General features: G+C 61.8%; 15 protein-coding genes across 29 annotated transcripts; 5 read left to right on the top strand and 10 right to left on the bottom strand.

Annotated features, from left to right (window-relative positions):
* Nucleotides 1–549: 549 nt before the first annotated feature.
* Nucleotides 550–18057, bottom strand: POU6F1 (POU class 6 homeobox 1). The gene is made up of 11 exons (XM_080635626.1): nt 17952–18057; nt 8972–9068; nt 8188–8386; nt 6455–6564; nt 5815–6040; nt 4956–5176; nt 4465–4593; nt 4159–4365; nt 2425–2563; nt 2024–2198; nt 550–1004 (listed from the first exon to the last, which is right to left on the bottom strand). Exons 2-11 carry the CDS (start codon nt 9023–9025, stop codon nt 659–661), a joined length of 1806 nt encoding a protein of 601 aa, XP_080491752.1. The 5' UTR covers nt 9026–9068; nt 17952–18057; the 3' UTR covers nt 550–658.
* An 8483-nt stretch (nt 18058–26540) lies between these two features.
* DAZAP2 (DAZ associated protein 2) lies at nt 26541–30253 on the top strand. The gene is made up of 4 exons (XM_080635476.1): nt 26541–26662; nt 27492–27613; nt 28257–28493; nt 28895–30253. Exons 1-4 carry the CDS (start codon nt 26650–26652, stop codon nt 29021–29023), a joined length of 501 nt encoding a protein of 166 aa, XP_080491602.1. The 5' UTR covers nt 26541–26649; the 3' UTR covers nt 29024–30253.
* A 579-nt stretch (nt 30254–30832) lies between these two features.
* SMAGP (small cell adhesion glycoprotein) lies at nt 30833–31662 on the bottom strand (the record flags this gene model as incomplete). The annotated part of the gene is made up of 3 exons (XM_080635467.1): nt 30833–31148; nt 31249–31326; nt 31632–31662. 3 exons carry the CDS (start codon nt 31660–31662, stop codon nt 30976–30978), a joined length of 282 nt encoding a protein of 93 aa, XP_080491593.1. The 3' UTR covers nt 30833–30975.
* A 2808-nt stretch (nt 31663–34470) lies between these two features.
* BIN2 (bridging integrator 2) lies at nt 34471–39184 on the bottom strand. Of its 2 annotated transcripts, none has more exons than XM_080635449.1 (12): nt 39082–39184; nt 37715–37795; nt 37544–37598; nt 37310–37404; nt 37058–37153; nt 36873–36980; nt 36693–36778; nt 36210–36285; nt 35938–36020; nt 35059–35689; nt 34828–34908; nt 34471–34683 (listed from the first exon to the last, which is right to left on the bottom strand). In XM_080635449.1, the coding sequence occupies exons 1-12, from the start codon at nt 39157–39159 to the stop codon at nt 34582–34584; spliced, it is 1572 nt and encodes a 523-aa protein (XP_080491575.1). In that variant the 5' UTR covers nt 39160–39184; the 3' UTR covers nt 34471–34581. The 2 variants fall into 2 exon arrangements, with proteins under 2 accessions (XP_080491575.1, XP_080491576.1); XM_080635450.1 differs by having other exon boundaries at nt 35059–35686.
* Nucleotides 39185–39834: 650 nt separating this feature from the next.
* On the bottom strand, nt 39835–41558 carry CELA1 (chymotrypsin like elastase 1; the record flags this gene model as incomplete). The annotated part of the gene is made up of 8 exons (XM_080635425.1): nt 41513–41558; nt 41339–41421; nt 41147–41247; nt 40791–40913; nt 40567–40703; nt 40173–40318; nt 39940–40089; nt 39835–39852 (listed from the first exon to the last, which is right to left on the bottom strand). Exons 1-8 carry the CDS (start codon nt 41553–41555, stop codon nt 39835–39837), a joined length of 801 nt encoding a protein of 266 aa, XP_080491551.1. The 5' UTR covers nt 41556–41558.
* A 961-nt stretch (nt 41559–42519) lies between these two features.
* GALNT6 (polypeptide N-acetylgalactosaminyltransferase 6) lies at nt 42520–53236 on the bottom strand. 5 transcript variants are annotated; one of them, XM_080635383.1, is made up of 11 exons: nt 53104–53236; nt 49117–49711; nt 48175–48347; nt 47079–47228; nt 46764–46998; nt 45426–45543; nt 45125–45325; nt 44632–44763; nt 43768–43869; nt 43526–43678; nt 42520–43413 (listed from the first exon to the last, which is right to left on the bottom strand). In XM_080635383.1, exons 2-11 carry the CDS (start codon nt 49602–49604, stop codon nt 43300–43302), a joined length of 1866 nt encoding a protein of 621 aa, XP_080491509.1. In that variant the 5' UTR covers nt 49605–49711; nt 53104–53236; the 3' UTR covers nt 42520–43299. The 5 variants fall into 5 exon arrangements, with proteins under 5 accessions (XP_080491509.1, XP_080491510.1, XP_080491512.1 ...); XM_080635384.1 differs by lacking the exon at nt 53104–53236 and adding an exon at nt 52020–52078; XM_080635386.1 differs by lacking the exon at nt 53104–53236 and adding an exon at nt 51940–51995.
* Nucleotides 53237–60736: 7500 nt separating this feature from the next.
* Nucleotides 60737–81204, top strand: SLC4A8 (solute carrier family 4 member 8; the record flags this gene model as incomplete). The annotated part of the gene is made up of 24 exons (XM_080635625.1): nt 60737–60781; nt 66035–66116; nt 66670–66804; nt 67244–67379; nt 67504–67664; nt 70352–70540; nt 70641–70729; nt 70821–70978; nt 71302–71389; nt 71805–71951; nt 72070–72161; nt 72538–72712; nt 72852–72985; nt 73647–73892; nt 73971–74076; nt 74900–75061; nt 75703–75816; nt 76129–76290; nt 76779–77030; nt 78698–78766; nt 79536–79709; nt 79786–79923; nt 80221–80321; nt 81117–81204. 24 exons carry the CDS (start codon nt 60737–60739, stop codon nt 81202–81204), a joined length of 3243 nt encoding a protein of 1080 aa, XP_080491751.1.
* A 4092-nt stretch (nt 81205–85296) lies between these two features.
* TARBP2 (TARBP2 subunit of RISC loading complex) lies at nt 85297–91540 on the bottom strand. The gene is made up of 8 exons (XM_080635340.1): nt 91366–91540; nt 90688–90793; nt 89699–89770; nt 89520–89592; nt 88118–88235; nt 87908–88035; nt 86812–87001; nt 85297–86183 (listed from the first exon to the last, which is right to left on the bottom strand). Exons 1-8 carry the CDS (start codon nt 91523–91525, stop codon nt 86026–86028), a joined length of 1005 nt encoding a protein of 334 aa, XP_080491466.1. The 5' UTR covers nt 91526–91540; the 3' UTR covers nt 85297–86025.
* Nucleotides 91541–99375: 7835 nt separating this feature from the next.
* MAP3K12 (mitogen-activated protein kinase kinase kinase 12) lies at nt 99376–117406 on the top strand (the record flags this gene model as incomplete). The annotated part of the gene is made up of 13 exons (XM_080635533.1): nt 99376–99715; nt 100362–100545; nt 102425–102616; nt 104247–104405; nt 104486–104644; nt 105875–105983; nt 107120–107229; nt 108586–108702; nt 110832–110969; nt 111945–112416; nt 112916–112990; nt 116380–116610; nt 117314–117406. The coding sequence occupies 13 exons, from the start codon at nt 99376–99378 to the stop codon at nt 117404–117406; spliced, it is 2379 nt and encodes a 792-aa protein (XP_080491659.1).
* A 1452-nt stretch (nt 117407–118858) lies between these two features.
* On the bottom strand, nt 118859–134194 carry PCBP2 (poly(rC) binding protein 2). Of its 5 annotated transcripts, XM_080635320.1 has the most exons (15): nt 134034–134194; nt 132140–132241; nt 131890–131913; nt 131758–131790; nt 130172–130288; nt 129026–129157; nt 128417–128545; nt 126696–126770; nt 125131–125217; nt 124886–124951; nt 123864–123905; nt 122798–122870; nt 121462–121514; nt 121066–121235; nt 118859–119181 (listed from the first exon to the last, which is right to left on the bottom strand). In XM_080635320.1, the coding sequence occupies exons 2-15, from the start codon at nt 132206–132208 to the stop codon at nt 119145–119147; spliced, it is 1107 nt and encodes a 368-aa protein (XP_080491446.1). In that variant the 5' UTR covers nt 132209–132241; nt 134034–134194; the 3' UTR covers nt 118859–119144. The 5 variants fall into 5 exon arrangements, with proteins under 5 accessions (XP_080491446.1, XP_080491447.1, XP_080491448.1 ...); XM_080635321.1 differs by lacking the exon at nt 124886–124951 and having other exon boundaries at nt 134034–134193; XM_080635324.1 differs by lacking the exon at nt 118859–119181 and having other exon boundaries at nt 121095–121235; nt 124879–124951.
* Nucleotides 134195–136198: 2004 nt separating this feature from the next.
* On the bottom strand, nt 136199–149669 carry AMHR2 (anti-Mullerian hormone receptor type 2; the record flags this gene model as incomplete). Its single annotated transcript, XM_080635424.1, is given in 15 exon segments — nt 136199–136415; nt 136500–136611; nt 138129–138227; nt 138639–138775; nt 138867–139014; nt 139756–139916; nt 139993–140107; nt 142104–142328; nt 143010–143205; nt 143207–143312; nt 145055–145223; nt 145226–145278; nt 149211–149305; nt 149307–149358; nt 149657–149669. Coding segments are annotated over 15 exon segments (1890 nt in total). The 3' UTR covers nt 136199–136206.
* A 1327-nt stretch (nt 149670–150996) lies between these two features.
* Nucleotides 150997–171450, bottom strand: SP1 (Sp1 transcription factor). 2 transcript variants are annotated; one of them, XM_080635307.1, is made up of 6 exons: nt 170531–170955; nt 167384–168890; nt 155916–156084; nt 154982–155181; nt 154520–154612; nt 150997–154442 (listed from the first exon to the last, which is right to left on the bottom strand). In XM_080635307.1, the coding sequence occupies exons 1-6, from the start codon at nt 170594–170596 to the stop codon at nt 154021–154023; spliced, it is 2457 nt and encodes an 818-aa protein (XP_080491433.1). In that variant the 5' UTR covers nt 170597–170955; the 3' UTR covers nt 150997–154020. The 2 variants fall into 2 exon arrangements, with proteins under 2 accessions (XP_080491433.1, XP_080491434.1); XM_080635308.1 differs by adding an exon at nt 171322–171450 and having other exon boundaries at nt 154176–154612; nt 170531–170616.
* A 12721-nt stretch (nt 171451–184171) lies between these two features.
* Nucleotides 184172–189181, top strand: SP7 (Sp7 transcription factor). The gene is made up of 2 exons (XM_080635327.1): nt 184172–184274; nt 188050–189181. Exon 2 carries the CDS (start codon nt 188136–188138, stop codon nt 189129–189131), a length of 996 nt encoding a protein of 331 aa, XP_080491453.1. The 5' UTR covers nt 184172–184274; nt 188050–188135; the 3' UTR covers nt 189132–189181.
* Nucleotides 189182–192854: 3673 nt separating this feature from the next.
* Nucleotides 192855–199354, top strand: AAAS (aladin WD repeat nucleoporin). Of its 5 annotated transcripts, none has more exons than XM_080635313.1 (16): nt 192855–193060; nt 193195–193322; nt 193662–193717; nt 194401–194492; nt 195384–195430; nt 195812–195910; nt 196199–196342; nt 196443–196563; nt 196943–197067; nt 197252–197312; nt 197405–197495; nt 197609–197702; nt 197807–197874; nt 198432–198513; nt 198868–198952; nt 199197–199354. In XM_080635313.1, the coding sequence occupies exons 1-16, from the start codon at nt 192986–192988 to the stop codon at nt 199335–199337; spliced, it is 1509 nt and encodes a 502-aa protein (XP_080491439.1). In that variant the 5' UTR covers nt 192855–192985; the 3' UTR covers nt 199338–199354. The 5 variants fall into 5 exon arrangements, with proteins under 5 accessions (XP_080491439.1, XP_080491437.1, XP_080491438.1 ...); XM_080635311.1 differs by having other exon boundaries at nt 192855–193102; XM_080635312.1 differs by having other exon boundaries at nt 192855–193102; nt 199150–199354.
* A 1191-nt stretch (nt 199355–200545) lies between these two features.
* On the bottom strand, nt 200546–205628 carry LOC308230555 (MYG1 exonuclease-like; the record flags this gene model as incomplete). The annotated part of the gene is made up of 7 exons (XM_080635325.1): nt 200546–200767; nt 200836–201017; nt 203911–204033; nt 204126–204275; nt 204363–204522; nt 204813–204925; nt 205461–205628. 7 exons carry the CDS (start codon nt 205626–205628, stop codon nt 200557–200559), a joined length of 1107 nt encoding a protein of 368 aa, XP_080491451.1. The 3' UTR covers nt 200546–200556.
* Nucleotides 205629–221345: the final 15717 nt, after the last annotated feature.

Raw genomic sequence — 221345 nt, 5'->3', positions numbered from 1 at the left:
CCCAACATCCCCCCTCCAGCCGCCACCGTCCCTCACCGCTCCCCTGGAGAGATGGGGGGCGAGCCCCCCAACCCCCCTGGCCCCGGGGGTGGGGGCACACGGGGAAGCGGAGCCGTCTCCGTTATGGGGTTCACCCCAAAAAAACCCTCTCAGGGCACTGGGGAGCCCGGTGGAGCCCCCAAACACCCACAGCGCTGTCCCCAAGGTGGGGGGGGCGTCCCATGGAGAAACCCCTCCGAAATCAAAGCGGGGGTGAAATGAAAGCGGGGTTCAAGCCCCAGCGAGCTGCGACGCTACCTCCGGAACAGGGGAAACCGGCCAAAACATGGGAATCACTCCTTTTGCTGGGGGGACACACACACACACACAACACGGGGCGGGGACAGAGAGCGGTGAGCGCAGGCAGGGTCCGTCACCACGCACGGCACAGGCAGCGGGGAAGCACAATGCGGGCGCGATGCGCGCTGTGAACACGCTTCGGTCGGGTGCGATGCGGCAGAGAAAGGATGGGGACGGGACGGACACACGCACACAACTACGGGCAAAAAGGGGGGGGGGGTGGTAGTGGAGACCCCGCGCCCCCCGCGGGGCTGGGGGCAGAAAGTGCTTTGATGGCAGGAGCTGGGGGGGGCGATGGGGGGGACACGCGGTGCCCGGCTCAGGGGATCTGGAAGACGTTCAGTTTGCTCGTGTTCTTGAGCGTCTGCCGCCGGTTGCAGAACCAGACCCGCACGACCTCGCGGTCGTAGTTGAGCTCTTTGGCGATCTCGGTGATCTCCTGGCCCGTGGGCAGCGCGTTCTTCTCGAAGTAGGCGTTGAGCGCCTCGATGGCCTGGGGCGTGAAGGACGTGCGGCGCTTCCGCTTCTTGGAGGGCTCCCCCCCGACGAACTCCATCAGGTTCTGCTGCCCCTCCTGGTTGCGGAGCTCGGCCTCGCTCAGCCACTTCTCCAGCACCGGCTTCAGCTTCTGCGCGCTCTTGGGGGTGATGTCGAGCTTCTCGAACCTGCACCGGCAGCGCCGTGAGCGGCTCCACGGGCACCGGGCCCCCCGGCCCCCCTCCCGCACTCCCCCGTTCATCCCAGCTCCCTCCCCTGCCCCGCTTTTCCTCCTCTTCTCCACACAAGCAGAGGATGGGTTGGGCTGGGGACACCTCTCACGAGACCGGCTCCATTTTTCCTCCTTCTCTCCGGTTCTCCCTTTCTCCAGCGCTCCTCCTGCTCTGATTTCCTCCTTTTCTCCAATTTTCCCCCTCCTCCAATTTTCCTCCTTTTCTCCACCTTTCCTTTCCTTTCCTTCCTTTCCCTTTCCCTTTCCCTTTCCCTTTCCCTTTCCCTTTCCCTTCCCTTCCCTTTCCCTTCCTTTCCCTTCCCTTCCCTTCCCTTTTCCCTTTTCCCTTTTCCCTTCCCTCCTTTTCCCTTTCCTTTCCTTCCTTTCCCCTTCCTTCCCTTTCCCTTTCCTTTTTCTCTTCCCTTTCTTCTTTTTTCCTTTCCTTTTTCCTTTCCTTTCCTTTTTCCTTTCCTTTTTCCTTTCCTTTCCTTTTTCCTTTCCTTTCCTTTTTCCTTTCCTTTTTCCTTTCCTTTCCTTTCCTTTTTCCTTTCCTTTCCTTTCCTTTCCTTTCCTTTCCTTTCCTTTCCTTTCCTTTCCTTTCCTTTTTCCTTTCCTTTCCTTTCCTTTCCTTTCCTTTCCTTTCCTTTCCTTTCCTTTTTCCTTTCCTTTCCTTTCCCTTTCCTTTCTTTTTCCTCTCCTTTCCTTTCCCTTTTCTTTTCCTTTCCTCTTTTCCTTCCCTTCCCTTCCCTTTCCTACAATCCCAGACTGGTTTGGGTTGGAAGGGACCTTAAAGCTCCTCCAGCTCCAATCCAGCTCCAGTGACACCTCCCACTGGAGCAGCTTGCTCCAAGCCCCTGTGTCCAACCTGGCCTTGAACACTGCCAGGGACGGAGCAGCCACAGCTGCTCCGGGCACCCTGTGCCGGTGTGCTCCAGCTTTCCTGCCCTTCTCCCGCTGTCCATCCCATGCCGGTACCTGCAGATGGCCGACTGGCTGTAGGCAGGACCCTCGGTGGCCGTCAGGGCCTGTCCCACCTGCGTCTGCGTCAGCCCGAGGGACAAGCGGCGGATCTTGAAGTTCTTGGCGAATTCCCGGATCTCCTCCAGGTTGATCCCGTCCTCCTCCGCGCTGCTGTTGGGAGCCGGGGGCTCTGCCGGGGCCAGGATATGGGAATGATGAGGAATGGCCATGGAGCTGCTTCTCTCCCCTCCCGATGATGAGCATCCCCTTTGTTGGGCTCCACGGCACGTGGTGCCAGCAGCCACCCCCAGGGATGCAGAGCACGGGCACGCAGCATCCTCCTTCCCCCCATCCCAGGGCATCCCAGACCTTGGATTCCCTCTTCCCAGTGGATCCCAGTCCCTGCCGTGACTCACTGGACACCAGCTGGCTGACAGTGGGGGTCTCGGAGCAGGTGATGGGCACGGGCACGGAGGAAGCCTTGGCCGCCGGGGCAGGGTTTGGGACCACCACGGCCGGCTGGGCGAGAGCCGGGGCCGGCTGGATGGGCTGGACCTGGGCACAGGGAGAGGGGTCAGCACCCCCATAGCACCCCTATAGCACCCTCATAGCACCCCCATGGTCAGGGCCCCCCCACTCCCCACTCCTGCCCACCGGCTCCATCCCTGCACTGGCCACTGCGTTGCTTTTGTTGAGTTTGGATGGAAGTGACACTGGGAACAGCCCAGCTCCTGCTGGGAATGCGGCTGTGACAGCTCTGGGAGAGTGCTGGGATGTCCCATTCCCATGAGGGAGGTTTGGGGGTGACCAAGGTGAGGCTCAGTCACGTCCCATCCTGGCTGAGAGACTTGGTGGGCACAGAGAGTGGGATGCCCCATGGGGCAGCACTGCAGGGCAGGAGCGGTCACATCTCAAAGAAGCTCATAGGCTCCCAAAGCAGCGTAGTTGGGTACCAAAGCAACGTGGTTGCGTCCCAAAGATGCTCACGTGCTCCCAAAGCCATGTGGCTCCATCCCAGACAGAATCCCAGGCTCTCAGAATCATTTGGGTTGGAAGGGACCTCTGGAGATCACCCGGTCCAAGCCCTGCCGAGGCAGGACCACCCAGGGCACACAGGAACATGTCCAAGTGGGTTTGGGATGGCTCCAGAGAGGGAGATTCCACACCCAGCCTGGGCAGCCTGTGCAGGGCTCTGCCACCCTCAGCACAGAGCCCTTGTTCATGCTGAGGTGGAACTTGGTGTGGGTCAGGTTATGGCCATTGCTCCTCGTCCTCTCACTGGGAAGATCCGGCTCCATCTCCCTGGCACCAGCCTTTGAGCTATTGACCTGCACTGATCCCCTCTCAGGCTGCTCCGCTCCAGACCCACCAGGCCCAGCTCCTGCAATCCCTCCGTGTGAGAGAGACCCCTGAGCATCCCTGTGGCCTCTGCTGGACCTCTCCAGTAGCTCCTTGTCTCTGAGGAGCCCAGAAAGCTCAAGTGCTCCCAGAGCCTCACGGCCACATCCCAAAGATGCTCAAGTGCTCCCAAAGGATCACGGCCACATCCCAAAGATGCTCAAGTGCTCCCAGAGCCTCATGGCCACATCCCAAAGATGCTCAAGTGCTCCCGGAGCCTCATGGCCACATCCCAAAGATGCTCAAGTGCTCCCGGAGCCTCATGGCCACATCCCAAAGATGCTCAAGTGCTCCCAAAGGATCACGGCCACATCCCAAAGATGCTCAAGTGCTCCCAAAGGATCACGGCCACATCCCAAGGATGCTCAAGTGCTCCCAAAGGATCACGGCCACATCCCAAAGATGCTCAAGTGCTCCCGGAGCCTCATGGCCACATCCCAAAGATGCTCAAGTGCTCCCGGAGCCTCATGGCCACATCCCAAAGATGCTCAAGTGCTCCCAGAGCCTCATGGCCACATCCCAAAGATGCTCAAGTGCTCCCGGAGCCTCATGGCCACATCCCAAAGATGCTCAAGTGCTCCCAAAGGATCACGGCCACATCCCAAGGATGCTCAAGTGCTCCCAAAGGATCACGGCCACATCCCAAGGATGCTCAAGTGCTCCCAGAGCCTCACGGCCACATCCCAGATGCGCTCCCCGAGCCCGGCACCAGCCCCTCAGCCTGGTGCCCCCCGTCAGTGCCTGCCGCTCACCTCGGTGCGGGCCGGGGGCTCGGGGGTGCCGGTTTTCTTGGCGCCGGGCGCCTGCAGGGTGCCGCCGGCCAGCGTGGCGATGACCTGGCCCTGGGCATTGAGCAGCAGCTGCGGCGTCACCGTCTGCACGTGCAGGCTCGGGGCCGGGGCCGGGCCGGCGGCTGCCATCCCGGGGGGATTCACCACCCACGGCAGCGTCCCGATGACCTGGGCCAAGGGAGGAGAGGCCGAGCTGGGGCTGGGCCCTGCCAGCACCTCCCCAGCGCCGGGGCAGGGGGGTGGCAGAGTGGGGGCCCCCCGCGGTACCTGGCCCTGGGCGTTGGTGAGGATCTGGCCCGTGATGCCCTGCACGCTGGAGATGGTGTTGGCGATGACGGGGGTGGCCGCCAAGGAGCCGAGGAGCTGGGTCTGAGCCCCGAGAGGCGCCGCGCTGAGCTGCGGAGAACCGAGAGCCGGGGTCAGACGTGGGCAGCGCCGGGGCCACCGCGTCCCCGCGCGCGGCCACCCCTTCCCCACGGCAGGGCGGCTCCTGCCTCGCCGTGCTGGGGTGCGAGGCCCTTGACGTCCTCAATCCATCCTTTAGGTCGGCCTAAAGCAGGGCTGCCTGCGGGGCGGCTCGTCAGGAATCAGGCTGGGATCTCGCAGGATCCCATGGGAGGCGAGTGCTGAAGCAGAGCGCTCCATCCCCAGGGCTTCACGGCTTCTCAGGGCTCTCCACAGCCACGGAAGGCACCGGCTCAAGGGCAGCGGGTGCCAAACTTGCGCGGCTCCGCAGCACGGGCTGCCAGGGTCCTTACTATGCCAGGGTTAAAGGCGAATCCGGCCGGCTGCACAGTGATGTGGGTCTGGGTGCCGGGCGGCGCGGACGCAGCGCTGGGCTGTGGCAGGAGCGGGGGCTGGCCGGGGCTGGGGGCGAAGACACCGGGGGGCTGGAGCGGGGCGCGGGGCTGGCCCGCAGCCTGCAGCGGCTGCGCTGGCGGCACCGGTGCTGCCATGGACGTGTTCAGCACGGCGGCGGCTGCGGAGCAAAGACACAGAGAGCGTGAGCAGGGGCAGGCAGGGGACACCCCCCGCAGCTCCGCGTGTCCCCGTCTCCCACCGGCCCTTCCCAAAGGGAGCTGAATCCCCACGGACTGATCCATAGGGAAAGGTCTCCCCAGCTCCAGAGCCCCTCTGCCCCAGGCGGACTCATCCTGCACCCGTGGGTGCTGGATCTAACCCAAAGCAGTGCTGCTGACAGCACAGAGGGCGAGGGGCACCTCTGGGGTCCCATCACCTCCTCTGGCTCCAAATCACTCCTGGGACCGGCTCCTTCCCTGCTGGGAGCTCAACAGGAGACGATTCCCTTCAGGGAAGGGCACGAGGCCCTCGTTCCGGCTGCTCTCATGCCCATGGGTCTCCCCCTTGCACAACCTCAGCTGCTGCAACGAGGTGCCGGAGCCGCAAGCCTAACCTGGACCTCTCATCCCATCCTCTTGTCCCATCCCTGTGTGCACGCTGCCATCCCCCTCCTCCCCATCCCTTCTCCCACACTCGGGCAGCTTTTGCTTTGGGGAGCTGCAAACAAGCCCCCAGCATCAAACGTCAGCCCCGTCCTGGACAGGATGGGCTGGGGGGGCCGGCCGGGGAGCTGCGGGGCAGCAGAGCAGCGGTTACCTTGCAGATTGGCTATGGGTGCTTTGAAAATTCCCCCCGTAGGAGAAGCAGCCGTCAATCCGGGGAGGGCAGCGACCGTTGCTGTAGGAAATGTCCACACAGCCAGCCCCTGCTGACCTGCCACTTGACCTGCAATACTGATGGGGATAAGAAGAGGTTGAGTAACTGTCCCTGCTGGAACCATTACTCCTGTCACAACTGTTGCTAAGTTTTCCTGAGTCAAGACCTGCAAAAGCAAACAAGATTTCAAAAAGAACAGAAATCAACGCCACTGCAGACAGCATCAGCGGAGCATTAAAGTCTTTGTACAGGGGGGTCCCTCCCATCTCAGCAGCTGGGTGCCCAGCTCTGCGGAGCCCCCTCTCCATGGCGAGACGCCCGAGGGGGCATCTCCCCCTCCCAAAGCACCCGACGCAGCATCTCTGGCAGCACCTCGAGGCGAGGGCGCCCGGCGGACGGAAGCGCCTTGGTTCGAGGTGTAGGTCCTACACCCCGCGCCACGAGCGGACGTCTCTGCCCTCGGGGTCCCCTACAGACAGCGGACGCCACCCCGGGGGTCCCCACCTTGTCCCCCCCCCTTTCCCTCCAGCCCAGCCCTGTCCCCCCTCTCCCGCCCCGCTCCGTGCTGTGGGGTAGTTACCTGTGGGGCCAGCGGGGCCAGCGGCTGCGGCTGCTGGCTCGTGGTGTGGCTGAATGTGCCAGCGGAGGGGACGGTGCTGGGGGATGCTCCAGCCGCTGGCTTGGCTTTGCCTGGGGGAGAGCAGAGGAGATGGGTTGGAAAGAGGAATCATAGCAGAGGACCAGGGAATGGGATGAGTGGGAAAGGACCCTAAAGCTCCTCCAGCTCCAGCCCCTGCCAGGGAAGGGACCCCTGCCACTAGCGCAGGGTGCTCCAAGCCCCTGTGTCCAACCTGGCCTTGAGCACTGCCAGGGATGGGGCAGCCACAGCTTCTCTGGGCACCCTGTGCCAGCGCCTCAGCACCCTCACAGGGAAGAGCTTCTGCCTAAGAGCTCAGCTCAGTCTCCCCTCTGGCAGGTTCAAGCCATTCCCCTTGGCCTGTCCCTACAGGCCCTTGTCCCAAGCCCCTCTCCAGGTTCCCTGCAGCCCCTTTAGGCACTGGAGCTGCTCTCAGGTCTCCCCTTCAGGAGCCTTCTCTTCTCCACCTGCCCCAGCCCAGCTCTCTCAGCCTGGCTCCAGAGCAGAGCTGCTCCAGCCCTCACAGGAGAGGTCCTGCTGCTGGAGCAACAGGAGCTCACCTGCACAAAGGGTGGGGGTGATGGTGGGGGGCACCCAAATCACACATCCCCAGGGAACAAGCACCCTCCTGTGTGTGTCCCGGGGGAGCTGCAGCCCCACAGAGCTCGGGTGAAAGCACCCCAAGGTGGACGGACCTTCCTCTGCAGAGCAAAGGCATTTAGGGGCTTCTTATGGGATGCGGTGGAAAGGAGGCAAAAAGGGAGGGGTTTGGGGAAGAATGTGTGGGAATGGCAGGGTTAAGGCAGGAGATATTTCCCTCCTCCAGCTGCTGGCTCCAAAATGAGCAGCAATTAAAGCAGTGCCAGCTCCTGACCTGCTCAGGGGGAGCTGGAAAGGGAAGGGACCGCGATCACCCGCCAGCACCCTGCAGAGGGGGGTGCCCATGGGCTGAGCTTCATTGGGTGTCTTCAACCCTGCACCCAAAGTCACTGAATCACTGCGACCGTCCCAGTGAGAGGAATCCCTGCTCCTAATCCCTGGTTATTACTTGTGAAGGACTTGGGTTTTGAGCAACCCCTCGTATTTATGCTGCTCGACTTCTAATAATGGCAACTCTCAAGTATAAAACCCACTTAATCCCATTTTGGCGTAAAGAAAACCACCCTTTTCCTGCCTTTTCCTCCAGCAGAACGCAAAGCAACCAGAGCAAAGCCCCGTTAATAAACAAAGCACCAGAGTGGCAGGAGAGGGGCCAGGGCAGCGGTGCTTGCAGGTGGATTCGGGATGCATCCTATGGGAGGACTGGGATGCTGGCCAAAAAGCAGTGAGGAATGAAGCGGGATTTCCCCAAATGGCTGCATTCCAGCTGCATTCCCAGGTGAGAAGGGAAGCGCCTGCAGCACCGGGTGAGGGGCAGAGGACACCCAACTCCAGTGCCTTAGGGAAAACCCCACCAATGGATGTCCTCCCTATCGGAAGCACATGGTCGAGGGATGCTCCCGGAGGAGGAACTGGTTTTGCTCACCCCTCTCCCAGCTTGGCACAGGGATGCTCTGCACCGACAGGCACAGCTCAAACCCCCAGCTCTGACCCCGTGCTCCAGAGCCCAGCTTCACCTGCGGGGATGGATGGGCAGGGAATGGGGCAGGAAGGGGACGGGGACTCCGGTGCCTTACCAGGGGCCTCCCCGCCGCAGGAGCTCTGGGTGCTGCCTGGGACGTCCTCACTGCCCGGGTGGCTGCTCTCCCCCGGGGAGCCCCGCGCTACCTCCCCTGGAGGCATCTCCAAGGCTTTCCGGTCCTCCTCGGCCGGGAGCGGGGCGTCCACGCCGACCTCCAGCACGCGGATGGTTTCATGGCTGGACATGACAATAACCTGCAGGAGGGCCCCACAGGGTCCATCAGTGCCAGGGGCTGGACCCCACAGGGCTGTCCCCGAGGCCACGCACCCCAGGGCAGGGGGAAGGGGCTCCTACCACCCCATGGGATGTGCCTTAGGGTGATCCTTAACCCACACCAAGCAGAGCCCACGCTGTCCCCTTGAGGGGTGGATGGGGGGGGGGTCACAGCCCCTCCTGCTTTAGTGACCGCCCCAGCACCATGGGCAGCAGCACCTCCATAAGGAGAACACGGCTGCAGCCCCCCCAGCAGCACCCTCTCTGCAGCACTGGAGCCAGCGCTGGTCCGCAGCCCCATGGCTCTGGCCATGGGTCGGGTGAAGCCCCTGCATCGTCGAATCCCAGTGTGGTTTGTGTTGGAAGGGACCTTAAAGCCCCTCCAGCTCCTTCCCCTTCCAAGTGTGGGGCAAACGGGGTGGTTGCGGGCATGGGGCAGGAGCGAGATGGTTTTCACCCCGTGCCAGGGCACGCAGTGGGGCTCCAAAGCCCAACTCCCCTGCCCACGGTCCCCATGGCTGTGGGGTACAGAGGAAGGGGTGCAGAGGGGCTGGACAGGCCCGTACCTGCTCGTTGACTGTCAGCAAAGCCTCCTGTGGCTGCACAGCTTCCGTGTCCATGGTGCCCCAGCAACGGTGGGAGAGGGCTCAGACCTTCCACATGCTGCAAGGGGGGGAGAGGGGAGGGTCAGGGTCACCCAGGGGCTGGAGCCGGGCTGCAGAGCAGCCCTGGTCCCTGCCACCACCTCCTCTCTGCCTCTAGCACCCAGCTCTGCCCCTCAGAGCTCGCTCAGGTCCTGCCCAGGGAGGCTCCGGTGCCTCGGGTACCCTCCCCACCTCCCATCAACGGCAATGAGCTCGTGGGGTAGCATCGTTTATTGGGCGAGCAGCACCCAATGTACAAGCAGCAGAGCAAGGGAAGGGTTATTCCAAGGGTGGAGCCTTTCCCCCTTTGGAGATGAGGTTCAATTCCTACCGTTGGGAATCCCTCAAAGCTCCAGGCACAAACCACCCGGGGCTCCCATCTGAAGCCTCTGCCCAACGCTCGGGCGCACACGCAGGCCCTGATGCTGTTTGCAAGAAGCAGGAGAGTCAATCTGCTCTTTCCTAAGGGGACCGAAATCCATGGGGATACTTCATTAAAGCACGGAATGAGGCGCTGATGGTGGGAAGGGGCTCGGCCCACTCGTTGGAAGGCAACTCGTCCTCTTCCCATGCCCTCCAGTAACTCCTTGGCTCACGTTATCGTCCCCGCGCTGCTGTGTAGGAGCACAATTGCCTTTCTGAAAGGCTTATGAATGTTTGATTAGGAAAGTCTCGGGATGGATTTAACCAGCCCAGATGACCTTGACTTACTCCATGCATGGGCGAAGGCGTCCTTGTTTGTGTAACTGCTGCCGCGCCTGGGGCACATTGATGCGGGTTGGAGTGACCGGAGCTGAGCTCTCCCCTAGCATAGGATCGTGGAACCATGGAATGGCTTGGGTTGGGAGGGACCTTAAAGCTCCTCCACGGGCAAGGACCCCTTCCACTGGAGCAGGGTGATCCAAGCCGCTGTGTCCAACCTGGCCTTGAGCACTGGGGCATCCAACCCTTCTCCATTCAACCCATTGTAGTGTCCCAGCACCCTCCCAGGGAAGAGCTTCTGCCTAAGAGCTCATCTCAGTCTCCCCTCGGGCAGGTTCAAGCCATTGCCCTTGGCCTGTCCCTACAGGCCCTTGTCCCAAGCCCCTCTCCAGGTTTCCTGCAGCCCCTTTAGGCTCTGGAGCTGCTCTCAGGTCTCCCCTTCCCGCAGCAGAGGGGCAGGATCCCCTCCCGGAGCTGCTGCTCCCGCTCTGGGGGTGCAGCCCCGCACCGGGGGGGGCTCTGGGCTCAAGCTCACAGCTCATCCACACGGGAATTTCAGCCCCAGACTGGTGCCAGTGCATCCCATCCGTTGGGTTTCCCTCCGGACAGGGAACGTGGTGCAGGCATCCCCTGCTGCTCCACTCTGACACATCATCAGCCCAAGAGGCACTTCCAGGATGCAGGAAACATCCCCAGCACCGTTGTACAAACCCTTTACCATTTCTCTGTGCCTCAGAAGCCACCAGGCTCCTGCTGGGGCCACCGAGCGCATCCTGCACCGGAGCTGGCATTTGTGTGCAATTAGGAACCAGAGGGACTCGGATCCTGTTGGTCCAAAGGAGCCTCCGTTGGATTAAGAGCCAAATTCTCCTCCGAAGCCGTCGGCGCAGGGCTCTGCGCCATCCATGCCAGTGCAGCAGAGCCAGAGCCAGGCTGCTGCCCATGAAAAGTTAATGAGCCCCCAGCAGCCGGAGCCCAGCTCAGGTGAGGAAGGCAGAGCAGGGCATCCCTGCCCCGGCAGCCCGCGCAGGCAAAGCAGCCCCACCGGGTCCCACTGCAGGGAGCAAGGGAAGGAAAAGGCTCCAGAAGAGCTTCCTGAAGCTCTGTGTAGAGACCCTGGCCAAGGGAGGGCAGCTGGGGCACAGCGGGGCTGATGCCATCCCATGGGGGTGATGCACTTGCTCCAGGTTGATCTTCCCTCTGCATCACCAAACCTTGCTGCCCGCTGGAGCCCAGCACAAGCAGAGCAGCCCCAGGGGCTTTGCTAACAAGGAGCCACCCCCCCGGTGTCTTGTAGCAGCTTTTTCCTACACCTGAGCCTGGGAGAGCTGGGAAAGCTTCCACCTCTCATCCCATCACCTCCGCAGCTCCCCAGTGCCTGTCCCATAGCGGTCACAGGGGGAGCTGAGCCCGAGCTGGGATCCCAAACGGGCAGCAAGGGCACAGTGAAAGCAGCTGGAAGGGAAGGGATGGTCTGTGGGGAGCCCCTTCCTGCAGAGCCGAGGCACATCCAAACCCCAAACCCACCCCAGAGAGCAGAGCCCGGAGCCACAATCCCATGGGATGATGGAGGCAGCCCCGGGTACTCACTCACTGTTTGCTTGGGGCTGAAGGGATGCTCCTGGCAGGAGATGGGGCTGGCTCCTGCGTCCTGCTGGGCTGCGGTGCTCCGGGCTTGGGCTCTAAGGAGAGAAAGCCCGGAGCTGTCTCTGTGCCCAGCTCTGCAGGGAGGAGCAACCGGATAACTCAAAGGCATCCCCATCCTCACAACCTAATTCCTGCTCATTGATCCTCACCGCTGCCAAAGGGAAGCGCTGGGAAAAGGCGACTCAAGGCAAGCCAGGAGCTGCCCCGAACGTGTGTGGTACCCAAGTTAATGCACACGCTGGGAGCTTGGGGCCTGGATGATGCCGCCAGCACCAGAGCCGCTGCTCTCCATCCCCAGCATCCCAAGTCCAAGAGCCTCCCTCAGACCTGCAGGTCTCTTCTAGCACAACTGCGAGGCTGAAGAGAGCAGCAAATCCCTGCTCCAACCTGGATCATCCCCCTGCATCCAAGCGTAGATCTGCCCAGGCCTGCCCCACGGGAGGAAGACCCAAGCAAAGAGAAGAGGAGCGAGAAGGACTTTTCCCTCTGTTCCATGCCCTCGATTGAGCAGAGCCTGGTGCTGCTGGGTGCGAGTGGGCTGCTCCTCCTGCACCCTTTCGTTTCGCTCCTTCACACTTGGTCCTTCTGGGTTTTAGCTTGCCATGAACGGGACAAGTGATGTGCCCAGCTGGTGGGGCTGGGAGCAGAGCAGGGAGCCAGCAGCGCGAGCAGATGGCGGCGAGGAGATGAAATGCACAAACTAATAATAACAATATTAAAGGAAAAAGCAAAGGGGGGGGGATAATTTCAGATGCTCCAAGTCTCCCTGTGAACATAATTGCCGTGTTAATTAGGAGTGGTGATGAGTCAGAGACGGAGCCACTTGGATCCCAAGTGGGTGGAAATCTAAGTTGGAACCAACTTGGCACAGGTGAGAAACCCAAAGAGGTTTGCTCAAGCGCTGAAGACGCCTTGGGCACGGCTCCAGCTCGCTGCTTGCCCACTGTCATTAACCTGGGTTAATTCCTATGGATGGACATCCCGATCCTTGTCCCAAGCCCCTCTCCAGGTTTCCTGCAGCCCCTTTAGGCACTGGAGCTGCTCTCAGGTCTCCCCTTCAGGAGCCTTCTCTTGTCCAGGCTGCCCCAGCCCAGCTCTCTCAGCCTGGCTCCAGAGCAGAGCTGCTCCAGCCCTTGGGAATTGCCCACAGTGGTACCAGCACCCCGAGACCTCCCAGCAAAGCCGTCACCGATGCGAAGGGCACAGATCCGGGTCATTTCCTTGGACATGAAGCTTTATGGTAAGAGCAGAGCCCGAGTGATGCGGAAAGATCCAGGCTGGAAACGAAGGATTGTTTTCCCAAGCACATTCCCAGGTGTCTCAGTGGGGGGGACCCGGACCCCAGTGCCCCCAAGCTGTTTGCAAGGTGCTTGTTGTGCTTCCCCCTTAAAGTGCCTTCTACACGGTGTCGCTCTCCAGCCTTCCTGCGTTCACTGATGGCGAAACTGAGGCAGGAGATGAGGAGATGCCACCCCTGGCACAGGGGAGCAGTGAGCCGGAGCAGAGCCTTGCTCAGCACAGCCGTGCAGCCAGCTACAGGATTCCTGAAGGCTGGAGCTGCAGCGGGAGCTGGCAGCATCCACGCTGGCTCCTCAGTCACAGCCCTGAGTCAGCGTCATGCCTGGAAAACCCCAGGCTGGGGCAGCTGAATCCCGAAGGAGACGCCAGGAAAACTCATTCTAAAGGCCCAGCTCATCCTCCAATGCCAGTGGGAAACGCAGCCACTTGGGGCTGATAATGAAGGTGATAAAGGAAAGCACAGGGTTATGTGGAGCTGGGATGCGAGGCCACGGTCCTGGATGCGAGGCCACGGTCCTGGATGCGAGGCCACGGTCCTGGATGCGAGGCCACGGTCCTGGATGTGAGGCCACGGTCCTGGATGTGAGGCCACGGTCCTGGATGCGAGGCCACGGTCCTGGATGCGAGGCCACGGTCCTGGATGCGAGGCCACGGTCTTCGATGTGCGGCCACGGTCCTGGATGTGCGGCCATGGGGAGCCTGCCAAGGCCAGGAGCCAGCTCAGGAATTCGCATCAGTGGAGAAATGGAGCTGCTGCCACAGAGCAAGCGCTTCCCAGCCTGGATTAACCCCTGGAGAGCTGCAAATGGCTGGGAGCAGGAGATGGGAGACGCTGGTTGGCATCAGTGAGGCAAGAGAGAGGAAAGAGCTGGTGGAGGGTCCCAAAACCTGCTTGAGAAAAGGCAGGACCCGAACCCAGTCTGGATCGTGCTTTAATGGTTAAGGCAAAATCCTCTGCACACCATGAAAGAGAAACATTTCCCCCCTGGCCATGGCATGGTCTTCATCTGCAGCTGGATCTCATCATCCTTGCTTGGATCTCATCATCCTCGCTTGGATCTCATCATCCTCAGCGGATCTCTCCATCCTCAGTTGGATCTCTCCATCCTCAGCTGGATCTCTCCATCCTCAGTTGGATCTCTCCATCCTCAGTTGGATCTCTCCCTCCTCAGCTGGATCTCTCCATCCTCAGTTGGATCTCTCCATCCTCAGTTGGATCTCTCCATCCTCAGTTGGATCTCTCCCTCCTCAGCTGGATCTCTCCATCCTCAGTTGGATCTCTTCATCCTCAGCTGGATCTCTCCATCCTCAGTGGATCTCTCCATCCTCAGTTGGATCTCTCCATCCTCAGTTGGATCTCTCCATCCTCAGTTGGATCTCTTCATCCTCAGCTGGATCTCTCCATCCTCAGTTGGATCTCTCCATCCTCAGTTGGATCTCTCCATCCTCAGTTGGATCTCTTCACCCTTGGCTGGATTTCTCCATCCTCGCTTGGATCTCTCCATCCTCAGTTGGATCTCTCCATCCTCAGTTGGATCTCTTCACCCTTGGCTGGATTTCTCCATCCTCGCTTGGATCTCTCCATCCTCAGTTGGATCTCTTCATCCTCAGTTGGATATGTTCATCCTCAGTTGGATTTCTCCATCCTCACTTGGCTGTCTCCATCCTCAGCAGATCTCTCCATCCTCAGCTGGATCTCTCCATCCTCAGCTGGATCTCTCCATCCTCAGCTGGATCTCTCCATCCTCAGCTGGATCTCTCCATGCTCAGCAGATCTCTCTATCCTCAGTTGGATCTCTCCATCCTCAGCTGGATCTCTCCATCCTCAGCTGCATCTCTCCATCCTCAGTTGGATCTCTCCACCCTCAGTTGGATCTCTCCATGCTCAGCAGATCTCTCCATCCTCAGCTGGATCTCTCCATGCTCAGCTGGTTCTCTCCATGCTCAGCAGATCTCTCCATCCTCAGCTGGATCTCTCCATGCTCAGCTGGTTCTCTCCATGCTCAGCTGGATCTCTCCATGCTCAGCTGGATCTCTCCATCCTCAGCAGATCTCTCCATCCTCAGCTGGATCTCTCCATGCTCAGCTGGATCTCTCCATCCTCAGTTGGATCTCTCCATCCTCAGTTGGATCTCTCCATCCTCAGTTGGATCTCTCCATCCTCAGTTGGATCTCTTCACCCTTGGCTGGATTTCTCCATCCTCGCTTGGATCTCTCCATCCTCAGTTGGATCTCTCCATCCTCAGTTGGATCTCTTCATCCTCAGTTGGATTTCTCCATCCTCACTTGGCTGTCTCCATCCTCAGCAGATCTCTCCATCCTCAGCTGGATCTCTCCATCCTCAGTTGGATCTCTCCATCCTTGCTTGGATCTCTCCATCCTCAGTTGGATCTCTCCATCCCCAGTTGGATCTCTTCATCCTCAGTTGGATCTCTCCATCCTCAGTTGGATCTCTTCATCCTCAGCTGGATCTCTCCATCCTCAGTTGGATCTCTCCATCCTCAGTTGGATCTCTTCACCCTTGGCTGGATTTCTCCATCCTCACTTGGATCTCTCCATCCTCAGTTGGATCTCTTCATCCTCAGTTGGATCTCTTCATCCTCAGTTGGATCTCTTCATCCTCAGTTGGATTTCTCCATCCTCACTTGGCTGTCTCCATCCTCAGCAGATCTCTCCATCCTCAGCTGGATCTCTCCATCCTCAGCATATCTCTCCATCCTCAGCTGGATCTCTCCATGCTCAGCAGATCTCTCCATCCTCAGCAGATCTCTCCATCCTCAGTTGGATCGCTCCATCCTCAGCTGGATCTCTCCATCCTCAGTTGGATCTCTCCATCCTCACTTGGCTGTCTCCATCCTCAGCAGATCTCTCCATCCTCAGCTGGATCTCTCCATCCTCAGCAGATCTCTCCATCCTCAGCTGGATCTCTCCATGCTCAGCAGATCTCTCCATCCTCAGCAGATCTCTCCATCCTCAGTTGGATCGCTCCATCCTCAGCTGGATCTCTCCATCCTCAGTTGGATCTCTCCATCCTCAGTTGGATCTCTCCATCCCCAGTTGGATCTCTCCATCCTCAGTTGGATCTCTCCATCCTCAGTTGGATCGCTCCATCCTCAGCAGATCGCTCCATCCTCAGTTGGATCGCTCCATCCTCAGCAGATTGCTCCATCCTCAGTTGGATCTCTCCATCCTCAGCTGGATCTCTCCATCCTCAGCTGGATCTCTCCATCCTCAGCTGGATCTCTCCATCCTCAGCAGATCTCTCCATCCTCAGCAGATCTCTCCATCCTCGCTTGGATCTCTCCATCCTCAGTTGGATCTCTCCATCCTTGCTTGGATCTCTCCATCCTTGCTTGGATCTCTCCATCCTCAGTTGGATCTCTCCATCCTCAGCAGATCTCTCCATCCTCAGCTGGATCTCTCCATCCTCAGCTGGATCTCTCCATCCTCAGCAGATCTCTCCGTCCTCAGCAGATCTCTCCATCCTCAGCAGATCTCTCCATCCTCGCTTGGATCTCTCCATCCTCAGTTGGATCTCTCCATCCTTGCTTGGATCTCTCCATCCTCAGTTGGATCTCTCCATCCTCAGCAGATCTCTCCATCCTCAGCTGGATCTCTCCATCCTTGCTTGCATCTCTCCATCCTTGCTTGGATCTCTCCATCCTTGCTTGGATCTCTCCATTCTCGCTTGGATCTCTCCATCCTCAGCTGGATCTCTTCATCCTTGTCTGGATCTCTCCATCCTCACTTGGATCTCTCCATCCTTGTCTGGATCTCTCCATCCTCACTTGGATCTCTTCATCCTCAGCTCAATCTCTTCCTCTTTGCTTCCACCTTCACAGGGTGTTTGGGGCTCAAACCTGATCCTGAGGGCGGGAGGTGGGGAGCTCCCTTCCCTGCCTCTTGCACTGCAGACCCAGTGCCCATCACAGGGAGCACCCGCATCAGCTGACGGTGACTTCCCAGGAATCCCCTCCTTTCTCCAGCACCACTTTTCCAGCTGGGAAGGTATTTTTATTCCCGCTCCACCCGGAGGAGATGGGATTGAGTTCACCTCCCAAGGTCACGCCAGAGGAGCGTGGCAAAACCAGGAGCAGAGCTTGGCTCTCCCAAGCCCTTCAAGACAGTGCCCGGAGCATCCATCACTCCTCCTGCCAAGGGAGGGTCTGGAGCCACCTCGACACCCCAGGACATCCCAGAGGAACATCACGGCTGGTTCAGAGAGCACAGCCCCCCCCCCCAAGCCTATGATCCCATGAATGCCATGGGGGGGGCACTGCTCTGCCCCCCCAGTGCTCCCTCAGGGGCTTTTGGAGCGGGCTCAGGACCAAGCCTGACCCTGAGACTGCTGCAGGGGATGGGGATGGGGCTGGGGGGGGGACACAGCCCCTGCTCTCCTCTCCACAGCCCCCCCCCATCCTCTGCCAGCCGGGGCTCTGCAGCATCCAAGGCCAGGTCCCCCCCACCCCGAGAAGCAAATAGAGGGGTGCAGGGTGCTCGTGCGAGCTGCCCCCGGGGCACTGACCCCCCCGCAGGGGTGCACAGCCCCCCCTGACCCCCGCAGCACCAAAAACAAACCCCCTGACCCCCGCAGCACCACAAAGACCCCCCCCGACCCCTGCGGTGCCACAAACCCTGCAGAGAACCCGAAATGCCCTTGGACACCCCCATCCCCCCGGGCTCTGCTCTCCCCCCCCCGGGAGCGCCTGGACCCGCAAATCCCTGCCTTGCTCCTGCCCCCCCGCACCCCTCGTCTCCCACCCCAGGGTCCCTTTGCCTTCCCTCGGCAGGACCCCAACACTGTCCCGTGTCCCCCCCCCCCGGCACTGTTCGTCTCCAGCCCTGCTCCTCCTCTCCTGCACCCCAAACCCCATCTCCACAGCCCCCGGGGCTGTCACCCCCTTTCCCTGCCCCGGGGCTCGCCAGCCCCCTCTGTCCCCCTTCCCTGGACACCCCCAGCTCCAGGGTCCCTCAGGGACCCCCAACTCTCCGCGCTCTCCCCTAATCCCACCCCCCCATCCCGTGCCCCCCATCCGCATCCCCACTTCTCCCCAGTTTTCCACCCCCCCAAACTCCCCCCAATCCCCCCCAGCGCTGCACCCCGCGCTCCGCCGCGTTCCCTCCGCCCGGTTTCCCCCCCCCCCCCCCATCCATCGCTCTTTATCATAAATATATAAATTATGCTAATTAAGGCATTGCATATTCACCGCGCCGGGACCCACCGCCCCCCGCCCGGCCCCGGCCCCGCACTCACCGCGCCGGGCGCTGGCCGCGGGTGTTCCGCGGGGCCGCTCCGCGCCGCTCCGCGCCTGCCGGGGGACAATTAAAGATTCATCGCACAGCGGCGGCGGCGGCACAAAGGGGAGGGAGGGGGGGGCCGGCGGGAGGCGGCAGCGGAGCCGGGACCCCGCGGGCGCGGAGCGGGGCGCTGCGGGGGGAAGGTGCGGGGTGAGGGTGCGGGGGTGCGGGGCCGGGGCGGGCGGGGCCGCGGCGCTCCGCGGGTGCGGGCTCCTGCGCGCCTCCCGGGGGGGATTTTTTAGCTGCTGCGTCATGAACATAATTTATGCGCAGGCCTTTGCCGCAGCCGGCGGGTGCTGCGCGGCCGCGGCCGCCGGGGGGCGCTCGGGAACCCACCGGACCGGGACCCCCCGAGCGGGGACCCCTCCGAACCGGGACCCCTCGGAACCGGGACCCCACCGGACCGGGACACCCCGAGTAGGGACCCTTCCGAACCGGGACACCCCGAAACCGGGACTCGCCGCCCTAAGCCAGGGACCCGAGACCCTGAAATCAGAGACCCCCCTCCAAAACCGGGACCGTCCTGAAACCGGAAGCCCCGAGCAGGGACCCCGCCAAACCCGGACCACCCCGAAACCGAGGAACCCTGAGCAGGGACCCTCCAGAGCAAGGGCCCCCCTAAACCAGGACCCCCACAAAAGCAGGGACTCTTCTGAAACCGGGTACCCCCAAAACCGGGGACACTCCGAGCAGGGAACCCCCCGAAAGCAGGACCCCCCCAAACAGGGACTCTGCCAAAGTGGGACCCCCCCGAGCAGGGACTACCCAAACCCAGGGACCTGACACCCCAAACCCAGAGATGCCCCAAAACCGGGGACCCCCCAAAACCAAAGATCCCCCCCCGAAGCAAGGGACACCCCCAAAACCTGGGCACTCCCCGAGTAGAGCCCTCCCGAGCCACAGCCCTGGCACCCCGAAACCAGAGTCCCCCCAAAAGCCCCCAGCCCCAATACCCTGAAACCAAAACCCCTCCCCAGCCCCCAAAGCAGAGCCCCCTCCAGCCCCACAACCCCCAAATCAGAGCTCCCCAGTCCCGAGACCCCCAAACCACAGCCCCCCCCCCCGACCAGACCCTGATAGCAGAGCCCCCTCCAGCCCTGAGACCCCCAATGTCAGAGCTCCAAAGCTCAGGACTCCCCTAAACCAGAACCCCCCCCCCCAGCTCGGAGCATCCCCAAATCCCAGACTCCCAAACCCAGAGCACCCCAAGGCTGGAGCTGCCCCAGACTCACTTCGGGCCAGACTTCCCCCTAAGTGGAGCCCCCCCCGGCCTGGAAACCCCAACCCAGGGCATCTCAAACCCAGAGCCCCCCCAGACCGGGAGCCCCAAACCCAGACCTTCCGCAGGCATCCTCAATCCCATCCTGACCACCCAGAAACTCCCCACTGCCAAGCAGTGGAGCCCAAATTGCTGCCCCTTCCAAAAGCCGGAGCCCCCGCATCCCGGACCCCCCCTCAAAGTGAGGCCCCGAAGTGCCAGGACCCCCCCAAACCCCAACCCTGGTAAATTCCCACCTCTTCCCAAACCCCATCCCCTTTGCAAGCCCCGTGTCCCCCAGTTTGCTGGCTGGGTGCAAGGGGAGCCCCCAGCTCTGCAGCACCCACCAGATCCCACCCGGAGCAGCCCTCCTGACCCCGGCTCGGCGCCGGCTCATCAAGCCCCTAACACAGCATTTCATCAGCATAAATGAATACATTAATCACCACATTAACGGGAACACCCCGGGGCAGCACAAAGGGCTCCATTTGTTCCCCTTCACACCACCCCCCCCATTATCCACTTTTCCTCCAGGAACACGCTTGGGATAGAGCCCTGGTGCTGACCCCGCCGCCTGCCAGGGCTCGGGACCACCCCAAAGCCTTTCCAGTGGGAGCTGGAGCGGGAGCAGCGCCTGCTTCCCGCGGGAAGCCACAGGAATAATTCAGGAGGCTCCATCTTCCCAGCATAGCATTAGCTCCAGCTCCAGCCTCCCACTGTAATATGCAGGAGGCTGAGCCCGGCGTGCCGGCCGCCCGGAATCCCGCTCCCATGTGGGGCTGCACATCCCAGGGATGAGCAGATCCATGGGCTCCTGCCCTCCGCTGGCTTTGGATCCCACGGCTGGAGCTGCTCTGAAAAGGGGGATTCTTGATTTCCATGGGATGAACAGAACCTGCGGACAGATGTGGAGTCCCAAAGGGAGGATGCACGGAGCCACCAGCACCCCCTTGTGCGCAGCAGCACCTTCCTGCCTGGAAAAGGGGAAATATCCCCCCCAGATGGGTTCAGACTGAGACAGGGGAAGGTCAGGTTGGAGATAAGGAAGAAGCTCTTCCCTGTGAGGGTGCTGGGACATTGGAATGGGTTGAATGGAGAAGGTTTGGATGCCCCATCCCTGGCAGTGTTCAAGGCCAGGTTGGACACAGGGGCTTGGAGCACCCTGCTCCAGCGGAAGGGGTCCCTGCCCATGGCAGGGGTTGGAGCGGGAGGAGCTTTAAGGTCCCTCCCAACCCAAACTATTCCATGATTCCATGATCCTAAGATCATGGAGCAGATCCTCCTGGAAAACATGCTAAGGCACATGGACAACAGAGGGGGACTGGTGACAGCCACCATGGCATCTCTAAGGGCAGGCCTTGGCTGGCAAATGTGGTGGCCTTCTATGATGGAGCCACAGTGTTGGTGGATAAGGATGGAATTTACCTGGATTTGTGCAAGGCATTTGACACTGTCCTGCACAACATCCTTGTCTCTAAACCGGAGAGACATGGATTTGATGGACGGAGCACTTGGTGGATAAGGAATTGCCTGGATGGCCCGTGCAGAGTTGTGGTCAATGGCTCGATGGCCAAGAGGAGATGGAGTGGCAGGGGCTGGAACTGGATGCGCTTTAACCCAAACCATTGCAGGATCCTGGGATTCCTGCAGGGACAATGGGATACGGGGATCACACCGGCCACGTGTGGCTGCCCTCCAGTGCCAAGCGTGAGGGTGACCCTGGGAGGCTGCGGGGCTGCAGTCGGAGTTCCCAGGCCACGGATGTGATTTGCTCCGGGTGTCTCCAGGGGGGAATGTGCTACCGGAGGCTCCGACTCCTGCTGCTCAGGTGAGCTTCCAGGCAGGATCCCGCAGCCTGTGCGAGGTCTGGGAATTAACCCCGGCGCAGGGACTCTGCCAAGCTGCGCACTGGGGGCCGGAGCGAAGAAACCAGCAGCACAAAAGGAACTCAGGTGCAACTTTCACCTTGTCACTGCCTAATTAAAAGGAAGATGAAGCTATTCCTGTAATTGCAAAGCTCATTAGAAGCACAGGTGCAGTTCTGCGGCTTTTGAAGGCAACTTTTAGCCCAATTAGAGCATCACGGAATCATTAAAGAGAAAGGAAGCAGAGAAGATGCTCATCTTCATTCTGTATCTGGTTTAGAATTGGAACTTCCTTCTTAGCTCCCGGCAGGAAAAGAGGAGGGAAGGCACAAAAACTCCAACGTAACAGCTCAGCACCTCTCGAAAACAAGCAGGGCTTGAGAAAGCCAAATCAGTTTTCCTTCTTTCCCATCCCTGTGAGCTGGATGAATCCCACCATCCCTGCAGAAAGAGCTGATGGACTGAGTCCCTTTCTCACCACACCTGGAATAACAGAATGGATTGGGTTGGGAGGGACCTTAAAGCTCCCCCAGCTCCAACCCCTGCCAGGGCAGGGACCCCTTCCACTGGAGCAGCTTGCTCCAAGACCCTGTGTCCAACCTGGCCTTGAACACTGCCAGGGATGGGGCAGCCACAGCTTCCCTGGGCACCCTGTGCCAGCGCCTCAGCACCCTCACAGGGAAGAGCTTCTGCCTAAGAGCTCAGCTCAGTCTCCCCTCTGGCAGGTTAAAGCCATTCCCCTTGGCCTGTCCCTACAGGCCCTTGTCCCAAGCCCCTCTCCAGGTTTCCTGCAGCCCCTTTAGGCACTGGAGCTGCTCTAAGGTCTCCCCTTCAGGAGCCTTCTCTTGTCCAGGCTGCCCCAGCCCAGCTCTCTCAGCCTGGCTCCAGAGCAGAGCTGCTCCAGCCCTCGCAGCAGCTCCATGGCCTCCTCTGGGCTCATTCCAACAGGTCCAGTCCTTGTGCTGCTGCCCCAGAGCTGGCTCAGGACTGCAGGGGGGGTCTGATGATAATAAATCATAACAAGAGATCATAAAAAGTTTTGTGTGCTCTTCTAGCTGGTTTTGGACAGGCCATAAAGCTTCCCACGGCAAGCAACGATACCTGCTGGAAACAGGTGAATAACCACCACCAGGCTATGGAAGGATGAGAAGAGAGGTGGGATTCCACACAGCTAAGGAGCCTGAGGAATCAAATGGGGCTTTCAATCATAAGATACTGACAACCACAGCGCTCTTCCCATCACCCGTGAGGGAACGGCCACATTAGCACGGACCTAGCAGCGAAAGAAGTGCAAACCCAGCGCGTGGCTGCACCCACCCCACGTCCCTCCCTGCGTGCACAGGAGGGTCTCTTGGCTGAGCATCACCTGCGCTGACCCAGCCCCTCCGTCTTGACCGAATGCAATGCCTTTAGCACCGACGAGCCCCGGCCGCTGCAGCCCCACGCAGCTCCAGCCCCAGCGCCGAGCGCGTCATTACCAGCCTCATTAGGCACAGGAAAGCAAATGAAAGCAGCTCGGCCCAGCCCTGCCCAGAGCCTGCTTTGCATATGCTGTACTGGCATGATGAATATTTAAATGCTTCCATCTCATTGGATCCAGGCTCATTTCCATACATTGCCATAACGCCTAATACAATGCACATCGGGAAAGGGCTCTCGGTGCATTTTAATGCTGCTTGAAGGGGAATTGACTTTAGGAGGGCTGGAAAGCTTTTTCTGCCTGCAGGAAAAGAGCTCTTTTCGGAAGGGGGGGATTAATGCACTGGGTGACAGGAAGAGCTCCGAAACTAAACTGCTGACTGCAAGAATGTGCCCTTTGTTCCGGAGCTCCTCTGTGACGACAGCTCCTGCCCAAAGGAACAGCGCAGCTTCCCTGGCCATGCCCACAAGCACCCGCAGCCATGGGGCAGAGGAGGCTCTGCACCTGACCCTGCCCCTTCTGCCACGTCTGATTTGCTCCAGGAAGGCCTCCAGCCCCACACATGCCACGGAGATGCTTATTCCAGCTGTTCCAGGAACTGTCCCGGAACAAGCAAGCCAGGACTTTGGCTCCCCCATGGCAAAGCGACGCCAGCTGCACACAAACGTCCTGAGCCTGAGCTTAAGCACAGGGGGGTTTAACGCAGGTTTGTTGGTGCTGGGATAGATCCAGCCTCAGCCTCGCTTCTCGCCTCCGAGCTGGAAACAGGCTCCCAGGTTTCCATGAGAACTTCCAGGCCGTGGCGTGGCGTTGGGTGAAATCCTGTCCTGGCAAAGGCAAGGAGAGAACCCCCTGGATTTCAGGGGGGGGGGAGGAAGGAGAGCACTTCCCATGGTGGAAGCCATCAGGCAGTAATTAACAACTGCTTCTTCATTACTCCTATGCAATTAATTATAGCCCTGCACGCAGAGGGTGCTCCCTGCCTCCAAGTACCTCTTCACCCTGATTACACACAGTAAAGTTTCACAGATCTGCTCATAAGGGCACTGCAATGAGCTCAGTTTTGACTGCTGCTTCAGCTTTGCTGCGCTAAGGAGCAAACAACGGGGATTATCCCACACACTCTGCTTCAATAACCCTGGGCTGTGGAAATAAGGACTTCCAGCTCATCCCAACAGGCAGACTCAGCCATTTAGGCTTTAGAAGCATAGAAGCCGAGAATCAACCAGGGTGGAAAAGAGCTTCAAGATCAAGTCCAACCATTCCCCAGCCCTGCCAAGGCCACCCCTAACCCATGGCACTGAGGCCTCGTCCCCACAGGGTGTGAACCCTTGCAGGGCCGGTGCCTGCAGCCCTGCCCTGGGCAGCCTGTTCCAATGCCTGAGCACCCTCTGGGGCAGGAATTGTTCCTCAGCTCCATCTAAACCTGCCCTGGTGCAGCTTGAGGCCGGTTCCTCTTGTCCCATCCCTTGTTCCTTGGGAGCAGAGCCCAGCCCCTCCTGGCTCCATCCTCCTCTCAGGCACTTGTAGGGAGCCATCAGGTCCCCCCTGAGCCTTCTCTTCTCCATCTGAACCCCCCAGGTCCCTCAGCCCTTCCCCATCACCCTTGGGCTCCAGGCCCTGCACCAGCCCCATTGCCCTTCTCTGGCCCCGCTCCAGCCCCTCAAGGTCTCTCTTGCAGTGAGGGGCCCAGAGCTGAGCACAGGACTCGAGCTGCAGCCTCACCAGTGCCCAGCGCAGGGGCACAATCCCTGCCCTGGCCCTGCTGCCGCACTGGTGCTGAGCCAGGCCAGGATGCTGGGGGCTCCCTGGCTGCTTGGGCACAAGGTGCTCATGCAGCACAAGGACCATTCAGGATGAGTCAGAGCTTTTCACTTAATTCAGTGGGGTTTTTCCCCCCCCTTGGAGTCCCAGGAGGGCCCTTAACGGAGGTGATCAGCAGTGAAAATGCATCTGAAAACAACCCCAAAGGATGTGAAGGCAGGGGCCTCCCAAACAGCCCGGCTCCACTGAATGCGAACCCATTCTCCTCGCCTTTCCCACCTCGCAGAGCGCTTCATGCTTCCTTTGCAAGGAAGTTTTCCGCGTAATGAGAGGGGGAGAGTGGGAAAAAGCCCATTTGTTGGAATAACTCAGGGTCTGAAGCCAGGAGCTGCTGAAGGGGCTTAATCCTGAGCAGATCCTGCGAGCCCTGGGGCTGGGTTTGGGAACACACACGCTCTGCCCTTCACTTCCTTTGCTCACACTTTACACCCCCCCATTCCACGTTTCCCAGGGCAGATTTCCAGCCACCTCCTCTCCCACTTTCAAGGGTAATTTTCCAATTATTCGTATTATTTTTTCCAGTTCCTGCACAGCTGCAAGGTGAAGGACATCTCCAGGCATGAATTATTGATGGAGCCCTCCCAGGCACACCAGGCAGCGTGCATATTCATCAGGCAGGCGGTACATTATTCATGAGGAGGTCACTTAAATAGGGAGGAGAACAATGATCTTCTTGATTGAGATGCCTGGAAACGAGCTTGGCAAAGAGCTGTGCCCTTCAACTCTGGCCCAAACGCAGCCAGAAAGTTTATCACAGGGGGGGTGTACACTTTCTTGTGCTCTTTTCATTGCTGTCGATATACATCACTGTTCTGCACAAGGCTTCGCATAGAACTGGGTTCCCCCATACCTTCTGTGCACAGCTCCAGCCCTCCAACTGCACCTTCTGCTGGCAGATCAGCAGCACGCAGCACCTGCAGCAGAGTTTTGTGATGTGTTTAAGCCCCATAACTCACCCCAGATGCATTAAGGTCATTACTAGAAGCCTCCCTCCCCTCCTTTCACCCCATGGTGTTTTTAAGCCAAACAGACGCCAGAGCTTTGTTGAACAGGACTGGACGATGACTGCAAGCTCCTGCAGATGCAGCCCTAAATACAAGGCAAAAGAGTGCTTGAAACAAAGAGGTGCTCTCTTTCTTTCCATAAACCCACTGAGGCCTCTCCTGTGCTGGTGCTGGATGAAGGGGAACAGGGGGGCAGAACAAGCCTGAGGAATGCACATACACGGCCCCATCTTCTGCTACCTGGCAGCATTTTGGCTCCACTTGGGGCAGGAAGGGGAGACTGTGGTCGCTTCAGTGGCTTTTGTGCCCCACATGCATTGGGGGAGACCATGCTGATGCCAACGGGTCCCATGGCAGGACGGCACCGCCCAAAAGAAGGGCCTCTATGGACTCCTTGCTGCAGAGAGGGGGAAATGTGCTCCTGTGGAGGGCCCTGGGGAGGACTCAGGCCTTGTACCAACAACCCCAAGGGCACGGCTTAGCAGAACCAACGTACCCTGGCGCTGAGGCTGCTGTGAGCACAGGCGCCGTGCTGAGGAGCCGCTCTGCCCGCTGAGGCTTCTCAGGCCTTAGGGCTTCATTCAGCTTCCCAAGACTTGGAGGTTACCAACCCTTCCATTGATCTTTTATGCATGAGCTCGGAGGCAGCTTCTTCCACGGGGTGCTCAGGTGGGAGCAGGGGAGCACGGGGGTCCCTCAGCCACCACCAGTGCTGCCCTGGCAGGGCAATGGCGCTGGGTCCCCCTGGACCCTGGTTATGGTCCCCCCTCAATACTGGCGCCTCCAAACCCCGCAACCCCAAGGCCCAGGCCTCTCCCTACCCGGGACCCCCATTCCCCTCCCCAGCTCCACTCAGAGGCCCCCGCACCGCTCGGGACCCCTCCAGGCCTCTCACCCCTTGGGCCTACCCGGAGGCTCCCCAACCCCGGTCCTGCTTACGGGCCCCTTCCACCCCCATGCCCTCTCTGCTCCCTGCTTGAGGACCCTGCTTAGGAACCGCTTTCACCGCTGGAGCTCCCCCCCTGCCCCGCCTCCGGCCTCTACGCGCAGGCGCCCCCCCCCCGGCCCCCGCCGGCCCCTTTAAGAGCGCTCGGCCTCGCCCCGCGCGCGATGACGTCACGGCGCACGCCTGCGCGCGGCGCACGCTTCCTGCCCCCACCCCACCCACCACCCCCCCACACTTCCCCCCTTCCGCGGCCTTCCCCCTCCCGCAGCGCCGCGGTGACACCGAGCGGGGAGCGCGCGGCGCGGGCACAGCGGGACCCGCCGGAGCCGCCGCCGCCATGAACGGCAAAGGCAAGGGCAAGGGACCGGGGGCGCGCCCCGTTCCACCGGGACACCTCACACCACCCCCCCCCCCCCCCAACCCCGCACCGGGCAGCGCCGCTCCGGGACGCGGCCCCTTTAAGGGCGGCGGCGCCGCCGCAGCGCGTGACCGCGCGAGCGGGCGGGGCGGCCAATGGGAGCGGGGCGGGGGGCGCGCGCGGGGCGCCATGGCAACGCGCGCGCCTTGGTCCGGCTTTAACCCTGTGGGCGCCGGAAGGGGGGGGGGAACCCCTCCCCTTGTGACGTAGGACGGGGCTGCGGTGTGAGACGTAAAGGATCCCCCCTATTACGTACGAGCTGAGGTGGGGGCACCCCCCCCCCAGCTGACGTAGGGGATGCTCCGGGGGGGGGACCCCGGGGGTGGGCGTGTGACGCAGGGGGGATAGAAGGGGGCGTGCTGAGGTGTGGGAGACCCCCCCGCTGACGTAGGGAATCCCCTGGATGACGTCAGAATGGACCCCATCTTATGGCGGGTGCGGGAGCCCCTCTGGGTGACGTAACGGGGGGGGGGGCGGTCGGGGTGGCACAAGGGGGACCCCGGGATGACGAGGGGGGGTGTTCGCAGTGGGGGAGATCCCTTTGCTCTGGGGGCAACGTGGATGGGGGGCAGTTCTCCCCACACACAGCGGCGGGAGTGGGGCAGGGGCACCCGGGGGGGCCATGGGGTAGCCGGGGGGGACACCATCAGCCCCCCCGGGCCAGAGGAAGGGGCTGAGTTTGGGCTGTGAAGCAGAGGTGATGGGTGGTACCACCCCCCCCGCCCCCCGAAACCTGGGTCTGACCCCCCTGTTCCCTGCAGGACAATATCCCACCCAGCCCTCCTACCCTGTGCAGGCTCCGGCCAGTGCCGCCGTGTACCCACAGAGCGTGCCCCTGCCACAGCCGCCACCCTACACAGACGCACCTCCTGCTTATTCCGAGGTAGGTGGGATGCTGCTCTGAAGGCTTTGTTTTGTCATGGAATGGGTTGGGTGGAAGGGACCTTAGAGCTCCTCCAGCTCCAAGCCCAGGGCAGGGACACCTTCCACTACATCGTGTGCTGGGCTGCACCCCCAGAGCGTGAGCAGCGGCTCAGGGATCCTGCCCCTCTGCTGCGGGAAGGGGAGACCCCCCCTGCAGTCATGACCCACCTCTGGGGCAGCAGAACAAGAGGGACGTGGAGCTGATGGAGCGAGGCCAGAGGAGGCCATGGAGATGCTGCGAGGGCTGGAGCAGCTCTGCTCTGGAGCCAGGCTGAGAGAGCTGGGCTGGGGCAGCCTGGAGAAGAGAAGGCTCCTGAAGGGGAGACCTGAGAGCAGCTTCAGTGCCTAAAGGGGCTGCAGGAAACCTGGAGAGGGGCTTGGGACAAGGGCCTGTAGGGACAGGCCAAGGGGAATGGCTTGAACCTGCCCGAGGGGAGACTGAGCTGAGCTCTTAGGCAGAAGCTCTTCCCTGTGAGGGTGCTGAGGCGCTGGCACAAGGTGCCCAGGGAAGCTGTGGTCGAAGAAGCTGAGGTCCCTCACAACTCACAGCATTCCATGAATTACGTCTCTCAACTTCCCTGCGTGGCTTCTTTTCTCCCCAGCTTTACCGTCCCAGCTTTGTGCCGCTGGGGGCTGCCACCGTGCCCACCATGTCTGCAGCGTACCCGGGGGTCTTCCTGCCCATGGCCCAGTCGGTGGCTGTGGGTCCGCTCAGCTCCTCGGTCCCGATGGCATACTATCCTGTGGGACCGGTTTATCCCCCGGGATCGACGGTCCTTGTTGAAGGTGGCTTTGATGCCGGAGCGAGGTTTGGAGCTGGTGGAACCGCCAGCATCCCTGTGAGTATAACTTTGTCTGCAGAACTGTATGTCCCGTCCCTGGCAGTGCTCAAGGCTCAGGGGCTTGGAGCAACCTGCTCCAGTGGAAGGGGTTGGAACTGGAGGAGCTTTAAGGTCCCTTCCATCCCAACCTATTCCACGATTCTATGATTGTAAACCCCTGCGTGCTTCAGCGTTGGATGTTTGCAGAGATGTGGGGGAGATGTCCTTTGTTTCGTGAGGAAAACATATCTTAACCTGATCCATCATTTGGGCCAAGAGTAGGCTCCTACTTGTGTCTAACCTGGGGGCTCCCATCAGCTCCTGGGCTCTATCTTTGCTTGGTTAGCAACAGACTGGGAGTGATGGCTTTGTCCCAGTGACCTCAGCTACCCCCTGCCTCTCCTTTCTCTCTCTTCCAGCCCCCCCCTCCTGGCTGTCCCCCCAACGCCGCCCAGCTGGCTGTAATGCAGGGAGCCAACGTCTTGGTGACACAACGGAAGGGCAACTTCTTCCTGGGAGGCTCAGACGGCGGCTACACTATCTGGTGAAGAAGGAAGGGGAAGGGGGGGAGAGGGGGGGCTACATTTGTGTAAGGAAAGACATCACATTCTGTCAGCACTTCTCACGATGTAACTGCTTTAGTCCATATTAACCTGAAGTTGCAGAGTAGACACGAAGCGGTGAGGTGCCTCCTGGTTTGGTGCCTGCAGGCACGTTGAGGTGAAGCGCGAAGCCCTGGTGATGCTGGTGGTGCCTCTGCTGGAGCGGGAGGGGGGATTAATCCATGGGATGAATGGGAGCTCAGCAGCCCTGCCTCTTCCTTTCATTCACCACAGCGCTGAGCTCATAGGAATCAGCTCCTTCCACACTGGCTTTGGGATGGATGAGGGAGCGGATCCGCTTCCCCGTTCCCTTCCTGCTCTTCTGGGTCCATTGCACCCAGAGCCACAACCACCCGGGCTTCCCTTCCACCGAAGCAAAGGGGCTGGGGAGAACAGCGATTCCCAGCAGCAGGCAGGGCACCCTGGCACATCTTCCTTCCTGACCTCACTGAGGATGAATCCTTCCTTCCTGGCCTCACTGAGGACGGATCCCTGGGAGCGCTCCCTGCTCGCCCATCGCTTCCCTCCAGGCAGGTTTGCAGCTGGCGGCTCATGGGATTGGTTTTAGACACTCCAAGTAACCTTGGATTTCTTTGCACACTAGATCTAATCAAAGCCATGCTTTGGTGCCAGAAACACAATGCAGCTCATGTTCCTTTCATTCAGTGCTAATGAGGCTTTTAGAGCGATGCTTAATAACCAACCTTCTTCCTTGCTTTCAAACTCCACTGGTGTCTTGACACCAACACTCCTTCAGGCTGTTGTTCAAACAGAGCGGGTGGTTACCATCTGCCCGCGGGTGCGCAGCATCTGTCCATCAACACCCGGATGAGCCGGGTCAATGGCTTGGTTTCTGAATGCATACTTTAAAAACAATGAAGTCTTATTAGGGGTAAGAAGAATATTTCAGGGATCCTTTGTGTTTTGGGTTTGGTTTTGAGGTGTTTTTTTGTTGTCGTTGTTGTTGTTTTATGAAGACAAATACCACATTCAGATATATTTTATCTTGAGGTTTCAGTTGAATCTAAACCTGTCTTGTCCCTGTTGTGTTTAACCATCAACTGACTGTTAGGAAGCTCGGCATTACGTCTCTCTCTGTATACACTGTGGTGCACTTAACTTGTGGATTTTTTTATACTAAAAAGACGTAGAATAAAGACTATTTTGAAAATTTGACTGAAGGAGCCACTTTGCATTAGCTCCCAGATAAACCCCCTTGGCGCTGGCCATCGCAAGCCTCAGGGCTTCTGCATTGATTTCCTCTTCACTGGCGAGCTTCCTCCTTTGAGGGGGTTTTGGGGCTTGGTTTAAAGGAGGAAGTGCCTTGAGCAAGGAGCAGACGAGGGATGGGAGGAACTGCCCCTTGCCCCTGCTTTGTTCTGAGCACAAGCAGAGGGAAACCACTCTCCACCTGCCTGAGCCCATGGGCAGGTGCTAAAGCTGCCTCTGGATGAAGCCAACCCCGAGCCCTCTGAGGTCAGGGATGAGCAGCCCCAGGGTTTGTGGGCTGCAGTGGGGCTTTCACTGCATGACCCATCAGCCTGTTTTACCTGTAGGCTTCACCTTCACCTCCAACTCAGCCGAGTCCATCACCCCATCCCATAAGAGGAACTTCATGTGGGGTTTGAGCTAAGGGCAAAGAAAATAACAGGGACTCAGTTTGTCACTGGGTTGTATTTGAAGGCACTGCAGGGAGGGGCTGGGGGGTGCTGCTCTCCTCCTGCCCTTGGTGTGCTCCGGGCAGGCAGTGATGGGCAAAGCTCTGACACATCCCTGGGGGGTTTCCTTCCATGCTTGGCTTAATAAATTAAGGAAAACAATTAAAAAGCAGCTCGGAAATCCCCAACTCCAGGGAGTTCGGCCCCGAGAGCATGAGAGGTGCGCGCTGGAGCCCTGCCTTAGATGAAATACTCTTCTTTCTCTTTGGCTGGAGCATCCTCCATCTGCACCGCCACGTCGGTCTCTGCTGCCGGCTGCTCGTAGGTGAGGTAGCTGCCTTTGTTTCTGTACAGGTAGATGATGATCACCACCAGGACCGTCAGCAGGGTGAGGAACACCAACGTGATGACAACTGCCAGGAGAAAGCAGAGGGGGGAGCAGGGGGTAGCCCTTGGGTGGTTGGTACCGAGCTGCTCCTCGGTAAATGGGGTGGATGTGGCAAGAAGCCCTACCTGCGATGACCACGGTGTTGGCGTCCTCATGGAGAGGTGGAGAGTGAGCCTTCTTCAGGAAGGGGGTTGTCAGCTCTTCTTAGATCATAGAATCATGGAACGGTTTGGGTTAGAAAGCAGCTTAAAGCTCATTCAGTTCCAAGCCCCTGCCTCCTCCCACTAGAGCAGGTTGCTCCAAGCCCCGTCCAGCCTGGCCTTGAACACTGCTCTCCCACTTGCTTCATCAAACCAGGACAGAAGGAGGGAGGAGAAGGTGAGCAAGGCAGGTCCTGACCCAGCTCTGAGCCAGGCATAGCTGGACCGGGCAGGCAGTGGCCCTGGGCAAGGTCTCACCAGGGGTTCCATTGCAAGGACACAGGGCAGAGCTGTCCCGGGGCACTCACCTGCAGTCAGAGGGGGCTGATCCCCTTCCATGGCATCGGCTCCTCCCAGGGGAAGGTCTGGGCTCCTTCAGAGCTGCCAAAACCCAGCACACAAGTGATGAATTCACAGAGCACCCGGCGCAGGGCACGGCCGGGCAGCGCCAGCCGGAGCCAAGGGCTTGGTGGGGAGGTGAGGAGCGGGCTGGGGAACGCAGGAAAACCCCAGGCACTGACTCTGCGATTCCCTCTCAAGCTCGGAGAGCTTCAGATCGCCCCTAACTCCTCCCGGATCCTCCCGCTGCCGTCCCGGGGCCGATGCTGCAGCGGGAATGTTCTTCCTGCACTACGGAAGCTGCTAAACCACGACCTCCCTGCCGGCGGTGCCGAGCCCTCGGGATGCAGCGCACGGGCTGGGTGATGCTAAACCCGCAGCCGCACTGGGATTCATTGGTGCCCTCGTGACTCGGGGGTTGCACAACATCCCCCCAGCAGCAGTTTTGCTTTCGAGGGCTGCCACAGGAAGTGGGGAAGAGCATTTCCCCCTTCCCAGAGCGTGGGAGAGTTGTGGGGACCGTCTCCCACCAGGCAGGGACCAGCACCCAAGTCGCAGCCAGATCCCCAACAACTTCACCCCAAGCTCAAGCCCAGGCTGGCACAAGCCACCAGCTCAATAAACCCGGCTTCACTTTAAACCCAGCTTCGCTTTAAACACGGCTTAGCTTTAAACCCGGCTTCACTTTAAACCCAGCTTCACTTTAAACCCAGCTTTGCTTTAAACCCAGCTTCGCTTTAGATCCAGCTTCGCTTTAGATCCAGCCTTGCTTTAAACCCATCTTATTTTAAACACATCTTTTCTTTAATCCCATCTTTGCTTTAAACCCGGCTTCACTTTAAACCCAGTTTAATTTCAACCCAGCTTCACTTTAAACCCAGCTTTGCTTTAATCCCAGCTTCACTTTAAAGCTCATTGGGCTCCTCTGGTGGCGATGTCTGGGCGCCAGGGAGCTTAAATGCACTTTCCAAAGCCAACCACAAGATTCCCCCGAGCGGCTTCGGGGCAGGACATGGGTCACATTCCCCCAGCATGGAAGCTTGGGATGGAAGGGAGAAGAGGAGAAGGTGCTGCTGGATGGGCAGGAGCCGGTGCAAGATGGGGACAGGGCTTCTTGGGAGTGTTCAGCGCTACCTATGGGAAACACAAACCAGTTCCATGCCCACAGCACCTGGAAATGGAGAGCTGGGACCCAGCAGAGGCTTAAACCGGGCGGGAAGGAGCACCATGCTCCAATCCCTGGGATGTGTTGCTGTGCCAAGGTTACCTCGCTGGGCCGGGATCCAGCCGGGATCCAGCTGCCGCGGGTCAGAGCCTCCGGGGGCTGACAGGGAGCAGTGACTCACGTCCCGGCGCACCGGATCCCCATGGATCTCTATTTGTTTTTCAAGCCACGCAGGGGTTGTATAAGAACCACCCCCTAATCTTCCTCATTCTTGCTCTCATGCCAAGTTGCTCAAGAGCTGTTCCCACAGCAAAGCTCCCTAAAACCTCCATGCGGGATACTCCGCTCACAGCCCTTCATCCCCATTCCCGGTGAATGGAGGCCGGGATGTGCAGAACATCCCTGCAGCTCACCCCCACCTCTCCTCCGCGCCCCACGCTGGGTATCCCGGGAGCAGCGTTCCCCTCTCCTCTGCACCCGATGGATTCCCTGTTTCTGCCTCTCTCTGCAGCAAGATCAACCCCTTCACCTCCGCATCCACCCGAAACCCACCTGGAAGCCCTTGTCCCACATCCGACATCTCGGTGTCACCGGCACCCAGCCTTGAGCATCCTTCGTGGCCTCCCCGTCCAAACCCCCCCCCCCCGAACGCTCCATGTCCGGGTCCCCTCGCCCCTACCTGCGCCCGCCGAGCCTGGCCCGCGGCTGCCGGCACCATGTGCGGCTCCGAGTGCGGCCCGAGCCGAGGCGTTGCCCTTTTCCTGCCTCACCTTTCCAGTCCGGCAGCAGCAGCGACGGAGCCGGGAACACCTCTCCCGTTAACCCCTTGCGTGCTGAGGAGCCGGCCCGGGGATGGGGGGGGACCGGATGGAGCAGCCTGAGGAAAGGGACTTGGGGTCCCCATGAGCCGGCGTCAAGGAGTGCTTGAGCCCAGAGCCCCCCCCGGTGCGGGGCTGCACCCCCAGAGCGGGAGCAGCAGCTCCGGGAGGGGATCCTGCCCCTCTGCTGCGGGAAGGGGAGACCTGAGAGCAGCTCCAGAGCCTAAAGGGGCTGCAGGGAACCTGGAGAGGGGCTTGGGACGAGGGAGGCAGGGACAGGGCAAGGGGAATGGCTTGAACCTGCCCGAGGGGAGACTGAGCTGAGCTCTTAGGCAGAAGCTCTTCCCTGGGAGGGTGCTGAGGCCCTGGCACAGGGTGCCCAGAGAAGCTGTGGCTGCCCCATGGCTGGCAATGTTGGACACAGGGGCTTGGAGCACTCTGCTCCAGTGGAAGGGGTCCCAGGAGCTGGATTGGAGCTGGAGGAGCTTTCAGGTCCCTTCAACCCAAACCATTCCATGGTTCCATGAAGCTCTTGCCCCGGGGCACCAAATGGCAGTGGGATTTTGCTTTGATGTGTGGGATGTTTGCAGCAGGGGGGGTGAGTTCGGGCCCTGTCTGGTTTGTGCACGGCAGTACATTCCCTGGAGCCGGCAGAACTGGCTCCACGCCTTCTCCCTGAGTCACAGCGGCGCCGGGCGCTGACAGCAGGGCGACAAATCCCTCCTGCACTCGGCTTCGGGCACCATAAAGCCACAGGCGGGGACCCCCCCGCACTCCCATGGCCCCCAGGGAAGGGCTATTGCAGGGTGGAGATCGACCACCTCCTGTCACCGCCTTTTCTGCCTTTATTCCAGCCGGGATGGGGGTGGAAGCACATCACGGGTATGGTGGAAGAGCGTTATCTGCTGGTGGCACCCAGAGGCACCGGTTCTGGGCTCAGAGGGAGGTGAGGGTCTCGCTGGGGTCCTGGGGGGGGCTTGCTGCTGGTGGCGGGTCCTGGCTCTCATCCTGCTCTGGCATCCCGGGACAGCCTTGCTCCTGGCAGGGACACAGAGGCGATGCTGAGCTGGGTGGGATGGAGCCCTTGTGCTTGGATTAAACTGGATCCAAGAAGGACCCAGTCCGGATGGGGGGGGGGGGGGGGCAGGTCAGCATCTGCCCCCACGGTGCCACAGCACCCACCTCGGTTGTGGAGCCGGAGGAGGAGCCGGGGTCCCCAGTGCAGCCACTCGCTGCCATGTCGAGGGCCGAATCCAGCCCCATCTGCCAACAGAGGAGGGTCACTGGATTTGCCCCATGGATCCCCACCGGCCACCCCCCAGCAGGATCTGAGTCTCTGAACAAGCCGGGGATCCCCCCAGCATCACTGCCCCCACCACGGCATCTCCCTCCCCATCAGCAGAGCTCCCTCACCTGAGTCCTGGCCACCTTGGGCTCGATGTCCATCACCTCCACGCTCTCCTCGGAGTCACTGCTGGGCCGGCACGGCTCCAGCTCACCCCCCAGCGATGGACACGCGTCGGGACCCGGCTCATGGCAGGGAACACGCACTGGGGACCGCGGCTCCATGGGACAAGCCCGCCCCTGCGCAGGGGTGGCCGTGCCATGGGGGTCCGGCTGATGGGGGTCCCCTGTGTGGGCTGTGCCTTGCCCCGGCTCTGTCGGCGCGGTGCCGGCAGCCTGGGCAATGGCCTCGGATAGGATCAGCGACGCCAGGGAGGTGGCGATGCCCTCGGCGCCCCCCGATGTCGCCAGCTCTTGGGATGGAGCCTCAGGGCTGCGGCCAGGCTCCGGGGTCTCCTCGCTGGAGGTTGATGCTGTCTCCGAGAGGGACGCCCCGCTGGCGGGTGACGCGGGGGGTGGGCTGGGGACAGCGGTGCTCAGCTCCCCATTGGAGATGGCATCGGTGGCACCGCTGCCCGCGCCGGGGGACGTCGCCGTCGCCTCCACTTCCACCGTGGGCCCCCAGTCCGGTGCCTTCCCCGGGCAGGGGAATATGGCCGGGGGGCTCACCGGGGACGAGATGACCAGAGAGCGGCGGCTGCTGGGGGGAGGGAGGACAGGGGGGTTAAACCCACCTCGAACACCATCTACAAGCATCACCCTTGGGGTCCTCATGGGCGATGCTGCCCCATTTGGCACCACCAACCCAGCACCACCAAAGCACCCTCAACCCCACGCTGGGTGATGCTCACCCACCCCAGTGCCATAGGGCTGGGGGCTGCGTCACCCCATCTGCTTTATGGGGGGGCGATTAAGCCACTTGAAGCCCCCCTTTTGAAGCCCATCTACCTGGGGACGCCTTTGATGATGAAGACTTTGCTGGAGTGCTGCTTGTCCAGTTTGCTCATCACCTCGTAGAGGTCGCGGTTGAGCTGGGAGGGGAGGGAAGAAACACATGAGAGGGGCCCCCCCGGTGCCACCCATCACCAGCAGCACCAGCATCCTCGAGCTGCATTAAGTTACTGAGTTAAATGAAGAGCAATGAGGACTCGAGGTGCAGCCAGAGCACCAAGGGGTGGCTGTGAGGCTGCCGGGGGGGGTGAAGGGACCTTGCCCCCCACCTTGCTCATCTCCTTGTAGAAGACATCGCGGAGGTTGGAGATGTTCTGGAAGATGGTCACGTAACAGGCGATGCGGCTGGGGGGGGGGGGGAAACACGGCGGGAGCTGGGGGGGGGCTCGGGGATGCTGAGCCCCCATCCTCCTGTCCCGGGGTGGCCTCGCTGCAGCAGTGGTGCTGCCACCTCCCGGCTGTCACCGCAGCCTCCGCTGCCGGTCCCTTTGGGGACAAAATCCCCCTTTCTCCCTCCATGGGGGGCAAATGATGCCCCCCCCCCCCGCTTCCCCCGCCCGTGTGTGGGGCTCAGCGACCGCTTTTGAGGTCGTTGTGCTCAGATGATGCTTCCCGAGGGGTCCCACAGGGTCCGGGGGGCGCTGCCTTTGCCTCCCTCTTTGCACACAGGGAGCCGCGATGCCATCGGCTTCTGGGCAGGAGCATCCCCTGGGGTCGGACCGTGCCCCCCAGCCCTGCGGCACCCCCGGTACCTGCCATAGAGAACGGGCAGCTCCTCCCGAAGGTCCCGATTGAGGTCCTCAAACACAGCCTGGGCTTTATTAAACTCTTCCTCAGCCTGCGGGGAGGAACGGGGGGGCTGTGGCCGTGCGGGGACAGCAGGGGCAGGGGGTGCTGTGCCCGGGGGGGGGGATCCCGGGGGGGGGCAGGACCTTGGTTATTTTCGCCTCGTCCTTTTTCTTGGCGCTCTGCAGAGCTTCCAGGTGGTGCCGGGCGCTGTCGTAATCCACCAGCTTTCGGCCTCGCTTGGCGATGCGCTCCTGGGCAGGGGGCAAAGCTGAGCCAGGATCGGGCCCCTGCCCCCCCCCCCCCCCAGCACCAAGCCCTTTGGGGGTACCTTGAAGTCCCCGAACTGAGCCAGGTAGTTCTCCATCAAGCGCAGGGCTTGGTCGGCCAGCTTCGCCTCGTAGTCGTCCCACAGGAGGTTGTTGCTCTGTGAACAGAGAGGGGACAGGGCTACAACACCCGGACCCCCCCACAGCATCCCCCCGGCCGTACGTGCTGCGCTGCATCCACAGGGACCCCCCCGGCTCAGCTCCATGCTTGAATGGGACCCTTGGGGACCGCAGGGGCACGGCAAGGGGCTCACATCTGCGATGGCTTTCAGCTCCTCGTGGCCGTCCCAGTCGGAGCTGTAGATCTCCTGCAGTGTGTCGGCCACTCGCCGGGAGCTCTCGTGCATCACTGCAGCGGGGCAGGGATGGGACAGCGTTAAAGGGACTCAATGGAGCCTTTATTGGCTTCGATTCGTTATCCCGGGTAAGAGCATGCAGCTGATGCTCAATCCCCTCCGTGCTGCCCATGGGGCAGCAAAGCCCCTTACCCTTCACAGCACCAAGGAAAGCCTTGAGGTCCTTGTACAGTTTATTGCCTTCATTCTGCAAAGCAACGCAGCGGGGCCTGGGTCAGGGATGGGTGACCCCGGGGGGCAGCAGGGCCATGGGGTGATGTTGGGGTGTCCCCGTCCCCCCCATTCCCTGCTCCCCGTTGTAACCTGCTGCAGCTGGAAGTTGTAGGCGCTTTGCTCAAACTGCTCGTCCTTGGTCTCCACCGTTTTGCCCAGTTTCTGCAAAACCTGGGATGGAGAAAGGGGGAGATTGGGAAAAAGTCGGATTTCCAAACTGGAACAGAGGAGACTGAGATGAGCTCTTAGGCAGAAGCTCTTCCCTGTGAGGGTGCGGAGGCGCTGGCACAGGGTGCCCAGAGAAGCTGTGGCTGCCCCATCCCTGGCAGTGCTCAAGGCCAGGTTGGAGGCAGGGGCTTGGAGCAAGCTGCTCTAACGGAAGGTGTCCCTGGAGCTGGATTGGAGCTTTAAGGTCCCTTTATCCCAAACCATTCCCTGGTTTCATGATCCTATGAAGCGGCATCAACCCGGAGCCCAGCACTGCCCACCGGGCTCCAGCTCCTGTAGGAGCCAGGCTCAGCTCCATTCAGGGGCTGCCGAGGATGCGGCAGAGCCGATGCTGAGCTGGGGTTTGGGATGCAGAGTTTTGGCACATCCCTCGGTGCTTTTACTGTTTGGAGGAACACGGTGACTTTTTGGGTGCTCACCCACCACCCTACCCTATGAACCCCATAGGTGCAGCCCTGTGTGCCCCAGCGCGTCCATGGATGTCACCATGAGTGCAGGCAAAGGCCTGGGTGCTGCCTCTCTTTGCTGAGGATGAACAGGGTCTGTGGCCAAAGGCTGCTTCCTGCCGTGTCCAGGAAGACGCTGATGTCCCGGGAAGCAGCCAGAGCCTGGCCCCGGCTGATACAGCCGTGGGGAAGCCGAATTTAGCCCCGAGGCCCAGCCAGGAAACCTGGGACCCGGTGGGTTTGATGGGGCTGGGGCCTCGCCTGCCCCTGGCGCAGGAGCTGCTGCCTGTGGGGAGGCAATGGGAAAGATCTGCCCCCAACAGCCCCAAACCAGCCGAGAGTTGCCCCGTTCCTGCCCGCTTCCGGAGCCCTTCCCCCCCGCTTCCTGCACGGCCGGCACGGGCTCTGCCGGCATTCCCAGCACCGTCCCCAGCACCATCCCCATGGGGACCGGCCCTCCTGGCCAGCCCCAGGGACCCCCCCGCCCGCAGCACACGGCCCCCCCATCGCCTCCGGAAGGGGTTTTGGGTGGAAAACCCCCGCTTTTAGAGAAGCCAGCGGCTGCCAAAGCAGCCTGGAGGGACTTTGGGGAGATGCCATCAAGCCAAAAGCCTCGGAGCATCGATGCCGTCGACCCCGGAGCACCCACATTAACACCCTCCGAGCACCCCTGGGTGCTGAGCGGTGCCCACTGTGCCACCCCCTCCGTGCCAAGTAGAAACGAGAGGATAAAGCAGAGAAGGGGCTTCGGGGCTGGGGCTGGGGGGGCAGCATCGGACCCACCTTCTCCTGCGCCCGGCTGAAGCGCTTCTGGACCTGCCTGGCGAAGAGCCCGGCGCCGCTGCCCCTGCCCTCGGCCATGGCCGCAGCTCCGCTCCTGCCCGCGCCCGCCCGCTGCGGTTCGATGCTGTGGGTGGAGGAAGTTGGAGGCGAAGCATCCGCCGAGCACCCCCGGAAAGGTGCTGGGGAACCCGCACCCGCCCGCGGCGCCTCCGGCCCTGCCTGCCTCGGGGTCCCGTTGGGTTCTGGGGCAGTTTTGGTGCTGTCCCTGGGCCAGGCGCGGTTGTGGTTCTCCAGGGAGCAGCCATGGGGCAAGGTGGTGGCAGGCGTTGAGCCCCACGTCTCTCGTTGCAAGGGAGGTGGGGTTGGAAATGAAGTGGAGCTGATGGCAGGGAAACGTCCCGCTGGAATCCCCCATGTTCTTCTGTATCCCGATGCTGCCCATGAAGGGGATCTGCGGCGTTTTCCCCTTTTCCATTATCCCAAGAGCTTTCTGACTGCTCTGAGAGCCCAGGCCCCGTTGCTTTTCCCAGCGGCTCTTCCCGAAGGTGTGAGGAAGAGGAGGGATGCAGCCGGGGGGATTGCTAAGGGTTGGAAGAGAAAGGTTTGCCTGCGGTGGGACAAAGCATCCATGAGCACACCGGAGAGAGGAACAGATTTTATTGACAGCAACCAGTGAGTTCAAACCCCTCCAATGAGCACGTGTGGGAAGATGATGTCCATCCCCAGAGCAGGATGGGGCTCTTCTGCCACCGCTCAGTTCTGGCTGATCACCTGCAAGAGGGAGAAAGGCAACGGCTGAGCCAAGCAGGGATGGAGCAAGGAGAGTGCCAGGTCTCAGCGCCCAAGGGGCCGCCTTACACTGGAGATCCAGGGGATGTAGGCAGAGACGCGGGTGAACACGGTGGGTTTGCGCTGGACGTTGCAGCCCAGGCTGGAGACGAAGCTGGTGACGCCATGGACCTGGTACTGCCCATTCACCGCGCAGTGGAGGGGGCCTCCGGAATCACCCTGCGGGCGAGGAGCAGCGTGCAAGGGGAGGAACGGGGGTACTGGGGGGATGCTGGTGGGGAAGTGAGGCCCCGGGGCTGTACCTGGCAGCCGGAGCGGACGCCGTCACCGCCGGCGCACACCATGGTGGTCTTGACGACGGAGCCCCAGTAGAATAAGCCGGAGCAGACCTGGTAGCTCACCACGGGCAGGTACGCCTGCAGCAGGACGCTGGAGAGCTGCCCGTTGGCTGCACACAACCAAGCCCCGGTCAATGCCGCGCTGGTAACCGCAGCAACCCTCCCATTGCCAAAGCAGAGCCCACAGCCACCGCTGAGACCCTTCCCCGCCAAACCTTGGTGTGACCCCAACCAACACCAGGCACATCCAACCAAAGCCCTGCCTGATGCCTCCCGGGCCTCGAAAGGCTGAAAAGCATCCTTCAGCTTCCCATGGTTTGGGGGTGACTGAGGGCCAGGGCGACCCATGGGCACTCACTGCGGGTGAGCCCCCAGCCCGTGATGTAGCAGGGGTAGTTGTTGGCCAGGACGGAGCCCTCCTGGGGCAGCACCGCCAGCTGCACGTAGTCATTCAGTTGGGCAGAGCTGGACAGGCGGATGAGGGCGATGTCGTAGCTGGCGAGAGGAGGGAGATGATGTTGTCAGGACCATCCCCATTCCCAGCAGTGTGCCCCCCCCCAAGCCCCCTTCCCCGGGTGCTACCCCCTGGCAGCTTCGCCGTTCCAGGAGGGGTGGATGACGATCTGGCTCACGCTGAAGGTCTGCTCGTTGCCATCACCCGCTTTGAGGTTGTGAGCGCCGGCCACCACGCGCAGGGTCAGGTCGCTGCTGGGAAGGGGGAAAACCACAGGATCAGGCCCTGAATCACGCTTACCTCAAGAGTGGGTTGATAGAGAAAGGTTCAGCCCAGGGAGATGCTCCCGGAGATGCTCCACGTAACCCCTTCACGGAGAACCACCCCAGACCTCAAAGGAGCGTTGCTCTCTGGGCTGCAACAGCCAGAACTTCCCCTTGGAAAGGTTTTTGGTGGGAAATGGCTTTTCCACGGGCCTGCTCACCTGTCCACGCAGTGGGCCGCCGTCACCACCCAGTTCCTATGGATGAGGGACCCTCCGCAGGTGTGATGCCAGCTACCCCTGGAGTAATACTGGAGGGAGATCTGGGCAGGGGGAACGCGAGACATGAGGGGGTCTCACCGCGGGGTCCCGGTCGGGATGAGATCCCTATGGGATTTCCCGGGAAGGACCCACCTGGGAGGGCCAGGAGTGGGAGCGCGCCTCGGTGCCCCCGACCACCCGCTGCATCCCATTGAGAGCCGGCTCGGAGCAGCGCCCTGTGGGACAGGAGGAGGTGAGGAAGGGGAGAGGGGACCCGCGGGCAGAGCGGTGTCACCGCAGGCCGGTGGCGTCCCGCAGAGCACGTACCGCAGAGGGCGAGGGCAGCGAGGAGCAGGAGCTGCAGCATCATCCTGGACCACGGAGGTGCGGCTGGGGCTGGGGCTGCACCGCAGCGGCTTTAAAAGGGGACGGGGAAGGAGGGATGGGAAGAAAACCAGGTGCCACGGCCCTATCGAGCAGCCTTGGTCCCTGCTCCAAAACACACACGAGCCCAAAGATCAATGCCAAAACCACCCCCAAGATTCCATTGGCCTTGGACAGGCAGCCCCAACCCCTGGGGGGACGATGCCCCCTCTTGCATCTTCGTCTTCTGCACATCTCGGGCAATGGTGTCGTGAATTCCTCCAGCCTTTAGCCCTGGCTGCATTGTGAGGTGCCTCCGAGAGGTTTATCCAACACACGAAGGGTGCCTGCATCACCACGGGGACAGGGAAACCAAGCCAAATACAAGGCAAGAACTTCACCTCCTCCAAAAACCCCACCTGGGACAACCAGCACCGGGGCAGGGACCTGACACGACCTCCATGGGGTGTTGTTTTGGGGTCAAATGAAGCGCCAGCAGGGTTTGCAACACCAGCATGGCTTCTGGCCAGAACAGGTCGAGTTTTCCGCCCTTCAGACAGAAATTGAGGCTGTTCTGGGGGCTGAACCCACAGCATCGAGGGGTTTGCCCCCGTGATGGAGCAATGGCTGGAACACGGTGTTTCTGATAGGGGCGGTGATGGAGTCACCCAGATAAAGAAGATGAAAAGGCAAGAAAAGCACCTGCTGCAGTTCTGCTCTTATCTGCAAGGAAAACACACAATTCCGAGTGGAAAAAGGTCTCCAAATAATCACTATTTGGTTTATGGGCACAGAAAGGACAGCAGCAAAGCCTCCACCCCGGCTTAAAGACACCCCAGCCCAGCTTGGAGCCGCTGCAAATGGGACAGATCATTGCGAAAATAGCTTTAAACCCATTTTGGGGCTGCAAAAGGGAGTTTCCAGGGTAAGAAAAGGGAGGGAAACCGATTGAGGAAGCCGGAGACGGGATGTCCATAAAATAAATCATCTCTTTATTCCATGTCCTATACCCAAAGATGGTTCTTCCATCCCCACGCCAATTCCAGGAGGGGTTTTCCCCCCCCTCTAAATGGCAAAGAGGTGGCAGCTACAGTAATTGGGCTTGAGGAGGACCAAGGGAGGGAGCGATGCTGTGCCGGGCACTGGCGAGACCTCTCCTCTCCGGGAGGCTGCCGCGGTGCATTGGAGCCGTGCATTGGAGCCACCCTCCAGCTCAGCACGAGCTGGATCGCACCCGGGAGCCACCATCAGAAGAAAAAGAGCAATAAAAGGGCTCTCATTCCCCCTCCGCACCAAGCTGGTCCCTTGGGCCCAATTCCAGCATCCTGGCAGCGCCACGGCGGCCAGGGCTGGCTCCTGGAGGGCGGAATTCCCTTGTCCACATGGGGCACCCATGATCCAGCTTCCCACAGGATGGGCTGCCCGGCTCATGGCCGTCCTCCTCCTCACGGGCAGGGAGGGTTTGAATGCCCGATGTGAATTCCAGAGTCTCTGGCTGGAGCCAGGGACGGGGAGGATGAGCAGCCGGTACCCAAGAGCATCCTTGGGCTGGGTTCAGGCTCTGTGGGGTACGGCCGACCGAGCTTGGCTCACCGGGCTCCCCCGCTCCAAAGGCACAAGACTGAGCTCAAGGCAACCATGAAATGCAGCATATTTAAGGCTTCTGCTTCTTAAATTAGAAAGGAGGAAGTTTGGTTTGGTTTCTGCTTTCCGGAGCGCGGCTGGGGGCAGCTCGGGGGGCTTGGGCTGCTCTAAGTGAAGGACCAGAGCTGGTGGGGGTCTGCCAGGTTGCAAGGAACCATCCCCGGGTGCTTCCCTCGCGCTGTCAGGCACATCCCAGAGGCCGGGTTCTTTATCAGCCGGTCCTGGTGGAAAACAGAGCCCAGCGATGCCGGCGGGATGAGGAACGGACGCACCCTCAGCAGCAGCATCACCGTCCCCTCGGGTGGTCCCTGGGATGGAGAGGCATCTCCTCACCTGCGCCAGCTCCCACTCCTCGCTGGCTGACACCCGCCCTGGTTTCCCTCTGTACTGGCACTCGCGCAGCTCGGCCGAGCCCGCTCCTGCCCGGAGGCAGAGCTCCTTCCCGATGTTGTGCCGCAGCTCCCGCTGGCTCGTGTACTCGAAGTACTGGGGGGACAGGACCGGAGACGGGCGTCAGGGGGACCCCCATGGGGTGGTGGGGGGAGAGGGAAAGGCTGCGGCTGATGGGAGCCCACCTGGTTGCCCCCCAGCCCGTGGCAGGGGTACATGATGAGTGGTTTCCCACCGTGGTTGTTCTCGCCGACATCCAGGCAGCTCTTGGTGCCCTCGTTTTTGATCTGCAGGGGCGCAAACAAAGGGGCAAGGGGGGGAGACGGTGCTGCAAGGGCCGGGGCAGGGACGCAGCTGGGGTTTGGGCTTTGCAGGGCACTCATTGCTGTACAAACACAACCCCGGTGCTAGGAGCTGCGTCCGGGTCCCTCGGCCTTTCCAGGACGTGAGGAGCGCCCGCGCCAACGCCTCTGTCCCACTGAGCCAAAGGGGGGACGGCCCGAGGTGAGGTTTCAGGAAGCAAAGGTGAAGGAGGAGCTGGTCGGGAGCCAGCGCCCGGCCCTCGCCCTGCCCGTGCCACGTCCCACAGCTTCATTCCCATCCCGGAGAGGGGCAGGACCCGGACCCCAACACCCAGCTTGGAGCCAAGGGCCGGGTTTTGGCAGCTCCGTCCTCCCGGATGGAGCAGGGGCTCCGCTCGGCCCGGCCCCAGCTCTGCTCCTCGGGTGCACCCGTCAGCGCTGGGGGAGCTTTCAGCTCTGCCGCCTGATTTAACCCAATGTTTAAACCCAGCGCCACGTCCCCGCGGATCCCCCACCCCGGAACTCGCTCCAAACCAGCTCTGCCAGATTCCATTGTCAGCCAGAGCCCAAACCGGCCCCACCAGCCGGGGACGGACACGGCGACGGACGCGGCTGCACCAGAACCTCCCGGAGTGCTGCTTTAAATGCAGCCCCCCCCCAAACCCAACCTCGGGGGGACTTCAGTGCCGATGCTGTTTCTAGGCAAGGGCTGAGCCCAGCGGGATGCTGCGGGCACCCGGCACCTACCGCGCCATAGAACGTAGGGGTCAGGTCGGGGACGAACATCTCGGGGTAGATGGTCTGCAGGTACCAGGTGAAGTTCCGGCAGTGGAGCTGCTCTCTCAGCCGGCGCCGGTCTGCAATGTCACCATACGTCTTCTATTGACAAAGCCACGTGAGAGAATTAAACCAACCTCCAAAGCCAGCAAGGAAGCAGCAAAGCCCCCCCTCGAGCTGGGGCCCAGAGCCCTGGCGCTGGCACAGGGTGATGGACACGGCTGGCCAGCGCAGGGCAGGTGCCCTCCGGCTCCGGATCGGGGATGTTTTGGCATCACAGGGCGAGGGTTTGATGTTTAACATCAAAAACCTAAACCCCCTGGTTTCCTACTAGAAAACACGATGATGGAGTAGAACATCCCCAGAAACAGGGGTTTGGCTGAGCCCACCTCCTCCCCCTGCTCAGGCCTGAGCTCCCAGCAGGATCAAACCCCTCCTGGAAGCCCGCTGGGGTGCTCAGTACCTCTCTGGCCATCTGGGCAGCTTGCTGGTTCCTCCTGTAGAAGATCTCCTTGTAGTCGTCCATCCAGACCTCGGCCAGGCGGACCTGGTTCCTGGAGATGACCTGGGTGCCCTTGGGGAAGGTGTGGGGGCTCTTGGAGCGGAAGACGTGGCCCACGACGGAGCAAGGGATGATCTCAATCTGACCCCCGCACTGCCAGACCTATGGGGAGGCGCAGCCTGAGCCTGGGGCAGTCCCCATAGCCCCCAATGGGGAGCATCCCTGAAGATGCCCTTTGGAGATGGCACCAACCCCTCCTTACCCTGAAGGACATCTCCACATTCTCGCCCCCCCAGATCTCCATCTGATCGTCATAGGAGCCAATGTGCTCGAAGTAGGACCTGGAGATGGCAAAGAGGCCACCAGCAAAGGTCGGGGACCTATGGGGAAGGGAGAAAGAGCAGCAGAATAGGGGTGAAATAGAGCCAGAGAAGCAGGAGCCCAAGTTCCGTGAGCAGTGTCCCCCCATCTCCCTGCCCCACATGTGCTGGCTTCGGCAGTGGGGCTGGGCCCAGCTCGCAGGAAGGTGACAGCATCACATGTGGGGGGCTGGCTGCCAGCTCCGACTCCAGGCAATGGGGATATTGTTACCCAGAGCCTATTGAAGGGCAGAAGGGGGGAGCTGGGAGCGCGGCGCCCGCCCGCTCTGCTGCTGCTCTCATCTTTTCCATCTGATCCTTAGGGGAGGCTGGAACAGGAACTCGCTTTCATTGGGGAAGAGGAGAATAAAGCGGGATCCGCCGAGCGGCCGCGCTCCTGCCGAGCGGAGATGAGGCTCCGCCGGGAGCCAAACCTCCTCCTCCTGGCACAAGGGACCTTTATGGGCATGGGAGCGTCTCCCAGGTGCCCTCTGCACGAAGCCAGCCCTGCTGCCAGCCGGGGGACGGGGCGTGGATGGGGCCAGGCAGCATCCGTGGCAGCATCCAACGGAGCGGGGCACCAGCGGGGAGGTGCAGAGGGAAAAACAGCGCTCGGTTTCTCTCCGTGCGAAACAAGGGGGTGAAACCCGGGAGGTTTGGTGCAATGGGATCTGCAGGAGGCACCTTCCTGCTGCTGGGCCAGCGCAGGTGCCCACGTAGCCGGTACCCAGGAGCAAGGAGAGAGAAGGCGGTGATTAAACCCTTAACGAGAGGCTTTGCAGGGGTGGCTGGAGGCAACTCAAAGGGGGGTTTGCAAAGGGCCTTTATGGCTCCATGTCCTCTGAACCCCAGGAGAGGCATCTTCTGTGCCAGCCCCACAGCTCTGGCCATGTCTGAGCATCCTCTCCCAGGCGCAAACCACCTGAGATCCCTCAAGCAAAGCATCCCACGGTGGAAGCTGCACCGGGAAAGGGCAGCATCACCCTCCCGGAGGCATTGATGACAACAGGGAAAACATCGATTTGTTAGGAAAAGGGGCAAAATCCAACAGGAGGAAGGGGCAGTTTCCCGGCACAGGGCCCTCAGCTCTTTGTCAGCCCTGCCTGCCCTCCCTTTACCCTGCAGCAGCCACGCATGCTCAGGGGATTCATCCCAGCCTTTGGGTCTGGACACGGCATTCCCAGCGCTCATCAGCTTTTATGAGCATCCAAGCCGATCAATCCCCCCTTCCCCATCCTTACTTGATGGGGAAGGTCTCATCCTTCCTCCGCTGCCTCTCCCGGGGGGGGACAACCTCCCAGCCGAACGTCAGGCTCCAGTCGAAGTTGCCCCTGCTGTGCTGCTTCCCGTTCTGGACAGGCTTGGAGAACTCGAAGGTGTTGAGGTCGATGGTGGCGATGTCGGGGCTCACCACGGCCGTCGGCTCTTGGGCAATGCGGGATAAGAGGGGCTCGAGCCAGCCGTGGAAACACTCGCCTGGTGGGACACAGGGAAGGGGTGGCCATGGAGCGCTCACCACTTCCCCTCTGCCGCTGCTTCCTGGGGTGGGTACTCACAGTGGGCATCCAGGAAGGTGAGGACCTCGCCGCTGGCCACGCTGGCCCCCAGCAGCCGCGCTGTGATCAGCCCCTTGCGCTGCTGCTGCCGCACGACCCGCACGATCTGGAGCTGCTCCACGTAGCGATCCAGCTCGTCCTTCAGGTACTCTGCGGGCAAAGAGCGGCCGCTCTGTCGGAGGGGGAGACGCCAGTCCCTGCGTCCTGCTGCCTCCACCCCATCCCTGCGCCCGCGCTCAGATCCCGGGCGCTCGGAGCCCCCTTTCCCCCGCATCCAGGAGGGGGTTTGGGTAAAGAACGTGAGCGTTGCAAAGGAGCCACTGCTAACCCCCCTTAGAGAGGGATCAGGGGAGCAATGGGGTGAGGAGGCCTCCTGCTCTGCACTGAGGTGTTACAGAAGGAAACTGGGATTTCTCTGGCAGTGTTTAAAGCCAGGGTGGACACGGGCTTGGAGCACCCTGCTCCAATGGAAGGTGTCCCTGCCCATGGCAGGGGTTGGAGCTGGAGGAGCTTTCAGGTCCCTTCCAACCCAACCCAGTTTGGATTCTATGATCCTCCCCTTTGGCAGATGCAGCCAAGCCAAAAGCAGGGAAGGGCCAAGTGAGAGCCAGGATGTCCAGAGACACATCCCGGGAGGGGACCCTGATTCTGACCCCCATGCCCAGCACCGCAGGCCTGTGGATGAGAAAGGCCCGCAGCACCCCGAGGGCTCTGCTCCCTGGGAGCCAGTGCAGGCGGAAAGGGAACGTTGGGAGAGGGAGCAAAGTCCGCTCCTCCCAGCACCGTGAGGCTGAGCCACAGGTTAATCTGCAGTGGGTGTAGGTCAGGATGGGTGCAGCCCGCGGGCACCCTGATGAGGGATGTGCAGGATGCGGGAGGAGCACCCGGCTTTTCTCCAGGGCTGGGTTAACAGCAGGGCCTGAGAAGGGAAAATCCCCAAGGGTGCTGCTGGGCGGATGCAAAGCGATGGGGAAGAACTGCTGGGTGCATCCGCAGCTTCTCCTCCGCGGGGCTCCGAACCGCTGCGCCCAGGGAAGATGCTCGGCATCCCCCTGCATCCCTCCAGCCCCTGCATCCCGCCACAGCTCCCACCCACCGTCCGTGCTGGCATCGTCCACCAGGATGATCTCCTTGAGCAGGAGGGCAGGGGAGGTGTGCAGGACGCTGTACACCGTCCGCAGCAGCGTCGACCAGGCTTCGTTGTGGAAGACGATGACCACGCTGGTGGTGGGCAGCGGCGGGCACCGCTTGAACTTCTGGTCGATGCACCTCGGGGACAGAAAGCAGCGGCCTAAGCACAACTGGGGCAGCATCACGGACCCAGAACCCCCCCCCCCGTGCCTCCCAGACCCCGGCCCCGGCGGCTCCCAGCTCATCGCTGCTTTGATTCCCATTGATTTCCACCTCTCCCCCCGCCGGCGGTGGAGTGAATGACATTCCTGGCCCCGGTGTCCCCCCCATTGTGCCTGCTACACCTGCTAAGCACGGATAATCGCCTGCCAGCGCAGGGGGCACCAGCTTCACACCAGCGCTGGGTTTCGAGCTCCTATTCAAGCCTTTCTATCCACCCCCTGCCTTCCCCAGCCCACCCCCCTTGAGCAGACAAGGCCTGGGGGAGGCTTTAATCTGGCAGCCCATGGCTGGAGGGCAGGCGAGGAAATCCCTCGGGTTTGTGCTGCTTCCTTTGCCCCCCGCGCCCCGGGGGGGGCCGGGGCTGTTCCACTCGGATAAGAAAAGAAAAAGTCCGATTACAGGAGCCGGCTGGAATAAAAGGGAAAGGAGGGAGAAGGAGGGGGGAAAGATGCTGGAGCCCCCCGGCCACAAGCGGGTCCGTGGAGACACAAAGAGCCATCCCTGGCTTTTGCCCGACGCTGTTAAAAACCAACGCCAAGGGGACAAAAATGGGGGGAAACTCATAAATGGAGGTGGTTTTCCAGCTCTCCCTGTGTCTGATCCCCTGGTGCCGCTGCCCCGACCCGCTTCCGTTTCCCGCTCCATTTCTCCATGGATGGAGCCTGCAGCCCCACCAGGCTCTCACTCGGGAGGGCGGCTGTCGGGTCCCAGCGCTCGCTGGAGGGAGATGCGGTCGCTGGCGAAGGCGTTGAAGCAATGCTTCTCGTAGCCCCGCTCCTTCTCCTTCGTCTCCTCCGGTGTCCATCGATCCTTCTTGAAGGCTTTGCCGTCGGCTCCGGGGCTGGCAGGGTCCTGGGGGGGTCTCTCCATCAGGGGCCGAAGCTCTGCTGCTGTGTAGACACCGGGCAGGCAGGAGCGAGCGCTGGGGGCCGGCTCCTCCTGCCGAACCGGGGCTCTGATCTGCAGCTTCGGCATCGAGTCCCGGATGTTGTTGACCGCCCCCAGCATCAGGTCAAGGACTTGGTCCTTCCCCTGGACGATGTTCTTCAACCAAGGCTCCTCACGCGGGTCCTTGCTCCCCACGTCCTTCTGCAGGATGAAGAGGAAGATGACGAAGATGGCGCCGGCCAAAGCCACCTTCAAGGGGCTGTAGCGCCTCCGGAAAAGCCTCATTTTCCCTTTTTCCCTGTGGTTTCTGGAGGGTCCTCCCTGCCGTGATGGGTGTCTCAGGGGTGCTGGCTCTCAGGGTGCTTCATGATGCTCTGCTCTGGTCCTCTGGCCTGGAGAGAAGGAGAAACACCTGCGGGTTAACTCACAGACTGGATGCGCTTTGGGGCACCCACTTGATATCAATACATTGCTCATTAGATGCTAATATGAAGTTCACCTCCTGCAAAGGGAGCAAACGAGACCTGCAAAACCCACTCCCCCCCACGGCCCTTCCAGCCTATAAATCCACCACCAGGAAACAGCGCTGTTCAACAGCACTGCCAGATGAGCTGGATCCGGCCACCACAAGCATGGGACATCCCCAGCAGCTTCTCCTGGTACCGAGGCTGGCGCAGCAGCATCCTCCCCGCTACCAAACATTGAAATAGAGCGACAAAACGAGCTGAAATCCTTTTCCCCGCTGGAAAAAGCCTTCCCCCCGGTGGTTTTCCCGCTGCTGGGAAGGAAAACCGTGTGCAAGACCCCGCACCGAGAGCTCAGCACCGGCTACAAAGCACCACCGGGACCCGGCCGAGCTTTCCCAGCGCCAGCAAACCTCCCGCGGCTGTTCTTTGTGAGCCGCTGCCGCCGGAGCATGGACAAGCTCCATGGGAGCCATTCACCAGCATCTCCTCCTCCTCCTCCTCGGTGTGTCCCCCCCCTTCCTCCTCCTTTATTTCTCTTTTTGTGCCCCTTTTCTTTGTGTCCCCTTGGCAATGGCGCGGCCCCGGAGCGGAGGAGGGCACCTGCAGCAACTTCAAGGGTGAGGAAGCTTCGCCTTGGGAAGGAGGAGGGACGAGGCGGTCCCCGGGGTCACTGCTTTCAGCCCCGCGGCGATCAAAGCCGGCGGCTGGACCACGCTTCACTGCCAAGGGCGCCCGTTCCCGAGCCGCGGTGGGACCGGGAGGCGTCAGCTCCATGGGCAAGGGAGGGAAAGAGCAGAACGAAGGGAAACCCCCCCCCCCCCAAATCCGCTTCGTTTCTACCCATACGTGAGCAAAGATGCTCCTGAGGAGCTCCCTCAGAGCTACCGCATTGAGCCCTGATGCTTTCATCGCACACGGGGAGCCACCGCCGTGCGAGACGGTGGGAACACCCCGTTTCCACCACCTCCTTCCTGCCACATCGCTGGGAGCACGTTAACAAAGCTCCCTGTGCGACGCTGATAAAGGCCGTGGCGGCAGGGACAGGGTCAGTGCACAGCAGCTCCCGAGGGCTCCAACCCCAAACCCCCTCCCCAAAAAGCAAAAGAACCCCCCAAAAACTCCCTTCCAAGTAGCGCTGAGGTGGATTTTGCAGCGAGCTGCAGTAAGAAAGAGCTGCGAGCACTCTGCTGCCAGAACCGCGGGGGCTGGTGCTGCTCCGTCCCATCCCGAAAATCCCTTGTTGGGATGGGGCTCCCCCTGCGCTCAGGGAAACCAGCACCGAAACTTCCCGGTGGAGCCCGGAGGGGTCGGAAGAGGGGGAATTGGGCTCGGAAGAGGGGGGAAATGGGCTCGGAAGAGGGGGGAAATGGGCTCGGAAGAGGGGGGAAATGGGCTCGGAAGAGGGGGGAAATGGGCTCGGAAGAGGGGGGAATTGGGTTCAGTGGCAATGTGGTGGCAGCCGGAGCATCTCCGGGGCACGGGAGGGAGGAATCGTGGGGCGAGGGGGAAGCAAGGAGCGCTCCGAGGGCGGAGGAGCCAAAAAAAGGAGGAATAACGAAAATAAACGCAAACCAGCACCGAGGACGTGGCCGGGAGCCTTTGACCACGGCGGCGACGGCGTCAGCGGCCGGCATGGCCAAAAGCCAACAGCGGGACGCGGGGGGCACGGTCCCGCAACGGCTCGACCCCGCCAGGAGCCGGTGATGGCCGGGGCGGGGGGAGCCCGTCCAGCCGCCGGCCTCACGCCGCTGGGATGAGCCCGCGGGGCACCGAGGCCCCGGTGACGGGCTGGGGGCAGCTCTGCCCAGCCGGGGGGGGGGGACGTGAAAGGGAGTCGGGTCCTGCCTACCGCGAGCCGCACAGCCCCGGGCCCCGCTTCATTGTGCGGGTCCATCCCGCACCCCAGAGCCTTCCCCCGCTGTAGCAGTGAGGGGGGCTCCGCACCGGAACCCTCCGGCCCCTCTTTGCCTCCGCGGGGACCCCGTGCAGGGACCCGTTCCCTGGGGGTGCAGCTCCATAAGGGTCCCCCCCAACCCTCCCCTCTCCTCGCTTCCTTTCCCCCGGGGGGGGGCTCCGCACCGAGACTACCGGAACCCCGTTCCCCAGAGCCGGGGGCTCTGTCCCGGCCCCTCCCGCAGCGCGCCCGGGCACACCTGGTGCGGGGGGTCCGGAACGGGATCGGGATTGGGATCGGGACCGGGACCGGAGCTACCGGATACCCCCCCCCGCTCACCGGCTCTCGGCACGCGCGGCCGCAGGTGCGGTCCCGGCGGGGCGGGGCCGCTGCCACCGCCCCGGGGTACAGGTGCACGGGGCGGCGCTGCGCGGTCCTAGCGCCGCCCGCCCGGGGGGGGAGGAGCCGCGCGCGGTCCTAGCGCCTACCGAGGCCATAGGAGCCACAAGGGCCTGGCGCTGTTGGTTTTAGTCTTATTCGTTAACCATTCCACGGGTGCTGCGGAGCCCCCTGAGCTTCCCGGCGTGCGGACAGCGGTTCCCTGCGGCTGGAGGTTACTTACTGCCGGTTCTAGTGGGATGCGATAATCACCGGTAATGTGTTTTGTGAGCAGGCCGGTTGCTATCAATGAAGTGTTAACACGGGGGCTTGCCAATCGTTCCCATTCCTCTGTGATCCCTTCTCAGCCTGGCCCTCCCCTGCCGATGGCATCAGCCTGATGCTCTCCCCGGGTGCCCCAAGCCTGTGCTTGGGGACGAAGCCTGCATGCAGCAGGGTGGCAGCCCCAAGCAGGGAGCTCCCCACTCTGAGCACCCCCTTTCCCACGTCCTTACACGCCGTGGTTAACACTGGATGATGGTCACGAAGCTTCAGCCTGAGCATCAGACACTGCACCAAGACTTCCCAGGAAAGCCAGGTGAGAGCTCGCTGATGCCACTCAAAGCCCCTTTAGGGACAATGAGACAGTGAGCCCATTGTCAGGGCATGAGCAGCCCCCACACCACCTGTGCGCCCCAGGAGAGGCTGAGGTTGAGGCACACAGGAGGGTGGAGAAGCAGGAAGGTGATGGGGAAAGCGCCAGTGGCTTTACCAGGATGCCGGAGGGCCAAGCGCTGGGCAGGTTTTCATCACCCAGCCGAGGATTCTGCTTTGGCTGCTGCGCTCCATGGAGGATTTAGAAGATTGGAGCAGGGGCAGAGTAAGAATTAGCTTGGATTATTGGGATATTAGCTTGAATATGAGCTGTCTCACAGCGGATAAGTCAGCCAGGGCTCCGGGGCACCACAGACACACAGATACCCAGCAGGCTCCAAGTTAAAGAGAAGGGGGGGGGGGGAAACTGAGGCACGGAAAAGGCACCTACCTTTACCCAGCCAGCAGGGAGAGGAGCCAGCAGCCACCCACCATGAGGCCACCCTGGGCCTTGAAATCATCTCCTGTGCTTTTCAGAGCTAAGTTTAAAGCCCGGGTTCGCGCAGCAGCTGCCTGGAACCAACTCTGCCGCTTTGCTTCCTGCCTCGGGGCCGTGCGGGGCTTTCGCTCTTAGCACAGAAACCGAAGGGGAAATTCCCTGCCCCAAAGGGTGCTGGTGCTGAGCTCTGACGCCTGCAGCTGCGACTCGCAGGGGCTGATGTGGCGCCGCAGCCGCCCGGCCGGGGGAAGGAGGGGTCCCCACCGCAGTAAGTGCGATTCTGAGGAGAAAAGAGCGGGTTTCGCTTCCTGGGGTCCGCAGTGGGGTGAGGGATGGGGGGGACGGGACGGGTGTTTCGGTGCATTAAAGCAGCCCCGTTCCCCGGCCCCAAGGGAGAACGCGGCTGAAGCCCCTCTGAGTCCGGCTGAGCCCCAAGCACCCAATTCCCTGCTCTTTCGGTGTTCTCAGGCTGCAGGAGGTTAAAGTCTCCAAAGTAACCTGGGGGCAATGAAGAAGCTCTTAAGGACTGAACCCCCCAGCAGGAATCGTACAAAATCAGTGCAGGTTTGCTTGGGAGCGACGGCTCCACATCGCACATCAATAATTCATTGGCATGGTTATTTAGGGAGCTCAGACAAAATCCATCCTCTCAGTCTCTGCTGTGCTAGCCATGGGGCGAGCTGCTTTGGGGGGTGCAAAAAGTTTAGCCTTGGGTTTTAAGACCCGAACAGCCAAAACCATGCTGCAGTTTTATCCCCACGGCTCGTTCGCGGTGGGAGAAGCGCAGGACTCCGCGGCGCTGGGAGCAAACCTCACCCTTCCGCCTGCAGTTTCCCTTGTGCCGGGTGCGCTTCCTTGGGGCCGGTCGGGATTCCTGCCCTTCTCCATCCCTGCTGGGGAATCCACATCGCCCCAAGCGTCACAGGAGGCTCCATCAAGCCCCTCATTACAGAGCCGGAGCTTCCATTTGTAGCGCTGAGAGCAGCGGACCCGAGCAGGCTGACAGGAAGCGAAGCTGCTTTGGGTGCTTATGCTCATGGAGATGGCACGGGGCTCCCATTCAAAGGGACTTTGCAGGCTGGCAGGCATGGATGCAGTACGGTAAAGCCGGCAAGGCCGATCCCAATAGAGCTGCTAAAGCAAGGAGAAATGTGTGGACCACCTTGCAGAGGGGTTTGCCTTTGGAGTAGCAATGTTGGGTCCATGCATCCCATGGGGGCACGAGCTGGAGCTGGAGTTGGAGTTGGCTCAGGGTTGAGCATCTCGAGGAGGGGGAATTGTGCCCCCACTGCTGGAAACTGCTCCCTGTATGGGTTTGTCGTACTCCTGACACGGCACTGCATGAGGATGAGATCCCTTGGGGCCAGCTTGGTGTGAAATGCAGCTTTTCCAGGTAGATTTGTCAATAAATGGGACTTTCTGGCTGTCCGGAGCTGAGCCGTGGGCTGGGAAGGTGGAGGAGCCCAGCTCAGCTCTTCAGTTACCCCCTTGCTTGGAAAGAATCACTTCATAGAATCATAGAATCATAGAACAGTTCGGGTTGGAAAGGACCTTGAGATCAGCCAGTTCCAACCCCCCTGCCATGGGCAGGGACACCTCACACTAAACCATGGCACCCAAGGCCTCATCCAACCTGGCCTTGAACACCGCCAGGGATGGAGCACTCACAACCTCCCTGGGCAACCCATTCCAGTGCCTCACCACCCTCACAGTGAAGAATTTCCCTAACAGTAAAGAACTTCCCTTTTCAGTTTCTTACTGTGTAAACTGTGAGGGCACTGGGAGTGCTTCTGTCTTTGCAGTCGCACACAGGAGCGTGTGGGATCTCCTGGGATCCTGCAGCAGGACCGAGCCTGGTCCTCCCCATCCCACCCCACCAGCTCCAGGCGACCTCGGTGGCTCCTCTTGGGTAGCACACATGGCTCATTCCCTCCTGCCCTCCTCCTCACCAGGCGTGATGGAGATGGATGATCTATTCCTGCAGCTCCAGGAGGAGGTGTCCAGGCTGCAGGAGCTGTGCACAGAGCAGGGCAAGCTCCTCCAGAAGCTGGCTGCCAGGAGGGGACCTGTCCTTGGTAAGCAGAGGGGCTGGGGAGGGTGCATTGAAAGTGCAGGTCCAGGGTGCTGGGGGAAACCTGTCCTGGTGCTGGAGGGGACTTTGCTGCAGAACAAGGGGTGACGTGGGGCGGGTTGAAGGCAGAACCGTGCTGTAGGTGTGCAACTGCTTCCTCGCACCTCTTGCCCCTGTGGAGCAGGGGAAGAAGCAGAGGAGCAGGCGGCACCCATTGCCTAGAGCAGGGTGGGGAAGCAGGGTGGAAGCAGGAAGGTGAAGCCTTCCCGGCCTGGAAACCACCAGGGCAATGTTCTTGCCCTCCCTGCCTGGGTTCCCAAGACCCCCTCCCAGTGCCCAGCCGTGGTCCATGCGCTTTCCAAAGCCAGTTCTGGGGCCAGCCCGGCTCTGGGGCAGCGATGCCTCAGCCTCTCCTAGGGGAGCTCATTCCTCTCCGGCTCTCAGCCCTCTCTGACTGCCCCTGGTGCCTCCTTCACTGGTCCAGCCTTGTATTGAACCGAGCGATGGGGACAGGCGAGCTTTGCCAGCAGGGATGCGGTGCCCGCTTGTGTCACCAGCCCAAAAGGAAGCAGAGGCCACAAGAAGGGGAAACAAACGCCAGTGAAGCCTCAGGAATGACCGCTCCGATTTGCTTTCTTTCCAAGACGTCCCCGTGCTGCTGCCGATGCAGTGCACAGAGGATACGGTCATGAAGGAAGGGGAAAGGCCACCACACAGCCCCCAGAGGGAAGATGCTCCCGATGGAAGTGCTCATCCTGCTGAGGCCAAAGCGCCGGTGGAGATCCGAGGGCCTGGGAAGGTGAATTGAGAGGCTGGGGGGGGGGTTTGGCTGTGACTTTTGCTTGTTCTTCCCAGTGTGATGGCACCTTCAGCATCCTCTCCATCCGCCCTGCAGCAACACATGGGAAGCTGTGGAGAGAGGAGCTTAAGGGGAATGTCCTGAACAAGCCTTTAGGCACCTGATTCCCTGCTTCCCAGGGGAATGAGGGACATAAAAGCCCCTGGGCTGTGACTGCCAAGCAGCACCTGATGCACTCTGCGAGAAGTCCCTCCTGTACTCAATCCTTCCTGAGGCATTAAGGAGCCCTTGAAGCAGTTGGTTTGGTCTCTGTGAACCCCCTTTGGGGCTGAAATGAGCTCTTCCTCATTTCCTTAAATGGGCCCTTCAATATTCCTTTCTTTTCTCTGATTTATGCACCCCTAAAAGGATGGTTTCTAAAGGCTCTGGCTCCTCAGTCCTCCTGCTCAGCGCTACGGGTGGGACACCAACCCTGGCCTTGCTGGTGAGGGTCCCTGCAATGCCAAGGCCTTCTCCTTTCATCCCTTCTCCCGGATGAGGCCCTTTAAAGTTATTTCATGGCTGCTCTGGCCACATATTCAAGGGGAAACCTCTTGGTTTCAGCCTGGGCTGTACGCTGCTTTGTAAGAAGGAGGAGAAAGAAAGAGAGGAGTGGGAGCGGTGTCTGTCTGGTCAAGCCCTAATGCACCTTATGGGCACTTACATGATAACGGCACAAGAAGGAAATGACAAATGCAGCCCAGCTTGCTTCTTGTGAAAGCACTTTTCCATGTTCTGCCTTGGGCAGTGATTGTAGCTGCTGATAAGTGATGGGGATGCTCACGTGGAGACAGGATCCTCGGCTGGATGTTGGGGAGGGTGGAATGAGGAGCCCTTTCCATGGGCACAACCCCTGGTGTTGGCTTTGGAGGCTGCATTTCTGTGTGACAGGGCCCAGGACGGGGCTGGGCATGGGCTTGGGCATGGACAAAGGCGCCTCTGGTGCTCCAATGACCGCTTCTCCCTTTGCTCCTCGCAGCCATCCTGGACGCCGGGCTGGGTGCTGGAGGATGCTGCGCTGGGACCAGGCGCCATCCTCACCTCTGAGGATGCTCAGGCTTGGGACATTGGCCAGGAGGGTTCCCCTCGGATGCAGGAGGCCAAGAGGACGGTGTAAAGCTCATCTCAGCCCCTATGGAGTAAGAAGAGGATGGGAACTGCACGGATTTGCCCCCTGACCGATGGGACGGGCTCTGCACCTTCGCAAGACCCCACTGCTGGCTCTGGCGGGGGCCTGTTCCCTGGTCTCCGCAGTGCTCCCTGGTGATGCGCTGGCTCAGGGATCTGCGTGTGTTTTGGTTCGCTGGGGATATCGGAGCCACTTCTGCCCTGTGGACGGCCGGGCAGCGGAGCTGTAACCCAGCAGCAAACGGGACTGTTTCAAACTCTGCCTTTAGCTGGCTGGAAATGACTTTTCCATAAGATGGATGGTGGAAAAGTCGCAGTGGTGCCCTTGTTCCATCTTTCTATTTAATCTCATGGAAAACCGTCTATGGGATGAAAGGCTCCGGGAGGAGGTGAAGGGGGTGAGTGGGGGATGCAGAGGATGCAGCCTCTGGTCCTTTGCCTGGCTGAGCCTCCCTGGGCTGCAATTTGCCCCCAAGCAAGGTCCTGAATAACAGGAGCGAGTAATTGCATGGGAGGGTGTCATCCATGTGGCCAGAATGAAGAGCACATCCATTCACAGCAGCGTTATGCAGAACTCTCCATCAGTGCCTACCCATGTGTGGCGCAGAGGGATTCACCTGTAGGCGTAGGGAAACTGAGGCACAAAGCACGGCTTGGCTCCAAATCCCCTTTGTGTTCTGCGAGGAAATGGATGGGGCGTCCCCCGTTTGGGGCAGCTTGCACTGAACGCGAGGGCCGGATTCTGCTCTCCTTCCGAAGGTCAGGATGAGCAGAGCTCAGGGATCTCCATCCTCAGCAGGGCCACGGGTCGGGTCTCTGCCGATGGATGTGCTGGTGACGAGCATCCCTGTGTCCCAGGGCTCTCATCCCTTCGGGCCGGGCACGCATCCCTGGTGCCATCCCCGCGGTCCCTGTCTAGCCCCGGATCTGCAGGGGTTGAAGCTGTTCGGGATCCACTTCCCCAGACAAATCCTCCAACTCCTGCCTTTAGGGGCAGAGCTTTGAGCTTGGCTTCTCCATCCATGCGGTGCGGGAGATGCTGGGCAGAATCAGGCCCTTCAGTTCACTGGAGGGCAAAGTGGGGTTTGGGAACGTCACGGAGCAACTTCCCCGCGAGCATCTCCTGCTCCAAGTTTCCTTCCGCAGCTTCTCTTGCTGGCGGATGCTACTCCATGGGGTGCTTTGTGCTGCTCTATAGGGCAAGGAAGAAAACACCCTTTAACAGCGAGGCGAGTTCCTGGAAGCGAGCAAACCCATCCATTTATGTGGTATGAAATGGGAAGAGCCGGCCTGGGTTTGCTGGCAGGAAGAAAACCAGCCTGGATCTGGCAAATCCAATTTGGAAAGCACGGCTGCCTCTGCCCTGGAGCCACAGCATCCAAGGCACGGGGCTGGCTTCCTTGAGCAGCCGTGGATGTGCCTATCTCCAACAGGGTGATGCTATGGGGTGATGCTGGAGGGGGGTCAGTAACCCAAGGGACATGGAAAACCACACCGGGTGCGTTTGGGGCCTGATGCTGCATCCCTTGTGCTGGGCTGAGCACTTCAGCAAACTCCGCTCCACTCTTGGCCTGTCCCAGTGTGGCTTTGTTATATATAGAGATGTTGTGCTGCACATGTGGTGCAATTATCACCCCCTTCCCAGCCAGAGGCTCCAGGGTGACCCGGGGGCTGCTGCTTTTAACCCAGCCCTTTCCATCGGCATGGATGCGCCTCTGCTTCCTGAATACCCTTAAGTACAGGGTGCTGGTTCTAACTGCGGGGAGTGGGTGGCATTGGTTTGGCTCCCGGTGGCTGCCGCTCGGGAGCACGTTCCCGTAACTGGGAGGCCAGGACTGGATGAAACCTGCTTGAATTCCCGCAAACAGGAGCGTGCCGCAGGAGCCAGCACCAAGGCTCCCAGTGGAACGCGGCTGAACACCAGCTCCGGGTGGGAAGCGTTCGGTTCTGGAGTCTCCCAGTTCAGGAGCCTGGGATGTGGCGAGGGAGAAGGGGCTGCCCCCGAGCTCTGTGCCCCCAAGCCCCAATGTCAGGCGTTTTGGGGACCACGTTTTCAGAGGAGCCAGAAGGGAACAGATCCCAGGGGGCAGGAGGGGGAGATTCCATCCTTCCGATGGGGAAGTGATGGAAAACGGGATTGTCCTGCAGCAAGACCAGGGTTGCTTAAAGGAAAAGCTCTGACCTCTGTCGTTGTCCCCGGTCTCTTGATTGCTGCTGGAATTGCCATTGGAAACGAGGGAAAGGGGGATCATCCCCCCCCCGCAGCGGGAGCCCATCTGTGCCAGCAGCAGGGATGGGAAACGCTGTTAGTTAATAACTGACCCTCTATTTACATCTCCCATGAAGGGAAGAGCAACGGGATACGAGCTCAAGGAAGCAGCCGCTGGAAGAGGGAGCAAAGAATGACCCTTTTCAAGCAGCTCCATCACTGCCAAGCGTTGCTGTTGGCAGCGCTGTGGCCGGCAGCAGGACCTGGGGGTCAGGAGCGGATCCCAGGTTTCATTTCAGACTCTGCCAAAGGCCTTTCCTGGGAAAACGCAGGGAATGGGGCCAGGGGGAAGGGCCAAGGGGGGACTCTGCAGTGGGGATGAGTGAAGGGGGTTTGAGCCCAGGTCCGATTGGATCCTCCCCCCCATTCTGACCCCTTCCTCCTGGGGCAGAGGCATCCCCGGGGGAGCAAGGAGCAGGGATTGCCCTGAGCTGGGGGTGCAGCTGGGGACAGGGGGGAGAAGGTGCTGGAGGAGGCCAAGAGGGGTCCTGGGGGCGGTGCTGGGGGGGGTCACTAAGATACTGAAGGGGCTCAGGGTGATGCTGGGGGGGTGATGCTGGAGATGGCGGGGTCACTAACATGCTCACAGGGATCAGGGTGATGCCTGGGGGGGACTCATGGTGATGCTGGAGGGGGGTTCACGATGATACTAAAGGGGCTCAGGGTGATGCTGGGGGGGGCATCACTAAGATACTGAAGAGGATCAGGGTGATGCCGGGGGGTGATGCTTAAGGGAGGTCACAAAGGTACTGAATGGGCTCAAGGTGATGCTGAAGGGGGGGTCACAAAGGTACTGAAGGGGCTCAGGGTGATGTCGGGGGGTGATGCTGAAGGGGGGGTCACAAAGGTACTGAATGGGCTCAGGGTGATGCCGGGGGGTGATGCTGAAGGGGGGGGTCACAAAGGTACTGAATGGGCTCAGGGTGATACTGAAGGGGGGGTCACAAAGGTACTGAAGGGGCTCAGGGTGATGCTGGGGGGGGTCACAAAGGTACTGAAGGGGCTCAGGGTGATGCTGGGGGGTGATGCCGGAGGGGGGGGTCACTGCGATGCTGAAGGGCCCCGGGGGGGTCGCTGCAGGAGCAGACCCATAGACCCCTCCCCGGTCGCTGCTCCCCGACCCCCCCGTCCCTGCCTCCTCCCTCCCGCCCCCCCCCGGCCCTGGGCGGGGTTTGTCCCCGGCTCCGGGCGATGGCGGAGCCGGTGTGAGCGGCGCCGGGGCTGCAGGCGGCAGCGGCCCCCCCTGGCCCCCAGCCGCGGGGGGGTGCCGGGCCCCGCCATGCCCGCAGGCAGCAACGAGCCCGACGGCATCCTCAGCTACCAGGTGGGGGGGGCCGGTACCCCCGGGCGGCCGGAGGATGCTCCGTGCCTGCTCACTGCGGCATTTCCGATGGGGGGGTGGGGGGGAGGCGTCTGCAAAGGAGAATGGGTGCATGGGGGGGTCTAATGGGGGGGGATGAGGGTGCTTAGGAGGCTGTAAAATGGGGGGGGTTGGAGATGGGATGTGGGGGTGCGAGGCATCTGCAAGGCGGAGATGGGGGGCGAGGGGTGCGGGAGGGATGTGAGCAGGGGAGGAAGGCACCTGCGCGGTGCCTGTTGGGGGGTCCCCTTGTCCCCTGCATCTACGTGTGGTGATGCTGTGGGTCTGTCGGAGGGGGAACAAAGCCGCTGCCCCCCCACGGGGCCCCACACGACATCAGTCACGAGGGGGGAGGATGCTTTTGTGTCCACCGGGAGCTTTGTGCCCGGTGCTGGGGTGCAGCTGGGCCCCCCCGCCCTCCCCTGTCAGCATCTCCTTGCCTGACCCCATGGGATTTGGCTGCGGGAGCTGCTGGTGGTGGCGAATGAGGTGGGAATTGATTCATCTGGAATCAAGAGAGCTCATGGGAAGGAGTGAGAGGAATTCACACCTCCCCCTGCAAGCGCTGACATGTCCTGATGATGCTCGGCTGGGACCTGCATCCTTCCCACAGCCCCTCCCATTGCAAGCACCCGGCTCCGGTCCCATCACACCTTAAATCCTGGTCCAGGACCTGGAGGGGGCCCGGTGAAGGATGGAGCCACCGGGATGTGGCTTTGTCCATTCAGGGTGGGGATGGAGAGGGGCTGCACAGCAGCCCCCAGTTTGGCTCTTGCTACCCTCATCCCATCGCACCACCAGGAGCAGTGTTATCAGCCCCGTTTCGGGTCAGTTGATGACATTGACCCTCCCCCTGCTCACGCGTGATGGGAAAAGGGGGCTGGACCCGAGGTTTGCATGGTCATAGGATGCTCTTGGCTTCCCCAGCACCAGGAGCACCCAAAGCCCAACCTAAGCCCCTCTGCTTTGTCCCCACTTACACCAGAGCTTCCCCAGGGTGGTACTGAGCAGGGTGGATGAAGGCGCCTGGCAGCAGGATGGAGAGGGAAGGTACCTGCAAGTGCTGGTACCCGTCCCGGGGGGGGATAACATCCTGGAGCCATCCCCCCTTCCCGCTCCATCCCATCCCAACCCGGCAGCTCTGTGAAATCCTGCAATCCTCCAGCAGTTTCCTCAGGGAATGAACCCCTCCGAGCCCCCTTGAGCGGCCTCGCAGGGACCGAGTGAGTGTGGAATGGGGACCTTTCCTTTGGTGGCATCTCCCTGCCAGGCTCGGGATGATGCTGGGAAGGGCGATGGGATACCCGCAGATGCCCCTTGTTCTGCTTCCATCCTGGTTTGCTCCTGAAGCTTTGATGTTAACAATAGAGAGGCAGAGCCTGGATCAGGATGGGATTTGAGCTGATGAGGCCTCGGTGTCACCTTCCTCCCCTGTGCTATTTAACACCCTGGCTCACCTTTCACAGGTAACCTTTGTGCTGAGGGAGTTGGTTGGAGCAAACGAGCTGTCAGGATGGGAATAGCGGAATAGCTCAGCTGGGAAGATGAAGTAGGGCTGGAAATGGTGAGGAGAGGGGAAAAGTCGCTTCCCTGGGCCTTTCCGTGCCGTGCAAGGACTGGCTCTGCCTGACGGGGCTTCATTGCAGCACCAAAGGGATGGAGGCTGTGACTCTGTAATGGTTGCTCCTTGTGCCCCTGCTGTTGATGCTCTCGATGATGAACCTGAACAGGGCTCGTACAGTGATGGCTCTGGAGGGGTTACAGAGCCATGGAATCAACCAGGGTGGAAAAGAGCTGCAAGCTCATCCAGTCCAACCGTTCCCAGCCCTGCCAAGGCCACCCCTAACCCATGGCACTGAGGCCTCGTCTCCACGGGGTGTGAACACTTGCAGGGCCGGTGCCTGCAGCCCTGCCCTGGGCAGCCTGTTCCAATGCCTGAGCACCCTCTGGGGCAGGAATTGTTCCTCAGCTCCATCTAAACCTGCCCTGGTGCAGCTTGAGGCCGGTTCCTCTTGTCCCATCCCTTGTTCCTTGGGAGCAGAGCCCAGCCCCTCCTGGCTCCATCCTCCTCTCAGGCACTTGTAGGGAGCCATCAGGTCCCCCCTGAGCCTTCTCTTCTCCACCTGAACCCCTCAGGTCCCTCAGCCCTTCCCCATCACCCTTGGGCTCCAGGCCCTGCACCAGCCCCATTGCCCTTCTCTGGCCCCGCTCCAGCCCCTCAAGGTCTCTCTTGCAGTGAGGGGCCCAGAGCTGAGCACAGGACTCGAGCTGCAGCCTGCAGCATTCCATGGAGTTGTTGTGGCCCAAGTGCAGGACCCGGCCCTTTGCCTTCTGGAACCTCATCCCATTGGCACAGCCATGGATCCAGCCTGGCCAGATCCCTCTGCAGAGCTTCCCACCCTCCAGCACATCAATGTGCCCACCCAGCCGGGTGTCACCTGCAGGTCCCCTGAGGGTACCCTGCATCCCCTCATCCAGATCATCAATGAAGATACGGAACAACCCAGCCCTGAGGGGCACCACTGGATGTGACACCATTCACCACCACTCTTTGGGCTCCCAGCAATGGATCCTCCCGTCCAAGCCATGATCAGGCAATTCCTCCAGCAGAACACTATAGGAGACAGTGCCAAAGGCTTTACTAAGATCCAAACAGACCCGACAGCCACAGGCACGGGGATCAATGGGGAAAGGACGGGAAAGCCGGAGGCACTGGGTAATGCGGTCCCATGGTGAGCACCAGGAGATGGCACCAAGGGGTGCCTGCAAGGGGTCCCCAGGGAGCAGCAGCAGCATCGCCAGCGTCTGCTCCTCTTGCTCAGCACAGGCAGCAGCGGGAGGCAGGGATGCTGCTCCTCGCTCCGATGTGGGGCACGGGAAGCGGGCTTCCCGCCGGCTGAAATCACTGCAGCTCATTTCTGCTCTGAGAGGTCTCCATGGTTCCTGCGTCGTCATTAGAGCCCAAGCTTCCCCTTTGTGCCCTTATTAAAGCAAGGACTTGGAAACTGATGGGAAGCTCAGCATCGCTGAGGTTTCCTTTGCGTGGGTGAACAGATCCTGGTGGCCTTGGGGAGTTTCTGTCCAGGCAGGCAAGGCAGGAGAAGCCCCGTGGCAGGAGCGTGTTTCCTTTAGCACTGAAGACATTCGTGGCCATGGGAAGCGCGGCCTGAAGAGGAGAAAGGAAAGGAGACACCAAGTGTTTCCAGGAGGCCCTTCCAAAGGTGCAGCTGCGGCTCGAGTGTGAGATGTGGTTGGCTTTGAAGGCACTAATCCTGGTCATCCCCATCCCGGCCGGGGTGCCAAAGGGAACGAGAAGCAGAGCAGCTCCTTTCTGCCTGCTGCTGTGGTTCTCCTGGGGCTGCTGAGGCACAAATGCTCTTCCTGCAGCCCTGCAAGGCCAAAACCGATGCTCTCCGTGGTCCAAGCAGCTGAAGCTTCACCCTTGCAGGCTCCTGAGGGCCTCTGGGGGCTGTTGGGGGCCGTGCCCTGTGCCCAGGTGCTGTCTAGTGAGAGGTGCAGGTATGGCTGTGGAGGTGAAAGCTGCCGCCACCGAAAGGGCAGGAGTTGGGGTTTGGGGCTTTCCCCCCCCCCTTTCAGAAATCCCTGTTTGTCCTTTCAGAAAGGAACCGCAAGAACAAAGCAGGGGGAGGCCCAAACCCCTCAGCCCTCTCCCCTGCACTAAATACCTCCAGGGTCACGCTGTAGACAAGAGCGGTGATGCCATAGGGGGCACATGGGGGGGTGATGCTCATGGCCATGCACGGCCGCAGGGTGGGTGATGGCTGGAGGGAGGTCGGGGAGCTCTGCACATGGAGGACATGGAGGGGATTCAAGGCAGGCAAGGGCAAGCCCTGCCTGACCAAGCTGGAGGCCGCCTCTGGGGGTGCAGCTGCATCAGTGGGCAAAGGGAGGGCTACGGATGTTGTCTACCTGGAATTCCATGAAGCATCCTTAGGGATGCTGCAGAGGGACCTTCATCAGGGACTGGAGCGATGGGACAAGGGGTGATGGGTTCAGATTGGAACAGGGGGAGTTCAGGTTGGAGATAAGGGAGAAGCTCTTCCCTGTGAGGGTGCTGGGACGCTGGGATGGGTTGGATGGAGAAGGTTTGGATGCTCCATCCCATCAAGGCCAGGTTGGACACAGGGGCTTGGAGCACCCTGCTCCATGGAAGGGGTCCCTGCCCGTGGCAGGGGTTGGAGCTGGAGGAGCTTTAAGCTCCCTTCATCCCAAACCATTCCATGATTCCATGATCCTATGATCCAGAGGGTCGTGGTCAACGGCTCAGTGTCTGGATGGAGACCAGTGGTGACCCTCAGGGGTCCGTACGGGCACCAGCCCTGTTTAATACCTGCAGAGGACTCGAAGCTGAGTGGTGCAGGTGAAGTGCCCGGGGGGCAGGATGCAGGATGCCACCCAGAGAGACTCAGCCAGGCTCCAGAGCTGGGTCCATGCGAACCTCATGAGGTTCAATGGGGCCAAGTGTGGGGTCGTGCACATCAGCTGGAGCAACCATGGTATCAACACAGACTGGGGGATGAGGGGACCCCTGAGGAGAAGGAATTGGGGGTACTGGTGGGTGAAAGACTGGACATGAGCGGGCAATGGGTGCTTGCAGAACAGGGGCCACCTCTATCCTGGGCTGCATCCAGAGGTGTCAAGCACCTTGATCCTGCCCCTTTGCTCTGCTCTGGGGTCCTCAGCACAGGAAGGACCTGGGCCTGATGGAGAGGGGCCAAAGGAGGGCACACAAATGATCTGAGGGACGGAGCATCTCTGCTGTGGGCAAAGGCTGAGAGCTGGGGTTGCTGCCCAGAGAGAAGAGAAGGCTCCTTAAGGGGAGACCTTGCTGTGGCCTTTCAGTGCTTAAAAGGGGCCTGTGAGGAAGGTGGGGAGAGACTTTTCAGCCTGGCCTGTTGTGATGGGATGAGGGGCGATGGCTTTAAACTAAAAGAGGAGATTCAGGCTGGATGCGAGCAAGAAATCCTTTACCACGAGGGTGGTAAAACCCTGGCATGGGCTGCCCAGAGAGGAGCTGGATGGATCCCTGGACACATCCAAGGCCAGGCTGGACGTGGTTCTGGGAACCTGCTCCAGTTGATGCCATCCCTGCCCATTGCAGGGGGTTGGACTCGATGAGCTTTGAAGGTCCCTTCCAACCCAAGCCACTCCATGGCTCTACAAACCCAACTTGTACCTTCTCCTCTTGCCGAACAGAGACAGGACGAGGAGGCAGTGATCGACCAGGGAAGAACCAGCAACGTCGTCAACATCCACTATGAGAAGGAGGAGCTGGAAGGTGAGCGTGTGCTGGGGACCTTGGTAGGGGACTGGTGCACAAAGTCCCTGCCATGTCCTTCGCTTGGGGCAGCAAAACCCATGGAGCCCCTTAGTGAAGCAGCTCGGTTACCGCAGCCTTTGGGGATGCTCTGGCTGATAAAGGCAGGGGAAAAGCCCCCACGGGGGCCACGGGGCTGCGTAATTCAGGGCTTGTTTCCTCACGGCTCATTGCATGGAATCATCGGATGGAACTGATTTGATCTCTGGTCGCCTTGTGCCATTCCGCGCCTTGAACCACGGAGCCTGCTGCCGCAGGCTGTGCTGCTCAGCCAAGCTGGGCTTTGAGAGGAGCCTCGGGGCTGCCAGGGCACTTTCGGGTGAGCCGGAGCCATCGTTTGTCACTGTGGTGGCAAAGGTGAAGCAACGTAGGCCTGGAAAAAGGGCAGGTCTGTGGCCGCCAGGGATGCAGGGAGCGCACAGGGAAGGGATGCCCCCGGTTCTCCATGTTCCCATGCTTTGACCCCGGCACCACCTCCACAGCATCGAGTGATGCCAACGCCGCTGTCCCGCAGGCCACCGGACCCTGTACGTGGGGGTGCGGATGCCGCTGGTGCGCCAGAGCCACCGGCACCACCGGCCCCACGGCCGCAAGGATCGGAAACGGGAACGGGAGAAGGATTCGGCCCCCGCGGAGCAGGGCGACCACTGTGAGTCCTCCTGCAGCAGGGTGGGCGCGGGGTCTGCCGCAAGCAGGGCTTCCCTGTTCTCCCTAGGGAATGTGCGGAGGGAAAGACCCCCTTTTCCCAGGCTTTTCCCACTTGGTTTGTCCGTTGAAGGCAGTGAAAATGGGAGGCAAGTTGTTGAACCTCATCCCATTGGCCTGGGCCTCTGCAGGGGGATCCCTCTCTTCTTCCTGAGTGGGATCTGGGCTTTAAAGGGAAATGCAGGGAAGGAAAGCAGCCCATCCCGTGGGAAGCTGGAGCGGATGCTTCTCCTTCCCCATGGCTCTGTGCAAGCCTGGACAGACCCAGGGCAGAGGGGCCAAATGGACCACTTCTGGCTGAGCTGATGCTGACCCGATGCCCGCTTTGCATGGGAGCCGATGGGGGCACAGTGACGGACGGGGCTTTGTCTTGTGCCCCCCAGACACCCCGTCCCAGCGGGTGCAGTTCATCCTGGGCACCGAGGAGGACGAGCAGCACGTCCCCCATGACCTGTTCACCGAGCTGGATGAGATCTGCCTCAAGGAGGGCAAAGATGCCGAGTGGAAGGAGACAGCGAGGTAAAGCCCTGCTGCCGGGCTCGCCGGGACCAGCGCACGTGCGGAGCCTTCTCCTCTTGGTACCCGCAGCTCCATCAATGGGGCTGCTCCGTGCCGTGGGGCCGACGGTGCCCGGTGCCCGCAGGTGGCTGAAGTTTGAGGAGGACGTGGAGGACGGCGGCGAGCGCTGGAGCAAACCCTACGTGGCCACGCTCTCCTTGCACAGCCTCTTCGAGCTGCGGAGCTGCCTCATCAACGGGATGCTGCTGCTGGACGCCTGTGCCAACAGCATGGAGGAGATCGCAGGTACCGCATCCCGCCCTGCGCTCCCCAGGGAGCTGGGAGCTGGGAGCTGGGGGCAGGCACGCAGCAGTCCCACAGCTCTCCCTTCCCATAGGGAGCAACCCGTGGGGTTAGAGGAGCCCTTAGAGGACGTGCCCCAGGCAGGAAGGAGCGCGTCAGGGCTTGGCTCTTGGCAATGCGAGTCTGTGCAAGAGCTGAACCTCAGCAAGGAAGCTCTTTACTGCAAGATGGAGGAGTTCGAAAGGCAGAGCTCACCACTTGTTATCGGTTTATTAGTCTGGCGATTTATCAGCAGTTACCAGTTTATCACTTTATCAATTTACCAGTTTATCAGTTATCAGTTCAGCAGATATCAGTTATCAGTTGCCAGTTATCGGTTTATCAGCTATCAGTTAATCAGTTATCAGTTTATTACTTTATCAGGTATCAGTTTATCGGTTATCAGTTATCAATTTTCAGTTAGTTTATCAGTTGTCAATTATCAATTTATCAGTTACCAGTTATCAGTTTATTACTTTATCAGTTATCAGTTTATCAGTTATCAGTTGCCAGTTATCACTTATCCATTTATCTGTTATCAGTTATCAGTTTATCGGTTATCAGTTATCAGTTTATTGGTTATTAGTTATCAGTTATCAGTTTATCGGTTATCAGTTATCAGTTTATCAGTTTTCAGTTACCAGTTATCTGTTTATTGCTTATCAGTTTATTGGTTATCAGTTATCAGTTTAGCAGTTATCAGGTATCAATTTTCAGTTACCAGTTATCAGTTTATTGGTCATCAGTTTATTGGTTATCAGTTTATCAGTTACCAGTTATCAGTTTATCGGTTATCAGTTATCAATTTATCAGTTATCAATTTATCAGTTATCAGTTGTCAGTTATCAGTTTATTGGTTATCAGTTATCAGTTATTGGTTATCAGTTATCAGTTTATCGGTTATCAGTTATCAGTTATCAGTTTATCAGTTGTCAGTTATCAATTTATCAGTTTATCAGTTATCAGTTTTCAGGTTGTCAGTTATCAGTTATCCTGTATCAGTTATCAGTTATCAGTTTATCGGTTATCAGTTATCAGTTTGTCGGTTATCAGTTATCCTGTATCAGTTATCAGTTATCAGTTTATCAGTTATCAGTTATCAGTTTGTCGGTTATCAGTTATCCTGTATCAGTTATCAGTTATCAGTTTATCGGTAATCAGTTATCAGTTTGTCGGTTATCAGTTATCCTGTATCAGTTATCAGTTATCAGTTTATCGGTTATCGGTTATCAGGTTGTCAGTTATCAGTTATCCTGTATCAGTTATCAGTTATCAGTTTATCGGTTATCAGTTATCAGTTTGTCGGTTATCAGTTATCCTGCATCAGTTATCAGTTATCAGTTTATCAGTTATCAGTTATCAGTTTGTCGGTTATCAGTTATCAGTTTGTCGGTTATCAGTTATCCTGTATCAGTTATCAGTTATCAGTTTATCGGTTATCAGTTATCAGTTTGTCGGTTATCAGTTATCCTGTATCAGTTATCAGTTATCAGTTTATCGGTTATCAGTTATCAGTTTGTCAGTTATCAGTTATCCTGTATCAGTTATCAGTTATCAGTTTATCGGTTATCAGTTTTCAGGTTGTCAGTTATCAGTTATCCTGTATCAGTTATCAGTTATCAGTTTATCGGTTATCAGTTATCAGTTTGTCAGTTATCAGTTATCCTGTATCAGTTATCAGTTATCAGTTTATCGGTTATCAGTTATCAGTTTGTCGGTTATCAGTTATCCTGTATCAGTTATCAGTTTATCGGTTATCAGTTATCACTTTGTCGGTTATCAGTTATCCTGTATCAGTTATCAGTTATCAGTTTATTGGTTATCAGTTATCCTGTATCAGTTATCAGTTTATCGGTTATCAGTTATCACTTTGTCGGTTATCAGTTATCCTGTATCAGTTATCAGTTATCAGTTTATTGGTTATCAGTTATCCTGTATCAGTTATCAGTTTATCGGTTATCAGTTATCAGGTTGTCAGTTATCAGTTATCCTGTATCAGTTATCAGTTTATCGGTTATCAGTTATCCTGTATCAGTTATCAGTTATCCTGTATCAGTTATCAGTTTATCGGTTATCAGTTATCAGGTTGTCAGTTATCAGTTATCCTGTATCAGTTATCAGTTTATCGGTTATCAGTTATCCTGTATCAGTTATCAGTTATCCTGTATCAGTTATCAGTTATCCTGTATCAGTTATCAGTTATCAGTTTATTGGTTATCAGTTATCCTGTATCAGTTATCAGTTATCCTGTATCAGTTATCAGTTATCCTGTATCAGTTATCAGTTATCAGTTTATCGGTTATCAGTTATCCTGTATCAGTTATCAGTTTATCGGTTATCAGTTATCAGGTTGTCAGTTATCAGTTATCCTGTATCAGTTATCAGTTATCAGTTTATTGGTTATCAGTTATCCTGTATCAGTTATCAGTTATCCTGTATCAGTTATCAGTTATCCTGTATCAGTTATCAGTTATCAATCTTACCAATCAGTTCCTCTGGCAGAGGATGGCTCCCAGCCAAAGGAACCCCTCTCCCCGCAGAGCCTGACCTCTACCTCCGCTCCTCGCTAAGCAAGGGCTGCGCTCAGCTCCCAGGGGTGCTGGGCTCACACCCGGCCCTGCTCTGAGGCTCCCTTCCCTTTGCCACCCCAGACATGCTCCTGGGCCAGCAGGAGCAGTGCTTGGAGCTGGAGGAGCGCACGAGGGCGCGGGTGCGAGAGGTGCTGCTGAGGAAGCATCACCACCAGAACGAGCGCAAGCGGAACAACCTCCTCCCCATCGTCCGCTCCTTCGCCGACGGCGGCAAGAAGCAGTCGGAGCCGCACCTCCTCGAGAAGCCAGGTCGGGCTTCCCATGGGATCTGCCTGCAGGAGAGGGGCTCTGCCACGCTTGGGTCCCGTTGCTCCTTGCCCATCCTCCTGTGCCTTTCCTTCTCCTGCAGCCCAAGCACTCAGCCCGCATCCTTCCCCCACCACCGCAGAAGCTAAGAACGGGGTGGCCCCCGAGGCCAGCACCATGGATTTAAGCAAGGTGAGGCACACGGAGCCTTCCGGTGCCCTCAGGGCCAGCTCCGCTCCTCAGCTTGTGGGGCTGTTGCCTGTAAAGCGCTTGTCGTGCCCAGGCGGAGCTGCACTTCCTGAAGAAGATTCCCACTGGAGCGGAAGCATCCAACGTGCTGGTGGGGGAGCTGCACTTCCTGCCCCAGCCCATCGTGGCCTTCGTCCGCCTCACCCCCGCTGTCCTCCTCTCGGGCATGACGGAAGTTCCCATCCCAACAAGGTTGGAATGAGAAGCACAAAGGGTTTATTATAACCCCCCCCCCAGCCACCATCGGATTGCATGCGTCACCCTGGCATCCCGAGGGAAGGCGGCCACGGTTCTCCCACTCCCATCTCCTCACCTTTGCTTCTCCCTTCCCTGCTCCTTTAAGCCCAATTTCCCAACAGAAGCTGGCCCCAAAGTTCCCTTTGTGATGGGGTTTGAGGAATTCCCAGCTCACCGCGGAGTCGGTGCCTGCGCTTCCCCTGTGGAAGCTGGGACCTCCTGGGGCACTCCTGGAGCAAGGACCCGTCCTGATCTCCCACTTGGTTTTCCCTGCCCAGGTTCCTGTTCGTGTTGCTGGGACCAGGAGGAAAAGCCCATCGGTACCATGAGATCGGCAGGTCCATGGCTACTCTCATGACAGATGAGGTGCGCCGCCGTAAGAGACATCTCCGGGTCCTTTCTTCTCCTCTCCCTGTCCCTGTATCAGTGAGGAGGGGGATTTGCTGCCAGTAATTCAAAGAGCCCACCCTTTGCTCACATCCCAAAGCAAACGCATGGATTCACATCACCTCCCATCCTGGAGGCGGAAATCCCGCCTGGGGAGCATCCTGCACCTCATCGCAGGGTCCCCAGTGCTGGCTTCTCCTCTTGCAGCCAAAGGCTATGGGGGACGGGGCCTTGTGGAGGAGATGATAACGTGAGAGATGGGCAGGTTATTCCCAATGGGGAACGTTTCCTGCCATTCCCAGCAGGATATTCGGAAGGGAAACGATCTCGCATTTAGCCAAGGGCTTCCTGCCCCGGCTGGGTTTTCCTCTCACCGGTTGTCTCCCGGGGGCAGGTTTTCCATGACGTTGCCTACAAAGCCAAGGACCGCGCCGACCTCGTGGCCGGCATCGATGAGTTCCTGGACCAGGTCACGGTGCTGCCGCCGGGGGAGTGGGATCCATCGATCCGAATCGAGCCCCCGAAAAGCGTCCCCTCGCAGGTGGGTGCTGCCGAAGGGGAAAAGGGGGGGGGGGGGGCGCAGGGACCCAGCTTACACCGGCACAAACGCAGGCCGGGAGCACACCAAGCTCCTCACAGGGATCCATCCCACTCCCCAGGAGAAGAGGAAGGTGCCCGGAGCGCTGGAGGACAGCGCCTCCCACAGCAAGGCGGAGAAGCACAGCGGCCCCGAGCTGGAGCGGACGGGGAGGTGCGAGCTGCCCCAGGCAGGGCTGGGTTTGCCGGTTTCCCCTCCAACCTGAGCGCGCATCCTCCCTTGTGGGGTCTGTGCCCGTGGATGCGGCCGCAGCATCGCTGCCCGCAGCCGCGCTTGGCACGGGGGCAGAGGTGCTGGTACCGGCTGTGAAGCTCTGCTGCTCCTCGGAGCGAGGGACCGTTGCCATAGGAGGGGATGGGCTCTCAGGTTTGGTCCTGCTCTTGTTGCTGGAGGTGTTTCTGTGCCCTGGTATAGACGGGGATGAAGGGGATGCAAGGGAAGTGACGCTGCGCCTGTGGCTGCCCTTCTGCAGCCAAGGGAACTCCGTGCGCTCTCCCGAAGCACAGCCCCTTCCTCTCCCTTGGTGCAGGCTCTTCGGAGGCTTGATCCTGGATGTGAAGCGGAAAGCCCCGTGGTTCTGGAGCGACTTTCGGGATGGTGCGAGCCTGCAGTGCCTGGCATCCTTCCTCTTCCTCTACTGTGCCTGCATGTCCCCCGTCATCACCTTCGGGGGCCTGCTGGGCGAAGCGACCAAAGGCCACATAGTGAGCACCCCTCTCCTTGGTGGCCCTGGGGAGGACAATACCCAAGGACCAGGCCTTGCTGCAGCGAATTTACTCCATGCTGGGCTTTTCCTGCCCCTGTCTGCTGCACTGACTCCTTGCTGCCTATCTCCCTGCACAGAGCGCCATGGAGTCGCTGCTGGGCGCATCCATGACCGGCGTGGTGTATTCCCTCTTTGCTGGCCAACCCCTCACCATCCTCGGCAGCACCGGACCCGTCCTTGTGTTCGAGAAGATCCTCTACAAGTTCTGCAGGTAGGAAGGGGCTGGGGCTGGGGCCGGGCGCTGTGGGAGCTGCAGAGGGTGGCAGTGATGGGGTTGGTAACAGCGGTTAGGTTTGGGCTGTCTTCTGTGACACGGGCATTGCCCTAGCACATGGTAGTGCAGGAGCCCCCAGTCCATGAAGGATGGATGGGGCCGTTTGGGGTTCTTGGAGTTGAAGTGAAGCAGAAGGAGAAACCCCACGGATGTGGATGCCCAAGGTGCTGGGATAGGCTGAGTTTGGCTGATTCTGATGAAAAAGCGGGAGCCTTTCATGGGAAATGGCTGTTTTCTGTGCCAGTGCTTCGGTTGTGATGGCTGATGGGAGATGAACCACCCTTCTTGCCATTCAACTTCCTTCCTAAGCCCCAGCTTGCTGGTAGGAGGTGACTGGGTGCCAAAGCAGCCACTTTCTGTGTTAGGGCATCAGGGTGATGTGGGAGAGGTGCTGTGTTAACACCTCCATTAGCCTCCGAGGTGTTAACACAAGGGAACTGTTAATAATGGCCATTAAAGAAGTGGCCAAAGTGCTCCTAAAGTGCTCCCAGCTCTTCCCAAAGGAAGGCCAAGCTCAGAGCCTCGCGCTGGCCTTGGTTTTCCTTGGCTTTCCTTGGGTTCTGGCCTTTCCACCCTTGGTTTTTCCTTTGCTCCCCAGGGAGCACGCGCTCTCCTACCTGTCCCTGCGGGCCTGCATCGGGCTGTGGACCGCCTTCTTCTGCGTCGTGCTGGTGGCCACCGACGCCAGCTCCCTGGTGTGCTACATCACCCGCTTCACCGAGGAAGCCTTCGCCTCCCTCATCTGCATCATCTTCATCTACGAGGCGCTCGAGAAACTCAGTCACCTGCGAGAGACCTACCCCGTGCACATGCACAGCAAGCTCGACCTCCTCACCATCTACTAGTGGGTTCCTTCCCTCCTGCTCAGGCCTGCACCTCCGTCGCCTTTCCCTTACCCCTGCGTTGGATTCTCTCCCCCCAGCTGTAAGTGCGAGGCCCCGACCCATCCCAGCAATGAAACCCGGCGCTTCTGGGACAGCAACAGGATCGACGTGTCCAGCATCGCCTGGGAGAACCTCACGGTGACCGTAAGTGCCGCAGCCCCCAGGCCCAGGAGCATCCTCGTGGTACCCAAGTCCGAGCCCTGCGGGTGACGATGGGCTTCAGCCTGCGCTGGTGCTGCTCTGCTTCCATGGGATGCGTGGATGCAACCCGCTTGGGCCAGGGAAGGGGAGTCCCCTTGTCCAGCCCATCTTGTGCCCAGCACCATGGCGAGTACCTGCCCTCCTCAGCCTGGTTGCAGGATGATGTTCCTGACCACGAGCGAGGTCTACGGGGTGGTTTGGGTGCTGCGGCAGTCACAGGGCTTGAGTTCATCCTCAATTGGGTCCTAGGAACTCCAGACCTTGCTTTCCCATTCCCTGCAGGCACATGCAGAACCTGGAGCGTCTGAGCCACCCCTTAGGCTATTGCTGCCCAAAGCAGAGCCCAGGCGCAGGGAAGGAGGCTCTTATGGACATCTCCATCCCCCTGTGGCCAGCCCTGCATTGGGAAGGGGTGGTTTGTCTCTTCTCCATTGGCACCATGGCTGGTTTGGCCCGCGGGCCTTGTTCCCTCCTTATCCCCAAGAGTTTCCAGGTTTCCCTCCCCTCTGTTGTCTCCCCAGCCCCAGGTACCTGCCATTCACACAGAGGATGTGCCATGGGCCTTGTGTTATGGTGTCCCAGCAGAGCCCGTCTCTGCTCCCCTCTGTTCAACGCCTCACTTGCTCGGCTGCTGCTGCTCCTTAAACCTCAGCCTCCAGCAGCCGCAGTCACAAGGGCACGGATCTTGGAGCAGGATCCTCAGAGCCCCCCCCTTTTCCTTGCTGCACGAGCCCTGCCTTTGGGTCCTGATGCTCTGTTTCCCCAGGAATGTCGCTACGTGCACGGCGAGTTCCGAGGACCCGCGTGTGGGCGCAACGGCCCCTACGCTCCCAACGTCCTCTTCTGGAGCTGCATCCTCTTCTTCTCCACCTTCGTCCTGTCGAGCTTGTTGAAGAAGTTCAAAACCAGCCGTTACTTCCCAACCAGAGTAGGTGGAAGATGGGGACCAGCAGCAGCCCCCACTTTGCGCGGGGGCTTCCCTGGGGCACGTTTTGCCACCGCTGGGTCACCTTGACCAAGGTCTCCATCAGCGTGGACGCTCCCCACTCATCTCCATGAGCAGCGTTGCCCACCTCCTCGCCTGCCTCGTGACCTGCCCGGAGCTTTGCGTCTCTGTGCTGATGGTTGGGTTTTTCCCTCGGGAAATCAGGCCTTCCCTGTTTTCCACCCTCTGTGCTCAAGGCCAATGTTGGTTCCAACGTGGAGCTGCCGTAGGAAAAGACACCGTTTCTTCCTTTTGAGGTCCAAACGATGCCTCAGGGCCTTACCCCCCTGTTAGCTGCAAGCGTAGGGGCAGACATCAGCCTCATTCGCTTGTAATAGTGCTTTTAAGGCTTGCATTGACTCAACCCTTTCCCATCTCATTCAACTTCGGTCATTGCCTGGCACCAGATCCCAAAGGGACAACCCCAGCACCAGAACCTAACCAAGGGATGTCCCTGCCTGGTGCAGAGGGGGGGGGCTTTGTTAACCAGGCTTAACACTGACGATGCCCCCAGGTCCATTCCTTCCACCTTCTGCTATGGCCCTGGTTGCCAGGCCCCTCTCAGCTCCGGTTTCTCGCCCCAGGTCCGCTCCACAGTAAGTGACTTCGCTGTCTTCCTCGCCATCGTCATCATGGTGCTCATTGACTTCATGGTTGGGATCCCATCACCGAAGCTCCACGTCCCCCATATGTTCAAGGTACTGGAGGGGTCTGAGCAGGTTCCAGCCCCTGGGGATGCCACCGCAAGGTGATGCTGGGGCAGGAGATGATGCTGCTGCTGCGTGGCCAGGTCCTTTTCCAGCTCCCTTCTGGAAACAAGAGAAGAGCCCCTAAGCGAGACGTCTCCAGCAGAAGGGTCTATAGGTGCTGGCAGTGGCTGTGCTGAGCCCTATGGAGGGGCTGACAAGAAGCCAGGGTGGGAAGTGCTTTGACATGGGTTGGAGGGTAACATCAGAGCCAGTGAAGGTGCTGGGCTGGGGCAGGATGCTGAGGCGTGTGCTCTGTTGCAGCCCACCAGAGATGACCGCGGGTGGCTCATCAACCCCATAGGACCCAACCCGTGGTGGACGGTGTTGGCCGCGCTCATCCCAGCTCTGCTCTGCACCATCCTGATCTTCATGGACCAGCAGATCACTGCCGTTATTGTGAACAGGAAGGAGCACAGGCTGAAGGTCAGGGGCTGCTCGAGATGACCCCGTCCCCAACCCTCTGCAGAAGCTCCTGTCCCAAGGGCTTTGTGAAGGCATTCCCTGGGGGAACAGGAGCCTATGGGGCAGGAGGCTCTTCTCCATTAATGGTGACACAGGAGGATGGGGGATCTTTGGGATCAGAGCCATTGCAAGAGGGGCAGGAGGCTCTCTTCCATTAATGGTGACACAGGAGGATGGGGGATCTTTGGGATCAGAGCCATTGCAAGCGGTGGGAACTTCCCCATGGGTGAAAGAGTCCTTTTTGGGGGTATTTTTGGACGTAGATACCACACAAGCTTCCAAAGCCACTTTGAGCTCCTGCCTGATGCAGGCCCAGAGACTGGAGGCATCCTTGTTCCCAGCTCTGGTTTTAGATTGTCAAGAAGTCGCCTTGAGCCCAAGTGGGGTTTGAGCCCAGCTCGTGACGTGTCCTTGCTCCGGGATGCTCTGTGTCGTTTCGCTCCCTGCAGAAAGGATGCGGGTACCACTTGGACCTTTTCATGGTGGCCGTGATGCTGGGGGTGTGCTCGGTGATGGGGCTGCCCTGGTTTGTGGCTGCCACCGTCCTGTCCATCACCCACGTGAACAGCCTCAAGGTGGAGTCCGACTGCTCCGCACCAGGGGAACAGCCCAAGTTCCTGGGGATACGGGAGCAGAGGGTCACGGGCTTGATGATCTTTGTGCTCATGGGCTGCTCCGTCTTCTTCACGTCTGCCTTGAAGGTAAGGGGACAACGCAGAGCACCCCCCGACCATGGGCTTCTTGGGGGTTATTAGAATCATAGAACCATAGAACAGTTTGGGTTGGAAAGGACCTTAAGATCATCCAGTTCCAACCCCCTGCCATGGGCAGGGACACCTCACACTAAACCATGGCACCCAAGGCCTCATCCAACCTGGCCTTGAACACTGCCAGGGATGGAGCATTCACAACCTCCCTGGGCAACCCATTCCAGTGCCTCACCACCCTCACAGTAAAGAATTTCTGCCTTAGATCCAATCTAAACTTCCCCTGTTTCAGTTTGAACCCGTTACCCCTTGTCCTGTCACTACAGTCCCTGATGAAGAGTCCCTCCCCAGCATCCTTGTAGCCCCCTTCAGACACTGGAAGCTGCTCTGAGGTCTCCACGCAGCTTCTCTTCTCCAGGCTGAACAGCCCCAACTTTCTCAGCCTGTCTCCATACAGGAGGTGCTCCAGCCCCTGCTCATCCTCGTGGCCTCCTCTGGACTTGTTCCAACAGTTCCATGTCCTTTTTATGTTGAGGACACCAGAACTGCACACAATGCTCCAAGTGAGGTCTCACGAGAGCAGAGGGGCAGGATCACCTCCTTCGACCTGCTGGTCACGCTCCTCTTGATGCAGCCCAGGACACGGTTGCTTTCTGGGCTGCGAGCGCACACTGCAGCCGGCTCATGTTCATTTTCTCATGGACCAACACCCCCAAGTCCTTCTCTGCAGGGCTGCTCTGAATCCCTTCTCTGCCCAACCTGTAGCCGTGCCTGGGATTGCTCCGACCCAGGTGTAGGACCTGGCACTTGGCATGGTTAAACTTCATCAGGTTGGCATCAGCCCACCTCACAAGCGTGTCGAGGTCCCTCTGGATGCATCCCTTCCCTCCGGCGTATCAACCGAACCACACAGCTTGGTGTCATCGGCAAACTTGCTGAGGGCGCACTCAATCCCACTGTCCATGGCACCCACAAAGATGTTGACCGAGACCGGTCCCAACCCCGATCCCTGAGGGACACCACTCATTCAAGCATAGTCCCCTAGGAGGAGCTGTGGGATGCAGGAGGAAGATGCTGTGATCCCAAACCTTGGTGCTTGACCCATGACGGGCGCCTTCAGACCCCACTGTGTTGGGGTCGAGGACGCTGCTCGAACCTGAAAGCTCACCCATGTTTGTGGGTGCCCCCGGACCACTTTAGAGCAGGCAGCACTTGTTTGGCTGCAATTTGCTCCCCGAATGCCTCAGCGCAGCCGTTCCCAGGAGCTGAACCCGCCGGCATCGGCCCCGTGGGCTTCCTTGCACGTCATGGAACCATAGAAGGGGTCAGGTGGGAAAGGGCCTTAAGCCTTCCAGTTCCAACCAGGTCTTTAGGCTCAAAGGAAACCCATCACTTTTTGCCACAAGAACAGGGGGCAATGTTTCTCCATGGGTGAAATCACCCCTTTTCCTCCAGCATCTCTGGAAACCGGGAGCATTCGGATGCAGCCTGACCCCTAAAGCAGAGCATCAGCTCCTCGCTCCACGTCTCTGCTGCTTTAAACCCCTCTTGAAGGCAGTGGAAATTGGGAGGTTGGAGGTGGTTCTGGGCAGCGCCTGTAGGACAGCGACCACCCTGACCGCGTGCTTTAACCCAGCCCATCATTGCCTTGTCCTTTGCAGTTCATCCCGATGCCTGTGCTTTACGGTGTCTTTCTCTACATGGGGGTGTCGTCGCTCAGAGGAATTCAGGTACGGAACGGCAGCGCTTCTGCCCTCGGGGGCTCAGCTCCATGGAAGTGGCACAGGGAAAACTGGGGGCAGGCAGGAAATGAGGGTGTTTGGGGCAGGGAAAAGGCTGGTGCAGGTGGAGGAGGTCCATGGGGCTGGGAGGAGCAGGCAGGATGGGCTCTGCTCCATGGATGAGGGCGGTGTTTTGGGGATGTGGAAATGGGGGATTCACCGAATCAGGGAATCAACCAGGAAAAGCCCTTCAAGCTCATCCAGTCCAACCATTCCCAGCCCTGCCAAGGCCACCCCTAACCCATGGCACTGAGGCCTCGTCCCCACGGGCTGTGAACCCTTGCAGGGCCGGTGCCTGCAGCCCTGCCCTGGGCAGCCTGTTCCAATGCCTGAGCACCCTCTGGGGCAGGAATTGTTCCTCAGCTCCATCTAAACCTGCCCTGGTGCAGCTTGAGGCCGGTTCCTCTTGTCCCATCCCTTGTTCCTTGGGAGCAGAGCCCAGCCCCTCCTGGCTCCATCCTCCTCTCAGGCACTTGTAGGGAGCCATCAGGTCCCCCCTGAGCCTTCTCTTCTCCATCTGAACCCCCCAGGTCCCTCAGCCCTTCCCCATCACCCTTGGGCTCCAGGCCCTGCACCAGCCCCATTGCCCTTCTCTGGCCCCGCTCCAGCCCCTCAAGGTCTCTCTTGCAGTGAGGATCCAGGATTTCCCCCTGCAAGCAGCCTCCTGAAGGCTCCCTCCACAGCCCCACGGTGCTGCCTTCTCCCTTGTCCCTTGCAGTTCTTCGACCGCTTGAAGCTGTTCTGGATGCCGGCCAAGCACCAGCCGGATTTCATCTACCTGCGGCACGTGCCCTTGCGGAAGGTGCATTCCTTCACCTTGATCCAGCTCGCCTGCCTCGTCCTGCTCTGGGCCATCAAGGCGTCCCGTGCTGCCATCATCTTCCCCATGATGGTAAGAGCCGGCGCGGCTCGGACGGGGGTGCCGCATCGCCTCCGGCCTCACCGCCTCCTCCGCTGCGCTCGAGCAGGTTTTGGCGCTCGTCTTTGTCCGGAAGGTGATGGATTTCTGCTTCTCGAAGCGAGAGCTCAGCTTCCTGGATGACCTCGTGCCGGAGAGCAAGAAGAAGAGGTTGGACGATGCCAAAAACGAAGCCAAAGAAGAGGAGGTAACGCTTGCCACCGCGCCAGCTTGGCTTTAACTGCTGGGGGAAGAGCAGAGCTGAGTGGACCCTAATAGCCTGGATCCCACATCGTAACCTGTTCTTCAGAGCTTAGCTCTTGGAGAGAGGGATATTCCTTCCAGGGGCTTTCTACTGCCCCCGATGGTGGTTATTGCCATGGCAAGGCTTGCCCATGACGGGGTTTTCAGCACCGCGACCGCCCCATTTCCTTGGCGTGGGAGCTCACGATGGCTCCCCTGGGTCGCGTGGGTCAGAGACCTGCATTTGCCCCTCTCACCGCAGGAGTCCCGCAAGATGATGGAAGCTGCTGCTGCGAATTCAGTTCAGCTGCATCTGCTGGGCAAGAGCAACAAGTTGGGCGTCCCCAAGCCGAGCAGTGACAGGTAAAGCCCCACCAAGCGCCAGGACCCCCCGGCAGCGTTCACTGGAACGGGTTTGGTTCCCTTCCCTCCACTTGCGTCTTCCTTGAGCATCCCCCAGAACCCGGCCGCGTGGGGGAATGGGTACGGAGGTGATGGAGGTGATGGAGGGGCCGCGTTTGACCCCAGACCGTGCATCCTCAATGGCTTGGTGGTACCCGGAGGTGCTCGCGCTCAACCTTGGGTTCCCCATGTGGGTGATGCGAAGGCGTCAGAGCCATCAGCTCCTATAGGCACGGGTTGCTCTGAAAACCCCTCTTGTGGGGCTGATCCCTAAACCCCTCTTGTGGGGCCGATCCCTAAACCCCTCTTGTGGGGCTGAGCCCTAAACCCCTCTTGTGGGGCCGATCCCTAAACCCCTCTTGTGGGGCCGAGCCCTAAACCCCTCTTGTGGGGCCGATCCCTAAACCCCTCTTGTAGGGCCGATCCCTAAACCCCTCTTGTAGGGCTGATCCCTAAACCCCTCTTGTGGGGCCGATCCCTAAACCCCTCTTGTAGGGCTGATCCCTAAACCCCTCCTGTGGGGTTGATCCCTAAACCCCTCTTGTAGGGCCGATCCCTAAACCCCTCTTGTAGGGCCGATCCCTAAACCCCTCTTGTGGGGCTGATCCCTAAACCCCTCTTGTAGGGCCGATCCCTAAACCCCTCTTGTGGGGCTGATCCCTAAACCCCTCTTGTAGGGCCGATCCCTAAACCCCTCTTGTGGGGCCGATCCCTAAACCCCTCTTGTGGAGCTGATCCCTAAATCCCCTCTTACAGGGCTGATCCCTCTGAGATCAACATCTCGGATGAGATGCCCAAGACGGCCGTGTGGAAAGCTCTCACCATGGACCCGGAAACGCTGTGACCGCGGGCTGGGAACAGGTAAAGGATCGGCGCGGATGCGCCCGTGCCCCTCGGCACCTTCCCCACGCTCCGCTGGGTCCCCGCTGGTGATGCTCTCCCTGCTTTCCCTCCCCCTGATCCTGGTTTCCCTGTTTAGGGGCAAGGGGAGGAGGACGCGCTCAGGGAGGTGCCAACCGACACGGGGAGAAGCCGCTTCTTTCACCGGAGGGTTCCCATGGAAGCCATGGGCACGGCTTGGAGCCACCCTTGGCGTGCTCCAGGCCTTGCGTGGCTCTTGGCCAGGCTGAGCCCAGCAGAGCCCCCGGCTCCACGTGTGTGGTGGTGCGGTGCCGCGGGGCCCCCTGCCCCTCTCTATTTTGTACTGATCCCTCCATTCCTCTCCTTTCCTGGTTTCCAAACATAAACTCGGAATGTTCAACCCCACCCCCTGCTCTGTCTGACGCGGCTGCCGGTTGGGGTCCGTGCTTTAGCTCCATTGGGAGCATCCAAGGAGTTGGGTTGAGGCCGAGGGGAAGACTTTGCTCCCCATGCTCCAGTCGCACCTCAGAGGCTGTTCCAGTCTGACCCCATCACCCCTTGTCCCATCGCTCCAGCCCCTGATGCAGGTCCCTCCCCAGCAAAGCTCCTCATGGCCTCCAGTGGCACAAGCATCAGTTCTGGTGCTGCCGCACGTCCCAGGCCCTGCTCTGGCTCACAGGAGGCTTCTGCTCTCACACAACATCCAAAGGGGACCTTTGGATGCTGCTGCTTAACGGTTTGGTTCAAAGACACCAGAGCTCCTATAGGCAAGTGCCAGGGACCCAAAGCCTGTGCACTGGTCACTGCTGCTCCTGGGGGTTGTTGAGGGGGTTTGGGGTTGGGTTGGGTTGGGTTGGCTTGAGTTGGGTTGTGCTGGTTTAGATTGGTTTAGGTTGGGTTGGGTTGGTTTAGGTTGGGTTGGTTTGGGTTGGTTTAGGTTGGGTTGGGTTGGGTTGGTTTAGGTTGGGTTGGTTTGGGTTGGTTTAGGTTGGGTTGGGTTGGGTTGGTTTAGGTTGGGTTGGTTTGGGTTGGTTTAGGTTGGGTTGGGTTGGGTTGGTTTAGGTTGGGTTGGGTTGGTTTAGGTTGGGTTGGGTTGGGTTGATTTAGGTTGGGTTGGTTTGGGTTGGTTTAGGTTGGGTTGGGTTGGGTTGGTTTAGGTTGGTTTGGGTTGGTTTAGGTTGGGTTGGGTTGGGTTGGTTTAGGTTGGGTTGGGTTGGGTTGATTTAGGTTGGGTTGGGTTGGTTTAGGTTGGGTTGGTTTGGGTTGGTTTAGGTTGGGTTGGGTTGGTTTAGGTTGGGTTGGGTTGGTTTAGATTGGTTTAGGTTGGGTTGGGCTGTGTTGGGTTGGGTTGGGATGGGTTGGTTTGGCCTGGCTTGGCTCAGTTTGGGTTGCGTTGGGTTGGGCTGTGTTGGGTTGGGTTGGGTTGGGTTGGTTTGGGTTGGGTTAGTTCGGGTTGGGTTGGGTTGGTTTGGGTTGGTTTAGGTTGGGTTGGGTTGGTTTGGGTTGGGTTGGTTTGGGTTGGTTTAGGTTGGGTTGGGTTGGGTTGGTTTAGTTTGGGTTGGGTTGGGTTGGGTTGGGCTGGGTTGGGCTGGTTTAGGTTGGGTTGGGTTGGGTTGGGTTGGGTTGGTTTAGTTTGGGTTGGTTTGGGTTGGGTTGGGCTGGGTTGGGTTGGGTTTGATTTGGTTTTGGTTTGGTTTGGTGCTGCTGGGCTGAAATGGACTCATTTGGTGCTTCCCTGGCAGGGTTGGAGCTGGATGAGCTTTAAGGCCCCTTCCAACCCAAACCATTCCCAGCTTCAATGATTCCCAGTTGTAGCCAGGCAGCAGCAGGGCTTTATCTGGAGGCTTCCCTGCTCTCCACTGGGCCACAGGAGATAGATGCCTCCATCGCACCAGCAAGGAGAGCTGAAGGCGGGCACTGGCACTCATCGATCCCAAAGGAAAGCAATGGGAGCATTGATACTTCCCCAAAGTACCAGGAAACACATCCCCAACATTGACCCTTTAATCCTGCACTGGTTTCAAACCCGGTGCTTGTTTGGCCTCCAGGCCCTGCTGTGTTAAACAGACAGAGCAGGAGTCCTAAATGCATCCAAATCAATCCCAAGCTTCCCGCTGATCCCATCCCAGCCCATCCCGAGCTCCTCCGGTGCCCAGCATCCCCTGTACGCATCCATCCATGGGGCTCATCCCAGGCAGGGACATTTGGGGATGCTGATGGGCCTTGGGGCAGCCATGGGGTAACCCCAACCCCAGGACCTCACCGGAGGCTGTGGGCACCCACAACGAGAGGCTCTGGGGCTCACTCAAGGGGTGCCTCTGCCACCCCACGCCGCAGGGGGTATCCCAGTGGCTCCCCATGTCCTGGGATGTGCTGGGCTGCGGTGCCCTTCTCTGTGGGCAGCATTGAGGGACCTGGGGATGCCCGATTGTGATGGAGACCCCCGGAGCTGGTCCCTGCCCTGTTCTCCATAGGGCGCCTGTGGGGACGTTGCTATGGCAACGATGGATGCGCCTCAGCGGCACAGCCCCACGGCTGGGATCCGTGAGCATCCTCCCGGCGCTCCTTGCCCCTCTTGTGCCCCATCCCTTGCGTGAGCGCTTGGCACAGCCCCGGGGGGGCTTTATCAGCCCCACACAAGGGCTCAGGAGGATCCTGCCCCATGGTATCGACAGCAACACCCGCGTTAACGCCTGCACAGCGCCATGGGTGCGACCGGCGCCTGAGGCAAGCTCCGTGTCCAGGCTCTCCCCTCCCTTCTCCCCTATCAGCCTGGAGAAGGCTCCTTAAGGGGGGACCTCAGCAGCTCCAGAGCCTAAAGGGGCTGCAGAAACCTGGAGAGGGGCTTGGGACAAGGGCCTGTAGGGACAGGCCAAGGGGAATGGCTTTAACCTGCCCGAGGGGAGACTGAGATGAGCTCTTAGGCAGAAGCTCTTCCCTGTGAGGGTGCTGAGGCGCTGGCCCAGGGTGCTCAGAGAAGCTGTGGCTGCCCCATGGCTGGACTCTGGTAGGGACCTGGACAGGCTGGAGAGTTGGGCAGGGAGAAACTTGATGAAATATAACAAGGGAAAGTGCAGAGTCCTGCATCTGGGCAGGAACAACCCCAGGTTCCAGTATAGGTTGGGGAACGACCTGTTAGAGAGTAGTGTAGGGGAGAGGGACCTGGGGGTCCTAGTGGACAGCAGGATGACCATGAGCCAACACTGTGCCCTTGTGGCCAGGAAGGCCAATGGCATCCTGGGGTGTATTAGAAGGGGGGTGGTCAGTAGGTCGAGAGAGGTCCTCCTTCCCCTCTACTCTGCCCTGGTGAGACCGCATCTGGAATATTGTGTCCAGTTCTGGGCCCCTCAGTTCAAGAAGGACAGGGACCTGCTGGAGAGAGTCCAGCGCAGGGCGACAAAGATGATGAAGGGAGTGGAGCATCTCCCTTATGAGGAAAGGCTGAGGGAGCTGGGTCTCTATAGTTTGGAGAAGAGGAGACTGCGGGGGGACCTTATTAGTGTATATAAATATATAAAGGGGGAGTGTCACGAGGATGGAGCCAGGCTCTTCTCAATGGCAAACCATGATAGGACAAGGGGTAATGGGTACAAACTGGAACACAAGAGGTTCCACTTAAACTTGAGAAGAAACTTCTCACTGAGGGTGACAGAACACTGGAACAGGCTGCCCAGGGAGGTTGTGGAGTCTCCTTCTCTGGAGACATTCAAAACCCGCCTGGACACATTCCTGTGTAACCTCATCCCGGTGTTCCTGCTCTGGCAGGGGGATTGGACTGGATGAGCTTTTGAGGTCCCTTCCAATCTCTAACATACTGTGATACGGTGACGCTGTGTGACCTGCCCCAGCCTGGCGCAACCACAGCCCCCAGTGCCCCCCCCAGGAAGACACGAGCCAGGAGTTTACCCCCCCCCCCAGCTTTATTCCCAGAGCCCCAGCTCTGTCCAGGCTCCACGCGCAGCATCAGCAGGGCCACGTCCCCACGCGTCTGTCCATGGGGCTGGGCGGCCGTGGGGGCACCTGGGTCCACCAGTAGGGGGCCGGGGGTCTGTCCATGGGTCCAGGTGTGGGTCCGTCCATGGGTCCAGGTGTGGGTCTGTCCATGGGTCCAGGTGTGGGTCTGTCCATGGGTCCACGTGTGGGTCCGTCCATGGGTCCAGGTGTGGGTCTGTCCATGGGTCCAGGTGTGGGTCCATCCATGGTCTGTGTGTCCATGGGTCCATGGGTCTGTGTCCAGCCGTAGGTCAGCGCTGGGGGTGTCTCTTGCTGCCCCCAACACGCAGGTACTGAAGCACATTGTTGTGGGTCTGTCCGTGGGTCTGTGTGTCCATCCATGGGTCCATCTCTCTGTCCATTGGTCCATCCATGGGTCCGTCCCTGTGTCTGTGTGTCCATCCATAGGTCTGTCCATGTGTCTGTGTGTCCATCCATGGGTCCATCCATGGGTCAGTCTATGTGTCCATCCATGGGTCCCTCCATGGGTCCATCCATGGGTCTGTCCATGTGTCCATCTGTGTGTCCATCTATGGGTCCATCCCTGTGTCCATGTGTCTGTGTGTCCATCCATGGGTCCCTCCATGGGTCAGTCTATGTGTCCATCCATGGGTCTGTCCATGTGTCCATCTGTGTGTCCATCTATGGGTCCGTCCCTGTGTCCATGTGTCTGTGTCCATCCATGGGTCCATCCATGTGTCTATGTGTCCATCCATGGGTCTGTCCATGGGTCTGTCCGTGTGTCTGTGTGTCCATCCATGTGTCCATCCCTGTGTCCACCCGTGGCTGCAGCCATGCCGTGCCCATGGGCTCACTTGCCCCCGGCCATGACCCGCAGGTACTGCAGCGCGTTGCGGGCAGCCTGGGCGCGGGCGCCGGCGCGGGACGGGGCCGCCCCATGGCACACGGTGGCCGGTTGGGTCGAGAGCTCCACCAGGCACTGGTGCAGGCCACTGAGGCTCAGCGCATCTGGGGGGCACAGGGACACGTCAGTGACCCCCAACCCTCACACAGCCCTGCCCAAGGCCAGGCTGCACCCATGGGTGCCCCAATGCTGAGCACACGGACACCCATGGCCATGGGTGCCACACGGTCCATGCGGCAGCAAAGGTGCCACAGCCCATGGGGGGCTCATGGGTGTCCATGGGCTGGGGTAGCCACAGGTGCCCAAACCCTAAGCCCATGGGTGTCAATGGGTGTCCATGTGGGGCTCATGCAGCCATGGGTGCCCAAACCCTGAGCTCATGGTGCCCATGGGTGTCTATGGACTATGGCACCCACCCATGGGTGCCCAAACCCTGAGCTCATGGTGCCCATGGGTGTCTATGGACTATGGCACCCACCCATGGGTGCCCAAACCCTGAGCTCATGGTGCCCATGGGTGTCTATGGACTATGGCACCCACCCATGGGTGCCCAAACCCTGAGCTCATGGTGCCCATGGGCTATGGCACCCAAGGGATACCCAAAGCCTGAGTTCATGGTGTCCATGGGTGCTCATGGGGAGCTCATCCACCCACGGGCGCCCAGACTCTGAGCCCATGGATCCTATGGGTCCCATGGGTCCCTCCGGCACCCCCAGGGTGCGCGGCGCTCACCGATGTCGAGGTAGCTGATGGCGAAGCTCTGCTCCTCGGAGAGCTCCTGCAGCAGGGCGCAGGCGCCCGCACCCATGGGTGCCAGGGGGTGGCTCCGCAGCTGAAGCATCTTCTCACCCACCGAGTTGCGCAGCGAATCCCAGGTGCAGCCGGGGGCCCGGCCCCGCAGCCCCTCCAGCCGGGGGCACCCCTGGGGGGGTACAGGGTGAAAGGGGACCCCCCCGGCACCCCGAGGGGAGATGGGAGCTCAGGGACCCTCCACACACCCCCGTAGGGTGCCCATGTCCCCATTAACTCCTAAGGATGCTCTGGGTGCCTGCGTCCCCCGTTATCCCTCGGGATGCTCTGGGTGCCTGCGTCCTTCGTTATCCCTCGGGATGCTCTGGGTGCCTGCGTCCTCCGTTATCCCTCGGGATGCTCTGGGTGCCTGCGTCCCCCGTTATCCCTCGGGATGCTCTGGGTGCCTGCGTCCCCCGTTATCCCTCGGGATGCTCTGGGTGCCTGCGTCCCCCGTTATCCCTCGGGATGCTCTGGGTGCCTGCGTCCCCCGTTATCCCTCGGGATGCTCTGGGTGCCTGCGTCCCCCGTTATCCCTCGGGATGCTCTGGGTGCCTGCGTCCCCCGTTATCCCTCGGGATGCTCTGGGTGCCTGCGTCCTCCGTTATCCCTCGGGATGCTCTGGGTGCCTGCGTCCTCCCGTTATCCCTCGGGATGCTCTGGGTGCCTGCGTCCTCCGTTATCCCTCGGGATGCTCTGGGTGCCTGCGTCCCCCGTTATCCCTCGGGATGCTCTGGGTGCCTGCGTCTCCCGTTATCCCTCGGGATGCTCTGGGTGCCTGCGTCCCCCGTTATCCCTCGGGATGCTCTGGGTGCCTGCGTCCCCCGTTATCCCTCGGGATGCTCTGGGTGCCTGCGTCCTCCGTTATCCCTCGGGATGCTCTGGGTGCCTGCGTCCTCCGTTATCCCTCGGGATGCTCTGGGTGCCTGCGTCCCCCGTTATCCCTCGGGATGCTCTGGGTGCCTGCGTCCCCCGTTATCCCTCGGGATGCTCTGGGTGCCTGCGTCCCCCGTTATCCCTCGGGATGCTCCGGCATTACCATGGAGAACTGATCCTCCTCCACCTCGGCCTCGCTGCCCTCCCGCTGCTCCATGGGCACGTTGTGGATCCGAACCAGCATCTTGGCGGCCGCGTTGCGCTTGGCCAGCTTCTTGGAGGTACCACTGCCTGCAGGGATGGGGGACAGGGATGGGGCTGAGCCCATTGCCCGCTGGTGCCCCATAGCCCCCTGTAGCCCCTGTGGCCCCACCGATCTCCACGAAGCGCTCCACGCGGCAGGTCATGGTGAACTCCTTGCGATGCGCCGGCCCCGACTCCTGCGTCACCGTGTACTCGGGCAGGCGCCAGCCCTTCTGCACCACCAGCTCCTGCGGGGGCAACGGGGCAGGGACGGGCTCTGAGGGCTCCCGGGCCACCCGAATGGGGATGGAGAGCCCCAGAATGGGGGGAGATGATACCGAAATGGGGATGAATGACACCAGAATGGGGGGAAATGACATCAAAATGGGGATAACCACCCCAAAACAGGGATAACCATCCCCAAACAGGGATACCCATTCCCAAAACAGGGATAACCATCCCCAAACAGGGATAACCACCCCAAACAGGGATAACCATCCCCAAACAGGGATACCCATCCCCAAACAGGGATAACCATCCCCAAACAAGGATAACCACCCCAAAACAGGGATAACCATCCCCAAACAGGGATACCCATTCCCAAAACAGGGATACCCATTCCCAAAACAGGGATAACCATCCCCAAACAGGGATAACCATCCCCAAAACAAGGATAACCATCCCCAAACAGGGATAATGACCCCAAAACAGGGATAACCATCCCCAAAACAAGGATAACCATTCCCAAACAGGGATAATGACCCCAAAACAGGGATAACCATTCCCAAAACAGGGATAACCATCCCCAAACAGGGATAATGACCCCAAAACAGGGATAACCATCCCCAAACAGGGATATCCATCCCCAAACAGGGATAATGACCCCAAAACAGGGATAACCATCCCCAAACAGGGATAACCATCCCCAAACAGGGATAATGACCCCAAAACAGGGATAACCATTCCCAAAACAGGGATAACCATCCCCAAACAGGGATAATGACCCCAAAACAGGGATAACCATCCCCAAACAGGGATAATGACCCCAAAACAGGGATAACCATCCCCAAACAGGGATAATGACCCCAAAACAGGGATAACCATCCCCAAACAGGGATATCCATCCCCAAACAGGGATAATGACCCCAAAACAGGGATAACCATCCCCAAACAGGGATAACCATTCCCAAAACAGGGATAACCACCCCCAAACAGGGATAACCATCCCCAAAACAAGGATAACCATCCCCAAACAGGGATAACCATTCCCAAAACAGGGATAACCACCCCCAAACAGGGATAACCATCCCCAAAACAGGGATAACCATCCCCAAACAGGGATATCCATCCCCAAACAGGGATAACCGTTCCCAAAACAGGGATAACCATCCCCAAACAGGGATAATGACCCCAAAACAGGGATAACCATCCCCAAACAGGGATAATGACCCCGAAACAGGGATAACCATCCCCAAACAGGGATATCCATCCCCAAACAGGGATAATGGTCCCATGGGGGGGGGGTCACCCACCTGCAGGGCCCCCACGGGGTTGCACTCGGCCTGGGGGGGGGCCACGGGGCTCTTCACGTCCAGGGGGGTGCCCCTGGGTGGGGGGGGGGAGATGGGCACAGAGTGAGGGGGGGGGCACACCAGGACCCCCCCCATTGGGGGATTGTGGGGGACACACATTGGGGCCCCCCCCCCGTTACCTGGGGGAGGGGGGGGGCACAGTGGGGGCCGGCGGGGGCGCCTCAGCCGGGGGCTCTGGGGGGGAAGGAGAGCTTGGGGAGAGAAGGGGAGAGGTTAACATTGACCCCCCCAGCACCCCCATTCCCATGGGATACCCACATCCCCCCCCCAGCACCCCAATTCCCATGGGACACCCACATCCCCCCCCCAGCACCCCAATTCCCATGGGATACCCACATCCCCCCCCCAGCACCCCAATTCCCATGGGATACCCACATCCCCCCCCCCAGCACCCCAATTCCCATGGGACACCCACATCCCCCCCCCAGCACCCCAATTCCCATGGGACACTCACATCCCCCCCCCCAGCACCCCAATTCCCATGGGATACCCACATTCCCCCCCCCCAGCACCCCAATTCCCATGGGATACCCACATCCCCCCCCAGCACCCCAATTCCCATGGGATACCCACATCCCAATTCTCTTGGCTGCCCTAAAACACCCCCCCCACACTGTGCACCCCCAGACCTGCCTGGGCACCCTCAACACCCTCCCATGCACCCCCAAATACAACTGAACACCCCAAACCTCCCCAGATCCCTTGGGATGCTCAATCCCCTGCGTCCCCCATCACCATGGGTACCCCCAAACCCACCTGAGCTCCCCAAATCCCTTGGGATGCTCAATCCCCACCTGCATCCCCCATCACCATGGGTACCCCCAAACCCACCTGAGCTCCCAGATCCCTTGGGATGCTCAATTCCCTGCATCCCCCATCACCATGGGTACCCCCAAACCCATCTGAGCTCCCCAAATCCCTTGGGATGCTCAATCCCCTGCATCCCCCATCACCATGGGTACCCCTGGATGCTCTCACCCCCCCAGGACCACTGGACCTGGGTACCGCCATCACCCTGGGCACCGTCCCAGCACCCCAAATCCCCCCCAGCTCCCTCCAACCCCATCCCATGCCGCACCCTGACCCCCATCCATGGTCCCCCCCTCACCTGGGCTCCTCGGGGGGGGTGGCCTCCAGCATGTCCCCCCCTTTGAGCAGCTTCAGGGCCACCTCGGCCGCTTTGTGCTTCGCCGCTTTCTTGCTGGGTCCTTGCCCTGGGGCACCCATTGGGTGAGCTGGGGGTCGGGGGGGGCAACAGCCAGGGTCCCCCCCAGAGCCCTCACTGACCCCCAGTTCCCTTGGGACACCCAGATCCCAGGTGATCCCTCCATCCCCAACCCACTTTCTGGGGTCCCAATGGATCCCTGAGCATCCCAAGCACCAGGATCCCAGATGACCCCCCCCACCTCAACCCACTTTTGGGGTTCCCAATGGATCCCTGAGCATCCCAAGCACCAGGATCCCAGATGACCCCCCCCACCTCAACCCACTTTTGGGGTTCCCAATGGATCCCTGAGCATCCCAAGCACCAGGATCCCAGATGACCCCCCCCACCTCAACCCACTTTTGGGGTTCCCAATGGATCCCTGAGCATCCCAAGCATCAGGATCCCAGCCCATCCCTCCGGGCTCCCAAGGGGATATCTCCCACCAGGACCCCCCCAGCACATCCCCACCGTCTCCTCCCTGCATCCCAACCAAGTGGGACCCCTCGGGATCCCCTTCAGTGCCGATGGGATGGGGATGGACACAGGAGGGGAGCGGGGCCGAGGGGTGCCGGTACCCACCGGTGCAGCTGATGTCCCCCACGGTGACACGGAAGGTGAAGTTGGGCTGGTGGGCCTGGCCCTCGGCCTTCAGCAGGTCGTAGCCCGGGGTCTTCCCTATGCGAGTGCCATATTCCTGCAGGAGGCTGATGGGCGTCTTCCCGGGATTGGCGGCCAGCATCTGCTCCAGGCTGGGGACAGGGCTGGACCAGCCCAGCATCACCAACAGCATGGGGACAGGGGGGCATCACCAACAGCATGGGGACAGGGGGCATCATCAACAGCATGGGGACAGGGGGACATCACCAACAGCATGGGGACAGGGGGACATCACCAACAGCATGGGGACATCACCAACAGCATGGGGACATCACCAACAGCATGGGGACAGGGGGGCATCACCAACAGCATGGGGACAGGGGGACATCACCAACAGCATGGGGACATCACCAACAGCATGGGGACAGGGGGACATCACCAACAGCATGGGGACAGGGGGGCATCACCAACAACATGGGGACATCACCAACAGCATGGGGACAGGGGGACATCACCAACAGCATGGGGACATCACCAACAGCATGGGGACAGGGGGACATCACCAACAGCATGGGGACATCACCAACAGCATGGGGACAGGGGGACATCACCAACAGCATGGGGACAGGGGGACATCACCAACAACATGGGGACATCACCAACAGCATGGGGACAGGGGGACATCACCAACAGCATGGGGACAGGGGGGCATCACCAACAGCATGGGGACATCACCAACAGCATGGGGACAGGGGGGCATCACCAACAGCATGGGGACAGGGGGACATCACCAACAGCATGGGGACATCACCAACAGCATGGGGACAGGGGGGCATCACCAACAGCATGGGGGCATCACCAACAGCATGGGGACAGGGGGGCATCACCAACAGCATGGGGGCATCACCAACAGCATGGGGACAGGGGGGCATCACCAACAGCATGGGGGCATCACCAACAGCATGGGGACAGGGGGCATCACCAACAGCATGGGGACAGGGGGGCATCACCAACAGCATGGGGACAGGGGGGCATCACCAACAGCATGGGGACAGGGGGCCATGGGGCAGGGTGGCAGCGCCAACAGCACGGGGACACAGGAGGGGATCCTGCTGTGTGTGTGCATCCCGGTGGAAGCGGTACCCGGGGGGGGGTATCCCGGTCTCGGAGGGGGGTCCCGGATGTGTCCCTGTGTCGGGTGCGCATCCCGGTATCCCAGGGGATATCCGGGGGGGTACCCGGGGGGGGTTATCCCGGCGGGTCCCGTGTGCGCAGTGCATCCCGGTTTCGGGGTGCGCATCCCGGTCTCGGAGCTGCGTCCCGCTGTACCCCAACGTACCCCGGCGCGGGCGGTATCCCGGTGTCGGGAAGGGGTTTCCGGGGGCTGTATCCCTGTGCCGGGGCCGTGTCCCGGTGGGGGGGGTGCATCCCGGTGGCGGAGGGGGTATCCCGGTCCGGGGGGGCTGTATCCCGACGGGGGGGGCTGTATCCCGGTGGGGGGGCTGTATCCCGACGGGGGGGCTGTATCCCGGTGGGGGGGGCTGTATCCCGGTGGGGGGGCTGTATCCCGACGGGGGGGGCTGTATCCCGGTGGGGGGGCTGTATCCCGACGGGGGGGGCTGTATCCCGACAGGGGGGGCTGTATCCCGGTGGGGGGGCTGTATCCCGGGGGGGGGGGCTGTATCCCGACGGGGGGGTCTGTATCCCTACGGGGGGGCTGTATCCCGGTGGGGGGGGCTGTATCCCGACGGGGGGGCTGTATCCCGGTGGGGGGGGCTGTATCCCGACGGGGGGGCTGTATCCCGGTGGGGGGGGCTGTATCCCGACGGGGGGGGCTGTATCCCGGTGGGGGGGCTGTATCCCGGTGGGGGGGCTGTATCCCGACGGGGGGGCTGTATCCCGGTGGGGGGGGCTGTATCCCGGGGGGGGGGGCTGTATCCCGACGGGGGGGGCTGTATCCCGACGGGGGGGCTGTATCCCGACGGGGGGGGCTGTATCCCGGTGGGGGGGCTGTATCCCGACGGGGGGGGCTGTATCCCGGTGGGGGGGCTGTATCCCGGTGGGGGGGGCTGTATCCCGACGGGGGGGCTGTATCCCGGTGGGGGGGGCTGTATCCCGGTGGGGGGGCTGTATCCCGACGGGGGGGGCTGTATCCCGGTGGGGGGGGCTGTATCCCGGTGCATCCCGGTGCATCCCGGTGCGGGGGTGCCGGTACCTGGGGAAGCCGCCGCTCCTCCTGGCCCCGCCGCCCGCCCCCTCCTCGCTCATCCCCGCCGCGCTCGGTGCCGCCGCCCGCGCCGCCAGGGGGCGCCCCGCCGCGCCCCGCCCGCGGAGCACCATGGGGAGGCGGCGGCGCGCCGCGGGGGCTTGTGGGAAGTGTGGTCCCTGCCGGCGGGGAGGCGGGGAGGGAGCAGGGGCGGGGTCGCTGCCCTGGGACTACGCTTCCCACAATGCCCTGCGCGGGGAAGGAGGGGACGGAGGGGAAGGAGAGGGGCGGGGGCACGTGATGCGTGGGGTGCGGAGTAGGGATGGAGCAGGATAGGGATGGACACGTGGGGTGCGATAGGGATGGACAGGAATGGACACGTGGGGTGGGATAGGGATGGAGCAGGATAGGGATGGACACGTGGGGTGGGTTAGGGATGGAGCGGGATAGGGATGGACACGTGGGGTGCGATAGGGATGGACAGGAATGGACACGTGGGGTGGGATAGGGATGGAGCAGGATAGGGATGGACACGTGGGGTGGGTTAGGGATGGAGCGGGATAGGGATGGACACGTGGGGTGCGATAGGGATGGACAGGAATGGACACGTGGGGTGGGATAGGGATGGAGCAGGATAGGGATGGACACGTGGGGTGGGTTAGGGATGGAGCGGGATAGGGATGGACACATGGGGTGGGATAGGGATGGACAGGAATGGACACGTGGGGTGCGATAGGGATGGAGCAGGATAGGGATGGACACGTGAGGTGGGATAGGGATGGAGCAGGATAGGGATGGACACGTGGGGTGGGATAGGGATGGAGCCGGATAGGGATGGACACGTGGGGTGCGATAGGGATGGACAGGAATGGACACGTGAGGTGGGATAGGGATGGAGCGGGATAGGGATGGAGCAGGATAAGGATGGACACGTGGGATAGGACAGGGATAAGGATGGGGACAGGCAGGTGGATGGGATGGGACGCGGATGGACAGGGGTCAATGGATGGGGACAGCAGGGTGGGACTGGGATGGACAGGGACCAAGAGGGGTTGGTCAGTGGGGACAGACTGGGAGCACTGGGCCAGGGACACCCAGGCTTGGAGCTCTGGAACCAGGGATGCCTGGATTGGGAGCACTGGAAGCAAACTGGGATCACTGGAAATAGGATCGCACCCATGCACGGAACGGAGGGGTCAGATTGGGAGCGATGTCGACAAAGGGATGCCCATACTGGGAGCGCTGTGAATAGACTGGGGTCTGTAGGGACAGAAGGACACCCATACCGGGAGCACCAGGAACGGACTGGGAGCAGAGGGGACAAAGAGACATCCATACTGGGAGCACTGGGATCTCACTGCTGCCCTCCTGTTGGGCCACTGGGGGCCATTCGGTGGATCCTGATCCTGGTCCCAGTGTAGTGGCAGGGGTGAACCCATAGGGAGTCCTGATCCGGTTTGGGGTCCTGGTCCCAGTATAGGGGTCCCGGTGCCCTTTGGGTTGCCAGTGCTGGTGCTGATGCCATTATAGGGGTTCCCATGCTGTTACAGGGGTCCCGGTGCAGATGTGTTCACAGTGCCAGTACAGGGGTGCTGGTGCTCGTATAGAGGTCCTGTTGCTGGTGCCAGTTCCATTATCGGGGTCCTGGTGCCAGTATAGGGATCTTGGTCCTGGTAGGTCCCCAGTCCCAGTACAGGGGTCCTGGTGCCAGTGTAAGGATCCTGGTGCCAGTACAAGGGTCCTGATGCCCATATTGGGGTCCTGATGCTGGTACAGGGGTGCTGGTGGCCGTATTGGGGTCCTGGTGCAGGTGAGGTCCCAGTGCCAGTATAGGGGTGCTGGTTCCAGTATAGGGGTGCTGGTGCCTATACCATTATAGGGGTCCCCCGTGCCATCATAGGTATCCTGATGCCTGTAGAGGGGTCCCAGTTCCATTACAGGGGTCCTGGTGCCACTGGGTTCACAGTATAGGGGTGCTGGTTCCAGTAAAGAGGTGTGGGTGCCAATAGGGGTGTCTCGGTGCTCTTTGGGGTCCCTGGTGCTGATGCTGGTGCCATTATAGGGGTCCTGGTCCCAGTATAGGGGTCCCAGTCCCATTACAGGGGTCTCTGTGCCAGTGGGCTCCCAGTCCTGGTACCGATACAGGAGTGCTGGTGCCGGTTCCATTATAGGGGTCACGGTGCTCTTTGGGGTGCTTGTGCCGGTGCCATTATAGGGGTCCTTCTATAGGGGTGCCAGTGCCAGCATAGGGCTCCCGGTACAAGGGTCCCAGTCCCGGTGCTGCTGTAGGGGTGCCGGTTCTGCTATCGGGGTCCCCATGCCGTTAAAGGGCTCCCGCTGCCCGTACGGGGATGCTGGTGCCAATGGGGGAGCCTCGGTGCCGGTGCGGGGCTCTCGGTGCCGCTGTGTTCCCAGCGCCGGTGCCGCTCCGCTCCGCTCCGTTCCGTCCCGTCCGTTCCGCCGCGTTCCGTTCCGTTCCGTGCCGTGCCGGGGCGGGGCCGCGTCAAACGCCGGGCGGGGCCGTTCTTCACCGTTCGCCCCGATCGCGGCCCCCGGCCCCCCGGTACCGGCCCCGGTCCCTCCCCCCGGCGTCACGGGCATCAACCCCCGGCTCCAGCGGCGGCTCCGGCACCGGCCCCACCGGCACCGCGGGGCCCGCACCCCCCAGGTACCGGCACCGGCACCGGCGGGGGGGTAGGACCAGGGATGCTCGGGAGGAGGGGGTAGGACCAGGGATGCTACGGGGGGGGGGTAGGACCAGGGATGCTATCGGGGGGGTGTAGGACCAGGGATGCTCGGGAGGAGGGGGTAGGGCCAGGGATGCTACGGGGGGGGGGTAGGACCAGGGATGCTACGGGGGGGGGGTAGGACCAGGGATGCTACCGGGGGGGGGGGAATGGGACACGAGCGGCCTCTTGCACACGCGTGTGCCCCCCCCGTGGCTGAGCCGCTCTTGCACACGCACAGGGCCCCCCCCCCTTGCACACGCGTGTGCAGCGCCCGCAGGTGCGTGACCCCCCCCCCACGTGTACGCGCAGGCCTGGCGCGATGGGCACCCCCTGCACAGGCCTGTGCCCCCCGCGGCCCCTCCCCATGTCGCGACAGGCCGCCATGTCCCGACAGCCGAGCCGCCGGGGGGCGCTCTCTCCCCCCCCCCCGCTCTGTCGCGACTCGGGGCCGCTGCCAGGACCCCCGGGGTTCCCCCGCTCCTGCCTCAGTTTCCCCCGCGGGGGGAGGAAGGGGGGGGGCCTCCATCCCTTACCGGGATGACGTCACCGCGTGACGTGATGTCACCACGGGGGGGGACACGGTACCGCCGGGGTCCCTCGGGGTGACGTGAAGCCCCGCCCCCACCCTAATTTTAGTGATGACGTCACCCGCCGGCTCCGCTGTTGCCATGGCAACTGCCCCTCCCCCCCCCCTTCGGGACCACCCCCCCCGGGATCCCCCCCTCCCAGCCCTGCCTCAGTTTCCCCTTTGCACGCACGTGTAAGGGGGGGCTCATGCATGCAATGGGGTGCACACGCGTGTCAAGGGGTGCACACACGTGTCAGGGGGTGCACACATGTGTGAAGGGTTGTTCATGCATGCAATGGGGTGCACACACGTGTCAGGGGTGCACACACGTGTCAAGGGGTGCACACACGTGTCAGGGGTGCACACACGTGTCAAGGGGTGCACACATGCCTGAAGGGTTGTTCATGGGTGCAATGGGGGGGGGTCTCACGAGTGCAATGGGGGTTCCCATGTGTGCAGTGGGGGGTTCCATGGGTGCAGTGAGGGGTCCCCATGGATGCACTGGGGGTCCCCATGGATGCTATGGGGGTGTCCCATGGGTGCACTGGGGGTACCTATCCCATGGGTGCTATGGGGGTCCCCATGGATGCACAGGGGGTATCTATCCCATGGGTGCATTGGGGGTCTCCCATGGGTGCTGTGCAGGGTCCTCATGGGTGCTCTCTGGGTCCCCATGGATGCACTGGGGGTGTCCCATGGGTGCTATGGGGGGTCCCTATGGGTGCTATTGGGGGATCCCCATGGGTGCACTGGGGTCCCCATGGGTGCACTGGGGGTATCTATCCCATGGATGCTATGGGGGTCCCCATGGGTGCTATGAGGGTCCCCATGGGTGCACTGGGGGTATCTATCCCATGGGTGCTATGAGGGTCCCCATGGGTGCTATGGGGGTTCCCTATGGGTGCACTGGGGGTGTCTCTCCCATGGGTGCTATGGGGGTTCCCTATGGGTGCTCTGGGGGTGTCTCTCCCATGGGTGCTATGGGGGTTCCCTATGGGTGCACTGGGGGTGTCTCTCCCATGGGTGCTATGGGGGTTCCCTATGGGTGCACTGGGGGTGTCTCTCCCATGGGTGCTATGGGGGTTCCCTATGGGTGCACTGGGGGTGTCTCTCCCATGGGTGCTATGGGGGTTCCCTATGGGTGCACTGGGGGTGCACTGGGGGTGTCTCTCCCATGGGTGCTATGGGGGTTCCCTATGGGTGCACTGGGGGTGTCTCTCCCACGGGTGCTATGGGGGTTCCCTATGGGTGCACTGGGGGTGCACTGGGGGTGTCTCTCCCATGGGTGCTATGGGGGTTCCCTATGGGTGCACTGGGGGTGTCTCTCCCACGGGTGCTATGGTGGTTCCCTATGGGTACTATGGGGGTGTCTCTCCCATGGGTGCTATGGGGGTTCCCTATGGGTGCTATGGGGGTGCACTGGGGGTATCTATCCCATGGGTGCACTGGGGGTCCCCATGGATGCTATGGGGAGTCCCCATGGGTGCTATGAGGGTCCCCATGGGTGCACTGGGGGGTCCCTATGGGTGCACTGGGGGATGCTCTGGGGGTAGCTCTCCCATGGGTGCTATGGTGGGTCCCCATGGGTGCTATGGGGGTGCACTGGGGGTATCTATCCCATGGGTGCTATGAGGGTCCCCATGGGTGCTATGGGGGTTCCCTATGGGTGCACTGGGGGTGTCTCTCCCATGGGTGCTATGGGGGTTCCCTATGGGTGCACTGGGGGTGTCTCTCCCATGGGTGCTATGGGGTTCCCTATGGGTGCTATGGGGGTGCACTGGGGGTGTCTCTCCCATGGGTGCTATGGGGGTCCCTATGGGTGCTATGGGGGTGCACTGGGGGTGTCTCTCCCATGGGTGCTATGGGGGTTCCCTATGGGTGCTATGGGGGTGCACCGGGGGTGTCTCTCCCATGGGTGCTATGGTGGTACCCTATGGGTGCTATGGGGGTGCACTGGGGGTGTGTCTCCCATGGGTGCTATGGGGGTCCCTATGGGTGCTATGGGGGTGCACTGGGGGTGTCTCTCCCATGGGTGCTATGGTGGTTCCCTATGGGTGCTATGGGGGTGCACTGGGGGTGTCTCTCCCATGGGTGCTATGGGGGTGCACTGGGGGTGTCTCTCCCATGGGTGCTATGGGGGTTCCCTATGGGTGCTATGGGGGTGCACTGGGGGTGTCTCTCCCATGGGTGCTATGGGGGTTCCCTATGGGTGCACTGGGGGTGTCTCTCCCATGGGTGCTATGGGGTTCCCTATGGGTGCACTGGGGGTGTCTCTCCCATGGGTGCTATGGGGGTTCCCTATGGGTGCACTGGGGGTGTCTCTCCCATGGGTGCTATGGAGGTGCACTGGGGGTGTCTCTCCCATGGGTGCTATGGGGGTTCCCTATGGGTGCTATGGGGGTGCACTGGGGGTGTCTCTCCCACGGGTGCCGTGGGGGTTCCCCACGCGCTGCCGCTGCCCCTTAGGCGCCGGGGGGCCCCCCCCGGCCATGGCCTGCGTGCACGAGACGCGGACGCCGTCGCCGTCGCTGGCGCTGGGCTCGGACGGGACCCCCGAGCAGGAGCTGACCCCGACGCAGTGCGTGCTGCGGGACGTGCTGCCCCCCCCCCCCGCGCCCGCCGCCGCCCCCCCGCCGGGCCCCGCCGCCAACGCCGCCAACGCCGCTTCCGAGCCCGCCCGCTCCCTGCCGAGCGGGGCCGCGCATCTGCGGTGCCAGGCGGGAGGCGGCGGCGGGGGGGGGCTCCTGGAGGGGCTCTTCGGGTGCCTGAAGCCCGTGTGGAGCATGATCGGGAAGGCGTACAGCGCCGAGCACAAGCACCCGCACGAGGGTCAGCGGGGGGGGAGTGCGGGTCTTAGGGGGGCACGAACAACGGGGGCGGGTGCCATGGGTGGGGGTGTCATGGGTGTCATGGGTGCCATGGGTGTCATGGGTGTTGGTGCCATGGGTGCCATGGGATGCCATGGGTGCTGGTGCCATGGGTGTCATGGGTGCCATGGGTGTTGGTGCCATGGGTGCCATGGGTGTTGGTGTCATGGGTGCCATGGGTGTTGGAGCCATGGGTGTCATGGGTGTTGGTGCCATGGGTGCCATGGGTGTCATGGGTGATGGTGCCATGGGTGCCATGGGTGTTGGTGTCATGGGTGCCATGGGTGCAATGGGTGCCATGGGTGCCATGGGTGTTGGTGCCATGGGTGCAATGGGTGCCATGGGTGCCATGGGTGTTGGTGCCATGGGTGCAATGGGTGCCATGGGTGCCATGGGTGTTGGTGCCATGGGTGTCATGGGTGTTGGTGCCATGGGTGTTGGTGCCATGGATGCCAGGGGTGCCATGGGTGTTGGTGTCATGGGTGCCATGGGTGCCATGGGTGTTGGTGCCATGGGTGCAATGGGTGCCATGGGTGCCATGGGTGCCATGGGTGCCATGGGTGTTGGTGCCATGGGTGCCATGGGTGCCCCGGGTGCTGTGCCCGCAGACCCCTGGGAGGTGCCGTTCGAGGAGATCCTGGACCTGCAGTGGGTGGGCAGCGGCGCGCAGGGCGCCGTGTTCCTGGGCCGCTTCCACGGCGAGGAGGTGGCCGTCAAGAAGGTTCGGGACCTGAAGGAGACCGACATCAAGCACCTGCGCAAGCTCAAGCACCCCAACATCATCACCTTCAAGTGAGCGGGGGCACCATGGGCATGGTGTGGGGCAGGGATGTGGGATGGGCATGGGGACAGCATGGACATGGTGTGGGGCAGGGATGTGCGATGGGCATGGGGACAGCATGGACATGGTGTGGGGCAGGGATGTGCGATGGGCATGGGGACAGCATGGACATGGTGTGGGGCAGGGATGTGCGATGGGCATGGGGACAGCATGGACATGGTGTGGGGCAGGGATGTGCGATGGGCATGGGGACAGCATGGACATGGTGTGGGGCAGGGATGTGCGATGGGCATGGGGACAGCATGGACATGCCATTGGCATGGGGTATGGACACGGCATGGGGCAGGGACATGCTGTGGGCATGGAACATGGGCATGGTATGGGTAAGCCATGGGCATGGGGAATGGAGAACATCATGGGCACAGGGCATGGACATGGCATGGGCATGGACACGGCATGGGCATGGACACGGCAAGGACATGCAATGGTCACAGGCAGAGAGGCCATGGACACGCCATGGGCTTGGGGCACCAGCATGGCACGGGCATGGGGAAGGCCAGTGTGGCGTGGAGCTGGGTGGGCAGCATCCGCATGGACACAGGGTGCAGGCACCCATGGACACGGGGTGCAGACACCCATGGACAGGGGGTGCAGACACCCATGGACACGGGGTGCAGGCACCCATGGACAGGGGGTGCAGGCACCCATGGACACGGGGTGCAGGCACCCATGGACAGGGGGTGCAGACACCCATGGACACGGGGTGCAGGCACCCATGGACAGGGGGTGCAGGCACCCATGGACACGGGGTGCAGGCACCCATGGACAGGGGGTGCAGGCACCCATGGACACGGGGTGCAGGCACCCATGGACATGGGGCACACTGGTGCATCCCAGATATGGTACAGGGACCATCACACATGGGACAGGTCCATCACGGCTGGCACAGGGTGATGTGGGTGCAGAGGGGTGTCCATGGGGCAGATGGGTGCTCCTAATGCTAACGGAGGGCCTTGGGTGCCCAAACACGGATGGGTGCTGCCAGGTACTTGGATACTGATGGGTGCCCTGGTGAAGTTGGGCTCCTGGTCAAGTTGGGTGCCCTGATGGCGCTGGGTGCTCTGGTGACATAGGTGCTTTGGTGGCACTGAGTGCCCTGATGGTGCTGGGTGTCTCAGTGACATTGAGTGTCCCGGTGACATTGGGTGTCCCAGTGGCACTGGGTGCCCTGATGGTGCTGGGTGTCCCAGTGACATTGGATGCCCCAGTGACATTGGGTGCCCCCGTGGCACTGGGCGCCCTGGTGACATTGGGTGTCCCAGTGACATTGGGTGCCCTGGTGACATTGGGTGCCCTGATGATGCTGGGTGTCCCAGTGACATTGGGTGCCCTGACGGTGCTGGGTGTCCCAGTGACATTGGGTGCCCTGATGATGCTGGGTGTCCCAGTGACATTGGGTGCCCTGGTGCCATTGGGTGCCCTGATGATGCTGGGTGTCCCAGTGACATTGGGTGCCCTGGTGCCATTGGGTGCCCCGGTGCCATTGGGTGCCCTGATGATGCTGGGTGTCCCAGTGACATTGGGTGCCCTGGTGCCATTGGGTGCCCTGGTGCCATTGGGTGCCCTGATGATGCTGGGTGTCCCAGTGACATTGGGTGCCCTGGTGCCATTGGGTGCCCTGGTGCCATTGGGTGCCCTGATGATGCTGGGTGTCCCAGTGACATTGGGTGCCCTGGTGACATTGGGTGCCCTGATGATGCTGGGTGTCCCAGTGACATTGGGTGCCCTGGCGCCATTGGGTGCCCCGGTGCCATTGGGTGCCCTGACGGTGCTGGGTGCCGCGCTGGCTCTGTGGGTGCAGCGGGTGCTGAGGGTGCTGTGTGCCCGCAGGGGGGTGTGCACCCAGGCACCCTGCTACTGCATCATCATGGAGTTCTGCGCCCAGGGGCAGCTCTACGAGGTGCTGCGCGCCGGCCGCAAGGTCACCCCCTCGCTGCTGGTGGACTGGTCCATGGGCATCGCCGGCGGCATGAACTACCTGCACCTGCACAAGATCATCCACCGCGACCTCAAGTCGCCCAAGTGAGAGGGGCTGGGCCCGGGGAGCACCCATGGGTGCTGGGGGCGCCTCGGTGATGGCGTGGCCGCGGTGGGGACGTGCATGAGGTGGGGGCATGGTCCTGGTGGTGCCGTGGCTTTGGTGGTTGCACCATGGTGGCAGTTGCATGTGCTTGCTGGTGGCATGACCGTGTGTCCGTGGTGCTGGCCATGGCCGTGCTGTGTCCATGGTGGTGCCATGGCCAAGACAGCGCTGTGCCTGTGGCACAGACCTCGGTGGTTGCATGTCCATGACAGTTGGATGTCCATGGCAGCACCATACCCATGGTGGGTCCATGGTGGGTCCATGGCGGTGCCATACCCATGGTGGGTCCATGGCGGTGCCATGGCAGTGCCATACCCATGGTGGGTCCATGGCGGGTCCATGGCGGTGCCATACCCATGGTGGGTCTATGGCGGGTCCATGGCGGTGCCATACCCATGGTGGGTCCATGGCAGTGCCATACCCATGGTGGGTCTATGGCGGGTCCATGGCGGTGCCATACCCATGGTGGGTCCATGGCGGTGCCATACCCATGGTGGGTCCATGGCAGTGCCATGCCCATGGTGGGTCCATGGCAGCACCATACCCATGGTGGGTCCATGGCGGTGCCATGCCCATGGTGGGTCCATGGCAGTGCCATGCCCATGGTGGGTCCATGGCAGCGCCATGCCCATGGTGGGTCCATGGCGGTGCCATGCCCATGGTGGGTCCATGGCGGTGCCATACCCATGGTGGGTCCATGGCGGTGCCATGCCCATGGTGGGTCCATGGCGGTGCCATGCCCATGGTGGGTCCATGGCGGTGCCATGCTAATGGTGCTGACGGTGCTGTGTCCGTGGTGGTGGTGTATCCACAGCAGGACCATGCTCATGGCAGTTGCATGCCCGTGACCGTTCCATGTCTGTGGTTGTTCCATGTTGATGGCGGTGTCATCTCCATGCTGGTGGCATGCCCATAACCTAATGATGTTTGTAGCAGTTGCATGCCTATGGTAGTGCTGTGCCCATGTCATTGACGTGTCATTGGTGTGTCATTGGTGTGCCATTGGCGTGTCGTTGGTGTGTCGTTGGTGTGTCGTTGGTGTGTCGTTGGTGGGTCATTGGCGTGTCATTGGTGTGTCATTGGCGTGTCATTGGTGTGCCATTGGTGGGTCATTGGTGTGCCATTGGCGTGTCGTTGGTGTGTCGTTGGTATGTCATTGTCGTGTCATTGGCGTGTCATTGGCATATCATTATGCCGTATCATACGTCGTTGCCATGTCATTAGTGTGCTGTTGCTGTGTCATTGGCATATTGTTGGCATGTCATTGGCATGCCATTGGGGTGTCATGGGCATGTCATTAGTGTGCTGTTGCTGTGTCATTGGCATATTGTTGGCATGTCATTGGCATGCCATTGGGGTGTCATGGGCGTGTCATTGGTGTGTCATTGGCGTGTCATTGGTGTGTCATGGGAGTGTCATTGGCGTGTCATGGGTGTGTCATTGGTGTGTCATGGGCATGTCATTGGCATGTCATTGGCGTCTCATTGGCGTGTCATGGGTGTGTCATTGGCGTGTCATTGCCATGCCATTGGCATGTCGCTGCCGTGGCACTGAGCGGCTGCCCCGCAGCATGCTCATCACCTACGACGACGTGGTGAAGATCTCGGACTTCGGCACCTCCAAGGAGCTCATTGACAAGAGCACCAAGATGTCCTTCGCCGGCACCGTGGCCTGGATGGCGCCCGAGGTCATCCGCAACGAGCCCGTGTCCGAGAAGGTCGACATCTGGTGAGGGCCTGGGCACGTGCGGGCAGGGGGGCACTGGGGCCAGCAGGGAGCCGGGGCTGACGGAGCCGGCGCTGCCGCAGGTCCTTCGGGGTGGTGCTGTGGGAGCTGCTGACCGGGGAGATCCCCTACAAGGACGTGGACTCCTCGGCCATCATCTGGGGCGTGGGGAGCAACAGCCTCCACCTGCCCGTGCCCACCGGCTGCCCCGACGGCTTCAAGGTGCTGCTGCGCCAGTGCTGGTGAGGAGAGCGGCGCCGCGGGCCCGCGAGGGGGCTGCCGTGGGGACACTGCGTGGGGACACAGGGACAGCCATGGGGACACAGGGACAGCCATGGGGACACTGCATGGGGACACAGAGACAGCCATGAGGACACTGCATGGGGACACAGGGACAGCCATGGGGACACAGGGACAGCCATGGGGACACTGCATGGGGACACAGGGACAGCCATGGGGACACAGGGACAGCCATGGGGACACTGCATGGGGACACAGGGACAGCCATGGGGACACAGGGACAGCCATGGGGACACTGCGTGGGGACACAGTGACGGCCATGGGGACACTGCATGGGGACACAGGGACAGCCATGGGGACACAGGGACAGCCATGGGGACACTGCATGGGGACACAGGGACAGCCATGGGGACACTGCATGGGGACACAGTGACGGCCATGGGGACACTGCATGGGGACACAGGGACAGCCATGGGGACACAGGGACAGCCATGGGGACACTGCATGGGGACACAGGGACAGCCATGGGGACACTGCGTGGGGACACAGGGACAGCCATGGGGACACAGTGACGGCCATGGGGACACAGGGACAGCCATGGGGACACTGCATGGGGACACAGTGACAGCCATGGGGACACTGCATGGGGACACAGGGACAGCCATGGGGACACTGCATGGGGACACAGGGACAGCCATGGGGACACTGCGTGGGGACACAGAGACAGCCATGGGGACACTGCATGGGGACACAGAGACAGCCATGGGGACACTGCATGGGGACACAGGGACAGCCATGGGGACACTGCGTGGGGACACAGAGACAGCCATGGGGACACTGCATGGGGACACAGGGACAGCCATGGGGACACTGCGTGGGGACACAGGGACAGCCATGGGGACACTGCATGGGGACACAGGGACAGCCATGGGGACACAGTGACAGCCATGGGGAGAGCCATAGGGACACTGCATGGGGACACTGCATGGGAGCAGCCATGGGAGCAGCCACGAGGACACAGTGACAGCCATAGGGACACTGCATGGGGACACCCTACCTGGGGACACCCCTTGGGACACCCCCTGAGGACGCAGCCATGGGCACCCCACGAAGACCCCTCCATTGGCACCCACGGCGAGCAGGGGCGGGGGGACCCCGGTCAGCGCCGCGCCCCCCCCCACGCCGGGTGCCCGTGGCCCAGCGCCCGCAGCGCCCCCGTGCGGCTCCCGCAGGAACAGCAAGCCCCGGAACCGGCCCTCGTTCCGCCAGATCCTGCTGCACCTCGACATCGCCTCCGCCGACGTCCTGTCCACCCCGCAGGAGACGTACTTCAAATCCCAGGTACCCCAGAGCACCCAGCACCCCAGAGCACCCAGCACCCCAAAGAGCCCAGCACCCCAAAGAGCATCCAGCACCCCAGAGCACCCAGCACCCCAGAGCACCCAGCACCCCAAAGAGCCCAGCACCCCAAAGCACCCAGCACCCCAAAGAGCATCCAGCACCCCAGAGCACCCAGCACCCCAGAGCACCCAGCACCCCAAAGAGCATCCAGCACCCCAGAGCACCCAGCACCCCAAAGAGCATCCAGCACCCCAAAACACCCAGCACCCCAAAGAGCATCCAGCACCCCAAAGCACCTGCATCCCAGGTGCCCATGGTACCCAGTGTGCAGTGCCCATGGTACCCAGAGCCCATGGTACCTGGTGCCCATGGTACCCAGTGTGCAGTGCTCATGATACCCAGTGCCCTTGGTACCCAGTGTGCAGTGCCCATGGTACCCAGTGTGCAGTGCCCATGGTACCCAGTGCCCATGGTACCCAGTGTGCAGTGCCCATGGTACCCGGTGCCCATGGTACCCAGTGTGCAGTGCCCATGGTACCCAGTGCCTGAGGTACCCAGGGTGCAGTGCCCATGGTACCCAGTGTGCAGTGCCCATGGTACCCAGTGCCCATGGTACCCGGTGCCCATGGTACCCGGTGCCTATGGTACCCAGTGTGCAGTGCCCATGGTACCCGGTGCCCATGGTACCCAGTGCGCAGTGCCCATGGTACCCGGTGCCCATGGTACCCAGTGCGCAGTGCCCATGGTACCCGGTGCCCATGGTACCCAGTGAGCAGTGCCCATGGTACCCGGTGCCTATGGTACCCAGTGCGCAGTGCCCATGGTACCCGGTGCCAGCGGTACCCAGTGCGCAGTGCCCATGGTACCCGGTGCCTATGGTACCTAGTGCGCAGTGCCCATGGTACCCGGTGCCTATGGTACCCAGTGCGCAGTGCCCATGGTACCCGGTGCCAGCGGTACCCAGTGCGCAGTGCCCATGGTACCCGGTGCCAGCGGTACCCAGAGCACGGTGCCCATGGTACCCGGTGTGCAGTGCCCATGGTACCCGGTGCCAGCGGTACCCAGTGCACGGTGCCCATGGTACCCGGTGCCCACGGTACCCGGCACCCGCGGTACCCGGTCCCCGTTCGCCGCAGGCCGAGTGGCGCGAGGAGGTGAAGCTGCACTTCGAGAAGATCAAGTCGGAGGGGACGTGTCTGCACCGGCTGGAGGAGGAGCTCATCAACCGCCGGCGCGAGGAGCTCCGGTGGGCACGGGGCTGGGGGGACGCTGGGGTACGGGGAGGGCTGTGGGTGCTCTGGAGTGCCATGGGGTCTATGGAGCACCGCGGGTGCCGGGGGATGCTGTTGGGCGCTGTGGCTGCTGTAGATGCTGGGAGGTGCTATGGGGTGCTGTGCGGTCTATGGGATGCGATGGGGTGCTATGGGGCCTCTCGGGTGCTGGGGGGTGCTATGGGTGCTATGGAGTCCTATGGTTGTTATAGGGTCTATGGGGTGCTATGGGGTCTATGGGGTTTATGGGGTGCTGTGGGGTCTATGGTGTGTATGAGGTGCTATGGGGCACTATGTGGTCTGTGGGGTACTATGGAGCACTATGGGGTCTATGGGGTTTACGGGGTGCTATGGGGTCTATGGTGTGTATGGGGTGCTATGGGGCACTATGGGTGCTATGGGGTGCTATGGGGCACTATGGGTGCTATGGGGTCTATGGGGTTTATGGGGTGCTATGGGGTCTATGGGGTGCTATGGGGCACTATGGGTGCTATGGGGTCTATGGGGTGCTGGGGGGTGCTATGGGTGTTATGGGGTCTGTGGGGTGCTATGGGGCACTATGGGTGCTATGTGGTCTATGGCGTGCTGGGGGGTGCTATGGGTGCTATGGGGTTTATGGGGTGCTATGAGGCACTATGTGTGCTATGGGGTCTATGGGGTTAATGGGGTGCTATGGGTGCTATGGGGTCTATGGTGTGTATGGGGTGCTATGGGGCACTATGGGTGCTATGGGGTCTATGGTGTGTATGGGGTGCTATGGGGCACTATGTGGTCTATGGGGTACTATGGAGCACTATGGGGTCTATGTGGTCTATGGGGTACTACGGAGCACTATGGGGTCTATGGGGTCTATGGGGTACTATGGAGCACAATGGGGTCTATGGGGTCTATGGGGTACTATGGAGCACTATGGGGTCTATGGGGTACTATGGAGCACTATGGGGTCTATGGGGTACTATGGAGCACTATGGGGTCTATGGGGCACTATGTAGTCTATGGGGCACTATGGGGTCTATGGGGCACTATGGGTGCTATGGGGCACTATGTAGTCTATGGAGCACTATGGGTGCTATAGGGTGCTATGGGGCACTATGTGGTCTATGGGGCACTATGGGTGCTATGGGGCACTATGGGGTCTATGGGGCACTATGGGTGCTATGGGGCACTATGTGGTCTATGGGGCACTATGGGGCGCTATGGGGTGCTATGGGGCACTATGGGATCTATGGGGCACTATGGGGTCTATGGGGCACTATGGGTGCTATGGGGTCGATGGGGTCCCTGGGGCGCTGTGGGTGCTGGGGGCACTGCTGCAGCGTGGGGGTGCGCAGGCACGCGCTGGACATCCGGGAGCACTACGAGCGCAAGCTGGAGCGCGCCAACAACCTCTACATGGAGCTCAGCGCGCTCATGCTGCAGCTCGAGCTCAAGGAGAAGGAGCTGCTCAGGTCAGTGCGCACCCAGCGGCACCCAGCGGCACCCAATGGCACCCAATGGCACCCAGTGGTACCTAATGATACCCAATAGTACCCAAGGATACCCAATGGCACCCAATGATGCCCAATGGCACCCAATGGTACCCAAGGATACCCAATAGTACCCAAGGCATTCAATGGCACCCAATGGTACCCAATGATACCCAATAGTACCCAAGGCCTCCAATGGCACCCAATGGTACCCAATGATACCCAATAGTACCCAAGGCATTCAATGGCACCCAATGGTACCCAATGATACCCAATAGTACCCAAGGCCCCCAATGGCACCCAATGGTACCCAATGATACCCAATAGTACCCAAGGCACCCAATGGTACCCAGTGGTACCCAATGATACCCAATAGTACCCAAGGCACTCAGTGGCACCCAATGGTACCCAATGATAGCCAATAGTACCCAAGGCCCCCAATGGCACCCAATGGTACCCAATGATACCCAATAGTACCCAAGGCACTCAATGGCACCCAATGATACCCAATGATAGCCAATAGTACCCAAGGCACTCAGTGGCACCCAATGGTACCCAGTGCACCCAGTGGCACCCAATGGTACCCACTGGTACCCAATGGCACCCACAGAGCACCCAATGGCATCCCTTGACCCATGCCATGGCCACCCCATTGCTGAGGCCAGTCCTACACCCACTTCATGGCCATGGGCAACCCTGGGTCTACCCCATGGCCAACCCAATCCCCACCTCTTGGCCCTGGCCAGCCCTACACGCACCCCATGGCCAGAACCAGCCCTATAGCCACCCCATGGCCACCCTGAGCCAATGGCCAGCCCTTACCCCACGGTCCCCCCATGGCCATTGTCAGCCCCATGGCCATTGCCCCCCCCATGGCCATTGCCCCCCCCCATGGCTATCATCACCCCCCATTGCCATTGCCCCCCCATGGCCATTTCCACCCCCATGTCCATTGCCCCCCCCATGGCCATTGCCCCCCCATGGCCATTGCCCCCCCCCCATGGCCATTGCCCCCCCCATGGCCATTGCCCCCCCCCATGGCCATTGCCCCCCCCATGGCCATCATCACCCCCAATGGCCATTTCCCCCCCATGTCCATTGCCCCCCCATGTCCATTGCCCCCCCATGTCCATTCCCCCCCCCATGTCCATTGCCCCCCCCATGTCCATTGCCCCCCCATGGCCATTGCCCCCCCATGTCCATTGCCCCCCCCATGGCCATTGCCCCCCCCCCATGTCCATTGCCCCCCCATGTCCATTGCCCCCCCATGGCCATTGCCCCCCCCCCATGTCCATTGCCCCCCCATGTCCATTGCCCCCCCATGGCCATTGCTCCCCCCCATGTCCATTGCCCCCCCATGTCCATTCCCCCCCCCATGGCCATTGCCCCCCCATGGCCATTGCTCCCCCCCATGTCCATTGCCCCCCCATGTCCATTCCCCCCCCATGTCCATTCCCCCCCCCATGGCCATTGCCCCCCCCCCATGTCCATTGCCCCCCCCATGTCCATTGCCCCCCCATGGCCATTGCCCCCACCATGTCCATTGCCCCCCCATGTCCATTGCTCCCCCCCATGTCCATTGCCCCCCCATGTCCATTGCCCCCCCCATGTCCATTGCCCCCCCATGTCCATTGCTCCCCCCCATGTCCATTGCCCCCCCATGGCCATTGCCCCCCCATGGCCATTGCCCCCCCCCCATGTCCATTGCCCCCCCCATGTCCATTGCCCCCCCATGTCCATTGCTCCCCCCCATGGCCATTGCCCCCCCATGGCCATTGCCCCCCCCCCATGTCCATTGCCCCCCCCATGTCCATTGCCCCCCCATGGCCATTGCCCCCCCCATGTCCATTCCCCCCCCCATGGCCATTGCCCCCCCCCCATGTCCATTGCCCCCCCCATGTCCATTGCCCCCCCATGTCCATTGCCCCCCCCATGTCCATTGCCCCCCCCCCATGTCCATTGCCCCCCCCATGTCCATTGCCCCCCCATGGCCATTGCCCCCCCATGGCCATTGCCCACCCCCCATGTCCATTCCCCCCCCCATGGCCATTGCCCCCCCCAAGTCCCAGCCCCACCGGTGCCGGTGCCCACCCTCGCCGTGCCCCCCCCAGGCGGGAGCAGGCGCTCGAGAAGCGCTACCCGGGGCTGTTCAAGCCGCGGGCGCCGCGGGGGCTCCTGCACGGGAACGCGGTCGAGACCCTCATCAAGAAGAGGAACGTCCCGCAGAAGCTCTCGCCCCACGGCAAGCGGTGAGCGGGGGGGGGACCCATGGGGATGTGGGGCTGGGGGGGCGCTGGGGGCTTGTGGTCCATTGGGGGGTCTGGGGATGCAGATGTTGGTGCCCATTGGAGGATGGGGTCTGTTGGGATGCTCTGGGATGCGGGTCCTTGTGGGGCTGAGTGCCTGGTGATTTATGGGGGGTATCTGCGGGCTTGTGGTCCATTGGGGGGGTCTGGGGGTCCAGATACCTTTGGGGGGGTCTGGGGGTGCAGATGTTGGTGTCCATTGCAGAATGGGGTCTGTTGGGGGGGCCGGGACATGGAGATGTGGGGCTGGGGGGCACTGGGGGCACTGGTACCTTTGGGGGCGTTGGGGATGCAGATGTTGGTGTCCATTGGAGAATGGGGTCTGCTGGGGTGTCTGGGACAGGGGATGTGGGTCCTTGTGGGGCTGGGAGCCTGGTGATTTATGGGGGGTATCTGCGGGCTTGTGGTCCTTTGGGGGGGGTCTGGGAGTCCAGATACCTTTGGGGGGGTCTGGGGATGCAGATGTTGGTGCCCATTGGAGGATGGGGTCTGTTGGGATGCTCTGGGATGCGGGTCCTTGTGGGGCTGAGTGCCTGGTGATTTATGGGGGGTACTTGGGGGCTTGTGGTCCTTTGGGGGTCGCAGATACCTTGGGGTGCATTGGGGGTGCAGGTGCCCCCTTGCAGAATGGGGGTCGCAGATACCTTGGGGTGCATTGGGGGTGCAGGTGCCCCCTTGCAGAATGGGATCCATTGGGATGCTCTGGGACACGGGGATGTGGGGCCGGGGTGCCCTGGGGGGTACCTGGGAGCCCGTGGTCCTTGGGGGCTCCCCGGATGGAGGGGACGTGGTCCATGGGGATGCTCCGGATGCTGGAGATGGGGGGGGGAGGGGGGGGCGGTGGTACCCTGGGGGCAGAGCCGCTCCCTTGCCGGGCTCTCAATGGGGCTGCCCCATCGCTCCCCCCCCCATCGCCAGCCCCGACCTCCTGAAGCCGGAGCTGCTCCTGCCCAAGCTGGACGCGGCCATGGCTCAGGTGGCGCTGCCCGCCTGCCCCCGGGGCCCCCCCTCGCCCCGCAGCCGCCGCGCCAAGGGCCGGCACCGCAAAGCGGGGCCGCGGGGGGGCTGCGGGGAGCCCCAAACCCCCCCCCGCGGGGCGCTGCTGCCGCACCCCCCCCCCCTTCCCGCACCCCCCCCGCAAGCCCCGGCCTCCCCCGGCCCCGACCTCCTCGGGGGGACCCTGGAGGCGGCGCCACCGGATGCGGGACCCGAGGTGGGGCCCGGGGGGGCGGCGGCGGCGGCGGCGACCCCCGGGACCCCCCCCCCGCACGGGGCCCCCCCCGGGGAGCCCGAGCGGGAGAGCGCGGCCGCGCGGGGGGGCCGGGGGGGGCCCCCGCAGCACCTGACCCCCGCGGCGCTGCTCTACCGGGCGGCCGTGACCCGAGGGCAGGTGAGAGAGGGAGAGGGAGCCCCCCCCGTGCGGAGGTGGGGGGCGATGGGGGGGGTGCAGGGTCCTGTGGGTGCATCCTATGGGGGGGCAGGGGGGATCCCTGGGGGGGGTTTGGGGGTGTCAGGGTCCTGTGGGTGCATCCGGGGGGGGGGGGATGATCCCTGCGGGGGGGGTTTGGGGGCCCCCTGGTGATGGGGGGGGTCCAGGACCCTATGGGTGCATCCTATGGGGGTGGGAGGGGGAGCCCTGTGGGGGGGGTTTGGGGGTGTCAGGGCCCTATGGGTGCATCCTATGGGGGGGTGCGATGGGGAACCCTGTGGGGGGGGTTTGGGATCCCTCCAGGTGATGGGGAGGATCCAGGATCCCATGGGTGCATCCTATGACAGGGATGGGAAACTCTGGGGGGGGGGGGGGGTTTGGGGGGTTCCTCCTGGTGATGGGGGGGGGGTCCCTGTGTCCCGGGGGGGGCAGGACCCCAACCCCTCTGCTGTGCCCCCAGAAGCGGGGGGTGTCCTCAGAGGAAGAGGAGGGTGAAGTGGACAGCGAGGTGGAGCTGCCGCTGCGGCAGAGGTGGGTGCGGGACCCCCGTGGGGCCTTGGGTGCCCGGGGACCTGCATGGGTGCAGGGGGTGCCTATGGGTGCTATGGGTGCTAAGAGGTGTCTATGGGTCCTATGTGGTGCATATGGATGCTGTCGGGTCTATGGGTGCTATGGGTGCTAAGAGGTGTCTATGGGTCCTATGTGGTGCGTATGGATGCTGTCAGGTCTATGGGTGCTATGGGTGCTAAGAGGTGTCTATGGGTCCTATGTGGTGCATATGGATGCTGTTGGATCTATGGGTGCTATGGGTGCTAAGAGGTGTCTATGGGTCCTATGTGGTGTGTATGGATGCTGTCGGGTCTCTGGGTGCTAAGAGGTGTCTATGGGTCCTATGTGATGCATATGGATGCTGTTGGATCTATGGGTGCTATGGGTGCTAAGAGGTGTCTATGGGTCCTATGTGATGCATATGGATGCTGTCGGGTCTATGGGTGCTATGGGTGCTAAGAGGTGTCTATGGGTCCTATGTGATGCATATGGATGCTGTCAGGTCTATGGGTGCTATGGGTGCTAAGAGGTGTCTATGGGTCCTATGTGGTGCGTATGGATGCTGTTGGGTCTCGGTGCTATGGGTGCTAAGAGGTGTCTATGGGTCCTATGTGGTGCGTATGGATGCTGTCGGGTCTGTGGATGCTATGGGTGCTAAGAGGTGTCTATGGGTCCTATGTGGTGCGTATGGATGCTGTCGGATCCCTGGGTGCTATGGGTTATCTGTGGGGTGCTGGGTGTGCTGTGGGTGCAGGAGGTATCTGCGTGTGCTGTAGGGTCCTATGGGTGTCTGTGTGTGCTATGGGGAGTCTATGGATGCTATGGGTGCTAAGAGGTGTCTATGGGTCCTATGTGGTGCATATGGATGCTGTCGGGTCTATGGGTGCTATGGGCTATCTGTGGGGTGCTGGGTGTGTCTATGTGGTATCCATGGTTACCTGTGTGTGTGTCTATGGGGTATCCATGGTTACGTGTGTGTGTCTATGGGGTATCCATGGTTACGTGTGTGTGTCTATGGGGTATCCATGGTTACCTGTGTGTGTCTATGGGGTATCCATGGTTACGTGTGTGTGTCTATGGGGTATCCATGGTTACCCGTGTGTGTCTATGGGGTATCCATGGTTACGTGTGTGTCTATGGGGTATCCATGGTTACGTGTGTGTGTCTATGGGATATCCATGGTTACCCGTGTGTGTCTATGGGGTATCCATGGTTACCCATGTGTGTCTATGGGGTATCCATGGTTACCCGTGTGTGTCTATGGGGTATCCATGGTTACCCGTGTGTGTCTATGGGGTATCCATGGTTACCCGTGTGTGTCTATGGGGTATCCATGGTTACCCGTGTGTGTCTATGGGGTATCCATGGTTACCTGTGTGTGTCTATGGGGTATCCATGGTTACCCGTGTGTGTCTATGGGGTATCCATGGTTACCCGTGTGTGTCTATGGGGTATCCATGGTTACCCGTGTGTGTCTATGGGGTATCCATGGTTACCTGTGTGTGTCTATGGGGTATCCATGGTTACCTGTGTGTGTCTATGTGGTATCCATGGTTACCCGTGTGTGTGTCTATGGGGTATCCATGGTTACGTGTGTGTGTCTATGGGGTATCCATGGTTACCCGTGTGTGTCTATGGGGTATCCATGGTTACCCGTGTGTGTCTATGGGGTATCCATGGTTACCCGTGTGTGTCTATGGGGTATCCATGGTTACCCGTGTGTGTCTATGGGGTATTCATGGTTACCTGTGTGTGTCTATGGGGTATCCATGGTTACGTGTGTGTGTCTATGGGGTATCCATGGTTACCCGTGTGTGTCTATGGGGTATCCATGGTTACCTGTGTGTGTCTATGGGGTATCCATGGTTACCCGTGTGTGTCTATGGGGTATCCATGGTTACCCGTGTGTGTCTATGGGGTATCCATGGTTACCCGTGTGTGTCTATGGGGTATCCATGGTTACCCGTGTGTGTCTATGGGGTATCCATGGTTACCCGTGTGTGTCTATGGGGTATCCATGGTTACCCGTGTGTGTCTATGGGGTATCCATGGTTACCCGTGTGTGTCTATGTGGTATCCATGGTTACCCGTGTGTGTCTATGGGGTATCCATGGTTACCCGTGTGTGTCTATGGGGTATCCATGGTTACCCGTGTGTGTCTATGGGGTATCCATGGTTACCCGTGTGTGTCTATGGGGTATCCATGGTTACCTGTGTGTGTCTATGGGGTATCCATGGTTACCTGTGTGTGTCTATGGGGTATCCATGGTTACCCGTGTGTGTCTATGGGGTATCCATGGTTACCCGTGTGTGTCTATGGGGTATCCATGGTTACCCGTGTGTGTCTATGGGGTATCCATGGTTACCTGTGTGTGTCTATGGGGTATCCATGGTTACCTGTGTGTGTCTATGGGGTATCCATGGTTACCCGTGTGTGTCTATGGGGTATCCATGGTTACCTGTGTGTGTCTATGGGGTATCCATGGTTACCCGTGTGTGTCTATGGGGTATCCATGGTTACCTGTGTGTGTCTATGGGGTATCCATGGTTACCCGTGTGTGTCTATGGGGTATCCATGGTTACCCGTGTGTGTCTATGTGGTATCCATGGTTACCCGTGTGTGTCTATGGGGTATCCATGGTTACCCGTGTGTGTCTATGGGGTATCCATGGTTACCCGTGTGTGTCTATGGGGTATCCATGGTTACCCGTGTGTGTCTATGGGGTATCCATGGTTACCCGTGTGTGTCTATGGGGTATCCATGGTTACCCGTGTGTGTCTATGGGGTATCCATGGTTACCTGTGTGTGTCTATGGGGTATCCATGGTTACCCGTGTGTGTCTATGGGGTATCCATGGTTACCCGTGTGTGTCTATGGGGTATCCATGGTTACCTGTGTGTGTCTATGGGGTATCCATGGTTACCTGTGTGTGTCTATGGGGTATCCATGGTTACCTGTGTGTGTCTATGGGGTATCCATGGTTACCTGTGTGTGTCTATGGGGTATCCATGGTTACCCGTGTGTGTCTATGGGGTATCCATGGTTACCTGTGTGTGTCTATGGGTATCCATGGTTACCTGTGTGTGTCTATGGGGTATCCATGGTTACCCGTGTGTGTCTATGGGGTATCCATGGTTACCCGTGTGTGTCTATGGGGTATCCATGGTTACGTGTGTGTGTCTATGGGGTATCCATGGTTACCCGTGTGTGTCTATGGGGTATCCATGGTTACCCGTGTGTGTCTATGGGGTATCCATGGTTACCCGTGTGTGTCTATGGGGTATCCATGGTTACCTGTGTGTGTCTATGGGGTATCCATGGTTACCTGTGTGTGTCTATGGGGTATCCATGGTTACCCGTGTGTGCCGCAGGTGGCCCCGGCCATGAGCCAGCGGCCGTCGCTCTCCACGTTCAGCTCCGAGAACTTCTCGGATGGGGACGGGGACGGGGAAGGGCTCACGAGCGAGGCCTCCCCCAGCGCCACCCCCGACGTGGGCAGCACCAACACGGACGAGCGCCCGGACGAGCGCTCCGAGGATTTGCTCTCGCAGGGCTCCGAGATCCCCATGGACGCCGCCCCCCCCGACGGCCCCGCGCGCCCCAAGGTCAGAGCCCCCCCCCCCCCCCGGCCTAGGGATGGGTGCTGAGCCCCAAAGGGGGGGGTTAGCAAAGGGAAGGGGTCCCCTGAGAGGTGCTGCTGTGGGGTGGGAGGTCCTTGGGGTCCCCTAGGTTGGGGTTAGCAATGGGAAAGGGGTCCCCCAGAGATGGGTGCTATGGGATGGGGGGGTCATTAGGGTCCCCCAGTGCTGCTATTATGGGGTGGGAGGTCCTTGGGGTCCCCCAGGTTGGGGTTAGCAATGGGAAAGGGGTCCCCCAGAGATGGGTGCTATTGGATGGGGGGGTCATTAGGGTCCCCCAGTGCTGCTATTATGGGGTGGGGGGGTCCTTGGGGTACCCCAGGGATGGGTGCTATGGGGTGGGAGGTCCTTGGGGTACCCTAGGTTGGGGTTAGCAAAGGGAAAGGGGTCCCCCAGAGATGGGTGCTATTGGATGGGGGGGTTCTTAGGGTCCCCCAATGCTGCTATTATGGGGTTGGGGGTCTTTGGGGTCTCCCAGGGATGGGTGCTATGGGGTGGGGGGGACACCTTAGGGTCCCCCCAGACAGGATCAGCAACGTGAAAAGGGATCCCCAGGATGGCCGCTATTGAGTGGGGGGGCTCTAAGGTCCCCCAGAGCTTGACATTATGGGATGGAGGGGGGGGGCTGAGGATGCTGACCCCCCCCTTTCTGTGCCCCCCCCCCCCCCAGGTCTCCGAGGACTCGGACTGTGACAGCGCGGAGCTGGATCACTCAGGCAGCGGCGAGGGCCCCCCCCGGCCCACGGCCCCCCCCGGCCTGTGACCTGTGTGTCCCCCCCCCGCACCCCCCCACTTGTACAGCCCCATATATTTATATAAATATCTATGGATCTCTATAGGAAGCTGTCTCTGTGCATGGGGGGGGGGGCACACACACTACAACAACAGGGGTCAATACTGCCTATCCCCCTCTCGTGTTTATGTAGGACCTACTGTAATACCCCCCCAAGGCCAAAGGGGGGGGGGAAGACAGGATCTGTCCCCCCCCTATCCAGGGGATGATTTGGGGTAGGGGGAGCATAGAAAGGGCTGAACCCCATCTCCAGTCCCACCCCTTCTTTACTGGTGGGACTGGGAGCACTGGACCTGGGAGGGGGGGGTGTTAAAGCAAAGCCCCCCAAAGAGCAACCTAAAGGCTTTGGGGGTGCTGCTTCCCATTAAAGAGCAATGGAACCCCCAAACCCAATGGATGCACCTGCACCCCTCTGGGGCAGAGTGAGCCCAGGGCATGGGGGGGGGGGGGCTCTGAGCACACACAAGGGTGCTACGGGCACATAAAGGGGGTTCAAGTGGGTGCTATGGGGGGGGGGCACAGGGGGTGCCACGGGGGGGCACAGGGGGTGCCACAGAAGGGTGCCATGGGGTGGGCACAGGGGGTGCCACAGGGGGAGGCACAGGGGCTGCCATGGGGGGGGCACTATGGGGGTGGGCAAAGGGGGTGCCATGGGGGGGGCACGGGGGGTGCCATGGGGGGGGGCACATGGGGTGCCATGGGGGGGGCACAGGGGGTGCCATGGGGGGGCACAGAGGGTGCCATGGGGGGGGCACAGAGGGTGCCATGGGGGGGCACAGGGGGTGCCATGGGGGGGCACAGAGGGTGCCATGGGGGGAGGCACAGAGGGTGCCATGGGGGGGGCACAGAGGGTGCCATGGGGGGGGCACAGGGGGTGCCATGGGGGGGCACAGAGGGTGCCATGGGGGGGGCACAGAGGGTGCCATGGGGGGGCACAGAGGGTGCCATGGGGGGGCACAGGGGGTGCCATGGGGGGGCACAGAGGGTGCCATGGGGGGGGCACAGAGGGTGCCATGGGGGGGCACAGGGGGTGCCATGGGGGGGCACAGGGGGTGCCATGGGGGGGCACAGGGGGTGCCATGGGGGGAGGCACAGAGGGTGCCATGGGGGGAGCACTATGGGGGGAGCACATGGGGTGCTATGGGGGGGGTACAGAGGGTGCCATGGGGGGGCACAGGGGGTGCCATGGGGGGAGCACATGGGGTGCTATTGGGGGGGGGGGGGGGGGCACACGGACAAAGGTCCCGTCCATCTTTTTATTAACTGCTTTTCCTGAAAAAGTCTCCTGCCGTTCCATGGAGCGAGGGCTCCCGTGCCCCCCCCCCGGCCCCCCCCCGCCCCCCCCCCCCCCCCCAGCGCCGGGGCCCACGGAAAGGGCCGGGGGGGGGTTGGAAAAAAAGGAGGAAAACCAAAGAGAGGAGCGTTGGGAGGAGAGAGAAGCTTTATAAAACTAAGATCTGGGCTCAGCGGGTGACCGGAGGAGTTAAAACGCTGATGCTTTGGGGGGGGGGGGGAAAGGATGGGGGGGGGGGTAAAGGAAGAGAAAAAAAATCATCAAGAAACCAAGAGAAATCCCAAACAACTCAACCTGGTGAGTGGTGGAGAACCGGAAAACCCAAAAATGTCCAAACTAAGTTCTGGAACCCTGGGGCTGGCTCTAAAGGGGCTACACAGATGGATGGTGCGAGGCCGGGCTCCGCGGCGGGCCCTAGCTGCTTCCCATGCCCCCGGTCTCCGAGGAGAGCCTGCAACGAAGAAAAGGGCGTCAGAGTGGGGCTGGGGGGGGGGAGAAAGGGAAGAGGAGCCCCATAGGGAAGTGCCTTGTGGGGGGGGGGGGGAAGCCCCATAGGGGGAAGGGGTTTGGGGGGGCACAAGGCAGAAGCAGCGAAGGGAGGGCAGCGGAACAAGGGGGGGCTCCAAGTGGGGCTGGAGCCAGAGGGAAGGTGTCGGGATGAGGGCACCCAAAGCGCCCTGGGGTGCAGCAGCACAAGGGGAAGGAGGGGAAGGGTTGGAACCCCCCCATGGGGGAGCGCATGGAGAGGGGTTAAGGGGGGGCACACACGATGCAATGCAGGGCCAGCACCAGCATCCCCAAACCTGCACCAAGCAGCCACCTCCCTGCTATTTAAAAGGGGGGCACCGCACTAGGGGTGAAAGCACCCTACTATGGGTGATGGGGGCCCCCCATGAACAAGAGGGCCCCCCTCCCCCCGGCTCCCCCCCCCCCCCCCCAGCACAGATCTAGCAGAGCAGATTCTCACCGTGGCAACTTTATTACAGGGTACAGACATTCCAAGAGGATTCAATCCCGCCCCAAGTCGTTTATTCCATACGGACCCCCTCCCTCCACCCGCCCCCCCCCCCAAAAAAAGCCCGATTGCAACTAAAAACTGGGAAAACCAGAGAGGGAATCGTAAGGAAAAGCTACAAGCCAGCAGGATCAGGGAGTTAATGGCTCACTAGGAGGGGGAATCATCTCTCAACCGGCAAAAGCCCCTTTTGGAGGGATGAGCACGGCCAAGAGGAAGAGGCAAAGCCAAAAAGGACCCAAAAGGCGGCCGGGAAATGGCTTTTCCCGGGCTCCTCAGCTGCTCAGTAAGGAGCAAACCTCTGTTTTTCCGCTTTCAGTTTGTTAGCGGCGCCCGGCACGGCCGGAGCGGCGGCGCCTTTAGCAGCAGAGACAACATTGAGAGCCAGGAGAGGGACGGGTTTCATGCCAAGCAGACTGGAGACACAGGGGGCACTCGCAAGAGGGTTGGGGAGGCTGACGGGTGCTTCGGAGGCCGCCGCTGCGGCGAGCGAGGGGGTGGTGGTGGTGGTGGTGGTGGTGGTGGTGGTGGTGGAGGAGGAAGAAGAAGAAGAAGAAGAAGAAGGGGTGGAGGGTTGAGAGAGGTTGATGCTGAGGTGGTCAGGGGCCGTGGCGGAGGCTGCCTGGGAGGAGGGTTTAGCGCTTTCTAAACTGTAACAGAGCAGAGAAGGAACAAAAAGACAAAAAAACCCCAAATCGACGGGTGGGCGGCGGGGAAACAGCACGGAGGGAGCAGCACAGCACACACAGGGCCCAGCGCGGGGAAGGGGCCGAGGGTGACCCCCCCCCAACCCCCCCAGCCCCTGCGGGCATCACCGCGAGGCAAAAAAGGAGCAAAGGCGGAGAGGAGAAGCTCAGCGGCTCCTTAGGATGGAGCCGGCAGCACGGGCACGGCCCCTTCGCCTCCATCCCGAGCTCCAGGGGCTGGGAATCGGGGAGGACGTGGCCTCGGCATGGCTGGGAGCACCCCGGGAGCCTGGCATCCCGCTGGGGGATTGCCCAGGAGCTGGCTCGAGGGGAGGGGAAGGGGAAGGGGAAGGGGGGGGGTCCCTTCCTCTATCACCCACCAAAGATCAGCCGGATGGAAGCAGCACAGCCCTAAGCCGCCTTTAGGGACCCTATTTCCAAGCAGGTCCAGGCCCTTCCAGCTTCCCACAAGCTGGGAAGCGACAGCACGAGGAAAACCGGGACAGCACGAGAGGGAAGGGGGGGAGGGAAGTGGGAAAGGGACCAAAAGCAGGAGAAGCAGGGGCTCGGAACCGCCGCGTCCCCCCCTGCCCCAAGCCCTCCCCAGGCCCGCGGGCACGGCGCTGCCGCTCACCTGACATTGATTAGATACTGGGCCAAGCTGATGCTGGCGGCAGAGCCGGTGATGGTGACCTGGCGGTCGGTGGAGCCCTCCACGGGGTTGGCAATCTTGATCTGAGCCCCCGACATCTGACGGATCTCGTTGATCTTGGCGCCCTGGCGCCCGATGATGCAGCCAATCAACTGCCGAGGAAGCAGCTGCCGTTAGCATCCGAGAGCATCAAACCAGCCCCTTTCCCTCCCCGGCTCCCACTCTGCTCCATAGGGATCTCCCAGAAGGGGGTTTCCTGCCTTAACCGTAGCTGGAAACCCTAAGGGAAGGGTTGAAGCCATAAACCCACCAAGGACACCGCCCCCCCCGTCATGGATAAGGAGGAAGCTGTGGGCTGGATCCCACCTGGATACTCACATCATTTGGAATGGTGAGTTCGTGAGAGGTGGTTTGAGCGGAGGCATCCAAACCTGCTCGGGAGACAGGGAGAAAGCGGCAGAGGTTGAGGGGGGGGCAGCACCCACAAAGCCACGGCCGCTGCGGCCTCGGGGCTCCAACACCGGAGGGCAAGGGCAGAGCAAGCTGTGAGTTCCTGCACCCCCCTCCCCATTGCGGCCCATTGCAGGGCACCACGGCTGCTCCTCGCAGGCAGGACAGGCCCACAGCAATGTGCTCGTGCTGCTCATCACCAGCTCTGAAGGGTTAACGCTACCCCCTGCTCCTCCTCCTCATCCTCCTCCTCCTTACCACCACAGCTCCACATGGGTCAGAAATGGGGTTTTTTAAGGGTTTTGAAGACTTTTTCCCCCCCCTTTCCCAGCTCATTCCCTGCTACAGGGAGAGGTGGGAGGCTCCAGCCCTCACCCCAGGGCTCTGGGGGGGTTGGAAGCAGCGTGGGGACACAACCTGCGTGTCCCCCCCTTTGCCACCAGCAGCAAGTGCAGGCGAATGGCTCCAGCAACTCCTTGGGCACGGGGAGGGGGGGGAACTGCTCCCCCCTCAGCACAGGGCTGCGGGTCAAAGGAGGGGGCCCAAGGCCTCCGCTGAGCCCTGCTGCTCTCCACTGAGTCCTTGCACAGCCAGGGGGTACCTCGAGCCTTTCTAAAGCTCCCCTTGACCCCCCCTTTTCCCCTCCCATCCGTGCACAAAGGCAAGGGGGGTGTTTAAGAGGGAGCAGGAGACCCCGGGGCAGGATCCATACACGAGAGAGTAAACTACACGTTTTGGTGTGCAATCATTACCCCAATAGCCTTTCACCTCTGGAGAGCTGGATTCAATGCCTGTCAAGATACAAGGGACAATGAGTTTTGGCTGTCTCAAGTTGAGAGCCCCAAGTGGGTATTTTTAGCCACCTTAGCAGATTTTGGGGGGGGTGGGGGTGGGGGGGTGGTTGGGGGGGGCCCAACTCAACAGTTGCCTGCTCACGACTGGAGTAGCCAGAGGGGAAAGAGGGGGTGCTGCGGGTCAAAGGGGGGGCTCCCAATGCATCGGCAGAGGTGTGGAGGATGAGGGGGAAGCAGCACGGAGGCCCTGCCTGCTCCGCGGTTGCTTTTTGGTGCTGTTTTGCCTCTGACCCCCTGCGGCCCCCCCGGAGGCCGGTGCCGAAGTCACCCCCAGGCAGCGTTACCCGGGTGGGCTCAGCTGCTGGGGGGGGGGGGACACGCACGCGTTTGGTTTGGGGCTGTTTGCGAGGCCCCGTGCAGAGGAGCCTGCGCCACGCTTCGCACACGCACGAGAGAAGGAGTTTCCATACCACTGAATCCAGTGTTGCCATGAGACATTGGGAAGTGTGACTGTTGCATTGCCAACTGGTGCAGCTTGGTCAGCTAGAGGAGGAGGAGGGGAAGAGAAGAGAGAGGAAGGCTCCTGTTAGCCATTTCCCAAGCCTGGAGGGGGGGGGGGCAGGACTCAGCACATCAACACAGACACTGCCAGCGGCACCGGGCCCCCCTCCCCGGCCCCACGGAGGGGGCAGGCTCCAGGCCAAGGTGGGCTGGGGAGGGCTGTGCCCACCCCTTGGTGAAGCGAGTGGGGAGAGGAGCTCAGGGACAGAAGCAGAGAGGAGAGGGCAGGGCCTGCCCCGCGCCATGCAGGGAGCAGCGAGGGGGGAACGGGGGGGGGGGGATGTGGGGATGGAGCCCGGCTCGGTCCAGCCGCCAGAGAAGCTCTTTTATAGCCCAGCTTCCTTCTAAGCCCTTCTCCTCCCTGGCCTGGTTGTGTCGAATCCCCCCCAGCGCCTGCTCTAAGGGTGCCAGGAGCAGAGATCAGCCCTACGGGATGAGCATGGTGCCGAGGATGGTGGTGGCCAACAGCGCCGGTGGGAATGCCAAAGGGGTGTCCCCCCCCCCAAGAAGGCTGGGGACAGCCTGGGGGCTGGGTCCAAACCCCCCCCCTTTCCTTGTCCCCAAGTGCCCCGGGAGAGCCACCAAGACAGTGACCCATGGGGTGCTGCTCTGGCTTCCTCCCGAGGGGCTGCGTGCCCGCTTTAAGGAGGGGGGGGGGGGGGCAAGGGAGAAGCTGGAGCTGGTGTGAAATGGCCAAGCTGGGAAGAAGGGAGGGGGGAAAAAAATGACATCGGGGAGCAGGGAAAAGGGGGGGGGGGGAAAAGTGTCTGAAAGGGGGTGAGGGAAGGCAAAAGGAAGGACCTGAGGCCGGGAGAAGCTGGCTGCAGGAGGGTGAGCTTTTTTGGGGGGGAAGCTCAGCTCAGATCGTTCAGCCCCAACGGCTCGAGTGGAGAGCGCACGGAGACCGTTTTGGAATGGGGGGGAGAGGAGGAAAAGGGGTGGATTTTAAGACAAGAAGTTGTAAACAAAACTTACATCTGGCTGTGGAATGGCATACTGTCCTTGAATGGTATAGGCCTACAAAAAGGAGGAAAAGAGTCCTATTAACAACCATCGGACAGCCACCCAGGGACAGAGAGATTTCAACTAGCCAGGAAGTCAGAGAGCCAAGTGGAGAGTTCTCCGGGGCGAGGGAAGTGGGGCAGGGAGAGGCAGGGGACGGATCAATGCTGGAACAAGCAGTTTCTAGCCTCAGATTGGCCTCGAGGTGGCGGTTGCGGGGCGGGAATGGCCGGTTTTTTGGTTGCCGTCCCCCCCAAAAAATAAAACACCAAAAAAAACCACCAAAAAAAAAAAAACAAAAAAAAAAAAAAAAAAAACACCAAAAAACCAAAACCGAAAAAAAAAAAAAAAACCCAAAAGAGCAAAGTGGCAGACAAAAAAAAAAAAAAGGAAAAACACACCGAAAAAAACTAAAAAGAGAAGACGACACAACGGGCTGGGATCTTGATGAAGATGTTATGGTGTGGTGGAGTCCAACAATGCTTCTAGCCCTGCGCCCCCCCCTCGCCGCCAGGGGAAGAGCTCCAAGACCCCCAACCAGCCCTGCTTTAGCTCCCGGCCCCTTCCTCGGCCCAAACAAACCCCGCGCCCCCCCCCCCCCCCAACCCCCCCCTCGAATTCCAATTGCAATTCCAAAAAAAATTCCCAATCCGAGTCCTCTCGTCACTTCCACACCTAGGAAACGTCGCCGGGCAAGCTAGAGGCAATGCTGGAGCTGGCTACTGATGCTAGACGAGGTAAAAGAGAGGCATTGGGGTCGGGGGGGGGGGGGGGGGGGACGAGGCTGAGCGCCTGACCTGCCACAACTCCATGCCTTGAGGTTAAGGGACAGCCACAGACTTCAGCTGCGTCCTGAAGCTACCCAGAAAGGGCGAGTCACTGGCTGGGGCCTGGCTGGCTACGGCTTTATGGGGGGGTTGGAGGGGGCCGGGCAGGTTGGGGATGGGTGGGAGAGGAGGGGGAGAGGGGGGTACACAGCCTCACTTCCAGGTCACCGGAAGAACTGCAGCCCAGGCTGGAATTGGCCCAAGTTCGTTGCCATGCAGTGGCTGCCGGGTGGCCTGCGTGAGGAGAGGTTGGTGGGCTCAGAGTCCAGTTCCCAGTGGACAGGAGTCCACAGCACAAAAGCCACCGGGAAATGACGGGGTTTTGGGGGACGGGGACGGGGATGCCACCCTTGTTGGCAGTCTCAGAGAGGCCAAGGATTGAACAGGCCGTGGAGACTGAACTCCCCTCTCACCTCCTGAGGTGGTCCCTCCAAGTCAGAGTTGAGGCACATGGATGGGGCGGTGTGGGGGTAGCTCGCACTGCCGCTGCTGTACCTGTCCTGTGGATAAATTAGAGGACTTCAGTCTCCAGGGCTGTCAATCCGAAACCTTCCGCTAACACCAAAGTCACATCGACAACTTGAGCTCTGCTGGGCGAGGGCTAAACCTGCTCTAAAAGCACGACTCTGAGCTGCAAAGACAGAGACGCGACACCACCGGGAGCGCGGCCCGGGCGGCTGCATCGGGCGGGCCGAAGGGGAACAGGGATGGAAGAGGAGGAAAGGGGGGAGAAGAGAAGGGGCAGAGGCAGGGAAGAGATGCGTGGCCGTGGGAAGCCTGCTCCTCACTGCTCTAACGGGGAAGGCGGCCGCTCCCGCGCCACGGGGGGGGGGGGCACACGGTACAGACCCCCCCTGCCAAGGGGCTCGGGGGGGGACACAGGCACAGGGATGTACCGGCCAGAGCAGGCGCGTCCCCCGGGGTGCAGAGCGGCAGGAGAAGCTCTCGGAGAGGTGGGAAGGGGCTGACTGGGATCGGGAAGGGGAGGAGGAAGAGGCAGGGAGGGTGAAGGGGTTGGGGGGGGGGGGAGGCCAAAGCGAGGTCCCCAAATCAAGCGTTGGCACCAGCCTGGCGAGGGGCTGGGGGGGGAGCTGAGTCAGGGCTGGCTCTGGGGGAGGCCGGCAGCAGCTACCCCATTCCCTGCCTCTGGAATGCCAACAGCGGCCCCCGGGGGCTGGCTCATCCCGAGGGATCTCGGTGCCAGCAGGAAGGCAGCGGATGCGTCTGCACCAGTATCCGTGGGGTCTGGGCCTGCCAACGCCTTACGGCAGCCCTGGGAGCCGCAGGCTGGGGACGCATCACCCACACCCGGGCCTGAGCCTCCTGCCTTGCCCAGCAGCTTGGACCCCCCCCACCCAGCAGCACCCCCCCAACCCCAAACAGGGCCGGGGGGGGGGTCAGGGCTTCACAGCAGACAGGACCAGAAGGGGCCTGCGCAGGGAGAAGCGGCTCCCCCGGCCCAGCTCCATCCCCACCTCACCTGATGCCTACTCCTATCTGCACCCTCCCCTCGAGCGAGACGAAGCCTTTCCGCACCCAAACCCAACCCCACAACACGAGGGGCTTTGGCACCCCAAAACGAACATGCCCCCCCCCCCATGCTCCCCCAAACCCCTCAGGGCCGGTCACCCACACCGGGCGCTCAGAGCCAGCCCCAGGGATGGGGCAGAGCCTGCATTTGGCCGCCACAATCTCGGCCTGATCCAATCCCCCCCCCCCTTGGTGCCACCACGCGGGGCTCGGGGGTGCTGTGGCTGGCTCAGTGCAGGGCTCTTTGCCAGCTCCTCTTCCCCCCCACATCAGCCCTGCCGGGCCCCCCCATCCCACCCCTGCCCTGGAGCAGGCTCTGGGAGGCTGAGGCCGGTGGGTGACAGGCCCGCAGAGCGGCTGACGTGCGCTGGCCATGGTGAGACCCCCCCCCCAATCCCATCCTTCTCCCATCCCATCCCGCACCCCGGGAGCAGAGCAGAGGCCTTACCTGACCGCCTGCAAAGATGACGGGAGAGCTGGATGGCTTGGGCCGGTACGGGATGGTGACACCCTTCGGGGGAGACTGGGGACAGGCAGAGAGCAGAGTCACACAGAGCGGCACGGCAGGCGCCATGCCCCCCGTGTCCTGCACAGCATCAGCCCTTTGGCAGGCAGCAAACCCACCCCATCCCTACCCCAAGCTGGGAACGGGACTGAGGGAGGGCACCCAAGAACCAAAGAGGGTGATGTGGGACAGCAGGACACGGTACCCTGCGCCCCGATGCTCTGCTTCGGGTTCAACACCAGCCCTCTGTTGAGGGAGCAGAGCATCCCATGCCGTCCCCATGCTGGGCACGGGACTGAGGGAGGACACCCAAGGAGCAGAAAGGGTAGAGAGGCTGCTGTACCCCGCACATTAAAGCTCTGCTTTGGACTCCTCTGGAAGGAGGCAGAGCAACCCCGCTCCTTCCCCATGCTGGCCAAGGGACAGCAGGACACCCAAAGAGCGCAGAGGGTGACAAGGGACAGCAGGATGCTGCTCTCTACAACAGTGCTCTGCTACGGGTTCAAAATCAGCCCTTTAGGAGGGAGCAGAGCATCCCCATGCTGGGCAAGGGACAGCAGGAGGACACCCAAGGAGCAAGGAGGGTGTCAGGGACAGCAGGAGGACACCCAAGGAGCAGGGAGGGTGTCAGGGACAGCAGGAGGACACCCAAGGAGCAGGGAGGGTGTCAGGGACAGCAGGAGGACACCCAAGGAGCAGGGAGGGTGTCAGGGACAGCAGGAGGACACCCAAGGAGCAAGGAGGGTGTCAGGGACAGCAGGAGGACACCCAAGGAGCAAGGAGGGTGTCAGGGACAGCAGGAGGACACCCAAGGAGCAAGGAGGGTGTCAGGGACAGCAGGAGGACACCCAAGGAGCAAGGAGGGTGTCAGGGACAGCAGGAGGACACCCAAGGAGCAAGGAGGGTGTCAGGGACAGCAGGAGGACACCCAAGGAGCAAGGAGGGTGTCAGGGACAGCAGGAGGACACCCAAGGAGCAAGGAGGGTGTCAGGGACAGCAGGAGGACACCCAAGGAGCAAGGAGGGTGTCAGGGACAGCAGGAGGACACCCAAGGAGCAAGGAGGGTGTCAGGGACAGCAGGAGGACACCCAAGGAGCAGGGAGGGTGTCAGGGACAGCAGGAGGACACCCAAGGAGCAAGGAGGGTGTCAGGGACAGCAGGAGGACACCCAAGGAGCAGGGAGGGCGTCAGGGACAGCAGGAGGACACCCAAGGAGCAAGGAGGGTGTCAGGGACAGCAGGAGGACACCCAAGGAGCAAGGAGGGTGTCAGGGACAGCAGGAGGACACCCAAGGAGCAAGGAGGGTGTCAGGGACAGCAGGAGGACACCCAAGGAGCAAGGAGGGTGTCAGGGACAGCAGGAGGACACCCAAGGAGCAAGGAGGGTGTCAGGGACAGCAGGAGGACACCCAAGGAGCAAGGAGGGTGTCAGGGACAGCAGGATGCTGCTGCTCCAGGCAGCTCGGGAGGCCTGGCTCAGCGCTGGTTTAAGCCTCACCTGGAGGACGCTGTAATCCCCACTATCCCTTCATCCCCCCCATTTGTCCCTCCTCAGCGTTTTCCACTCGCCAGGAAGGCTGCAGCTCAGCGGGGGCCGGCCGGATCCCTGCATTCCCAACGGGACACAAGCATCCCCATGGACTGGTTGGGGGGGGGGGGCCCTACCTCCAGCATGACGACGCAGATCTGTTTGACACACTCGATGATGGACTGTGGGATGCCAGCAATGGTGATGGCTCGCTCGGTGGAGTTGGGCAGCATGTCCCCGGCCACCTGGACCTGTGCCCCCGTGCTCTGGCCAGGGGTAAAAATAGGCTGTGAGGGCCTGGGGAGGGCTGTGAGCTCAGCAGCAAAGCCTGCAGCAGGGTTATACATAGCCACCACCCCCCCCCCGCATCAAAATCCTTTAATCCTAGCTGGAAATTATTTGGGAGCCCGGGGCAGGAGAGAAGGGTCTGGGCTGCAGCGGGGCAGCGTTAACCCATCACAGCCCCGGGGGGCCAGGACCAGGGTTAAATGGCACCAGCTGAGGCCTGGAAGCGTGATCCCTCCCTCCAACAACTGGGAAAACACTGGAGAGAGGGAGAAATCCAAAGCCCCGGGATGCGGGGAGCAGGAATCCGGGGCTGGGAAGGGCAGGGTCTGCGTCAGGCTCCGTGTCCCCAGCACTAAAAATACCACGAGCTCCCAAGGAGCGCTCCCTGGCTGGGGCTGGGATTTATCCGTCGGGGGGCAGCCGGAGGCCTGGAATTCCTCGTGCCGGGGCACACGCACCTCTCGGATCTCCTTGATCTTGCAGCCTCCCTTGCCAATGAGGGAGCCGCACTGGCTGGCGGGCACCACGAGCCGCAGGGTGACCGGGGGCCGGCTGGCGGCCGTGCTGTTGGTCATGGAGCTGCTGATGTCCTGCGGGAAGAGGAGGCACTCACAGGGATGTGGAGGTCGGGGGGGGATGATCCTGGCACCGCAGCCCAGGCCAAGGTGACCCCGGGAGTCTCCCGGCCCTATTCCCGGGAATTGCATGGGAAGGATGCAGGAAGCAGCCAAGCTGTGCGTTGTCCGTGTGGAAAGGGGGGGGTTAACCCTCTCCCCAGCCCAGTGCAGAGGCACTGGGGGGGTCATCTCATCCCGAATGGGAACGGGCTGTGCCGGAGCTCGGCATTCCCGGGACCGGGATCAGAGCAGGAGCGGGCGCAGGAGAACAGGCCTGGCACGGTTGGCAGCAGTCATGTGCTGAAAGGGGAGGAGGCACAAGGCCATGGCTCAGACCTCAACTAAAGCTTTAACCCCGAGCCCAGCGCTTGGAATGCGGGAGCTGGGATGGGAGCGGGAGCACTCGGGAATCTCCAGCACAAGCAGCTCCTTTTCGGCAGCAGCGAGGCCCTGGGGCCGTCTCCTCCGTAGGGAAGGATCCCAAATCCAAATGAAAAGAGGGTTTTCACCCCCCGAAGCAAGGCGAGGGCTGCGGAGCTCAGCCCCAGCTAAGGAGCGCTCCCGCCTTCCGAAGGACATGGAGCGGGATGGAAGCTCAATGCCACCCGCCCGGAGCAGGCTCCAACGCCCGGATCCAGGTTATCCGGGCCCAGCATCCCTCCTGGAAGCTAATTCAACAGGAGCAGGGGCACGATGCAGCTCCGCACCCCCAGGCCCTCTCCTTGGCAGGGCTGGAGCCAAGGTGCAGGGGAAGGGAATTATCCTCCTGCCCAAGGGATGAGCCAAGCCAGGGCATCCCCAGCCCCGCTCCCTCTGGAACATCCCTGTGGATCCCAGCGGGGAGGGGTCATCCCTGGACCCTGAGCCGGCAGCGGAGCAAAGATCAGGCCCCACGGGGAATTCCCCATGGGAATGAGCTTCCTGTGTGCTCCGGGGCGGATCCAGGGGAATCCTCATCCAGGGAAGGCCTGGAGGCCGCACACTCACCTCTTCCAGTTTGTCAATGATCATGGCAAAAGCTTTGAAGATGGCATTGGTGGGGCCAGCGAGGGTGATGATCCGCTCGGGACAATTCCCTTCGGAGATGTTGATGCGGGCGCCGCTCTGCGGGAAGAGGAGCCCTCAGCACCCCGGCATCCCTCGGGATTCCCGGCCAGGGACAGACCCTCCCTTGCTTGGTTCAGTGTGGATCCATGGGGATTCCCCCCCCGAGAGGAGCCCTCCCTCCACTGCTCAGCCGGGTATGGAATCCGCAGCACTTCCCACAGCGAGGAATCCTCTTGGCTCAGCGCAGATCCCGCAGGATTCCCTCCCCACCAGTGCTAAAAGCTCCCTCGGCTCCATTCAGCAGGGATCCATCCGGATCCTCACCAGTGCTAAAAGCTCCCTCGGCTCCATTCAGCAGGGATCCATCCGGATCCCCACCAGTGCTAAAAGCTCCCTCGGCTCCATTCAGCAGGGATCCATCCGGATCCCCACCAGTGCTAAAAGCTCCCTCAGCTCCATTCAGCAGGGATCCATCCGGATCCTCACCAGTGCTAAAAGCTCCCTCGGCTCCATTCAGCAGGGATCCATCCGGATCCCCACCAGTGCTAAAAGCTCCCTCGGCTCCATTCAGCAGGGATCCATCCGGATCCCCACCAGTGCTAAAAGCTCCCTCGGCTCCATTCAGCAGGGATCCATCCGGATCCCCACCAGTGCTAAAAGCTCCCTCGGCTCCATTCAGCAGGGATCCATCCGGATCCCCACCAGTGCTAAAAGCTCCCTCAGCTCCATTCAGCAGGGATCCATCCGGATCCTCACCAGTGCTAAAAGCTCCCTCGGCTCCATTCAGCAGGGATCCATCCGGATCCCCACCAGTGCTAAAAGCTCCCTCGGCTCCATTCAGCAGGGATCCATCCGGATCCCCACCAGTGCTAAAAGCTCCCTCGGCTCCATTCAGCAGGGATCCATCCGGATCCTCACCAGTGCTAAAAGCTCCCTCGGCTCCATTCAGCAGGGATCCATCCGGATCCCCACCAGTGCTAAAAGCTCCCTCGGCTCCATTCAGCAGGGATCCATCCCGATTCCCACCAGTGCTAAAAGCTCCCTCGGCTCCATTCAGCAGGGATCCATCCGGATCCTCACCAGTGCTAAAAGCTCCCTCGGCTCCATTCAGCAGGGATCCAGCCGGATTCCCACCAGTGCTAAATCCTCCCTCGCTCTGTTCAGCACGAATCCCTCGGGATTCCCAACCGCGATCCAGCCTCCCTTGTTTAGTTCAGCACGAATCCCTCGGGATTCCCAACCGCGATCCAGCCTCCCTTCTTTAGTTCAGCACGAATCCCTCGGGATTCCCAACCGCGATCCATCGTCCCTCGCTCCGTTCAACGTGGATCCCTCAGGATCTCCCCCCCTCGCTCGGCTCCGCATTCCCTGTGCCCATCCCTCCTCCCTGGCTCGGCTCCCTCGGGATTCCCTGCTGTGATTCCCTGCCGGCAGCCATCTTCTCCCGCCCCGCTTCCCGCCGCCTCTGCCTACGCTTCCCAGCCTGCCCCGCGCGGCGCCGCCGCGATTCCCATTTCCCCACTCACCTCCTCCCGCATCTTCTTCACGGATTCCCCCTTCTGTGCCGGGAAAAAGAAGGGAAAAGGCGTCAGGGGCTGGGGGGGGGGCAGGGGGAAGGGGGCAGAAGGGCAGGGATTGGGGCTTGGCTGCTCGCTTACCTTCCCAATGATGCTTCCCACCTCCTGGCATGGAAACAAAAGCAGGAATTACTCAGTGCTTCCCAAACTCCGGCTCTTCCAAGCTTAAACAAATCCCTTCTGGCGGCCAAACAGCGCCTCATGCGCTTCTCCCTCCCCCCCGCTCAACTCCATGCTCCCGAAGGTGGGATTTAGACCCTGCGGAGCTGCCCAGGGGCCACGGTCACATTCCCGCCGGGATGGGGCATTCCCACATCCCGCCGGCACGTACCTTCCCGTGCATGAGCAGCCGGATGGTGAGCGTCACATTCAAACCTCCTTCAATGACCCCGGTGTCCATCTCGAGCCGGGCTTTGGTCACTGCTGAGCGGAGCTACAGGGAAGACAGGGCCGGATTGAGGGCTCGTCCCAACCCTTCCCTGCCGTTCCGGAGCCCATCCCATGGGATTTGAGCCCTTCCGGGCCTCCTTCTCCTCCCTCAGCACCCCCCCATTGGCAGCTATGGGGATGCTCCTCTCCAGGCAGCCATGGGCAGAGCTGATCCACAGCGATCCCGGCTCCCGCCTGGATCCGGCTCCAGTGAGGCCTCGGGTTCCCTCTCATTCCCTACCTCTTCCAAAGGCTTCTCCAGCTCCAAGGAGCTTGAAACCCTTCGCGTAGAGGAGTTTTCCTTCCCTGGCACCAACAAACCCCGTTTCCCGCTGGGTTTGCCCCATGTACGGAGGAGAAACCCGGAATTCCCAACTTTTCCCTGGGCCGGGAAAGCTTTCCCAGCGCCGTGGCCGAGCTGCTTCACTCCAAGCAGATAAAGCCACATGAGCACACGATCAGGTTTCAACCAACGTCTTCCCCCCCCCATGGAAAACACAAGGATCGGGCCCCCGTTTAACTGGGAATTGCATTCAACTTCCTTTAGCTCCGGCTTCTCCTCCAGTCGGATTTAAGCAAGCCCCAAGGATCCAGCGGGATGAAGCCCATGGTGCTCCCGCTTCAAGAGGGAAGCAGCGGCACTTAACGGGGTTCACGCTCCATAAACCCAGCCGCAATCCCCGGCTTGGGAAGCGGGCCTCCAGCCGGAGGAGGAAGAGGAAGAGTCAAACCGGAGCTGGGCTGTTTAGGAGCTTCCCGGTTGACCGGAGCCATGGATCCCGGTTCGGATCCCGCTCCCATTCCCAGGTCGCTTCCCATGGGCATTCCTCTGTGTTCCCAAGCCAAAGAGCCGGGGGGGGGAGGCAAAGGGGAAGCGGAGCCGTGGCGGGAGCCGGCGCTTCCATCCCGGCTTCCCTGCGGGAAAACGGCCCCCGAGCCGCTCCTCACCCGCATCCGGGCCCATGGGGCTCCCACCCGGTCCCGGCTCCATTAAAAGGGGAACCGGAGGGAACGCGGCTCCGATCCCGGCTCCGAACCGGGATCGGGGGGAGAAAGCGATGGAACCGAGCCCCCGAGCGCGGCCACATCCGGATGGCGGCGCTGAACCAGGCCCGGGCCGGGGGGGGGAAACCGGGAAGTCCCGGAGCGGCTCAGGCCTGAAGGGAACCGGAGCTCAAACCGGGCCTGGGGGAACAGGACCGGGGGGGGGGGGGGAGGTTCGTGTCCGCCCCCCCCGCGATGGCGGCAAAAGCGGGCCGGATGAGGGAAAAAATGGAAAATAACAACAAAAACAGCGAAAAAACGGAAAAAAAGAAAAAAAAGGGGAAAAAAAGGCGGAAAAATGGCGAAAAAAAAACAAAAAAAAGAGAGGGAAAAATCCACGGCCCCCCCCGGGCCCCCCCGCGGTACCGGTTGGGGGGGGGGGGTCGCCGCCATGTGACGCACGAGCCCCCCCCGGCCCGGTCCCCGCCGTGGGGAGGGGACGGGGGGGTTACAGTGGGGGAGGGGCAGCGGCGGAGCCCCCACCCCCACCCCCCCTCCCCCCCCCGCGAAGGGCCCGGCCCCGCGCCGCGCACGCAGGCCGCGGCCTAGGTAGGCCGCGACTAGGCCGCGCGTAGGCCGCGGTGTGTGGTGAGGGCGCGGCCGGGCGCCGCGAGGCCGGGAGCGGCCAGAGGGGGCTACGCGAGGCCGAGGCTTCGGCGATGCGGTGGGAGCGGGGAGCGGATGGAGGCGGGGAACGGGGTGAGGAGACGGGATGGCGGGGGGGGGGGGCGGGGGGAAGGGTTCGGGCCTACCTGGAGCAGCGCCGGTAACGGCGGCGGGAGAAGGGCGCTGCGGGCGGAGCGGGAGCGGGAGGAGGAGGAGGAAGAGGAGGAGGAGGGAGGGGAGGAGGGGAGGGAAGGTGGGGGGGGGCGGCGGCGGGAGCGGAGGCAGCGGCGGGAGCGGCGGCGCTGCTCGAGCTGCGGCGGCCGCGGCGGCTCTGGGCGGGGGCGGCGGCGGCGGCGCGATTTACACCCGCCCCGACCCGGAAACGGACGTACCAGCGAGGCGCGGCGCGGGCGGGGACAGAGCGGGCACCGCGCTCCGCCCAGCACCAGCGAGACGGGCGGCGGCGGGGTAGAGCGGCCGCGGGAGAGGGGGGGGGCGCTGCGGCGGAGCGGAGGACTGAGAGGAGGGGGCGAAGGGGGAGGGGGGTTGAGGGGGGTAAAGGGGCAAGAAGAGGGGAGGGGGGGCAATGGGGGCTGTAGGAGGGGAAGAACGGGGTGTAAGAGGGACATTAATGGGGTATAAGGGGGCAATAATGGGTATAAGGGGGCAATAATAGGGTATTAGGAGCAATAATGAAGTATAAGGGGGGCAATAATGGGATATAAAAGGACAATAATGGGGTATAAGAGGGGCATTAATGGGGTATGAGGAGCAATAATGGGGTATAAGGGGGCAATAATGGGGTGTAAAGGGACAATAACAGGGTGTAAGAAGGGCATTAATGGGTATAAAGAGACAATAACGGGGTATAAGAGGGGCATTAATGGGTATAAGGGAGGCAATAATGGAGTATAAAAGGGGCAATAACAGGGTATAAAGTGGCAATAATGGGGTATAAGGGGCAATCACAGAGTATAAAGGGGCAATAATGGGGTATAAAGAGCAATAATGGGGTATAAGAGGGGCAATAATGGGGTATAAGGGGGCAATAATGGGGTATAAGGGGCAATCACAGAGTATAAAGGGGCAATAATGGGGTATAAAGAGCAATAATGGGGTATAAGAGGGGCAATAATGGGGTATAAAGGGGCAATAATGGGGTATAAGGGGCAATCACAGAGTATAAAGGGGCAATAATGGGGTACAAGGGGCAATGACGGGGTATAAGACAACAATGGGTATAAGGGGGGCAAGAAGAGGACAATGGGGGTAGTGGGGGCGTGGGGGGCTGGAAGGGGGGCAATAACAGGGGGCAATGGGGGCAAGAAGGAAGCAAAGGGGAGCACACTGGGGGCCATGGGGCAGGTTCGCCTCCCCACCCCCCCATGCTGATGGGGGCTGTGTCCCCCCCCCCCAAGGGCACAAAGGAGACACAGACACAGTGGGGGGGTCCCAGGGCTTTATTGGGGAAGAGCGGGGGCACCCCTGCACCCCCCAGCACCCCCCAGCACCCAGGGCCTGCCTGCGGGGTGGGGGGACATGGGGGGAGCACCAGGACATGGGAGGTCCTGGTTGGTCACGCGTGGTCATGGATGGACACAGGAGAGCCCAGGGAGGTCCTGCTTGGTCATGGGTGGTCATAGGTGGTCATGGATGGTCACGGATGCAGGTCCCACGTGGTCATGGATGGTCACGGATGCAGGTCCCACGTGGTCATGGATGGTCACGGATGCAGGTCCCACATGGTCATGGTTGGTCATGGATGCAGGTCCCACGTGGCCATGCTTGGTCATGGATGCAGGTCCCACATGGTCATGGTTGGTCATGGATGCAGGTCCCACATGGTCATGGTTGGTCATGGATGCAGGTCCCACGTGGCCATGCTTGGTCATGGATGCAGGTCCCACATGGTCATGGTTGGTCATGGATGCAGGTCCCACGTGGTCATGGTTGGTCATGGATGCAGGTCCCACATGGTCATGGTTGGTCATGGATGCAGGTCCCACGTGGTCATGGTTGGTCATGGATGCAGGTCCCACATGGTCATGGTTGGTCATGGATGCAGGTCCCACGTGGTCATGGTTGGTCATGGATGCAGGTCCCACATGGCCATGGATGGTCATGGATGCAGGTCCCACATGGCCATGGATGGTCATGGATGCAGGTCCCACATGGCCATGGATGGTCATGGATGCAGGTCCCACATGGCCATGGATGGTCATGGATGCAGGTCCCACATGGTCATGCTTGGTCACGGCTTCACGCTGGTGCTCACGGCTGCTCCTGGATGCTCCTGGTTGCTCAGGGCTGGTCCGGGGCTCACGCTTGCTCACGCCTGGCCACGGACACGGCTGGTCCCGGGGGCACACGGGATGGACACGGGATGGACACGGGGTGGACACGGGATGGACACGGGGTGGACACGGGGTGGACACGGGGTGGCCACGGCACGAGGTGGCCCCTGGCCTCCGGTGGGGGCCTCAATCGGAGTCGCTGCTGGAGGAGGAGGAGGAGGAGGACGAAGAGCGCTGGGGGGGGGGGGACAGGAGAGACGTGAGCACCCGGGGGACCCCCAAGTGCCCCCCCCATATGTGTGACCCCCCCCCCATCACCTTGTGCTTCTTGTGAGCCTTCTTCTTCTTCTTCTTCGCCGCCTTCTTGTCCAGCACAGGGGGGTACAGGGGGGGCACCCCATGGGGGGGGGGGGGGCACCCCGGAGGGGGCACCCCATGGTGGGGGGGGGGGCACCCCGGAGGGGGCAGCCCATGGGGGGGGGGAGGGCACCCCGGGGGGGGTCCCATGGGGCACGGGACGGGCCCGCAATGGGGGGGGGGTGCCACGGGGGGGGGGTGCAGGGGGTTGGGAGGGGGGGGGCGGGGAGGGCACAGGGGGTTTGGGGGGCACACGGGGTGGGGGGGGGGCTGCGGCCCTGGGGGGGGGGGGAGAGAGAAGTGAGGGGGGGGGACCCGAACCCCTTCACTGCCCATGGGGGGGGCAGGAGGGGGTCAGGGGAGACCCCAAACCTGGGGGTGCCCCCCCCCGCTTTACCTGCACCTGGGTTCCACATGGGGGGAGCAGCTCCAAGACCTGGGGGGGGGCAGAGGGTGAGTGTGGGGTGCAGGGGGGGATATGGGGGTGCAGGGGGGGTTTGGGGCTGGGGCTGGTTTTGGGGTGCAGGGGGGGATATGGGGGTGCAGGGGGGGTTTGGGGCTGGTTTTGGGGTGCAGGGGGGGATATGGGGGTGCAGGGGGGGTTTGGGGCTGGTTTTGGGGTGCAGGGGGGGATATGGGGGTGCAGGGGGGGTTTGGGGCTGGGTTTGGGGTGCAGGGGGGATATGGGGGTGCAGGGGGGGTTTGGGGCTGGCGCTGGTTTTGGGGTGCAGGGGGGGATATGGGGGTGCAGGGGGGGTTTGGGGCTGGGGTTGGCTTTGGGGTGCAGGGGGGGATATGGGGGTGCAGGGGGGTTTGGGGCTGGTTTTGGGGTGCAGGGGGGGATATGGGGGTGCAGGGGGGGTTTGGGGCTGGGGCTGGTTTTGGGGTGCAGGGGGGGATATGGGGGTGCAGGGGGGGTTCGGGGCTGGGTTTGGGGTGCAGGGGGGATATGGGGGTGCAGGGGGGGTTCAGGGTTGGTTTTGGGGTGCAGGGGGGGATATGGGGGTGCAGGGGGGGTTTGGGGCTGGCGCTGGTTTTGGGGTGCAGGGGGGATATGGGGGTGCAGGGGGGGTTCGGGGTTGGTTTTGGGGTGCAGGGGGGGATATGGGGGTGCAGGGGGGGTTTGGGGCTGGCGCTGGTTTTGGGGTGCAGGGGGGGATATGGGGGTGCAGGGGGGGTTCAGGGTTGGTTTTGGGGTGCAGGGGGGGATATGGGGGTGCAGGGGGGGTTCGGGGTTGGTTTTGGGGTGCAGGGGGGGATATGGGGGTGCAGGGGGGGTTCGGGGTTGGTTTTGGGGTGCAGGGGGGGATATGGGGGTGCAGGGGGGGTTTGGGGCTGGGGTTGGTTTTGGGGTGCAGGGGGGGATATGGGGGTGCAGGGGGGGTTTGGGGCTGGCGCTGGTTTTGGGGTGCAGGGGGGGATATGGGGGTGCAGGGGGGGTTCGGGGCTCGGGAGGGGCAGCTCCGTTCCCCACCTTCCGCCTTCGCTCCGACCTTGGCCCCTCCCGGCAGGGAGCAGGAGAGGGGCGGGGCTTCGTGGGGCGGGGCTTGCGGCTGGCCCCGCCCCCGGTGCGGCTCAGTCCCCCTGCGCCAGGCGCTGCAGGCGCTGCAGGGCGCGCTCCGCCGAGAGCCGCGCCTCGGGGTCCGGGTCCCAGCAATCCTCGAGCAGCTCCGGCAGAGCCCCCCCGGGCTGCGGGAACCCCCCCCGGCCTCAGCGGGACCCAAACTGGGACCCCCCCAAATGGGGACCCCCAACACGGACCCCCCAAACAGGGACCCCCTAAACAGGGACCCCCCAAAGAGGGACCCCCTAAACAGGGACCCCCCAAATAGGGACCCCCCTCAAATGATGACCCCCACAGGGACTCCCCGTGCTGCGGGTCCCCCAAACAAGGACACGACCCCCCCCGAACAGGGGCATCCCCAGGGCAGGGACCCCTCTGGGCCCCCCCAAACACCCCTGGGACTCCATGGGCATGGAACCCTCCTGGGTCACCCCATAGCGCCCCCAAACACCCCTGGGCACCTGGGTAGGGACCCCCCCATCCCGGGCACCCCCAAACCCCCCTTTGCACCCACGCCGGGACCCATGGGCGCTGACCTGCGGGGCCCGGTGCCAGGCGGGGGGGATCAGCGGCCGGCGCCGCTCGTCCACGGCCAAGCGGCGGAGCTGCGCCCCGGTGGGGCTGGAGCCCAGCTCGGCCTCGTACGCGAGCCGGAACGCGGGCACCGGGGCTCCTGCGGGGCCGGAGCGGGGTGAGCGCGGGGCGGGGATGCGGGGGGCACGGCCCGGGGAGGGGGGGGAACGGCGGCATCGGCGGGCGCTCACCGGGGCTCAGGGCCTGGCAGCGGGACAGGATCTCCCAGAGCAGCAGCGCCAGCGCGTACACATCCGCCTGCAGCAGCGCCCGGCCCCAGGCGCGCAGGTCCAGGCTCTCGTCCAGGATCTCCGGGGCCAGGTACCGCTGCGTGCCCGCCTGGCGCCGAGCCCCCCCCACCGGCCCCGGTTAGCACAGGGTGTGCTCATGGGCACCGGGAGCCACACCACAGGGCCGGCGGCGGGCGAGGGTCCTGTCCCTGTCGCGTCCCCAGCCCGGTCCCCATCCTTGCTCCCATCCTGTCTCCATCCCCATCCCTTTCCCATCCCCATCTGCATCCTCACCCGCATCCCTGTACGTATCACATCCCCGTCCCCATCCTGGCTCCCATCCTGTCTCCATCCCCATCCCATCCTCATCCCTTTCCCATCCCCATCCCTGTCTCAACCCTATCCCTGTCCTCATCCTCATCCCCTTCTGTGTTCCCATCTCCATCCCCATCCCATCCTCATCCCATCCCTGTCTCAGCCCTATCCCTGTCCTCATCCTCATCCCCATCTGTGTTCCCATCTCCATTCCCATCCCATCCCTGTCTCAACCCCATCCCTGTCCTCATCCTCATCCCCTTCTGTGTTCCCATCTCCATCCCCATCCCATCCTCATCCCATCCCTGTCTCAATCCTATCCCTGTCCTCATCCTCATCTCCCTCTGTGTTCCCATCTCCATCCCCATCCCATCCTCATTCCCATCCCATCCCTGTCTCAATCCTATCCCTGTCCTCATCCTCACCCCTGACTCCATCCCACCCCATCACATCTCCATCTCTATCCCCATCCCCATCCCACCCCCATCCCTGTCCCCATCCTTGTTCCCATCCAGTCCCCATCCCATCCCAGCACCTTGCGGATGGGCCCCCCTCGCGGGGCCGTGGCTCCCCCCTGGGTGCGCGGTGGCAGCGCCAGCGCCAGCCCGAAGTCCCCGATGGCGCAGGTGCCGTCGTCCCGCACCAGCACGTTCTGGCTGCTCAGGTCCCGGTGAACCACGCTGGGCTTGTACAGGCCTGGGGGGGGTACGGGGGTGACCCAGGGGGTGCGGGGGGGGACCCCCAGGGGTGCTGCGGTGCTGCCGGTGCTCACCATCGCGCCACAGCTCCTGGTGCAGGAAGGCCAGGCCCCGCGCCAGGGACAGCGCCAGGCGCACGCTGCCCGCCCAGGTGCCCACGTGGTGAGCCAGGAACTGGCGCAGAGAGCCCTGGGGTGGGGGGCACGGAACACGCGTGGGGACACACGTGAGGACACACATGAGGACACACATGAAGACACACATGAGGACACACATGAGGACACACATGGGGACACGCATGGGGACACGCATGGGGACACACATGAGGACACGCATGGGGACACACATGAGGACACGCATGAGGACACACATGGGGACACACATGGGGACACACATGAAGACACACATGAGGACACGCATGAGGACACACATGGGGACACACATGGGGACACACATGAGGACACACATGGGGACACGCATGGGGACACACATGGGGACACACATGGGGACACACATGGGGACACGCATGGGGACACACATGGGGACACACATGAGGACACACATGGGGACACACATGGGGACACACATGAGGACACGCATGGGGACACGCATGGGGACACACATGGGGACACACATGGGGACACACATGGGGACACGCATGGGGACACACATGGGGACACACATGAGGACACGCATGGGGACACGCATGGGGACACGCATGGGGACACACATGGGGACACACATGGGGACACGCATGAGGACACACATGAGGACACACATGAGGACACACATGGGGACACACATGAGGACACACATGGGGACACACATGGGGACACACATGAGGACACACATGGGGACACACATGGGGACACACATGGGGACACACATGGGGACACACATGAGGACACACATGGGGACACACATGGGGACACACATGAGGACACACATGGGGACACACATGGGGACACACATGGGGACACACATGGGGACACACATGAGGACACACATGGGGACACGCATGGGGACACACATGAGGACACACATGGGGACACACATGGGGACACGCATGGGGACACGCATGAGGACACACATGGGGACACACATGGGGACACACATGGGGACACGCATGGGGACACACATGGGGACACACATGAGGACACACATGGGGACACGCATGAGGACACGCATGGGGACACGCATGGGGACACACATGGGGACACACATGGGGACACACATGAGGACACACATGGGGACACACATGGGGACACGCATGAGGACACACATGGGGACACGCATGGGGACACACATGAGGACACACATGAGGACACACATGGGGACACGCATGAGGACACACATGGGGACACGCATGAGGACACGCATGGGGACACGCATGGGGACACACATGAGGACACGCATGGGGACACACATGGGGACACACATGGGGACACACATGGGGACACACATGAGGACACACATGAGGACACACATGGGGACACGCATGAGGACACACATGGGGACACACATGGGGACACACATGAGGACACACATGAGGACACGCATGGGGACACACATGGGGACACACATGAGGACACACATGGGGACACACACAACACGCATGCACACACAGGCATCTCCCCCCAGCTGCCCCCCTTTCCCATGTGCTGGTGTGTGATGGTCATGGGCAGCCACAGTGGTTCTGCCACACACATGTGCACCCATGTGAACCCACAGCACCCCATGTGTGCCCCAGCACCCCATGTGCACCCATGTGATCCCACAGCACCCTATGTGCACCCTGACCAGCACCAGCACCCCATGTGCACCCCATGTGCACCCATGTGCACCCCATGTGAGCACCAGCACCCCATGTGCACCCCATGTGCACCCATGTGAACCCACAGCACCCTATGTGCACCCTGACCAGCACCAGCACCCCATGTGCGCCCCAGCACCCCATGTGCACCCCAGCACCCCATGTGCACCCCAGCACCCCATGTGCACCCAAGTGAGCCCATGTGAACCTGTGTTAACCTCTGCACCCCGCGCACACCCATCCACGCCCATTCTCCCCATTGACGCTCACTCATTCACCCCCGTTCCCCTCCCGTTCCCGCCCCGTTTCCCGCCCCGTTCCCGCCCTTTTCCCGCGCCGTTCCCGCCGCTCGCGCCCGCTTCCCGCGCTCACCGCCGGGTAGAGCTGCAGCACGAGGAGCCCCCCCCCCGCGCGCGGCCCCGCGCGGCGCGCCCCCAGCAGCCGCGCCACGTTCTCGTGCTCCATGAGCGGCAGCGCGTGCACGGCGCGCTCCGCCGCGAACCGCGCGGCCCCGCGCGCCGCGAACGCTTTGATGGCGACCGGGCGGTGGCGGAGGGAGCCGGCCCAGACCGCGGAGAAACGGCCCCGCTGCAGCACCTGCGCGACAGCGACCCCCGGTGGCACCGAGCGGCAGCGCCCCCAGAGAGCGCGACAGCGACCCCCGGTGGCACCGAGCGGCAGCGCCCCCATAGAGCGCGACAGCGACCCCCGGTGGCACCGAGCGGCAGCGCCCCCATAGAGCGCGACAGCGACCCCCGGTGGCACCGAGCGGCAGCGCCCCCAGAGAGCGGGACAGCGACCCCCGGTGGCACCGAGCGGCAGCGCCCCACGGACAGCGGCGGGGACCCGGCAGTGGAACCCCATGGACCCCCATGGCCCCATAGGGACCCGGCAGTGGAACCCCATGGACCCCCATGGCCCCATAGGGACCCAGCAGTGGACCCCCATGGACCCCCATGAACCCCCATAGACAGGGACCCGGCAGTGCACCCCTATGGACCCCCATGGCCCCATAGACAGGGACGTGGCAGTGGAACCCCATGAACCCCCATGTCCCCATAGACAGCGACAGGGACCCATAGCACCCACACACCCCATAGCACCAGGTCAGCGCCCCCCATAGACCGGGACAGGGACCCCCATGGGCCACCAGCCCCACTGCAGCACCAGGAAGGGGGCACCCAAGGACGGGGCCAACCGGACCCACGGCTCCCCCCCCAACAAGGACCCCCATGCCCAGAGGTCCCAGGCCCCCCCCGCCCCACGGCTGCCCCCCACCTTCAGGAAGCGCAGCGCAGGCAGCTCCGGGCTGGGGGGCTCGGGGGGGACCCCGCTCCCCCCCCGACGTGGCCGCCCCCTGTGGGCCCTGGCCCGGCGCAGCCCTGGAACGGGGACGTGTGGGGCAGGGGGACCCCCAGGAGCCCCCCATTGGGGACACAGGGGAGGGGGGGGCGCTGTGGCCGGGGGTCCCCATGGGGCCCCCCCCGGTGCCCCCATCCCTACCGAGGACGCAGAGGCAGGTGAGGAGGATGAGGAGGGGGCCAGCGCCCCACAGCCACAGGGACCCCGAGCGGCCGGGCTCTGGGGACAGGGGCTGCGGTGACGCCGGGTGCCGAGGGGAGCCCAGCCCCATAGAGCTGCCCCATAGACCCCATGGCCCCCACGGGTCCCCTATCGGCGCCGTGCCCATCCCCTGCGCATCACCTCTGGGTCCCAGGCCCCCCGGCCATGGCCCTGCAGCCCCCCCATAGATCCCCTTATAGGTCCCTTAAGAGGCCCAACACCGATGTGAGTTCCCTGTAGGTCCCTGTCCCTCCCCATGGGTCCCTATGGGTCCCATATCCCACCCCTACAGGTCCCTTAAGGGTCCCAAGCCCCCCCATGGGTCCCCTGAGGGTCTCAGGCCCCCCCAAGTGACCCCAGGGTCTCCCATCCCGGGCACCCCCCTTGCCTCTCATTGCCCCCATTGTCCCATTACCCCCATTCCCCCATTCCCCCCATTCCCCCATCACCCCAATAACCCCCATCACCCCCATTCCCCCATTACCCCATTACCCCATTCCCCATTCCCCCATTCCCCCATTACCCCATTCCCCCATTCCCCCATTCCCCCATTACCCCCATTCACCCCCATTCCCCCATTCCCCCATTCACCCCCATTCCCCCATTCCCCCATCACCCCCATTCCCCCATTCCCCCATCACCTCCATTCCCCCATCACCCCCATTCCCCCATTCCCCCATTACCCCCATTCCCCCATTCACCCCCATACCCCCATCACCTCCATTCCCCATTACCCCCATTCCCCCATTCCCCATTCACCCCCATTACCCCCATCACCTCCATTCCCCCATTACCCCCATTCCCCCATTCCCCCATTCACCCCCATTCCCCCATTTCCCCATTCCCCCTTTCCCCCCCATTCCCCCATTCACCCATTCACCCCCATTACCCCCATCACCTCCATTCCCCCATCACCCCCATTCCCCCATTCCCCCATTCACCCCCATTCCCCCATTTCCCCATTCCCCCTTTCCCCCCCATTCCCCCATTCACCCATTCACCCCCATTACCCCATTACCCCCATTCCCCCATTCCCCCATTCACCCCCATTCCCCCATTTCCCCATTCCCCCATCACCCCCATTCCCCCATTCCCCATTCACCCCCATTACCCCCATCACCTCCATTCCCCCATCACCCCCATTCCCCCATTCCCCCATTCACCCCCATTACCCCCATCACCTCCATTCCCCATCACCCCCATTCCCCCATTCCCCCATTCACCCCCATTACCCCCATCACCTCCATTCCCCCATCACCCCCATTCCCCCATTCCCCCATTCACCCCCATTCCCCCATTTCCCCATTCCCCCATCACCCCCATTCCCCCATTCCCCCATTCCCCCCCATTCCCCCATTCCCCCATTCACCCCCATTACCCCCATCACCTCCATTCCCCCATCACCCCCATTCCCCCATTCCCCCATTCACCCCCATTCCCCCATTTCCCATTCCCCCTTTCCCCCCATTCCCCCATTCCCCCATCACCCCCATTCCCCCATTCCCCCATTCACCCCCATTACCCCCATCACCTCCATTCCCCCATTACCCCCATTCCCCCATCACCCCCATTCCCCCATTCCCCCATCACCCCCATTCCCCCATTTCCCCATTCCCCCATTTCCCCATTCCCCCATTACCCCCATTCCCCCATTCCCCCATTCACCCCCATTCACCCCCATCACCTCCATTCCCCCATTACCCCCATTCCCCCATTCCCCCATTCCCCCATTCCCCCCCATTCCCCCATCACCCCCGTACCTGCTCCGTGCCCGCCCCCCCCCGGCTCCGGCCGCTCCCCGCTCCCGTTGCAGAGGTGCCCGCGGCAGAGGCAGACGAGGACGGCGCCGCCGGGGGGCCCCGCGGGGCTGGGGGTGCAGAGCGGGGAGGGGCAGGAGGAGCCCCCGCCCCCCCAACAGCCTGCGGGAGCCCCGGGACCCGCTTAACAGGAACCCCCTTAACAGGGACCCCCTTAACAGGAACCCCTTAACAGGAACCCCTTAACAGGGACCCTTTAACAGGGACCCCCTTAACAGGAACCCCTTAACAGGAACCCCCTTAACAGGAACCCTCTTAACAGGGACCCCCTTAACAGGAACCCCCTTAACAGGAACCCCTTAACAGGAACCCCTTAACAGGGACCCTTTAACAGGGACCCCCTTAACAGGAACCCCCTTAACAGGAACCCCTTAACAGGAACCCCTTAACAGGGACCCCCTTAACAGGAACCCCCTTAACAGGGACCCTTTAACAGGGACCCTTTAGCAGGAACCCCCTTAACAGGAACCCCTTAACAGGGACCCTTTAACAGGAACCCCCTTAACAGGAACCCCCTTAACAGGAACCCCCTTAACAGGAACCCCTTAACAGGGACCCTTTAACAGGAACCCCCTTAATAGGAACCATCTTAACAGGGACCCCTTAACCAAGACCCCCCCGATCTCCCCACGGACCCTTCCCGACACCCCCCAGGGCCCCCCTCTCCGCGTCCCCCCCCGCATTCCCGGCCCCGCCGCAGCTCAAGGCCAAGGTCAGGGCCCAGCGGCAGCAGCCGGGAAAGGACCCGGGGGGGGAGCGGTTCCCACCCCCAAAAATGCCCCCCCAAGGCAGGACCAGCCCCACACCCCCCATGGGGCAGGATCGGGGCCTCCCCATCCCCATCCCCTTCCCCATCCATCCCCTTCCCATCCCATCCCAATCCCCATCCCCATCCCCTTCCCCATCCCCTTCCCATCCCCATCCCCATCCCCATCCATCCCCCTTCCCATCCCCTTCCCATCCCCATCCCCTCCCCATCCCATCCCATCCCCTTCCCATCCCCATCCCCATCCCCATCCCATCCCCATCCCCTTCCCCATCCCATCCCCTTCCCTCCCATCCCAATCCCATCCCCATCCCCTTCCCCATCCCCTTCCCTCCCCATCCCATCCCCATCCCATCCCCATCCCTTCCCCATCCCCTTCCCCACCCCATCCCCATCCCCTTCCCCAGCCCCTTCCCATCGCCATCCCCATCCCCTTCCCCCATCCCCTTCCCATCCCCATCCCCATGCCCATCCCCATCCTCATCCCCATCCCCTTCCCATCCCCATCCCCATCCCATCCCCTTCCCATCCCCATCCCAATCCCCATCCCCATCCCCTTCCCCATCCCCTTCCCATCCCCATCCCCATCCCATCCCCATCCCATCCCCATCCCCATCCCCTTCCCCATCCCCATCCCCATCACCTTTCCCCATCCCCATCCCATCCCCTTCCCATCCCCATCCCAATCCCCATCCCGATCCTCATCCCCATCCCCATCCCCATCCCCATCCCCTTCCCATCCCCATCCCCTTCCCCATCCCCTTCCCATCCTCATCCCATCCCCTTCCCATCCCCATCCAATCCCCATCCCCATCCCCTCCCCATCCCCTTCCCATCCCCATCCCATCCCCATCCCTTCCCCATCCCATCCCCATCCCCATCCCCATCCCCATCCTCTTCCCCATCCCCTTCCCATCCCCATCCCCATCCCATCCCCTTCCCATCCCATCCCAATCCCCATCCCCATCCTCATCCCCATCCCCATCCCCTTCCCATCCCCATCCCCATCACATCCCCTTCCCATCCCCATCCCAATCCCCATCCCCATCCCCATCCCATCCCCTTCCCATCCCCATCCCAATCCCCATCCCCATCCTCATCCCCATCCCCATCCCCTTCCCATCCCCATCCCCATCCCCATCCCCATCCCATCCCCATCCCCATCCCCATCCCCATCCCCTTACCCATCCCCATCCCCTTCCCATCCCCATCCCCATCCCCATCCCCTTCCCATCCCCATCCCCATCCCCATCCCATCCCCATCCCCTTCCCCATCCCATCCCCTCCCATCCCCATCCCCTTCCCATCCCCATCCCATCCCCATCCCATCCCCATCCCATCCCCATCCCCTTCCCCATCCCCATCCCCATCCCCTTCCCCATCCCCTTCCCATCGCCATCCCCATCCCCTTCCCCATCCCCTTCCCATCCCCATCCCCATCCCCATCCCCATCCTCATCCCCATCCCCTTCCCATCCCCATCCCCATCCCATCCCCTTCCCATCCCCATCCCAATCCCCATCCCCATCCCCTTCCCCATCCCCTTCCCATCCCCATCCCCATCCCATCCCCATCCCATCCCCATCCCCATCCCCTTCCCCATCCCCATCACCTTCCCCATCCCCATCCCATCCCCGTCCCATCCCCATCCCAATCCCCATCCCGATCCTCATCCCCATCCCCATCCCCATCCCCATCCCCTTCCCATCCCCATCCCCTTCCCCATCCCCCTTCCCATCCTCATCCCATCCCCTTCCCATCCCCATCCCAATCCCCATCCCCATCCCCTTCCCCATCCCCTTCCCATCCCCATCCCATCCCCATCCCATCCCCATCCCATCCCCATCCCCATCCCCATCCCCATCCCTCTTCCCCATCCCCTTCCCATCCCCATCCCCATCCCATCCCCTTCCCATCCCCATCCCAATCCCCATCCCCATCCTCATCCCCATCCCCATCCCCTTCCCATCCCCATCCCCATCACATCCCCTTCCCCATCCCCATCCCAATCCCCATCCCCATCCCCATCCCATCCCCTTCCCATCCCCATCCCAATCCCCATCCCCATCCTCATCCCCATCCCCATCCCCTTCCCATCCCCCATCCCCATCCCCATCCCCATCCCACCATCCCCATCCCCATCCCCATCCCCATCCCCATCCCCATCCCCATCCCCATCCCCTTCCCATCCCCATCCCCATCCCCATCCCCTTCCCCATCCCCATCCCCATCCCCATCCCCATCCCCATCCCCATCCCCATCCCCATCCCCATCCCATCCCCATCCCCATCCCCATCCCATCCCATCCCAATCCCCATCCCCATCCCCATCCCCATCCCCATCCCCATCCCCATCCCATCCCCATCCCAATCCCCATCCCCTTCCCATCCCCATCCCCATCCCCTTCCCAGCCCCATCCCCATCCCCTTCCCATCCCCATCCCATCCCATCCCCTTCCCATCCCCATCCCAATCCCCATCCCCATCCCCTTCCCCATCCCCTTCCCCATCCCCATCCCCATCCCCATCCCCATCCCATCCCCATCCCAATCCCCATCCCCTTCCCATCCCCATCCCCATCCCCTTCCCATCCCCATCCCCATCCCCTTCCCATCCCCATCCCCATCCCATCCCCTTCCCATCCCCATCCCAATCCCCATCCCCATCCCCTTCCCCATCCCCTTCCCATCCCCATCCCCATCCCATCCCCTTCCCATCCCCATCCCAATCCCCATCCCCATCCCCTTCCCCATCCCCTTCCCCATCCCCTTCCCATCCCATCCCCATCCCATCCCCATCCCCATCCCCTTCCCCATCCCCATCCCCATCACCTTCCCCATCCCCATCCCATCCCCTTCCCATCCCCATCCCAATCCCCATCCCGATCCTCATCCCCATCCCCATCCCCTTCCCATCCCATCCCCTTCCCCATCCCCTTCCCATCCCCTTCCCCATCCCATCCCCTTCCCATCCCCATCCCAATCCCCATCCCCATCCCCTTCCCATCCCCATCCCCATCCCCATCCCCTTCCCATCCCCATCCCCTTCCCCATCCCCTTCCCATCCCCTTCCCCATCCCATCCCTTCCCATCCCCATCCCAATCCCCATCCCCATCCCCTTCCCATCCCCATCCCCATCCCCTTCCCATCCCCTTCCCATCCCCTTCCCATCCCCATCCCATCCCCATCCCCTTCCCATCCCCATCCCCATCCCCTTCCCCATCCCCTTCCCATCCCCTTCCCCATCCCCATCCCATCCCCATCCCCTTCCCATCCCCATCCCCATCCCCATCCCCATCCCCATCCCCATCCCCATCCCATCCCGGGGCTCTCACCCTGCACCAGTGCCTGGCTCCCGTTCCAGATCCCGATGCAGCAGTGCCCGGGGGGGCACCGCACGGTGCGGGCCCGGGCCCCCCCGCGCCCCCCAGCCCCCCCGCACGCTCGGGTGCTTGTAAGAGACGCAGCTGAGATTGCGGGGACCTGGGGGGGGCGGAGCGTGGGGAGGGCTCCAAGGGGGACCCCCCCAAACCCCATCCCCCCAAACCCCATCCCCCCCCAACCTCATCCCCCCAAACCCCATCCCCCCCAAACCCCATCCCCCCCCAAACCCCATCCCCCCAAACCCCATCCCCCCCCAAACCCCATCCCCCCAAACCCCATCCCCCCCAAACCTCATCCCCCCCAAACCCCATCCCCCCCCAAACCCCATCCCCCCCCAACCTCATCCCCCCCAAACCCCATCCCCCCCCCCAAATGGGCTGGGGGGGGCAGCACCGACCTGGGTGCCCCATGGGAGCCTCCGGGATGGAGCGGCCGGGATGAGGGAAGAGGCCCCGGGAGGAGGAGGAGGAGGAGGAGGAGGAAGGAGCAGCCCCCGCAGCAGGGAGGGGAATGGGATGGGATGGGATGGGATGGATGGGATGGGATAGGGGGGGCCCCATCCCCATAGCCCCACATTGTGCCTGTTCCCCCCCATAGCCCCACATTGTGCCTGCCCCCCATAGCCCCACATTGTGCCTGCCCCCCATAGTCCCACATTGTGCCTGTTACCCCCCATAGCACCACATTGTGCCTCTTCCCCCCCATAGCCCCACATTGTGCCTGCCCCCCATAGCCCCACATTGTGCCTGCCCCCCCATAGTCCCACATTGTGCCTGTTCCCCCCCATAGCCCCACATTGTGCCTGCCCCCCATAGCCCCACGTTGTGCCTGCCCCCCATAGTCCCACATTGTGCCTGTTACCCCCCATAGCACCACATTGTGCCTCTTCCCCCCCATAGCCCCACATTGTGCCTGCCCCCCATAGCCCCACATTGTGCCTGCCCCCCATAGCCCCACATTGTGCCTGTTCCCCCCCATAGCCCCACATTGTGCCTGTTACCCCCCCATAGCACCACATTGTGCCTGTTCCCCCCCATAGCCCCACATTGTGCCTGCCCCCCATAGCCCCACATTGTGCCTGCCCCCCATAGTCCCACATTGTGCCTGTTACCCCCCATAGCCCCACATTGTGCCTGTTCCCCCCCATAGCCCCACATTGTGCCTGCCCCCCATAGCCCCACATTGTGCCTGCCCCCCATAGCCCCACATTGTGCCTGTTCCCCCCATAGCCCCACATTGTGCCTGCCCCCCATAGCCCCACATTGTGCCTGTTCCCCCCCATAGCCCCACATTGTGCCTGCCCCCCATTGTGCCTGCCCCCCATAGCCCCACATTGTGCCTGTTCCCCCCCATAGCCCCACATTGTGCCTGCCCCCCATTGTGCCTGCCCCCCATAGGCCCACATTGTGCCTGTTCCCCCCCATAGCCCCACATTGTGCCTGCCCCATAGCCCCCCATAGCCCCCCAGCCCTGGCCCCCACGACACCTCCAGGCCACGCCAGCGACTCGTCTTTATTACAAAACCCCCCCATCGCTGTTCCCCATTTACAAAGGCCCCCCCCGAACCCCTCCCCTCCCCCCCCCCCCGTTCCATCCTTTATACAAAAAAATAGCACTTTGGGACCCGAACCAGCCCCAAATTCCCCCGATTCCCCCCCAAAAATGAGGCTCTCGGCCGGGCCCCCCCCAACCCCCCCCAAGCCCAGCCCCAAGAGTCTTGATAAGAGACAATGAATTATTGCCAGTGCGGGGGGCAGGGCCCCCCCCATGGCCCCCCCCCCTGCATAGACCCCACCCCCAGGGGCACAGCCATGGGGGGGGGAGGGGTGGGAATTGGGGGGCGGGGGGGGGGAGGGGGGGGCTCGGCCCTGTTGTCCCCCCCCTTCTCAAGGCACGTTTGTGGGTGTGTCCCCCCCCATCCCCCTGCGGGGGGGGTGGGGGTGGTGCAGAACGGAGCCCCCCCCCCCCCCCCCATCCGTGTTTCCATAGGAAAACAATTCCAATGGGAATGTCGGGAACCGGGGGGGGGGGGGGGGGGGGATGGAGGACACCCCAAAACCTCGGTGGGGCCGGGGTTTGGCACTTGATTCCTGCTTGGAATTGGGGGGGGGGGGGTGGAGGGTGGGGATTGCCCCCCCCGGGATCCCGGCTTCCCATGGGAATGGCGGGGGGGGGGAGGGGGGGGTTAGTGCTTCACAAGGAATTCCAATAGAAATGCTCCAATTCCTATATAAAAATATACAAATGCAAAAATATCCCTCGGGAGAGAGAGCCCGGGGGGGGGAGGGGCAGCTCCGGGCCCCCCCTCCCCCCACTGCTGGTGGGTCCGGAGCCATTGGGATAATCCCGGTGTGATTCCAAGGCTCTGGAGCGGGGATTGGGGATGCAGGGGCAAGGAGGATGCCCCAAAAGGGGATTGCAGCCCATGGGGGTGGGGGTGGGGGTGGGAGCGTTCCCGGGTTATCCCGAAGGAAAGGGAGCGGAATGGGGGTGGGAATGGGAGAGGGGGAAGGATGGAGCCTGTGGGTGGGTGGAAGAGGCCATGGGGTGGGATTGGGGAGATGGTGTTGGGTGGGATGGGAGAGATGGGGTTGGATTGGGAAGACACCGTTGGATGGATGGAAGAGATGGGGTTGGATTGGGAAGACACCATTGGGATGGATGGAAGAGATGGGGTTGGATTGGGAAGACACCGTTGGGATGGATGGAAGAGATGGGGTTGGATTGGGAAGACACCATTGGGATGGATGGAAGAGATGGGGTTGGATTGGGAAGACACCGTTGGGATGGATGGAAGAGATGGGGTTGGATTGGGAAGACACCATTGGGATGGATGGAAGAGATGGGGTTGGATTGGGAAGACACCGTTGGGATGGATGGAAGAGATGGGGTTGGATTGGGAAGACGCTGCTGGGATGGATGGAAGAGATGGGGTTGGATTGGGAAGACACCGTTGGGATGGATGGAAGAGATGGGGTTGGATTGGGAAGACACCCTTGGGATGGATGGAAGAGATGGGGTTGGATTGGGAAGACACCGTTGGGATGGATGGAAGAGATGGGGTTGGATTGGGAAGACACCCTTGGATGGATGGGAGATATGGTGTTGGATTGGGAAGACACCGTTGGGATGGATGGAAGAGATGGGGTTGGATTGGGAAGACACCGTTGGGATGGATGGAAGAGATGGGGTTGGATTGGGAAGACACCGTTGGGATGGATGGAAGAGATGGGGTTGGATTGGGAAGACACCGTTGGGATGGATGGAAGAGATGGGGTTGGATTGGGAAGACACCGTTGGGATGGATGGGAGAGATGGGTTGGATTGGGAAGACACCATTGGGATGGATGGAAGAGATGGGGTTGGATTGGGAAGACACCATTGGGATGGATGGAAGAGATGGGGTTGGATTGGGAAGACACCGTTGGGATGGATGAAGAGATGTGGTTGGATTGGGAAGACACCGTTGGGATGGATGGAAGAAGGTATCATTGGGTTGGATTGGGAAGATGTTGGGTTCAATAGAAGAAGACATCATTGGGTTGGATTGGGAAGACGCTGCTGGGATGGATGGAAGAAGGCATCATTGAGCTGCATTGGGAAGACGCCGTTGGGTGGGATGCAGGAAGACATCATTAGTTGGGATTCATGGAGCAGTCCATGGGCTCCAAACCAGCTTCCCCCATGGGCAAAGGTGGTGGCACCACGGCCCAAAGCCATCGAGATGGGGCCACCTCCACCTCTCCACCACCACTGGGAGCTCAAGGCTCTCTGGTTTTCCCATTCCAGGACTGGTTTTCCCATTCCAGGGACTGGTTTTCCCATTCCAGGAGTGGTTTTCCCATCCCAGGTCATTCCTACCCCCTCTCCCCCGCCTCTTCGCGCTCCTCTCACCCCAACATCCCTGCTCGGAACAGGGATTCCGAGGCCATGGGAAGGGCGGTTGGGATCGCGGCCCCACCACTGCCGTGTTTCGGGAATGCCATCCCGGTGCAGCACCCTGAGATCAAATCCCCATGGGAATGGGAATGGGGGGGGGGGGTATGTGTGCGCAGCCGGATGGGAGCGGGCAGAGCCTTGGAGCAGGAAGAGGAGGGTGTGGGAGGAAGGCGCCCGGAGCCGTCCTGGGATGGGAGATGCCGGATCCTGGAAAACCAAAGGGGTTTTCCCTGAGCTGCCCCGTATCCATGGGGCTTGGTTTGGGGGAGCTGCCTCCAGCCCCATCCCGGGGGGAAAAGCGCCGCCTCCTGCGGCCCGTTTTGGGGCTGATTCCTCCGAAATCGGGCAGGGATGAAGGAAAACGAGACCTTGTCCCTGAGGAGCCGCTCCGGAGGCGCGCGGAGCGGGAAGAAGGCTCTTCCCAAAGGAAGCTGCTTGGAAACCCATCCGGAAGCCCAGGGGGGATGCACAAAGGGGGGGGGGAAGAGGATCCAAGCCTCACCCAGCTCCAGAGAACAAAGAAGCCAAGGGCAGGGGGTACAAAAGAACCCGGGGGGGGGGGGGGGGGCAGTTTTCCCCTTCTCCAAGGGATTTGCTCTAAAAGGGAATCCCGGAGCAGCTCAGGCCCGGGATAAGGCATCCAAGAGAGCAGGTCCCGGGGGCAGCAGCGCCTCGGCTCTCTCCCGCGAGCCCGCTTTCCACGTTATATATATATAATAATATAGACTCCTCTGGGGGGGGGGCGGGGGGGGGAGGCTCCTCGGAAGCTTTGTTTTTGTCTTTCCTTTGGGTTTTTTTTTCCTCCTGTTTCCGGTGTTTTCCCTACGAACGCAGCGGAGAATCGCGTGTTTTCCCAAGGCGTGATGGCATCGACGGCTGAAGCGACGGGAGCGCATCCCGGGAAGGCTTTTTTTGGGGGGGGGGGGGGGATCCAGGGAGTGAAATGGGGGGGGGGGGGGGGGAACCCCAACAAATGCTAAGGTGAAGCTGAGTTATAAAAGAGAGAGAGCGAGCTCTGGCCTTGCGGTGCGGCGCCGGCGCGGTCCCATGGGAATGGTGCGGGCGCCGGCAGCAGGTCCCGGCTGCGGCGCCCGTCAGAAGCCGTTGCCGCTGATGTTGATGGACTGGAGGTCGGCCACTTGCATGACGTTGATGCCGCTGGTGGCCAGGCGGGCGATGCCCTCGGGGCAGATGGCTTCCATGGCCACCATGTTGGTGGCGATGAGGGCCGAGGGGGGGGCAGCGCCGTTGCCCTCGCCCGCGGCCCCCGTGTCCATGGGGACGGCGGAGACGTTCATGGCCACGGCGCTGCCGGCGCCGCCTTTCTTGTTCTGGTGGGTCTTGATGTGCTTGGAGAGGTGGTCGCTGCGCATGAAGCGCTTGGGGCACTCCGGGCAGGCGAACTTCTTCTCTCCTATGGGACGGGAGGGAGAAGGGTGTGAGGCCCGAGGGATGCTCCGGTGCTGGGGTCCTCCATGGAAGGACGTGGAGCTGCCGGAGCGAGGGCGCGAGGAGGGGAACGGTGGGGCTGGAGGAGAGAAGCTGCGGGGCGAGCTCAGCAGCTTGCCTGGGGGCGATGGGACAAGGGGTGAGCTCAGGTTGGAGATAAGGAAGTTGGTCCCTGCGAGGGTACAGGGAGCCCGGAATGGGCTCAACGGAGCGGGTTTGGCTGCTCCATCCCATCCGGGCCAGGTTGGAGCAGCCGTCGATCCCGGCCCGTGGCAGCTCCCAGCTCCCTCCCAACCCGACGGGAAGCAGCGGCCGCATCCCTGAGCATCCCGACCTGTGTGCGTGCGCTTGTGCCGCTGGAGCTCGTCGCTGCGGGTGAAGCGCTTGCCGCACAGCACCCAGCTGCACACGAAGGGCCTCTCGCCCGTGTGCCACCGCAGGTGAGCCCGCAGGTGCGAGGTTTTGCCGTAGACCTTGCCGCAGCCCGGGATGTGGCAGATGTGCTGCTTCTTCTTCCCTGGATCCCCAGAGCTCCTGAGGGAAAGAGGCCCACGGGAGGGCAGGGGTGAAACGATGCCGGAATGATGGGAATGGAGGGAGCGGGAATGGGGCCAAACAAGGCACTTTGGGGAGGGGGGGGGGGTGTTCAGTCTGTTCCTGCCCCTGTGTTGGGGTCATTGGGGCCGGATGGAGCAGCCTGAGGAGAGGGACTTGGGGTCCCCAGGAGCCGGCGTCAAGGAGTGCTTGAGGCCAGAGTGGGAGCAGCAGCTCCGGGAGGGGATCCTGCCCCTCTGCTGCGGGAAGGGGAGACCTGAGAGCAGCTCCAGAGCCTAAAGGGGCTGCAGGGAACCTGGAGAGGGGCTTGGGACGAGGGAGGCAGGGACAGGCCAAGGGGAATGGCTTGAACCTGCCCGAGGGGAGACTGAGCTGAGCTCTTAGGCAGAAGCTCTTCCCTGTGAGGGTGCTGGGACACTACAATGGGTTGAATGGAGAAGGGTTGGATGCCCCAGTGCTCAAGGCCAGGTTGGACACAGCGGCTTGGAGCATCCTGCTCCAGTGGAAGGGATCCTTGCCCGAGGACACATGGAGGTCCCATCCCATCCCATCCCATTCATCCCATCCCATCCCATTCATCCCATCCCATTCCATCCCATCCATCCCATCCCATCCCATCCCATCCCATTCATCCCATCCCATCCCATCCATCCCATCCCATCCATCCCATCCCATCCATCCCATCCCATCCCATCCCACCGCACCCCGCTCACCTGCCCTCGCTGTCCTTGCAGTAGGGGCAGGTACAGGCCTCCCGCCGCACTTTGCGGCCCTGCTGGGGCTGGGGGTCCGGGCTCGCCTCTCCCTCCTCCACGGCCGCGCTCTCGTCCCCCAGCGCGTCCCCGCTGGCTCCGTGCAGCCCCAGCTGCGCTCCGTGGTCACCTGGGAGCGGGGAACAGCGGGATCAGAGCAGAGGCGATGGGGATGGGGGTGCAGCCATTCCCCACTCATGGAGCCAAAGGAACGGCTTCATCCCGGCTTGCTCCTGGGCTCTGGCCCTGGGAATGCTCCCCCATCCCTGCCTCCCACAGCCCCCAGCGCAGCCGAGATCCCCCGGCTGGCTTGGAGCCGATCCCAAGGACAAACGATCCCTGCCAGCTGCCAACTATTCCAGCTATTCCGGTGCCCATTCCGGCAGCGCATCCCTGAGCCGGAGCCGGCGCGAAGCACACCGAGGGACCCGCGATGCCAAGCCTTGGGGCTGGATGAGGCAGGCCGGGAAAGGCGCAATCCCTAAATAACAGGGAGCCATCGCCAAGTCCGGAAGCATCCGCCGGGAAGATGTTATCTCCGCGCTCCGGTGCCGGGATCGCGCACAGGGAGATCTGCCTGAAGATGAAAGGGATCCGGCTCCGCTCGGATCGTTGGCAGCAATTCCCAACTCTCAACGCCATGGGAAGGGCAGGGTCAGGCCAAGGCGCTCCCGGCGCAAACAGAACCCATTCCTGTGGGGATGGGGCGCTTGAGGGTTTCCATGGCTCCCGTCGCCCACCCGTTCTTCCCAAGTGGATCATTTCCCTCCCGGCTCCGTTGCGGGATGGTTTTCCCACTGGAAAACCGGGGACAAGAGGCTCAGGGAGCGATTCCCAGCTGCCAACAGCGCCCTTGGGATCCAGCCTGGAATCCAGCCCCAGAATTCACCTTTCCCTACCAACTTCCTTTGGCCGGAGGGGAGCAGGATGGATCCACGCTGGGATGAACACTGAACATGGCGGTGGTTGAACAGGGGCACACGCGTGTCCCCACTGGCTCTTTGGGGAATGCTATCCCACTGTTGGGAATGAGGCTGTGTCAACGGGAGCATTCCCAACAAACACCCATCCGGGAGCTCTCCCATTGGCTCCAGGGGAAGATGAGTTAATGGGAAGGAACGGGCCCGGAACACCGCGGTGCCGGCTTCACTCCATCCCCTCTTCCCGGCACCTGGAAGCTGCTCCCTGACCACAAAGCGCGGTCTCCAAAGGCAGCATTCCCAAACCCCGCCGCGACGGGGACACGGATACCGGGAGGCTGCTGCTGGAGCAGCCTTTGGGAAGAAGCCCCTGCCAAGGGCTGGAACCTCCTTCCCAAGGCTGCTTTTCCAGCTCCCGTTTCCAGCAAGTGCCCAGGAACGGATCCATGGCTCCTTGGGCACCGGCTCCGCCGCGGCGCTCCCAAGGATCCCAGTGCCACGGGGATCGCTGTGCTCCATCCCCGGCTCCATCCAGCTCTGATGCTGGGAGGGTGCTGAGGCGCTGGCGCAGGGGAGCTGCGGCTGCCCCATCCCTGCAAACATTCCAGGCCAGGTTGGATGGCGCTTGGAGCACCCTGCTCCAGTGGGAGCAGGCCCTGGAGCCGGCAGCTTTGACACAAACCATTCCGTGCGTCCATGATCCCGCCGGCGGGATGGCACAAACAGGGAGGCTGGATGCAGACCCCGGCCGGAGCCCTGCCCGCATCCCCATGGAAAGGGTGGCAGCCAGAACACCCCAACAGGGAGCAGGATCCATCGCTCACCCGTGTGCAGGATGGTCCCCTCCGGAGGCAGCTGCCAGCACCGGCCGGGATGGATCCATCGGGATCAGCTCAGCCCCACGATGGGGCCCTGGCTCCTCCCAGCAGGACCCAAGGCACAGGGACAGCATCGCCATGGAGCGAAGCGGGCACGGGAAGCTCGGCTGCACTTTGCCCTCCGGTGCTGCCGCGATTCCAGGCCCCAACCTTGCCCCTCCTGCCCCCTTGCAGCTCTTGCAGGCAGCGGGCAGGGAGCCGGGATCAATCCCTGGGGATGCTGGGGACCAGGAGCGTTCCCTGCCCCTTCGCTACAAGGAGCTGGGAACTGCCCATGGAGGGGGCAAAGCAATGGGGCCTTGGGCCAGCTCTGAGCAGGGGGCACAGGGGGAGGGAGAGGGAGAGGAGGGAGAGGGGGGAGAGGAGAAGGAGAGGAAGGAGAAGGAGAGGAAGGAGAGGAAGGAGAGGAGGGAGAGGAAGGAGAGGAGGGAGAGGAGAAGGAGAGGAAGGAGAAGGAGAGGAAGGAGAAGGAGAGAAGGGAGAGGAAGGAGAGGAGGGAGAGGAAGGAGAAGGAGAGGAGGGAGAGGAAGGAGAGGAGGGAGAGGAAGGAGAGGAGGGAGAGGAAGGAGAGGAGGGAGAGGAAGGAGAGGAAGGAGAGGAGGGAGAGGAAGGAGAGGAGGGAGAGGAGAAGGAGAGGAAGGAGAAGGAGAGGAAGGAGAAGGAGAGAAGGGAGAGGAAGGAGAGGAGGGAGAGGAAGGAGAAGGAGAGGAGGGAGAGGAAGGAGAAGGAGAGGAGAAGGAGAGGAAGGAGAAGGAGAGGAAGGAGAAGGAGAGAAGGGAGAGGAAGGAGAGGAGGGAGAGGAAGGAGAAGGAGAGGAAGGAGAGGAAGGAGAGGAAGGAGAGGAAGGAGAGGAGGGAGAGGAGGGAGAGGAGGGAGAGGAGAAGGAGAGGAAGGAGAAGGAGAGGAAGGAGAAGGAGAGGAAGGAGAAGGAGAGGAAGGAGAAGGAGAGGAAGGAGAAGGAGAGGAAGGAGAAGGAGAGAAGGGAGAAGGAGAGGAGGGAGAGGAAGGAGAAGGAGAGGAGGGAGAGGAAGGAGAAGGAGAGGAGGGAGGGGAAGGAGAGGAAGGAGAGGAGGGAGAGGAAGGAGGGAGAGGGGAAGCCATCCCCAGGAGCGACACCAAAGCGCTTGCAGGTTCCAGGCCCAAGGAGGCCGGAGGAAGCGTGAAGGCCAAAGGCGGCACCAAGGAACGGCGCCGGCTCCGGCTCCTGCTGCCCTTGGCTCTCAGTTGATCTCCGCAGGGGCAGGAGGGGGCCGGCTGCAGCACGCAGGGAAAGGAGCCTCTGCCTTGGCCGCTCCTGGGGCTTGAGGCCTTGCAAAGCCAGGGACATCCCTGAGCTGATGGAGGCGCCGGGATCGCCTCTGCCCTCGCTGCTCCCTGCCTCCACCCCGGAGCCCCGAGCTCCTGTTTGCAGCCACATCCCTCAGCACAGAGAGCCGGGAATGCTTCGGGATGAGGGGATCTGAAAGCTCCAATCCAGCTCCAGGGACCCTTTCCACTGGAGCAGGGTGCTCCAAGCCGCTGTGTCCAACACTGCCAGGGATGGGGCAGCCAAACCTTCTCCATTCAACCCATTGCAGTGTCCCAGCACCCTCACAGGGAAGAGCTTCTGCCTAAGAGCTCAGCTCAGTCTCCCCTCGGGCAGGTTCAAGCCATTCCCCTTGCCCTGTCCCTGCCTCCCTCATCCCAAGCCCCTCTCCAGGTTCCCTGCAGCCCCTTTAGGCTCTGGAGCTGCTCTCAGGTTCCCCCATGGGGGTTTTGTGCCTGCATCGCTGCCACCATGAACCCGCCCTGCCCTGGGATGGGGCCTCCGCTGCAGGACTCGGGGGGGAGCCAGGATGGGCTCCTGCAGGCGGGAGATAAAGGAGCTGCTCCGGGGGAGGAACGGATAAAGGAAGGGGAGGAGGGAAACGCGGCCCTGAGGAGTCACAGGGTGCAGCACCCAACCGGTCCGACCAGCACCAACCAGCACCGACCGGCACCGACCGGCATCAACCAGCATCGACCGGCATTGACCGGCACCGACCGGCATCGACCAGCATCGACCAGCACCAACCAGCATCAACCAGCACCGACCGGCATCGACCAGCACCGACCGGCATCAACCAGCACCAACCAGCACCGACCGGCATCGACCGGCATCAACCGGCACCAACCAGCATCAACCAGCACCAACCAGCACCGACCGGCATCGACTGGCATCGACTGGCATCGACCGGCATCGACCGGCACCAACCAGCATCAACCAGCATCAACCAGCACCGACCAGCATCGACCGGTGCCAATCGGCACTGACCAGCATCGACTGGCACCGACCACCATCAACCAGCATCAACCAGCATCGACCAGCATCGACCAGCACCAATCGGCACTGACCAGCATCGACCAGCACCGACCACCATCAACCGGCACCGACCAGCATCGATCAGCATCGACCGGCACCGACCCCAACCGGCATCAACCGGCACCGACCAGCACCAGCATCACCCCCCCCCCCGTTCCCAAGCAGAGGCAGGGATCCCTTGGGATGCCTTTGGCAAAGAGCCCTCCGCAAGGAGAGGGGCGAGGAAGGGAGGGAGGAACCAGCCCAGGGGAGGAAACGGCACAGCAGGCCCGGGGCCTGATGTGTCAGGGGCATGGCCTTGGGGCCAGAGCCTGAACACAGGGGCCAGAGCCTGAACACAGGGGCCAGAGCCTGAACATAGGGAACAGAGCCTGAACATAGGGGCCAGAGGTGCCCATAGGGGACAGAGCCTGAACATAGGGGCCAGAGCCTGAACACAGGGGCCAGAGCCTGAACACAGGGGCCAGAGGTGCCCATAGGGGACAGAGCCTGAACATAGGGGCCAGAGCCTGAACACAGGGGCCAGAGCCTGAACACAGGGGCCAGAGGTGCCCACAGGGGCCAGAGGTGCCCATAGCGGACAGAGGTGCCCATAGGGGCAGAGCCTGCCCATAGGGGACAGAGGTGCCCATAGGGGACAGAGGTGCCCATAGGGGACAGAGCCTGCCCATAGGGGACAGAGGTGCCCATAGGGGACAGAGGTGCCCATAGGGGACAGAGCATGCCCATAGGGGACAGAGGTGCCCATAGGGGACAGAGGTGCCCATAGGGGACAGAGCATGCCCACAGGGGACAGAGGTGCCCATAGGGGACAGAGGTGCCCATAGGGGACAGAGCATGCCCATAGGGGACAGAGGTGCCCATAGGGGACAGAGGTGCCCATAGGGGACAGAGCCTGCCCATAGGGGACAGAGGTGCCCATAGGGGACAGAGCGTGCCCATAGGGGACAGAGCATGCCCATAGGGGACAGAGGTGCCCATAGGGGACAGAGGTGCCCATAGGGGACAGAGCCTGCCCATAGGGGCCGGAGCTGGGGCTCCCAGGGGGGTACCTCCCTCTTCCTCCCTTGCAGAGGATGCTCCGCCTGCATCCCACCCAGCACAGGGGATGCACGGAGCCCCAAAGGAGCTCAGCCCCAGCCCCACCGGCTCCATCCCGCCGGGAATTCCCAGCCTTGGATGGGGGCTGGGACCCCCCCGGACACACCAGGCCCAGGCAGGGCTTCCCAGCGCCATCCATGGACACGGAGCAGAGGGAAGCAGAGGGAAGCAGAGGGAAGCAGTGGGAAGCAGTGGGAAGCAGAGGGAAGCAGTGGGAAGCAGAGGGAAGCAGAGGGAAGCAGTGGGAAGCAGAGGGAAGCAGTGGGAAGCAGAGGGAAGCAGAGGGAAGCAGAGGGAAGCAGTGGGAAGCAGAGGGAAGCAGAGGGAAGCAGAGGGAAGCAGTGGGAAGCAGAGGGAAGCAGTGGGAAGCAGAGGGAAGCAGTGGGAAGCAGAGGGAAGCAGAGGGAAGCAGAGGGAAGCAGAGGGAAGCAGTGGGAAGCAGAGGGAAGCAGTGGGAAGCAGAGAGAAGCAGTGGGAAGCAGTGGGAAGCAGTGGGAAGCAGAGGGAAGCAGTGGGAAGCAGTGGGAAGCAGAGGGAAGCAGAGGGAAGCAGCGGGAAGCAGAGGGAAGCAGTGGGAAGCAGAGGGAAGCAGTGGGAAGCAGAGGGAAGCAGTGGGAAGCAGAGGGAAGCAAAGGGAAGCAGTGGGAAGCAGAGGGAAGCAGTGGGAAGCAGAGGGAAGCAGAGGGAAGCAGAGGGAAGCAGCGGGAAGCAGAGGGAAGCAGTGGGAAGCAGAGGGAAGCAGTGGGAAGCAGAGGGAAGCAGCGGGAAGCAGAGGGAAGCAGTGGGAAGCAGAGGGAAGCAGTGGGAAGCAGAGGGAAGCAAAGGGAAGCAGTGGGAAGCAGAGGGAAGCAGTGGGAAGCAGAGGGAAGCAGTGGGAAGCAGAGGGAAGCAGTGGGAAGCAGAGGGAAGCAGAGGGAAGCAGAGGGAAGCAGTGGGAAGCAGAGGGAAGCAGTGGGAAGCAGAGGGAAGCAGTGGGAAGCAGAGGGAAGCAGTGGGAAGCAGAGGGAAGCAGTGGGAAGCAGAGGGAAGCAAAGGGAAGCAGTGGGAAGCAGAGGGAAGCAGTGGGAAGCAGTGGGAAGCAAAGGGAAGCAGTGGGAAGCAGAGGGAAGCAGAGGGAAGCAGTGGGAAGCAGAGGGAAGCAGTGGGAAGCAGAGGGAAGCAAAGGGAAGCAGAGGGAAGCAGAGGGAAGCAGAGGGAAGCAGTGGGAAGCAGAGGGAAGCAGTGGGAAGCAGAGGGAAGCAGTGGGAAGCAGAGGGAAGCAGTGGGAAGCAGAGGGAAGCAGTGGGAAGCAGAGGGAAGCAGAGGGAAGCAGAGGGAAGCAGTGGGAAGCAGAGGGAAGCAGTGGGAAGCAGAGGGAAGCAGTGGGAAGCAGTGGGAAGCAGAGGGAAGCAGAGGGAAGCAGTGGGAAGCAGAGGGAAGCAGAGGGAAGCAGTGGGAAGCAGAGGGAAGCAGAGGGAAGCAGAGGGAAGCAGAGGGAAGCAGAGGGAAGCAGTGGGAAGCAGTGGGAAGCAGAGGGAAGCAGAGGGAAGCAGAGGGAAGCAGCGGGAAGCAGTGGGAAGCAGAGGGAAGCAGTGGGAAGCAGAGGGAAGCAGAGGGAAGCAGTGGGAAGCAGAGGGAAGCAGAGGGAAGCAGTGGGAAGCAGTGGGAAGCAGAGGGAAGCAGAGGGAAGCAGAGGGAAGCAGAGGGAAGCAGTGGGAAGCAGTGGGAAGCAGAGGGAAGCAGTGGGAAGCAGAGGGAAGCAGAGGGAAGCAGAGGGAAGCAGTGGGAAGCAGAGGGAAGCAGAGGGAAGCAGTGGGAAGCAGAGGGAAGCAGTGGGAAGCAGAGGGAAGCAGAGGGAAGCAGTGGGAAGCAGAGGGAAGCAGTGGGAAGCACAGGGAAGCACAGGGAAGCAGAGGGAAGCAGAGGGAAGCAGTGGGAAGCAGTGGGAAGCAGTGGGAAGCAGAGGGAAGCAGTGGGAAGCAGTGGGAAGCAGTGGGAAGCAGAGGGAAGCAGAGGGAAGCAGTGGGAAGCAGAGGGAAGCAGTGGGAAGCAGTGGGAAGCAGAGGAAAGCAGTGGGAAGCAGAGGGAAGCAGTGGGAAGCAGTGGGAAGCAGAGGGAAGCAGTGGGAAGCAGTGGGAAGCAGTGGGAAGCAGAGGGAAGTAGAGGGAAGCAGTGGGAAGCAGTGGGAAGCAGTGGGAAGCAGAGGGAAGCAGTGGGAAGCAGTGGGAAGCAGAGGGAAGCAGTGGGAAGCAGAGGGAAGCAGTGGGAAGCAGTGGGAAGCAGTGGGAAGCAGAGCGAAGCAGTGGGAAGCAGAGGGAAGCAGAGGGAAGCAGTGGGAAGCAGTGGGAAGCAGAGGGAAGCAGAGAGAAGCAGTGGGAAGCAGTGGGAAGCAGAGGGAAGCAGTGGGAAGCAGAGGGAAGCAGAGGGAAGCAGAGGGAAGCAGAGGGAAGCAGTGGGAAGCAGAGGGAAGCAGAGGGAAGCAGAGGGAAGCAGAGGGAAGCAGTGGGAAGCAGAGGGAAGCAGTGGGAAGCAGAGGGAAGCAGAGGGAAGCAGAGGGAAGCAGAGGGAAGCAGAGGGAAGCAGTGGGAAGCAGAGGGAAGCAGTGGGAAGCAGAGGGAAGCAGAGGGAAGCAGAGGGAAGCAGAGGGAAGCAGTGGGAAGCAGAGGGAAGCAGTGGGAAGCAGTGGGAAGCAGAGGGAAGCAGTGGGAAGCAGTGGGAAGCAGAGGGAAGCAGTGGGAAGCAGAGGGAAGCAGAGGGAAGCAGTGGGAAGCAGAGGGAAGCAGTGGGAAGCAGTGGGAAGCAGAGGGAAGCAGAGGGAAGCAGTGGGAAGCAGAGGGAAGCAGTGGGAAGCAGAGGGAAGCAGAGGGAAGCAGTGGGAAGCAGAGGGAAGCAGTGGGAAGCAGAGGGAAGCAGTGGGAAGCAGTGGGAAGCAGAGGGAAGCAGAGGGAAGCAGTGGGAAGCAGTGGGAAGCAGTGGGAAGCAGAGGGAAGCAGTGGGAAGCAGAGGGAAGCAGAGGGAAGCAGTGGGAAGCAGAGGGAAGCAGTGGGAAGCAGAGGGAAGCAGTGGGAAGCAGAGGGAAGCAGTGGGAAGCAGAGGGAAGCAGAGGGAAGCAGTGGGAAGCAGAAGGAAGCAGTGGGAAGCAGAGGGAAGCAGAGGGAAGCAGAGGGAAGCAGTGGGAAGCAGAGGGAAGCAGTGGGAAGCAGAGGGAAGCACAGGGAAGCAGAGGGAAGCAGAGGGAAGCAGTGGGAAGCAGAGGGAAGCAGAGGGAAGCAGTGGGAAGCAGTGGGAAGCAGTGGGAAGCAGAGGGAAGCAGAGGGAAGCAGTGGGAAGCAGAGGGAAGCAGTGGGAAGCAGTGGGAAGCAGAGGGAAGCAGTGGGAAGCAGAGGGAAGCAGTGGGAAGCAGTGGGAAGCAGAGGGAAGCAGTGGGAAGCAGTGGGAAGCAGTGGGAAGCAGAGGGAAGCAGAGGGAAGCAGTGGGAAGCAGTGGGAAGCAGTGGGAAGCAGAGGGAAGCAGTGGGAAGCAGTGGGAAGCAGAGGGAAGCAGTGGGAAGCAGTGGGAAGCAGAGGGAAGCAGTGGGAAGCAGTGGGAAGCAGTGGGAAGCAGAGCGAAGCAGTGGGAAGCAGAGGGAAGCAGAGGGAAGCAGTGGGAAGCAGTGGGAAGCAGAGGGAAGCAGAGAGAAGCAGTGGGAAGCAGTGGGAAGCAGAGGGTAGCAGTGGGAAGCAGAGGGAAGCAGAGGGAAGCAGAGGGAAGCAGAGGGAAGCAGTGGGAAGCAGAGGGAAGCAGTGGGAAGCAGAGGGAAGCAGTGGGAAGCAGTGGGAAGCAGAGGGAAGCAGAGGGAAGCAGAGGGAAGCAGAGGGAAGCAGTGGGAAGCAGAGGGAAGCAGTGGGAAGCAGAGGGAAGCAGAGGGAAGCAGAGGGAAGCAGAGGGAAGCAGTGGGAAGCAGAGGGAAGCAGTGGGAAGCAGAGGGAAGCAGAGGGAAGCAGAGGGAAGCAGAGGGAAGCAGAGGGAAGCAGAGGGAAGCAGTGGGAAGCAGAGGGAAGCAGTGGGAAGCAGAGGGAAGCAGAGGGAAGCAGAGGGAAGCAGAGGGAAGCAGTGGGAAGCAGAGGGAAGCAGTGGGAAGCAGAGGGAAGCAGTGGGAAGCAGTGGGAAGCAGAGGGAAGCAGTGGGAAGCAGAGGGAAGCAGAGGGAAGCAGTGGGAAGCAGAGGGAAGCAGTGGGAAGCAGTGGGAAGCAGAGGGAAGCAGAGGGAAGCAGTGGGAAGCAGAGGGAAGCAGTGGGAAGCAGAGGGAAGCAGAGGGAAGCAGAGGGAAGCAGAGGGAAGCAGTGGGAAGCAGTGGGAAGCAGAGGGAAGCAGTGGGAAGCAGAGGGAAGCAGAGGGAAGCAGAGGGAAGCAGAGGGAAGCAGAGGGAAGCAGAGGGAAGCAGAGGGAAGCAGTGGGAAGCAGAGGGAAGCAGTGGGAAGCAGAGGGAAGCAGAGGGAAGCAGTGGGAAGCAGAGGGAAGCAGTGGGAAGCAGAGGGAAGCAGTGGGAAGCAGTGGGAAGCAGAGGGAAGCAGTGGGAAGCAGAGGGAAGCAGAGGGAAGCAGTGGGAAGCAGAGGGAAGCAGTGGGAAGCAGTGGGAAGCAGAGGGAAGCAGAGGGAAGCAGTGGGAAGCAGAGGGAAGCAGTGGGAAGCAGAGGGAAGCAGAGGGAAGCAGAGGGAAGCAGAGGGAAGCAGTGGGAAGCAGTGGGAAGCAGAGGGAAGCAGTGGGAAGCAGTGGGAAGCAGAGGGAAGCAGTGGGAAGCAGTGGGAAGCAGAGGGAAGCAGAGGGAAGCAGAGGGAAGCAGAGGGAAGCAGAGGGAAGCAGTGGGAAGCAGTGGGAAGCAGAGGGAAGCAGAGGGAAGCAGAGGGAAGCAGTGGGAAGCAGTGGGAAGCAGAGGGAAGCAGTGGGAAGCAGTGGGAAGCAGAGGGAAGCAGAGGGAAGCAGAGGGAAGCAGAGGGAAGCAGAGGGAAGCAGTGGGAAGCAGTGGGAAGCAGAGGGAAGCAGTGGGAAGCAGAGGGAAGCAGAGGGAAGCAGAGGGAAGCAGAGGGAAGCAGTGGGAAGCAGTGAGAAGCAGAGGGAAGCAGTGGGAAGCAGTGGGAAGCAGAGGGAAGCAGTGGGAAGCAGTGGGAAGCAGTGGGAAGCAGAGGGAAGCAGAGGGAAGCAGAGGGAAGCAGTGGGAAGCAGAGGGAAGCAGTGGGAAGCAGAGGGAAGCAGAGGGAAGCAGTGGGAAGCAGTGGGAAGCAGAGGGAAGCAGTGGGAAGCAGTGGGAAGCAGAGGGAAGCAGTGGGAAGCAGTGGGAAGCAGAGGGAAGCAGAGGGAAGCAGAGGGAAGCAGTGGGAAGCAGAGGGAAGCAGAGGGAAGGAGAGGGAAGCAGAGGAAAGCAGTGGGAAGCAGAGGGAAGCAGTGGGAAGCAGTGGGAAGCAGTGGGAAGCAGTGGGAAGCAGTGGGAAGCAGTGGGAAGCAGTGGGAAGCAGAGGGAGAGGAGGAGGAGGCGGCTCCAGGGATGGGTGGGCTCCGGATCGTTCTTCCCTGTCCCACCCCGAGCGGATCCCATGGATCCCAGCACCTTCCCGCAGCGGGGTGCAAACAGGAGCAAGCTGGTGCCCGGGCAGGCGCCTCGGCTCCGCAATTCCAAGGCTCGGGATGATCCCGCCTGCGGAGCCGGAATCTTGCTGCTGGAAAACAAGCCCGGGCGAGCGGGAAGAGCGTTGAGCAATGGGGAGCTGGGCTCGATCCCAGCACGAGCCGGAGCCAGGGGAACCGGGAACAGGGAAGGGAAAGCAGAGGGAAAGCGAGCGGAGCCCTTGCACCCCCCTGCTCCTCCGGCACAGCATTCCCAATGGGAAGCCGAGCAGCCCTGGGTCCACCCCACGGAACGGATCCAGAGGGAATGGAGAGGCCCAAATCCGCGCCCCCCCATGGGCTCGCGGGAGCCTTGGGGATGGATCCATAGGGAACGCAGCGGGTGCCCTGCGGCCGGCAGCCCCCAGCTTTGGGCTCAGTGCACACTTGAGGAGCCCATTCCTGCTCCCAAGCCAGGCAATTCCTCAACGGTCCCTGTTTTCCAGAGGGATTCCAGGCACGGGACGGCATCCCCGAGCCAAAGGCGCCCCAAAGCGCACTCAGCACCAGCCCCTTGGCCCCCAGCGGGCGGCGCGGTACCCAGAGGGGCCCCCCAAATCCCGACTCACCGGCGGCAGCGTTGGCAATGGCCAGAGGCAGCCCCTGGAGCTGGTGGACCTGGATGCCAGAGGCTCCCAAGGCACTGAGGTTTATAGTCTGGAGGCCGGGCACGGAGGAGAGCTGGGCAGCGTTGACGGTGACGGTGCCGCTGGGGAGGGAGGCGATGGGGGTGAGCGTGGTGCTGGTGCTGCCCGTCTGGCCCAGCGACACTCCCTGCATGGGGGCCAGGGTGATTGTCTGCGCCTGGGGGTTCTGGACCTGCACGTTCTGGAGCTGGATGGTTTGCCAGCTCACCTGGCCGTTGGGCCCCACCGTGGGCGTGCGGATGATGATGGGCCCCGAGTTGGGCACGGCCTGGAGCTGCAGGTTCTGCAGGGCGTCCTGCGAGAGGGCTTGAGTGGCAAAGGTCTGCCCGGAGAGCGCCGTGGGTTGGAGGGCTTGGATGGGCTGCCCGCCCTGCACCAGCTGCGGCTGGATCAGGATCTGCTGCTGCTGCGCTGCCTGGCTCTGCTCGCCCTCCTTCTGCTGCCCCGACGGCAACGGCACCCCCGAAACCTGGCTCTGCAGCGAGTCCGAGCTCGGGCCGCTGCTGCCCCTCTGCGGCGCCTGCGCTTGGCCGCTGCTGCCCACCGTGGGGCTGGCGGCGAAATTCATGATGCCCACGGTCCCCGTGCTGGTGCTGGTGCTGGAATAGCTGTTGGCGGTGGTGAAGAAGGCTCCGGAGCCCGCCTGCGACGTGGCCGTGCTGCTGGAGCTGCTGCCAGAGCCCGACGGGGCCGCTTGGGAGCTGCTCTCCGGGGAGCTGGAGCTGCTCAAGGCGCCGCTCTGCGAGCTGGGCGCCAGGCTGGCGGCCACGCTGTTGACGGGCAGCAAGGTGATGTTGCCATTGAGAGCCACGGGCACGTTGGCCACGTACTGCGCCTGCCCCGCCAGCGCGTTGTTGGCCAGCCCCACGCCCTGGATGGGCACGGCCTGCTGCAGCAGGTTGGGCATGGCGATGAGGTTGCTGGTCCCCGCGCGCCCCGTCAGGAGCTGCTGGTTGGTGCCGGGGATGAGTTGGAGCTGCCCGGATGCATCCTGCTGCACGTTGACCTGCGCCGGCGCCGCCGCCGCCGCCGCGGTGAACTGGAGCTGCTGCCCGTCGATGGTTTGGAACTGCGGGATAACCTGGTACTGGATGTTGGGAATGACGCCCGGCAGCCCCGCCAGCACCTGCTGGTTCTGCAGCCCCGAGGCGGCCGTCACCACGTAGGGCCCCGCGCTCACCGGGCGGCTCTTGGCGCCGTCGCCGCTGGTGCCGTTGGTGCCGGGCTCCTTGGGGCCCGGCGCGGTGCTGGAGGCCGTGGAGATGATCTGCCAGCCATTGGCCGAGTGGGCGAGCTGGGCAGCGGCGGCCGTGAGGTCCAGGTCGCTGCTCCCGCCCGGCTGGCCCTGGGAGCTGTTGGAATTCTCATTGGGAGACTCGATCCGGCTGCAGGTGGCGGCCAAAAGGGCCAGCGGGGAGGGCTGGGATTCCTGCGGATGGGAAGCGAAGGAGGGGTTAAAGAGGCTGGGATTCCCTAGGGAAGGAGGGGTTAAAGAGGCTGGGATTCCTTGGGAAGGAGGGGTTAAAGAGGCTGGGATTCCCTAGGGAAGGAGGGGTTAAAGAGGCTAGGATTCCCTAGGGAAGGAGGGGTTAAAGAGGCTGGGATTCCCTAGGGAAGGAGGGGTTAAAGAGGCTGGGATTCCCTAGGGAAGGAGGGGTTAAAGAGGCTAGGATTCCCTAGGGAAGGAGGGGTTAAAGAGGCTGGGATTCCCTAGGGAAGGAGGGGTAAAAGAGGCTGGGATTCCTTGGGAAGGAGGGGTTAAAGAGGCTGGGATTCCCTAGGGAAGGAGGGGTTAAAGAGGCTGGGATTCCCTAGGGAAGGAGGGGTTAAAGAGGCTGGGATTCCCTAGGGAAGGAGGGGTAAAAGAGGCTGGGATTCCTTGGGAAGGAGGGGTAAAAGAGGCTGGGATTCCTTGGGATGGAGGGGTTAAAGAGGCTGGGATTCCCTAGGGAAGGAGGGGTTAAAGAGGCTGGGATTCCCTAGGGAAGGAGGGGTAAAAGAGGCTGGGATTCCTTGGGAAGGAGGGGTTAAAGAGGCTGGGATTCCCTAGGGAAGGAGGGGTAAAAGAGGCTGGGATTCCTTGGGAAGGAGGGGTTAAAGAGGCTGGGATTCCCTAGGGAAGGAGGGGTTAAAGAGGCTGGGATTCCCTAGGGAAGGAGGGGTTAAAGAGGCTGGGATTCCCTAGGGAAGGAGGGGTTAAAGAGGCTGGGATTCCCTAGGGAAGGAGGGGTTAAAGAGGCTGGGATTCCCTAGGGAAGGAGGGGTTAAAGAGGCTGGGATTCCTTGGGAAGGAGGGGTTAAAGAGGCTGGGATTCCCTAGAGAAGGAGGGGTTAAAGAGGTTGGGATTCCCTAGGGAAGGAGGGGTTAAAGAGGCTGGGATTCCTTGGGAAGGAGGGGTTAAAGAGGCTGGGATTCCCTAGGGAAGGAGGGGTTAAAGAGGCTGGGATTCCTTGGGAAGGAGAGGTTAAAGAGGCTGGGATTCCCTAGGGAAGGAGGGGTTAAAGAGGCTGGGATTCCCTAGGGAAGGAGGGGTTAAAGAGGCTGGGATTCCTTGGGAAGGAGGGGTTAAAGAGGCTGGGTTTCCCTAGGGAAGGAGGGGTTAAAGAGGCTGGGATTCCTTGGGAAGGAGGGGTTAAAGAGTCTGGGATTCCTAGGGAAGGAGGGGTTAAAGAGGCTGGGATTCCTTGGGAAGGAGGGGTTAAAGAGGCTGGGATTCCTAGGGAAGGAGGGGTTAAAGAGGCTGGGATTCCTTGGGAAGGAGGGGTTAAAGAGGCTGGGATTCCTTGGGAAGGAGGGGTTAAAGAGGCTGGGATTCCTTGGGAAGGAGGGGTTAAAGAGGCTGGGATTCCTTGGGAAGGGAAGGGCAGGGGAGGAGCGGTTGAGGCTGGGCCGGGCCGGGCGCAGCAACCAGAGGGAAGCGGGCGCAGGGAGGAGCAACCCCGCTTCCTGCCCCCCCCGGCCCCGGCCCCGGGCCCTCGGGGAAAAGTCCTCGGGGAGGCGGCCTGGCCTTTGCCACCGGGGACAGCGAGGGCCGGGAGCGGGGCCGGGGCCTCCCCGCCCGCTCTCACCTGCGCCTCGGCGCTTCCCGTGCTGCTCGCGTCTCCGTCGCCCTTCTCGGCCTTCATCGCCGCCATCTCGTCGGGGCTCTCTTGGTCTGCGCGGGGGGGAAGCGGCACCGCCGGTTACCGGACATGGCCGGGCCGAGGCCGGGAGAGGAGGAAGAGAACGGGGCGGGGAGAGGGGAACGGGACCGGGATCGAGCGGCCCCGGCAAGCGCAGGAGCTGCCAAAGCGGAGCTGGCAGCGGGACAGGGCCCGGCCCCGCTCCAGCCGCCGGCTCCTCCCCTCCCGGGCCTCCCCTTTGCCTTCCTCCTGCCGCGGCCCCTCCGCGGATCCACCCGCGGGATCCCCTGTGCCGGGATGCCCCGAGCGGGGCCCGCCGTGACCCCGCCACCGAGCCGGCTCCAGCGGGCCCCCCAACCCCGCTTCCCCGCGGCCCCAACCGCATCCGCCCCTCGCACGCCGCCGCCCTCGGGGGAAGCGGGGCAGGGCCGGGCCTCCCCCCCCCCCGCTCTCGGTGCCTGCGATCCCCCCCCCATGGCCGGTGCCCCCCCGTTATCGGGGCCGCCCCATCTCTCCCCCTCCTCCGCTCCCGGCCCGGCCCGGCCGCCGCGTCCCTCCCCCGAGGCCTTCCCCCTCCCCCGGGTCCCTCCCCCGGCCCCGGCCCCCCCCCGCCGCCATCCCCTCCCCGGCTCAGCTCGGCGAGGCCCGGCCCGGGGCGGAGCCGCCTCTGGCCCCGCCGATCGCGCCCCTCTCGGCTCTCCCCCCCCCAAGCCCACAGCCCCCGGGCCCGTCCTCACCGCTCATGGCGCGGGGGGGCCGAGCGGGGCGCGGCGGGGCGGGGGGCGGGCGGGCCCGGCGCTGCGAGGCGGCCTCACCCGCGGCCACCGCTGAGGCGCTGCTGAGGGACGGAGCGGCGCGGCCCCGGCCCCCTCGGCCCGCCCCCTCTGCCGAGCCGGCCAATGGGGAGCGGCCGAGGGCGGCGGAGTGACGCGAGGCGCAGCCAATCGGAAGCGAGGGCGGGACGAGGAAGGAGGAGGGAGGCGGGCGGTGGGGGGGGGCCGGCGGAGGCGGGGGCCAATGGGAGCCCGCGCGGGCTCGCAGGGAGACCCCGTATGGGAGAGGCGGTGGCGGCGTGGGCAGCGGAGTGATGGGCGGGAGCGGCAGCCAATAGGAGGCGGGGAGGCGGGGAGGAGGAGTGACGGGCAACGGGGCCCGCCAATGGGCAGCGCGGATGGCGCCGAGGGGGAAGGCGGGCTGGCGCGATGACATGCACGCTGGCCAATAGCCGCTAGGGAGGCGGTGCGAGGCTGGCCAATGAGGACGGCGGTCTGTCTCAAACTGGCCAATAGCGGCCGAGGGGAGGCGGGGCGAGCGGCCGGGCTGCGCCCTTGGAGGACGGCGCCGGGAAGGTGGCGGAGGAGGAGGCGCCATCTTGGGCTGGCTCCGCCCCGGCCGCGCCGAGCGGGACCCCCGGAGCCGAGCCCGGCCGCGGCCGCAGCAGCTCCGAGCCCCGGGAGGCGCCTCCGCGGCGCCGCTTCCCTTCCCCTCCCTCCCCGTCACGACCCCCGCGGCCCTATCGCGACAGCCGCCATGGCGGCGGACACGTTCCTGTCGCGACATAAACCCCGCGCCGTGCCGCAGCAGCCTGCCCGCGATAGCGGGGTCGGGATATGGGGGGGGGGGGGGCGCGGTTTAGCGGTGGTTTTGGGGTGTTTGATAGCAAAAACCCCGCTTTCCGGGCCCCAACTGGGGGGCTCGGTACCGGGGGCCGTTATCACGTTTGATATCAATTGATAGCGCCGCCGCCGCCGCGCTGTGATGTCCGGATGCGGCCCGCACCGGGGGCACCGGGGGGCATTGACCCCGTTCCCCACCCCCCCCCGTCGTGGCTCTGCTGCCCCCTGGCGGAGCCGCCCGGCGCTGCGCGGTGCCCGGGGCCGTTCCCTGCTCCCAAGTGTCCCGATGGGATCCCCATGGATGTTCCCTGTCCCCGTCCCTGCCTCTCCCAACGCTCTCCTGTTCCAGCCTGGCCCCATCCCGAGCCTGGGGGGTGCGGAGCGGTGTGGAGGCAAACCGGGACGGGAGCAGGGACACCGGGATGGGAGCAGGGACACTGGGATGGGAGCAGGGATACCGGGATGGGAGCAGGGACACTGGGATGGGAGCAGGGATACCGGGATGGGAATGGGCGCACTGGGATGGGAATGGGGGCACTGGGATGGGGAATGGGGGCACTGGGATGGGAATGGGGGCACTGGGATGGGGAATGGGGGCACTGGGATGGGAATGGGGGGCACTGGGATGGGAATGGGGGGCACTGGGATAGGGAATGGGGGCACTGGGATGGGAATGGGGGCACTGGGATGGGGAATGGGGGGCACTGGGATGGGAAGGGGGGGCACTGGGATGGGGAATGGGGGCACTGGGATGGGAATGGGGGCACTGGGATGGGAAGGGGGGGCACTGGGATGGGGAATGGGGGCACTGGGATGGGGAATGGGGGGCACTGGGATGGGAATGGGGGGCACTGGGATGAGAAGGGGGGGCACTGGGATGGGAATTGGGGGCACTGGGATGGGGAATGGGGGGCACTGGGATGGGAATGGGGGCACTGGGATGGGGAATGGGGGCACTGGGATGGGAATGGGAGGCACTGGGATGGGGAATGGGGGCACTGGGATGGGAATGGGGGCACTGGGATGGGGAATGGGGGGCACTGGGATGGGGAATGGGGGGCACTGGGATGGGGAATGGGGGCACTGGGATGGGGAATGGGGGGCACTGGGATGGGGAATGGGGGCACTGGGATGGGAATGGGGGGCACTGGGATGGGGAATGGGGGGCACTGGGATGGGGAATGGGGGCACTGGGATGGGAATGGGGGCACTGGGATGGGAATGGGGGCACTGGGATGGGGAATGGGGGCACTGGGATGGGAATGGGGGGCACTGGGATGGGAATGGGGGGCACTGGGATGGGGAATGGGGGCACTGGGATGGGGAATGGGGGGCACTGGGATGGGAAGGGGGGCACTGGGATGGGGAATGGGGGCACTGGGATGGGGAATGGGGGCACTGGGATGGGAATGGGGGGCGCTGGAATGGGGAATGGGGGCACTGGGATGGGAATGGGGGCACTGGGATGGGAATGGGGGGCACTGGAATGGGGAATGGGGGGCACTGGGATGGGGAATGGGGGCACTGGGATGGGAATGGGGGCACTGGGATGGGGAATGGGGGCACTGGGATGGGAATGGGGGGCACTGGAATGGGGAATGGGGGGCACTGGGATGGGGAATGGGGGCACTGGGATGGGGAATGGGGGCACTGGGATGGGAATGGGGGGCACTGGGATGGGGAATGGGGGCACTGGGATGGGAATGGGGGCACTGGGATGGGAATGGGGGGCACTGGAATGGGGAATGGGGGGCACTGGGATGGGGAATGGGGGCACTGGGATGGGAATGGGGGCACTGGGATGGGGAATGGGGGCACTGGGATGGGAATGGGGGGCACTGGAATGGGGAATGGGGGGCACTGGGATGGGGAATGGGGGCACTGGGATGGGGAATGGGGGGCACTGGGATGGGGAATGGGGGCACTGGGATGGGAATGGGGGGCACTGGGATGGGAATGGGGGCACTGGGATGGGGAATGGGGGGCACTGGGATGGGGAATGGGGGGCACTGGGATGGGGAATGGGGGCACTGGGATGGGGAATGGGGGGCACTGGGATGGGGAATGGGGGCACTGGGATGGGAATGGGGGGCACTGGAATGGGGAATGGGGGCACTGGGATGGGAATGGGGGCACTGGGATGGGGAATGGGGGGCACTGGGATGGGGAATGGGGGCACTGGGATGGGGAATGGGGGCACTGGGATGGGAATGGGGGCACTGGGATGGGGAATGGGGGGCACTGGGATGGGAATCGGGGCACTGGGATGGGGAATGGGGGCACTGGGATGGGAATGGGGGGCACTGGGATGGGGAATGGGGGCACTGGGATGGGGAATGGGGGCACTGGGATGGGAATGGGGGGCACTGGGATGGGAATGGGGGGCACTGGGATGGGGAATGGGGGCACTGGGATGGGGAATGGGGGGCACTGGGATGGGGAATGGGGGCACTGGGATGGGAATGGGGGGCACTGGGATGGGAATGGGGGGCACTGGAATGGGGAATGGGGGGCACTGGGATGGGGAATGGGGGCACTGGGATGGGGAATGGGGGCACTGGGATGGGAATGGGGGGCACTGGAATGGGGAATGGGGGCACTGGGATGGGAATGGGGGCACTGGGATGGGAATGGGGGGCACTGGAATGGGGAATGGGGGGCACTGGGATGGGGAATGGGGGCACTGGGATGGGAATGGGGGCACTGGGATGGGGAATGGGGGCACTGGGATGGGAATGGGGGGCACTGGAATGGGGAATGGGGGGCACTGGGATGGGGAATGGGGGCACTGGGATGGGGAATGGGGGGCACTGGGATGGGGAATGGGGGCACTGGGATGGGAATGGGGGGCACTGGGATGGGAATGGGGGCACTGGGATGGGGAATGGGGGGCACTGGGATGGGGAATGGGGGCACTGGGATGGGGAATGGGGGGCACTGGGATGGGGAATGGGGGCACTGGGATGGGAATGGGGGGCACTGGAATGGGGAATGGGGGCACTGGGATGGGAATGGGGGCACTGGGATGGGGAATGGGGGGCACTGGGATGGGGAATGGGGGCACTGGGATGGGGAATGGGGGCACTGGGATGGGAATGGGGGCACTGGGATGGGGAATGGGGGGCACTGGGATGGGAATGGGGGCACTGGGATGGGGAATGGGGGCACTGGGATGGGAATGGGGGGCACTGGGATGGGGAATGGGGGCACTGGGATGGGGAATGGGGGCACTGGGATGGGAATGGGGGGCACTGGGATGGGAATGGGGGGCACTGGGATGGGGAATGGGGGCACTGGGATGGGGAATGGGGGGCACTGGGATGGGGAATGGGGGCACTGGGATGGGAATGGGGGGCACTGGGATGGGAATGGGGGGCACTGGGATGGGGAATGGGGGGCACTGGGATGGGGAATGGGGGCACTGGGATGGGGAATGGGGCACTGGGATGGGGAATGGGGGCACTGGGATGGGGAATGGGGGCACTGGGATGGGGAATGGGGGGCACTGGGATGGGAATGGGGGCACTGGGATGGGGAATGGGGGGCACTGGGATGGGGAATGGGGGGCACTGGGATGGGGAATGGGGGCACTGGGATGGGAATGGGGGCACTGGGATGAGGATGGGGGGCACTGGGATGGGAATGGGGGCACTGGGATGGGAATGGGGGGCACTGGGATGGGGAATGGGGGCACTGGGATGGGGATGGGGGCACTGGGATGGGAATGGGGGGCACTGGGATGGGGAATGGGGGGCACTGGGATGGGAATGGGGGCACTGGGATGGGAATGGGGGGCACTGGGATGGGGAATGGGGGGCACTGGGATGGGAATGGGGGCACTGGGATGAGGATGGGGGGCACTGGGATGGGAATGGGGGCACTGGGATGGGAATGGGGGGCACTGGGATGGGGAATGGGGGCACTGGGATGGGAATGGGGGCACTGGGATGGGGATGGGGGCACTGGGATGGGAATGGGGGCACTGGGATGGGGAATGGGGGCACTGGGATGAGGATGGGGGGCACTGGGATGGGGAATGGGGGGCACTGGGATGGGAATGGGGGCACTGGGATGGGAATGGGGGGCACTGGGATGGGGAATGGGGGGCACTGGGATGGGGAATGGGGGGCACTGGGATGGGAATGGGGGGCACTGGGATGGGGAATGGGGGGCACTGGGATGGGAATGGGGGCACTGGGATGGGGATGGGGGCACTGGGATGGGGAATGGGGGGCACTGGGATGGGAATGGGGGCACTGGGATGGGGAATGGGGGCACTGGGATGGGAATGGGGGGCACTGGGATGGGGAATGGGGGCACTGGGATGGGGAATGGGGGGCACTGGGATGGGGAATGGGGGCACTGGGATGGGAATGGGGGGCACTGGGATGGGAATGGGGGGCACTGGGATGGGGAATGGGGGCACTGGGATGGGGAATGGGGGCACTGGGATGGGGATGGGGGGCACTGGGATGGGGATGGGGGCACTGGGATGGGAATGGGGGGCACTGGGATGGGAATGGGGGGCACTGGGATGGGGATGGGGGCACTGGGATGGGGATGGGGGGCACTGGGATGGGGAATGGGGGGCACTGGGATGGGGATGGGGGGCACTGGGATGGGGAATGGGGGCACTGGGATGGGAATGGGGGCACTGGGATGGGGAATGGGGGCACTGGGATGGGAATGGGGGGCACTGGGATGGGAATGGGGGCACTGGGATGGGGAATGGGGGGCACTGGGATGGGGAATGGGGGGCACTGGGATGGGGAATGGGGGGCACTGGGATGGGGAATGGGGGCACTGGGATGGGAATGGGGGGCACTGGAATGGGGAATGGGGGCACTGGGATGGGAATGGGGGCACTGGGATGGGGAATGGGGGGCACTGGGATGGGGAATGGGGGCACTGGGATGGGGAATGGGGGCACTGGGATGGGAATGGCGGCACTGGGATGGGGAATGGGGGGCACTGGGATGGGAATGGGGGCACTGGGATGGGGAATGGGGGCACTGGGATGGGAATGGGGGGCACTGGGATGGGGAATGGGGGCACTGGGATGGGGAATGGGGGCACTGGGATGGGAATGGGGGGCACTGGGATGGGAATGGGGGGCACTGGGATGGGGAATGGGGGCACTGGGATGGGGAATGGGGGGCACTGGGATGGGGAATGGGGGCACTGGGATGGGAATGGGGGGCACTGGGATGGGAATGGGGGGCACTGGGATGGGGAATGGGGGGCACTGGGATGGGGAATGGGGGCACTGGGATGGGGAATGGGGCACTGGGATGGGGAATGGGGGCACTGGGATGGGGAATGGGGGCACTGGGATGGGGAATGGGGGGCACTGGGATGGGAATGGGGGCACTGGGATGGGAATGGGGGGCACTGGGATGGGGAATGGGGGGCACTGGGATGGGGAATGGGGGCACTGGGATGGGAATGGGGGCACTGGGATGAGGATGGGGGGCACTGGGATGGGAATGGGGGCACTGGGATGGGAATGGGGGGCACTGGGATGGGGAATGGGGGCACTGGGATGGGGATGGGGGCACTGGGATGGGAATGGGGGGCACTGGGATGGGGAATGGGGGGCACTGGGATGGGAATGGGGGCACTGGGATGGGAATGGGGGGCACTGGGATGGGGAATGGGGGGCACTGGGATGGGAATGGGGGCACTGGGATGAGGATGGGGGGCACTGGGATGGGAATGGGGGCACTGGGATGGGAATGGGGGGCACTGGGATGGGGAATGGGGGCACTGGGATGGGAATGGGGGCACTGGGATGGGGATGGGGGCACTGGGATGGGAATGGGGGCACTGGGATGAGGATGGGGGGCACTGGGATGGGGAATGGGGGGCACTGGGATGGGAATGGGGGCACTGGGATGGGAATGGGGGGCACTGGGATGGGGAATGGGGGGCACTGGGATGGGGAATGGGGGGCACTGGGATGGGGAATGGGGGGCACTGGGATGGGAATGGGGGGCACTGGGATGGGGAATGGGGGGCACTGGGATGGGAATGGGGGCACTGGGATGGGGATGGGGGCACTGGGATGGGGAATGGGGGGCACTGGGATGGGAATGGGGGCACTGGGATGGGGAATGGGGGCACTGGGATGGGAATGGGGGCACTGGGATGGGAATGGGGGCACTGGGATGGGGAATGGGGGGCACTGGGATGGGAAGGGGGGCACTGGGATGGGAAGGGGGGGCACTGGGATGGGAAGGGGGGCACTGGGATGGGGAATGGGGGCACTGGGATGGGGAATGGGGGCACTGGGATGGGAATGGGGGGCACTGGGATGGGGAATGGGGGGCACTGGGATGGGGAATGGGGGCACTGGGATGGGGAATGGGGGGCACTGGGATGGGAATGGGGGCACTGGGATGGGAATGGGGGGCACTGGGATGGGGAATGGGGGCACTGGGATGGGAATGGGGGCACTGGGATGGGGAATGGGGGGCACTGGGATGGGAATGGGGGGCACTGGGATGGGGAATGGGGGCACTGGGATGGGGAATGGGGGCACTGGGATGGGAATGGGGGGCACTGGGATGGGGAATGGGGGGCACTGGGATGGGGAATGGGGGCACTGGGATGGGGAATGGGGGGCACTGGGATGGGGAATGGGGGCACTGGGATGGGAATGGGGGGCACTGGGATGGGAATGGGGGGCACTGGGATGGGGAATGGGGGCACTGGGATGGGGATGGGGGGCACTGGGATGGGGATGGGGGCACTGGGATGGGAATGGGGGGCACTGGGATGGGAATGGGGGGCACTGGGATGGGGATGGGGGCACTGGGATGGGGATGGGGGGCACTGGGATGGGGAATGGGGGGCACTGGGATGGGGATGGGGGGCACTGGGATGGGGAATGGGGGCACTGGGATGGGAATGGGGGGCACTGGGATGGGGAATGGGGGCACTGGGATGGGAATGGGGGGCACTGGGATGGGGATGGGGGCACTGGGATGGGGAATGGGGGCACTGGGAGCACTGGGGGGGGGCAGGGGGGTGCCCCCCCCCCGCCGGTGGCGGCCGCGGCTGAGGGCGACGCCGGGCGAGTCCCGGCAATTTTGGGTTGGGAACCGCAGAAACGCCGCGTGGCGCGAGCCAGGGCCGGGGGGGGGGCACCGGGGGGGGGCCCGAGGGACCGCGGTCCCTGAAAGCATGGGGGGGACCCGGGGGGGGTCCTGGGGCGTGGGGGGGGCACCCCCAAAGTGCAATGGGGGGGACCCGGGGGGGGTCCCGGGGCGTGGGGGGGGCACCCCCAAAGTGCAATGGGGGGGACCCGGGGGGGGTCCCGGGGCGTGGGGGGCACCCCGAAAGTGCAATGGGGGGGACCCGGGGGGAGCCACATGGAGGGGGGGGCACAGGGCGGAATCAGCCCCCCCGTCCCCCCCCCGGCTATTCCGGGCTCATTGGATGTGGTCGGGAGCGCCGCGAGCCGGGGCCCCCTCCATGGGTGCTGCTGGCGCCTGTGGGCCCCCCCCATGAGCAAACGGGGCCCCCCCCGGGTCCGCAGGCACCCATCGGGTCCCCAATGCTCCAATGGGATCCGCGAGGACCCCCCCGCATCCCCTCCATTCACCCCCGGTTACCCCAAACCCTAGGGGTGCCCCCAACCCCTATAGCTCCCTGCACGCGCTATGGGTCCCCACACACCCTATAGCCCTTGAGAAACCCCATAGGTCCCATACGTCCTAGAGCTCCCCCAAACCCTAGGGGTCCTACAACCTCTATGGGTCCCCCCAAACGCTATAACACCCCGAAAGCTTATAGCGCTCTCCAAACACTATAGGTCCTCATACACCCCATGGGTCCCCACACACCCTATAGGTTCACCAAACCCTATAGGTCCCACACACCCTATAGCTCCCCCAAACTCTATGGGTCCCCCAAACTCTATGGGTCCCCCAAACCCTATAGATACCCCCAAACCCTATGGGTTCCCAAAACCCTATGGGCGCACCAAACCCTATGGCTCCCACACACCCTATAGCTCCCCCAATCCCTATAGGTCCCCCGAAACCCTATAGCTCCCCAAACCCTATAGGTCCTACAAGCCCTTCGTGTCCCCACACACCCTATAGCTCCCCCAATCCCTATAGGGCCCCCACACCCCCCCATCTCCCGCACCCCACAAGCAGAATCCGGGGGGCTCCAGGCTCCCCTGCAGGCCCCGCGGGTGCCGGTGCTCAGCCCCGTACGAGCCCTCCGAGAGTCCCCGGGGCCGGGCCGCCCCCGGCCGGAGCCCGCGGGCTCTGGCAGCCGCTCCCGGCGCACCCACAGGGCCGGGGCCGCCGCTATTTCGGGGCCTCCGACCGCAAGAGAAACATCCGGGAGCGGCGGGGGGGCAGGGAGCGGGGGGGGACACGGGGACAAGGGGGGGGCACGGGGGGACGGGGGGGGCACAGGGGGACGGGGGGGGCACGTGGACAAGGGGGGGGGACGTGGACAAGGGGGGGGCACAGGGACAAGGGGGGGGCACAGGGGGACGGGGGGGCACAGGGGGCCGGGGGGGACACGAGGGACGCTGTCATAGGAGGGGACACTGGGGGGACTCAGGGGCGCTGTGCTATGGGGTGGGTACCACATCCCCAGTGCCACCAGTCCCCATTCCCAGTGCTCCCCATTCCCGGTGCTCCCCATTCCCAGTGCTCCCCTGTCCCCATTCCCAGTCTCTCTGTTCCCAGTGCTCCCCATTCCCAGTATCCCCAGTCCCCATTCCCAGTGCTCCCCATTCCCAGTACCCCCAGTCCCCATTCCCAGTGCTCTCCATTCCCAGTGCTCCCCATTCCCGGTGCTCCCCATTCCCAGTGCTCCCAGTCCCCATTCTCGGTGCTCCCCGTTCCCGGTGCTCCCCATTCCCAGTATCCCCAGTCTCCATTCCCAGTGCTCCCCATTCCCAGTATCCCCAGTCTCCATTCCCAGTGCTCCCCATTCCCGGTGCTCCCCATTCCCAGTGCTCCCCATTCCTGGTGCTCCCCATTCCCGGTGCTCCCAGTCCCCATTCCCGGTGCTCCCCATTCCTGGTGCTCCCAGTCCCCATTCCCGGTGCTCCCCATTCCCGGTGCTCCCCATTCCCGGTGCTCCCAGTCCCCATTCCCGGTGCCGCCCCCCCGCACACATGGAAGCCATTCCCGCTGCTGTCGCTCCCTTTGAAGGCCGCGGTGCCCCCGGCCCAGCCCCGGCTCTGGCTCAACCGCAGCGGGGGGGCCGCGGCAGAGCCCGTCCTGCTGAGACCCCCCAGGCTCGGGACAGGTCCTGAGCTGCGCCCAGAGATGGGAGCGAAGCAGGGAGGGAGGGAGAGGGATAAAGGGATGGGTGGGAGGAGTGGAGGAATGGAGGGAAGGTGGGAGAGAGGGAGGGAGGGATGGAGGGAAAGAGAGAGATGGATGGGAGGAAGGGAGGGATGGATGGATGGATGGATGATGGATGGATGGATGGATGATGGATGGATGGATGGATGGATGGATGGATGGATGATGGATGATGGATGATGGATGGATGGATGGATGATGGATGGATGGATGATGGATGATGGAGGGAGGGAGGGAGGGAAAGAGAGGGATAGATGGGAGGAAGGGAGGGATGGAGGATAGAGGAATGGATGGATGAGGGATGGATGGAGGGAAAGAGAGAGATGGATGGGAAGAAGGGAGGGATGGATGGAGGGAGTGATGGATGGATGGATGGATAATGGATGGATGGATGGATGGATGGATGATGGATGGATGGAGGGGTGGAGGGATGGATGGATAATGGATGGATGGAGGAATGGATGGATAATGGATGGATGGATGGAGGGATGGAGGGATGGAGGGATGATGGATTATGGATGATGAATGGATGGAGGGAAAGAGGAATGGAGGATGGAGAAAGGGAAAAAGGGAAGGAGAGATGAAGGCATGGAGGAAGAAGGCAGCGATGGTGGGAGAAAGGGACCAAGGGAGGGATAGACTCAGGGCTGCTGAGTGGACACCCCCAGAGGGACACAAACCCGGAGCCACGGGGAAGGACCCCCCCGTGTCCCCCCTCAGTCTCCCCTTCCCCATCCTCCCCCAGACCCCAGGGTAATTGTGGGGGTCCCGGTGCTGCCATCATCACACCCCCCCCCCGGAACCCCAATTCCCCCCCCCAGGTGACCACGGGATGGAGCTGTCCCAGTGCAGTGGAGCCCAGGGAGGGTGCAGCGGCGGGGGGGGGACTGGGGCCGGGGGGGGGGGAGCGGTGGTTGCGGCCACGGCGCCGGCAGCTCCGGAGCGGAAAACCCTGAGTCAGGGCTGGGAAAGGGCCCCGCTGGCTCCGGAACGGCCTTGGATAGGAAACGGAGGAAAAGGGGAAAACAGAGCGGGAAAGGGGGGGGAAACAGAGGAAGGAAAAAGGGGGAGGGAGAGGAAAAGGGGAAAGGAGCGTGGCTGGGAATAACCCCCTGTAAGGAGGGAAACTGAGGCACGGGCGTCCCCAGCCCCATCGCCTGGGCCACTCGTGTCCCTGTCTCCGGTTCTGGCCCCCAGCTCCATCGCTGGTCCCCTCTGTCCCCATCCCTGCTCCATCCCGCCCCATCCACAACTCCTGGCCCCAGCCCTGGTACCTCCAGCTCCATTCCTGGTCCCCTCCAGTCCCCACGCCTGTTCCCATTCACATCTCATCCCTATCCCTTCTCCCATCCGTATCCCATCCCCATTCCTACTCCCATCCACATCCCATCCCTGTCCCTGCTCTCCTCGTGTCCCCATCCCTGCTCCGACCCATCCCCATTCCTGCTCCCATTCACATCCCATCTCCATCCGGGCTCCTGTCTTGGCCCTGTCTCTGCTCCATCCCCAGCCCTGTTCCATGCCTATCCTGTCCCTGTCCCCCTCCCGTGTCCCCCCACCCCAGACCCCTGTCCCCACGGGCACCCTTTTGGGGTGGTTTTGCCCCATCTCCCCCCCCGCAGACGCGGGGTCACGAGTCCCAGGTCCCCCCTTGTCCCTTTGTTCCTTTCCCCTCCCGGTCCGGCTCTTCCCCGTTTTGCCTCCTTCCTTCCCTCTTTTCCAGCACTTTTCTCACCCATCCCCTTCCCCTTCCCTTTCCCCTTCCCTTTCCCCTCCCTTTCCCCTTCCCTTTCCCCTTCCCTTTCCCCTTCCTTTCCCCTTCCCTTTCCCCCTGCCCTTTCTCCCCCTCTCTTTCCTTTCTCTTCCCCCTTTCCTCCCCAGCCTCTTCTCCCCTCTTTTCCTTTTCCCTTTCCCTTCCTCTACCCCCTTCTCTTCTTCCCTTCCCCTTCCTTCTTCACCTTTCCCTTTCCGCTTCCCACTCCACTCTTCCCACCCCATCCCAGTCCCTGTCCCCCAGCTTCCACCTCCCTCCCTTAGCTTCAGCCTCGCCATCTTCCTTTCCTTTCCTTTCCTTTCCTTTCCTTTCCTTTCCTTTCCTTTCCTTTCCTTTCCTTTCCTTTCCTTTCCTTTCCTTTCCTTTCCTTTCCTTTCCTTTCCTTTCCTTTCCTTTCCTTTCCTTCCCTTCCCTTCCCTTCCCTTCCCCTTCCCCTTCTCCTTCCCCTTTCCCTTTCCTCTTTCCTTTCCCCTTCCCTTCCCTTCCCTTCCCCTTCCCTTTCCCCTTCCCCTTCCCCTTTCCCTTTCCCTTTCCCTTCCCTTCCCCTTCTTTCCCTGTTTTCCTTTCTTTCCCTTTTATCCCCAGATTTCCTTTCCTTTCTCCTTCCCTGGTTCCTTTTCTCTTTCCCCTTCCCTTCCTGCTTTCACCCCTTTCCTTCCCCCTCCCTCCTTTCCCTTCTCTTTTCCTTCCCAGTTTCTCTCCCTCTTCCTTGTTCCTTTTTCCCAGCCTCTTTCCCCTTTTCCTTTCCCTTTCCCCTTCCCTCCCTCCCCGACCCCCCCAGCCCCCGGCCCCCCCGGCGAGGGGCGGTTGGGGGCCGGGCTCCCGGCCCCGGTCCCGGCCCGGCCCAGCCCCGCCGCAGCGGCAGAGCGGGGCGGGCGGCAGCGGAGCTCCCTCCTCCCGAGCGAGCCCCGGGACACCGGGACCCGAGCCCGGCATCCAGCCCCGCCGAGCCCCGGAGAGCGGTAAGGAGCGGCGCAGGGATACGGGACACGGGGCTCCCGGCACAGGGATCCTTCGGGATGAGGAACCCCCGCGATAAGGGACCCGCTCCAGGACAGGGCAGACCCCGGGTCTGGGACGGTCCAGGATGGGGACCCCATCTGGGACAGGGACCCTGGGATAGGGGAGACCCCCGGGACAGGGAATCCCTTGGGATGCGGGGAGCCCCCAGAGCCGGGACCCTCCGGGATGGAGACCGAATCCCCCCCCCCATTCCTGGGACCGGGACCCTGCAGGATGGGGAATCCCTCCAGGATGGGGGAGCCCCTCGGGATACGGGACCCTCCCAGGACGGGGGATCCCCCCCGCGACAGGGAAAGGAGAAGGAGCCCCCCGCGAGCCAGGAGGAATCCCCTGGGATAACGGGACCCCCCCTCCATGGCCTGGATTGGTTCCAACGGGGACATTTCCAGCGCTGGGACTCTCATCCTGACACCACCGCTCCGGCCACTGCACCCAGCCTGGGGCACCCCGGGGCGCTGGCAGCGCATGGGGCTGTGGTGCCCCAGGACATGGGGTTGGGGACACATCGGTCCCCAGGACCATTGCACCCCGGAGCCGGGGTTGGGGACACATCGGTCCCCAGGACCATTGCACCCCGGAGCCGGGGTTGGGGACACATCGGTCCCCAGGACCATTGCACCCCGGAGCCGGGGTTGGGGACACATCGGTCCCCAGGACCATTGCACCCCGGAGCCGGGGTTGGGGACACATCGGTCCCCAGGACCATTGCACCCCGGAGCCGGGGTTGGGGACACATCGGTCCCCAGGACCATTGCACCCCGGAGCCGGGGTTGGGGACACATCGGTCCCCAGGACCATTGCACCCGGACGTTTCCATCCCCAGAGCCTGGCACCCGCTGGGGCCATGGTGATGGGGCCACGTCCACCCCTGGCACGGGGCCACCCTGGGACACTGGGATGGCTCCAGAGGCCACTGCGGTCCCTTGGAGCCGTGGGGACCAGGAGCCAGGGCGCTGGTGTCCCCCTTCCCCTGATCCCCCCTGCCTGGTCCCTGGACCCCCCCCAACCCCACAGGACCTGGCCCAGGGAGGGGATGGGGACGGGGGACCCCGAAGTGTCCCCCACCGTGCGAGCAGGGGGAGCCAGGGCCCGGCGATGGGGTGACCCTGGGGACAGGGCAGGGGGTGCTGGTGGCAGCGTGGCCTGGGGACCTGAGGGGACATTGGCCATGGGGGACAGCAGCGGGTGTCAGGGTTGGGGTGCATGGAGGACAGGGATGGGGTTTGGAGACCCAGGGTTGGGATCAAGGGATGGGGTTTAGGGAGCTGGGATTGGGGATGAGGGCTGGGGTTCAGGGATGAGGGATGGGGTTTAGGGACAAGGACTGCATTTAGGGACCTGGGGTCGGGGTCTGGTGACAAAAGCCTGGGAACTTGGGGGCTCAGGGACTGGAGATCAACGATTGGTGATTGGGGACCTGAAACTGGGGACCAAGACCCAGGAATTGGGATTCGGGAGCAAGACACCAGGAACTGGGGACCAGGCAAGCCCCATTGCAGGACCCATCCCCATCCCATCCCCATCCCCTTCCCCTTCCCCATCCCTATCCCCTTCCCCATCCCCGTCCCCTTCCTCTTCCCCATCCCCTTCCCCGTCCCCATCCCCATCCCCTTTCCCATCCCCTTCCCCATCCCCATCACCTTCCCCATCCCTATCTCTTTCCCCATCCCCATCCCCTTCCCCTTCCCCATCCCCATCCCCATCCCCTTCCCCATTCCCGTCCCCTTCCCCATCCCCATCCCCTTCCCCTTTCCCATCTCCTTCCCCATCCCCATCTTCATCCCTTTCCCCTTTCCCATCCCCTTCCCTATCCCCTTCCCCATCCCCATCCTCTACCCCATTCCTATCCCCTTCCCCATCCCCATCCCCTTCCCCATCCCCTTCCCCATCCCCTTCCCCATCCCCATCCCCATCCCCTTCCCCATCCCCTTCCCCATCCCCATCCCCTTCCCCATCCCCTTCCCCATCCCCATCCCCTTCCCCATCCCCATCCCCATCCCCATCCCCTTCCCCATCCCCTTCCCCATCCCCATCCCCTTCCCCATCCCCATCCCGTTCATGGGAGGACCCCAGCGGGGATCCTGCTCCTGGGCTCATCAGAGGCCACCGGGAGCCACCGGTTGTGCCCCCCTTGGCCCCGGGGCTGAGCCGCAGCTCCCGGCGTTCCCGGCCTCGGGCACCCCCGGCGCTGACTGAGGGCTCTTTGGACGCTATTTTAAGCGCGGCTCCGCTCGCCGCTCGCCCTGGTTTTAATTACGGAGCTCTGGCGGCAGCGCCGCGCTCCCGGCCCGCAGGCCTGGCCCTTGTTATCCTTGGAAAACCGGGAGCGCGCTGCGGCCGCGGCCGGGCCCGGCGCAAAAATAGGAGCAGAAACCACAGCAAAAAAGGGAACGGGGGGGGGGGGGACCCCCCAACAGAAGGAAGCGGCGAAAAAAAGCTGGAAAAGCCACAGAGCGGGAGCGGGGGGAGGGAGAAAGGGAAGGGAAACGTGAAATGAAGGGAAAAACTTGGGAATGGGGATGGCGGGGGGGGCGCAGCTCGTGACGCCCGGTCTCAGCGGCGGCAGCTGAAAGCCATGAAGGGCATTAAAGCAGAGGAAGTGGCCCGGGGAGGGGGAGCCCGCAGCCTAATTCGATTAAAAGGGCCATAAAAGCAGCGGGAGCCGGGGTTGGGAGCAAAGGGGGGGCGGCAGGGAGGGGGTTTCTGCCATGGCACAGCCCTGCTATGAGCCCCTGGAGAAGCCACAGCGAGGGGGGAGATGGGGTTTGCTGAGCGCTGGAGGGGAAACTGAGGCACGGAGGAGCAGGGGGAGATGGGATGGGGGTCACCGTGGGGCTGGGTGTAGATGGGGGGGCTGCTGCTTGGGGATGGGTGCTCCAGTATTGGGTGCCCGTTGGCTTGGGTTCCCCATAGGGATTGGTACCCCAGCATTGGGTGCCCCGTAGGGCTGGGTGCCACATGGGCTTCGTACCCCAATATTGGGTGCCCGTTGTCCTGAGTTCCCCACGGACCTGGGTGCCCCAATATTGGGTGCCCCATTGCCCTGGGGGTGCCCTGTGGGCCTCGGTACCCCAATACTGGGTGCCCCACTATGCTGAGTACCCCATCGCACCAATTACCCCATTTCACTCAGTATCCCATTGCCATCGGTGCCCGTTGCTCAGGGTGCCCCATCCCACCGGTTATCCCAATATAGGGTGCCCCATTGCACCAGTTACCCCATCACAGTAATTACCCCATATCACTGGGTACCCCATTGCCGTGGTACCCCATTGCCCTGACAGATGCCCCACTGTCCTGATAGGTATCCCACTGCCATGGTGCCCCATTGCAGTGATGGATGCCCCATTGCCGTGGTGCCCCATTGCACTGATGGATGCCCCATCGCTCTGATGGGTACCCCATTACCCTGATGGGTACCCCATTGCCGTGGTGCCCCATTAAAGTGATGGGTGCCCCATCGCACTGATGGGTACCCCATTGCAGTGGTGCCCCATCGCACTGATGGGTGCCCCATTGCCATAGTGCCCCATTACAGTGATGGGTGCCCCATTGCCATAGCGCCCCATTACAGTGATGGGTACCCCATTGCCCTGATAGGTTCCCCGTTACAGTGGTGGGTGCCCCATTGCCATAGCACCCCATTACAGTGACGGCTGCCGCATGGCCCCGGCCGCCCCCCACCCCCTAACTCCCATCTCCCTCTCCCCGCAGGCCACCGGGGGCCATGACCGGACGCCCCCACTGACGCCGCCCCCCAACCGCGCCGCTCCTCGGGCTGCTCCGGCCCCACGGCCGCTATGGGTGACTCCTTCACCGCCGCCTTCCCCAGCGCGCCGGGGCTGCTCTCGCCCTCCGCCAGCCCCCAGGCATCACCCGGGCCCTACGGCCCCGACTACGGCCCCTTCGGCCACCCCTTCCCGGCGCCCTCGGGCGCGCAGGAGGTGCTGGGCGCCCCCGTGGTGGTGGCGACCAAGGGGCACCCCTCGGGCGAGTGCCTGCCCCCCGTGTACCCCTCGCTGGAGATGCCGCATCCCTACGGCTCCTGGTACAAGGGCGGCATCGGCGGGGGCCTGCCGGGGGGCTCGGGGCCCGCGGCCCCCTCCTGGTGGGACGTGCACCCCAACGGGGGCTGGCTGGGGGGCCCGGCGGGCGCCGAGGGGCTGCAGGGCTCGCTGCAGGCGCAGCCCACCCTGAGCCCCCCGCTCCCCGCTTACGGCTCCGAGTTCGGGGCTCTGAACCCCCCCGCTTACAGCGGGGCCCCCGCGGCGCCGCCGACCCCGAAACCCAGCCCGGGGGAAACCCCGAAGGGTCCCCGCGGCGCCGGCTCCTTGCCGGGGCGCCCGGCTTGCGACTGCCCCAACTGCCAGGAGCTGGAGCGCTTGGGGGGGCCGGGGGGGTCCCGTCGGAAGCCGGTTCACAGCTGCCACATCCCGGGCTGCGGGAAGGTCTACGGCAAAGCCTCGCACCTCAAAGCGCACCTGCGCTGGCACACGGGGGAGCGCCCGTTCGTCTGCAACTGGCTCTTCTGCGGCAAGCGCTTCACCCGCTCCGACGAGCTGGAGCGCCACGTCCGGACCCACACCAGGGAGAAGAAGTTCACCTGCCTGCTCTGCAGCAAGCGCTTCACCCGCTCCGACCACCTCAGCAAGCACCAGAAGACCCACGCCGAGACCCCCAAAACCACCCCGGGCCCCGAGCAGCCCCCGCCGCCTTCCCCCCCAAGGCAAAACCCGGCCTCCCCCCCGGGCAAAGATACCGGTAGCCCCGAGCCTGGGAACCTGCTGGAGATTTGAGCCCCCCCCGGCCCCATCCTCAGCCCCAGCGAGGGGGGAGTTATGATGGGCCCCCCCCCCCCCGCGACTATAATTTATGTCTTAAATTATGGGGGGGGGCTCACATGGGGGGGGTTCACTTTGACCCCCCCCAAACCCCCATCTTCTCGCCCCCCCAAAACCTCTCCCCCCGCACAGAGCTCAGGGACAAGGTTGGCCCGGGTCATTAGGCGCTAATGTCATGTCATGTCGTGTCGTGTCATGTGTGTGCCCCCCCCTTTTTAAGCTGTGCCCCCCCCCCCAAAGCAATAAAGGGATCGCTGAGGCGTGAGAGCGGCTCCCCCCGAGCTCGGGCTCCGAGGGAAACTGAGGCACGGGGGGGGCGGACACGGGACCCCCCTCGGGTTCAATGCGTCCCCCCCTGTGTGCAGGTGGTGGGGCAGGAGTGGGGTTGGGGACGATGTGGGTCTGTGCCCTGATCTCTGGGTCCCCACAGCCCCCCCTCCGCCGTGGCCCCCATAGCCCCAGGGCCCTTTTTCCTGGGTCTCCCCACTCCCAGGACCCCAAACCCTCACATCCCTGTGTCCCCATGGCACCACATCCCCCTGTGTCCCTATGTCCCCATGAGCTCACAGCCCCCCCATCCCTTGGTCCCCCCTGTCTTGGTTCCTGTGTCCCCATGCCCAGTGGGACAGTTTTGGGGTCCCCCCCATCACGGCAGCACACGCAGGTGCCCCAGCCCCGCACACCTCCCCTGGCCTGGCACAGCCCTGCAGGGGAACACGGCACAGTGTGCACAGGAACACGCGTGTACACAGGGACACGTATGTGAACAGGAACATGTAAGTGGATAGGAACATATATGTGCATAGGAACACGTATGTGCACAGGAACATGTATGTGCATAAGAACATATATGTGCACAGGAACGCGTATGTGCACAGGAACATGTATGTGCATAAGAACATATATGTGCACAGGAACGCGTATGTGCAGAGGAACATGTATGCGCATAAGAACACATATGTGCATAGGAACACACATGTGCAAAGGAACACGTATGTGCACAGGAACATGTATGTGAACAGGAACATGCATGTGCATAGGAACATGTATGTGCACGCAGGAAGACATATGTGCATAGGAACACATGTGCACACAGGAACATGTATGTGCACAGGAATATGTATGTGCACACTGGAACACGTATGTGCACAGGAACATGTATGTGCACAGGAACACACGTGTGCAACGCATGCACGGTGCCTGCCCCCCCCCCGTGTGCTGGCCCAGGGCTCCCTCACGGCGGCTCTGCCCGGGCCCCGCTGCGCCCCCCCGTGCCCGTGCCCGGTGGGGAAACCGAGGCACGGCAGCGCCCCCCCCCCCATCCATGGGGCACCCGGAGCTCCCCCCCCCCCCCCAAAACCACGGATTTGCCTTTTTTGTGGTGTTTTCACCCCAAACCCGAGCTCGCCCTGGGTGGGCCGATGCCAACGCCAAGGTTCCGGAGCCAAACCCCAGCCCCGCGGCCACCGAGGGCTCGACCGCCCGGAGCCTCCCAAACCACCGGCCCCCCCCCCCGGCTCTGCCCCATAGGGCTGGGTTTGGGGGCTCCGAGGGACCGGAGCCGCAGGGACACGGCGGCCGCTGCGGTGGCTCCGGTGGCGGCGCCGGGCAAATCGATGTCTCCTGCGGGTCCCCCCCCTTCCCGCTCGCTCCGTAACGGGTGAGGAATGCGGCCCCCCCCCCCCCCGCCGCTGCCTTGATTGAATATCCTGGAGCCATGGAAATAGCTCCTGCGGCCGCGAAGGAAAACACGGGGATAAAGGGAAGAAAGCGGGAAGGGAGGGGGGAAAGGGGAGAGGAGCTGGGAATGAGCCACGGGGGGGGGCGAGGGAAGGGGAGCACCCCCTGCCCGGCCTCAGGGGAGCTGGGTATGGGGGGACCCAGGCACAGCGTGGGGATGGGTGCGGGCACCCGGGGGTATGGGGGGGGCATGGAGACCTATGGGAGCCGGGCACCCATGGGACCGGGGTATGGGGTGGGGGGGACACGGACACCCACCGAACCCGGGCCCCCGTGGGATGGGGGTACACGGGGTGCCAGGCACCCGCGGTGTGTTGGTGTGTGTCACTACTGCGTGTAGATGTGTGTCGGTGGGTGTATGCACATGCATGCGCATGTGTGTGTATGTATGTGCGTGTATGTCTGTGTATGCCTATGTATGTGTGTGTATGTATGTGTATGTTGGTGCATGTGTAAGCATGTGTGTGTATGTCTGTGTATGTGCATGTATGTCTATGTCTATGTCTATGTATGTGTATGTGTGTGCATATGTATGTGTGTGTATGTGTACGTATGTGTATGCGTGTGTATGTACGTCTATGTATGTCTATGTATGTATGTGTATGCATGTGTGTGTGTGTATGTATGTGTACATCTTTGTATATGTATGTGTATGTGTGTGTATGTGTATGTATGCGTATGCGTGTGTATATGTATGCATGCGTATGTATGTAGCAATATGTGTATGTATGTATATGTACGCATGTATGTATATGTATGTATGTGTATATATGTATGCATGTATATGTATTATGTATATGTATGTATATGTATGTCTGTGTATGTATGTGTATGCATGTATATGTATTATGTATATGTATGTATATGTATGTATGTGTATGTATGTTTATGTATGTACGTGTGTATGTATGTGTATGTATGTCTATGTATGTGTATGCCTGTATGTCTGTCTGTGTATGTCTGTGTATGTCTGTCTATGTATGTCTGTGTATGTCTATGTATGTCTATGTATGTCTATCTATGTATGTCTGTGTATGTCTGTCTATGTATGTCTGTGTATGTCTCTATGTATGTCTATCTATGTATGTCTGTGTATGTCTATGTATGTCTATGTATGTCTATGTATGTCATGTCTGTGCATGTCTGTCTGTGTATGTCTGTGTATGTCTGTCTATGTATGTCTGTGTCTATGTATGTCTATGTATGTCTATGTATGTCTGTGTATGTCTGTGTATGTCTGTCTGTGTATGTCTATGTCTATGTATGTCTATGTATGTCTATGTATGTCTGTGTATGTCTGTGTATGTCTGTCTGTGTATGTCTATGTATGTCTATGTCTGTCTATGTATGTCTGTGTATGTCTGTGTATGTCTGTCTGTGTATGTCTATGTATGTCTATGTATGTCTGTGTATGTCTGTGTATGTCTGTCTGTGTATGTCTATGTCTGTCTGTGTATGTCTGTGTGTGTCTGTGTATGTCATGTCTGTGTATGTCTGTGTATGTCTGTGTATGTCTGTCTGTGTATGTCTATGTCTGTCTATGTATGTCTGTGTATGTCTGTGTATGTCTGTCTGTGTATGTCTATGTATGTCTATGTATGTCTGTGTATGTCTGTGTATGTCTGTCTGTGTATGTCTATGTCTGTCTGTGTATGTCTGTGTATGTCTGTGTATGTCTGTCTGTGTATGTCTATGTCTGTCTGTGTATGTCTGTGTATGTCTGTCTGTGTATGTCATGTCTGTGCATGTCTGTCTATGTATGTCTATGTATGTCTGTGTATGTCATGTCTGTGCATGTCTGTCTATGTATGTCTATGTATGTCTATGTATGTCTGTGTATGTCTATGTCTGTGTCCGTCACCGTTGGAGCCCTCCCAGCTTTGCCGCCGCGGTCCCTTTAAATCCCGGCGCGCAGCGCGCCACAACGGCCGCCAGGGGGCGCTCCGGAGCCGCCGGCGGGAGGCGCTGAGGCCCGGGCCCGGGCCCGGTTCCGTGTCCGTGAGGGGCCGCGGAGGCCCCGCGGTGCCCGCGGGCTCTGAGGCGGGTCCCGGTGCAGCCCCGGCCGCGGGATGTGCTCCCTGGCGCTGTTCCCGCCGCCGCCTCCCCCGGGGGACGTCACCGCCTACGAGAGCAACAACGCCCTGGTGAGCGCGCGGGAGCGGCTGCCGCTGCCCCTGCAGAGCCAGGTGAGGCCCGGGCCTGAGCCCCATGGGGGGGCCCTGCCCTGCCCGCTCCTCCCCGGGCCCCGTCTCACCCCCGCCGCGGTGCCCGCCCGCAGCTCCCGGCCCTGCCCGTCCTCAGCGTGCCCCGGGACGCGCTCAAGGCGCCCTCGCGGCCGGAGCTCAGCGCCCGCCCGGCCTTCATCCATCACCGGGAGGCGCTGTGGAAGCGGTGCCTCAGCGCGTGGTGAGTGCGGGCCCGGGGCCTGCGGCCGGAGCGGGGCCCCGCGAGGCCATGGGGGTGCGGTGAGGGCTCCGTAAGCGGCTGCGGGAGCCTTGGAGAGGGGCTTGGGATGAGGGAGGCAAGGACAGGGCGAGGGGAACGGCTTTAACCTGCCCGAGGGGAGGCTGAGCCGAGCTCTGGGGCTGCTTTAAACCTGGTCTGAGCCTTCCTGGGGGTCCGCGGTGCAGGACTGGGCCCAGCGATGGGCGCCCCGGGGGAGGGCAGAGGTTTGGAGGCCCCGGTGTGGGTTTCTTGGGGGGGGGTTTCGTGTCCCAGCGAGGGCTGACGGAGCTCTCGGTGCAGGCGGGACGTGGGGCTCTGCGGGGTGCTCCGGGAGCTCAGCAGTGCCGAGGAGGAGGGTGAGTGCCTGGAGCTCCCTGGGAGCCCTTGGTTCCCTCCATCCCCATCCCTGCTGCAGGAGCTCCCTGGGATCCCTTTGGTTCTCTTCATCCCCATCCCTGCTGCAGGAGCTCCCTGGGATCCCTTTGGTTCTCTTCATCCCCATCCCTGCTGCAGGAGCTCCCTGGGATCCCTTTGATTCCCTTCATCCCCATCCCTGCTGCAGGAGCTCCCTGGGATCCCTTTGGTTCCCTTCATCCCCCATTCCTTAATCCCCATCCCTGCTGCACCCTGGGATCCCTTTGCTTCTCTTCATCCCCATCCCTGCTGCAGGAGCTCCCTGGGATCCCTTTGGTTCTCTTCATCCCCATCCCTGCTGCAGGAGCTCCCTGGGATCCCTTTGGTTCCCTTCATCCCCATCCCTGCTGCAGGAGCTCCCTGGGATCCCTTTGGTTCTCTTCATCCCCATCCCTGCTGCACCCTGGGATCCCTTTGCTTCTCTTCATCCCCATCCCTGCTGCAGGAGCTCCCTGGGATCCCTTTGGTTCTCTTCATCCCCATCCCTGCTGCAGGAGCTCCCTGGGATCCCTTTAGTTCTCTTCATCCCCCATTCCTTAATCCCCATCCCTGCTGCAGGAGCTCCCTGCCCCTCCAGCCGCTCACTGCAGCCCCCGCTGGTGCTGATGCTCCTCATCCCTTGCAGGGCTGCGATGGCTCAAGTCGGGCTCCAGCTCGGTGCTGGCCCTGTGCCGCTGGCTCTCCTCCCTGCACGGCTCCTTGTTCCCGCACCTCTCCGTGAGCCTCCCCGTGCTCGGGAATGCGGGAATGCACTGGGATGCGGGCTGAGGGATGGAGAACCCCATGGGGGAGCTGGATGAGGGCACTGGGATGCGGGCTGAGGGATGGAGAACCCCATGGGGGAGCTGGATGAGGGCACTGGGATGCGGGCTGAGGGATGGAGAACCCCATGGGGGAGCTGGATGAGGGCACTGGGATGCGGGCTGAGGGATGGAGAACCCCATGGGGGAGCTGGATGAGGGCACTGGGATGCGGGCTGAGGGATGGAGAACCCCATGGGGGAGCTGGGTGGGGGCACTGGGATGCGGGCTGAGGGATGGAGAACCCCATGGGGGAGCTGGATGAGGGCACTGGGATGCGGGCTGAGGGATGGAGAACCCCATGGGGGAGCTGGATGAGGGCACTGGGATGCGGGCTGAGGGATGGAGAACCCCATGGGGGAGCTGGATGAGGGCACTGGGATGCGGGCTGAGGGATGGAGAACCCCATGGGGGAGCTGGATGAGGGCACTGGGATGCGGGCTGAGGGATGGAGAACCCCATGGGGGAGCTGGGTGGGGGCACTGGGATGCGGGCTGAGGGATGGAGAACCCCATGGGGGAGCTGGATGAGGGCACTGGGATGCGAGCTGAGGGATGGAGAACCCCATGGGGGAGCTGGGTGGGGGCACTGGGATGTGGGATGAGGGATGGAGAACCCCATGGGGGAGCTGGGTGGGGGCACTGGGATGTGGGATGAGGGATGGAGAACCCCATGGGGGAGCTGGGTGAGGGCACTGGGACAGCAAAGTGCTCCGGCAGGGATGGGGATGGAGGTGGAAGCGGGCTTTGGATGCTTTGCTGAGGCAGGTCCTGAGCTCCCAGCTCAGCAGTCGCCCCTGTCCCTGCAGCTGACCAGCGAGGACATGATCGCTGCCTTCTCCCAGGCCGTGGACTGGTGAGTGCTGAGCTCCGGGGCTGGGGGATGAGGATGGGACCCCCCCGCTTGGAGGTGCCCAACCTCCCCTCACACAGCCCCATGGCCCCTGGCTGTGTGCAGCAGCGCGCCCCGTGCTGAGAGCCAGCGTTAGGGTTGGGAAACCCTTCCCCATCCCAATCCCCATCCCGGGATGCGTTTGCTACCCAGAGCCCTGGGCATAACCCCCGGGATTGAGTGCAGGGAATAGGCCCATTGGGCAGCAAAAAGGAGCTTTTATTTCACTGGAGGCTCTGGAGCCGCCTCCGTTCCATAGGGGCGCTGGCGCTGCCCCATTGCCAGGAGCCCATCACCGCTGCGCCGGGCCTGGCGCCCCTCACCCTGCCCCGTGCCTCCCCCCAGGGCCGGCTGCAGCATCCGGGCCTTCGCCTGGCACCCCCACACCAGCAAGTTCGCCGTGGCTCTGCTGGACGACTCCATCCGCGTCTACAACTCCAGCAGGTGAGGCCCGGCTGCTCCTGCCTGCCCCCATCGCCACCTCTCCCACCCACATCCATTGTGTTCTGAGCCCCCCCCGCCCCGGTGCTCCTGTCCCCATCCCGTCCCCCAGGGCAGCTCCGGTTCCCTTCCCCAGGTCTCGCTGCTCGCCGCTCCTCGGGGTCACTGCACACCGGGGCCGCATCCCCCCCCCAACTCCCGTTGAGGCTTTAAGGCCCCCCCGACCCCAGTCAGGGCTGGAGAGAGGCACCCGCGCTATGGGAGGCTTCAGCTTTGCTCTTGCCTTGGCAGCACCACCATCCCCTCGCTGAAGCATCGCCTGCAGAGGAACGTGGCCGCCCTGGCCTGGAAGCCGCTCTGCGCCTCCATCCTCGCCGTCGCCTGCCAGAGCTGCGCCCTGCTCTGGCACCTGGATCCCACCTCCCTCTCCACGAGGTGGGGACGTCCCCTCCGTGGCCCCCGCGGCGCGGTTGGGGCAGCAGCAGCAGCAGGCGCAGCCCCGGTGCTGGCGGCTGAGCCCTTCCCTCCCCTGCAGGCCCTCATCCGGCTGCACTCAGGTGCTGGCCTACCCCGGGCACAGCCCCGTCACCAGCCTGGCCTGGGCGCCCAGCGGGGACCTCCTGCTCTCCGCGTCGCCGGTGGACACGGCCATGCTGGTGAGCGCGGGGCTCTGCTTCCATCCCCGGGATGCTGCCGTGGGATGCCGGGACTGGGAGCGCGCCGTGGGGTCAGCAGGGGTGGGAGCCAGAGGGACCTGGGCGCTGTGAACCTCATGGAGCACAGACCCAGGCTGGAAGAGCAGCTCCAGTGCCTAAAGGGGCTGGGGGAGACCTGGAGAGGGGCTTGGGATGAGGGATGCAGGGACAGGGCGAGGGGAATGGCTTGAACCTGCCCGAGGGGAGACTGAGCTGAGCTCTTAGGCAGAAGCTCTTCCCTGTGAGGGTGCTGGGGCGCTGGCACAGGGTGCCCAGGGAAGCTGTGGCTGCCCCATCCCTGGCCACGTTGTCTCCATCCTCTCCTCGTTGTCCCCTCCAGGTCTGGGACGTGTCCACTGAGAGCTGTGTGCAGCTGCAGTGGTTCGGGGGGGGGGGTGTCACCTACTTGGCCTGGTCTCCCGATGGCAGCAAGGTGCTGGCAGCCACCCCCTTGGCCGTGTTCAGGTGAGCTCCTGCCCTTGGCATCGCTTCCGCCCGCTCCAGACCCCACCTTTGTGTCCTCGCTGCTCCCGTTCCCACTGCAGCCGATGGGGAGGGGAGGGGGGGGTCGGATCCAGCCTCCTGGAGCAGCGGGATTGGGGCAGGTCTCTGGGATTCTCCCATTCCTGTCGGTTCTTCCGCCCTGCAGAGTGTGGGAGGCGCAGATGTGGACGTGCGAGCGCTGGCCCACGATCACCGGGCGCTGCCAGGTACCGGAGCGCGTTTCCCCCCCCACCCCTGCCCCATTGCCAGCCCCACACCCCCCTGCAGCGGGTGCTAACGTGGGCTCCGTGCCCCACAGACCGGGTGCTGGAGCCCTGACGGCAGCCGCCTGCTCTTCACCGTGCTGGGGGAAGCCGTCATCTACTCCTTGTCCTTCTCCGAGTACCGAGGTGAGGCCCTGGGGGGGTCGGATCCCCCCCCATCGCGTTGCTTCTGGCTCATAGAGGCACAAGGGGGGTGGCCGGGCCGGGGCAGCCGGAGCTGAGTGGGTTTTGTGTCCCAGGGGAGATGCAGGGGCAGGTGGGAGGCTCCAAAACAGCTTCCATCGTGGCGGACCTGTCCGAGACCACCTTCGAGACGCTCTATGGGGAGGAGAGGTGGGTCCAGCCCTGCCGATGCGCTCGGGTGCTGAGCGGGAGCCGGGGGGGGGGGTCCGTGCCCCCCAGTGCTGGGCTCTCACTGCTGCTCCTGCTGCTTGCAGGGTGGGAGGAGAGGTTCACTCCATGGTGTGGGACCCCACGGGCGAGCGCCTCGCGGCCATCATCCGAGGTGAGGAGCTGCTGCCTGCGGGATGCAGTCCGGTTCCCCCCCTGCTTCCAGCCGGATCCAGCCCCGTGCAGGGTCTCCGTGTTCCCGCTGTTGCCCACGTTCCTCCTGGAGCCCCCTTGGCTCTGGTTTTCAGGAGCAGCCCCCGGGATAATGGAGCCATTCAGGTTCTCCGGGACAAAGCAGAGCTTTGAGGAGCACGGGGATGTGGGGCTGGGGGTGCTGCTGCCTTGGGCAGGGAGGCACCCAATGCTGGGTCCAAGCTCAGTTTAAAGGGGGGGGGGGGCCATAGCTGGCACCCTCTGCCCTGCGCACATCCAGGCAGGTCCTGCAGGGATCTCAGTGCAGAAACTGGGATTGGACGGGAAATAACCTCTGCATTGGAGGGACGGGGCAACACAGGCTGGGGGGTACCCAAAGGAGTCACCCGAACCCTTCCTGTGCCAAGCTTGGGGCTGGGTTTCAGTCATTGAAGGGTCCTTGAGAGCCCCATCCCCGGCTCCCATGGGGACAGCAATGGACGAGGGAACCCTCGTGCTCCTCCTTGCCTCCCTCCGCAGGCAGCCCCGACGCTCCCGGCAGCCAGACGATCGTCGCCCTGTTCCGCACCCGCAACAGCCCCGTGTTCGAGCTCCTGCCCTGGTGCGTGCCGCAGGCGTGGGGCTGGGGCCCTGCCCGGGGAGGGTGCTGAGGCGCTGGCACAGGGTGCCCGGAGCAGCTGGGGCTGCCCCATCCCTGGCAGTGTTCAAGGCCAGGTTGGACACAGGGGCTTGGAGCACCCTGTTCCAGTGGAAGGGTCCCTTCCTTCTGCTCCTTCCTGCTTCTTTACCCCACAATCAGTCACATTTGGGCCACCTCCTCCATGACCACCTCAGCCCCCATTGCCTCAGGGCCCCAGCAGGGCCCAACCCTCTGCACTTGCCCATAACCCCCCCCATTGTGACACCAATGCCCCCCCGGCCATGCTCTGACCTCGGCTCCTCCTCTCCCCTGCAGCGGGTTCCTGCGGGGCGAGCGCGATGCTCAGCCCCAGCTCATCGCCTTCCACCCCTGCTTCCAGAACGGAGCCCTCCTGACCGTGGTGAGTGAGCCCCGGGTCCCACAGCCCTGCCTGCGGTCCCCATCGCTGTTCCCAAGGGATCCAGTGCGTGAGGAGGGATGTGGGAAACCACCCGGAAGGCAGAGAGCAGAGCGGGGGGAAGGTCCTTGCTGGGCTCCCGGCAGGGAACGCATCCCCTGTGTGTGCTGGGCTCCTCCTCACAGCTCTGCCTCCCGCAGTGCTGGTCCACGGGGACCATCAGCCACATCCCCCTGTTCTTCGTCAGCGCCCACGGCCCCTGCGCCAGCCCCAGCCCTGGCCTGGCCAGCGCCAGCGTGCGGGAGCAGCCGCTCTTCTCGGAGCTCTGATGGGATCCAAGTCCTCCTCCAGGGACCCAGCGTGGCCTCGGAGGCCTTCAGGGCTGTGATTAAAGCTGGGTCTTCCTCCCCGAGCCGGGCTCTTCCTCCCCGGGGGACAAGGGGTGATGGGTTCAGGCTGGAGCAGGGAGAGTTCAGGTTGGAGACAAGGAAGCTCTTCCCTGGGAGGGTGCTGGGACACTGGGATGGGTTCAATGGAGAAGGTTTGGATGCTCCATCCCTGGCAGTGCTCAAGGCCAGGTTGGACGCAGCGGCTTGCAGCACCCTGCTCCATGGAAGGGGTCCCTGCCCGTGGCAGGGGTTGGAGCTGATGAACCCCAAACCCCCAGATCCAGCCCATCTGGGGAGCAGCTGGACCCCCCCGTGCCCCCCGCAGGGATTTGGGGGGGGCTGTGGTTAAACCCCGGGATTACACAGGGATAATCCCTGGGATTATGCTGCAATCGCTCTGCTGCAGCCCCGGGCAGGGATGAGGGGGAGACCGCAGGGACCCCCAATCCTCCCCCATCACCCCCAGCTCCCTTCCCCAGCACGGGGCCGGCACCAGGACACGGGATGGGAACAGCGGGATACGAACCCCTCCGGTGCTCGGGGCAGGGCCGGAGCTCCCCCCCCCCCGGCTCCTCCTCAGAGCGCGGTGCTGAGCGCCCCCTGCTCCTCGCGGGCGGGCGGCGGGGCCCGGGGCAGCGCCCGCAGGTACCGGAGCTGCAGGCGGCTGCGGGCTCGGCTCCTCCGGACGTGCCTCCCGACGCAGAGCAGGACGGCCCCGAGCCACCCGCCCATGGCCACCAGCACCGCGGCGTCCGGGGACCGCGCCGGCCCCTCCGCGCTGCCGTTGCTGCTGGGGGGCAGCGGGGGGGGGGCAGCGGCGCCCCACGGCGCGGTGGGGCAGCGCCAGCAGCAGCAGCAGCAGCGGCCACGCTGTCCCCATGGCCCCGCGGATGGAGCTGGAGCGAGGGGGGAGCCGCGTGTCCCGTCCACCCCCCCTCGCTGCTGGGTGCGCGGGGGGGGGCAGCGGGAGCCAAGCACGGTGGGGGGGGCGATGCCAGCACCCCAAGGACCCCCCCATTGCACTGAATGCACTGGGCATACACTGGGTTGTACTGGGGGGGGGAAGCAGCAGATACAGGAGTGGGAACACGCTTCGTCCTGAGTCTCTTGTTTCGGGCTCTCACCATCCCACGCTGGGATGAGGGGCAGTGACACCCCCCCCCCAGCCCCATGACAACGATCCCATCCCATGGGTTGATCCCTGCAGCGATCCCTGGATCAGAGGGTTCCTTTGGGGGTGCCGGTGCCAGGAGGGGCCTCGTCCGCCCCGCGCTGCTCCAGGGTCCTCCGGGCCATCTCCAGGGCCCCGTCCCGCGTGCGGTTCCCGCCGATGAAGCCGGTGGCGTGCACGAAGACGCAGCCGGGAATGCCGGAGAGCCGGGATAAGGCCTCATCCCGGAGCCCGCGCCAGGGCTCGGGCAGGGGCAGGCTGCGGGGGGGGCAGAGGGTCAGAGCCTGCTCCCGGGTATGGGGCTGGGGGCCAGGGCCGGGGCTCACCGGCTCTGGAAGGAGTGCGGCGCCGTGGGCACGCTCTGCACCCGCCACTGCCCGCCCCGCTCCGGGAACAGCACCAGCAGCAGCGGCTGCGGCAGCGCCAGCTCCCGCTCCAGCCTGAAGATGTGCTCCTGCCATGGGCACCCGCCCTGCGGCAGCTCCAGCACCACCCCGCTGCCGTCCACCTGCACCGGGGGGGACATGGATGTGTGTAAGGATACAGGGATGCAGGAGGGGTGCAGGGCTGTGTGTAAGGATATAGGGGTGCAGGAGGGGTGCAGGGCTGTGTGTAAGGATATAGGGGTGCAGGAGGAGTGCAGGGCTGTGTGTAAGGATATAGGGGTGCAGGAGGGGTGCAGGGCTGTGTGTAAGGATATAGGGATGCAGGAGGGGTGCAGGGCTGTGTGTAAGGATATAGGGGTGCAGGAGGAGTGCAGGGCTGTGTGTAAGGATATAGGGATGCAGGAGGGGTGCAGGGCTGTGTGTAAGGATATAGGGGTGCAGGAGGAGTGCAGGGCTGTGTGTAAGGATATAGGGATGCAGGAGGGGTGCAGGGCTGTGTGTAAGGATATAGGGGTGCAGGAGGAGTGCAGGGCTGTGTGTAAGGATATAGGGATGCAGGAGGGGTGCAGGGCTGTGTGTAAGGATATAGGGATGCAGGAGGGGTGCAGGGCTGTGTGTAAGGATATAGGGATGCAGGAGGGGTGCAGGGCTGTGTGTAAGGATATAGGGGTGCAGGAGGGGTGCAGGGCTGTGTGTAAGGATATAGGGATGCAGGAGGGGTGCAGGGCTGTGTATAAGGATATAGGGGTGCAGGGGGGGTGCAGGGCTGTGTGTAAGGATACAGGGATGCAGGAGGGGTGCAGGGCTGTGTGTAAGGATATAGGGGTGCAGGAGGGGTGCAGGGCTGTGTGTAAGGATATAGGGATGCAGGAGGGGTGCAGGGCTGTGTATAAGGATATAGGGGTGCAGGGGGGGTGCAGGGCTGTGTGTAAGGATATAGGGATGCAGGAGGGGTGCAGGGCTGTGTATAAGGATATAGGGATGCAGGAGGGGTGCAGGGCTGTGTGTAAGGATATAGGGGTGCAGGGGGGGTGCAGGGCTGTGTGTAAGGATATAGGGATGCAGGAGGGGTGCAGGGCTGTGTGTAAGGATATAGGGATGCAGGAGGGGTGCAGGGCTGTGTATAAGGATATAGGGGTGCAGGAGGGGTGCAGGGCTGTGTGTAAGGATATAGGGATGCAGGAGGGGTGCAGGGCTGTGTATAAGGATATAGGGATGCAGGAGGGGTGCAGGGCTGTGTGTAAGGATATAGGGATGCAGGAGGGGTGCAGGGCTGTGTGTAAGGATATAGGGATGCAGGAGGGGTGCAGGGCTGTATGTAAGGATATAGGGATGCAGGAGGGGTGCAGGGCTGTGTGTAAGGATATAGGGATGCAGGAGGGGTGCAGGGCTGTGTATAAGGATATAGGGGTGCAGGGGGGGTGCAGGGCTGTGTGTAAGGATATAGGGATGCAGGAGGGGTGCAGGGCTGTGTATAAGGATATAGGGGTGCAGGGGGGCTGCAGGGCTGTGTGTAAGGATATAGGGATGCAGGAGGGGTGCAGGGCTGTGTATAAGGATATAGGGATGCAGGAGGGGTGCAGGGCTGTGTATAAGGATATAGGGATGCAGGAGGGGTGCAGGGCTGTATGTAAGGATATAGGGATGCAGGAGGGGTGCAGGGCTGTATGTAAGGATATAGGGATGCAGGAGGGGTGCAGGGCTGTGTATAAGGATATAGGGATGCAGGAGGGGTGCAGGGCTGTATGTAAGGATATAGGGATGCAGGAGGGGTGCAGGGCTGTGTATAAGGATATAGGGGTGCAGGAGGGGTGCAGGGCTGTGTGTAAGGATATAGGGGTGCAGGAGGGGTGCAGGGCTGTGTATAAGGATATAGGGGTGCAGGAGGGGTGCAGGGCTGTGTGTAAGGATATAGGGAAGCAGGAGGGGTGCAGGGCTGTGTATAAGGATATAGGGGTGCAGGAGGGGTGCAGGGCTGTGTGTAAGGATATAGGGATGCAGGAGGGGTGCAGGGCTGTGTATAAGGATATAGGGATGCAGGAGGGGTGCAGGGCTGTGTATAAGGATATAGGGGTGCAGGAGGGGTGCAGGGCTGTGTGTAAGGATATAGGGATGCAGGAGGGGTGCAGGGCTGTGTGTAAGGATATAGGGATGCAGGAGGGGTGCAGGGCTGTGTATAAGGATATAGGGGTGCAGGAGGGGTGCAGGGCTGTGTGTAAGGATATAGGGGTGCAGGAGGGGTGCAGGGCTGTGTGTAAGGATATAGGGATGCAGGAGGGGTGCAGGGCTGTGTATAAGGATATAGGGGTGCAGGAGGGGTGCAGGGCTGTGTGTAAGGATATAGGGAAGCAGGAGGGGTGCAGGGCTGTGTATAAGGATATAGGGGTGCAGGAGGGGTGCAGGGCTGTGTGTAAGGATATAGGGATGCAGGAGGGGTGCAGGGCTGTGTATAAGGATATAGGGGTGCAGGAGGGGTGCAGGGCTGTGTGTAAGGATATAGGGGTGCAGGAGGGGTGCAGGGCTGTGTGTAAGGATATAGGGATGCAGGAGGGATGCAGGGCTGTGTATAAGGATATAGGGGTGCAGGAGGGGTGCAGGGCTGTGTGTAAGGATATAGGGATGCAGGAGGGGTGCAGGGCTGTGTATAAGGATATGGGGTGCAGGGCTGTGTGTAAGGATATAGGGGTGCAGGAGGGGTGCAGGGCTGTGTGTAAGGATATAGGGGTGCAGGAGGGGTGCAGGGCTGTGTATAAGGATATAGGGGTGCAGGGGGGGTGCAGGGCTGTATGTAAGGATATAGGAGTGCAGGAGGGGTGCAGGGCTGTATGTAAGGATATTGGGGTGCAGGGGGGTGCAGGGCTGTAGGGATACTGGGTCATGTGTAAGGATAGAGAGGTGCAGGGCCATGTATAGGGATACGGGGTGCAGCGGCCACCCTGGGCCATGCAGGGACGTCCATCCCGAGGGGACCTGCCCCCCCCCCCCGCACTGCTCCCCCAGAGCCCCAATGAGTACCTCAAAGCGGCGCCGGATGCTCTCGTGCACCAGCGCCCGCACCGGCAGCCAGCTCTGGTGGCAATGGTCCACCCGCTCCAGGAACTCGCTCCGCACCAGCTCCATGGCCCGCTGGAACCCGGCCTTTAGGGGGGGGACAGACACACGGGGTGGGTCAGGGATGGCCAAGGCACAGGGGGGGCGGCCCCGTGCTGCCCCCATGGCCCCGTCCCCACCTCGGTGTCCTGGTCGGGGTCGTTCCAGCGCGGGTTGAGGCGCCCGACGCGGGCGCTGAGGGTGCTGCTCAGGGCATAGCGGGGCTCCCCCTCCGCCTGCGCGATGCCGTTGTCGATGGCATCGATCTCCTCCACGAAGCTCTCGTACAGCTGGGGAGAAAGGGGGTCCCTCTGCTATGGGGAGCCCTCCATCCGTGGGGGAAGCTGGGTTACGTCCCCCCCCCCGAGCCTCCATACCTGGTCATAGAGCGCAGCCACTACGGGGCTGTCCTCTGGCTGCCCCAGCAGCTCCGCCAGGATCTGGGAGCCAAAGTGGCAGTAAATGAGCCCGGCGCTGCTGAGCTTCGTGCTCCAGGGCTTGTCAGGCCGGAGGCTCCGCATGGAATGCGTGAAGGATCTGCAGGGCCGTGCGCGGGCAGGGAACGGGTTGGGATGGAAAGGACCTGAAAGCTCCTCCAGCTCCAATGCAGCTCCAGGGACCCCTTCCACTGGAGCAGGGTGCTCCGAGCCCCTGTGTCCAACCTGGCCTTGAACGCTGCCAGGGATGGGGCAGCCACAGCTTCTCTGGGCACCCTGTGCCAGCGCCTCAGCACCCTCACAGGGAAGAGCCTCAGCCTAAGAGCTTCTATCATGGGACACCCCCCCCAGCACCCAGGGGACCCCGGTGTGGGCATGGAGGGGCCTCACCTCTGGTGATGGTCGTAGCGGTGCCGCTCGGGGTCGTACTCACCCCCCACATCCACCACGACCTCGCACTGCGCCAGGCGCTGCGGGTCCCGGGTGCGCAGCACCTCTGCGTCCTGCGGGGGGGGGGTAATGTTGGGGAACCCGGGGGGGGCCCCCCCCCCAGGAGCTGCCCTTGGTGAGAGCAGGGAGCATGAGGGGCACTGAGAACTTCAGGTTGATCCCCAGGGGGCAATGGGGACCCCAAGGGGAGCGCCTAAGGGTGCCCATGCACCCTGACAGGGACTGGGGACCCAAAGGGTGCCCCTCAGGTGCAAACAAGGACCAAAGGGTGGCCTTGGGGTGGGACCAGGGGCCTAAGGGTGGGAGCAGGACCCCAGAGAGGGGCCGTGGGTCTGAGGGGTGCTCTCTGGGTGCAACCGGGAACACAAAGGCGGGACTGGGGCCCTAAGGGTGACCCCCAGCTATGCCCGGATACCCTAAGCAGTGACTGGACCTAGGGGTGGCCGCTGGCCGGGACCAGGCACCGGACACCCCAAGGGTGACCCCGGCTGCAACCGGGACCTGCCCCCGGTCACAGGGGGCGACGCCGCTGAGGAGGCCCCGGTTCCGCCGCACGGTGCCGGGGCAGGGCTCGCGGCGGGGCCGTACCCGGAAGCGCGGCAGCAGCCGCAGGAGCGCACACGCCAGGGCCTCATCGCAGTGGAAGGTCCCGTCGTGGGTCCCGATGCGCGGCGCGGCCCCGGTACCGGTACCGGCCCCGACACAGGCCCCGGCAGCTGCCATGAGGCGGGCGGCGCGGCGCATCACACTGCGCATGCGCCATCCCTGCGCGCAGGTCCGTGCCTCAGTCTGCGCATGCGTCAGCCGCGGGCCGCTACCATGACTCCGCCCCGTCGCGAGTCCCGCGGTACTGCTCTGCGCATGCGCAGCTTCAAACTGTCCCCGGCCCTCTCTTCCGCTGCGTGCATGCCCCGCCCAACCCACGCCCCGGCGCCATCACGCATGCGCCAATGCCCCGCCTGGATGGAAGCCAGCGTGAGCTGCGTGGGACGGGGGCGTGGCCAATGGGAGGAGGGGGTGGAGCCAATGGGCGCGAATTCCCGGAGGCCACGCCCCCGCCGCCGGGTACACGTGGGCAGGCAGCCACGCGGCCACAGACACGTGCTGACGGGACACGTGTGCATATGGACACACACACGGGACACGTGGACGCACACGTACACACGAGCCATACATGTGCACACACACATGTACACACGGGACACGTGCACACAAGTACACACGGGACATACATATACACACAGGATGTACATGTACACACACATGTACACATGGGACATGTGAACACAGAGGATATACATGTGCACACATGCACACAGGGACATTCATGTACACACACATGTACACATGAGACATACATGTGCACACACAGGACACAGATGTGCACACACACATATACACACAGGACATATATGTGCACACACATGTACACACGGGACACATGCACACACGTACATACAGGACATATATGTGCACACACACGACATACATGTGCACAAACAGACACGGGACATGTGCACAGACATGTACACACAGGACATACTTGTACACACACAGGACATACATGCACACAGAGGACATACATGTGCACACACATGTACACACAGGACACGGGTACACACACAGGACATGCATGTGCGCACACACTCAAATACACAAAGGACACGTGTGCACATACACGTACACACAGGACATGTGTGCACACACAGGACATACATGTGCACACACACATACACACAGGACGTGCACACACACGTACACACAGGACATGTGTGTACACACACAGGACATACATGTACACACACAGGACATACATGTGCACACACACGTACACACGGGACATGCGCACACACATGTACACACAGGACATACATGTGCACACACATGTACACACGGAACATGTGCACGCACATGTACACACAGGACATACATGTGCACACACAAAACATACATGTGCACACGCACACACGTACACACAGGACACGTGTGCACACACAGGACATACATGTACACACGCAGGACATACATGTGCACACACACATGTACACACGGGACATGTGCACACACATGTACACACAGGACATACATGTACACACACAAGACATACATGTGCACACGCACACACGTACACACAGGACACGTGTGCACACACACACACACATGCAAGGAAGGGCGCAGGGACCGCCCGGCCCCGGCCTCTTCCCCATCCCTCCCCGCAGGGCCGGGCCCTGCCCCGCAGCCCCCCCAGGATGTGCAGCTCCAGCGCCGTTCGAGCGAGTTTATTTGCAAGGAGCGAGCTGGGGCCGTCCCGGGCGCCGCGGGGCTCCTCCGTGGTCCCGCCGGTACAGGGAAGGACGGGGACGGAGGGGGAAGAGCAGCCTCCGGTGCCCGGCTCCAGCCCAGCGCTGGGCGCCGGAGCCGAGCTGGAGCCGTGGTTGTCACCCCCATGATGGGGCCGCAGCCGGGAGCTGCACCCGAGGGCACCGCGGAGCCCGGGACCACGAATCACGGCTCATCCGGTTGTTGCCGCGGGGCTGAGGGCAAACGTCCCCTCACATGGGAGCGGTGCGAGGTGGGGCCGCAGCCCCCGGCAGCCTCAGCCGGTGCCTCCCTCGTTGGTGGGGGGCAGAGGAATTGAGCTGTGCCTCTTTGGCAGTAAGTCAGCTTTGCAACGGTGCCATCCGCATTGCTGTCGCTCCTCCATTTCCCAACTCAAAGTCCATTACAATGGAACCTCTTTGGTACCCGTGCTCGGCTGCCCAGCATCCCAGGGAGTAGAGCAGGAACGGTTGGCCTCTGCTCCCACAGCCGAAGAGCCAGGGCAAAAAACTGGAGCTGTGCCTCTTCTGCAGAAAGTCAGCTTTGCAACGGTGCCATCCGCATTGCTTTCGCTCCTCGATTTCCCAACTCAAAGTCCATTACAATGGAACCTCTTTGGCACCCGTGCTCGGCTGCCCAGCATCCCAGGGAGTAGAGCACGAACGGTTGGCCTCTGCTCCCACAGCCGAAGAGCCAGGGCAAAAAACTGGAGCTGTGCCTCTTCTGCAGAAAGTCAGCTTTGCAACGGTGCCATCCGCATTGCTGTCGCTCCTCGATTTCCCAACTCAAAGTCCATTACAATGGAACCTCTTTGGCACCCGTGCTGGGCTGCCCAGCATCCCAGGGAGTAGAGCACGAATGGTTGGCCTCTGCTCCCACAGCCGAAGAGCCAGGGCAAAAAACTTGAGCTGTGCCTCTTCTGCAGAAAGTCAGCTTTGCAACGGTGCCATCCACATTGCTGTCGCTCCTCGATTTCCCAACTCATAGTCCATTACAATGGAACCTCTTTGGCACCCGTGCTGGGCTGCCCAGCATCCCAGGGAGTAGAGCACGAACGGTTGGCCTCTGCTCCCACAGCCGAAGAGCCAGGGCAAAAAACTGGAGCTGTGCCTCTTCTGCAGAAAGTCAGCTTTGCAACGGTGCCATCCGCATTGCTGTCGCTCCTCCATTTCCCAACTCAAAGTCCATTACAATGGAACCTCTTTGGCACCCGTGCTGGGCTGCCCAGCATCCCAGGGAGTAGAGCACGAACATTTGGCCTCTGCTCCCACAGCCGAAGAGCCAGGGCAAAAAACTGGAGCTGTGCCTCTTCTGCAGAAAGTCAGCTTTGCAACGGTGCCATCCGCATTGCTGTCGCTCCTCCATTTCCCAACTCAAAGTCCATTACAATGGAACCTCTTTGGCACCCGTGCTCGGCTGCCCAGCATCCCAGGGAGTAGAGCACGAACATTTGACTTCTACTCCCACGGCCGAAGAACCAGGGCAAAAAACTTGAGCTGTGCCTCTTCTGCAGAAAGTCAGCTTTGCAAGGGTGCCATCCGCATTGCTGTCGCTCCTCCATTTCCCAACTCAAAGTCCATTACGATGGAACCTCTTTGGCACCCGTGCTCGGCTGCCCTGCATCCCAGGGAGTAGAGCACGAACGGTTGGCCTCTGCTCCCACAGCCGAAGAGCCAGGGCAAAAAACTTGAGCTGCGCCTCTTCTGCAGAAAGTCAGCTTTGCAACGGTGCCATCCGCATTGCTGTCGCTCCTCCATTTCCCAACTCAAAGTCCATTACAATGGAACCTCTTTTGCACCCGTGCCCGGCTGCCCAGCATTCCAAGGAGTAGAACACGAACAGTTGGCCTCTGCTCCCACAGCCGAAGAGCCAGGGCAAAAAACTTGAGCTGTGCCTCTTCTGCAGAAAGTCAGCTTTGCAACGGTGCCATCCACATTGCTGTCGCTCCTCCATTTCCCAACTCAAAGTCCATTACAATGGAACCTCTTTGGCACCCGTGCTGGGCTGCCCAGCATGCTAGGGAGTAGAGCATGAACGGTTGGCCTCTGCTCCCACAGCCGAAGAGCCAGGGCAAAAAACTTGAGCTGTGCCTCTTCTGCAGAAAGTCAGCTTTGCAACGGTGCCATCCACATTGCTGTCGCTCCTCGATTTCCCAACTCAAAGTCCATTACAATGGAACCTCTTTGGCACCCGTTCTCGGCTGCCCAGCATCCCAGGGAGTAGAGCACGAACGGTTGGCCTCTGCTCCCACAGCCGAAGAGCCAGGGCAAAAAACTGGAGCTGTGCCTCTTCTGCAGAAAGTCACCTTTGCAACGGTGCCATCCGCATTGCTGTCGCTCCTCGATTTCCCAACTCAAAGTCCATTACAATGGAACCTCTTTGGCACCCGTGCTGGGCTGCCCAGCATCCCAGGGAGTAGAGCACGAACGGTTGGCCTCTGCTCCCACAGCCGAAGAGCCAGGGCAAAAAACTTGAGCTGTGCCTCTTCTGCAGAAAGTCAGCTTTGCTACAGTGCCATCCGCATTGCTGTCGCTCCTCCATTTCCCAACTCAAAGTCCATTACAATGGAACCTCTTTTGCACCCGTGCTCGGCTGCCCAGCATGCCAGGGAGTAGAGCACGAACGGTTGGCCTCTGCTCCCACAGCTGAAGAGCCAGGGCAAAAAACTGGAGCTGTGCCTCTTCTGCAGAAAGTCAGCTTTGCAACGGTGCCATCTACATTGCTGTCGCTCCTCGATTTCCCAACTCAAAGTCCATTACAATAGAACCTCTTTGGCACCCGTGCTCGGCTGCCCAGCATCCCAGGGATTAGAGCACGAATATTTGACTTCTACTCCCACGGCCGAAGAGCCAGGGCAAAAAACTGGAGCTGTGCCTCTTCTGCAGAAAGTCAGCTTTGCAAAGGTGCCATCCGCATTGCTGTCGCTCCTCCATTTCCCAACTCAAAGTCCATTACGATGGAACCTCTTTGGCATCCGTGCTCGGCTGCCCAGCATCCCAGGGAGTAGAGCACGAACGGTTGGCCTCTGCTCCCACAGCCGAAGAGCCAGGGCAAAAAACTGGAGCTGTGCCTCTTCTGCAGAAAGTCAGCTTTGCAACGGTGCCATCCGCATTGCTGTCGCTCCTCCATTTCCCAACTCAAAGTCCATTACAATGGAACCTCTTTGGCACCCGTGCTGGGCTGCCCAGCATCCCAGGGAGTAGAGCACGAGCGGTTGGCCTCTGCTCCCACAGCCGAAGAGCCAGGGCAAAAAACTTGAGCTGTGCCTCTTCTGCAGAAAGTCAGCTTTGCAACGGTGCCATCCGCATTGCTGTCGCTCCTCCATTTCCCAACTCAAAGTCCATTACAATGGAACCTCTTTGGCACCCGTGCTGGGCTGCCCAGCATCCCAGGGAGTAGAGCACGAACGGTTGGCCTCTGCTCCCACAGCCGAAGAGCCAGGGCAAAAAACTTGAGCTGTGCCTCTTCTGCAGAAAGTCAGCTTTGCAACGGTGCCATCCGCATTGCTGTCGCTCCTCTATTTCCCAACTCTAAGTCCATTACAATGGAACCTCTTTGGCACCCGTGCCCGGCTGCCCAGCATTCCAGGGAGTAGAGCACGAACGGTTGGCCTCTGCTCCCACAGCCGAAGAGCCGGGGCAAAAAACTGGAGCTGTGCCTCTTCTGCAGAAAGTCAGCTTTGCAACGGTGCCATCCGCATTGCTGTCGCTCCTCGGTTTCCCAACTCAAAGTCCATTACAATGGAACCTCTTTGGCACCCGTGCTGGGCTGCCCAGCATCCCAGGGAGTAGAGCACGAACGGTTGGCCTCTGCTCCCACAGCCGAAGAGCCAGGGCAAAAAACTTGAGCTGTGCCTCTTCTGCAGAAAGTCAGCTTTGCAACGGTGCCATCCGCATTGCTGTCGCTCCTCCATTTCCCAACTCAAAGTCCATTACAATGGAACCTCTTTGGCACCCGTGCTGGGCTGCCCAGCATCCCAGGGAGTAGAGCACAAACGGTTGGCCTCTGCTCCCACAGCCGAAGAGCCAGGGCAAAAAACTTGAGCTGTGCCTCTTCTGCAGAAAGTCAGCTTTGCAACGGTGCCATCCGCATTGCTGTCGCTCCTCCATTTCCCAACTCAAAGTCCATTACAATGGAACCTCTTTTGCACCCGTGCTCGGCTGCCCAGCATCCCAGGGAGTAGAGCACGAACGGTTGGCCTCTGCTCCCACAGCCGAAGAGCCAGGGCAAAAAACTTGAGCTGTGCCTCTTCTGCAGAAAGTCAGCTTTGCAACGGTGCCATCTGCATTGCTGTCGCTCCTCCATTTCCCAACTCAAAGTCCATTACAATGGAACCTCTTTGGCACCCGTGCTCGGCTGCCAGCATCCCAGGGATTGAAGCACGAACGGTTGGCCTCTGCTCCCACAGCCGAAGAGCCAGGGCAAAAAACTTGAGCTGTGCCTCTTCTGCAGAAAGTCAGCTTTGCAACGGTGCCATCCGCATTGCTGTCGCTCCTCGATTTCCCAACTCAAAGTCCATTACAATGGAACCTCTTTGGCACCCGTGCTGGGCTGCCCAGCATCCCAGGGAGTAGAGCACGAACGGTTGGCCTCTGCTCCCACAGCCGAAGAGCCAGGGCAAAAAACTGGAGCTGTGCCTCTTCTGCAGAAAGTCAGCTTTGCAACGGTGCCATCCGCATTGCTGTCGCTCCTCCATTTCCCAACTCAAAGTCCATTACAATGGAAACTCTTTGGCACCCGTGCTGGGCTGCCCAGCATCCCAGGGAGTAGAGCACGAACATTTGACTTCTACTCCCACGGCCGAAGAACCAGGGCAAAAAAACTGGAGCTGTGCCTCTTCTGCAGAAAGTCAGCTTTGCAACGGTGCCATCCGCATTGCTGTCGCTCCTCGATTTCCCAACTCAAAGTCCATTACAATGGAACCTCTTTGGCACCCGTGCTGGGCTGCCCTGCATCCCAGGGAGTAGAGCACGAACGGTTGGCCTCTGCTCCCACAGCCGAAGAGCCGGGGCAAAAAACTTGAGCTGTGCCTCTTCTGCAGAAAGTCAGCTTTGCAACGTTGCCATCCGCATTGCTGTAACTCCTCGATTTCCCAACTCAAAGTCCATTACAATGGAACCTCTTTGGCACCCGTGCTCGGCTGCCCAGCATCCCAGGGAGTAGAGCACGAACGGTTGGCCTCTGCTCCCACAGCCGAAGAGCCAGGGCAAAAAACTTGAGCTGTGCCTCTTCTGCAGAAAGTCAGCTTTGCAACGGTGCCATCCGCATTGCTGTCGCTCCTCCATTTCCCAACTCAAAGTCCATTACAATGGAACCTCTTTGGCACCCGTGCTGGGCTGCCCAGCATCCCAGGGATTAGAGCACGAATATTTGACTTCTACTCCCACGGCCGAAGAACCAGGGCAAAAAACTGGAGCTGTGCCTCTTCTGCAGAAAGTCAGCTTTGCAACGGTGCCATCCGCATTGCTGTCGCTCCTCCATTTCCCAACTCAAAGTCCATTACGATGGAACCTCTTTGGCATCCGTGCTCGGCTGCCCAGCATCCCAGGGAGTAGAGCACGAACGGTTGGCCTCTGCTCCCACAGCCGAAGAGCCAGGGCAAAAAACTGGAGCTGTGCCTCTTCTGCAGAAAGTCAGCTTTGCAACGGTGCCATCCGCATTGCTGTCGCTCCTCCATTTCCCAACTCAAAGTCCATTACAATGGAACCTCTTTGGCACCCGTGCTGGGCTGCCCAGCATCCCAGGGAGTAGAGCACGAACGGTTGGCCTCTGCTCCCACAGCCGAAGAGCCAGGGCAAAAAACTTGAGCTGTGCCTCTTCTGCAGAAAGTCAGCTTTGCAACGGTGCCATCCGCATTGCTGTCGCTCCTCCATTTCCCAACTCAAAGTCCATTACAATGGAACCTCTTTGGCACCCGTGCTCGGCTGCCCAGCATCCCAGGGAGTAGAGCACGAATGGTTGGCCTCTGCTCCCACAGCCGAAGAGCCAGGGCAAAAAACTTGAGCTGTGCCTCTTCTGCAGAAAGTCAGCTTTGCAACGGTGCCATCCACATTGCTGTCGCTAATCGATTTCCCAACACTAAGTCCATTACAACGGAGCCTCTTTGGTACCCGTGCTCGGCTGCCCTGCATCCCAGGGAGTAGAGCACGAACATTTGACTTCTACTCCCACGGCCGAAGAACCAGGGCAAAAAACTGGAGCTGTGCCTCTTCTGCAGAAAGTCAGCTTTGCAACGTTGCCATCCGCATTGCTGTCGCTCCTCGATTTCCCAACTCAAAGTCCATTACAATGGAACCTCTTTGGCACCCGTGCTGGGCTGCCCAGCATCCCAGGGAGTAGAGCACGAACGGTTGGCCTCTGCTCCCACAGCCGAAGAGCCAGGGCAAAAAACTTGAGCTGTGCCTCTTCTGCAGAAAGTCAGCTTTGCAACGGTGCCATCCGCATTGCTGTCGCTCCTCTATTTCCCAACTCTAAGTCCATTACAATGGAACCTCTTTTGCACCCGTGCTCGGCTGCCCAGCATTCCAGGGAGTAGAGCACGAACGGTTGGCCTCTGCTCCCACAGCCGAAGAGCCAGGGCAAAAAACTGGAGCTGTGCCTCTTCTGCAGAAAGTCAGCTTTGCAACGGTGCCATCCGCATTGCTGTCGCTCCTCGGTTTCCCAACTCAAAGTCCATTACAATGGAACCTCTTTGGCACCCGTGCTCGGCTGCCCAGCATCCCAGGGAGTAGAGCACGAACGGTTGGCCTCTGCTCCCAGAGCCGAAGAGCCAGGGCAAAAAACTTGAGCTGTGCCTCTTCTGCAGAAAGTCAGCTTTGCAACGGTGCCATCCGCATTGCTGTCGCTCCTCGGTTTCCCAACTCAAAGTCCATTACAATGGAACCTCTTTGGCACCCGTGCTCGGCTGCCCAGCATCCCAGGGAGTAGAGCACGAACGGTTGGCCTCTGCTCCCACAGCCGAAGAGCCAGGGCAAAAAACTTGAGCTGTGCCTCTTCTGCAGAAAGTCAGCTTTGCAACGGTGCCATCCGCATTGCTGTCGCTCCTCCATTTCCCAACTCAAAGTCCATTACAATGGAACCTCTTTTGCACCCGTGCTGGGCTGCCCAGCATCCCAGGGAGTAGAGCACGAACGGTTGGCCTCTGCTCCCACAGCCGAAGAGCCAGGGCAAAAAACTTGAGCTGTGCCTCTTCTGCAGAAAGTCAGCTTTGCAACGGTGCCATCTGCATTGCTGTCGCTCCTCCATTTCCCAACTCAAAGTCCATTAAAATGGAACCTCTTTGGCACCCGTGCTGGGCTGCCCAGCATCCCAGGGAGTAGAGCACGAACGGTTGGCCTCTGCTCCCACAGCCGAAGAGCCAGGGCAAAAAACTTGAGCTGTGCCTCTTCTGCAGAAAGTCAGCTTTGCAACGGTGCCATCCGCATTGCTGTCGCTCCTCGATTTCCCAACTCAAAGTCCATTACAATGGAACCTCTTTTGCACCCGTGCTCGGCTGCCCAGCATCCCAGGGAGTAGAGCACGAACGGTTGGCCTCTGCTCCCACAGCCGAAGAGCCAGGGCAAAAAACTTGAGCTGTGCCTCTTCTGCAGAAAGTCAGCTTTGCAACGGTGCCATCCGCATTGCTGTCGCTCCTCGATTTCCCAACTCAAAGTCCATTACAATGGAACCTCTTTGGCACCCGTGCTCGGCTGCCAGCATCCCAGGGATTGAAGCACGAACGGTTGGCCTCTGCTCCCACAGCCGAAGAGCCAGGGCAAAAAACTTGAGCTGTGCCTCTTCTGCAGAAAGTCAGCTTTGCAACGGTGCCATCCGCATTGCTGTCGCTCCTCGATTTCCCAACTCAAAGTCCATTACAATGGAACCTCTTTGGCACCCGTGCCTGGCTGCCCAGCATCCCAGGGAGTAGAGCACGAACGGTTGGCCTCTGCTCCCACAGCCGAAGAGCCAGGGCAAAAAACTGGAGCTGTGCCTCTTCTGCAGAAAGTCAGCTTTGCAACGGTGCCATCCGCATTGCTGTCGCTCCTCGATTTCCCAACTCAAAGTCCATTACAATGGAACCTCTTTGGCACCCGTGCTGGGCTGCCCAGCATCCCAGGGAGTAGAGCACGAACATTTGACTTCTACTCCCACGGCCGAAGAACCAGGGCAAAAAAACTGGAGCTGTGCCTCTTCTGCAGAAAGTCAGCTTTGCAACGGTGCCATCCGCATTGCTGTCGCTCCTCGATTTCCCAACTCAAAGTCCATTACAATGGAACCTCTTTGGCACCCGTGCCCGGCTGTCCTGCATCCCAGGGAGTAGAGCACGAACGGTTGGCCTCTGCTCCCACAGCCGAAGAGCCGGGGCAAAAAACTTGAGCTGTGCCTCTTCTGCAGAAAGTCAGCTTTGCAACGTTGCCATCCGCATTGCTGTAACTCCTCGATTTCCCAACTCAAAGTCCATTACAGTGGAACCTCTTTGGCACCCGTTCTCGGCTGCCCAGCATCCCAGGGAGTAGAGCACGAACGGTTGGCCTCTGCTCCCACAGCCGAAGAGCCAGGGCAAAAAACTTGAGCTGTGCCTCTTCTGCAGAAAGTCAGCTTTGCAACGGTGCCATCCGCATTGCTGTCGCTCCTCGATTTCCCAACTCAAAGTCCATTACAATGGAACCTCTTTGGCACCCGTGCTCGGCTGCCCAGCATCCCAGGGAGTAGAGCACGAACGGTTGGCCTCTGCTCCCACAGCCGAAGAGCCAGGGCAAAAAACTTGAGCTGTGCCTCTTCTGCAGAAAGTCAGCTTTGCTACAGTGCCATCAGCATTGCTGTCGCTCCTCCATTTCCCAACTCAAAGTCCATTACGATGGAACCTCTTTGGCATCCGTGCTCGGCTGCCCAGCATCCCAGGGAGTAGAGCACGAACGGTTGGCCTCTGCTCCCACAGCCGAAGAGCCAGGGCAAAAAACTTGAGCTGTGCCTCTTCTGCAGAAAGTCAGCTTTGCAACGGTGCCATCCACATTGCTGTCGCTCCTCGATTTCCCAACACAAAGTCCATTACAACGGAGCCTCTTTGGTACCCGTGCTCGGCTGCCCTGCATCCCAGGGAGTAGAGCACGAACATTTGACTTCTACTCCCACGGCCGAAGAACCAGGGCAAAAAACTGGAGCTGTGCGTCTTCTGCAGAAAGTCAGCTTTGCAACGGTGCCATCCGCATTGCTGTCGCTCCTCGATTTCCCAACTCAAAGTCCATTACAATGGAACCTCTTTGGCACCCGTGCCCGGCTGCCCAGCATCCCAGGGAGTAGAACACGAACGGTTGGCCTCTGCTCGCACAGCCGAAGAGCCAGGGCAAAAAACCGGAGCTGTGCCTCTTCTGCAGAAAGTCAGCTTTGCAACGGTGCCATCCGCATTGCTGTCGCTCCTCGATTTCCCAACACAAAGTCCATTACAATGGAACCTCTTTGGCACCCGTGCTGGGCTGCCCAGCATCCCAGGGAGTAGAGCACGAACGGTTGGCCTCTGCTCCCACAGCCGAAGAGCCAGGGCAAAAAACTTGAGCTGTGCCTCTTCTGCAGAAAGTCAGCTTTGCAACGGTGCCATCCGCATTGCTGTCGCTCCTCCATTTCCCAACTCAAAGTCCATTACAATGGAACCTCTTTGGCACCCGTGCTGGGCTGCCCAGCATCCCAGGGAGTAGAGCACGAACGGTTGGCCTCTGCTCCCACAGCCGAAGAGCCAGGGCAAAAAACTTGAGCTGTGCCTCTTCTGCAGAAAGTCAGCTTTGCTACAGTGCCATCCGCATTGCTGTCGCTCCTCCATTTCCCAACTCAAAGTCCATTACAATGGAACCTCTTTTGCACCCGTGCTCGGCTGCCCAGCATCCCAGGGAGTAGAGCACGAACGGTTGGCCTCTGCTCCCACAGCCGAAGAGCCAGGGCAAAAAACTTGAGCTGTGCCTCTTCTGCAGAAAGTCAGCTTTGCAACGGTGCCATCTGCATTGCTGTCGCTCCTCGATTTCCCAACTCAAAGTCCATTACAATGGAACCTCTTTGGCACCCGTGCTCGGCTGCCAGCATCCCAGGGATTGAAGCACGAACGGTTGGCCTCTGCTCCCACAGCCGAAGAGCCAGGGCAAAAAACTTGAGCTGTGCCTCTTCTGCAGAAAGTCAGCTTTGCAACGGTGCCATCCACATTGCTGTCGCTCCTCCATTTCCCAACTCAAAGTCCATTACAATGGAACCTCTTTGGCACCCGTGCTGGGCTGCCCAGCATGCCAGGGAGTAGAGCACGAACGGTTGGCCTCTGCTCCCACAGCCGAAGAGCCAGGGCAAAAAACTGGAGCTGTGCCTCTTCTGCAGAACGTCAGCTTTGCAACGGTGCCATCCGCATTGCTGTCGCTCCTCGATTTCCCAACTCAAAGTCCATTACAATGGAACCTCTTTGGCACCCGTGCTGGGCTGCCCAGCATCCCAGGGAGTAGAGCACGAACGGTTGGCCTCTGCTCCCACAGCCGAAGAGCCAGGGCAAAAAACTGGAGCTGTGCCTCTTCTGCAGAAAGTCAGCTTTGCAACGGTGCCATCCGCATTGCTGTCGCTCCTCCATTTCCCAACTCAAAGTCCATTACAATGGAACCTCTTTGGCACCCGTGCTGGGCTGCCCAGCATCCCAGGGAGTAGAGCACGAACATTTGACTTCTACTCCCACAGCCGAAGAACCAGGGCAAAAAACTGGAGCTGTGCCTCTTCTGCAGAAAGTCAGCTTTGCAACGGTGCCATCCGCATTGCTGTCGCTCCTCGATTTCCCAACTCAAAGTCCATTACAATGGAACCTCTTTGGCACCCGTGCCCGGCTGCCCTGCATCCCAGGGAGTAGAGCACGAACGGTTGGCCTCTGCTCCCACAGCCGAAGAGCCGGGGCAAAAAACTTGAGCTGTGCCTCTTCTGCAGAAAGTCAGCTTTGCAACGTTGCCATCCGCATTGCTGTAACTCCTCGATTTCCCAACTCAAAGTCTATTACAATGGAACCTCTTTGGCACCCGTGCTGGGCTGCCCAGCATCCCAGGGAGTAGAGCACGAACGGTTGGCCTCTGCTCCCACAGCCGAAGAGCCAGGGCAAAAAACTTGAGCTGTGCCTCTTCTGCAGAAAGTCAGCTTTGCAACGGTGCCATCCGCATTGCTGTCGCTCCTCCATTTCCCAACTCAAAGTCCATTACAATGGAACCTCTTTGGCACCCGTGCCTGGCTGCCCAGCGTTCGAGGGAGTAGAGCACGAACGGTTGGCCTCTGCTCCCACAGCCGAAGAGCCAGGGCAAAAAACTTGAGCTGTGCCTCTTCTGCAGAAAGTCAGCTTTGCTACAGTGCCATCCGCATTGCTGTCGCTCCTCGATTTCCCAACTCAAAGTCCATTACAATGGAACCTCTTTTGCACCCGTGCTCGGCTGCCCAGCATCCCAGGGAGTAGAGCACGAACGGTTGGCCTCTGCTCCCACAGCCGAAGGGCCAGGGCAAAAAACTTGAGCTGTGCCTCTTCTGCAGAAAGTCAGCTTTGCAACGGTGCCATCTGCATTGCTGTCGCTCCTCGATTTCCCAACTCAAAGTCCATTACAATGGAACCTCTTTGGCACCCGTGCTCGGCTGCCAGCATCCCAGGGATTGAAGCACGAACGGTTGGCCTCTGCTCCCACAGCCGAAGAGGCAGGGCAAAAAACTGGAGCTGTGCCTCTTCTGCAGAAAGTCAGCTTTGCAACGGTGCCATCCGCATTGCTGTTGCTCCTCGATTTCCCAACTCAAAGTCCATTACAATGGAACCTCTTTGGCACCCGTGCTGGGCTGCCCAGCATCCCAGGGAGTAGAGCACGAACGGTTGGCCTCTGCTCCCACAGCCGAAGAGCCAGGGCAAAAAACTGGAGCTGTGCCTCTTCTGCAGAAAGTCAGCTTTGCAACGGTGCCATCCGCATTGCTGTCGCTCCTCCATTTCCCAACTCAAAGTCCATTACAATGGAACCTCTTTGGCACCCGTGCTGGGCTGCCCAGCATTCCAGGGAGTAGAGCACGAACATTTGACTTCTACTTCCACGGCCGAAGAACCAGGGCAAAAAACTGGAGCTGTGCCTCTTCTGCAGAAAGTCAGCTTTGCAACGGTGCCATCCGCATTGCTGTCGCTCCTCGATTTCCCAACTCAAAGTCCATTACAATGGAACCTCTTTGGCACCCGTGCCCGGCTGCCCTGCATGCCAGGGAGTAGAGCACGAACGGTTGGCCTCTGCTCCCACAGCCGAAGAGCCGGGGTAAAAAACTTGAGCTGTGCCTCTTCTGCAGAAAGTCAGCTTTGCAACGTTGCCATCCGCATTGCTGTAACTCCTCGATTTCCCAACTCAAAGTCCATTACAATGGAACCTCTTTGGCACCCGTGCTGGGCTGCCCAGCATCCCAGGGAGTAGAGCACGAACGGTTGGCCTCTGCTCCCACAGCCGAAGAGCCAGGGCAAAAAACTTGAGCTGTGCCTCTTCTGCAGAACGTCAGCTTTGCAACGGTGCCATCCGCATTGCTGTCGCTCCTCCATTTCCCAACTCAAAGTCCATTACAATGGAACCTCTTTGGCACCCGTGCCTGGCTGCCCAGCATTCCAGGGATTAGAACACGAACGGTTGGCCTCTGCTCCCACAGCCGAAGAGCCAGGGCAAAAAAAGTGAGCTCTGCCTCTTCTGCAGAAAGTCAGCTTTGCAACGGTGCCATCCGCATTGCTGTCGCTCCTCGATTTCCCAACTCAAAGTCCATTACAATGGAACCTCTTTGGCACCCGTGCTGGGCTGCCCAGCATCCCAGGGAGTAGAGCACGAACGGTTGGCCTCTGCTCCCACAGCCGAAGAGCCAGGGCAAAAAACTTGAGCTGTGCCTCTTCTGCAGAAAGTCAGCTTTGCAACGGTGCCATCCGCATTGCTGTCGCTCCTCCATTTCCCAACTCAAAGTCCATTACAATGGAACCTCTTTGGCACCCGTGCCCGGCTGCCCAGCATTCCAGGGAGTAGAACACGAACGGTTGGCCTCTGCTCCCACAGCCGAAGAGCCAGGGCAAAAAACTTGAGCTGTGCCTCTTCTGCAGAAAGTCAGCTTTGCAACGGTGCCATCCGCATTGCTGTCGCTCCTCCATTTCCCAACTCAAAGTCCATTACAATGGAACCTCTTTGGCACCCGTGCTGGGCTGCCCAGCATCCCAGGGAGTAGAGCACGAACATTTGACTTCTACTCCCACGGCCGAAGAACCAGGGCAAAAAACTGGAGCTGTGCCTCTTCTGCAGAAAGTCAGCTTTGCAACGGTGCCATCCGCATTGCTGTCGCTCCTCGATTTCCCAACTCAAAGTCCATTACAATGGAAACTCTTTGGCACCCGTGCTGGGCTGCCCAGCATCCCAGGGAGTAGAGCACGAACGGTTGGCCTCTGCTCCCACAGCCGAAGAGCCAGGGCAAAAAACTTGAGCTGTGCCTCTTCTGCAGAAAGTCAGCTTTGCAACGGTGCCATCCGCATTGCTGTCGCTCCTCGATTTCCCAACTCAAAGTCCATTACAATGGAACCTCTTTGGCACCCGTGCTGGGCTGCCCAGCATGCCAGGGAGTAGAGCACGAACGGTTGGCCTCTGCTCCCACAGCCGAAGAGCCAGGGCAAAAAACTTGAGCTGTGCCTCTTCTGCAGAAAGTCAGCTTTGCAACGGTGCCATCCGCATTGCTGTCGCTCCTCTATTTCCCAACTCAAAGTCCATTACAATGGAACCTCTTTGGCACCCGTGCCCGGCTGCCCAGCGTTCCAGGGAGTAGAACACGAACGGTTGGCCTCTGCTCCCACAGCCGAAGAGCCAGGGCAAAAAACTTGAGTTGTGCCTCTTCTGCAGAAAGTCAGCTTTGCAACGGTGCCATCCGCATTGCTGTCGCTCCTCGATTTCCCAACACAAAGTCCATTACAATGGAACCTCTTTGGCACCCGTGCTGGGCTGCCCAGCATCCCAGGGATTAGAGCACGAACGGTTGGCCTCTGCTCCCACAGCCGAAGAGCCAGGGCAAAAAACTGGAGCTGTGCCTCTTCTGCAGAAAGTCAGCTTTGCAACGGTGCCATCCGCATTGCTGTCGCTCCTCCATTTCCCAACTCAAAGTCCATTACAATGGAACCTCTTTGGCACCCGTGCTCGG

Source organism: Psittacula echo, assembly GCF_963264785.1.
Source record: "Psittacula echo genome assembly, chromosome: 27".
Taxonomy (NCBI): domain Eukaryota; kingdom Metazoa; phylum Chordata; class Aves; order Psittaciformes; family Psittacidae; genus Psittacula; species Psittacula echo.
The sequence above is the reverse complement of the archived record's forward strand: the minus strand, read 5'-3'. Positions and strand labels throughout refer to the sequence as shown.

Coding starts and splice junctions, on each gene's coding strand:
- POU6F1 (XM_080635626.1), bottom strand. CDS start 9,025: ATGGACACGGAAGCTGTGCAGCCACAGGAGGCTTTGCTGACAGTCAAC. Junction 6,565..8,187: donor CTGCGGCGGGGAGGCCCCTG/GTAAGGCACCGG, acceptor GCTCTCCCCCAG/GCAAAGCCAAGCCAGCGGCT. Junction 4,366..4,464: donor TCACCAACGCCCAGGGCCAG/GTACCGCGGGGG, acceptor CCCTTGGCCCAG/GTCATCGGGACGCTGCCGTG.
- DAZAP2 (XM_080635476.1), top strand. Junction 27,614..28,256: donor CACCTCCTGCTTATTCCGAG/GTAGGTGGGATG, acceptor TTTTCTCCCCAG/CTTTACCGTCCCAGCTTTGT. Junction 28,494..28,894: donor GTGGAACCGCCAGCATCCCT/GTGAGTATAACT, acceptor TCTCTCTTCCAG/CCCCCCCCTCCTGGCTGTCC.
- BIN2 (XM_080635449.1), bottom strand. CDS start 39,159: ATGGCCGAGGGCAGGGGCAGCGGCGCCGGGCTCTTCGCCAGGCAGGTC. Junction 37,599..37,714: donor ACAACTTCCAGCTGCAGCAG/GTTACAACGGGG, acceptor GTTGCTTTGCAG/AATGAAGGCAATAAACTGTA. Junction 36,021..36,209: donor TCTACAAGGAGATGAGCAAG/GTGGGGGGCAAG, acceptor CTCCCCTCCCAG/CTCAACCGCGACCTCTACGA.
- GALNT6 (XM_080635383.1), bottom strand. CDS start 49,604: ATGAGGCTTTTCCGGAGGCGCTACAGCCCCTTGAAGGTGGCTTTGGCC. Junction 47,229..48,174: donor GGACGATGCCAGCACGGACG/GTGGGTGGGAGC, acceptor CTTTGCCCGCAG/AGTACCTGAAGGACGAGCTG. Junction 45,544..46,763: donor GATGAGACCTTCCCCATCAA/GTAAGGATGGGG, acceptor CCTTCCCCATAG/GTCCCCGACCTTTGCTGGTG.
- TARBP2 (XM_080635340.1), bottom strand. CDS start 91,525: ATGCTGGCCGCCAATCCCGGGAAGACGCCCATCAGCCTCCTGCAGGAA. Junction 89,593..89,698: donor GTGCCCCCCCCCTCCCCCAG/GTAACGGGGGGG, acceptor CCCCCCACCCAG/GGGCACCCCCCTGGACGTGA. Junction 87,002..87,907: donor AGGAGGATCAGTTCTCCATG/GTAATGCCGGAG, acceptor GTACCCCCCCAG/GGGTGCCCCCGGCTGGAGGG.
- PCBP2 (XM_080635320.1), bottom strand. CDS start 132,208: ATGGACACCGGGGTCATTGAAGGAGGTTTGAATGTGACGCTCACCATC. Junction 124,952..125,130: donor TGGAGGGACCACCTCAGGAG/GTGAGAGGGGAG, acceptor CTCCTCACGCAG/GCCACCCGGCAGCCACTGCA. Junction 121,236..121,461: donor AACTCACCATTCCAAATGAT/GTGAGTATCCAG, acceptor CTTCCTCGGCAG/TTGATTGGCTGCATCATCGG.
- SP1 (XM_080635307.1), bottom strand. CDS start 170,596: ATGGCGGCGATGAAGGCCGAGAAGGGCGACGGAGACGCGAGCAGCACG. Junction 168,891..170,530: donor CGGGAAGCGCCGAGGCGCAG/GTGAGAGCGGGC, acceptor TCCCATCCGCAG/GAATCCCAGCCCTCCCCGCT. Junction 156,085..167,383: donor CATTGCCAACGCTGCCGCCG/GTGAGTCGGGAT, acceptor CCCCGCTCCCAG/GTGACCACGGAGCGCAGCTG.
- SP7 (XM_080635327.1), top strand. CDS start 188,136: ATGGGTGACTCCTTCACCGCCGCCTTCCCCAGCGCGCCGGGGCTGCTC.
- AAAS (XM_080635311.1), top strand. CDS start 192,986: ATGTGCTCCCTGGCGCTGTTCCCGCCGCCGCCTCCCCCGGGGGACGTC. Junction 193,103..193,194: donor CGCTGCCCCTGCAGAGCCAG/GTGAGGCCCGGG, acceptor GCCCGCCCGCAG/CTCCCGGCCCTGCCCGTCCT. Junction 193,323..193,661: donor AAGCGGTGCCTCAGCGCGTG/GTGAGTGCGGGC, acceptor CTCTCGGTGCAG/GCGGGACGTGGGGCTCTGCG.